General features: G+C 40.0%; 2 protein-coding genes, 1 long non-coding RNA gene and 1 pseudogene across 4 annotated transcripts; 2 read left to right on the forward strand and 2 right to left on the reverse strand.

Annotated features, from left to right (window-relative positions):
* Window positions 1-33,975: 33,975 nt before the first annotated feature.
* Window positions 33,976-56,152, reverse strand: LOC101676759. The gene is made up of 3 exons (XR_200473.2): window positions 56,028-56,152; window positions 48,427-48,551; window positions 33,976-35,366 (listed from the first exon to the last, which is right to left on the reverse strand). It is a non-coding gene; the product is annotated as an uncharacterized LOC101676759 (long non-coding RNA).
* Window positions 56,153-91,622: 35,470 nt separating this feature from the next.
* Window positions 91,623-231,606, forward strand: GALNT7 (polypeptide N-acetylgalactosaminyltransferase 7). 2 transcript variants are annotated; one of them, XM_004766105.3, is made up of 12 exons: window positions 91,623-92,431; window positions 164,263-164,723; window positions 201,914-202,080; window positions 206,454-206,584; window positions 206,843-206,922; window positions 208,973-209,155; window positions 212,410-212,527; window positions 214,252-214,374; window positions 220,062-220,280; window positions 224,737-224,835; window positions 225,569-225,697; window positions 229,158-231,606. In XM_004766105.3, the coding sequence occupies exons 1-12, from the start codon at window positions 92,306-92,308 to the stop codon at window positions 229,293-229,295; spliced, it is 1,974 nt and encodes a 657-aa protein (XP_004766162.1). In that variant the 5' UTR covers window positions 91,623-92,305; the 3' UTR covers window positions 229,296-231,606. The 2 variants fall into 2 exon arrangements, with proteins under 2 accessions (XP_004766162.1, XP_004766161.1); XM_004766104.3 differs by lacking the exon at window positions 208,973-209,155 and adding an exon at window positions 209,300-209,482 and having other exon boundaries at window positions 91,624-92,431.
* LOC101675962 lies at window positions 193,240-194,115 on the forward strand (annotated as a pseudogene).
* Window positions 231,607-239,809: 8,203 nt separating the features above from the next.
* Window positions 239,810-242,480, reverse strand: HMGB2 (high mobility group box 2). The gene is made up of 5 exons (XM_004766103.2): window positions 242,345-242,480; window positions 241,595-241,759; window positions 241,138-241,283; window positions 240,887-241,061; window positions 239,810-240,344 (listed from the first exon to the last, which is right to left on the reverse strand). The coding sequence occupies exons 2-5, from the start codon at window positions 241,742-241,744 to the stop codon at window positions 240,183-240,185; spliced, it is 633 nt and encodes a 210-aa protein (XP_004766160.1). The 5' UTR covers window positions 241,745-241,759; window positions 242,345-242,480; the 3' UTR covers window positions 239,810-240,182.
* Window positions 242,481-250,241: the final 7,761 nt, after the last annotated feature.

Raw genomic sequence — 250,241 nt, forward strand, 5'->3', positions numbered from 1 at the left:
AAATAACAGGGTTTTTTTTTTTTTTTTTAAGATTTTATTTATTTATCTAAGGAAGAGAGGGAGAGAGAGAAAACACGAGTTGGGGAGAGGGACCGAGGGAGAGGGCAAGCAAACTCCCTACTGAGCAGGTAGCCCGATGTGGGACTTGATCCTAGGACTCTGGGATCATGACCTGAGCCAAAGGCAGACTCTTAACCAACTGAGCTACCTGTGTCCCCTACAAAAATAAAAGTTAATGGAGAATATTTTTCTTTTTCTTTCAGCTTATTTACATTTTAACCCCTAATGGCACACACAGTAAATCTTCCAAATCACTTTTTCTCCCCAAACATTTTCCTGTGTGTGTGTGTGTGTACGTGTGTGCATGCACTAGAGGTGTGTGAACGAAGAGATGGGAAAGGTGTTTTTTGCTTTACTGGTATTTTCTGTTCAAATTTCTATCACCCAGTACATTGTTTGTTACCGAATTTATAGTCATGTGTCAAAACTCCAAGCCACCTGTGTTCAGATTTTACGGAGGAAAAATTGCAGAAGATGTGAAAACTCCTTTTAGAGCCAAAATCTAGACAGCGCATCTCAAATCGAAAAGATAAACTTCTACCACTGGGACTTTCGATTCCTTTTGAAGCTAGTGAGAGCCAAGGAAACTGAAGTGCTAGCCAGTGCTCCCCAATCCTAGTAGCGAAGGGATTAAAGGGGGTGGGAAAGTGGAAGGGGGTTGAGGTTAAGAGAGAGGAAGAGAAACAGTCATGCTTTATTTTCCTAGAGGTAATTTTTTTTAACATCCTGGAGGAAGCAGCAGGGAAGTGTCGGAGTGACTGAGATGTCAAAGAAATAATCTCACAAAAGAAATGCTGCGCTAGAAGCAAGGAGCCACTTCTCATTAATATCTACCCGTTAGCAAATGGCGAGGGTCAGACACATACAGGCTCACACACGTTCACGAAAACTACTTTCCATCGGAAGACAAGGGTTTATAAAGAATGGGAGCTCAAACAAGTATTAAATAACTATGCAGAGTCACTGAAATGTTTAAAATAAAACAATCTCTAGAGCAATTCATCTGGATAATAAATGCCTTCGCTTGAGAAAGGACATGGAGTGGAGGTTCTTTCATGGTGAATGACAGGAAAGCCTTAATGGTGGGGAGAGCTAACGACCTTGTTTCTACATTCCTCAGACATCAGTGGGCTGCCAGAAAACCGCCTGTGGGGTCGAGGCAGTGATGGTTTAAAATGGCCAGGGAGAAAGTCTACAGGAAAAAATGAGCCGCAGCTTGCAGCTTCGGTAGAAGCTTCTAAAGATGTTGATGAATGATTGCCACCCTCTGTGCTATCCGCTACCCAGCCGAGCCACTGGCCAGATGCGAAGATATTAGTAAGGCTCATTCAGAAATTATTCTCCTTCCATTTCTTCTTAAGTTCTCCCCTATTTCTATCAATCCTGAGTAAACTGCCTCCAAAAATGAAGTTAAAACATTGGGTGACTTGAGGAAGTCGAGAGCATCCTTCTTGGCGAGGTAAAAAAGAAGCGTTAGAACAACAAAATCCCCGATCTTCCTTCATATCACCTTTTATGTTTCTCTTCTTCCTGAACTAAGAAAAATGTTTCAGGCAGTGTCAGTAGGTTGGCCGCTCTCTCTGAGGACTCAGTGTTCTCTCTAAATTTAATTCAACGAATGTTTGTTGAGTACCAGCACAGGCAAGGATTTAATTTAGAGCAAAAGGTGCAAATAGCTAGGAAAAAAAAAAAGTCTGCTTAGTTGTCTAAAAATTCTGTTGTTGGGGCACGTGGGTGGCTCAGTGGGTTAAAGCCTCTACCTTCAGCTCAGGTCATGATCCCAGGGTCCTGGGATCGAGGCCCGCATCCCATCGGGCTCTCTGCTCAGTAGGGAGCCTGCTTCCCTTCCTCTCTCTCTGCCTGCCTCTCTGCCTACTTGTGATCTCTGTTTGTCAAATAAATAAAATCTTTAAAAAATAAAAATAAAATTTCTGTTGTTGCCCCAGCTGTGGCTCTTTTCTCCCATTTGAAACTAAGGGAATCTTTAACCCCTCTAAGTCTTCTTCTTCATGATGGTGAAATGTTATAATGAATAGGAAATCATCATGTAACTTGCAGGCAATTGTAAATGAAACAAGTCAATTTTTTTAAAAAAGATTTTATTTATTTATTTGATAGACAGAGATCACAAGTAGGTAGAGAGGCAGGCAGAGAGAGAGGAGGAGGAAGCAGGCTCCCTGCTGAGCAGAGAGCCTGATGTGGGGCTCAATCCCAAGACCCTGAGATCATGACCTGAGCCGAAGGCAGAGGCTTAACCCTCTGAGCCACACAGGCACCCTGAAGCAAGTCAATATTTAATAAGAGTCTGTCCCCTAGCAACTTACAGTCTCACCAAGTGATTCTTAGATAGGGTGGCTGTATTATTTATTGTACAAAACAGATCATTTTTGAGAGCAAAAGGAGATATTAATAGTTATGGAGGAAAAACAGGTGAGAACCAGGAGTGGGGAAACTAGGACATATAATGATCCTCTTCTTAAAGATGCTAACAGAAGATTTATGGATAAGTTGAAAAAAAATTTTTTTTTAGAAATAGGGGAGAGGGGCAGAGAGAGAAAGAGAAAATCTCAAACAGGTTCCACCCAAAGTACAGAGCCCAATGTGACTCTCATGACTCTGAAGTCATTACCTGAGCCAAAATCAAAAGTCGAATGCTTTACTGACTGAGCCAGCCAGGCGTCCTTGGATAAGATGAAATATTAAAACTGAACCCACATAGCCAACATTTAGGAGTTGTTGGAGAAGAAAACTTTTCCTCTACCCTCTTCTGTACAGTTTTGAGGGTCTGCAAATTAAAGTGATAAAAGACAGGTGAATAAGGATAAAAACAGATATAATTATGTGTTTATGCAAAGGAGTTCATTAAAAATGTGACTGAAAGAGGCAGTTAGCGTTTGGTGCTTTTATACCATCTGAATAGGAGATGGAGATGGGTAGAGGGGAACTTCTGGGAGAGTAAGTTTGTTCTCAGAAGGGGAGTCAGGGAGATGGGTACTTATGGTAAAACAAGTGCCTTTTTGGAAATATAATTTGCTCCCTAGGAGAATAAGTGGGAGATATGAGAGTTTGTAACAATGTCTGCTTGGATGTGGAGCCAACTTCTTGTCTCTGGGAAGAGATTAGAACTTTTCCCAGAGTGGAAATTTATGACAGTTGAGTTCTTTTGAGTTCTTTCGGAAGGCTCTTCTTTTAAGCAGATAAATGACTTTAATTCTGAAATGACTTAGCTCAAAATAGTTTTTATGCCAAAGCAGCATATTTTGGGGTGGCACATCCTGATCCCCTTCAGGGTTAACAAAGTGGATTAGATCATCTTACTGGGAAGTTCTTTGAAATCATGTAGGCTATGTAGTTCTATTTGCTATTTTTAAGTTCAAGCATGACACTTTATCTAAAGATAAGGTGTTATTATAGCTAGATTATAATATCTAGGCTATTCACTGCTTGAAAATGGCCTTAAAACCCTTTTCATCAAATCGGTGTATCAAAATAACATTATAATAACCCTCTTAATATAGAGACTGTAAGTAAAAATCTTATAAGGTGCTTTAAAGAGGAAAGATAGTCTTCCCTGTCTTGATATGCAATTGTATACAGTTAATTAAAAATAAAAGAAAAAGGAAAGCAGAGCTTAGAAAACAGTCACGTTATTAAATATCTCCTACAACATTAAAATTGCTATTTTGTAGTTTGCTTTATGTAGATGGTCAATAGCATTGTGTTTTGCTTGATGAATGAGGATTTCAGAAGGAAGCTGCTGACAGAGAATTTAGCAATAAAACAAAATAGCAAAGCAGACATTACGTTTTTTATTGCTAATTTACTTCCTTGGTATTGCATTGCACCAGGGGTAATTCCTCTATGAAAATGTAGTAATAATGCCCGATAGACTTACCTGATAAACGTCCCCCATCTTTAGAATGTTCAATTTCACTTCATCCCAAGATAAAAGACAGTGGGGAAAGGTTACTACAAAATGAAGCAAATTATTTTCTACAGGGTTTGTTCCTGACAAGCCATATTGCAGTCCGTACAAAAATAAGGAGACAATATATCTTCTGATTTAGAAACCAAACAAACCAACCATAGCGAACCAACCAACCAAAAACAAACATAAAGCGCCTAAATGCTACTCCAGCAATGGACCTGGGCAGAGAGAACTCAGTTTATCTAAAATATGTATATTAGATACCTACAAATTATGTTGAATGAATGATGGACAGATGAATGGCAGGAATGGGCCTCCTTCCCTGTGCTACTCTCCATATTTCCCATAACTCAACCTTGAACATGGAGAACAGAGAGAACAAGAAACAGAATGTGAGAGAGAGGGAGACTGGGAGAGGGAGAAACACAATGTACATGGAAGCCCATGTTCTAAAGCACGAGAAATACACCGTAACTGGGTATTTTGATTAATGTAGTAAGTTATTTTGTAATTGATTTGAAGAAAAAGAAGACTAAGACACAATCAAAATAGATCCCATTAGGTCGTGAACAGGGGGAAAAGTCCCCAGAGAAGAGCACAAATCCCTGTCTGCAGTGAGTCTCTAACAATTCTGAACCATTTAAACTCTCCCATGTGCAGGTCCCACCGTCGGAAGAAGCACAAAGCAGAAAAGGCTACCCTTCTCTCTCCCAGCTCATGTTGGTACTTTCATCTCTTCTGAACATTCACAGCAATGATGTGCACTAGAGATGGTCAGTAGAGAAAGGAACCCGAGAAAAAAGAATAAAAGATCCAACGCAGGCTGTTAAGTATACAAATTATAGAGAGGGTTCTAGTTATTGATGGAAATGGCAAATACAGAGATGCCTTATTGAGACGTTCATTTTAATGGCTGAAACCTCAGTAAAGTTAAGGCAGGGGAGTCCCATTGTGGTACAGTTTTTGGCCTCTTGGCTGTTAATGGAATGAACATTAACCCTTTCCCAAAAACCTTGGGGCACTAGGTGCTCAGGGAGGGGACAGTGGAAGCCATAGAAGTACATTTCCCCAACAAGTTCACATTTTTTTTATTTGCAACAGGAATCTGTGATTTGAAAGCTTTTCAGGGTAGTGACATTGATTTCTAAAACTAATTAAGCAGGAAGAAATGCATGAAACTGAGAAAGGAGGCCAGTCGAAGGCAAACATAGGGCTATAACAAAAGGACAAAAGGTTTCAGAAGTAACTGAAGAAGGTTTCCTGACTGTTCTTGACCAAGGGATTTACTTCGTTTCGCTTATACTGCTGAATCACACAAATGGAAAATAATCAAAAGCAATGGAAGCAGTAATTGCTTTCCTAATAGCTACTGTTTGACCTGATGTGAATTAATATTCTTAAGCTTCTTCAAGGCATATTCCATTTGACTGTCTGAAAGCCGCCACAAGAGGAACAATGCTTACCATACATACAGCATTTTTATTTTGTTTCTGTTTCTAATTCCTCAGTTCTCCAACTCTGATTCCATAGAAGTTGAACTTTGCTATTCAGCCACACAACGGTGGGTAAATGGCCCAATATCTATAATTTAGAATATTCATTCCTAAATTGTACTTTCTAACATCCCTTATAAATGGAAAGTTCTGTGATTTTGTAATAACAATAAAGTGAATAAAAGGGATCCATGTTAAACTATAAGAATATAATCTGGAGAACATGGAACATATTTTTCCCTCCTTTAGAGGATTGGGATAAGAATAATCATTGGCGATGTTAGAGTAAACAACGTAACTTTATGCACCATACGAAAATGACATAATGAATCATAGCGCACACTTAGATATTACAAGTGGCTGGCAATGTATTAAGTCCATTGGCTACTGGTTCAGTCATTCCACAAACATCTATTGAATGCCTGAATGGTAGATGCTAATCATACAAGCTCTCAAAAACCTGTAATATTGCTTCATGGCAAAGACTCCTCTTATGAAGCTGTTTACATAATTGAATTCACAGAGGGGCTCATCAGATACTCTCTAAACCTTGCCAGCAGGCTGAAAATCTGCTTATCGGATTACAAAACCACAGCCAGATGTAATGTTTAAAGGAAAACATTCTTAATAGTAATCTTACTCTCCTTTACTATTGTTTCTAATAGATGACTGGAGATTTCTCACAGAATAAGATAAAAAGAAGAGGAAAGAAGATTTTGAAGGCTTTGGAAGACTAACTTTTATAAAATAAAAATATTTAGTTAATGTTCAGTGTAGTTTCCTTCAGTATAGGAAGGAAACTAGGAATTATACGTCCAAGGCAGTAGAAGACCTCTCTCCTTCCTTCTCCTAAATATTCCCCTCTGGTCCAGCCAGCTGACAGAACATCACTGGTCCACCTTTGAAATCCTAACAAGGGAGCGTGGGAAAGGCAGCAGTGTTCAACTCCTGATTGGGTTTCCTCATGTATCTTGTCACAGTTAATTTGTTAATTCAGAACTTGGAGTTCTAAACTTGGAAACTTGGGAGTTTCTAAATTCTTTATGGAGTTAGAGGAATTAGAATTTTTTTCTAAAATAGTATCATTCTCACTCAAACCTCTGGTATGCTTTCTCAACAGCATGAGAAAAGGGCATGGTTACGGTTATACCTGACCATTGAAGGTGACCCTGATTCTGACTGTGGGGAAACCACTGGGTGTCTAAAGGCTCTCCACCACTGTCAACAGCAGCAGAAAGACTGAGAAGAGATGCCCCATAAATTTAGTCGCCAACCTTGCACTCTTCCGCTTCTTAGGACCTTTGGTCTCTAAAGGGAGGTTAGAGGCATAGACGCAGGGTAAGTGCTTTCCCATCCAAGGCTGGTCCTGAGAAAACAGTGAACGGCCTATTAAAATAGGAGGCATTCATTCGGTTCCAAAATGCCGACAAAGAAGCAAACCAGTGAAGTTTAGTCTAGTCAGGCAAACACCTATGACAAATCCACTTGAAACTCTTCAAGATCAAATATGGGCTAAGTAGGTGGCAATTGCTCTACCAGTGTTAAGTAAACTTCCATTTTTCATTCACTGGCTTCAGAGTTTTTCTTAAGAGAGATGAAGTAGAGAAGCCTATCAAATAGCTCACTGATGTTTTCCACTGTGTCAGGAAATGGGCCAGCTGTTCCACCACTGGAACAGGAAGGCTGTTAACCCATTGTCCATTTTTGCCAAGCCAAGAAGTAAAGAGCTTAGGCCCGATCTTTATAGGTGGTTGGACGGTGTGGAGCTTGATCAATATGCCTGTGTGACTGGCTACCTTACAGCAAAACAAAGGACGATGCCAGTTAACAAAACAGCTGTGAAAATTAACATTAAAACCTGGTGAAGATGGGAGTTTCAGAATCACAGACGCTGTCCCTGGCAAGAAATATACCTATTACAAAAGAGTGATGGTTGTTAAAAGAGCTAGAAGCCACTGCAGATACATTTAAAGCATTCTACAATCAGTTTTCAGATAAGGGACATTGCCTGGAGTTGAACACAAGAAGATAACTGGAATTTGTGATTCTCCTTTAGCATTTGAGATTCACAGCCTGAGGGAAAGAGCCGTGTAAAATACAAACACCCTCTGAATTTTGTACCAAAGCCCTACAATTAACTTCCCATTACCAGCTGCAAACTCGGTATAAAAGGGCATTTGAAGAAGGATATTGGTCTAGGCAATCGTGGAGTTTGGTGGGTTAGAAACTGGGTCTTTTGGAAATCTTGTAGCTTCTTTTTGCAACCATTTGCAAAATCCTTGCCAGAAGCAGGAAAAATCTATATGCTAATCATATATCCAATTGGGCTGAAACTGAAGGAAGTCAAGAGGAGAGCACAAATCTGACTCAGAGGGCAAAGGAACTGCCATACGAAAAGAAATGATTAAAGGGTTCTAAAATGCCCAGCTCTGCTGAGTAGCCACCAAGAGAAGACGTGACTGTCATTGGAAAGTGTCCACAGAGTGTAAACAACAGTCAGAGTCATTACTGAGTTGAAGGGAAGGAATAAATGGAGGCGAAATTAAGGACAGAGAAGTTTTTACTTAATGTCTGTAATGAAAAAAGCTGCCAGATAGTTAAACGTCTCCCTGGGGGTAACCATGAGCCATCTTCTCAGGAAGCTTTCGAAGGCCAGGCTTCACCAAGAACCAAATGAGCATTTTTCCAGTCCTTTGGATTGGAAAAACCCTTCATAAAAGAGTAGAATTCTATTTTTTGGAGAAAATAATTGTCACAGAATTTGTGATGGGACAACATTGGAAGCTAAATTGTTGTGGGTGTTTTGGTTTGTGTGTTTGTTTTTAAAGTAGGCTTCACACCCAGCATGGAGTCCAATACAGGGCTTGAACTCCCAACCCCGAAATAGATCAAGACTTGAGCTGAGATCAAGATTCTTTTTTTTTTTTTTTTTAAGATTTCACTTATTTATTTGACAGAGAGAGAGAGTATGCACAAACAGAGGAAGTGGCAGGCAGAGGGAGAGGGAGAAGCAGTGTCCTCCCCTGAGGAGGGAGTGAGATGTGGGGCTCTATCCAAGGACCCTGGGTTCATGCCCTGAGCTGAAGGCAGACACTTAACTGACTGAGTTACCCAGGCACGCCCAAAAGGAGCTAGTTTTAAAGGAAGTGAGTTAAGAGCAGAATGCTTAGAAAAGGCAGGTCATTGACCATCAGAGAAGCAGTAGGAAACACCACTTAACCAGACTCTTCAGAAAGACAATGATAGACCTATACTAGTAACAAGGGTCTGCTTATATGTTGAAGCAACGGCATAGGGCATAGGCATATTCTTTAGTTCATCAGTGCGACTGGATTTCTCCAACTGTTGGCGGCAACCTTGGAGTTGTGTCCTCAAGCTAATAAGGTCTAAAAACTCTAGTAAGCTAGTCTTGGTAACATTTTCTATTTTTAACTAACAGAGTGGTGGCTCAGAATGCAAGCTTGCCATCAAGTAGATCTGAGTTCAAATTTCAGCTCCAATATTTCCCTATGTGACCACTGGCCAATTAATATAACTTCTCAATGACCCAAATTCACAGCTGAAGATGGAATAATAATACATACATCTAGAAGCCAGGGCTCTTGGTTGCCAGAATTACATGGGAAAATTTAAGAAGAAAAGAAACCTATGGGAAGGTTATTGAAGAGTTCAGACAATCGTTAGTAGTACAAGATGGAGAAAATGGATGGAAAATAAGAGAGGTAGGTTGTTCCAAGCTATGGGCAAGGTTATGCCACGGAAATTATCTTGTTAGGGTGTCACTGCTTGAATGTTCACCACTACTGCTGGACCGTACATGACCAAACTCTGCTCTCACTGGATACTGAATGCCTCTTGCATCCTCTCTGGGCTTAGCCATTGTGAGGTGAATTGTAAAAGATCTACACAACTTGTTTCTCTCACTTAAGAGGTCAGTTCCCTACTGGGAGTATTTGATTGGCCAAACCTAGGTCACATGCTCATTTCATAGCTGTCAAGGGGAGCAGAATGGGAGTATCTGATCCTTTTCATCTTCTTTAGTTGAAGTCAGGGCTTTGCCTCCCATGGAGATTCACGTGGTGAAGGATCTCCTCCAAATTAGAAGGCAGATTTGAATGCTGGGAAGCCAGGGAAAGGACAAACATCTACTCCAGTTCACCTCTTCGGTTTTCCAACTTTGCCTAGATTATTCTTTCTCGAATTAAGTTTCCCTTAACAAAATGCAACTACCCTTATAGAGCCTAAATCACAAACCCTCTCCCAAAAGGAAGACAAGGCATTCCTTCTCAAACCAACTTAAATCCAGGCTATCTCAATGATGTTAACATCTCTTTTTCTATCATAATTGCATCTCAGTATCCAGAAACCAACGACAAATTGTAACATGAATACCTCTACCCTTACAGTGTTGGAAAGGGAGAGCAGAGGAAAAAGAAACATGCAAGGATTTGTCTAACTCAAATCTATCATGTTCTGATTTTAGAGGGGAGGAGGTCAGACAGCAAGAGATGTTACATATACATTCACAGCAAAGAAGGAAATTCAAGTAGAAAGGAAATCCACAGTCATTATATCTACATGGTCATTGGGCCATGGCTAAAATTTTATTCCTCTTCCATAGCCTAGTTGCTCTTCAGGGGTTTATTATTGTTGTTGTTTCCTGGTAAGCTCATTCAAATCTTTATATCAGAGGGATCTAGGTTTGGAGGTCCTGCCTACATGGAATTTCAGTAGCTCTCCATTTATTGTAAACTCTGGCTATAATAGAAGGAGGAATTACCCCAGAACATCACCTCAATGTCACAGTAACAGGTCATCTTCACCATGATACTCAGGATCAACTATGAGCATCAATACCAAAGCTTTCTATTACAATGGCACAAGGAGATCGACATGGTCAGGTAGCAGTCTCAATTTCCAGTTCGATGGGACCATTGTTTTGTTTCCTGAAAAACTCATTTATCCCTTGAGTACTTAAGGCTCTAACCAATGGGGCTCAGGGTCACATGAACAGAAGCAAAAATTTTGAATTGGTCATTAGGCATCATTATATTCCTTGGTTTGAAGGTTCACGTACTCTAGCCAGAAAAAGTGTTGTGAATTGGTCCAAGAGCATATAGTTGAAAGCTTGCATTGAGTACATTGCAAGATGTATGTGCCCACCGGCACCATGAGTAAATCTTCAACAGGTTTTTCCATAAAGCAGTTTCCAACTGCTTCTAGATGGTGGAGTACATGTAAAGATCAATAAATAACTGAGTGTGAACCCATTGCCTTTGTTAATTCACTGTAAAGTGAGTCCTTGGTCAGAGCAAAGTTGTGTGGGATACTGTGTCTAAGGTCTTCAATAAACCTAGTCATCAGCCAAACTATGATCCATTGATCATGATATGTGTCAACCTTGCGTCAGGCCATTTTCCTTTCCAGACTTAAAAGATAACAAATAGGGGCTTCTCCAAGTTCCACCCTGTGGAAGGACTGACTTTTATTACTCCTCCAGACCAGGCTGGATGGAATGGAATTGCACAATCTGCCATCTACTTCTGACTCATGCCAGTCAGAGGTTCGGAGCACGAAGTTAAGCTCAAGATGCTTTGTCCTCATTAAAGCAGTCATAGGGAACCCTCATGAGGCCAAACGTGTTTGCTCACTTGTAGAATGGGTTTTAGAAGCTTGTGAGGATAAAATGGGATAAGTATTTGAAGCTGTTAGTCCAGAATCTGACAGAATAAAAATCCTAAAACCCAAGTCATTGTTGCCAAAGCACATTTTTAGGCAGAAACCAATATGTGTGGGCAAGCAGACCAATCAACGACGATTTTTCCTAAGTCTACATAATTAAATGAGAATATTCAGTAAATACACTAATGGGTACAAACTTAGCATCCTATTAGTATTAAAGTCATGCATTTTAAACCCAGTTAATGCACACACACACACACATACACACACACACACACACACGTCTCTATGAATTATTACTTGGGAAAAGTAATACAGATCTATGATATCAGATAAGATGAGAAAATTTTAAGCATTTCTGTATACAAATGCTTTTTTTTTTTTTACATAGATATTTTCTGTAGAAAAATTCACCAGTGTACTCCAGGAGGGAACCAGGGTTCAATTTCTCCTCACCAATCACTACCCTTTCTTCAATCTTTATCCAAACTATGGCAACAAGAAGGAAAGCCTGTGACAGAGGTCATAGAGCAACATCTTGAAGAGTCAGATTGGAAGCTTCATCCGTAAAGTCTCCCCCCTCAGATGATGTCATCATGCCAAGTATATCTCTAGATCTTCACTACCAGATCATTTGTTCTCAAGCACTAATATAATTACCATGGAAAAAATGAGCACAAGAGACATCTGGAGAAACTCAGAAACCCGAAGGTGAGAGACTGCTTGTTACACTTCCTCCCACATGTTATATTCTAGACCAAAGTTTTGGAGTGTCTCTTATAGCAAGAGTGTTATTTCATCACAATTTCCCCCTTCGACGATCGAGTTTTAAAATAACTGAATATTTAATTAATTCTCCGGAGGAATCTAAAATATGCAGAATTGATTAAAGAGTAAAAATTTTGCAGTTGTTCTATAACTGTAACCTCATTGAATGCAAACGAAATGCTCCAAAATGCAAACAGCTTACACAATCTAAAGGATATTGGAAAGTAGAGTTGAATGTTAATTTCATCTAGAGGACCAGAAACTGACTTCCAGACAGCCTCCATCCTTTCTTCACAACTCAGCTGTCCCTAAAGTTAAAGGAGAGGGGATTAAACATAATCTGTGATTCTGTGAAAATATGTCATTATGCATTTGAAAATGGTAGTTCCTAGTCAAATTAAAAAGCTATGCGGTGGATATTTTTTTAATGGGTACTTGCTTAATTTTATATGATAATTGAAAATTCTACAGCAGAAAAAGAAAAATGGTATCCTTATTCCTACCTAGCTACAACAGAGCAATCTGACAAAAAATTCAGGAGACCGATGCCTTGGCTGAAATGGTGGGCAGCCTGAGGCTGATTACTTATCAAAGCAGAATGATGAGAATCAAGGCTTATCACCAGGTGACAAAATAGCCTCTATTCAGGTACTGATTCTGCTTGTCACAAGAGTTATAAAACAACCTCGACTTTGAGATTCCCTGAAAATGATGGGAATGATAATAGGAGAGGAGAATGGAAAGAAGGATGTATTAAGTGGTGAAATGAAGGGAACAGTTGTAACTTCACACACTTGAATCCAAACAGGAGTAGGAGAAGAGAATCAAGGATTACATCCAGGTTCACAGCAGCAACCAATAGGTCATAGGTGAGGTTACACTGGGACTGCAAGACCCAGGTGGTCAAGCAAGTGTTTAAACAACCATCATAATTTAAATATAATCTATCTACTTAAATAACAAACAAAATATCCTCCTAAAAATCAGCGTTTTCCTAGTAATGTTGAATATGCTTTTTCGAATTTGAAATACTGGACTCCTTGTTCTAAAAATAAAATGACAGATCATAGTCTGTCATTGTACAGTGAACACCCCAAATTTACTCATAGTCAAAACTTGTTCATCCCAAATTGTGTCAACACCCAGAAAGGTTTGGTTTTCTTATTTCCAGTTTCTCAGAAGAAGCATAAAACTAATTTGGGCCCACAGTCACTTGCATCCTCCTGGTTGATGGGACTGGTTGGCGCCCAGAGGGGGCAGGAGTCAGTAGACTCTACACAGAAAGTGAGGTTCCAGCAGCCAAACTGGTCACTGAGGAAACTCATTACCCAGCACAGATGAAAGCAGCAGAAGCAAAAGAAAAAGAGAATCTCCAGAAGAGGGAATCCAAGTTGTTGGCACAAAAAGAACAAAATTAGGTATGTCAGTTTAGGGGCTGAAAGAGGTTTTTTAAAAGGGAAAGGGAGAAAAGGGTGGGTCAGCGGCGGGGGGGGGGCACCTTGGTGACTCCCGGCGGTTAAGTGTCTGCCTTTGGTTCAGGTCAGGATCTCAGGGTCCGGGGATCAAGGCTCACGTCATGCTCCCTGCTCAGTGGAGAGCCTGCTTCTCCCTCTTCCTGCCCCTCCTTCCTGCTCCAGCTCACTCTCTCCTTCTCTCTCTGAAATAAATAAATAAAATCTTTAAAAATAAAATAAAAGGGAAAGGAGCCAGGAATAATGGGCAGAAACAGGAGGGAAGGTCCAGTTTAAAAGAAGCCAAAGTACGTTCTTCACCATGGCGGTGGGGGGAAGGGGGGACAGTGCTGGGTGCAAGATAAATGGGGTAGACCTGCAAAGCCGGCTGGGATGTTGTAAAAGCTTGTTACATAAATCGCCTGCTGGAGAGCACTGAGTGGTATTAGTGGGAGAGTTAATGTACTGCAAAAATACCTAGTCATTTTGTTTACTCCCCAAATGACACTTAGGAATTCAAGGTCAGGTTTAAATTTGTACTTTTCTTCCCTGAAACAGATGGAAGGGCAAGGATCTCCAGCATCAGTCTGGAATGCGGCTTGTTCGGAAGTCCTGCTGTCATGCTTCCGGCAGCCTGCTTTTTTCAGGGGAGGCCAGCTGAGCAGGCATTTGTCATGCAAAGAGCAGAGACATAACAAGGTCCACAGAAGGAAGATTAAGAGCACAAAATTAGGCCATGTGGCAATAACTGTGACCTGCTGGGAAGCAGTAGCAGCACCTGGGAGAAAGTGAGTCGTTGTGAATACAGGAGACGTGTGTCACAAGGAGAGAGGGGGGGGGGGGGGGGGAAAAACAGTGAACAGCAGGTTTTGCAAACAGTGACCACAGGCACCAAACCCAGGCCATACTGCAGATGGATCTGGGAAGGATTGCATGAAACACACACACATTCTCATACGCAAAGAGCTCAGCACTCCTAATAGATATCACAGAAAGGAACATAAGCAGGAGGAGCACCTTTGAACAATTACGTTTTATATGAACAAAGAAATGGTCTCTATTTTTGTTTCAGTAGGCTCCGTGCCCAACGTGGAACCCAACATGACCCTGAGATCAAGACCTGAGCTGATATTGAGAGTCGGACCTCCAACCGACTGAGCCACCCAGGTGCCCCAGAAATTGTTTCTATTTTAATGGTATTTTCTCTCTTTGGAAAATTTCTCCAAGATTTGAATTAAAAAATGTTGAAATACAAATTAGAATAGGATTTTCAGGTTATGATTCTACATTTCCAAAACTACCACCTGGACAGATAAATAATGAACGAAAGACTTTTTCCTCTCTTACATTTCTCTCCTCTATTCATTCATTTAACCGGTATTTATCAAACACCCAGCACAAGCCAGCCCTGTGCAAACCTCTGGAAGTACAACGATGATCCGCGTGGATGTGGTTCCTGGTCCCCAAGTTAACATCCCAAAAGGGAAGTCAGATACCAATTAAAAAATCTCACCATATTGATGAAGTCCCAGAACCTAAGTCAGGTTCGGTGGGGTGAGGAGGTTCGGAGCCGACGACTAAAGAAAGAATTCTTAAGACGTCGTTGGTGCAAAATGGTGGTTTATTAAAGCACGGGGACAGGGCCCGTGGGCAGGAAGAGCTGCTGCCCCGGGTTGTGAGGAGTGGTTGGTTATATACACAGGAGTTGGGTAGGTGAGGACAAAGGGGTGTTCAGAAGGGCTATTGGGGCAAAGAATACTATCAGGATATTGAAGGCTTAGTTGCTATCAAGTAAAGACAATTGAGAGTCTCCTGGTGGAATGTTACATTCCTGCTATCAAGCATCCTTGTTAATGAGATTTAAGTTTAGAAGAAATTTAACTTTATTTACTTTTCCTTCTACCTCCACCTCCTTCGGTTTTTATGGAGGGGAGGGTAACATTAGGCTTGAGGAACTGAGTTCTGTGTCTTTGGAAATTGGGCTATTGATAAGGTAACTTCTTTGTTGTAATCTCAAGGACATTTGCAAACCAAGGGAGACTCCTGTCTTGCAGGATTGTGATCTCAGCAAGTTAACTATTTATCATTTTATGGCAGTCAGGGGTGCCTGAGGAATGCTACACCTATGGAGGGGAGCGGATGAAAGGGGGGGTGCAAGGCGCCAGCTCTTGCTTTGTCCTCAGCCAGCCTCCTGCTCCCTCATCAATATCATAAGTACAAATGGAAAGGCTGTTATGCAGTAAGACCACTGCAGACTGTGGGAGCACGTGATCTCATCTGTAGACTCCGGAGAGAGTTGCTCGAAGAAATGACATTTTACCTAAGCTCCAAGAAGAGAAGTTTTTTTAATTCCTGCCAGTTGAGGCACGATTTTGTTTTTGTTTTTAATATCATGTGATGTAAGTATCAAGGCCTTGAGAGAAAGACAAGCCAAAAAGGTTTTACTGTTGCTTGCTGATCTCTCTGAAGAAAATGGTACTACTTTCAGTGCTTCTAGCTGTCTATCTAAACGTGGGCTTTTTCTAACATCTTTAAGATTCTGGATGTCACTGCAAATGCCTGAACCTCTGCAGGACTGGTGGGCCACAGTACAGAGGGAGGAATGAGAGAGGCATTTGGATTCTTTTTATATTACTTGCTCCAAGAATTGAAATTGCCAGGTTTTGGTGAAAATCAAGCTCTGTTCTCTTACCTCATCCAGGATGCCAAGGAACAAATATCTCTCATTTTTCTAATAATATAAAAAGACAAGCAAGTATAATCTCTAAACAAAACAAAACAAAAACATAACAATGTCTCTGAACAAGACATTTTTATGAAACAAAAGAATGTCTCTGAGCAAGACATTCTGCGGGTACTACATTTTCTCTTCTGGAGAAGGAAATCACAGATCTTGGTATAATTTGCTTAAGAACAATAGACAATAGACACTTTTGGTTCCATCTATTTTCTGTAAGAAGAAAACATTTTTCGCAGCAGAGAATGAAGGCCTTCAGATTTATAAAAGTGTTTTGCTGAGATTTTCCACAAAAATGAGTTGTTGGTAAAGGATGCTAAAATAAGGAATGTGGATGAATATCCAAGGAATAAACAATATACCTTCAAAGGCCCTGGGGTAGATGATCATGGTGCATATGAGGAGATGAAGAAAAGTCATTGTGGCTGGAGCAGAGGAACTAATAAGGCAAGTGGAAGAGATGAGGTTGAAGAGGTGCCAGATGCTATAGGGCTTTAAAGAACAAGCTAATGATTCTGATCTTTTTTCTTAAAGCAATAGAGATCCATAAAAGGGTATTTAGCAGGAAAGTAATAACAACAGATGCATGTTTTTAAAAGATCACATTTTCCACCACTTGGAGAAGAGATTTGAGAGGAGCAAAAGTAGATGATGGGAACGGGTGAGGGGGCTATGGTAACAGCTTAAGAGGGAGATGATGATAGCTAGACTTAGGATGGTGGTTGTGGGAGAAAACAGAAGAAATTAACAGGATCTAGGGGTGCCTGGGTGACTCAGTCTGTTAAGCATCTGCCTTCAGCTCAGGTCATGATCCCAGCATCCAGGATTCCCTGCTCAGTGGGGAGTCTGCTTCTTCCTTTCCCTCTGCCTCTCCCCAACACCTGCTTGTGCTCCCTCTCTCTTTCTCAAATAAATAAAATCCTTAAAAAAAAAGAAATTAATTGGACTTAATCATAGATTGGATTATAGAAGATAAAGGAGATGGAGTTGTCAAGGATGAGTTCTTCATTTTGAGCTTCTTTCTGTAAATATGTGGATAGTGATGGTATTCACCAAGAAGGGAAATCCTAGTACAAATAAGCTTTGTGGGGTGATGGTAGAAGAATCAATGTGTTTAGCTTAGAAATGTTGAGTCTGAAGTGCTTTGGGGATATCAGGTGTTTATATTATTGGAAAGTTGCATATTTATCCCACAGTTGAGAGATATGGGATGAAGATTTGAACTGGAATATTGATGGTGGAGATGTAAGAATGGATGAGATTGCCTAGGGAGAGAATGTAGAATGATGCATTGAGGAGGAAGATGGGCAGGCAAAGAAGACAAAGAAAATAGAGAGAAAGGAAAATCAGAGAAGTGGTTTCACGGAGGCTGAGGTTTCACAGAGGACTAAAAAATGCCTGCTAGGTTAGTGACATGAAGGTTACTTCTGGTGGTAAAAAGAGTCATCTCTACAAATGAGAAAAAACTACTTCAGAGTATGTTGATTAAGGAGTAGAGGGGCGGATAAATAGAGTAAGTGTAGACAACAAATCTTCCAAGAAGTTGGATGTCAATGGAAGATGAATATGGAAGAAAGAAGTAAAACTAGGAAGGTCCCTAAAAAATATAAATGGGTGAGATTTGAACATACCTCAGTGCTGAACGGAGGGTGCCACTGAAAGAAGGAAAAGTTGATGGTACAAAAGGGAAAATGGATTCTGGAAGACATAACTATTTTAAATCAGTGGAAGATGAGATCCTGACCACCTGTGTAAGGACTAAACTTAGAGTAGAGGAAAGGGAGAAGAAAGTTGAGAACATTGCCTCTGGTGGTTTGTATTTTCTTTTCCAAGAGCAAGGTTATGCCCAGAGCAAGAGAAAAGAGATGGGATTGATGAATTGAAAATTTGAGAAAAGTAGTGGTCATGACATGGTCATTTCAGGGAATGGGTAAACAAGTTAATCAGAGTAGCATTGATAGATTTTCCAATAATGTTTGAAAGACAACTGAAATTGTCTTGTCATGAATTTGTGGTGGTGAGTAACTGCCCTATTATGAGATTTTTCTCCCAACGGTTCTTCAACAAGAACTTAGAAACACAAGCATTGATATGATAGCTCATCAAATCTTAGTTATATATGGAAGAAAATAAGGATAAAATAAGCTTATGAGTAGAGCAAAGCCAGAGCTGTTAATAGAGTCGATGCCCACATGAGTTTGAAGGATGATGTTAGCATAAGTAATTGAACAAGAACTCTGGCTTTAATCAGAGAGTGGATGTCAGATTTGTAAGTTAGAATTTTAAGTGTTGGGTGTTTTAAGCTCCAGGATGTGACTCAGGGATTGGTGAGTAGAGGGGCAGTAGAGGTGAAGTAGAGGAGTAGAAGAGTAGAGAAAAAGTCAAGAGAATGAGGGCCAAAGTGTGGAGTGGATCATGTGTTCATATATCAGAGCAGGGATTGGGGTGAGATGATCACTATTAGACCATATAAGATTCATTAATAAATGAGTACAAATAATGGAGAGGTCATAACAGTGAAAAGAAAGAATGGCTAGTAGGGCTGAAAAGCATGTGCCTCCATGAAGCATCATATTCAACAAAACCATGGAAGTGACACAGAAACAGCAAGGAGGACACCAACCCGATCTCTAATCCCTGAGGCTCATGAGGTATGGAAAATGAGCAACATCCTTTTCCCCCCACAAATGGCCTATGCCCAAGGCAACTCCAGAGTCTTAGCATCTACTTCTCTGGGCCATCTTCCCTCACTCTCCTAAATCTATCATTTCTGTCTGTCAAAAGTCTCTGAAACAATGCAATCATTTCTTCAAAAATATAAATACTATTTGCTGCTTGAAAGATTCTTTGTTTGTTTGTTTGTTTGTTTACCTAGTTTAACTCTAAGATAGTCAATGCTGCTAGGTCAATAGACCTAGCAAGATCATTTTAGAAGAAAACTGGGATAACATTCCACTTTTTTAAAAGTCTAGATTGGACTTTAACTTTTAAAGTAAGACCTTCAAGGAAAACTCATCAGAGACTCATATTCACAATCTATTCAGCTGGTATATTTGGGTTTGATGCTCAGTATGTCTGTAATAGCATACTTTCACACTTCCACATCTCCACAGTTACAAGGTCTTAATCATAATGAGTCATAATGAACTCGTCTTTGGTAAGTGGGATTAACATTCCCACATGAACTTGAGATGCTAAATTATTAATAGCCTCCTAAGGCCTTTGGATTTTTTACTGCGATGCCTCCAAGGCTTTCACAGAAGTTTAAGATCATTAAAATAAAATGTAGGCTCAAAATATAAAAGTTTTTAAACCTATTCTTCCCTGCATGTTTTCAATATTCTTCAAGATATGAGAAAACTAACAATAAAGGCCACCATGAGCTTCTCTTGAGGTAAATATTAACGCATTGAAATTAACAACAGTTTAAAAATATTATTGCAGCATACTGGGGGGAGAAAAAAACCCTCCAAACATTCTGTTTTTACTGTGTGGGATTTATGGCTCAACAGTATAACCTCTTTGACAGTCTGTGTTGGCATCAAACCAATGCTACGCAATGACAAATGAAAAATTGAAACTGTGAGATATTCCCCAAAAGACATGTGGTTTTACCAGGTTTTGCCAAACTTTCATGAGAAACTTTGATCACATAGAATATGTCTAAATGCTGAAGTATTTCTCATTAAAAAGTCAAAGAGGTAGAGCACCAGGGTAGCTCAGTAGGTTAAGCATCTGACTCTTAGTTTCATCTCAAGTCATGATCTCAGGGTCCTGAGATCGAGCCCTGTAGAGAATCCACGGTCAGTGGGGAGTTGGCTTGAAGATTCTCTCCCTCTACCCTTCTTCCCACTTGCGTGTGTGCACATATGCATATGCATTTTCTCTCAAAATAAATATAAACATCTTAACAAAAAAAAGCATAGGGTAAAGGAAATGAAGGAAATGGAGGGACTTGGGCATAACTATGTTACCTTCCTTTCCTTTAAGAGTGAGAATGGAAAAAAAGGTCCCCCCAAAAAAGGCCCTACAAAGGGATTTCCAGAAGATATATAGATTGCTACAATTTTTAAATGGACTTCAGGTTGTGAAAGGGTGAAAAGTAACATATAGGTAAGGACGAACAAGCACGATATTTACCAAAGAAATGTAATCAAAAACATGTTCGTTTCAAAGGAAATAGCTTTGCGATAGCCGGACAGAAATGACATGACGAGGACATTCAGAGAAGTTGCAGCAAAAAAAAAACAAAACAAAGAAATTAAGAATCCTAGATCTGTGGTGGATGGAACTCCTCCAGAGGAGAAAGCAATGCCAAAGGGTGTGAATTACAGGATGGAAACAGGAATGGGTGATAATCATTTTATGAAAAGGAGGAACCCGAGGAGTCAAAGTAGGAAAGAAAAGGGGGAGTTCCTAGAAAACCTAGGGATGTGACAATGTCATACAATCATGGAAAAAGCAAAACTTCGAGAAGGGAGACTTAAAACAAATAACACATACGTGCAGATAGGTGGTGAGACAACTACAAAGCTCAAGATACATTTTTAAAACAACTTTTTTTAAAATGACAGTGTCAGGGCACCTGGTGGCTCACTTGGTTAAGCGTCTGGCTTCTGCTTAGGTCATGATCCCAGGGTCCTGGGATCAAGCCCCACATCAGGCTCTCTGCTCAGTGGGCAATCTGTTTCTCCCTCTGCCCTTCAACCCTGCTTGTGCTCTCTTTCTGTCTCTCTCTCTCTCAAATAAATAAATACATCCTTTAAAAAAAATGATAACACCGACTATGAAAAGATGAAGCATGGGGTGACTGGCTTCAGGGCTCATTTCCCTGACTGTATTAGTTTGCTAGGGCTCTCACAATAAAGTACCACAAACTGAGTGGCTTGAACAACAGAAGTGTGTCGTCTCACTATGTGGAAGCTGGAAGTCAGAGATCCAGGGGTGGATAAAATTGGTTCCTTCAGAGGGCTGTGAGGGAAGGATCTGTTCCCAGCCTCCCTTTGGCTAATAAATGGACATCTACTCTCTTGGTCTTTTCACCTGAAAGTCTTTCTGTGTGTCTATCTGTGCCTCCCACTTTCCCCCTTTTAGAAGGACACCAGTCATATTGTATTAAGGAACCACCTACTCCAGGATGACCTCATTCTAACTCAACCAGTTTCATCTGCATCGATCCTATTTCCAAATAAGGAAACATTCTGAAGTATTGGGGGTTAGGACTTCAACATGGGAATTTTAGCACACAATTCAATCCATAACAGTGGTCAACAGTTTTGCCAGCAGGATGCCAAGCGGCAATGAGATTTCCATGTGACCTACACATCACCGAGGGTCCCCCGCTCTTTGAAAGTTAAGTATAATCACATTGGAACCCCATTCAGGCCCAGCAGATATGTATTAGTGATTCCCCTGGGGGCTTATATCGCCAAAGCCAGCTCTGGTGCCTTCTCCATCCTGCACTGCAATGACCCAGAAACATGATACACCCCTTACCTCCTTGATGTTCACTAAAAAAATAAATAAATAAGAGCCCCGCTCATCAAGTATCTGTGAAGGTAACAACTGTTACTGAAGATCTGAAGGTCACTGGAGGGGGGAAAGCTGGAACATATGGGAAGCACACTGTGAGCAACATATTAACCTTCCTGCTATTAAGAGTCCTTTAGATCAGCTTCCCATCAGACTCCCTTGCCAAGGTTACTGCCTCCTGCTGCCTGGCATGTCTTCAAGCTGCCAGGTCATCCCAGTGTTTCCTGCAGTCCTCCACGAGCTAGAGTTCTCTGAAGAAGAGGAGAAAGGCAGAGAGGTCCTGATCCCCACTTGGTCACATCTGTCACATTGGTCCCAGAGCAGGCCACCTGCACCCTTGTATTTCAGTGGCCCCCTTGTGATTAAAGCTCTCTCAGCTTCCCTTTGGAGCCCCTCTCTCTGTAAGACTCATTCATGGTGCGATCCTGTACCAAATTAAAGACATACTCCCTCCATTCCTCATCTCCCCTCCATTCCTTGTCTCCTTCTGCCCAGAGCACAGGGCAAAATGCCTTTAACTCGCTTCATGCAGATGAAGTTCTTCCAGCCCCACCTATGAGTTCAGGCTTGTCTGAGTCCCCAAATAGACTCAAGTAGGGACTTTTATTTCATTTATTTATTAAACTTCCTGAAATGGGAGTTTCAGCAATGAAAAACCAAAAAATTCCTGTCAGAAGGAAATTGAAATTGTAAGAGAAATGATCTAAGGGAGTGAGGATCTGTCCTTTCAATCTGTCAAAAACCAGGGGAACATATTAAAATATGATATATAGAAAACTCTCAACAGAAAGCACAAAGGCAAAGATTCTAAAGAGCCAAGTAAATATTTCCAACTGCTAGGATATTCAGCAAGTACAAGTTTGAAAATGCAAAGGTGAAATACTGGAGCAAAATATCAAGACAACATCTAAGGGACAATTCTGTCGACAGAGTCAAGCCTGATAAGAGGAGAAAAGAAATCAAGCAAGATTAAAGACATTACCTACCTAAGAGGAGAATAAAGGGAGATAGTTTGCTTAGGAACTAGAAACAGACTGAAGTTTAGCCAGAAAAAAAAGAAAGAGAGAAAAAAGATCTTTAAAAGGAGCGCTGCATGGAATTGTTTCCAGAACAAGGTACAGAAAAGACTGATTCCAATGGAGCTGTGATGGATCCAATGGCGCCCTTCCCAGATCCCCTGCTACTAGTGAAGCTACCTCAGCTCCTGGGAGCACTGTGGGCCCTTCAGCTGGGAGCACTGCAGGCCCTTCGGCTGGCAGCTCCTTCAAGGATTGCCTCAGCTGGGGAAGGAGCCTCACTCAAGGTCACATCCCTTCCGACAACAGCCTGTATCCCATGATGGTTCAGTGCGGTGGTAGAATGGGCTCAGCCACTCTGACACAACTCAGAATAGCCCTGAAGGACCATTCTAGTTCCAGAGTTCCTGAGGCAGAGGCTGCCATTTGGTCTGCATCGCAACTCTACCTCTGCTTCCGCCATATTCCTTCCTCCTTTCCCTTTCTTATGTGCTGATACTAAAAAGCATTCCTTAATTAACAGTATGCCCACTAAACCCCATCTCAGAGCCAGCTTCCCGAGGAAGCCAACTGGTGATGGAAGGTGATTCGCTTATATGAATAGGCATATATGAATATAAATTCATTTGCTTATTCGAACAAATTTATATGAGAATTTTAAAAATTATTGGTGTTCTTAGTCCATTATGGTGCTATAATAAAACACCATGAACTGGGAAGCTATAGATAACAGAAATTTGTTTTACATAGTTCTAGAGCCTAGAAAGTCCTAAACCAAGTCACCACAGCTTTGGGGTCTGGTGAGATTCAGCCTCTTCATCAATAATCTCTTCTCTATGTAACCTTACACAGAGGAAGGGGCATGGGACCTCTGTCAGGCCTCTTTATATGGGCACTACTCCATTCCCAAGATCTCCACCTTATGATTAAATTACCTCACAAAGACACGACCTCAAAGTACCACCACATTAGCAAACCAGGTTTTCAACGCCTGAGATCTGAGGGAACACAAACATTTAATGTACGCCAAATGGTGGGAGTAAGATGCTAAGCAGGGGAGGAATTCCTGTGTTCACAACTTCATTGCTTGATTCTTTAAAACGTTAAGGATTATCTGAAAACTTTTGGCTTTTAATGTCATATGCAAGAAAAGCCAATAGTTTAAACAAGCAGGTATATCCTAAATCAAGTGTTAGAGGGAGAGAAGAAAAGAATTATTACATGAGGCCAGTAACACTGTTGGTAAATTTCTTAAGTGGGTCTTATTGTAAAGCCTGGTGTGTATGGTAGAAAGATGATAAACAAGCCACCGTGTTGTGCCGTAAAGAGATGAAGCATAGCAGCTAGTGGCTGAAGAGAAATAAAGAAGCAAGACAGGGAAGGGTCTAACTTGTGTTGTAGGAGGATATATTAAAGCCATAAACTGTAAGCAACCATGTTCTATCATGAAGAGCGAAGATGAGAGATGAAGGGAAAGTCTCGGTGAAATTTAGGTCCTTAGTTTCAGTTTATTGTTTAGCCCTACAAAGAGCTGTATTCTTCCTCTATCTCCTGATGGAAATCTTAGGTTTTGTAGAAGAGCTTTGGTTTGAAGACACTCTTAAAGAATAGGTGGATAATCAATAATTAGAAAACAGAAGCAATCTCCGGGGTCAACTTCCTTATCCATGGTTGATTTCTACCATTAAAAAGGTGTGTTGTATCAATGGCAAGTTCATTTTTTTTTTTAAGATTGTTTATTTATTTATTTGACAGACAGAGATCACAAGTAGACAGGCAGGCAGAGAGAAAGGAGGAAGCAGGCTCCTCGGTGCGTGCAGAGAGCCCAATGAGGGGCTCGATCCCAGGACCCTGGAATCATGACCTGAGTTAAAGGCAGAGGCTTTAACCCACTGAGCCACCCAGGCGCCCAGGCAAGTTCATTTTGAACATTAAAAGCATCCTGTATTTCTATATTAATTAACATTAAAAGAAATCAATGACATAAAGAAAGAAGATTTCACAATTGCATGTTAATAACCTAATTAACATAAAATACTGTATCTCCATATGTGGAGGTATGCACCCACTTACCATTGGATCATGAAATTTTTAAGGCTACTTTATATATTTTTATACTGGTGAACTGTCTGTGACATCCTAGAACCCGTTTCATGTTTAATATTGAGGAAATAATGAAATCAAAGATGAAGGCACAAAGAATCAGTTTGAGGTAGACTTTCCTATATAACAGAAAATGAAAGCCTATAGGTATGAGAAGAGAAGGATTTATCAAAAGTGGTAAAACATAAAAGGATAGACGTTAAGAAAACTATAACTTTATTAAAAAGGAAAAAACATTTGAGAAATAGAAACTGTTGAGAGACAATTTTCCATAGATTTCTTGCATTTGGCCTAATCTTCTTAACACAGGACAACTTAAGAAACAAACAGCCTCGAAACTAGAGACTGTGGAATCCTCTACAGAAATTTAGAGATTTATCTCAGCACAGACATCCCAGGATAGTAAAGATAAAGTCCTCTTCCTTTTCACCCAGAGACGTACATTCTGAGATAATGAGTCATCTCTCTCCAGAGGGGAAAAAGACAAGGTGTCCCAGCAACCCCATTTAGCTCAGCACCTCCCAGTCTTGGGACTCCTTTCCAGTGATGTAGTGTCACTGAATGCCTAGGTAACCTCAGGCCCTCATCACATCATTATGTGGGGATTAGGGTGTGAGAAGCAACATCCATAATGCTGCTCTGACTCTTGTTCTTCGTGTGAGTGACAAATGGTCTATTTCTCTGACTCAAGTTTCTTGTATTCTTCTATCAATGGATACCTAAAGCTGGGGCAGGCTAACTCGTGATCTTTCAAGAAGAGTAAAATCTTAGACCCTTCACAGTTTTAGACGTATCAGAAACGAAATGTAAATTGTGTTGTTTCACCTGGTGTTGGGAAAAGACACGCATATATTTGAACACGCTGACCCTAAGATAATCAAAGGTAAGTCCTTAAAGTGCAAAATCCTACAGAGATATAAGGAGATGGATTCAATAACTCATAATTTTAAACTCAGCTATGATGGATATTGGTAGCACGACATCCTTTAGATGTGATACATCACTTACTGAATTCATTTTTCCATAGATAGCTGTCAAATTTGATGTTTACACACATAAATACAAATTGCATTTGTATATGTCTATATTCATGTATTCATATATTTTTTCACTTTCCTGTCATCTTTCACCAGATGTGGTTTATTTTATTTTGTCCTCACCCTTCCTGCCCAGTGCTTGCCTACTCACTCTTTGCTGGGTTGTGATTGTTGCCTCAACATTTTTTCACTTTCCCTAGCTCTGAATTTTGAGATGCTCCATATGCTTTATTTTTCCATGAGGTCTAGCTGAAGTTTATCAGCTTTGTCCCATTTCTCAGAAGGACAAATAACAGCCAACAGCCACCACTGACTGATGGAAGAAAGAGCTGCTTATCCTATCATCCAGTGATCCCCTTTTAACTCTTCCAGAATGACCTTCCTCCAGAGACTATCTGGACCTTCAAGTATTGCAAGAGATAGAGACACCTGTTGGGAACTTGAATTAAATGTCAAGAAATAGCTCTCCTGACAGGGCTCTTAAAATGTTCCAGACATTCTGGCAATGAAAACAGTTGTAATTCTCTTTACGGTCTTTGTATTTGTCCAAGCTGCCCCCTCTCAATTGCTCTTTTTTTTCAAGATGCAGTTTTATTGTTCATTATCAGAACAAACAGTTTTGATTGCTCCATTCAAAAGGTCCACATCAAAATAGGCTATAAAGATGTTTCCTGGAAAATTGACTATTGTTACTTAAATGTACATTTGTCAGACAGCCCTAAAGAATCCTAGTAAGTGTCTACATTTACATAAGATTAATTTACATCTCTACTCTTGCACTTTCAATGCCTTTCATTTTTCTTTTTCAGTATTAGTTTCTTAACCTCTCTTCTCTTCACCGCATTCTGTAAGACCTCAGCACTCTCCCCCTGTGCGTGAAATACTTGGTGGAGACTTCAGCAGATACTATTGCATTGTTTCTAGGACTAGGGTTGTTTGCCCTTGTCTAATTGGGATAGCTTCCATTACCGAGTCTCATCCTACTCACACACAATATGCTAAAATAAAATGCCTCCCTTGTTCTGCTATTTAGTTTAACCATCTGTGACATAGGAGAGTAGAAAAAGGGAGAGGGAGGTAAGTCCCTGAAAGCAGAGAAGAAACTTGACTTGGACATGGAAGTGATTGGAAGAGATAATATCCATATCAGGATAATTCAGGGAACTTTGTTTGAAATGTCTATTCAAGTGAGGCTGAGACAGGTTTTTCTGTGGCGGTCCTTGAGTTGCTCAGTCACTAATTCTCTCTACTCTGATATGCCGCAGAGAGGAGAGAAGTGGAGGGAAACGGGTATGTTGGGGTCTGTACTTGGCAAAATCCTGGAAATCTGAACTGTGATGTCAGAGCCTCAAATCGTAGCTGAGAGTTAAAGAGGATCTTCAAGTTCGTCTGGACTTGGCTTAGGGCCCAGCAGGAGACCAAAAATAGAGAGGTGCAAAGACGAAATCCAAAGAGCTTTTGTGAAGCCTGCATTAGGAAAAGATCAGGTTGGGTCCTGAGGTGGGAAGGATGTGGCAAACAAGACAGTTTTGGGGACCTGGGAATAGCCAGAGTGGCTATGGAGCCTGGAGGCTGGGGAGCAGGCATCTTTATCTAGCCTTTGATGCTATTGCTGTTCTTCTAACTTGTTTTCCCCATTTCTAGCTTTTCTTCTTATATTTATTCCATCAGTTAACAATCACAGAGCACGTAGGATGCAGCGGACATTGTACCAGGCAGCACGCAAAGTAGATAAGAGCGTGTTCCTCCCTTAGTAATTACCCTATTACAGGAGATTATAGTCTAGGCCTACATTTCCCAAACTATGTGTAAAGAATCATTACTGTTCCCATAAGCTATAAATAAATATTTTCTGACATTTTGGTTCTGTAGTCAAAGGAATTTGGAAAATGCCTATAAGATTCCGCTGTTGGATAATGACAATGTATATTAACCCAGGAAATGTACTGACATATCCTGTAATACAGAAATTTTTAACTCATTGTTTTATCAATTTATGTGACCATGGAACTTGTTTCTTATAAAAATTTGTAATATCCTAAATGAGGGATACACCACACTAAGGATGAAATATTTGACATCTGAATGATAATGAGATATTTGACATCTGAATGATAACATAACATAAGAACATGCTTATAATAGGGGATTTAAAGTATTTGTTTAGTAAGGCCAACATCTGGGCTAGAAAGTGTCAGGGACACTTTCTAGTCGTGAAGCTACTGGTTTTCAAAGCTGCAGCAGACCTTGGACAGAGGGACAGGATTAGGACAAGTTAAAATGTCACCAGGCTTGCTGGATTGTTTTTTTGTTTGTTTGTTTTTTCTTTTTTTGAGATTTTGCCTTAAAAAAAAAGATTTTTATTTATTTATTTGAGCGAGAGCATGTGCAAGGAAGAGAGCACAGCAGGGTAAAAGGCAGCAGGAGAAGCAGGCTGAGCAGAAAGCCCAACACAGGGCTCGATCCCAGGACCCCAAGACCCCAGGACCCCAGGATCATGATCTGAGCCAAAGCCAGAGAGTTAACCAACAGAGCCACCCAGATACACTGCCATGTTTCTTGAATAAACATTCCTTAGGTTGCTACAAGCCTTTACTTAATTTTCGGAGTTCTGAAAAGGGTGATTTTGACAGTTTCATTGCTTTTATAAACAAGTAGGTTTTTGGAGGTCCTTACTCCAGCAATCCCTCCATGCATTTTTTTTTTTTTTTACTGTATCTTTATTATTGTTGTTCTCTATACTAGGAATGTACTTGTCCCTTGTTTATGCTGCTTGGAAAATTATCATTCAGATGTCAAATATCTCATCCTTAGTGTAGCTTCCCTTTCTTCTTCTCCTCCCAGGAAGAATTAATTATGCCTCATTTGACTTGTTCATACATTTTATAGCAGTGATCACATAGTCTCATGTTTAGCTGTTTCAGAGTTCCACATTTGGTTATAAATATTGTGTACTATACTACACACCCTAGGGATCACTGTTCATAGTAATCTTGAACATGTCCCCTAGAGTTACAGAGTGAACAGTCTGCATGGCCAAACCTGGGTGCCTTCTGTCTGTCTCCACCAATTAACATAAAATACTTACAATAGAAATAAGGTCTAATTCAAATTTGTTTGCCGGAGATTGAGTCCAAAAGTTCTCTGAAGTACATACTCAATAATTTAACAAATGAATGAATAAAATATATTCTTCCTATCCTTGTTATAGATCATAAACAGGCCTTCCTCAGAAAAACTTACAATGTGGAATATGAACAAGAAATCATAATAACTGAACTAAATAGAGACCTATAACTGCCATAGAGTTAGGAATACAATTCCTATTATTTCCACAGCAAGAGAGAATGATTAGAAAATTCATGAATTAACCTTCTGTTTATTATGGGATTTCTACTTAATTCATGTTAAAGGCCTTAATTATACATGTTTCCATATGTCTTATTAAGAACTTATGTTTCGTGAAACAGAAGCTGCCTAGAGATGGCTGAAATAAAGAGGAATTTTTATAAAGAATCAGATATTACATGGAAACTGAATGCAGAACTTGAACATGACCTCTTTACACACTGCAAGTCAGAACTAAAAAGTCCATAGTAAAGCCCTCCTTCCATTTCTCCAAGACCATTCTCTTGGATTCTTATCTTCTCTCTCTGCATATTTGTTTTATTCTTTTCTTTCTCCCTAAAGACCTATTTTCTTTTAAAGATTTTATTTATTTATCTGACAGAGAGAGATCACAAGTAGACAGAGAGGCAGGCAGAGAGAGAGAGAGGAAGAGAGAGGGAAGCAGGCTCCCTGCTGAGCAGAGAGCCCGATGCAGGACTCCATCCCAGGACCCCGAGATCATGACCTGAGCCAAAGGCAGGGGCCCAACCCACTGAGCCACGGAGGCGCCCCAAGACCTATTTTCTTTAGGTCAGCCTGCACAAGGTCACCACAGCCCAGGCTTCAGTACTATTTCTGTTACACATCACATCAAACTAACTAGAGTTTCTGAGTCCCTGTTTCTGTTTCCCACAAGAGCTAATCCGCTGGACAAGCTTGGATCAGGTGTGAGCTGCTGGGATAAATAGCTGTGCACGGGGCGGGGGCGGGGGGGCAGGGTTACATGGCTCCCAAGTCTGTGGGAGCTCACTCACTAGAAGAAAATGGGCAATGAGGATAGGGCCGTGGGTGGTGGGGAGTTTAACTGGAGACATCTATATTAGTCTGTTGCAGCTGCCATAACAAAATACTATAAGCTGGATGACTTAAACAATAAAAATTTATTTTCTCACAGTTTTAGAGTCTAAGGGTCCAAGATCAAGGTGCCAGTAGAGTTTTCCTGGCTAGCTGATGACCACCTTCTTGCCAAGTCTTCACCTGATCCTTCCCTGTGGAGCCTTGAAGAGAAATTTCTATTGACTCTTCCTTTTCTTCTAAGGCTACCAGTCATATTGGATCAGGGTCCCACATTATAGTTAACTTTAATTAATTCTTTAAAGGCCCTACCTCCAAATATGGGGGCAGGGCTTCAACATATTGAATTTTAGAGGGACATAATTCTCCATAACAGCATCCCAAAAGTTATCCACAATGCCATATAAGATGATATCTGAGTTTAATTTCTGAATGTAATACACATTGTTTTACATACTAATAATGGTTGTTAATGGTCTGGAACTGTTAAAGATTTGTTAAAAAATAATTTGTGAATTAGCTTTCTTCTTTGTGACCAATATCCTCACAGGTGTATATACATGTGTGTAATATATGGTCATATATACTCAATTCTCAATTATCCATACTAATGAAGATGTAGAGTGAACATTCAGATGGTCTAAAATCAAGAGTTTTTTTGTACTTGCTCTATCCTAGTAACCAAATGTCCTACAGGAAGCACCAGTAACATTGAGAGGGACAAGAATGTAACTTTGCCATGCCTTTCTATATAGATGGCCATACCTTCAATGAGTAGGAAAGATGCTCTGTGGAGTTATGTAGATATCTCCATCCTATTTTATTTAGTAAGGGAGGAGAGTTGTATGGCAAAAAGCATGAAACTGGGCCTCAAAGAAATAGGAGTAGACCTGGCAGAAAACTAAGGGAACTTTTCAATAGTATGCAATTTCAATGTATTTATCACAGCACTCAGAGAGTGATAACTAAATTCTAAAGGGGACCAAAACAATCCCCTCTAAACAAACACTACTCAACTCCACCACTAAAATTTATTTACCCAAACCCAATGACTTATTCAAGTACTATTTGGTTGCCATTCTCAAAGCAAAAATCCTAATATCATCTCAGTTTAGGGATATTGTTCTGCTCCCAGTAAGTAATTCTGAGTCCTCTGGGTCTTCAGGAAGCTAGTTATATGATAACATCATTAAATCTTGAATCATTCCAAGACTACTCCATTGAATGCTGCCCTAATTCTGCTGTGCCCATCTTGGCTGCCAAATCAACAGAAGGAACTAACACAGATTGAGCACCTATTATGTACAGTACACCTACTTAGAACATTTTAATTTCAGATAATACTTCTAATAGTCAGCTAACTCCTTTAAATATAGAAACAAGAAATAGATAAATCTACCATATTTGTCAATAAGTCTTTATTTATAATTTTTATGGTATAGAGCTATAGAGTATATGCAGTGTAGTACAGTGGTTAGGAATAAGGACTCTGGAATTAAAATGCTGAGGTTCAAACCCCAGGTCTACCACTTACTAGCTGTGTGACCTTAGCCAAATAACTTAAGCTCTCTATGCTCCAGTGTCATTACTAAAAAGGGATAATAATAACTTCTACCTCATAGGATCACTGGGAGGATTAAAAAATAAATGGAAATGTTTAGAGAAGTTTGGGGTACATAGTCAGTACTATGCTACTTGTTGCTACAATTACAATCTCTATTATTTCCCTGTTAGCTACTATGGCAGGCATACTCTAAGATGGTTTCCGATGTTTTCCGTTTCCCAGTATTCACACCCTTTGTGTAATCTCTTCCCCTCAAGTGTAGGTAGAACCTATGAATGGCTTCTTTTTATTTATTTATTTATTTATTTATTTATTTATTTAATTTATTTATTAAAGATTTTATTTATTTATTTGATAGAGAGAGATCACAAGTAGGCAGAGAGGCAGGCAGAGAGAGAGAGGAGGTAGCAGGCTCCCTGCCTAGAAGAGAGCCCGATGTGGGACTCGATCCCAGGACCCTGAGATCATGACCTGAGCCGAAGGCAGCGGCTTAACCCACTGAGCCACCCAGGCGCCCTTTTTTTTTTTAATTTAAATTCCATTAACCAACATATAGTATATCTTTTATTTTCAATAATTCATTAATTGCATATAATACCAGTGGTCATCACATCATGTGCTCTCCTTAATGCCCATCACCCAATTACCTCATCCCCTTACCTACCTCCCCTTCCGCAACTCTCAGTTTTTTCCTAAAGCCAAGAGTCTGTCATGGTTTTTTATCCTTCTCTAATTTCTTGCCATTCAGTTTTCCCTCCCTTCCCCTTTGATCCTCTGCATTGTTTCTTATATTCACATATGAATGAAACCATATAATTGGTCTTTCTCTGATTGACTTATTTCAGTCTGCATAATACCCTCTAGTTCCAGTTCCATCTATGCTGACATAAATAGTAAGATGTCATCCTTCCTGATGGCCAATATCCTTGTGTGTGTGTGTGTGTGTGTGTGTACTACATCTTTATCCATCCCTCTGTTGATGGGCATCTGTACTCTTTCCATAGTTTGGCTATTGTGGACATTGCTGCTGTGAACATTGGGGTTGCGGGTGCTGCTTTGTGTCTGTCTCTTTATCTGTATCTGTCTCTTTGGGGTAAATACTTAGTAGTACAATTGCTGGGTCATAGGGTAGCTCTATTTTTAACTTGAGGGACCTCCATCCTGTTTTCCAGAGAGGTTATACCAGCTTGCATTCCCACCAACAGTGTAAGAAGGTTCCCCTTTCTCCACATCCTCGCCAACATCTGTTGTTTCCTGACTTGTTAATTTTAGCCATTCTGACTGTGAGTTCCTTCTAACCAATAAAATACAGCAAAGTTGATAGATGTTATTCCTATGATAGGTCATATGAAATAGAGACTGTCATCTTGCTAGCAGACTTTCTCTACTGCCTCCTTGGCTTACACATGTTAATGAAGCAAGGTACCACATTAGAGAGGCTGTGTCCCAAGGAATTGAGGTCAGTTGAAGCCAACAACCAACCAGGAACTGAGGTCCCCAGTCCAACAACCCACAAGGAATTGAATTCTGTGAACAACTGTATGAGCTTACCACAAATCCTTCCCCAGCCAGGCCTTCAGATAAGACTCCAGTCCTGGCCTACACTTTATAGCCTGTAAAAGACCCAAAGAGAGTCCACCTAAGATATGCTTAGATTTCCAGGCCATAGAAACTGATATAATGAGTGTGTAATGTTATAAGTCACTAAGTTTCATGGTTTTTTGTTTTGTAGCAAACAAACAGCTGATACACCCACAAAAATTTGACACAAAGTGATTGCTCCAGTAAATATTCATTCGCTCTCCTTCCTCAGTTATATATATTTTAATGTGATTTTTTAAATGACTCTTTAAAGCATTGTTTATTAAAACACACATGTGGGATTAGCCCAGATTTGGCTTATATCTTTTTAGTAATCATTATTCTCTTGCTTTGATTCAGTTTCTTCAATATACGAGCCATTCCTTTTGAAGTGCTTATGTATGGCATGCACAAGCCATGTGTCAAGCACCTTACTCATATTATCTCATTCAATCTTCACAAAAACCCTGAAAAGTAAGTATCATTACCTTCTCTTTATGAGTAAGGATACTGGTGTTCTGAGAGATTAAACTCCTTTTCCAGAGCCACAGCTTGATGTTCTAAATTCTTCAAACAAAACAGAGTGAGAAGCCACCACTGTTTATACTCATAGCTGTTCTCAAGATAATACAGTTGACCCTTGAACAACACAGGAATCGGGGGTGCCAACTCTAATGCTGTCCAAACTCTACATGTAACTTCTGACTCCCTCCGAAGTTAACTACTAGAAGCCTGCTGTTGATCAGAAACCTTGCTAACATTATAGGTAATTAACACATACTTTACACGTTATGTAAATTATATACTGTATTCTTACAATAAAGGAAGCTAGAGAAAAAAACGTTGGGAAAAAAATACTAAGAAAATCATAAGGAAGGAAAATACATTTCCAGCACTGCAACGTAAAAAGTTCACACATAGGAAGTGTGCCTGGAGGTCCTGCAGGTCTATCTCTTGCTTTCGTAGCATCTGAATGGACAGAGCCAGGAACATCCCTTCTTCCACACCCCAATCACCCTCCAGTCTCTCTTCCACTTACAACCTTCCAAACCATCTCAGCCACCCTCTGCCACCAAGACCAGCCAACACTGTTTTTCGAGTTTAGCTCTTTACTGCCGATGGACCACGTGTCAGAATTATTCCACCTGGTGAACATGCATTGGCAGGCCTCTTATACCACCTCTCTCTGGGCTTCTATTCTCAACGTGACAATGGAGCTTAAGAGGGCATATGTCACTTCCTCACTTCTTTTGTGCTGACAAAAGAGAAACACAAGGGCACCCCAGCATCTCTTGAAGAAGCAAAAGCAGAGTGGTGACCTCACCCTCTTCCACGATGTGCAGAAGCAATCCTATTGTGGAGCACGCTATGAAGGCACACACACAAGTTGTGTCTTTCCATAGTGTCAGCTTCATTCAATCATAAAGCAAGGCTAACGTAATTGCAAAGCGGCTTCAGGATTCCAAACTCAAAGACCTGTCACTCGGCATTTAACTTGGCTTCATACACATCACACAAAGCACAGGACCATATAAAGTCACACAACAAACAAGATCCAACAAGGAGTAAGAAGCTAACGAACTCAACTCGAAGTCCATCCATGAGCACACTGTTGAGATGGGGTCTCCGTCAGGTCAGGGTCGGCTCTCACCCTGTGCAGCTAATTATGTTCAAGCCGTGGAGAATCTCTGTTATGTTCCAACATCAGTTGGGTAGAGCCTTCTGTGGCAGTTGCCTTTTTGATGTGGTGAGACCTGAAAGGGTCAGTGTCAGGAGAGTCTGGCAGTTTGCTGCAAAAATCTCTCTTCTATAAAGGAATTTAATCCTGCTTTGGCCTTAGCAAACCTGCTCTGGTTCTACTTGTTATCCGTTCTGGGTGTCATTAGCCTGTGCTGGTTTGGGCGCTATCTGGTCGGAGCTGCACCACCCTTGGCTGCTTGACACGAGTGATTCCATCTTGCTCTCTGCATCCAAGTGTAAGTATAGACCCATAGAGTTCAAACCCATGTTGTTCAAGAGTCAGCTGTACTATTTTTCTCTAAATAGTTTACAAAGACTTCCAAGATGATATTACTCTTCTTTCTTCATTTCTTTCACTTAGGAAATTCTCACGCATCAATGACCATTTAATCTGGCCCTTCCCAGGTATTTACATGGCAGTCAGGCAATCAGAAGGTCAGCAATATCTAGCTGGTGTCCTCTCTTAGGTGACATCTTCATATATAGTGATATCTGGAAAAAAAAAAAAAGATGGTGGTTTCAACAGCTCACAGCCAGGCCACATGCTATCATTACAATATGCAAAGAAGCCTCTCAAACATTCTTTTCTGTCTAAGTTAAGGTTTAGGCAGAAACAGATTGAGATTTATGCCCACAAATCTCAAGTTCAAAATTATGGTTCCCATGACAGTCATAACTTACCCTCAAGCACACAGGTAGTATTTTTAGTTGTTAGGTTATAGCAGGAATGTTGTAGCCTAAAATACATGTGTGATATGTTCAGATTACAGCTAATACAAGATTGGCTAATTTAGATTTCCTTTACTCTAAGGTTGTTTATATTTACACCTAAGCTGATTCACTTGAGTGTGATTTTTGCACTTAAAGGAATGTGCATTTCAAATTCGAGGGGGTAATAATTACTTGCAAATTTAAATTAAAGTAGTTAGAGCTGAAAATAAGCAGTGTTTGAGCTCAGCATTCAATGACAGGTAGTGGGAATAATATAACCTCAGAGCACGTTCAAATACTTAAGTTAAGGAGACTCAGAAGGAAGGAAGGTTGTCTTGTTATAAGGAAGGAGAGAAGCCTCAAGGTTAAAATAAACCATGCAGGTTACTATGTGTATTAAATTCTGTGCCCTCCAGGCACACGCATACAAGTAATTCTTCTAAATGCATTCATGTATTTAAACCCATTCTCTAAATGCACAGCAGAAGGTTTTCAATCTTGAAAACCAGCATGTAATCATGTGCCTGGGCCTGAAAATAAACTCCTAAGAAGAAAGGAGAAACAGGAATGAGACAAAAGGAACCGATATATATTTAGCCTCGTCCTTCTGTTTGAATTTCTCAGGTACCAGTGGCTACGTTGGGAAAACTGTGAGTGGTTTGGCTTCAAGTAGATGGTTAGATTATCTTGAGTCAGTCTCAGGCTAACCTGTAGAATGTGCCTGATAGGTGACAGTTGGGGGCCTTTACTCTTAAAGAAATGTAAATTTGTGAGACAACGTTTAGATATTCAAATTCTTCTTTGTCCATAAATACTACATATTTTTATATGCAAAGATACCAAAGTAGATTCTCTCTCACATGCGCGCGCACACACACACACTAGGGTTTTCTTTTTTAATTCACTTAAAATCTGAACTATGAAAACATTGCATTCTGGAAGGCAATGGTGGGTATAGGATTACTAAGGAGCAACAGACTTGGAATATTTTTTTTTCTAAGATTTTATTTATTTATTTATTTGACAGAAATCACAAGTAGATGGAGAGGCAGGCAGAGAGAGAGAGAGGGAAGCAGGCTCCTTGCTGAGCAGAGAGCCCAATTCAGGACTCAATCCCAGGACCCTGGGATCACGACCTGAGCCAAAGGCAGCGGCTTAACCCACTGAGCCACCCAGGAATAATTTTTAAATGGACAAGAAGCATGGAGGGAGTTATTTAAAATTAGAGGCGCACGGGTGGATCTGTTGGTTAAGCATCAGACTCCTGATTTTGGCTCAGGTCATGATTTCAGGGTTGTGAGATCAAGCCTGTGTTGGGCTCCATGCTGGGTGTGGAACCTACTTAAGATTCTCTCTCCCTCTTCTTCTGCCCCTACCTCACATTCTCTCTCTCTCAAAAAACAAAAAACAAAACAAAACAAAAACTTTTGAACAAGCATTTTACTTGGTCTGCCCCTCAGCTTTTCATATCTAATTATCAAAATCACGGCTTTTAGAAAATAAAATGTGTTTGAAGTGAACCAAACTTTTTGAGATTGGATTAATACAGTAAACTAATCACATGTATACACCTGTTTTCCAAAGTTTCATTAAGTGAAAGATATATTTTAAATTATTTATTTTTGTAAGAGAAAGCATGCAAGCATTCACACAAGTAGGGCGAGGGGCAGAGGCACAAGTGGGGGGAGGGGCAGAGGAAGAAGCAGACTCCCTAGGGCAGGGAGCCCCATTCAGGGCTTGATCCCAATACCCTGGGATAATGACCTGAGCCAAAGGCAGACCCTTAGCCGACTGAGCCACCTGCCCAAAAGATATATTTTAAGGTAGTGGTTCTCAAAGTGTGGTTCCCTGAGCTAACAGCATCAGCATCTCCCAGGAACATATAAGAAATGCAAATTTCTCTTACTTCTCTCCGCATCTACTGGAATGCTGGAGTAGAGGACCAAGGAATCTGTTTTAGCAAGACCTCCAGGTGATTCTGACCCAAATTAAGTTTTGAGAACCCCTAGTTCAAAAGGAATAAATCTACATTAGCCCCAAAACAGAAGAAAGCATCACACCCACAAAAATAATAATAATAATAATAATAATGGAAACACTACTGAAGAATAGAAAGCACACTGGATTGTGATACTCAAAGCAGCAATATAAGAGAAAACTAAAAATCTTATGTCTACTCGGGTGGAAGAAGTTGAGGAAAAAGAATACCTTATTAAAGAAAAGTGGGGGGCTGTTTAGGGATGGGGGACTGAGAAGCCCTTGGTGATTAATTTAGGTGGCTTCCTTAGAACACCTGGGCAGGGCTGACCCCTCTTCTACCTCCCTGTGTTCCTTCCCCACCCCACCAATGCCAAATCCTAGGCACCTGTGGCCTTTACTCATTCCAACAGAGGTTTGGGGCTGTGTCAGCAAAGCAGTACCGGGGCCTCTGGTGGTTACTGATGGGGAAGATAAATGACCCCATGCCAAGGACCTGTGGCTGTCTCTCCTCAGAAATATTTTATCTCTCCCCAATGGTCATTATTGACAAAACAGGGTAATCTCTACAGATAGGCAGGCTGGGATTCTTAATTAAAGAGATGAGCAGTCAAACAAGAATTATAATTACTTGAAGAGGGTCCACACCATGAGAGGAGCACCAAACTCAATAATCAAAAGACCTAATAAAACTAATAAAAATAAGCTAGTAATCAGTAAAGAATTTAGGAATCCGTTACATTCACCAGGGATTGCAAACGGCTATGCAAATGCAACTAAAAGTGAACTGAAAATCAGGTTTGCTTTTGTTATATAGAGAGAAAAAAGAAGGGCGGTAACCCGAGGCCACTGTAGCATTTCATTGATATCATCAGGATCCATATTCTTTCCATTTTTCTGCTCTGCCATTCAGTCTGGATTTTGTCCTGATGGTGGCAAGATAGCTGCTGAAACTCCAGATCACATAACTACATCCTCTGAATGAAAAGAAAGGAAATAGAAAGACAGCCCCAACAGACTTGGCCAAGAATTAGAGTTTATACCCACATCCAGGTGCAGGTTTTTATGAATTACAACATTTAGAACAGAGAGAGGCAAGATTGTTCACCCACAGAGTGTCTACCTCACGAGTGTAATTATTATATTTGGAGAGATTTAAGAAGATATTGCATCCATAACAAATTTTAAATGTAATTGGAAAAATAAAAACTCAGTTATGAGCTAATAGCATAATGGACAGAGCTGAGAAGCAAATTAGTGAGTTAGGAAACCAACCTAAAGAATGTTAGAAAAATACCCAGAACCTTAGAAAGTCACTGAATCTAAAGCAGGAAAATTGAAAAATATTCATGGAGGAATTCCAAAGAACAAAGGAAAAAAAAATCAAAAGAGTTTCTGCAGATACAAAACAGGTTACCCACTCATATTAGCTGAGAATAAGCCCCTTCTATTGTCTGTCCCTTCACTCTGTAATCACCAAGTAAACGATGCTAGCCCCAGAACCTAAGAATACTTGGGTTGATTAAAACTTCCACCTTTCAGCTGATACCTGCAACAATGTTGTTAATACTTAGATATTATCTGAGCATTGCATAGGATAGGAAATAAAGACTAGATGGACACTTTAGTTGATCTCTAACACATGGTGTTTCTTTTACCAAAATCAATAGAATAAAATTTATGGCCTGAACCAGAGAGATGCAGGCAGCCCCAGGTTTGGCAGACATTAAAGCAAACAAAGGTACACTAACAGGTAAAAAATAAAGTGATACAAAAAGATTTAACAGACTGATTCTGGTAAAAGAAATTAGATATTGCAGTATTAATATTAAACCAAATAAAACGTAAAGAAAAGGACATTTACTGGTTTAAAAAAGGGACATATTTTACATTTATAAAAGGTACGAACTGGAGAAAATACATAACAATAGTAAGCTTTTATGCACTTATGAACACTATTCTGAAACCTATAAAGCCACAGATAATAGAAAAATTGTAAGAAATGTGAAATTTTGATCTCTCTCTCTCGTAGGAATAGACCAAATAGAAAAAATGCTAATAAGTGTGATCTATACATATATCATATATATTCTCCTTCTCTTTTCCTCTTAATATCATAAAAGCTAATTCTTTAGAAAGATCAATAAAATCAACTTTTTGACAAGAAAGTAAGAGAAAAGACATAAAATAAACAGCGTTGGGAATTAGAATGTAGCGTGCCTCAGTTATAAAGATTCTTTTAATTATAGAGAAGATAAAATATAATTTGCACCAATAATTCTAAAAATGTATGTCACATAAACAATTTCTCAGAAATACTGATTCAAAACCAGGTAGAAACATTAATACTATAAAGCAAAAACTATAAAAAATATAAAAGTCAAAAACCAAAAAATGCCCCTCAAAGTATGGCTGGATTAGGAGACTTTAAAATCTATTTTATTTTTAAATTATTTTAATAATTTAATAATGAATAAACCTATTTTATTTTTAAATTTTTTATTTTTAAATCTATTTTGTTTTTATAAAATCAATTTTCATTAAAATATTCTATTGTATTTTTAAATCTATTTTAAATCTGGGCACCTGAGTGGCTCGGTGGGTTAAAACCCCTGTCTTCTCTTCAGCTCAGGTCATGATCCCAGAGTCCTGGGATCAAGCCCCCGCCCCCCCATTGGGCTGTCTGCTCGGCAGGGAGCCTGCCTCCCCCTCTCTCTATTGTCAAATAAATAAATAAAATCTTTAAAAAAAAATCTATGTTAAATCTATCAAACAAAGAACAAATCATTCTACATCACATAAAGCAGTCTAGAGTGTAGAAAAGTATAAAAACAATTGGCAGTTAATTTTTATACCAAAGCTGGAAAACACAATACAAATAAAAATGTAGGCTAATATAATTTCTAAATATAGATTAAAATCATAAATAAGACATTAGAATATAAAATCCATCATTCTATGCACAAGTGCGGTTTATACAAAGAGTGTGAGGATGATTCACAACAGAAAGGGCAATTTGAGGGATGCCTGGGTGGCTCAGTTGGTTAAGCTGTTGCCTTCGGCTCAAGTCATGATCCCAGCATCCTGGGATTGAGTCCCACATTGGGCTCCTTGCTCAGCAGGGAGCCTGCTTCTCCCTCTGCCTTTGCCTGCCACTCTGTCTGCCTGTGCTCACTCTCTCTGACAAATAAATAAATAAAATATTAAAAAAAAAAAAAAGAAAGAAAGAACGGGCAATTTGAGAAAAGTAATCATTAAGCTTGGAGCCAGAACTACCTTCCAGTCCTGGGTCAGGTCAACCACTTGGCTATCTGAGCTATGGTAATGTTTCTCTATAACCCCCTTTCCACTTAAAAATAAATCATGAAAAATAAGATTTTAGAGACTGGGGAAGACTATTTTATAATATTTTTAATCACGGATCATTAGTCTACTCCTAAGACTTGAATGCCACAATTTCTGAAGTAAAAGAATAAGAAATCAAACATTACTGACAATAAGCTGATAGTTAAAAAAAATAATTACAGAAGGTAAATAACTAGACTGGATCTGTAAATTAGCAAGAGCTACTCAAGCACATGATGCTCAAGAGTGAATCTACAAAAAAGCCGGCTGAATCTGAAAACCATGAAGTCCAGCAATTTAAGCCAAGCACAGAGAGACAGAGACACGGAGAGAAATATCTCTTTTTCTGACACCTTCTAATGCTTCCTCTGTGGTTGACCTTTATGAGATGTTGGTAGTGAAGTACTCTTATGCAACTTTACAAAGCATCATGAGATCCTATGCCATCCAACAGATGGGCTTTATACAACCAATAAAAATAAGTTCATAAAGAAAAAAAAGTCTTTAAAGAAAATGCCTCTAAAACAATGTGAATATTTTTATAAAGCAGAATATAAAATTGTAAGTAGAATGTGACACCACTCTATTAAAAAGATAAACACATGATTTTATATATTATATGTTACATAACAAACACATAAGCTTTGGGTTCTCATCATCTACAGCCATCTGGATTCACTTTCCTTTCAAAAAAAATAATAATATCTTCAATTTTTCTAAACATTGCACCCTTTTATTGATCCACTTCTGCATATAGTCCTCTCTTCCTGCATCCCCTTCTTTAAGGATGGACACTCCTAATCTCATCATTCCTGGGAGTATCATTAACGTAAGGCTGTTAAGTGTGAAGATTCTCATTAAACGTTGAGGCTTATGGAGGGGAATTACCCTAGCACATATGGGAAACTATTTAAAACTAGCCGGAATAAGGGGAGATTTTCCTATTGTGTATTGTCTGTTGTAAAGCTACAAAAATGAAAGCATTGTGGCACTGTATTCAGAAGAGATGGATGGAATCAATACCATATCCAAAAATTAAATCCAGTTTAAAATTCAATCCAAAGTAAGAATTTAGTATATAGTTACGAAAGTACTCCAAAACAATAGGAACAAAACATAGTCTTTTTTTTTTTTTTTCAAAGAGAGAGACTGGAGGTTATCGAAGCAGAGGGAGAGGGAGAGAGAGAATCTTAAGCAGGCTCCATGCCCAGCACCGGAGACCAGCACTGGGCTGGATCTCATGACCCTAAGATCATGACCTGAGCTGAAATCAAGACTCGACTGTTTGACTGACCAAGCACCCAAGTGCCCCAGACACATATTTTTTAATAGTCAGCAAGAAAACCAGCAAACTATTTTTGGGGGGAAACTATTTTTTAATTAGGTTAGATTCTGTATCTCATACTGTATTCCAAAATAAATCTAAAATGGCTTAAAGATTTATATAAACAAAATTAAAACATTCAATGTTAAGCAATAACACAAGCATATCCTGCTAAAATCTTGAAGGAGGGAAACGAAATTCTGAAACGTGAAAGAAAAATTGGATACCTCCAAAGGAACAGGCAAGTACATTCCTGCTCTGCAGGGACTCTGTTTTGTCCCTCTCCCTCTGCTGCTCCCCTGCTTGTGCATGTGCTCTCTCTCTCTCAAATAAATAAATGAAGTCTTTAAAATATAATAATAAATAAATCCAAATATGTGAACTAATTTAAACATCCATCCATGTTCTTCCATACATGTTACATTTAAAAATAATGTGTTTATATTTATTGACAATGAAAAGACATTCACAAAATGTTAATAAATGGGAGAGGGGAATTATTACAAAACAGTATATAAAAATATATATATAAAACAGTATATAATTTTTTTTTCATGTTCAAACATAAAAGTAAAACTGTATCATTTCCTCGGTAACAAAGCTTCCTATGGCTTTCTAATATCTACAGAACAGCCTGACTTTCTAGCATAACATTTGAAGCTCTTTACATCAAACACTCCTTTTCCTCCCTCAAGAGAATGTGCTTTAGTCACACAAATCTATTATCCTGTCCCAAAGGACTGTGTGCTGTCACATTTTCATGGAGCTCATGCTGTTCTCTCAACCTGGAAGGAGAAATCTTCCACATTTGCTTCTTAAGGAAATTCTCCTCATGCCTCAAGTCTTTGCTCCAATGTCACCTTTCACTGGAAGCTAGCACTAAACCCACCCCCACTCCTTCCTTACATTCTCACAGTACAATATTTAGACCTTTTTTGTACATCAGCATTTTTGACAAGCTTCCTCCACACACACACACAGTGCTGAGTGTAATGCTCGTAATAGAGGCTCCGATAAGTGTTTGCTTAAATACAAGCCTTTAAATTTTTAATTATTTGAATAATTTCTCAAACAAGATGAAAAATTAAATAAATCTATCATTTTTTGCACTCCTGTTTCTACTAATTAAAGAAGAATTGATTGAAAAAAAAACAGTGCATTAAAGTGCCTCCTAATTTGATTTGACCCCCTCAAGGCAACCTCTATTAAGAATTTAGCATATATACCCTTTCACAATTTATTATGTGTGCTTAATTGTTCTATAAAAGTGGCACCATAAAAGGAAATTTTTTTATCAGATTAGCAAGATTCTTCTCCCCAAGGCTCTCCCTAAGCCTTCTTCCTGCTTCTTTCTCATATTAGACAAGCATTTGCTTTCAATTTTATTCAACTCCACCCATAAATCCTCAATTTGCCAGGTGCTTTCATGATATGGATGCAATAATTCACAGCAATTCTGCTGGTCTTTTTGGATCTGTCTGTCGGAGTGACTCAGGCATCTCACCCCATCTGAGAACCTCAGTTGGGCTGACTTTTGGGCTTTAAGTGGTTTAAGTGATCCTAATGAAGTCTTAACGAGGTACCCACAGAAATTACGCAGCCACTATCTCCTGAGCAATATCTTAAAGCTTTGCAAATAGAGAACTTGGCTGGGGAGCAAATCCAGGGTCTTCTTGAGCTCTGCTTCTCACAGTTTTTGTCACAGTGAATCTTTAGTCCCCTACATCTCCGATTTCAATTTCTTGATCAGTGAGGGATAGAACTTATAAACATGTAATGTGCGTTGACTAGCACCTTCTCCAAAATATCCCTGCCAAGCTGGTCTGAAACTGCCACCAATATTAGACGACAGAAGAGGGGACCCATCACCAGTATCTGGCACATGGGAAGGGCTCAGTAAATATGTGTTGAATCATAACTAAGTGATGGCAGAACAGGCCTGAGCAGAGGACACTCTTTCAGCTTTTTCCTATGGGTATGGATTTAGCCAACGCTAAGACACAGAAAACGTGACCATGGGGACAAGAATGGAGCACGGAAATCACTCCTCGGTACACGAACTTGGGCAGTTGTTCCTTCTGCTGTGTTTCCAAAGCTGGCTTTCCAGCAAATGGAAAATAATAGTGATGGTGATGATAACTCTGAAAGATTGGAGATAATTACCGTCCTCACGGAGTCATAGATGAATGCTTTCGCCTCTGACAAAGAAAAGCTTTTCCAAATCTGAATATGTCTTTACATCAAGCAGGCACTTCTCAGACCTCTCACTCAACATAAACTTTACTTTTCAGCAAATCGTTTGCAGATGTCTGTGAGCTTCGGGCATGTAAGGGAAGGAGTGGTAACAGACTTTTCCGTAGCACCAGTCACCTCGCTTGGCTTGTCCGGTGACATTCTGGGCTCCCAGGTGTGGCCTCAAAGTGGGAGAATGTTCCAGCAGGACTGCGGCACCCAGCAGCTGCCTGCTGAGCTGATTCAGAGCACAGCTGTTTGGCTCAGAGGACGGCAGAGAGGAAGAACTCTCTGCCTGCCACAGAAGTCAGCTGGGATATCTGCTATTCTTGCAAATTGGTCTATATTAAATACGTAATTCAAGGACTAAAATTAAAACCAAAATGAGCCCACAATGTCTGGAACAGTCTTCAAACATTCCCGTCATAGCTGTGCTTCTTTTAATACAACCAGCCATCTTCGGAGGCTCAAAAGGAATTTCCTCTAAGCAGAAAAGTCTGAAAAGAGTTCTTCAAAGATCCTTGAGGAAAACTCAACTCTGACGGCAGGAAAGAAAAGTTCAAGATGCCTCAGAAGACTACAGGCGTGGGAAATTCTTTAGACTGTCAGGGAGAGAGGAAGTCATGTTTGATGATACCTAATACAGTCTTGGGTTAGAAATCCTGCTCAAGACTAAAAGAGCAAGAGTGCTATCAAAGGCCTAAACTTGGAAAGTGGGGACCCAAGAACATAAATACATATACAGAAAATATTATGGGGCGCCTGGGTGGCTCAGTCAGTGAAGCGTCTGCCTTCAGCTCAGGTCATGATCCCAGGGGATCATGGGGATCGAGGGGATCGAGGGGATCATGGGGATCATGGGGATCGAGTCCCGCCTCCCGCTCCCTGCTTAGCAGGGAGCCTGCTTCTTCCTCTCCCTCTGCCTGCTTCTCCTCCTGCTTGTGCACCCTCTCTGTCTCTCTGACAAATAAATAAAATCTTAAAAAAGAAAACATTAGCTGCATGAATGTATATATGTGCTTAAATATTAATGCTGGGATGATGTCCAAAATATTGAACTACTCTAGCAGCAGTTAGTTCCAAACAACTGTCCCAGTCTGTTTAGAACTAATGGGTTTCCTGGGATATGGAACTTCTGGTACTAACCCTGGGATAGCCCTGGACAGCCAGGATATTTGGTCACCCTAGGCAAGGGCGCTAACCAACCTGAACAGACATCAGCTATACCCACCTGTGTGGGCTGGTAGATGCTCTGTCTAATTGCTCATCCTTGATGTCTGATGATGTTTGAATTAGGTGAACCCTGGGAATCATAGAGTCCTGTATTTGGTTTCCCTAAATTTCTCACGCTTTCTCCTGCCTCCGTGCCTTTGCACAAATGGTTCTCTCCACCTAGAAAATCCCCAGCCAACATCTGTAACTTCCTGCCAGAAGACCTCCCAACCCTTCAAAAACTGAATTAAATACATCTCTGAAGATCTTCCCGAGGACTCTATATATACTCTTATATTCAGAGGGAAAATGTGAAGTAGAAAGGCTTCTTTTCCAAAGAAGCAAAATTGCTTATCTCCATTACTTAACGCACAAGGAAGAATCAGTGAGCATCTCTCACCCCCAAATCCTGAATCAAAGTAATTTTTATCACAGTTGGTAACATTCTCCAGGAAGCCACTAAAAGCTATCAAGGGTTTTTGTGCATCCTGCCAGGGCCCCAGGTGCAGCAGAAGAAAATCTGAAACCAAGGGGCACCCAGCTGGCTCAGGCAGTAGAGCATGTGACTCTTGATCTCCAGGTTGTAAGTCCTCGTCCCATGTTGGGTTAGAGATTACTTAAAAATCTTTTTTTAAAAAAAGGAATCTGAATCCAGTGATTTTAGGGACAATAATTAAGACCCACTATTTCCACATGTCTGGGCCACAGCCCTGTTAGTAAGAGAAATAGTCTTCTTCAGCTTAGGTTAGGCCATGGTGTCTCTGACAAAATAATTACACTGAGTTTTTGAGAGATGTAATTAGTTAATAAGGCATCAACAGTCCCAGAAACTGTTCTAGGTGGGGCGACTGAACCAGAACTAGAGGAAAGATTTGCACCTTCCCCTTCTCCCAAGGCCCACTGCCCTCCCAACTACTTGAGCCTGCAAGCATCAGGAAAGAACTGGAGTTGAGCCTTCTCTAACAGGAGTCACGGGTGTGACCTGAAGCTAGAACCACGTCAAGGAAATGAAAACACCCATTGAGACTGGATCAGTTGGGGTCCCACCAGGAAACAAATGGCACGATCACAACAGGGAAATCCAGAGAGAGTTTGATGAAAGGTCTATTTACAAAGGTGTGGGCAGGGTGTAAAGAAACCACAAGGGATTAGTGTGACTCCTAGGGCTGGAACTGCAGGTGTTACCGCCCTTAGGCAAAGTGAAACAATGGTTACCAGAACCTGGAGACAGAAAATGCTGAGCAGAAAGAGCCATATGACAACAGCTTGACACCTATGGTGACAGTACTCAGCCAGGGGACAGTGATAAGGCAGGAGAGAGCTGACCTCTCTGCTCTTCTCCTTCCAATCTCTTGCTAATGATCCTCTTGGGACCAAAGGGTAAGGGTGCCATCAACATAATTTAGGGTCAACTCCCAATGCACAAGACAGAGTGGAAAAATGTACAGATCTGGAAGACAAACAGAAGGTGTCCAGCAGGTGGACACTCACACTGTGAAAGCCTGCATCTTGTGGTCATTTCCTTCAAATGCACAAAGAAATTCCAAACTCCAGGTCCCTGGCTGGCTCAATGATAAAGCATGCGACTCTTGATTTCGGGGTCATGATTCAAGCCCCACATTGGGTGTAGAGCCTACTTATAATTAGAAAAGAAAATTCCAAACTACAGTTGACCTTTGAACAACACAGGTTTGAATTGCCAAGTACTTACATGTTAATTTTTTTTTTTTTTTACAAATACTGCACAGTACTGAAAATGTATGTATTTTCTCTTCCTTATGATTTTCTTAAAAATAATTTTTTCTTTAGCTTGCTGTATTGTAAGAATACGATATATAATACCTGTGACATACCAAATATGTGCTAATAAACTGCACATGTTATCAGTAAGGCTTCCGGTAAATAATGGACTATTTGTAGTTATGTTTTGGGGGATACGTGTATTTTTTATTGCGCAGGGGTGCAGAATTGGTGTGCCTCCACTCCCACATTTTCAAAGGTCAACTGTATTTAGAACTTGAATCTTGGCAGTGGTTAAGAGCATTGGTGAGACTGCCTAGATCTGGGGCAAGTTGTTCCACACTTCTAAGACTTGGTTTATCCACCTATAAAATAGGCACAATAGTAATACATATTCATGGAGTTGTCGAGATTCCATAAAGCATTCAACATAGTGGATGGTAAATAGTAAGTGCTTAATACATGTGACTATTAATCCTCCATTTATCACTATCACTGGGTTTTGCTAAATATTATATATGGCATGCCATTTAATGTTTTCCTACTGAAGAGGCTAAAGGGTCAAGGGAGCAAGGGGAAGAATAAAAAAGTCTTCTCCATCCCATCTCTGGCACCAAGAGAAAGAGTCACCTCATCTCCAGACATGCTAAGACACAGATGCCATTGTGTCAACCAAGAAACCCAGAACGTCAGAGAGAATGTCTGCAAGAGAGATGGCAAAGCCAAACTTCCCAATTGGCTCATGTAGATTAAAAAAAATCCATCCCCAGGAAAGGGTTGGGAGGTCCACATATTCCTATTATACTTAAAAGGGGAAATAGACCCAAAAAACGAAATTGAGTTTAAGTAGGATAATCTATATGTTACACAGAGAAATGAAAACTCTTCGGCAAATCAGTGGTGATCTTAACATGGGTCTGACAGAGTGAAGAACGTAGGTTACCTCTGACAACAATAAAAGTCATAGTCTGCCTACACTTTCTGTTATATAACTGTTGGGCCACAACTTACATGTTGGAGGAAACCGATGCCACTCAAGTGTTCTTGATGGTTTGGAAGCACAGAGTTTCCTCTCTATATTCCACCACAAGTATAATCCTTTATGGTAAAACTTCCTGTTTGACAACCTGACATAGCTAAGTGAAAAAGAGAGAAGTAGTATTGGCAAGTTAATAGCATTCTATGGATCCATGAGTCACTAATTAGTGTTCAGTGTCAGGTAAGAATGCAGATGCAGAGACAGCAGAACACACAGTTTCTGCCAGGGGAATAAATATGAATTGGGAAGGGCGCCTGGGTGGCTCAGTGGGTTAAAGCCTCTGCCTTCTGCCCAGGTCATGAACCCAGGGTCCTGGGAGTCATCGAGCCAGAGCTCTGCATCGGGCTCCCTGCTCAGCTCTCCCTCTCCTACTCCCCTTGCTTGCATTCCCTCTCTCACTGTGTCTCTCTCTGTCAAATAAATACATAAAATCTTTTTAAAAAATGAATTGGGAGCAAACAAAGGTCTGACACCAAAAATATGCATGATATCATCCCTGGACTTAGCATTTTAGTCTTTCATTATCTTACCTGTTTTGATTCAAGAAACTTACTAAGACATTGATAGGCTATGGACTTTTTTTTTTTTTTTTAATATAGCTGGTGGCTTGCAAGTTTTTTTTTTTTTTTTAATAACAGCTTCATTGAAATACAATTCATATACCATACATTTCAAGTGCATAGTTTCAAATGTACAATCCTGTGGGGTGTTTTTTAGTATATTCACACTTAGTGTAACCATCAGCACAATTTTAGAACATTATTATCATCTCAGAAAGAAACCCCATACCCTTCATATATCACTCCTTTGTCCCTGTCTTCTCCTCTCCCCAGCCCTAAACAAACACTAATCTATTCTCTGTCCATATGGATTTACCATTTCAGGCCAATTCATGTAAATGAAATGATATAATAGAAGATTTGTTGCTGACTATCTTCTTTCACCGTAAGGTTTCAAGGTTTATCTGCATTGTAACATGTATTAGTGCTTCATTCTTTTCTATGACAAAATATTGAAAAGATATATCATATTTTGCTTATCCATTCATCAGTTGATGAACATTTGGGTTGTTTCCACATTTTGGCTAAGTGAATAATACTATAAACATTCACGTCCAAGTTTTTGTATGGACACATATTTTCATTTCTCCTGGGTACGTACCTAGGACTGGTATTGCTCAATTATATGGTAACTGTATGCTTAACTAATTCAGAAACTACTATTTTCCAAGATGGCTGCACCAGTTAACATTCCCATGACTCCTTCATCTTTACTACCACCCTCATAACTATTGAAAGTACAAAACACAGGGTTATCCCTAATCCACTCACATCCACAAATACTTCTTCTCCAGAATAAAGATTCTGTTCTTACTTCCTCGTTTATTCCCAAATGCCCATCAATAACAAGTCATAATAAATCTTCCAAGGATTCTAACAAAACCTGTGTTGTCCTCTGCAGTATCCCTATGAAAGGAATTAATTTTATTCTCAAAAAAAAAAAAGAAAAAAGAAAAAAGAAAAAAAAAACTGAACTGGGCAGGAAGGGCATGGTTTTTTCCATTAACCTAATCAGGAAACAGAAACACAAGAAAATTTATAACATGCCCTAGGAAACATCTAAGTGCTGATACCAGGGTATCACATACTTCAATCTCTTCCCTCTAGTTGGAATGATAAGATAGTAACATAAAAAATAACAATGCAAGATATATGTGCTATGAGTCAAACGGGTGACAAGAGTAAAATATAATAAGAGTGTTGTAAAGGTGAGAGCTGATGAGGAGGATAAGGCTATACTGGAGACAAAGGAGAAAGACACAAGGGAGATTTCCTAGAGGAAAAGGGAAGGTGGCCCTGGAGGTGGCCTTGGGGAATGTGTAGAAGTTTGGGGGTGTGACAGGTTACTTTGCTGCCCTGTAAAGCAGCAAAACCAACAACTTGGCAAACGCAAGCGGAGATAGGGATGGGTAGTCCGGTTGGAGTGCCAAATACTCCTTTACGTTGAGCTAAGTAGTAATAGGTTAAGGGTTCAAAGAGAGATATCAAATTAAAGAATCTGGTCTTTATCCAGTGGACAGTACAGAAAAACTGACAAAAATTTTATTCAAGGATTTTCGTGATCAGTGGTGTGCTTTAATGATACTATTGTGGTAATACTGTATGGAAACAAGGTAAAAGGATACATACTGGGAAGAGAAACACTAGTTAAAAGACTATCATGATAGCTCAAGTCTAAGATAACAAATATCTATATTAAAGGTTCTTTTTTTTTTTTTAAGATTTTATTTATTTGAGAGAGAGAGCATGCACACACAAGCCAGAGGACTGGCAAGAGCAGAGCAAGGAGCCCGATGCAGGACTCCGTCCCAGGACCCCAGGATTCTGACCAGAGCCAAAGGCAGACACTTAACCAACTGAGCCACACAGGCACTCTATATCAGGGGTTCTTTATCAGGGCATATGTTACTCCCTAGGAGATATTTGCGATGTCTGGGGACATTTCTGGTGGTCACACAGTGCAGAGTCCTTCTGGCACCCATTGGGTAGAGACCAGGGTTGCAGCTAAACATCTTAGAATGCGCAGGAGTCCCTACAACCAAGAGTATCTGGCCCCTAATGTCAATAGCGCCAAGGAGGAGAAAACCTGGTCTAAATTAAAGTAGTAGCAGTGAAAATAAAAGCAAATGACAGATAATAGAATTATTTTCAAGGGAGAAGAGGTAGAGCTTGATGATTGGCTGGGTCTGGAAGCAAAAGATAGGGACTAGGTGGTTTAAAACATGCTTGGCAAAATCTAATAGCAAAAACAAAATTTTTTAAAGAAATTAGTAGGAGGAGGATGGAAGAGTGTAATGAGTATATATATGCTTGTTTGTTTTATAATGAATGTATTTTTGTAAAGATTTTATTTATTTATTTGACAGAGATCACAAGTAGGCAGGAGGCAGGCAGAGAGAGAGGGGAAAGCAGGCTCCCCCTGGCTGAGCAGAGAGCCCGATGCGGGGCTTGATCCTAGGACCCTGAGATCATGACCTGAGCTGAAGGCAGAGGCCTAATTGACTGAGCCACCCAGGTCCCCCTGTTTATTTTTTTAAGATTTTATTTATTTATTTGTCAGAGAGAGAGAGAGAGGGAGCACAAGCAAGGAGGGCAGGAGGCAGAGGGAGAAGCAGTCTTCCCACTAAGCAAGGATCCTCATGTGGGACTTGATCCCAGAATCCTGGGATCATGACCCCAGTGAAAGGCAGACACTTAACCAACTGAGCCATCCAGGTGTCCTGAGTATATGTTTTTATTTTCTCCATATCCTTTTCTTTGGAAACAATCTATTCTTCAAACCATAATGGCATTTGGATGGGAAAGATCACACTCCCAAACCATCTACAAGTGGTACTTTGGATCTAGGTCTAGCAAATCAGGATCTACCGTAGAGTCAGCCCTACTGAATGGTTCTCTAGGTGAGCACGTGATCCAAGCCGACCAAAGAGAGTTCTTTCCAAATTATGCCCATGTCACACACAAAGCCAGCCTGACTGAGACTTAGAGAGGCAAACCAAGAAACAGACTCTTAACTTTGGAGAATAAACTGATAGTTACTGGAGGCAGAGGCAGGGGTGGAAGAATGGGTGAAATAGGTGATGGGGATTGAGGAGGACACTTGCAATGAGCACTGGGTGTTGTAAGTGTTGAATCACTGCACACCTGGAACTAACCATATACTGTATGTTAACTAACTGGAATTTAAATTAAAATTTTTTTAAAAAGTTAAACAAAGGCAAGCAGAGTGGAGTAAGAAGAGACAGGAAACCAGAGACAGAGAGTGAGAGAGAAACAAATTTTAACTGATTATCGTTTAGGTTCCTGGATCTAGCTATGCCTGAAATACAAGATTCCGATTTTCAATTAGATCAAGCCAATACCTTTCCTCCTTTGCTGAAGCTAGTTAGAGTTGGATTTCTATTTCTTTCAAATGAAAAAGTTTTAGCTAATAATGAAAGAATGAGATTAGCTTTCAATGTGTTAACAGATGGAAATTTTATCAGTGAGGGAGCAGCTAGAATTTAGAGAAATAAGTTAAATTAAGTGATGCATTTTTGAACTTATTTCTTCAGAGGTGACAGATGTCAGAACAGTCGTGACCCTTTTGAAATAGGCCAAAGATAGAAAGGCTTGGTATTTCTTTTCCAACTTATAAGAAAACAAAAGGAATCATATATTATATTATTAAGTCTAAATTAGTAAATTGTGATCATTCAGAAGTAGCAATTCTAATAAAGATAATAAGGTTACTTAAGAGTTATTTAGAACTCTTTGTGGTTTCATCACATGTAGAAGAGCTTTGGATTTGTTCAGTTCTAGCCCAGCAATTGTTAATCATTTGCCTATTTGCTCTTAGATTTCTTTTCTCTGCTTCTCCTGTTCTGCTTTGTACCAAAGAGGTTGGGTTTCTGCAAAACACATTGCCCAGGCTTCTTTGCCAATTGGCTTCCTGTTAGCTTGGCCAATAAAAGTCATTAGCAGGCGTTTGGAGTATAGAAGGTGGGGAGAAGCCAGAGTATGCCTCTCCTTCTTTCCTTGCTTTGGCCAGTATTTCTGACAGTGTTTGTGTCTCTTCCATGTCCCAACCTCCTGCAAGAAGCCCTTATTCTTGGTGGCCCAGACAGAGAGAGAGAGCGCGCAAGTCAGAAGACAAGCAGCTGAGCAGCCCCAGCTCCTGAAGTCTGGTGAAAGCTTCTCCTCTTTCTTTTTTTTTTTTTTTTTTTTTATAGTTTTTTTTTTTTTTAAGATTTTATTTATTTATTTGACAGAGAGAAATCACAAGTAGATGGAGAGACAGGCAGAGAGAGAGAGAGGAGGAAGCAGGCTCCCTGCTAAGCAGAAAGCCCGATGCGGGACTCGATCCCAGAACCCTGAGATCATGACCTGAGCCGAAGGCAGCGGCTTAACCCACTGAGCCACCCAGGCGCCCAGCTTCTCCTCTTTCTATCCCTCCAGCCCTGGAAGTGCTGGCAGCTTCTTGCTATTCCTAACCTCTGGCTTTATCATTTGCTGTTTGCCTTTTTAGCTCTTCCAACACTTTTTTGTAAGAAGTTCCCTGGGTTAAATCCTTCCAATTAAACCACCTGGTTTGGATTCTCTGTTTACTGATTCACTTGCTAAGTATTTTAGTCATTTTGGAATGCCATTACAAAAATACCATAGACTGAGTGACTTAAACAACATTTCTTTCTTCAGGTTCTAGAGGCTACATGTCTAAGATCAAGGTGCTGGGTTGGTGGGGGCGGCTGGGGGGAACAGTTCCTGGTGAGAGCTCTCTTTCTGGCTTATTGATGGCCATCTTCTTGCTGTGCCTTCACATGGTGGAGATACCCTCTCTTGTGTCTCCTTGCATAGGAGCACTAACACCATTCATGATGCTCTAACCTCATGACCTATTTACTTCCCAATGCCCCACCTTCAAACACCATCACACTGGGGATTAGGGCTTCAACATATGAATTTGGGAGTGGGGGATGTTATACAAGCATTCAGCTTATAGCATCTAGTCTCCAGTTCAAATCACCAGGACTGGTGATGGACAGGGGTAAAAAAAGGAACCCTTTGACCATTTTAACCCTTAAATCCAATTAAATAAGGTATATACAACTATGTTGCCGGTGGACATAAGAAAACAAAATATAGTTCATAAGGAACCTGTGATGTAAAGCCATATATAAACAAAATAAAGATATGAAATGTTGTAGGAGTAAGTTGCAGAGGTCAGAGGAGAGAGAGATAGATGTTAATTGCAGGCATCAAAGGAAGGCTTAATGAAGGAAGTAAGACCGGAGCTGAGAACTCTAAGGGACAGAAAGCCAAACAGTGGAGAGCAGAATCACAGACGGCATTATGTGAGCAAACGGGTGGGGCATTAGCAAGGAAGCAGGAATAAACACAGTGTGTTCATGGAAGGTCTGACTAAAATAGAGGCATTTATGGGTAAATTGGTTCAAATAAGTAAGAAAAGGTCACATTGCAAAATGCCTTTAGTCGCCAGAGAACTGTGAAGTCTGTGGGATCAATCCTAGAAAAACTCAATGGTGAGACCACATCCTTTAGAAGATTAAAGCTATACCCTCCCCCCCCCTTTTTTCTTATCTAGTCAATGAAACACAGAATAAAGAGTCTGAAGGCTGGCTTTCGTTCCCATTTCCTAACCCATTTTTATAACCTTAAAATGTTTCTTAGATTTTAGGTCTCAGTTGCCTACTTGCAGAAGAGTTAATAATATGTAAAATTCATCTGAAGATTAAGATATTTGTTGATTTGTTGTTTTTCAGATAGCTAAGTATTTTTTAGATATTTATCCTATACCTAATCGTCTGCTAAGCCTAAACTTATGAGGTCAGTTTTTTATTTTTCCCAAGTGCCCACTTTGTTCCCTCATAATAAAGAAGATGACTAGACATTGCATAAGAGGAAAGAAAGAAGGGTGTTTCGTCCAGCACCTAGTTCTAAAACATGCTGAATTTAACTCTGACCTTAAAAAACCAGACTGGAAGAAACAAAGTAATATTTTAACATAGTCTGCTAATTACTTGTATTTATTTTTTATTTTTTTTTTAGAGAGAAAGAGAGTGCACATGCAGGCGGTGGGGTGAGTAGGGATAGAGGGAGAGGGAAAGAGAGAATCTTAAGCAGGCTCCATGCCGAGTGGGGAGCAGGACACAGGGCTTGATCTCATGACCCTGAGATCATGACCTGAGTCAAAATCAGGTATTGGACGCTTAACCACTGAGCCACCCAGGTGCCCTTGTTAATTGCTTTTAAAAAGTAAAAGTACACATTGACCCAAGAATGGGCATGTCATTTGAAATGTGACTGTTTTTTGAAAATGAAAATAGAAAGAAACATTATTGCAAAGACTCATATTATTCTAGGACTTATAAGTGGGTTTCCTTGTCAGGTAGCTGATGAAATAAAATTCTACATTCCGTTTTTATATTAAAGCGAATTTGTTTTGTCATGTGTATTATAATTCGCATTAGAAAAGCTAGTAATCATTGTGCTGTTAACTCCACTTTTATTGCGGGAAGAATGGGCGGAAGCAACATCTTAGCTCTTATTCCAGTGCCAGGAATGAATTGCAGTTGGAACAAACGAAAGACTTAATTATAGCCTTTAAGTCAAAGCGGGAATAGTACACGTGGAACTGAAATCTTATCCAAGACCCATTTTTTAAAGAAAATAAAGGTGAACTGGAATTTTAGCTTTGAAGAAGAAATCAGACAGCGTCCACCCTTCTGTAAATTGATATAAGTAAAAATTTGGTTAGCATTGGGGGGTCTGTGAAAGGATTTTCAACTGAGTATGTTTTGTAGACCTCCCCCAAAACAGTTTTCCAGTGCTGATAAGAAAAAGAAATACGCTAGATAAAAGTCAATTTAACTTTATGAAATAAAGACGTCTGTGACTTGAGCATAGTTTGCCAAAAGGTAAAATTTCGTTCACGGCTTAAGCTGAGAGCAAAGGGCATTTAACAGAAAACACAGAAAAAGAAACCTCTCCACCGAAGGCAAGTCAAAACCCACCGGAGTCACATAATCATGTCATTTGGTGGAATGAGCTGGCCGGGAAATGAGGAAACATGAATCCAGAGGGCGTTTTCAGTTCTGAGTAACAACATGGCAGGACAAGTCCCCTTAATTGTTGTGCTTCTACAGGATGATGGTACTGAGCAGTCTCCTGAGCTCAACAAGATTTTCAGCTAACCCTTAATTGTTAAGTCATTATGACAACTACTGATGTGTCATCCCTGCTGTAATTGCCGCAGGCTCTTTCTAGCACCTGTTTTGCATTTACTGTTGTATTCTGAAACTTAACACAAATGTAAAATGAGACTATTACTTCTGTCAAGTGCACATACACATTTGCTGTAAAACATTGTTGAACGTGCACACAACACAATGGGAACGATCACTTAATGTTGTACAGATGAGACCAGCTGTTTGAGCTCCGAAGGTCAAAAAGTATGAAAACGAAAGGAAACAAAACAATAACCACAAAGAAAATCACGCAGTTAATCCACAAGCAATTACATAAAAATCTTGAAAAGAGAAGAAAGCAGCTTGGTTGATTTTTTGTTGGGGACGAGGATTTGCCTCTGTGCCCACTACACATCCTCCACACCTCCTCAAAAGCCTGCCCCCCAACACTACTTATGTGGCCAAACCTGCGTCCAGTTCAACCTCATGGCCCATGAAAGGATTAGAACAGGGTGGCTGAAAAGTCATATAAAAATGGGGCCTCGGGGGGCACCTGAGTGGCTCAGTGGATTAAGCCTCTGCCTTTGGCTCAGGTCATGATCCCAGGGTCCTGGGATCTAGTCCCACATCAGGCTCTCTGCTCAGCAGGGAGCCTGTTTCCCCCTCTCTCTCTGCCTGCCTCTTTGCCTACTTATGATCTCTCTATCAAATAAATAAAATATTTAAAAAAAAAAATGGGACCGCGGGAAGCAGAAGTGAGCCACTTTCCTATCCACATCCACTCATCTCCTCCACCCGTATGTACCTGGCAGGCAGCTTGGAAAAAGAAAGCCTTGGATGATCACCATTTCTTTCTTTCTTCCTTCTTCTTCTTCTTCTTTTTTTTTTTTTTTTTTTTTTTAGATTATTTATTCATTTATTTGACAGACAGAGACACAGCAAGAGAAGGAACACAAGCAGGGGGAGTGGGAGAGGGAGAAGCAGGCTTCCTGAGCAGGGAGCCCGATGTGGGGTTTGATGTGGGTCTCCATCCCAGGACCCTGGCTGGGATCAGGACCTGAGCCGAAGGCAGAAGCTTAACGACTGAGCTACCCAGGCCTTCCAATAATCACCATTTCATATTCTTGAGCTTTCTCTAAAAACACTGGTCCTTATCTAAATGTGTTTAAACTGAACTTATGCAGCAAAGGTACACCCACATTTTGATTCCTACTGATTGAAGTGGAGGTTTATGGGATCTAACCATAGAGCCCAGGCTGTCAAAGGCAAAAATACTCTTTGCTGGTAACACAGAGGAGCTCATTCGCATCACAGTATTAAAAAGATATGTATCAGGAGATAGCTGTGAGATCAACACACAATCAACTTTCAGTTCTCTTCCCCCATGCATCTCCAGAGGGACATAAATGCCTTCCCTCTGACAGCTGGGCACTGTAGAGCCACAGACTGCGGGGCTGGTGACAGCACTTCCTTTAGCCAAACTGACCTGCAGGACCTGCTGAGTTCCATCAGCCCCACACTGGTCACCACCTTCGCTTTGATGCCTCGATGTGGGTGTGTAACTGACCATCTATAGAGGGAAGTTTTCAAATCTTCTTGTATGAAAACCACCCAGGGGCTGGCTGGCCTTCTCTGCTCTGGAGCTGAAGTTATTTTGTCTTAGAGCTGATGTCTCAATTCTTTCTTTAACATGAAAGCACAGTGGATCAACAGGAGTTTTGAAAATCTATACGCAGGAAGATTTATCAAGTCTAGTCCATTTTATCATCATTAGAGGGGAGTTTCGAAAGTATATCTTCCAACACGAATAATCTGGAAAAGAAGGAAGTTAAAATAAACTGCCTAATAGAGGTATGACATTAAAGAGGAACGTAAAGTCCTGCAGTGGCCATTTAGGATCTAATTTTTTTTTTTAATTTGGACCACAAAAAAAATATGGAATGATGTCAGTAGCTAAAATCGCAGATGCACAGGGACTGCACACATGAAGCTACAACACAACTGATATTTGGAAGTAAATGAACTTGTAATCCTTAAAAAAAAAAAAAAAAGCAAAAAACAAAAAACAAACAAAAGACAAAATTCTCATAAAAGAAAACACCAGGCTGAGAGTTTCCCAAGATTTTTTTTTCCTATTCTTTCTGTAGTAGATAAAAGGCAGCGTATATCTTACAGAAAGAGAAATCAACTCACAGGACACTAAGAGAATAAAAGATTGTTAAAAATCACACAGTGAGGCTATGCTTGCTTTTTAGACTCCAAACACATAACTCGAACCCCATTACTGCACGGTTGTTTTAGAGGGGATTTTTACGTGACAGCCTGTTTTCTTTCATCGCCAAAGAAAAGGAAATAAAAGATTCCACTAGATATATTGGAACAGGTTTAGGTATTAAAGAGAGAAAAACATTTATTGTGTGGTGTTGTTGACTTAACGCTCCATGCCGCAGAGCCACTAAAAGATACTACTTAGCACCTTCTTGGAAAGCCAGTTGAAAGTTAGCAGATGGTTTCTTTCACAACAGTTTTGATAGGCACTTTTCCTGATCTCTTAACTCTGTGATGGATGAGGTATATTTTTTTTAACACAGAAATCGTATGGCCGACTGTGAGGATAGAAGAAAGAAACAGGTGTCAGGTGATAGACACAGAAGATCAAGTTCGACTTGAAGCACTGTTTCCATTTTTTTCTTTTCTTTCTTTCTTTCTTTCTTTCTTTTTTTTTTTTTTTTTTTTTGAGTTGAAAGTCAAGAAAAGGGCTAACTCCCTACAGAGAGGAGATTTTTAAGATGAAAATGCAAAGTTGGGGATTTCAGACTAAAACTGTCTTTCCATCATAGAAAAATGCATGAGTGTTATGGCTTTGGGAGAAGATTAAGGGAGAAAAGGGTCTCCGGCAAAGACCCGTTAAGGCTATGAATTGTTAGGTTAGGACGGTGTAAGTGTAGCAAATTCTTCTTACTCTCTGTGAATAGTGCAGAAAGATACATAATTGTGTCTGGGGACTTAAACGACACTTTAAAGATTTATGACTTAAAATGAATGTAAAATATGAGTCTAGCAATGCCTGCTTTTTTTGTAGCTGCTACAGGGTTTGATTTGCAAATGCATTTGATCCAGAGAAATGGAACTTTGTAATTTACCCGCCGGCATAACAGATGATCCAACGTTCATTTAGTCCCTTTCCCTGTACTGCTAACAGAATGTATTATGATTTAGTAAAATTACTCAGTATTTGGAGTGGGGGCTAGGGAGATTTAGAGGTGAGAAAGGGTTACATTACAGAACGATGTCTTCTAGGAAATAAACTTGCCTTAGGGTGATATAAAATGAGCAACTGGTGAAGGCAGTTACATATTTTTTTTTCTTTTTTTTAGCTGAGTCCAGTAATACTTGACAACTGGCATTATCAGTACACACTTATAACTATATTGCATTTCCCTTGGCTTTGCTCTTATCTTATTTAATATCCCTTCATAACTTTTCACTTAAAACATAGCAAGGAGATGTAGAAAGAAAATCATATGGGTGCATAAATAATTCATAGGCACCCGAAGGCATAAAAATCATGCTAGACAAAAACAAGTAGTAAGGAAGGTGAACAAGAAGTTAAATTTAAATGTTGTTAAAACACACACACACATCAAAAAACCCAATGGAAATCTAACTGAAGGTGTCTGAAAACGAATATAAAATGATATCTTTCTCTCCATGAGGATATATGTAACCTTGCTCTTTGGCCCACATCATAGTAATTGAACTAATTCATCAGGGATTGTCTTAAATTTGAGGAACTTTAGTGTCTGTTAGATTATTAAGGTACTGAACTGTGAGCTCAGCTCAATACAAAGAGATTTGCAACTCTATTTACATAGTGTTCTTTACCTTCTAAGATAATATTCTGAACTCTGCCCAGGCTTTCTTAGAAGCACTTGTCAATCCATTTACAAACTTCAATGGTCTTAAGTCCCCAGATTCAGAATAACAAAGGTTCTGGTGCTGAATAAAAGATAGTGACTGTACTTTCTTTCTTTTCTTTCTTTCTCTTTTTTGTTTTTTTTAAATCATCTCTACACTCAATGTGGGGCTTGAACTCGCAACGTTGAGATCAAGAGTCTCATACTCCACTGGCTAAGCCAGCCAGCAACCTCTGATGATACTTTTCAGAGATAGTATATGTGTTTAAAACATAAGTTTCTTTGAAGGAGAAAAAAAATTCAATAGCCTTAGATTTGAGAATACTTTACAAAGCAGCCAACCATTTTTATATATATTCCTGTAGCATGGCAGGGTTTGATAGCTTATTTTCCCATAAGTAATGAAGCATGTACAAATACAGAATAAGAATATACAGTAATCCAAACCCCTAAAATTTAATTCCTAGACATGAAAGGCAGCCAAATTACTTTTTATTTATTAGTGTTATACTTCCCTGTTTCCTTTTATTCTTCATAAGATAGATTAATGATAATAATAATGTTTAACATTTATTTAATATTTACTATACGTCAAACACTATGCTAAGTACTTTACAAGATTTATCCCATTCAATCTTCCTAATAGGCCTCTGAGTTACCCACAGTTAACAGATGAGGGAACTTAGATAAGAAACTCAGCCAGTGAGATAAAGCTAGTAAATGATGGAGCTGGATTCCAGCAGTCTCTATCCTGAATATGCATCCTCTTAAACACTGTGTTCTTTTCTGGGCTCATCATAGAAGAAATGGTCAGCGAGCCTTGGTGGCTCAGTCGGTTAAGCACTGGACTGATTTTGACTCAGGTCATGATCTCAGGGTCCTGAGATCAAAACCCATCTTGGGTTCTGTGCTCAGCAGGGAGTCTCCTTAGGATATTTTCTCTCTCTTTCTCTCTTTCTGCACCTCCTCCTGCTTTCTCTCTCTCAAATAAATAAATAAGTCTTTAAGAAAAGAAGAGGGGCACCTGGGTGGCTCAGTTGGTAAGCATCTGCTTTCCGCTTAGGTTATGATCCCAGTGTCCTGGAATTGAGCCACATGCCGGGTTTCCTGCTCAGCAGGAAGCCTGCTTCTCCCTCTCCCACTTCCCTTGCTTGTGTTCTCTCTCTCGCTCTGTCTCTGTCTGCCAAATAAGTCAATAAAATCCTAAAAATAAATAAATAAATAAAATTTTTTAAAGAAATAATCACTGGTCCTATTGTTCTGAAGCAAAATTAAGTATTTTGAGTGTGTCTTGGATCCTTACTAATGGATCTGCTGAACTGAAAGGACTTTCAGTTTTAACCAGGAAGTTATCGTAAATATGGATATCAAGGATTATGAAATCGTAATGACGTGTATAATTACAATTATCTGTAGCATTATCTCCCAATCACACTATATCATTTTTTAGTCCACAATCATTTTTTTGATCACCTACAATGTGCCTAGCTTTTTAAAAATAGTAGGAAGATTGGGACAAGAAATAAATTATACAGATATTTTATCTAGGTAGACATCATTCAGCAAATTTTATTGATATTTTTGTACTCACTGTCACTTAAGAAATGACTAGCAAATGCTTTTAATGACAAAATTGTCTGAAATTGCTGTCATATTTTTATTGAGAATTTCTTCCCCCAGGATGATTTAGATTTGTCTCTTAATCGCCTGCGGTTTGGGAGAATGAAGAATCAAGGGGATAACCTCTGCGGTTCCAGAATCATTTCCGACTCTTCGTGGGACTGGAGGTTCTATAGGGCACCAAGCATCCTTGCCTAAAGGAAGTGAAGAGGACGGAGAGATGGGACAAAGTCACAGAGAAGGGATGCTATCTTGCCCTCCATGTTCTTTACACCCGTCAGTGGCAAATACTTGACTTTAATCCCATGTGCTCTCTCAAGGATGAAAATATTCTTCTCAGAGAATCCTTGATTTATTAGAGTGGCTGCTATTCTAAAGCAAAAACTGGTAGTGTGTTTATGAAAAGAGATGGTGGGGAAATGACAAAAATAGTATTCCCTCTAGAAAAGTGGTAAGAAAAAAAAGAGAGAGAGAGAGAGGTGCCTGGGTGGCTTACTGGGTTAAGTGTCTGCCTTCAGGTCAGGTCATGATCTTAGGTTTCTGGTATTGAGCCCCCCATCGGGCTCTCTGCTCAGTGGGGAGCCTGCTTCTCCCTCTCCCTTTGCCCCTCCTCTGTCCCCTGCTCCCTGCTCATTCTCTCTTTCTGTCTCTCACTCACTCTCTCTCAAATAAATAAACAAATAAAATCCTTAAAAAATAGGAGAAAATCTGGAAATAAGTAAAGGGCTTTCTCTTATGCATATCAACAGGATCACACGGAGAATTGCTTAAACCATTCCTCAACATAGGGCAATCTATGGATTTCAGGATTTTTCTTTTTTTTTTTTTTTTTAAGATTTTATTTATTTATTTGTCAAAGAGAGCGAGAGAGAGCGAGTACAGGCAGACAGAGTGGAAGGCAGAGTCAGAGGGAGAAGCAGGCCCCCTGCGGAGCAAGGAGCCCGATGCGGGACTCGATCCCAGGACGCTGGGATCATGACCTGAGCCGAAGGCAGCTGCTTAACCAACTGAGCCACCCAGGCGTCCCGGATTTCAGGATTTCTTGTTCATCGATGTCCATTCCCTTTTTCAGGAAGGCTTGTGGAAGGTCATAGATCCTCTTCGCTCTACTCTATTCCCATCCTGCCAGTGGTGGACGTTGCAGACTGTATTTTGATTTTTTAGAACAAGTGTATTTCTAACCAGGCCTAGAAAACTCCTGGATAAGAGGGCAGTCTTCTAAGAAAGGTACTTATAAGCTCTTCAGAGAATTATCGATCCTTCTCTCTTGGATCAAGAGCTCAAATGAGCTCATCTGAGCTCTTGATCCATATGTAGTTAGTCTAAAATACAAATCTCTCCTTAGAAAGGTCATGTAAGAGGAACAATATTTGTAACAGAATCTTCTCGTGCTTTTTACTTACTATAATATCATACTCTCGAAGCCGGAAGAAAGTAGAGGTCATCGATGTGGGAGTCTCCCATAAATTCCATAAGAAGTAATCACTTGCTAATATCATCTGAGGTTAAGTTCTACCTTCATGAGATTATCATCTTTTCCTTATTCTGAAGTAAAGCCTGTCTTCATGATTCCACTCATAGGCTCTAGCTGTACCTCTTAGAGTATTAGAAATTTCTACTCTTTCTGTCACATAAGAGTCTGCTAACATTTGAAGACAGTTACGTATACATAAGCTCTTGTGTCTTGCTGTTTATAGAGAACAGAACATGGGATCTAGGGTCCTAGATTCAAAACCTGACCCTAAAATTTACCACTTATAAGGACTTGGATATGACATTAAATGTCTCTAAACCTCAGGGTGCTTGGATGACTCAGTGGTTAAGCATCTGCCTTCAGCTCAGGTCACAATCCTAGGGTCCTGGGATCAAGGCCCGCATCGGGCTCCCTGTTCAGTGGAAAGTCTGCTTTTCCCTCTCCCTCTACTGTGTTCCCTCTCTCACTGTCTCTCTCTCTGTAAAATAAATCTTAAAAACAAAAAACAAACAAACAAACAAAAAAACCCACTAAACCTCAACATTCTTTAATGGAAAGGAGAAGAAATAACACCCGTCTTATGTAGTTAGTCGTTAAGTGTGTTAAACTAATGTATGCAGAGTGCCTTTTATTAGTGGTACTTAATTAATTGTGGCTAGTATAATTATTAATACTGTGGCCTCAAATCCTCTCCTTCCACCCCATTTTCTCTCCTGATGCAACAGAACAGAGCTTCGTAAACACTGTATCACAGGTGTGCCAAAATATTATCATTTTTCTGTGGGTGCCATAACCTTGGGGTGTAGGTGAGAGAAGCATCCTATTCGTTTTTATGTTCTTCCCCCTACTGGAGCGATCTAGTCGTTAAGCAGCTGCCTTGGCTCAGGTCATGATCCCAGGGTCCATGATGAAGCCCCACATCAGGCTCCCTGCTCAATAGGAACCTGTCCCACTCCCCCTGCTTGTGTTCCCTCTCTTGCTGTTTCTCTCTCTCTCTCTCTCTGTCAAATAAATAAAATCTGTAAAAAAAAAAAAAAAATTGTCCTTTAAAAAAAAGTCTCTCTCCCTCGCACTGTAAATATTCTTTCATGATCAACATTTGAGCAGCAACTTTTGCTAGAAATAAAAGATTCTCTAAGAAAATAGGGTAGTTCTTGACATGTATTAGTCTCTCAGTCTTAAGTGTGACCCAGCAAGGCTTTCCCCGCTCCACCTGTATCCTACAAATGTTATCATTTTCTGGGGTCAGCGTGGTGTAAAAAAGTTAGGGCAAGACCACAGTAGTGTTTATTAATGTTGTCTTGGTGTGTGGTACTCAAATTTAACTCAACCTTATACTCCAGAAGGTTAAGAAGAGTAGGATGAATTATAGTCTTCATTTGTTCTAGACATGATCCACGTTCCTCTGCTCTACAAAAGTAGAGTGTACCCCTGAAACCTTTCATTATCTGAAATGACAGGAAGTGGAGAAGCAATTACCATTAATTTATATGGATAATGTTTTTTGAGCACTCCCAGATCCAAAAATTAATCTTTCTTAAGGTTTTGTTGTTGTTGTAAGATTTTTATTTATTTGACAGAGAAAGATACAGCACAAGTAGGGGGAGCAGCAGGCAGAGGGAGAGAGGGAGAAGCAGGCTCCCTGCTGAGCAAGGACCCTGAACCGGGGCTGGATGCCAGGACCCTGGGATCATGACCTGAGCCAAAAGCAGACGCTTAACCAACTCAACCACCAGGCGCTCAAGGTTTTCTGATTCCTTAGGACACACATTGCTAATGGATGCCCAAAATAAATCGAGAAAAAGCCCAGATGCCCCCATACACAGTTCAAAGATACTGCCACTGGATGCTGCGGTGGGGGTGCGCAGTGTAGAGCCTCGGGAAGGAGCCGGGGGTGGAGGGGGTGCAATTCTCCTAGCTCTGACAGCTTGCAGCCTCTTTAATAGCTCGCTGCAAAACAAATGACAACACTGTCTTTGCTTTCCGAAGTTTTTGTAAAATCTTCAGGTTTCGTTCAGTTACTGAAAACACACCCGGTACTATTTCTTTTTCCGCATCCGGTACTATTAATGGAGGTATTTCATAAAGGAGAAGTAGTGGAACACGAACTTTCAAAAAGCGGAGGATTCCTGTACTTCTTTGCTTGAAGTTTAAAATGGCATTTGGGTTTGGGGAGACCACTTCGACCCTTATCTAACATTGACCTTGCAGTTCATAAAAACTGCTAGCAAAAATGCAGATTCATTCATTCATTCAAAAAACATTTTAAGTCTAGTTTGTGTACTATTCTAGATACTGGGGACAGAGCTTTGAACAGGATAACAAGGTTCCTTCCCTCATAAAATTAATATAATAATAATAATAATAATAATAATAAACTCTTAAAGTCAATGGTATCTACAACATGGTTTGAGTTTTAAAAATAAGTAAGTGCTTTTGACTTTCAGCTCGGAGGAGGCGATGGTGCAATGGTCTTCAGTCGTCTGGGTTCATCCAATCCGGGTTCGTTGGACAGCCGCCGTCTCTGCCATGCCTCGTAAGTTCCACCCGCAATGAGATCAAAGTCTAATGCCTGAGTTGCACTGGTGGGGAGCTTGGTGCTATGTCTGCCTTGGCCCCAAAGATGGGCGGGCTTGGTCTGTCTCCAAAAATGTCTGATGATGATATTGCCAAGGTAACCCGTGATGGGAAGGGTCTATGGATGACAGTGAACTGACCATTTGGAACAGACAGTTTCAGATTGAAGTGGTACCTTCTGCCTCTGTCCTGATTATCAAAGCCCTCAAGGAACTGCCAAGACAGAAAGAAGCAGAAAAACATTAAGCACAGTGGAAATATCATTTTTTTAAAAAATATTTTATTTATTTATTAGAGCACGCACAAGCAGGGGAGCGGCAGGTAGAACAGGCAGAGGGAGAAGCAGGCTCCCTGTTGAGCAAGGAGCCCCATGTAGGACTTGATCCCAGGACTCTGGGATCATGACCTGAGCCAAAGGCAGCAGCCCAACCGACTGAGCCACCTAAGTGTCCCTGGAAATAGCACTTTTGATGAGATTGCCAACATTGCTGACAGATTTGGGACTGATCTTTATCCAGAGAACCCTCTGGAATCATTGAAGAGATTAGGAGGGGGGTTCCTGGGTGGCTCAGTTGGTTAAGCTTTGCCTTTGGCTTAGATCCTGATCTCAAGGACAACGGATCAAGCTCCAAGTCAGGCTCCCTGCTCAGTGGGAGGCATTCTGCTTCTCCCTCTCCCTCTGCCCCTCCCTCCCACGCATGCTCACACGCTCTTTCAAATAAATAAAATCTTTTAAAAGAGGGGGGCACCTGGGTGGCTTAGTTGGTTAAGCCTCTGCCTTCAGCTCAAGTCATGATCTCAGGGTCCTGGGATGGAGCCTCACATCAGGCTCTGTGCTCAACATGCAGTCTGCTTCTCAATCTGCCTCTCCCCTCTCCACTCATGCGCACGCACTCTCTCTCTGTCTCTCTCTCTCTCTCTCTCTCTCTCTCAAATAAACAAAATCTTTAAAAAGAGAGAGAAAGAGAAAGATTGTGGGAGTTGCCCAGTCTGTGGGCTGCGATGTTGGTGTGACCATCCTCATGATATCATAGATGACATCAACAGTGGTGCAGGGAAATACCCAGCTAGTTATGAACTACAAAGGAAAATATTTCAATAAAGGATCATTTGACAACCATAAATAGATAAATTGCTACCCTGGCTCATTTCTAGTCAGGTGGATAAATATCAGAGCCCTAAAGGAGTGGGAATCATTCCTTTAAAAAGTAAACTCTTCATATTTTTTTCCTATTCATTTAATAAAATAAATGCAAAAGAATGCACAAGAGCCTGCCTGACACAGCTAATTATTTTCCTTCTATTGTGTCTCACAATATGCACCATCTGTCCCCTGCTTCACCAGCCACATCTTTGTTATCTTCCAACAAATTGACACAATTTGGAATCTCTTTCTCCTCACAACTCCTAGTGAGTCTTCCAACAGAATAAAGGCCAAGTCCTCTTTATTTCACTCTTGATAATGATGCTCTTGTAGGCTTTTGTTTATGGTATCGTATCAAGATTGGTTAGGTTGTGACACAGACACAAACTCCAAAATCGTTGTGGCTTAAAGCATACATTTTACTTATTTCTTGCTTTTGCTCTATTCCTATTGCTGGCTGGAAGTAGGACTCTGCCTTTGATACACTCTCAGGCCTCCCAGCTCACGGAGGAGCTGCTATCTTAAATATTGTAAGTCACAGAGCTGGAGGGAAAAATGGATGTGGTGAAGGAGACACTGCCTCTTGTACTTTCTCTAGCCAGAGAAATCCCTTGGCACACCTAATTCTGAGCACACAGGGAAATAACAGCCCTACCATGTGTTGTGAAAGAGAGACAGCCTGGTATATGCAAACCACCACCATGATGATCACAGGAGTGCTATTTATTAATTATATTCTTCCCTCCCAGGGTAAAATTGCTTTCAGGTATTCAGAATCTTACTTTGACATTTATGCTAAAATGATCAATTGATACAATTTATAATAGTGCATTACGTTTAGGAAGTTCTTGCATTATCTGTCAGGTGTCATCATAAATCTTGAATATAGTCTCTAATTAGACATTTCACTTTTTCAGTGTCAAAGAAGTAAATCATTTTATACATTTAAAATAGAATGATATTGATATAAAATACATAGGCCTCTGAGAGGTGTAAATAAGTCTACAATGATGTGGGCTTTTCACCCTGGGGTTGGGATTTGCTCAACTGCTATAAGGACATTGATTAACTAACTACAACTGTGGTTATTAAGCAAAGTGTGGATTTTTTCTAACATACCTTCATCCATAATCCATCTCAACCATAATTTTTTAGAAGAAAGTATGAGATACTCATGAGTTTCCAATACATTAAATTTCAGGAATTGACTGGTTGAGGATGATTTGCTTTGGTCTGAATGTGCCAGCAGCAGAATATTCTTGTGAACTCTTCTGCCCAGCATTGCCTGTGGTACCGCTGGCGTCCTTACAACTCGAACCACTGTCTGAAACTCAGTTTGTGAGGAAGTGTCTCGCTAATAATAGTCTATTCAGACTTGTCTTTCTTTTATAAAAATGCTTTTGCAAATAACACTTCATTTTCTTTATACCACTCACCTTCTAAAGAATCTGATTTTGATCTTCCTTCCATGGTTTCCTGTAGGCTTTCTGGCTTATGCCTGCTTTGTTTGTGTTGATGCACTTTTGCTTGCACCTTTGATGAAAGTGAATATTTTTCTCTTATTCTTTGTTTAATACAGAAGGCTGCTCTGTGCACTCTCCTCTGTTACTTGAACGGATTTCAAACAGTCTTTCAGAACTCCCACATGGGGATGACAATGAAAGTAGTCAGTAATTGTTGATGAAAGCTTTGCGCCGACTTCTGCATCGTCTAACAAAACTGAATTGTGAAGAACAAAAGTTGGTCCCTCATCCTTCCCTGTATTCTGAGAAGGCTTACGGGAACCTCAGGTGAAGCCCGAGTAGTTACTATTCCATTTAGAAAATGCAATAGAAGACAAAATCTGATACAATTAATGAGATAACCTAACAAGTTGAATCCTTAGACGATTAGAAAATATTATTTCTTACAGATAGCTTTGGTATTCCATTTCTGAGATTACAGGGAATTCGGATAGTCCAGAATTCAGTTTGTTGGAGACAATTTACCCATAATCGTGTTCACTGCTGCCATAAAGTCTCCATAAATTATCCATTGTTCATTATGAAATTGTTATAATTTTTTGAGGGCTTGAGTTATAAATGCTTATTTGTTGGGAGCATAAATTGAATCTGATGATGATTTGTTCAACTTAGTTATTTATTCTGTACTTATTATTAATTTTGATGTAACTTACAAAGATATTATGGTACAAAAATAAAACAGTAATTAAGAAAATTCAGAAAATAATTGAGTAAAATATGAAGGAGGAAAATAAGGCCAGAGCAGTCATAGCAACTAAGAATCTCTCTCTCTCTCGCTCTCTCTCTCTCACACACACACAGACATGCATGCAAATTGATCTTGGAGCCTAATCCCAAACTCTGTATTACTAATTGCAAATTATTACAAATTGCATAAATTATGACACATATTAAATCACTTTGCTCCCCCTAAAACTCTTGTGAGTAATATAATATTTAAAAGTAAAAAAGAGAGAGAGAGAATAGTTCGTGATGTAAATTTTCTAATCTTTTCCTTTGTGATTTGTAATTTTTTTTGATGAAGAAATTTTTCAAGGGTCATAAAGATAACTTTTACATTTGCTTTTAAAATTTCTTAAGGTTCTGCCTTTCATATATAAGTCCTCGATTCATGTGGAATTTTTTTTTTTTTTTAAGATCACAGAGATCACATGTAGGCAGAGAGGCAGGCGGGGGAGAGGGGGAAGCAGGCTCCCCCCCTGAGCAGACAGCCCAATGCAGGGCTTGATCCAGGACCCTGAGATCATGACCTGAGCTGAAGGCAGAAGCTTAACCCACTGAGCCACCCAGGTGTCCCCAATTTGCTTCTTTTTCTACATGGAAAAATCAATTACTCCTAGTCATTCTAGTTGAGGGAGAACAAATAGGAAAATGAAATTACCATTGTGTCCAAGACTGAGACAAGTTAGTACCAAAAGCTGAATTCCAACCTTAGTGGAGCATGGAGAACGCTCGTGGCGTAATCCTGGCAGGGACACAGGCTGCTTGGAACAATTGCCTTGAGTCATAACTTGGGATTTTAGCGTTTTCCAGTTCCCTTACACATGATAAATCTTCATTATGTGGGGCTTCACTAGTTCAGAAATTGTTAGAATTCACATAGGTACTCTACTGAAGTTTCATCTTCTACCAAGAATAATGACAGAGATTGCAAACCATCTTAGCCGTAGAAAGGAGGAGGTACACAGGAAAAAGTTGTCTTCAAATACTGCAAAGGAACTTTTTTGTCTAAATATTAGGTTTAAATATGTGTTAAAGTCAGTCCATCTCTTAGGATCTTCCGCTAAGCAATTATAATATTATTATACACTGTTAGAAAGAAACGATAGTTTCAGACTAATTTGCAAGAGGTTTTCTCCCAGACTCTAATATCGTGTTTTTTAACAGAAATAAATATACTGCAATACCATTTAATGAGTTTAATAAAATGGAAAATAATGCTGTGGTTACACTTTAGTTCCCAAAGCTAACAGTTAATTTTTCTAACATCCTGTTGGGAACCGCTCTTAACATGTTTTGCCCGAAGGGATTAGTTTTGAGGCAAAACAATTAAGATGAAACAGAACATGTCAGAACCTGTCAAAGCACCTAACACTCTAATCATTGACCCGCATTGGTCTTATTGATTCTATTTATTCACCATGTGTTTTAATTATCTATTGAGTAACGACTTAACCCAAAACTTAGCAGAGCAGCTTAAAACAACAAACACTAATCTCACAGGGTTTCTGAGAGGCAGGCCTATGGGAGTGGCAGAGCGGAGCGGTTCTGGGTCGCTTGAACTGCGGCCCTCTGAAGACTCAGCTGCGGGAAGATCCACTTCCAAGCTCACTCACACATTTGCTGGCAGTCCTCACTGATGAGCTGGCTGTCAGCTAGGGTTCTCAGTTCCTAGTCACGTGGGCTTCGCCAGAGGCTGCTCCCAGCATCCTCTCCTGCCTCAGCCTCCTTCCCCAGAACAAGTGATCCAAGAGCCCAGAGTGTGAACTGGGAGGTGGGGAGTACTGGGAGCCTTTCTGGAGACTTTGCCATGGCACTGTGGTTTTAAAATATATCTGTACAAAAGAGAATAAAACAGAAGATAGGGAACAAGAGATGTTAACTCAGAAGGCTCAGAAACATACACACACATATATATGTTTTTGTATATATACAGTATACAGAAGAGTGACGTTTATATTTCCTTGAATATGCCTCTGGGTCTTTCCCCATCATCACTGTTCTGGTTTTGATACCATAGCATTGTAACATACTGAAATTTCTGGTAGGGGGGAAAAAAAAACAACAGAAGGAAATGTTAATTTTTAACAATAAAAAATAAGATTTTTAAAAAACTGGTTTCTATTTCTACACTGAAATAATTGATTCTATTTCCCCCCCACCTTACGAGTTCATGAAGTTCAAAAAAGCAGTTATCAACAATTTATAAAAAACAAAATAATTTGAGCAAGTTGGAAAAGGAATGTAGGGTAATGAAGTTCCATAATCAAGGGGGGAATGTTGTGAGTGGAAGAAATGAACGACTGGTTCCCAAGGGCAAGTCAGCAGCTATAATATGTTTGGGGAGATGTGACGCCGATATGCAGAACTTGGTTGAAGGAAAAAAAAAAACAAAAAACAAAAAACAGATGATAGCAAGAAGCTCAACTATATTTGAACCTTAATATATTGGCTTGGTAACTTTTTGTTTGTGGCTGGTGCTTGTATCATGTGGTTTGCTATTACTTTATTCACTTCCACTAGCAATAAAGCATAGAGTGACAAACTATAAAGCGAGGATATTTGTTTTCTCATCTCCTACCCACTACCTCCCTTTTACCAGCTGTATTATTCATCCCCTGGATGAGAGAATCTGGGAAATGTGCTAAAGCTGTGCACCCAGTAGGAAAAGCGGATGGAGGGGTCTCTGTGTATCACCGCCTTCAGCCTCTCTGCGGGATGTGAATGTGTGCTTTGATGAAACTCCCCACAAAACTCGAGTATTCAGCCCTTTGATTTATACTTGTCTTGTATTTTAGGCTTTGAAACAATTATTCTTCAAATTTATAGAAATAAAAAGGACTTTGCTGAATCTTGGTTAAAACTATAATAAACTCTGAGCTGGGTAGTGGTCGATAGGTTCCAAATGGAGGCAAAAGACTATTCTGGAGCCACCGTCTTACTGAGTGTGGTTGTGCTTAAACTCTGGGTGATCAGTAAATGCAAGTTTATGGAAACTCTAAATGGTAAAGTTCCTCTTTTAATGCACTAATCCTGAAGTATGTGGATGCATATTTAAAAAGACATACAGTTTTTAAAAATGCCTCCTTGTCTACAGGTATGAACTCTTATTCATAGCACTTTCTATCTGTGCAATCAACATTTTTAAAAGCCTATGAAGTAAAACAATTTGCACTTTAACATTTATATATGTAATACAATGATTTCAATAAACTGGTACTTGAGAATGAAGAAAAGAGAAACAAAAGTAATGAAAAATTCTGATTTGTAATGCTGAGATTTCAAAAAGTAAAGCAGTAAATAAAATCTAAAACTTCAATAGATTTGAACTATTTTTCCCTTGATTGATTTGCTTGTGTTATTAAGCATTAAATGACTTACAAAATCAGACATCGTGTATTCGTTTGCAATGAGTTATTCAATTGACCTATTTCTAGGCAAGAGATACAGTTCTAGTCACTTGGTAGATTTCACAAGGGCAACTGGTGGCTGAAATATTATTTAGTGCTGAATTAAGGAATTGCAATAAGTTGTTTCCTCTTGATGACATCTGATTTAAGATCTTCTCATTCCATAACTTATGTAATTGAAAATTTTCTTTAGATTATATTGACAAATTTTTAACCACCTGTTTTCCCAACTTTGGTTAACAATAACCCTGATTTGTTGTACAATTCTACTTATTACATTTCATTTGTCCTCCTTCTATGCTCCCAAATTGCTGTTCCCCCCAAAATGTGCTTAATTTTTTTTTCCTTTTCTTGTTGTCTGTTATCTGTAAAGGGCATCATGGATGGCTATGCTTACTAGCATTAGCTTTTTTTCTTCCTTCTTTCCTTCCTCCCTCTTTCCTTCTTCCTTCTTTACTTCTCATTCTTTCTTTCTTTCTCTTTATTTTGCAGTTTCTTTCTCTCTTTTGCACCTTTCCTCCCCGCCCTCTTCTTCCCTTCCTCTCTTTTTAAATATAAGGTATTAACAAATGTGAATCATGGCAGTGTATCAATCTCCTTGATAAATTAATGATGTGAGCTTTTATGGCACAACACTAAATAATGCCCAGAAAAAGAGCACTTTCACACAATCCTAACAGAAAAAAAGAGAGATGTGAAAATGTATATAAAATATAACCTTAAATTTTTTATTAGAGATGGTATTGAGAAGAATGGCTAAAAATGCTTTTTTTTTTTTTTTTTTTTTGCCATTAATCATTTCATTCAGATTTTCCAGGCTGCAAACTTCTTGAAAGCAGGCCTTTGTTATCCTCAGTCTGGTACATCTCATCTAGGCACTCAATATTTATTGAATGAATATGTCAATGAAATCATATATGAATGGTAAGACAGGATACCTTTGAATGTTTCAAATACAACCAGAAACCTGTTTATTTTGAGATATGAAAACTAGTGTATAGCATGTAAGAAGAAAGCTCTACAAATTTACTTAATAATATGAATAGGTTATTAAGTCTTTTTAAAAAGGAAAGCAAACTGGGCATTCTTATAAAGTTTTCTGGGCCTTCATCCATTGGTTTATTTTCTTTAGTCTGTACTGAAAGAAAACTGTCTCATCACACTGAAAATGTCTCCTTGTGACTAAAACAATTTCATTTGTAGAGTGCAATTTACTACCTGTTCCTTCTCTGATTAACAAAACATTAATTCCCTAAACAGGAAATGGTTTATCACTTTTATAATTTTATTATACATCTTATTCTCTTTGGAAGACTTTAGAAGAAAACAGGAATGTGTTCAATTTCAACCATTTTGCTTAAAATTGTGTTAATAGAAAAAACTCTGGAAAGGCATCCTTCTCATTTTTGTAGAGTGAAGAAACAAGTTAATTTGGTACAAAGTTGTCCATGTTACCTTAACTCCTTTTTAGTAGGAGTTATTACCTAACTATAATCTATTTGCTCATCTGTCTATAGGTCCCACTAGTCTGTAATCTCCCCACCAGCCAGACACAAAGACCTCCATCTGTATCGCTGGTATATGACCTGGCATATGGTTTGCACTCAGATCTTTCAACAGAAAGTAATTTGGTAGCATAAAAACTAAAATTTGTGGTTAATCCTTTTTTAGAAACTGAAACTCCAAAATTCTCTTATCCTTAGATATAATCCCAAGATCAACTTGGTCATTTATTAAAAACATTAAGCCATCTGTATAATGTCTGCCAGTAGGCCATCTCATTCTGTTTTTCCTTTTTACCCCATCAGATTACTGTAGACAAGCCCTCCCCTACAGCCACAAATCTGAGAGTGTCACGTACGGGAAGACACTCAACTCATATTCCCGTGCCCACTGACTCTGGTACAACAGGTGTGTGTGCCTTTGAATACAGCAGTTATTCATGGACATCTATTGAATAAACTGAAGGATAGCATCAAGTAGGAGAGCACTGGCTTCTCTTTCCTCCAGTCCATGCTTAGGAAAATAAATATCTGCACATTCTTCACATTATTGGTAAGATGAGGCAGGCACTCGAGGCTGAGGTATATTCTAGGTATTGAGCTAATGATGCTAAGGCTCTCTGTGACTCTCCATCCATACTCACTGGTAATCAGTTTCCCTCCCTTTCCCATTGCCTTCAGGATTGCTTCTAGAATCCTTGGTTTGGTTTAGCTATTGCCCATCCTGGAACACTCACAGCAGCTGTGAAGACTTACCTTCCTTTACCTCATCTTAGGCATTCCGGATGTTCTCCATCCCACACCACCTCCGTGACTGGGCAGCACCTGTCCGTCCGTCAGCCTTCTCGTAAACAGCTCATCTTTCAGGAGGCCTTTCTGGATATACTGGGTTAGGTACTGATGGAAGTGCCTCCATGGCAGCAGGTACTGGATCTGAAGTATTTCTTATCATAATGCACATTATACAATTTAAAGCATACCTTCGCTCTGGGCACATAAGCTTCGGGAGAGCCGAGGATTTTTTTCTATTCTGTCCACCATTTTATCTCTAGCATCCAAGTTCAGTTTTCAGCTACTTAATGAAATTGAACAAATGAATCATGTGTCCAACTTGAGAAAAGGGAGCCCTGGGCTGGAAATTTGTAGAAAGGGGATCAAATCCTTATTACCAGCCCAATATGCTCTCAGGGCCACTGTGACCCTGGGCCCCCTCTTCAACAAAGCAAGTAAAAGAGCTTAGTTTATGTGCTCGCATCACGGTTCATGAAGCTAGGAGAATCTTGCACCATGGTGGGTAGAGGGGAGGTACTTCAGTGCAATGCGGCTACAGAGACCAACAGTCAAACAGTAGTTTTTCCCACAGGGCAGTGTGAGGACTGCCCTCAGTTATGCAGTTGGACCTGCTCCATGTTAGCGGCGGGTCCGCAGCTCTGCGTCCTGGGAATCACTCCCCGGCACCAAACAACTGTAATGTACATTTGTAGGCCTCTGTGATTCCCATCTCAAGTCTAATGAGACCAGTCAACACGAAGGCCAAATCATTTATTATTTACAATCTACATCCAATTTGAAAAAAAAAAAAAAAAGACAAAGCAATTCAGAGCAACACATGAAACAGGCTGTTTAAATGATGCCGTAAGAACAGAAAAGGTGAGATACTGTTAGAGGAGAGGGAGAATGGTGCACCAGGACATGTGATCACTGGAGCTACCTATATAGAATAGGAGTGAGAGTCCAAGCATGTAACACATGGGGTACATGGGAAATTTACTGCGGACCCTCAATCCAGAGTGTGTCATCCCTCCAGGTTCTTGCTCTTTACCTTTGTCTTACAGAGGTATGAATTTTTTTTTTTTTTTTAAAGATAACAAGAGGGGAGATAAACAATTTATAGCTCCTCACTGGCAGGACAATCCAGAAGAATTGGTATTTCTTCTTAGGTGTCCTCCTTTCCAATTATTCATTTCTTGGCTCAATAAGTAAAATACACCCAATGGTCAAATCACATGATGGAATGAGTTATGTATAATAGAAACTCTGTCACATCTAATTCGTAATAATAACAAATAGCCCAGCTAGTGTGTTATGGCCATCAGTATTCAGGAAAGCGCTCATTCCAGAAGTCTGTGCTTCACAAGAATGCTAATGTTCATCAGTCAGCTGTTGTTCTACAAAATCCTCCAAAGTCTTTGTAGGTGGGGTTTTTGCTGAAGATTCTCATTTTCCCTTAACAACACAGGAAAAGAAAATGTAGAATTTTCACCTTAACTCACCTAACGTAACCTATAAAGTCATTCTGCTTGGCTATGCATCTCAACTATAATTTTCCTGACTTTGCCCTGCCCTGACTTGATCCCATCCATTTCTTAACACTTGGCTTCAAAAACAAAACAAAACAAGACAAAACACACACACACACCAAAAAAAACACAAAAAACTTCCCAAAACTGAGACTTAGTAATAACGACCACGAAGCCAGAAATAACAGAGACCACATCCTTACTTTTGGACAACACATAAAACATTCCAGGTAGGTCTCTATGGTAAGGATTTCCCCAGACGTAGATTCTACAATTCCCTCTGTATTTTTTATTTAAGTGTCAAATCTTCCAGCTTATCTTTTCTTTGTCATTCAAAAGGAAACCTTATATAAAGTGTAAAAATTAACGACCAGCTTTTGTGGCCCTTGTTGTTGTTACTTATCATCTCTGAGAGTAGGATTATGACCTCAAGAAACAGTAGATACCTCTTTATCTTACTCATTTTGGCTAGGTGCAAAACAAAGAATTCTGGTCTTTACAAAATGTTCCCTAGAGAGGATGCCTGGCTGGCTCAGTTGGTAGAGTGACTCTTTTTTTTTTTAAATTAATTATTTTTAATAAACATATAATATATTTTTATCCCCCGGGGTACAGGTATGTGAATCGCCAGGTTTACACACTTCACAGCACTCAAATGTCTTTACAAAATGTTCCCTAGAGAGGATGCCTGGCTGGCTCAGTTGGTAGAGTGACTCTGTTTTTTTTTTTTAATTAATTAATTATTTTTTATAAACATATAATATATTTTTATCCCCCGGGGTACAGGTATGTGAATCGCCAGGTTTACACACTTCACAGCACTCACCGTAGCACATACCCTCCCCAATGTCCATAAGCCCACCCCCAACCCCCCTCCCCCCAGCAACCCTCAGTTTGTTTTGTGAGATTAAGAGTCACTTATGGTTTGTTTCCCTCCCAATCCCATCTTGTTTCATTTATTCTTCTCCTACCCCCTTAACCCCCCATGTTGCATCTCCACTTCCTCATATCAGGGAGATCATATGATAGTTGTCTTTCTCCGCTTGACTTATTTCTCTAAGCCTGATACCCTCTAGTTTCATCCACCTCATTGCAAATGGCAAGATTTCATTTCTTTTGATGGCTGCATAGTATTCCATTGTGTATATATACCACATCTTCTTTATCCATTCACCTGTTGATGGACATCTTGGTTCTTTCCATAATTTGGCTATTGTGGACATTGCTGCTTTAAACATTCAGATGCACGTGCCCCTTCAGATCACTACATTTGTATCTTTAGGGTAAATACCCAGTAGTGCAATTGCTGGGTCATAGGGTAGTTCTATTTTCAATATTTTGAGGAACCTCCATACTGTTTTCGGAGTGGTTGCACCAGCTTGCATTCCCACCAAACAGTGTAGGAGGGTTCCCCTTTCTCCACATCCTCGCCAGCATCTGTCATTTCCTTACTTGTTTATTTTAGCCATTCTGACTGGTGTGAGGTGATATCTCATTGTGGTTTTGATTTGTATTTCCCTGATGCCGAGTAATATGGAGTACTTTTTCATGTGTCTGTTGACCATTTGGATATCTTCTTTGCAGAAATGTCTGTTCATGTCCTCTGCTCATTTCTTGATTGGATTATTTGTTCTTTGGGTGTTGAGTTTGCTAAGTTCTTTATAGATTTTGGACACTAGCCCTTTATCTGTATGTCGTTTGCAAATATCTTCTCCCAGAATGAGTGACTCTTGATCTTGGGGTAGTGAGTATGAGCCCCAGGTTGGGTGTAGAGATTACTTAAACAAATAAATACTTCTTAAAATTATTCTGTATATTAACTATCTTATTCTGTTTGCCATGGGATGCCTGGGTGCCTTGGTTGGTTGACATCTGCCTTCAACTCAGTTCATGATCCCAGGAAAAAGATAAAAGAAATATTCTATGTTATATCAGTGGGCATCCATTGAAAATGGGGTGGGTAGATGGAAGAGAGAGTATTCACTGTTTAAAATAATTGTTCGGCGCCTGGGTGGCTCAGTGGGTTAAAGCCTCTGCCTTCAGCTCAGGTCATGATCACAGGGTCTTGGGATGGAGTCCCACATAGCTCTCTGCTCAGCAGGGAGCCTGCCTTCCCCTTCTCTTTCTGCCTGCCTCTCTGCCTACTTGTGATTTCTGTCAAATAAATATAAATAAAATCTTTAAAAAAATGTTTAAAAAAGTTAACATATATATGACTTATTAAACATTTGCTTTTTGGTACTTATCTATGAACAGAGTCACAAAATTAGGTCATAAATCATAAAACTAGATAGTCTACCTGGTGGGAAAAACCTGTGTGAGTCATGGTCCCCAAACACATAGAAGCTTGAAACTAAAACATGCAACTGGTAAATATAACATATGATAGATCAGTTATTTCTGAAGGGTAGTAAGCTTGGGGGTAAAAGGGATGATTAAGTAGAACACACATTTTTTTTTTTTAAAGATTTCATTTTTATGTAATCTCTATACCCAACATGGGGCTCGAACTCACAACCCTGCGATCAAGAGTCATATGCTCTACTGACTGAGCCAGTCAGGAGCGCCATATATTTTTGATTTTTAAAATTATGTATTTATTTTAATAAGCATAGAAAAACTAATACCACAATCCTGTGATTTTACTGGTATTGCTTAGTATGAAGCTAAATTTAGGTTTATAAAAGTATGTAATTTTAGTGAAAAATATTAAAGCAATAATATATGTTACTCCAGGTATGACTAAGAATAGTGTAAAAAGTACCAAGATGAATAAGGTTCAGGAAACACTAACACAGGTTATTCCCTAGTATTGGTATTATACCTAGTATATGATTTAAGTCATAAAACTAAAGTCAAGCTATCCTAAAAAAAAAAAGTATGATAATTTGGCTAATCAGTTGCCACATTTAAATAGCATCATTAGGGAAATAACTGCTCTTAACATTTTGTTCTTAGACTTACATTTAATTATTCTAGTCAGTTGTACTGGTTCAATCAATAAATATGTATTAAGTATCTGCTATGTACAAGACTTCTGATAGGCAATTTTCAGGAATAAAGAAATTGTTCCCATTTTCCTTCTTTAAATATTTTTGATAATGTTTCTTTTAAAAGGAGAAATTAATATTTCTTTTGTAGGGAGAGGGTGGTTGGGTTATAGATATTGGGGAGGGTATGTGCTATGGTGAGTGTTATGAAGTGTGTAAGCTTGACGATTCACAGACCTGTACCCCTGGCACAAATAATACATTATATGCTAATTAAAAATAAATAAACAAAGTAACACTTTTATTATTAATAATTTAGATAAGACAGAAAAATGTTGAGAAGATTCCCATCAATCCTTCTATTCAGATAGAGATCAAATGCTAATGACTTATCTGCTTATATATTATATTATTTTTTTAAAAAAGATTTTGTTTATTTATTTGAGTGAGAGAAAGAGCACAAGCTGGGGGTGGGGTGGGAAAGGGCTGAGGGGGAGGGAGAAGCAGACTCCCCACTCAGCAGGAAGCCTGATGCAGGGCTCGATCCTAGGACCCTGGGGTCACTAGCCTAGCCAAAGGCAGGTGCTTAACCAACTGAGCCACCAAGATGACCTCCTTATAGTCTTTCAAAAGTAAAAAATATAATATTTCTCTTATTAACAGAGTCAGAACAAGAGTACACTTACTTTTTTCTTATGTTTTTTTCCCCACTTTATTTTCTATTTTTTCCATTTTCCCATGTTACCAAATATTTTCCAAAACATGGCTTGAAGGATCAGGTATGCTATTCATCTACCAGTAGACATGTGACTGAGTTTTAGTCAATAAAATCGGGCAGAATGACTGTTCACCACCCCAAACCTCACTGTTAGAAACACCTCCTGGGCATCCTGTATGTGCTCTTTTTTTTTTTTTCCCAAAATTACCAGCTCGAAGCAAAGAACACAGTAGAGAGCTTGGATTGCTCAGGGGATGGTAGAGAAACTGAATGGGAATAGCATACCTCTAGAAGGGAGATCTGCTTGGGGACAGAGTTCTTTTCCTGCCCCTCAACCAATGCACAGAGAGGAGGGTACATTTTGATTGCATGGAACCCCTGAAACTTTGAAATTGTTTGTCATAGTAATCAGCCTACCCTAATTCATTTATGTTCTTCCTCTAACTCTTGAAAACTTCCTTTAAAATTTTTTTTAAAAAATATATAAATATATATTTTAATATATAAAAATGTATATGTGTGTATATATTATATTTTTATATATGTGTATATATATATATACACGTGTGTGTGTGTGTGTGTGTGTGTGTGTGTATTTTTATCCCCCTTAAAGACTTCCAAACTCGTGTTTCCTCATTTTGTGGCACTTTTTTCTCTGGGCCTTATCTTGACTTTTTCAGTTTACTTAATCCCAGGTGAAGTCAACTGTCTAGTGGTCAGCTGGTTGTGAATGTACTTGATTTCACTTTCTGCCACTTCTCAAATCCAAAGCAGAAAGAGTAGATTCTGTGAATGATTTCACCTTATAAGACACAAAGTATGCTCTGGAAATGCTGACTTGAAACTTCCAAGTAGGAAGTGTCCTGTGGTCTAATGCTCAGAAAACAAGTCTGTGCTGAAAGTTTAGGTGTGACAATTATTAACATAAATGAAACCTTGTGAATGGGTCAGTCTATGCAAATATTAAAAATGAAGGAAAAGAAAACAAACTAGAATGGAGTTCTAAGTGATGCTGCTGGGATACCTGTGTGGTTCAGTTAGTTAAGCATCTGTCTTTAGCTCAGGTAATGATCCTGGGGTCCTGGGATGGAGCCCCACATCAGGCTCCTTGCTCAGCAGGGAGTCTGCTTATCCCTCTGACCCTCCCCCCACTTATGCTCTTTAACAAATAGATTAAAAAATCTTTAAAAATTTTTTTAAATAAATAAGTGATGCTGCCTTTAATTTAGATTATAGGATTAGTGACCAAGACTGAGAATGAGTGGCTGAAAGATGGAAAGAGAACTAAGAGCCCAGAAACCAAGGGATGAGAGAATGTCAATAACAATTCTAATATGCTCTTTAATCCATCCATTAACTTAAAATTTTTTATCTATATTTTTTTGTTTCTGGACATGAGGTCTCTTCTCAATTTTACTCATATTTTCAGAGCTCTTTTCATGTCTGCAATATATTAAATATGATTAATTTATAGTGTCCAATGATTCCAACTGCTAAATTCATTAACTGTGTATTTTGCAGTGTATTTTTTCTGCTAAACTGCCCTCACGGACATTGGTGTTCAATGATTTTCTACTGTGAGCAACTCATTTTCTTAGGGGCCACAGGAACAGAAAGTTTTTCAAAGCATGAAGGACAGAGGGTTCTTTCAAAAAGGTGTTGTTAAAAAAAAAAAAATGGGGCACCTGGGTGGCTCAGTTAGGTATCTCCCTTTGGCTCAGGTATGATCTCAGTGTCCTGGGATTGAGACCCACATAAGGCTCCCTGGTCAGCAGGGTGTCTGCTTCTCCCTCTCCCTTTGCCCCTCCCCTGCTCATATTCTCTCTCTCTCTCAAACAAATAAATAAAATCTTTAAAAAAAGACAAAAAATGAAAACCAAAAAGGAGTGTATTTATTTTCAGATGCCTTGTGAGATGATTCATCTGGGATCACTTTAAACTAAGTTCTTGGTTTGAAGGTTTTCTAGCCATCTGGGTGGTGTGGATTCTGGTTGCAAATCAGCATGATGGCCAATTTATAATGACTAATTTCTTAGATAGATGGTATGGGGTATGTGCAGAGGAAGGTTTCTCTTTAGGGGATGAGGGGAATGGGTTTAATTTTAGTTCTCTTTTGCCTTGGGGATGAAACATTTTGGGGATCCTAGTTTTTTGGGATTTTTTTGGTTTTTTACACTTATTTATTCAAGAGAGCGAAAGTGAGAGAGATCACAGAGGAAGAGGGAGAAACAGATTCACAGCTAAGTGGAGAGCCCGATGAGGTGCTGGATCCCAGCACCCTGAGATCATGACCAGAGCTGAAGGTAGACACTTAACCAACTGAGCCACCCAGGCTCCCCTGGGGATCTAGTTTTTGAGGTACTATTAGACTTTCCTTTTTGGGTGCATCCTGAATTTGTTTTCTGCTCCTAAATCTGTTCCTTGAACTCAGAATATAAGTGATACTCGTACAGGGTTTGGACAAAGCCCTTAAGGCAAAAAGTCAGTGTTGGTGTTTAACTGACCGTCTCTACTCCATGTATGGTCTTAGTGTTCTCTATTTTCTTGTTACCCATGGATGCATTTAGAAAGATTTAAAAAATATTTTACTCATCACATCAGTTGATTCTGGCATTGTTGCATGGGAGATTTTATTTCCAAATAGAAGTTTTTCCATTTGAAAATATACTGCATATATGAAAATCTAGAACAAATTACCAAGTAATTGCTTACATAGCTTCTTAAAATAATGCATGCTGCCAGAACATTTAAAGAGTTTGTTTCACAGACAATTAATTTAACTACTTACAGAGAGTCTGGAAGCAAAACAACAAGTTCGATTATATGGAACCATAATAGTTGAAGAATAATCAAAATATATTCATATTCTGACCTATTTTCACCAATCCTGCTCTCCTAATCCTAGTTCATGCTACCATGATCTCCCATCTGGATTATTAAAAACAACCTCCTCACTGATCCTTGCCTTTATCTTTGTTCCTTGCCATATTAAATCCAGAAGCAAGAGGCTGTGATCCTATTTAGATGTTAATTAGATCTCACCACCCCTCTGCACAGTCAATGGCTTCCCATCTCACTCTAAATTAAAGCCATAGTCACTACTGTGCCCTGATACTCTCCTCTTACTTTCTCAGCTGTAACTCTCCGTTTGTCCTTGCTTTTCCTAAACCAAGAAGGAATGGTCTTGCCTAAGGGGCTTTGCACTTGCTGCATTTTAGGCCTGGCGGCATCTCCCTCAGATATCCATTTGGCTTGTTCCTTCATCCCTTCAGGTCTTGTTCCAGTATTGTCTTCTCAATGAGACCTCAGACTACTGCATACTGAAACCTTCCCTCACTCCTACCCAGCATTCCAAATCCCACTTTCCTGCTTTATTTTTCTCCCTAGCATTTATCTTCTGATATACTATGTAAATAAATGAGTTAAGCTTGTAAACTCTTAGACCAATGTTTGGCCCATGACATTCCAGTTTATTTGGTAATAAGAGATAATGCTTTACATATCTCATTTATTGTCTGATTCCACAAGAACAGAGATATCTGTTCTTTTAGTTTACTGTTATATCCCATCATCTAGAACAATGCCTCGCATGATACATGTTTTTAAAAAGTTGAATAGAAATAGTTATGTATATACAATGAAAGATTATAGAAAATGATTCAATTTGTTAAAAATCATTTTATGCAGTCTGAGAAATAGATGACATCCTATGAGACCAAGTCCTCAAAGACCATTCTCCAAAAAGAAATATAATTAAAATTGAAATTTCAAAACTCTTTGCAATAGCCAAAAGGTACATTTATCTAAGTGACAGTATTTTGAGCTTCTCCGAAGATCAGCACTCTCGGCTCACAACTCCCTGGTGTAGCTCTCCAAATACTCATTTAACGTAGGACCACACATCCAGATAAAAAGAAAATGCACCTGTTCATTGCTCAGTTGTTAGAAAATAAGTGAAGGAAAGAGAAAGTTATCAGGTCTCAGCAAGATGTAGTATGGCCCAGTGGGGAAATAGAAGGTTTGGAATTACTCCCTGCCTGGCCCCTGATTCGTGGATCATTCAGGATAATCTTCCTGCACATGTGAGAATCTATACCTCAGTTTCTTTATTTGCATGCACTTTGGTTTATCTCCTTTGAAATGTCTGAAACAGCTTCGAGGCACAGTCCATTACTAAAAATAACCCATTTATAATTAATCCAAAAAACATTCAGAAAACGGTGCGGAGAACTTCTGTGTGGTTCCCGTAATGTGCCTTTTAGGCTGTAGTTTGCCTTGGACAAGCAGCAAAATGCTCCTTCCTCCTGGTCTACACGTCTTCACATCCTTCTAGAGATCCTGTTTATCCAGCTACACCTACCACGGTCAGGCCAGAGAGATTCAGCAAAAACATATCGCCCAGAATCTCACCTTCTTTAATGTGGGAATCTGATATCTTCAAGACAAACGATCCTGTTTTTGTCATACTGATAATCTCTCAGAGCATCAGTTTGATGGCAACAGGGGTATAATGAAAAGAAATGGTGTCAGAAGAGGGACAGAGAACCCCACCTGTCAAATGTAAAATGAGAGATTTGGCTAGACTCTAATTTTCCTTGAAGTGCTAAAATTTCATGAAATTAAAATACGAAATCCACTGAAGAAAGACTCAAGTTCTCAGCCGAGTGTGGTTAAAAGACATGAAAAGTCTTTAAAACTGAAATTTGTCAAGGAATTACTCTAAGTCCTATTACAGTTTGTGCATATAAACCTCTGCATCAGCGAGCAGATGGGTAGTTTCAAACGGCTATTAGTTTATTATCTGGGAATCAAAGTACTCATTTTTGTAAGATAAAAATGTAGAACACTGTACCCTCCTATCCCAGCTCCTAAAAAAGGGCAAAGCCACTCAACTCTAAAATACTTATGCAAAACATTTAGCTATTATCCCCTCTTAAGATCTGTTAATTAGAAATTATTAAAGCATGGGGGAAGGAAATGGAGATTTCTACACACATTATCAAGCTCTAGAAAGACACCGAAGCTCATAGAGATGACAGAAAACTGAGGTAAAGAACTTCATCGCTGAGGCGGAGTGGGGGCAGTGTGTAGCAAGAAGGGAGCTTTGGTTCCTAAGATTTTTATTTTTTAGTGACAGAACGACCTGACACATTTTTAAATTAGTTATAAGATTAGGTTATTTTTAGTGATGGTCTATATCTAGAAGCCTTTTCAGACATCCTGGAGGAGATAAGCAGAGTTACACACACTAAAGAAGAAACTGAGGTACAGCCTGCAGAGAGATTATGCAGAGACATCAACCGGAAATGATCCAGGAGGAGAGGCTGGACAAGACTCCGTTCCCAGTAATTAATTCCAGACCTTACATTTCCCTACTGTGCCTTACTGCATCTTGCTGAGGCCTAGAAATTTCATCTTTTCTTCTGTTGTTTTCTAACAACTGAGCAATGAACAAGTATATTTTTTTCTTTATGGGCATGCATGCAATAGGTCTTTTACTACACTATGCTTCCAAACTTCTCTGTGCTTAAAATGCAGAGTGAACATGTGATCCAGTGAACATATGAAAGCTACTTGCCCTCGTTTACTCTCAAACTCTGACCATCTTCCGTGAGGCAGGCACAATGGACATCTAGGAATAGAATCACAGATGACAAGAATGTGGCCCTTACCCTTAAGAAATTTGGCCCAGTGGGGGTGACAGACCACTGAAGAAGCAGTAACAAATGTAGAACGCTATGTGGTACAACAGAGTGGGCCCGGGGTGCTCTGAGAGCATCGCCAAGGGTGGGGTCGGAAGAGAACATTCGAGAGGTTTCTGAAAGAACTGATGTATAAATTGAACTGAAGATGATCAGGAGTTTGGCAGAAGGGATTTAGTGCTGAAACAGTGTCCCAGGGAAGGGAATACCATGCAAGAAGGCCTAGAAGCGAGAGACCATGGCCTGTTCCAGAAATGGAGAGGTCAGTGCAGCTATAGTTTGAGTTGGAAGGGCTCATGGACCAGCCTTGAAGCTGTGGAGGAAAGCAGAAGCAAGCTCACAAAAGTCTCTGTAATACAGTGAGAAATTTGGATTTAATGCTAAAAGCAGTGGGACACTGGGAAACAGGTTCCATGCAAGAGTGGTAAGAGATAAAATTTGCTTTTAATCACCTCTTAAGTAAATGGTTAAAATCCGAAGAGTACTTCTGAATTGTGGGAGTCCAAAAACAGTGCCGAACTATGAGGAGGTAGTGCTCTACAGTGTTAAATCTAAGAGGGCTTTTAAATAAGCATTTTTGCCTTCGAAACACTGTAGGATACGATTAACCTCATCAAATGGAAGCCCTAGGGACAATAGTCTTTTATTCCAGATGAGCACAATTTAGGAATTATCCGGCTCATAAACTTGTGCTAGAAACAATAATCCATGTCCGGAAGAAAAGTGTAAAGGGAGAATTTCAGTTTACTGGATTCCATGCTGCAGTATAAATTTAAAAGTGTCAACCACGCATCAACATCACAGGGCAGTCTTAGAATTTCAGTATTGAAAGGAATTAAGATCATTTGGTCTAATTCCTTCATTTTATAGTTGACAACAGTACACAGAGTATTTCTTTGCGAGATAACCAGAAATAAGTAATTATTTAAGATCTGAATTCTTTCTGAACGATTTCAGCATATGATAATGAATACTACACAAATGACTTAACACAAACAATAAATGAAAAACTAGTATTCTGACCCAGATACTTGATTCCCATTGTTTTTCTTAAGCTCCCACGGTCCCCTACCTCTTAGTATCCACACCCTTGTCTAGTTTGCCTCTACACTGTACCAAACTATGACTTCAGCTTTGGGCTTTCTCTTGCCCTCAGATCTTTTCTTCTGGAGGAAGACAGCTGCTATGTCATAAGCAGCTCTATGGAGAGGCCCTTGTGATGAGGAACTAAAGTTTCCCACCCAAAGCCTGTGAGGAAGTGAGGCCTGCCTGTTGGCTTTATGAGTGAACTCGGAAGCTGATTCTCTAAGTCCAGTAGAACCATGAGATGATTATCGCCCCAGCTTGTGGCCTGGCAACAACCTCGTGAAAGACTTTGAGCCAGAACCATCCAACTAAACCACTCCTGAATTCCTGACCCTCAGAAACTGTGTGAGTTCAGTTTGTTGTTTTAAAATGCTAAATTTGGGGGTGGTTTGTTATGCAGTAAGAGATAACTAATAAACATTGCACAAATTAATATATTCTTTTTAAAAAAGATTTTATTTATTTATTTGACAGACAGAGATCACAAGTAGGCAGAGAGGCAGACAGAGAGAGAGGCGGGGGAAGCAGGCTCCTTGCTGAGCAGAGAGCCAAATGCAATGAGGCTGGATCCCAGGACCCTGGGATCATGACCCGAGCTGAAGGCAGAGGCTTTAATCCACTGAACCACCCAGGCGCCCCACGAATTAATATATTCTTAACAAACAAACTATCAACACTTTAAACATATCTAAATAGAAGTTCTTTTCTAATAGGTAAAATACATTTTTGACTTGAAAGTACTACCACTGGGGTTCTTTGAAAAGAGGTGATTAAATGTTTACAGAATAGGTAATAGGAGATTTGCCCAGTAATTTATTGGTCACTGATTCTGACTTAACTTGAGTTCTTGGCAGCCAAAATAGTTAAAATTGAAATTTCGTTGCAGATAGTAATTGCCCATGGCTACATGTTCCCATTTCAATACAACTTAATCTCTTTCTTTGCTGGGGGGGGGGGGGGAGTGGATTCTCAGTAGATACAAAAGTCTCAATTTTAATTAAAACTATCCCTTTCCTCTTGTCTTGAGTTGCCCTAGTAGGATGCGGAGTAAAAGGGAAACAATAGTCTGCCAGCTGCTGCTGTTGATGACAACTTGCAAAATAATCACTTTTCTAATTAGCTGGAACCTCTAAAGTTTTATCCTTAGAAGGAGAACCTCCAGGTAAGGAAGAAGAGCAGTTGACAAGAGTTCTGACCCCTCGTCTACCTTTCGTCTTCACTGTACAGTCTCCATCCGATTATTCATTCAACATTTCATTGAAAAAATAGTTACTGAACCCTTCCTACACTCTAGACACAGGAATGTAATGAACCAAGTAGACCAAACTCCACTCTCCTGTACCTCTTTAACTGGGAGTGGGAAAAGAAATTAAGCAATTACAACGTAGTGGTAATTAGTAGAGAAGGCAAAGTGTGGGGTGCAGTGGTAGCACCTAGGGAGGGTACCTAGGAAGGATATTAGTTAGGCAGGGACGGGGGTGGGGGGAGATGGTGGAGTGGTGGGGAGTGATGTGAGCAGGAGTGTGGAAAAGCTTTTTGTTGTTGTTGTTGTTAAGGTATTGTTTCAGGCCAAAAGAACACCCTTTACAAAGGCCTGAAGGCAAGGCAGATCAAGATACACTTAGAGACTCTTGGGTTCAGCTTGGTTGCACCATAAAACAGAAAGGAGGGGTGAGACTCTCCCTCTCCCTCTGCCCCTCCCACTCATTCTCTCTCTCTCTCTCTCTCTCTCTCTCTCAAATAAATAAATCTTAAAAAGAAAAAAAGAAAAGGCTGCAACCCAAGCTTGGCCACAATTCCTTTGGTGGGTTCTCCTTTAAAAGGGCAGGCACCAGGAAGAATTTAAAAACCTAACAGATCTTTAGGCCTTGACCTTTTGCATCCCCTCGGAGAACACTTATTTTTATTCTAGGCCCAGAAGGCTTGGTGAGGAGTATGCATGTGGTGGCAAGAATCTGAGGCTAGAAAGATCTGCTTTGAATCCCAGCTTGAAAACAGCAGAATTACCACCCTCACTCAGGTTGTGTCAAGATTAAGTGAAGTTGGGCGTCTGGGTGGCTCAGTGGGTTAAAGCCTCTGCCTTCGGCTCAGGTCATGATCCCAGGGTCCTGGGATCGAGCCCTGCATCGGGCTCTCTGCGCAGCAGGGAGCCTGCTTCCTCCTCTCTCTCTGCCTACTTGTGATCTTTCTCTGTCAAATAAATAAATAAAATCTTAAAAAAAAAAAAGATTAAGTGAAGTTAACAAATGTGAGGCATCTTGCACACACTAGGCATTCAAAAATTTTCTCTTCCACCCCATCCCATTACCTTGCTTCTGAGTCCTCTGCCGGCCTCCTAGCCAAAGACATCGTGTCAAGGCGCACCACCTCAACTGCATGCCTGACAGAGGGCAGTGCTCCCTTGGTGATCCTCTCTGTCCCCCCAATGCAGTTCTAGTCCCTACCCTCTTCTTTGGTGACCCCAGGATTAGAAAAACTGGAAAGATTACACAAATCTCTGTCATATAAAAGTAGCATCCATTAAAAAAAAATTATATATATATGCCCTTACACAACTCAGCCTTGTTCTACCACCATATATTTACATTTTATATCTTTACATACGCTTTATGGCTTATGTCCTTAATCTCCATTATTCCTTTGATAATGTTGTGAAATGAGCGTTGTAATCATTATTCGGCAGGTAAGAGCCCTGGGTTCGGAGAGGTTAAGTGGCTAACATTGATGTAAGCTTTGCATGTAGCTCATGTTCTAAACAGAGTTGTGTCTCCCAGGCTGCTTCCCAGCAAATATTGCAATGGGCATATATTTTTAAAGCATACTTTTCATTTCCTTTAAACACTGTGAGGACTCAGAGAAACATGGGGTTTTACAACTCTACACCCATTTGTCAATTTCTAACTTTGTATCTTTCCACGCAAATTTTAAGTTCTGTGTAAAACTAAAGGGGGATGGATCTCTGAATCCTATTTCTGCACAAGAATCATTCCCATTACTTAGTGAGTAATAAGTACCACTTAAAATTTGCATACCTGTGCAACTATGCTAATAGTAAAAATAAAGCTTCCTATTTTCTTAATAATAAAAAGCTGTCTTCTCTGTGAAAGTGAGAGCACAAATGAGAGATTCAACTTCAGCAGCTGATTTCAAACAGAATTATTCCCTCATGTGATCAGAATAAGATCCCTTAAAGGTAAGGTCCCTTATTCTAAGCCCTGTCTTTGTCTAGGGAACTGTCATCCCAAAGGTGTCTTCCTCCCTTATAAGCAGCTCAAGTTGAGTCCACAAATGATCCTATTCCTGCCTCCCAAGAATACCTAAATAAATCTTTCCCCAAGCACCCCTTCCCTGTCACTGTTTCTCCAAAGGTGGTACACAACTTATCTGGATCCGAATCACCTGGGTACTTACTAGCAGGTGATTTCTGGGTCCCAACATGGACCTGAATTGACCCAACAGTGGGGCATTATTTTTCTATATTACCCAGCAGGTTCATATGTAAGCAATTAAATATTCAGGTCTTTTTCACCAAGAAAGTCTTCAGCAAAATCTCCCTCATCTTCAGCTCAGGTCATGATCCCAGGGTCCTGGGATGGAGCCCCACATCGGGCTCTCTGCTAGGCAGGGAGCCTGCTTCCCTTCCTCTCCCTGCCTCTCTCTGCCTACTTGTGATTTCTCTGTCAAATAAATAAATAAAATCTTTTTTAAAAATCTCCCTCATTTTATACTAAAAACAACTAGCTCTTAAGTGGCTGATAAAAATGGTGGGTTGGGTAGTGATTTGTGTTCAACACCTGATACCCCTTCTCCAGGTGATCTGTGTATTATAATGGCTTATATTGCAACTGTGTAATTATTCATTCAGCCAAACAAGAATATGCCTAACTATATTGTCATCCATTCTACATTTCCCTATGTTGTTCACAAGGACATCACTTCAAATATTTTGTGGAAATTCTGAAATTATGACATCTGTGGAATTCCTCAATATATAGGTAATGTAACCCAAATTAGGAAGTACATGAAGTTATGTTGGTACAGTTCTTTATCTGCATGATTCAAATTCCTTATTTCATTTTTTAAAAATTTAAATAAACAGTTTTTACTTTTTTAAAAGTCATTTTAGATATGAGGCATTAGGAAAAAGGATGAACTTTCACCATCCTAAATATTAGGATAAGATACTAAACATTCTGTTTAACTTAAATTAGGCAGTTTAAGATATGGTCCACTGATAACGTAATCACATAGGCTTGGCAATAAAGTGACTGTCATCTTTGTTGGGAGATATGGACTAAAATTACTCCTCCCTCAGGGTGAAGTATTTGGTACACGTTTGTCGATAACCTTCCATGTATAATTTAGGTCTCATAGGCAGAAAAGGGTAGAAAAACAGAAATCAAGGAACGTCCATCAAGTGGTAAAAATCAGGTCTGAGGGAGGCAATGAAGGTAGAGCATTGTTTAATAAATCCCCAGTCCTCGGTCCTCCAAATAGAAACAGCTCCTGAACAAGGTTGATATTATTAGCACGAGACAAGCATTCTTCTAATTAGCTCCAGAGAAAGTGAATATTGGCTTTGCAGGTGAACCCCTCCAGTTCAGTGATACGTGCCCATCACACCTGGGCCCTTCAGTTACAAATTCACCTCCTTAAGGAGCCGTGTGAAAAAGCAAGAACAATCAATAAGAAAAAATCCTCCCAGCTATAAATCAGCCACGTGGAGCTGCTGCTGCGGCAGCGGTAGCCCTGACTTCCTGGTTTGCTTCCTGCAAGCCTTGCGGCTGGGGGCTCCGGGTAGTGGGAGTAAGAAAGGGAGGAGCAGCCAGGAACCGCTCCAGGTCCGCCGGGAGGGGGGCGGCGAGCCGGGGGATCCCGGAGGGTACGGGCGTTAAGGACAGAGTTATGGCCCATAATTAAAACAAAAGTTTGGGAATCTGGAAGCTTTCAGAGCTGAGCAGTGGGGCAAAGGCTAAGGACCAGACCCGGGGAAAGTGTAAGTTAGTTACAAGGTAACAGGGAATTGCCAAGAGGATTCTTGGACATAGTGGGGAAAGAAGAGGGCTGCGGGCTGGGAAGAGGGTAGGGAGACAAGAGAGGAAGCTTGGAAGAGCGAGGCACACGGGTCGGTTGGAGCTCTGCGGAGGCCGACGGTGGGGGGGGTGGGGGGGCGCGGCGGCGGAGCGCAGTCCGAGCCGACCAGCCGCGGGGAGTGGGGGCGGAGGGAAGAGCCCGGGGGAAGGTAGAGCCAAGGGGAGTTCCGGATCTGGAGCTCGAAAGGGCAGGCGGCGAAGAGGGCGGCAGCCCAAGCGGTAGGGGTGGGGGAGGGAGGAGGTGGAGAGCCGGAGGAGGGGGAAGGAGGGAGGGGAGAGCTGTGGCGGCGGCTGCGCCGGGCTCTGTGTCTCTCGCCGCCGGAGGAAGATGAGGCTGAAGATTGGGTTCATCTTACGCAGTTTACTGGTGGTGGGAAGCTTCCTGGGGCTAGTAGTCCTCTGGTCTTCCCTGTCCCCGCGGCCGGACGACCCAAGCCCGCTGAGCAAGATGAGGGTGAGTGACCCGCCCGCCCCCTCCGGCGGCTGCGACCTGCAACTTGTTTTGTTTGCGCGCGCGCGTGGCGGGAGAAGGGGCGGCGGGGTCGGGGCGCGGCGCTGCGCCGCAGCTCCGCAGGTGGTGCTGGCGGAGCGCGGGCCGATCGGGGGCGCCGAGCCCCGAGCACCCGGTCCCGGCCACCAGCCACCGGCCCGCCCCCTCGCCTCCCCTTCCTCCCGCGCTCCCCCTCCTGGGGCGCCGCAGCCGCCGCTGCCGGCGGCCGCGCTCCACGCCGGGACTGCGGGGCGGAGCGGGAGGAGAGCCGGGGCCGCGGCCGCCCAGCCCCCCGAGTCCTCCGTGCTGGGACCGCCGCGGTCGCGGCTGGGGGCCGCGGGGTTGGTCCAGGCTGCGGCCTGTGGCGCGTGCAGGCCTGAAGGAGGCGAGATGCTGCCGCTGCCATCACCGCCGTTCGGGACCAGGCCCCTCGGTGCAGCCTTCCCTCCCGGCACCACCCGTCCGGGGATGCTCGCAGCCCCCGGCTCCCCCGGCCCGCCTGCCTGCCGGGAGTGGGAGGGAGATGGCGCCCCGCCTCCGGCTCGTACGGAGAGCGCCGCCTCCCTGCCACCCCCCACCCCCCGCCCACCCCAGCTCTGGCGGCCGGGAGACGGGGTGCGATGTGCGGCCGCGGCCTCGCCCTGGACCGGCCCTTCCTCCCTTCCCGGGTGAGGGGAGGGGCGGTTGGCCCGAGGTGGCGGAGGGGCGTCCCCGCCCGGCTCGCGAGCCCCTCGGCCGCAGTCCGCACAGCGCGGGGGAAGTCCCTTTTTTCAGAGCCGCGTCTCTCGCCCGCCCGCCTGCTCCCGGCGGCTCTGTCCGAGGGGATGTGGGGCCGGTTCCTCTAACCCGGCTGTGGCAGGGCTGTTCGGGCCGGAAAACTAACTTGTACCGGCGCCCCGCCGCTTGGTTTTGGCCGCCGGCTCGCCCAGCCCGACGCCGAGGGGCGCCGCGGAGCGGAGCTCCCCGCGCCTCCGCTGGGACGCATTTGTCTGCCGCCCAAGGCGCGAGTGTTAGCTTTGACACTCCCTTGCCTTCGAGGGTTTAGTCAGGCGCCTCGGAACGTTAGTTACCGTGAGCCGCGCCGGGAGGGGGCCGCCGCGACTGCAGCTTCGCTGACCCAGTTGGTTGGCTGCATACCGGCTTCTCCCAACCCCCCCGCCCGGATTCCGCTCCCCCAGAAAATGAGCCGCCGCACCCCTCTCCTTCCTCATCCAGGAGCCCGGGGTAGCCCGCTGGGCCCGCTGCCCTTGAGGGTGACGGAGGGCGTGAGGAGTTCAGGGCCACGGAGTGGCCCAGGGGCCTTGGGAGGAGTTAGGCTCTCCAGTAAAGTGTCTTTTGCAAATATTACCCACACTGCGTCTGTGTGATCTCCTTTATTAACTTTCCTTAGCCTTAACTTAGCATCAGGAGGTTGAATGACTAGGCTTTCTTTTAAGAATGAGAATCCTAGGAAGAGATTTCCTTAGCAGTTGCCGTCTATATGGTAAAATTAGATTACTCTTACGTTTTAGTATTTGAAGTCTGGACTGAAGTGGAATTTCTTTAGAATATCTGGGGTGGGTTCCCATCCAAGTTATCTGAGTACTACTAATAAAAAGTCCCAAGTTTTCCTTTTAGTGTGTTTGTGATTCTAAGCCTCTCAGATCTCGCGGGCTGATGGTGACCTCTTTATGATTTTTGCTTTCAAAATGATTGACAGAGGATAACTGAATATCGCAATTGAGAGTGTTTAAGTCATTAAATGGCCTTTCCCAGAGAGCTAGGAATGTTAAAACCCCATTTTCTGGGAGAGAAACTGAGGAAAGTCTGACAAAACTAACCATATTCAGAATGTCCTGTAGTTCACATGACAAGTCTTTTAAAGAGGTGATGGAACATCCACACCAATACCCATCTCTTTTGTAATAAGTATTAAAGTGGTTCTATAGTAACTACCCAGCCACAAGGCTAGTCATTCAATAGCAGGTGATATCTTGATTTTTGGTTCAACTTATTTGATAGTTTGTCACTGGGTCCACGGTCATTGCTATCATTTGCCAAAGACAGAAGCTAGCTTTTTAAGACTTTTAAATGTAAATTAACACTGAAAAGAATCCTTCTGTATCGGGAAAACAAAATAACAGGCAGTTGTTAACTGCAATTTAAGGCATAGCTTGTGAATCATTACGGGCATAAATAAAGGACTTTTGCCTGCTTTTATTAAAAACTAGTCTGAGCACTTCTGAGATCTGGCACTAGAAGAACATTTCTGACCAACACATAAATTCTGACTCTTGAATTTCCCTTCTGCCTTCTAGTTCTTTTCCTTTGATTATCATGGTAGACACCTCCCCACACTGTGACGCACCTGCCTTTTCTTTAATGCTGATCCACCTGTAGGCTTTTTTTTGGATCTCTCTAAATCCCTGTAAATGTCTTGAAATAGGCTAGAACAATCTACCAAATAAAGGTTCTGCCTCTACTCTGGCAAGCTTGTACTTGTGGTTCCACCCTGTGCCATTGTTTATCTTGCACTTTCAGTGTGCCTGCCAGGCAATAAAGTCTGTAGCAACCTCGTTTTTTGTTTTCTTTTTTTGTTTGTTTTGTTTTTAAAAACCTGGACTACTTCTTCATATCTGCCCAGCTGTGGAGGTCACTATTACAAAACATAATACCCATGGTCAAGATGAGAAACATTTCTTATCTCCTTCCTCATTCAGGGCCTCTCACTGTTTTTCTTAGGTAAATGATGTGAAAGATGATCTTACCGTTCAAATTGTACTTTGTTGTATATGATGGGATTTAATTAAACATTTTTGAGTGCCTACTATATACTAATGCTAGTTATCGAGGAAGTACTCCTTACCACTAACCCTGGATCTTACAGCTTTGTGAGGGAAAAAAGCACCCCACTTTAATCAAAACTCCACAAATCTGCAAATAAAAAAACAAACTGAGGGTTGCCGGGGGGAGGGGGTTTGGGAGAAGGGGGTGGGATTATGGACATTGGGGAGGGTATGTGCTTTGGTGAGTGCTGTGAAGTGTGTAAACCTGGTGATTCACAGACCTGTACCCCTGGGGATAAAAATATATGTTTATAAAAAATAAATTAAAAAAAAAATTATGCTACATGCTTTGAAAAAGGGATAAGGGAACAGAAATTTGGTCATAAAAGCCCCTGAAGAAATGACATAGTGAGTTGAAATCTGAAGATCTGAATACAGATAGTTGATACGGATGTGGGGGGAAGGCACTCCTGAGAGGGAGAAGTATGTGCAAAGGGCCTGAGGTAGGAAGTAGTATGGTGAACTGAGGAACTAGAAGAAGACCAATATAATTAGAACAGGGAGAATGAGAGGAGAGGTAGAATGAGTATGTAAATGTTTGTAGACTAGGCTAAAGATGATCTCTTTAGAACAGCAGAAGCCATGGAAGGATTTTTAAGAGGGGGGAGGGGGGACTTGATTAGATTTGTTGATTAGTCTTTTGGAAGGATTCTGATTGCCTGCAGGAGGTATGAATTAATTTAGAGCAAGAGCAGAGTGTAGGAGTCCTGTTGGAGATTATAATGGTTCGGGTGGGACATGATGTTGCAGGGTAACAATAGAAGTAAAGAACTGATTCAAGAGCTATTAAAGATGCAATGGTATCACAACTAGTGATTGGATGTGGGTGTAGAGAAGGTGTCAGGAGGTTTAGGCTGATAGATTATTTGTCACACTGAAAGTTCTGAAGACAAACATACATTTTCTGTTCTATTTTATGCTTATGGGAAGGTTTACTTTTTTAGGCTTTGTCCTCTGGATATTTTGAGGTCAGCATTTATTAAGACCATCTGTTTAGTACTTGCGAAGTGCAGAAAGTTCCTTTAATTAAATATAGTATCTTCCAAACCATACATTCCAAGTTTCAGCCTTGAGTTTTTAAATTTTTAAATTTTTTGAAGAGTTTATTTATTAGAGAGAGAGAGACAGAGGAAACAGGAGAAGGGGGAGCAGGAGAGGGAGAAGCAGGCTCCCCACTGAGCAGGGAGCCAGATGTGGGAGCCCTATCCCCGGACCCTGAGATCATGAATTGAGCCAAAGGCAGACACTTAACAACTGAGCCACCCAGGCGCCCCTAGCCCTGAATTTAAAATTGAACAATAAGCTCCTGACAATAAAGGTTTGTAATGGAAATGTTGAGGTCTTCCGTGGTTTTATTATAGCTAATCCAGTACTGATGAGAAGCTGCTGGTAAATGGATGATTCTTTGTATGTGCAGATACTACCTTAGTCAAGCCATTACTGCCACTTAGGTTTAGAGCATGCATAGCAGGGCTAACTCAGGAATCAGTCCTAGGCAGAGAGGTTTTAAGTGATAAGCTAAGACCCGTTGAAAGGAATATTGCTTAAATGAGGCTGAGTGAGTGAATTATTACCCTATCACAGTCAAATTCCACCTTACCAAACCCTTTTATCTCTGTGATGATTGATTGCAACCTGAAAGACTTTGCCCTTGACCTTAAGACTTTATTTCAAATGGAAGCTCCATTGATATTAGGAATAGAGCTATCACTTATCAAAAGCGTAGTGTCTTAAGTGGTCACTGTTGTCTCACTTCCCTGGTTGAAAAGCCTTGGGACTTGTTTTTGTTATGTATTGCTGTCCTCCCTCACGCCTGTAATGAAAAACTCCCATGTCTATGAACTCTGGGCGTTACAGATCCCCTGAAATTAATGCAGACTTGTACGTTTATGTGCTTTCTTGGGGGGAGAGAATCAGAAGCTTTCTCATTTCACTGTAAGCCACTGACTGAGTCCTTTGAAGGCAGGATTTAGGTTTCTTGGAGTAGCTCATGGACTATCTCCTCCACCTACCAGGGTCCTGAGGCATTCATTCATGTCGCCCCCTTAGGTCTGGACACCCCAGAAATGCAAACGTTCCTAAGAATTCAAAATCTGTGGATTTTGCAGAAGTGTTGCCCATCCAGTGGTCAAAGGTCAAAGGCATCAAACTTGTTACAACCATGTCTCTTCACGTCCCTCCCAGGAAGACCCCATTGTAGAGTACCAAGAATACCTCAAGTAGAAGTCCCTGCTTTAAAGGGATCTCATCCTAGTTGAAGAGATGCAATACTTACAGGGCATGGGGTTTATTCCTTTCTTCCTTAATCCAAGTAGTAATAAGGAAACACTGAGAGCTGTCACAGAATGTTTTGTCAAGAGCCAAATCCATAGGTAGAGAATAGCCATTCAGGGAGTGCACAATTGTTCATAAGGAAGGAATGAAAGCTGTTCAAGAGCAGGTTGAATTTGGATAACTATTTTGTGATCGAGGCTGGCTGCATGGAATAGGAGATAAGGTGTGGGCTGCAACAATTTGGTTTTAGTATAAGCTGCGTTAGATCAATCAGTCCTAAATTGGAGACAGAAGGAGAGAGAAAATAATGCAACATGAATGAAAATCAGAATTCTGAGTGTGGACCATTTGTAAACAGAATATTTGTAAATTCTAACTCCAGAGTTCTAAAAAAAAAAGTTGGTCAGCAAGATTTGAGTGGCTCTCGAATGTAGGAAAATGATTGTGATTATCTGACTTCAACCTAGATCATTGTCTTTGCTCGTGTTTTGAATTCTAATTTTCATCGCTGAAGAATGAATGTACAATCTGACAGAAGAAGTATTTAAATTAAGAATTTATAATCTCTAGAGTAAAATGGACATAGCTTGAGTTTATGAAAGGAGTGATTTTATGTTTGGGTTTTGCATGGTGGAAGAGGGAAATGGGTGAGAGGGTGAACTATGCCTTAACAATGTGAACAAAATTCTTTGTAAGAATTTGGAGATGTATTTTTATTAAAAGCATGAATCATTGGGTGCCTGGGTGTCTTTCGTTCAGGTCATGATCCCAGAGTCCTCGGATTGAGGCCTGCATCGGGCTCCCTGCTAATAGAAAGCCTGTTCTCCCTCTCCCACTCCCCGAGCTTGATTCCTTTTCTTGCTGTGTCTCTCTCTGTCAAAAATAAATAAATAAAATCTTTAAAAAGGAAAAAAAAAAGGCGTGAATTGTTTACTCAACAGGTGTCAGATGAGTGTTTACTACTATGCTATCCGTGGCTCTAGGCATTGGAGATGCTGTACTGAACAGTGGAAGAGATAAAAACTGTTGACATAATAAATGTGTTACTCAGGTTTTGATCTAACAACTGCACAGTAGGTGTTGTGTCCATATTGCAGATTTCTTTGATATATAAACCTGGCCCTTTTTATAATACCTCCCAACCTCCAACCTTTCATTTGCTCCAACTAACGTATCGAGGCTTGCTTTCCACAAGACACTGGGCTGGGCACTGGAGATGCAGAGATGGCAAGGACACAGACTTGGAGCTCCTTCTGTAAGTGAGATGATCTGTGGCAATAGGAACGGTAGTAAAAAGGAGTTTTTTTGTTTGTTTTTTAGATTTCATTTAATTACATGAAAGAGCACCAACAGGGGCAGAGGGAGGGGCAGGCTCCCCTCTAAGCAGGGAGCCCGATGAGGGGCTCTATCCTGGGACCCTGAAATCATGACCTGAGCCAAAGGCAGATGTTTAACCGATGGAGCCCCCCAAGGGTCCCTAAAAAGGAGGTTCTTGCACAGCTGTAGGAGGTGGATGTTCAGAGGCAAGAGCATGACATTTGGCTAAACCTGGAGTGTCCGTGGGATCCGGGAGGGATACAAGGAAGAACAGTCTACACTAACGGAATAAGATGAGACCAGAAAAAGTCTTTTTTTATTTGAACAAAGTGTTGGAAATTAAGAGTGAGAAAGTAAGCTTGGGCCACAATTTGAAGGGAATTAAATGGTAGGCCAAGGAACTGGGTTGGGGTTTTATTAAGTCAGCACTTAGAGAAGATTTTTGGAAGCTTCTGAAATAGAGTTGAGGGAGTGGTGACATCCATTAATTGTCAACTCTTGATTCAGTAATTTGCTCAAGTATTTCAAATATTTATTGAGTGTCTACTGAGTACCATCCATTGCTGTAGGCATTGGAGATGCTCTAGAGCAGTAAATAATAATAGCGATGATAACAGATAACATGCAAGAGATAAAATACCTGGACTCCTCTTTGCCACGAAAGCATTATATATGTATCATGTTGTTTAATGGTAACAACAACCCTGTAATGCAGGTCTGATGTAATTGTCACTTTATAGATGAGGTGAACTCTTTACCTGAGGTCATTTACTTATAGTAAGTGGTAGAGCCAGAATTGTCTCCTGTATTTGGATTTGAACTTGGCTCTGACCAAACACTATAGATTTTAACAAGTAGGTGTGCTCAAGCGGGCTACATTGAAAGGAACATAGAGGCAATAGAGCAGTAATTTCAAATAACACTGAAGACAGTGCAGAGTAACATGAAGGAGAAAAGGGCAGTGGGGACCATGCAGGGAAGTTCAGAGGGCGGGTGGTTGAGCTGAGACCCAAAGAATGAGTATAACCCTGTAATGCAATTCTGAAGGATAAATGTTCCCAGCAGAGGGAACAGAAAGTGCAAAGCCCCTGATGTTGGAATGAAAGGCTATAATGTTTGAGAAATAGAGGGCCAGGATGACTAGAGCCTGGTGAGTTTGGAGGGAATATAGTACTTGATAAGCTTGCAGATATAAACGGGGCCCTGCTTTGGATGATAAATTGTATAGTTGTCTATGTAGGGTCCAAGATAAAATGAGTAATGACTTTTTTTTTTTTGACGACCTATTGTAGTGTGAGGCAAGAACTGTATTAGCTAAGTCTACTGGGTCCTGTGGGACAGAGAATGCAGCATCTAGTCTATAAGGCCTGGGTGCTGTCAAGAGCTCTTTAGAAAACATGTATTGGAGGGACAGGTGTGTGAGGACAGAAGAGCGGTATGTGCAAAGTCATGAAAGATTACAGCAAATGCCAGGGACTGCATGGCTGGAAGATGGGATTGGGGAGTGGAAGATGGGGAGAGCAAACCCTAGAAAGACAGAGTCTGAGCCCTGAAAGATTGAATACTATGAATGGCCAGAGCTGGGCTATCAGGAATAATCTGGAAACAGTGCAGGCTGGATTTCAGTGAGGAGAGAAATGCCTCCTAGGATATGACGAGGCCCAAAAGCTAGGAGGACCAAGATCGTGTATTTGAGGAGAGCGAGATTGTGAAAGTAGAATTAGCTGGTGTGGAGTGTAGGTGGAGGAACCCTCTGGATGGAACTGAAAGGGGAGGATGCTGATGCCTTAGAAGGAACAGAACTGTTTAAAGCTGAGGTTCTCAAACGTCAGTAGGCCTCACAGTCACCTAGAGGGTGTGTTAGAACAAAGTACTCCAGCCTCAGGCCTTGAATCTCTGATTCAGTGGGTCTGAGGTGGGGCAGAGAATTGGCATTTATAACTGGTTTCCAGGTTGCTGGTCCAGGGATCCTACTTTGAGAAGTGCTGGTCTGGGGGATGGGGAGATTTGGGGGCTGTAAAACAAAACATTGGCTTGGTTTGGTCATGTAGATTTTTTTTTTTAGTGTGGGGGTGGATGTCACATTTTATAGACCGTGTCTACTGGGTAGGTGGAGCTCATAACCAAATCAGTACTGGATGCAAAGTGTGCAAATCATTGGCAGGAATACATCTGAAGCTTGAGGCCTGGCTTGGTAAACGAAGGAACTCTGTATGGATAGAGGAGGAAAGTGTGGGTAGGAAAACCGAACCCCGGAAAATGCCTCCTTTCAGGTGCCGGGCCGGGGAGAGATGAAAGGGGCATAGGCAGAAGGAGAAGATTTGGAGCCTGTTGCCCTGTAGAAAACATGGGCAAAGATAATTTAAGGGCAGGGCCATCAGCAGTATTGGATGTTCCAGCATTTAAGCAAGAGTTGATCACCATTAGGGATCTGGAAAGTGGCTGCAGAAGCTCACTTACCGGCCTGGTAGATGAACCCATAGCACCTTGGTCCTGAGAGGGACACAGTGGCATCTTCACTGGCATCCCTGTAAGTGGGATAACCCAGCGGAACCAGCTAGAAGAAAAAGAAGTTCAAGTGGTGAATAATCACCTTCACAAGATGAAAGATACAAGAAGAGGAAGGGTTTTAGAGAACTTAACTATCAAAGGGGAACTTAACACATGTTGGATTCTATCTGCTCCGCCTTAATTAGGCACCTCTCTGCACCCGCTCCCCATGTGTGTATATAGACGCATCTGTACATTTTAAGCTAAACTGTAATCATGTGGGTGTAGTAATATATACTTCATATGCTATACATACGTTCTGTTAAAACAATTAGAATTCATGGCAGGCATTCTTTTGCGCTCTCTTGGTCTGAAATCCAGTAACTTATAAGAAGCTGTGACCAGAACATTTTAATATTTGAAGTTGGAAAAGAAACTTTATCCGCAGAATATTAGGCAGATTTTAGTTTTTAGCACATTAATTTGCCTGATGTGTAATTACAGGAAGAACCAGAGTAGCAAAATTGTCTGCTCAGCATTTCAGGTGATGTTGGTTTTTTGACAGTGGAGTCCACTGTTTCATTCTAGCTCAGTCCTGGGAACCTGAAAGCAATGCTGAGGCAGTGTGAACTGCAGTTTTCCAGGCCTTTAGTCTGTTTGGGAGAGGGAAGGACTACCTTCCGGTGCTTCCTTTTACTAAGAGTCCTGAATATCTCAAAATGAGAAATGTTCTCATTTCTGCTCCATTATAAATTCCCTTCTGGGCTTGGTAGCATTTTAAAGCGTTACTCCTAAGAAACATTTAAACATGCCAACCGGGAGACCTGATTTGGTTCACTGAATATAGGAACTGGTACTCTGAAACTTGAGGAAAAAAATTAACTTTGCATTATCTAATTAGGTTTATAGAACTGCTACAGAGCAGCCTGGTTTCCCAAATCTAGAAGGTACAATTAACTGCTGTATAATATCAATACCAACTAGTCTGCTAATAGGCTTCCAAGCAAAGCAATTGGAATTTGTTATTACCAAGAATATTTTAAACTGGATGGATTAAAATTAAATCACATACTTGTGGGAGCAGTTCTGTAGGAGAATAAAATAAATGACCTAATCATTTTTAAATCTTTAATCTCTTATTGAGTCCCTGGGTTTAAGAATACATCTGGGCCTCAAGAGGTATGCTACTTTTTTTTAATAGTAAACTTACATGCTTAATGATTATCTGGCTTAAATGTAATTTTAGCATTTGTACTTCATAAAATATTTTGCTATATGTGTTAGCACTTCAGTATTGAAGTACTTCTAAAGCTACTGCATATTCAGTGGTAATGGGTACATCTTGTAAGAAGAATTGTGTTGAAGAGTTAAGAGCACAGGGTGTTCTATACAACTGATGAATCACTGAACTCTACCTTTGAAACTAATAATATACTATGTTAGTTAATTGAATTTAAATAAAATAAGAGTAAGTCTTAAATAGACATTGAGAAATTGCAAAAGCTTTTTTTTTAATCACTCTTACAAGAAGGTGGGTGTGCCAGCATTTGTTTTTTAGACTGTCTGTAATTATCCTTGACTCTTGATTTTTCTTTTAATAGAAACACTATACACACACACACACACACACACACTCTGTGATACGATACTCTTTGATGTGAGCAAGGTTTGCAAATAGCTTTTACAACTGTGTGAATGCCTAACTCCTCCAGCTGGAACCCTTGATTTCAAACCAAGCCATTGAGGCTAGCTATTGAAGTGAGACAGTAGGCTCAGGTTCACAGTGGAGTATAAGAGACATTTTTGCACAGTTTTATAGAATTTTAAGAATTAACACTTGTTGAAGTAATATCGTAATTTCAATATAATTTTTATGCTTCTGAGAATTTCTTTAATTCTCTAGAAACGCTAAAGAGAAAAAAATAGAATAGGGTGCAATTTATATTATAAAATAGTCCTTACATCATGATATTTGAAGTGCTCTAAGGGTTCTTTATTTGTCAGCATTTCTGCATTTTAATAATTTTATCCTGTTGAATTTTAAAGTAAATATTTTATGTGCATTTTTTAAACATCTGTTATTGGAAAAATAGTTCCCTTAAAACCCTGGAAAAAAACCAAAAATGATCAGTATACTGAAGTGAGTCATGTAAGTTTAGTTTTGCCAGACTTAGATCAAAGACAGATATAATAGATAAGAGAAAAAGATGTTCAGATACAGAAAACTGGGAAGTAGCAGGAAATGTAGACTCCCATTTCTGTTGAGATATGTAGTTTATTAGTCAATTGTATAAACATTTCAAAAATGACTCAGGAAACATCTAATAGGGTTAAATCAATTAAATTTTTATTTGTTGATTGTTAAATGCAGCTATGACACATACCTAGAAAAATTTGCCATACAGTATATTATACCAACTGGAGTTTTTTGTCAACAGCTCATGTACCTATGAAATCAAAGATTCACTTTAAATAGCCAATTTAAAACCTGTCTTAAGATATTTTCTGAAATAGTTGACTTATTAGCTATAGGTTTCAATTATGCTTACTTGGGAGGACTTATAGCCAAACCTCTTCCCCCAATATTTCCTTTGGCAATTGAATATTTTGTTTTGTAATTCTTATTAGACAATTTAATCATTATGCTTCTTAAAATTTATTCCGACAAGATTAGTCTTTTAATCTCTAATACAGTGAGGGGTCTTCCATGGAAGTCCATATTTGTTACCTTTACAATCTGTTTGCAGAGTTTTAACATCTTTTCTTTTGAAAGAAAGCATTTAAAACCTCCTGTTCAAAAGTCTGCTAACTCTTGCCAGGGTGATTTAAAATGAATAAAAAATCCATTAGATTTTTGGCAAATAAGCTCCCAATTATGGTACGGAATAAATGACTACAAAGTGCTTTTAAGAGTAATGGAATGGAAATGACTGAAATCTTACTACTTCGCACATGCAGATTTTTCTCCTATTGTTGAGTGTTTAGTTTAAGCTAAAAGATCACCGTCAAAATTGGAAATTTTGATCATTTAAAATATATAATTACATTTTAACATTTAAGCAAAGGATTGGTGGAAGGCAGGAATATAGGCATGTGGTTTCATTTACTGCTGCTCTCTGTGTGATGGCCTTAGGAAATTTGAAGTCCACTGTTTGTAAAAGAAGGTTGGAGGAGAGTGTTGCATTGTGATGGTCAATTAAAATAAATTTGCTTATACAGTTCAGGGAGATCCTGGTGGGTGGCGAAGAGAAAAATACTTCTAGCAAATAGTTCTCAGAAATTCTCTCTTCTAAAAATGTGCTCAATACGGTGATTTCCAAATGCCTTGGTATTTCAAAGAAATACATTTTCTGTATGAAATTAGGAGAACTCTCATTCTTTTTTCCATGGTTAACATTTAGGCTGCAAACCCTGGCACATATAACTTCTATTTTAAAATAAATGTGGCGTGCATGTGATCACAATTGTTAACTGAAAATTTTGAAGAGTGCTGTCAAACCTGCGAAGGTAGTATAGAGCCCCGAACACCGCACCTCTTCCCAGGTCCTGCTCTTCTCTTAGTTTAAGAAAAGAACTGATATCTGCAGTATGGTCAAAATACGTCTGTACTACATGGATATTCTCAGATTTTTTTTTTCAGCGTCCTCTTTGATGTCTGAGGAAGGTTTCAATGAACCGGGACTTCATTTCACTTTCCATGAATTAGCACGGCAGGAGGAGTTTTGCTCCAGCAGCCTATTCCTGTGACTAACCTGAAGAAAATCTCAGAGAATCTAATAAATAGTTTCACTGTGGTACAGTCACATTTCATAAGAGGCAGGTATCCTCCTTGACCTCTGCTCAATTAACTGGTAACACAAAGAGAAAAGTAAATGTTAAAATCATTATTACACCTTGGCAAAAAAAATCACTTCCGGAAGATTAAGTGAATGGCTTGAAACGTGGACTCATTTGCCTCTACTTCTCTAGCTTAAACAGGTGCTCCTGTTCAAAAGCAAGTATGTTTTGTGCAATGATTTATGGTTCAGAAGGGCTGATGAAATGAAAGAGTTAAAGGAAATCGTAAGTAGAAATTAAGGAATAGATTTTTAGTATAAAATATCAGAAACTTACAGTAATAGTAAAGGCAATATATATATATACATATATATGTGTGTGTATACATATGTATATGTGTATTATATATATGTGTGTGTGTATGTGTGTGTATATATATATATATATATATATATATATATGTTTTGTGCTTTCTAATGAAATGTGATAACATTCCTACTATTTTTTTCAAATCATGAAAAACACTGAAATCTGTTTTTTTCCTCTCTTGGGATTCCTTTTGTTGATTGTGAGACATTTGTTGAGCAGTTGGTCAGTTTCTTTGGGTCCCAGTGGGTGCTAAATGTGAGAATGATTCCTTCAAGGTTAGAAAGGTCAGTCACGTAGTTTATTGACCTCAAGGTAGCTGGAAAAACCAAGCCTGCCATTTGGACATGCAGTGCATTGTCTCCTAATGATGAAGCCAGCAGCTTGTTCCTAACTTTCTAACACAGAGGTTGCATTTTCTGAATATACCCCCATTGTTTTTCATTAAAGGCAACTAAACCTTCATAGTCCTTTATCATATCTGTAACTCTTGTGGTGAATCAGCACTAATGAAAAAAAATTTTTCATTGCTAAAATAGAGATAAAACGAACTTTTTTAAAAAGAACTTTGTACTCTTTCTGTAAATCTCTATACACCTCTACCCACAACTCCTTTTATACATCTCACTTTAAGAAAATGCTCTAAGAAGCTGTTACATCCTGTGAATACAGACTAGGAATGGAAGAAAAATTAGAGTTTTGGTTTTCTTGCAGGAGATTGCTTTCTGTCAGAGACTGCAGATTTTCCTTGGTTGGCATGGGCCTAATTTAAAATTGCCTCCTATATGCAGTGATGAAAATCAAATCAAACTTAAAATACTGTGTGGAACATTTTCCTGATAATGTTTTTGGGAAAAAGATTTAGGATAGTGATGTTGAGATTTTGAAATGCTACTGTTCTAAAGTTGAAGTTTCCACCTCCTTTCCATTCCTTCCATCTCTCGTCAGGTGACTGTAGACACTGGTTCATTTGTCAGAGTTTAATGGTTAAAAAAAAAAAAAATCAGAAAATATGCAATGCCTTATGAAGTCAGGTTCCTGTTTATTTCTAGTATCTTCCATTTAGATACAGATTTGATTTACTTGTTTCCTAAATTCATGGGCCAGTCCTGATATTCATAGTTGTACTCTTGGGATATCTTAAATAAAAACACTTAAAAACAGTTGTAATAGATGGCTGACACTCAAAAAAGTAAAACAATAAACATAACCCAAACTGTCGTGTTTTAGCTGGTTTATGGTGAAGCAGAAAGCATGAGAAATTTGCTGTGTTTCAGTCTGCTCATCATCACTTGGAAATCACCTTTGCCTTGCCCAGAAAAGACGCAGATTGGCTGAATTCTCTTCCCTGTTCTGTGAAAGCATGTCTTCATGAAATACATTTAGAGAGTGGTACACTTAGTGGCACCTGGAATCTTGAAAGGACAGTGTCTCTTATATGCTTCATTTATTGCTAAGAGTGAAGATGAGTAAGTCTCAAAAAGAAAAATGGAAAAAATTCCTTTTGGGGAGGGGTAGCTAATGTCCTCTAGGATTTGGATTACTACAGTGTCTTCACTGAGAGAATTCCTTAATCTTCTAAGAATACTACATTTGTATGATTTTATAATTACTTCAGTGCTTCCTGTCCCAGACAGTGTAATGAATTAAAATGCACAGATATTTAGCAAATGATAGAACTCAGGAATACGCAATGTAGAATTTCATCCTGTAGGCCAGGTATCAGGAAGTAGTAGAGGTCATATCTGCTGCCTGGGAAAGTTTTTTATTTCCTTGAGTGAGCCTTAGAGCCTGCCCATCTTTGATTTTGCTGTTTTGTGAACTGTAATAGTTTTTGTTGTTCTATAAATTGCCTGCTAGTCAAGTAAGAGGCAGAAACTCCGTTTAGGTTTGAGAGATTCAGCACCCTCAAGGTTTTGGAATAATCTGATATTTTAGTGGTGTTTTTTTTTTGTCACTGTCTCATTGAGATTTTGGAAAACATACGCCTATGCCTAAGTCCATAATTAATCAAGATTCCTAGAGAAGGTACATTCAAGTTGATTACAGTACTCCTTACTAGGAAGGGCAGGGAGTTTGAGCTTGAAGGTGTGGGAGGAAGGAACGTGTGCTGCATAAAAGGACGAGGAGCCTTGTACAGTACAAGGTCATGGTTTGGACCAGTCATTCATGTTGGCAGTGGGGAGTAGGAAAGACAGGGATTTAAACCACGTACGTGTTTTTTCTTTTAAAAAAGTAATCGGGTTGATAACTGAATAGTAATCCCCATAAATAACGAAATATCCTGGGGACATTTTATTATGTTTAAAATTACTTTGTGGCATGTAGCTCCTCAAGAACAAGGTGGATTTAAAAAAAAAACAAAAAAAAAAACTGATGTCCTTGTGTAGTAAAAGTCCACATGGACTCTGTCAGGAGTTAGAGTCCTGTTATAAATACTGTTCCGTGAGCTTGGCCTAGTGACTTGACGTCCCTGAGCCCCCTTTCCCTCTTCTGTAAAGGAGACAAGGCACTATTCCTGTGTTTGCCTTAGGGTGAGGTTACCAGAGCTCCTGGGAAAGCATTTGACTTGCAGTTTTACACCTGTTGTTGCCCCTTCTTTCTCTTCCTTCTTGGATGAGTATAACGATTTGTACATAGTTTCAAGAGTGCTTAAAAGAATAAAAATACTTACACGAATTTGTTATGAATTCATGGAAAGGGGCTGAGTCTTTCTCCTAGACTGACTTTTGCCTTAAAAGTTATGTCTTTTCGAGGAACCAATGTTCTAAAACAGGGAAAGAGGAAAATGCTATTGTTTATTTACTTTAAAAATATACTCTTTTGGGGGTTGCTTGGGTGGCTCAGTCAGTTAAGTCGGTGACTCTTCATTTTGGCTCAAGTCATAGTTTCAGGGTCCTGGAATTGAGCCCTTTGCCTCTGTCCCCACTCATGTGTGCCATCTCACTCTTCCAAATAAATAATCTATTTTAAAATATACTTTTTTCCTGTATATAAATATGTATTCATTGTAGAAAATGTTAAAAAGTAAAAAACAGGGGCACCTGGGTGGCAGTGGGTTAAGCCTCTGCCTTGGCTCAGGCCATGGTCTCAGGGTCCTGGGATCAAGCCCCGTGTCGGGCTCTCTGCTCGGTGGGGAGCCTGCTTCCCTTTCCTTCTCTCTGCCTGCTTGGGATCTCTCTCTCTCTGTGTTAAATAAATAAATAAAATATTTTTTTAAAAAGTAAACAATTAAACTAAATCCACTGTAATTTATTTTACTCAAAGCTAATTATAATCTGTTTGGTGTATTTTTTGTCCAAATTTAAGGGTAGATCTAGACTACATATACATGACTTTGTGGGTTGCCTTTTTTATTTTACTCTAGAAATATCTTAATTTATATATTATTTTTAGGACCTACATTGTCTTGTAAACTCACCTTTTAGCGTCTGGTTGATTAGTCATGGAGATGGTTTAAGGGAAGAGGATTTTAGGAAGGAAAAAAAAAAGTACTGGTGTGCTGAGAATTACAGATTCCAAATTGTTGTGTACACCATATGTGCAAAATTGTTTTCCCACCTGCCTCTTTAAAAAAAAAAAATAGGTCTGACTCTAAGTTTTGCTGTTTAAAATAATTTTGGGTACCTCTGGCTGACATACCCATTAAATGGAGTGAAACAAGTGATCTGAGGGAGAACAAAACTGGGAGAGCAACTATTGAAGCTACTTATTTTCACTCTCTTCCTTATTTTTCCCAGAAGTCTAGTCCCCAACCTAATGTTGAGTTGTGATTGTGGAACATTCCAGAGCTTTTAAACTTCTGCTTAGTAAGTACTAAGAAATCCAAGTCACTGCCATCGGGTTAATTATGAGGTGTGGCAAATACATTGTTTTCTTGATTTTATTAATTTTGTTTCTTTTGTCTCTGTGTTGTGAAAAAGAAGTTGTCTTCTTGCAAATTCAACTCAGCCATTCCTGGATTTTTCTTAAATATTGTGTTCCATTTTCATATTTAAAGATGAAAATTATGCCCTTTCTTTTTAGTCATTGTGTATTCTTTTTAGTCATTGTGTTGTTGGACTATACTATGTCACTGTGCAGCGATAGGGCTTTTTATTTTCCTTGAATCTTCTTTTAAGCACACACCGTCTGTTTGTTTAAACTTGTATTTAGCAACATAATAGGTCAGCACTGTGGGAGCAGAATTCTAGTGTGAAAATTGAACATCAAATACTAATAAGGAACTTTTATTGAATTCTTGCTATGCCCTCTGCTAGGTGTGTTTAAATTCTCAATTTAGCCTTCTGACATTTTATAGATGAGAAACCTTGTGGCTTGGGAAATAGGAAAGTTCAGTGCCTTGCCTGTCACCTGGCCAGAGTTCAAACCCAGGCTGGTAGCAGAGCCCACCCTCTCAGGCTGGATTCAGTACCACCACCATACTCTGTGAACCACGGGGGTTCCTTTACAAAGGGCTCTTGGGCCGGTAGGGTTGAGAAATGTTGCATGTCCTATCACCCCCTCAGAGATCCACAGGGCACATAAGTATGCTAGAAGCCCTGAAAAGTCCTGCAGGAAATAAAATTTTAAGATTTTTTTTTTTTTTTTTTAGCTCATCTTTCCCAAATTGACCTGGCCACCGATTGGGTCTGTAAAGAGCTCCAGCATCCTGAGAGAATGGTTGGCTAATAGCTGAATCAAAGTAAGGGAGCTATTTGAGTGATGTTACTGGTTCATGCCTGTGGGTAGGTGCACCTATGTCAGAGGAAGGCTTTAACTGCCTGGACCTGCTGAATTCTGCTGCTGGACTGTTACTTATGTGTTCACGGTTGGCATGGCCTCATGCAACGTTCTAAATCATACCATCCTTCAAGGTCGATCCAGGTTTAGCCTCTCTGAAGCTTTCCTTAAGTACTTTAGTCCACTTGGATCTCTCCAGGCTCAGATAGATTCATCATTATGGGACAGGACTATAAATGAGTGTAATACTCTTTAGTACATAGCTGCTTTCCTAGTTGGTCTTCAGCTTCTTGAGGGTAGGCCCTGTTCTGTAGTGCTCTCTTGGTTCTCTGCTAATTAGCTGCCGGTCCTGTTGTCCTAGAAAAGAGATCCAAGTTGTTCTAGTAGTGGTTTGTTCAGTTGACAAATACTCATTGTCTCCTGGTCATGACCCCTACTGAGACCTGCATTCATTCTTAATCCTCAAACTTGAACTCATGTAATCATTTCATACTGACATTGGCAATCCTGCTCCCTGTGTTGCTTTCCAGTGGGACACAAACTCACTGATCTTGCTCTGTTTATCAAAAATGACTTTAGTTCTGTTGTAGATTTTCAGACACAGTGAGCACTTTACAAGGCAGAAAAATCCTACTGACGAGTTAAAATAGGTTTCTTACAACAGCCCCTGCATTGGAGTCACCTACATCTTTCTCCATTGCTTTAGCAGTCCAGTGACTCTGACAAGTATTTATACTGAGGAATTTTTTTTTTTAAGATTTTATTTATTTATTTGACAGAAATCACAAGTAGGTGGAGAGGCAGGCAGAGAGAGAGGAAGGGAAGCAGGCTCCCTGCTGAGCAGAGAGCCCGATGCGGGACTCGATCCCAGGACCCTGAGATCACGACCTGAGCCGAAGGCAGCGGCTTAACCCACTGAGCCACCCAGGCGCCCTTTTTTAAACATTTTTGACAGAGATCACAAATAGGCAGAGAGGCAGGCAGAGAGAGAGAGAGGAGGAAGCAGGCCCCCTGCTGAGCAGAGAGCCCGACGTGGGACTCGATCCCAGGACTCTGGGATCATGACCTGAGTCAAAGGCAGAAGCTTTAACCCACTGAGCCACCCAGGCGCCCATATACTGAGGAATTTTTTTAATACAGGGAATCTCAGTATAAGTGGTTCCTTGACTTTGGTTGCAAGACAAATGGTTTTAAGTATAACTCATATCAAGTTGCTGTTGGTATGGAAATAGGTGTCCAGTGCATAAATTGTGTTTCAGTTACTAGAAACTCCTTTCACATCATCAAAATATCAAAACAGGTCCCCTAAACCAAATAAATGCTTTTATAAATATTTTGCAGGCACATAAAACCAAAGCCGTATCATGTATGTTATGTGGGTAAATTTTTCTGCATAGGCAAGATAGAGTGATGCTGCTTAAAATATGAGTCTAATAGGGTTTGCACCGAAAGCACCACCTTTTCTTTTAGAAACTCCCTATAGTAATTATGGATAGTCTTTCTTTGCTCCAAGGCACTATTGTGTACAAAATTAACATCATCTATTTTGACTATTTTCACTCTATTTAGTGCCTAACTGCCTCTGGAAGTCTTTGAATGGTACCTGCTGGGAAATGGCAATTTCTACCACCCTCCCCCAAACTTCTTTGGGGAAATATGAAAAGGGCAAACCAATGGTTCAGTTATCAGTTGGTTTTGTGGGCTCTCTGTGAATTTTAAGGGGTGGTAACTATATATTTGGGGTTTATATCCATTAGAATATAGATTGGACTATTGCAGAAATCCAGAAAGTTAGATTTTTTTTCCCTCTGATGTAAGTAGCCAAACGAATCTGGCAACTCTTCATAGACCTGTGCGACCTCATCAGGGATCCATGCCCCTTCTCCCTTGTTCTTCTGTTATTCCTAGAGAGCTGCCCTCCTCTACATGGTCTGAGATTACACCACCCTGTCCACTTTCTAGCAATAGGAAGGAAAGAAACTGAAAGGGGAGTTTGTTTCCTTCTCTCCATAGGTACATATCCTGTTCAGCCACATTCCACTGGTCAAAAGGTAGTCAAAAGAAAATTGGAAATGTCTCCTTATTCTGGGTGCCATCTGCATAGCTAAGAGTCAGAGGTTGGAGGAGGTGGTTAATATGAGAGGAGAGGTGAGGAAGAATGTCGGGGAGTTATAGAAGTCTTCGCCACAACTTGATAGTGTGTAAGTGTTTAAAATAAGGTTTGTAAAAGTCTCTCTCAATAAAGTGTAAAAGCAGGGGTGAAAAGTCCCTTGTAGCTTAACTTTTAGTCGTACCCAACTCCTTCCCTAGAAAAATCAGCATGGTCTTGGTATCTGGAATAAGTTTGGTCTTCTCACTCAAGCACAAAATTTATTTTTGAATTACTTGATTGTTGATCCCAGATTCTTTTCAGACTTGTCTGCTAAACTCACATCAACAGGACTAGGTTTTAAGTTTCTCTTCTGTACCCATTATCACCGGATTGTGCTATAGATGTTCAGTAAACTTAAATCACATCGAATCATTATTAAAATTTTGCCTCTTTTGCTTATTTGACAATAGATTCAGTGGTTTCTTGTCTCCCCCCGCCCCAACTGTAACAGTCCCTACTCTTTGCATTGAACTCCCTGTCCACTATCAGAAAGACAGAAAAGGTATGGAGTTTTGGGATTGATGAAGATGTGTTACCAAAAAGTCACTCTTGGACCCCAAACTTTACTGTTGGCAGTCAGGGATTCACAGAAGGGGTGTGTGTCATTGGAGGAGTTAGCAAAAATCTGTGCTTTTGCATAATAGTATAAAGAGGTAGGTCTAACAGCGAGCAAGATGTATTAGAGAACTGAAAAGGAAAATTCGGATATAGAGTAAAACACAGGGGTAGTGATTGAAAGAGCTGCCATACCTAGGGGAGGTCAAGCGGTGAGGGCATGGTAAAAAGGAAGAGGTTGGGATTGTCAGAGTTTAGAAGCTCACGGGAAGCCCAGCAAGCTGGGGTTCAGATCTCTGGGTGAAGCATGGTGGGACCCTGTCCAGCTGCCTGTTGGATCTCCAGAATATAATGAGGCTGCTTTGGGGGAATCTTTAACGAAGCTGGGTTGGATTGTGCTAGAGGCTAGAATCACTCCAGCTGCCCCGGCACAGTGCCCTAACTTTGACAGCAAACAAAGAAGCAATCCGTTCTGCCTGCCTTTCTGTCTCTCTCACGACCCCTGTTGGTGAAGCGTAACAGAGGCAGTTGGCAAAGGAGAGATGTTTGCAGAGTTCTAGACCACAAAGCAGAATATAGAAGGAAAACAAAATGGGGTGTGTGTGTGTGTAGTGGGTTTAGTGCTGAGACACAATAATTTAATAGCCAACACAGTACTGGACATAGTCTTTAGAACTTTAAACTTTAGAACTTTAGAAAGTTCATGTGGGAAGCTTTAGGGTGAAATAATATTGTGAGAAAAATTAGTTAGATCTGGACTGGATGCTATACAGATATGACTTCTTAATATGGACAAGCATAGGCTTTCTTTGAGGAGGGCCACTTAACTTGTATACTAAGTCGAACCGTGGTCTGTCCAGTCTGATACTCTTACCAAAGTACCAGAGCTGTGTTTATGCAAGAGTGCATGACTTTCATTCTTTATCCTTATGGGTTAAGGATGCAGCTTAGATTTTCCTTTCTTTCCTTTGGAAGCCTGTTATGAAACTGTTACACATTTCCTTGAGGCTTTTTTGAGTTTATTTCTAGTATCTGTGACTCACTAAAAACTACATAGAACTTTTTAGGTGTCTTGCATTGTGTTGGGCCTTGGAGGATGCAAAAATGGCTAAAGGTATCGTCTGTGTCCTCGGGGATGTGACAACCTCGTTTGTGGTACAAGCCAAATGGGAATTATTATACGTTAAATAGTAAGATAGAATGAATTGTACCTGGAAAGTGGAAAAGAGCAGGCCCATGGAAGAGAATTAACTTTTGGCTCATCCTCAAAAGTCGGCTGAGGGTGTGTAAGTGTGTGTTGTGGGGGAGGGCAGCAAGTAGAAACTATACATTTGAGGGGAAAGAAGGAAATAATTATTATAATGGCATTTGGCATACATTTGCCAGTTCCTGTATGAAGTAATATTATTCAGTTAGCTGTATGGAGGCCCTTGTTTTGGCTTCAAGGGATTCTCCTTATTCCAGAATTTTGAATTTGATAGGGATCCTCCCTCCTGCCCCCCTCTATTGTGACTTTCTGTACTTTAGCCATGTTCTTCCTGAGACAGTCACCTTTATAAGATAAAAATTCCTATTTTACTTTACTTTCAAATCAGAGCTGGCTCATTTGTTTTTATATTAGTTGTTCCTCACAAAATAGTTTCAAGTTTCTGTATGTGAGCCTCCCTACCTAGAAAAGGCTGTCTTGAGTATCAGAATCTCTAAGCAATGAAAGATTGGCCCCGGCTACCATATCCCTTTTATGTGCACAGTTAGGTTCTTGAATTGTTGTCATTGTCTTGAAAGGAAGCATAATTGGAGCATCTGGGTGGCTTAGTCAGTTAAACGTCAGACTCTTGGTTTCTGAGGGAGATGGACTCAAGCCCCATGTTGGGCTCCACACTCTGTGGGGAGTCTGCTTGAGATTCTCTTTATCTCTTTATCTCTCCCTCTACCACTCCCCACTCCGTCCTGCTTGCACTCTGTCTCTAAAGTAAATAAATCTAAAAAAAAAAAAAATAGGGAAGAGAATTGTAGAGAAAGAATAAAAATTCACCTGCTTGAGCCTGTCTCCCTCAATGTTCCTGTTTGTGCCAGTGGTTAATATTATATCCTCTGTAAAACATAATTCAAGACATAACATCTTTTTTTTTTTTAAAGATTTTATTTATTTATTTGACAGAGCGAGATTACAAGTAGGCAGAGAGGCAGACAGAGAGAGAGGAGGAAGCAGGCTCCCTGCTGAGCAAAGAGCCCGATGCGGGACTCGATCCCAGGACCCTGAGATCATGACCTGAGCCGAAGGCAGCGGTTTAACCCACTGAGCCACCCAGGCGCCCCCAAGACATAACATCTTAAGGCAGGTCCTGGTCTCAGTTCTGTCTGTATCCGTGGCATGGAAAGGAGAGGTCTGTCCCACAGACACAGGTAATTGGAACAGGGGTATCTAACCTAGATCAACTACATTTTTGGTCCTGGGGTTTTTGAGTCATGTGGTGTTGTCTACTAGAGATGATGCAGAGCTGGTCTGTAGGCACTGCACCATGGTCAACTTATTAAGCATCAAAGTCCCATACAAAGTAAAATTAAGGGGGAGGGAAACCTGAAAGTTTGCTGAGGAGGCCAGTATCAGAGAAAAGAATGAAGTAGACTTTGTTTCTAGAAGCAGAGAAGAAAGATTTGGAGAGGGATAGACAAAAGGACTACTTCTGCCTTAAGACCTTCTAATTTCATGAGACTGCCTATTCTAACTGCAGATTAAGTTCTGTGACATTTGCGTGAATCCTTACAGTAAGTGCCCTTTTACTTAAGTAGGTTTCTGCATCTTGCATAACAAATTGTTAGAGTAACATATGGAAATAATCTCCTGCTTGAACCTAAAGGAATTACCATCATAGACATTTCATAGATAAACCAGAGGGGAAGATTTTGAGTAGGGCCCTCAAGTCACATAGAGGAAGTTGTTTTCCCCAGGGCCTTATGTCTATTGCTACCACTGTCTTTTTCCCCCACCTCGAATTTGTTTTGAGGAGTGGTGATAAAGGAAGATGAAGCGTGTTTTTGTACAAAAGGAAAACTTGTTTTGGAATTTATGATGTCTGCCTTTTTATCCTTTTTTTTTTTTTTTGACAAAAAATCATTAACTATGATACATAGTATGACTCTCTGTAGTATGTATAATATGAAATTTGGAGAAATTTCTGTGTAAATGAATGATAACCCAGAGGGCAAACAAAATAGAAAAAAGGAATTCATAACTCCCCAAATTTGTTAGCTTTTAGTCTATTCCTGATGAGTACATTTTCTTTAATCAAAATCCCTAAACTTTATATATATATAATTATATATGTAAAAGTTTACATATATATGCATTTTTTTCCTTGCTAAGGAAAAATATCATTTTAACTTGATTTCTTTGAAATAAATTTAGTCATTTACTAGGGAGGTATCTGAGTGGCTTATGAAATAGATGATTGGACCAAAAACTGTAGACCATTAAGTTAAAAAAAAAAAAAAAAAGACTAAACATGTTCAGTAGTTAACAATAGTAATAATTTATTGCTGTTTACTCTGAGTTTTGGGTTCATATAAATTTTGTTCATATGCTAGATAGTTATAGAATTGTACTATGAAAGCAATTAGACTTAGTTTTCAACTTTCCTATTTGTAAATGGATTTAAGTTCTTTTTGATAGTCTAGGAACCAATTAAATATTTCCTTAATGGCTCAACTAATTGCTTCATGACTTCATTATTTTACTGTATTCACTTTACAGAATGTTAAAAGCATTAAGAGATAATAGAATGTTAAAGAGACTTATGATGTAAACTAATTGGAGTTCTTATTGTCAGATTTAATATAGTATGTTAATATACAGTATTTATAGAAGCCTTGGGTTGTTTTAAGGGGCATTTAAATTTAAAGTAGGCAATTTTCTTATCAATGTGAAAAGCCTGTCTTATTGCCCTAGGGTTAGTATACAGCGCATTGCAACTTTTAAGAACTGGAAAGCTGTTGGGAATTTTGTTTGCCAACACTTTCACAATCCCAGTAATATTCCATAGCTTTGAGGGTAAATTTAAGGTTTCATTATTTTCAGAAACAGGAAGAGATGATGTTTGCTGATGATAAAATGAAACTAATATCAGGTTTTGAATCTAATTACTTTTTGGGAGGTGGTTTCATGTGAGTCTTTGATTAAGATTTTATTTTACAGGAGATAAATATAATCTGGCTTTTAGCCATAGGAGCATCTAATCTGAACCCTGAGAACATTCTCTCCATTTTTTGTTGCGATTGAAGAGATCAACAAAAGGTTTTGTAAACCCGGGAACTTCTAGCTTAGATCCCCTTAGCTAACTTTCAACCTAGAATCAGTGGCTAAGTAGCAGAGGTTGATTTTTAGTGCTGGCTGAGTAACGAAAACTCCTACTTGTTCATAAAATTCGGTTTCATAACACACAAAGTATTTATAAAGCCACTTATTTCCTTTAATTTCAAGACCAAAATACAAAGGCTGTCTTTGAGATTTGGAATTGAGTGTGGATTTAATAAAGTGTCATTCAACAAGTGTGTCATACCTCTTAAACTTTAATTATTTTTACTTGTTCAGACTCATCTCGGAGTATTTGTAATTAAAATTGGTTTTTTTTCTTGAAGCATACTGAAATGATCTATAGCATGGATAGACAGAACGATCTTCCAAAAATGGAAGGGGATCTGTGATTGGTTTTCGTTCTAGGCTAACTTTGAAGTGAATTTCGTATTTGGAACTGTACTCTGAACTTAATACCTTTCCATTCCAGCAGGCATTTAAGTGCTTGAATTGGTTCTCCACCTTCTCTGGGGTAAACTTGATAACTCTTCCAGGATCCTAGCATCATTCTACAAAGGAACGAGAGTGGCATAAAAACACCCCCTTCCCTTTGCCTTCAGTATCGGGAGTGTAGTCCAAAAACATATTTTCTTCTCTAGAAACATTGGATCCTGAAGACAATTTCTCAGTGTAGGAGCAGAGTTGTCCTTATCCTGATGAATCTCTTTGGACAATCTGTAATGACCATTAAGAATTTCTGTTCTATGCTTTCTATGAAAGTTGTTCCTCTTAAACAGCTGTTTAAATTAAATTGATGACTTGGATGAGATAGGTAAAGAACTTATGTTTGGTTTCCTGGATGTGTAGTCTTTTAGACAGTAGACACTAGATCTGGCATGGAATCCAAAGAAGCTTTCAAAAATGTCACATGGGACTTAATGAGGGAAAAGAATACACATCACCATGTGGCTTCGATTGATGTTTTAATTTAAGCCCTAATACTAAAACGCACCTCTTACTGATGTTGTACAAAGAGTAACTGAAACTGCCTTCAAATTGGTAATGGAAGTTATGAATAACTGTTTTCAAGTGTGAATGAGATACTTATTGTTAATTCCCTAATTAATAGGAAAAAAATTAACCCTTAGTGCATTACATCAAATTATATAAAGCTGGATTACAGTTTCCTAGTTCATATTTTACTGATGGAGAGAATCCAAAGTTGAAAAATGTTCAAGCTGTTGTTTAAAGTGAAAACATTTTAGGTGTTCCACATGACCTTTTAAAAGAACTTGGGACGCCTGGGTGGCTTAGTTGGTTAAGCAGCTGCCTTTGGCTCAGGTCATGATCCCAGGGTCCTGGGATCGAGTCCCACATCGGGCTCCTTGCTCAGCAGGGAGCCTGCTTCTCCCTCTGCCTCTGCCTGCCTGTCTGCCTGCCTGTGCTCGCTCGCTCTCTCTCCCTCTGTCTCTGACAAATAAATAAAATCTTTAAAAAAAAAATTAAAAGAACTTGGATTTTGGAGCAGGTATAGGCATTACTAGTTGGTACTATGAAGATTGTTGTTTGGTTTCATGAAAACAAATTTGGTGATTATGGTGCCATTGTGTAATGGGCTTAACCTCTGAGCCCTTTCCATGTTGGTACTTTGCTTTGCTTCTTGAACATTATTGTCCTTTATTCCGTTTGTTTAAATATCAGATAGAAGCATATCAAAGTTGGGTTCTTTGCTGGGACAGTCAGAGGTACATTTGAGAGGTATATGTGTTTCAAAGAAGGTGAAATTTTTAGATCCTTTTTTGGGGAGGGAAGGGAAACAGAAGGAACCCCATCATTCGATATTATCAAGACGATATGGATAGTAGGGATCTAATTCCGTGAATGCTGCCTTTTTACAAACTCTGGAAAGTAACCCCAGAGTTTCAGACTCTTATCACTGAAATTGTATTCTTGTCTTAAACCAAATAGTACTGCTCTGCAGGATTTCTGTAATTCAAGCTTTTATAAATTTATGTTGCATCTGGAGCCTATTATAACATGTTCTCTTAGAACAATAAAGAAATTTTATGTGTGTGGGGGAAAAGAAAGCATAGGAGTGGCTTCGATAAGCCACGGACCAGACTTTTATGATAAAAGTAATTCATTTCCTAATCACCTTTAATCAGAAATATGGAGAAGACCTTTCTCTTCTTTCTCCAGTCTTATCTCCTAAAGGGATGAAAAATGGTTGTATTACTTGTCAAAGGGTTTTTTTTTGTTGTTGTTGTTTTGTTTGTTTGTTTGTTTTGAGCTTCAATTCATAGGACCTAATGGTGTCACATAATACACTCTGGACACAGTTTATTGTTATATAGGTCTTGTACACCCTGCAGTATAAGCATGAGGGGGAATGCGTGATCCTCTCCCTGTGCTCCATCTTGGCTGGCCACATCTCGCTCGGGGTCATCCCAAAGCCCAGGCCCTAGGCATGTTCAGGCTCTGGCTGAAGAGAAGCTGGGAGATGATATTGCACATCAGTGTTCAACAGTGGGGGATGGATGGGCTTTGGAGCCAGAAAGTTCCGAATTTGAGCCCTGGTTTATCTTAGTTCTCAGGTGTAATAGAGTATGTGACTTAATCTTTCAGAGCCTTACCCTCATGATCTGTAAAATGGAGATTGTCCCATCTCACAGAGCTGCCAAGAGGATTAAACACTGCTTAATGCATGTTTCCGTGTTATGGTTCCTGGCCTCCCTTCCATTCTGGGGAGTCGTTGGGGGAAGGAAGCAGATATAGTTGGGTGTAGCAGAAGCCCAGGGCTCTGTGCATGTGAGGAATTAGAGGATGAAAGTGAGAAGTGGTCTCCAGGAATATAAACCCTAACTTAACCCTAGTTTTCATAACTTCACAATGATGGAAAATAATGCAAGGATGTGGCATGTACGAGCCAATACTTTTAGTCAAGAATAAAATATTCTTCCCTGCCTTTGGCTACTATTATTTGTTCTCCCCCTTCAGAAAATTATCTAAAGGGAAAGCCCTCCTTTCTTTGGTTGGTTTTGAATTTTCAGATTAATAAAAATGTGAGAAAGGGGAGGTTCATCAAGGTTAGGTGGGAAGTTTATCAAGTGGGAGATACATAAATAAGTTAGTTTTCAGCTTTGTGACCCCAAATTCTTTCTTTACATTGCTGCTGACTTGCTTCAGTGACCTTACTGAACCTGTTCCTTTAGTGAAAAAAGGCTTGGGGAGAAGGCCACTTCTTAAAGCAGCGTCCAGAATCTCTCAGAGTAGATCTCTCTCTGTGGTGCTTCCTGGAGTGTCCCCCTGTGAGGGGCTCCGTTAAAAATAAAAAATTCACGGGGCGCCTGGGTGGCTTAGTGGGTTAAAGCCTCTGCCTTCAGCTCAAGTCATGATCTCAGGGTCCTGGGATCGAGCCCTGCATTGGGCTCTCTGCTTGGTGCAGAGCCTGCTTCCCCCTCTCTCTCTGCCTGCTTCTCTGCCTACTTGTGATCTCTCTCTCTGTGTCAAATAAATGAATAAAATTTTTTTAATAAAAAATAATAAAAAATAAATTCCCATGGCCAGACAGGTGTAGCAAAAACTGTTTACTAGTCCCCCACCCCTTTAAGGAGTCACAAGTCTGAAAAGTCTTGAAGAAATTTACTTAACTTTAGCCCTGTTAGTTCAGTAAATACTGTTTGAGAACTTGCTGCGTTCAGACCCTGTCGTAGGCTGCCTCTGGGAGGGCTAGGGAAGAGACAGGTAAAGAGTGAAATGATGATTTCAGATAACGATGAATACTCTGGACATCTTAAAGCCGTGTGAGTGCCGTGGGTGAGAGGTGAGAACTCCTTTTGATCGATGGTCATAAAAGGTCTCTAGAAAGGGGCTGTTTGAGCCAGAGTCTGAAAGGTAAATGGGGTGAGGCAACAGAAGTAGACTTGCAAAAATCTTGGAGGGTAGGATCTTCTAGGCAGAGAATCTGAAAAGGGATTCGTGTTTTCTGGAGCACATTTTGAGGAGAATAAAGGCAAAGAAATACATGTAAGAAGGATTTTGTAATCCCAATTTTGCATGCATGATATATATTTAATCTCTGTTGAGCATTGTGTGCTAGGTACTCTGTGCTACAGACACAGAGAGCACAGTTCTGTTTTATTTATTTATTTTTTTAAGATTTTATTTGACAGACAGAGATCACAGTAGACAGAGAGGCAGGCAGAGAGAGAGAGAGAGAGAGAGGGAAGCAGGCTCCCTGTTGAGCAGAGAGCCCGATGCGGGACTCCATCCCAGGATCCTGAGATCTCGACCTGAGCCGAAGGCAGCGGCTTAACCCACTGAGCCACCCAGGCACCCGCACAGTTCTGTTTTAAGGAAGAGAGTCTTTCAAAGGAGAAGGATTCAACATTTAGGGGACAAGGGCTAGGTTGTACAATGGAGGCAGCATATTGTGGCTGAGGCAAGAGGGAGTCCGACTGCCTAGGTTCAAATCTCCGCTCTGCCTCACACTCGCTTTAAAGCCTCCCATAAGTTACTGAGCCTCTGTGATGGCATATTAGGAACCCTGTGGTGTTTCTTTCAGCGGGCCATTAGTATCTGCAGTGTTCTTAGAATAGTGCCTGTAATGTAGGCCCACTTGCTAAAATAGATGACGATGGTGTGCTATTCCTAGCACAGTCATTGTCATATTGCTGTCCCCATCATCAGAAGGTAATGGTGACATCATTATAGTAGACTACCTAGTGCCCCACATGGCACAGTCCAGATGCCTGGATAGCTTTCGTCCCCTCCTAATAGGGCCCAGGCTTGCCCATGAGAATCCTATAGTGATCACCCACCACGTATGAACTGTCCTTACCCAGCAAAGGAGATTAAAAGTTGCTTCATTGACTTTTCTTTCTTTCCTTTTTCATATTGATTTATGTATTTGAGAGAGTTAGCCCTCGTGAGTGGGGAAGGGGCAGAGGGAGAGAATCTTCACGCAGATTTCCTGCTGCGTGTGGCTCCCATACACAGGGCTGGATCTCACCCCCACCATGAGACCATGACCTGAGCTGAAACCAAGAGTCAGTCACTTAACCAACTGAAGCACCCAGGCGCCATTTGTCTACTTTCTATCCAAGTTACCTTTTTTAACAATGAAATGTTTTCTAAGGGTTTGTAAGCCTTAAGTCAGATTGTCTTTCATTTTGGGCAAGGGTGAAGGGTAGGAAGGAACAAATCAGAATCTGCAGTCCACCACTTCTTGGATTAGGTTAGATGAGAATCATAGTTCTAGAATAGTAATGGATCATCACAAGTGACAAGGCACTATAAGATTCACCGTGTTCCTTCTAAATAAATAAAAGTTACAATTTATTTGCAATAATTTTAGCATTTTATTGGTTTCTTTGATTTTATTTGTCAGAGAGTGCGAGTGCACAAGCAGGCTCCCCACTAGAGCAGGGAGCCTGATGCAGGACTTGATCCCAGGCCCTGGGATCATGACCTGAGCCAAAGGCAGATGCTTAACTGACTGAGCCACCCAGGCATCCTTGCATTATGTTGATTTCTAATTCTTAAAAAATTAGCAATCCCTGTATAAAATAAGAAAGGCCCAGTGGCTGCAAACATTCATAACCTGAATAATTCATTCCCTAACCATTTAGATAAAATGAGAGATTTTTATAAAGCTAAAGAAATTATTAAACTTCTATTTTGTACATGGAAGAAGCGATTTAGCTAACCAGTTATATATCTAACTTCCGTAGCAGCCCTTTGGAATTAATCTAATTGCGTTCATTGAAAGTCACTCACCTTTTGCAACATGACAGTTTTATGCCAGGAGAACGAAAATGTCAGGTCTTTCCATTACAGAGAGCCAGATTTTTCCCTTGATTATTTAAGGCAGAAAGAAAGCCAGTGAGATTAATCTGTTTTAAAACTATTTTTAAAACATGCTCCCATGTTCTAAGACCACTTTGTTCTTGGATACTGCTTTCTAAAATCTGTAGGTTTCTATTCTTTAAAAAATAAAAGAAAAAAATGAATATCTCACTTGACATACCATTTTATTCCAGGGAATCCTAATTAACACACTAATATCAAAGAGCTGACAACCTCCTACATATTATTTTAGGATTCCATGTGCAAGACTGTGATATTCTAGCTATTTGAATAGCATATATTCTCCATAGCTTGCTAATAGCAGTTTTATGTATTCTTTTTTTATTTATGTCTATCTGGTCTTTAGAGTATGCTAAGGAGTGGGAGGTAAATATGTACTCATAAAGGATGTTGCAGGAAATAGATCTTGTAGGATACAGTTATTTCCATTTTTTTTTTAAGTACAAGATTCTAGAGTCCCAAAAGTCTATATGGTAGAATATTGAGTGCTACTTTTTTTTCAGTGAAACAAAAGTAATATTCCAAATGAGAGAGAGATTAGAGGAGCATTTCTCAAATACCATTTTTGAACCTCAGCTTAAAATAGATGTATCACAGAAAATCTTAAGTGAAAACAAAGGAAGAACATTTATGAGACAGATAACTATATGGTAGGTGTTTTCATAGAGGATATGATTCTTAACATAAAACTTCAAGATCTGTGATCCATTCCAAATTTGTTCAGATTGAGTAGTTGCCTGATGGCTTTGTGAATTACTATTTTGACTTGGTTTTAATGTTTTTAAAGTTCAAAGCTAAAGTTTTTGCTTACTCTTAACAATGGTGTAACACCTATTAGAATGAAAAAAAAATTAAGGTTTCATTTTTAAGTAATCTCTATATCCAGCTTGGGGTACAAGCTCATAACCCCAAGACCAAGCTTTGCATGTTCCATCTGCCACGTTCCCCTAGAAGGCATTTTCTATTTCTTTTTTCCCCTCACTTTCTTGCCTTCATTTCACCTTTTTGCTTAATATTTTAAAAATTGTATTTTTAGGACACGTTTTTAGATGGACTACCTCATATTCTTTTCAGTATGTGGTAGAATTATTTAATTAAATAATTACAAACCTGACCAAATTTACCCACCTAGAAACTGAAGAGCCAAATATTAATACAAACCCTCCTATGATTGATTGCAGAGTACATGCTGTTCCAAATGCACCTTTGCTGCCTTACGGAATCCAGATAAAAATAAAGAAGAAAACTTAAGTGCTCTGAACGAATTCACAGCTATTTGTATGACTAGAATGCAATCTATTTTGAGCAAAGAGAACTGGGTTATATTCTATTTCTATATTGAGCCCAACTAGTAAGTCATCTTCATTCTATAGGATTCAATTCAACATTGTATTAACTTAATGAAAATGCCAGCTCGCATTCAGGGGATATGACTAACAAGTGATATCAAATAGGACATCTTAGCAAGAGTACCCTTTTTCTGGTAATTGCTGATTGTGTCCTACAACCTTCCATGTTAATTGGCTTAGAGTGCCTCGTCATGCTTTAGCCAGGTTGTCCAGAACCCTGCAAAGATCTTTTCATCAGCTCTCATTAGGATGCCACTCTCAGCCTTTCCTTAATAGGAAGGCAGAGAATTTCCAGACTTCTGTGTCTCTTAGTGGGTTTTGATGTTTGGAGAAAAGTGACAGTCCTATTGTAAGTGGATGTCTGATCTTACACTTCTAAAGAGAGGAAGAGAGGAAGATCTTTCTGAACGAAAACAGCAGATCCTGTCTTTATGAATTGTTTATTAGGAAGTCTGATTTTCAAGTTCATAATATGCATTGATTTTTCTTTCTTCTTTCTGATGGTGATATTGCTCTTTCATAGCAAACTTGATACTGTACGATATCAACTGTTTTCATTTTTGCCAAAGGGAAACACTCCTATATTTCCAAAACCTTGAGAAGCAAGCCTTTTAAAAGGGCTTTTCCTGGTTCATCTTTACTGCTGGGCTACACAGACTGCTGGCGTGAATGAGCATTCTCTCTGGAAGAGAAGCTCAGATCATTGTGGGTCTAGCCCTGCACCAGACATTCATGGTAGGCAGAAGTAGCTTCTTCCTTAGCCGGTGAGTTCCTAAGCCTAGTGCAGATCTATAGTGATTAGAGCCTGAAAAACCATGTACAGAGGGATTGGGTCTGTCTTCCTGCCCTTGATCCTGCAGTCGTGTTTTCTGGGACTACCCCTTCTTTACTTTGTTTCCTACCTCTTCAGTCCTTACCTTGCTGTCAAAGTCTAGTTCAAATCCTCTTCTTCTGGGAAGGCTGCCCCACCCGTTCCAGCTCCCAACAACTTTTTTTCCTGGCTAGTTACAGCTTTTGTTGCACAGTCTGATGGGACCCTTGACTTGGCTCCTGCCTGGTATTTCCAAGTAAAGGCTGTCCTTGTGTTGGATACGAACCAGGGAGGAGCTTGTTTTTATTTACTGGCATCCCGTTGAGATAGGTACCGTCATGATCCCAAACTGACAGATGAAGGTAGATGGCCTCTGTTGCCAGTCACAAAACCTTGCAGCACTAGAGCCAAGTTTGAGACCTCATCTTTCTGATTCAAAGTCTGCTTCCTTCCACTGTGTGGACCTGGACTCTCAGACTCATCTTCAGGTTCAAGAATTTTCTGCCTCTCTGATGTTCTAAGAAATGGGAAGTAGAAAAGAGTACGGAAGAATGAGGGGGAGTTTTGCTTCTTCCATCTGTGCAGCGCATACTGGCCCCAGGAGGCCTGTGGCTAGAGGGGTGGGTGGGGTGAACACAGATTGCCCTTAGTTTCCAGTCCAAGGTCTCCCTCCCACTAAGTAGTTCCGGATTTAGAAAACTCAGTTTGCAGCCAAGATGTGACACAGCCTCTCCGGTGCATTGGAAACTGCTGTTGTGGCTACTTGGGGGCCCTGTGGAAGGGGGTGCTTTGCTGTCTATCACTGTGGCCATCGCCAGCTTCCCCGTTTACAGCAACTACCCCTCACTGCTGGGGTTTACCAAATGGACTCAGTGTCTGCCGTCTTTCTGTGTTGCCTCATATGGGTCCTTGAGTCTAGAATGTGACTTGCCTTTTCCTTCTTTCTTATAGCTGTGTCAGTTACAACTGTTTTCAGTACCACTGTAGTGGGCTCGAGTTTCTCCAAAGGGGATCCCCTGTCTTTGTCACCGGAGCTGTTCATGGGCCTCCTACCCCAAAATGAAAGTGATCTTGACAGGAGAGTTGTCCCATCATAAAGGTTTTTTTTCTCAGTTCAAAAGAATAAATTTTTGTAGAAAATTCAAAGAAGAATAAAATAAGAATGACTTAACCACCCAAGGATAACTTGCTAAATTTTGATATATACTCTAACATTTCCCACATCAGTGTATATATTTTTTCATGCAGAATATATAAACACTATCAAAAAAGGGTGTGTGGCTCATTTTATATTTGTAGTTCCTCAGGGTTTTTCTCTTAAAACTATATCTTCCATATCATTATACTTACTAAATTATTTAGAAGTAAAAGTAAAGTTATTAACTCAAACCTCTATTTGGGTTGTTTCCCACCTCTCTGCTCTTGTAAATAGTTGAGTGGTAAGAGTTGTAGCTAATTTTGTACACAAATTCTTAATACTGTGTTTTCACCCTTTCTTCCTGGTTTCTTTATCTTCAAAGTAATACATGAGAAGAGTAGCTTCCATCCATCACCTTATGATTTCCTTAGCATAGATATTTAGAATTGTCTTTTTCTTTCTTTTAAAGATTTTGTTTATTTATTAGAGAACACAAGCAGAGGGAGTGGCAGGCAGAGGGAGAAGCAGGCTTCCCGTTGGGCAAGGAGCCTAACATGGGACTGGATACCAGGACCCTGGGATCATGACTGGAGCCAAAGGCAGGTGCTCAACTGACTGAGCCACCCAGCCATCTCTCTTTTCTTTTCTTTTCTTTTCTTTTTTTAAAAAATAGGCTCGGGGTGCCTGGGTGGTTCAGCTGGTTGAGTGTCCAGCTCTTGATTTCACCTTAGGCTATGGTCTCAGGGTTGTGGGATCGAGCGCTGTGTATGGCTTTGTGCTCAGTGTGGAATGTGCTTGTCCATCTCCCTCCTCCACCGCCCCACCACCCCATGCTCCCTCTCTCTAAAATAAGTAAAACCTTTAAAAAAGAAATAAAATAGGCTCCACTCCCAGCATGGGGCTTGAGCTCACAACCCTGGGATCAAGAGTCGCATGCTCTACCAGCTGAGCCATCCAGGCACTCCAGATTTCTAGAATTTTAATTGTTGGGTCCAAAGGTATGCCTTTTGCAAAGGTTATACTGTATAAGTTTACTCTTACTAATAAATGAAAACCTCATTAATGCTGGATATTATTTCATATTTTGTCAATTTTATAGGTAATGAAATCTTAGTGTTTTTAAAATACTAATATGATCAAGCATCATTTTTATTAACCATTTGAATATCATCTTTTTAAAATTTGAATGTTATCTTTTTAAAATTTCCTGCTTATGTTTTTCCCCATTCCTTTCTATAGGTGTTTATTTTTTCCTAAAAATGTGCAAGAGGTTTTTTGTTTGTTTGTTTTGTGTGGGTGGGATGGGGTGGCTAGGATTTAAGAATATTAACACTTTGGTTGCCATATTATAAATATTTGTTGCTATATTATAAATATTTCCCCAGCTTTTTGTCTTTCATTTTTTTTTGTTTTGGTATTTTAAATTTAAAGTATTATCATGGTTAAAGATATAAATAGGTAAAAGTGAAAAAGTACGGTCTATATTGTTTCTCTAATAGCACTAGAAAATAGGCAGTTTTTCCTATTTTTGATTTAACAATGGAAAATTTCTATTTGCTCCTTGATATAAAAGATGCAAATTTGGCCTGTCCTTTTCTGTTTACCTCTCATTCTACCAAAAGTTGGGATTTTTAGGTGTTCTCCTCTTTAGCTTTATGACTCAAAATAACTCTTCTTCTTCTTCTTTTTTTTTTTTAAAGATTTTATTTTCTTATTTGACAGAGACAGAGAGTGGGAACACAAGCAGGGGGAGGAGCAGAGAGGGAGAAGTAGGCTTCCTGCCGAGCAGGGAGCCTGATGTGGGCCTTGATCCCAGGACCCTGAGATCATGGCCTAAGCCAAAGGCAGATGCTTAACGACTGAGCCACCCAGGTGCCCTCAAAATAACTCTCCTCATTTTATATTCCATTATCAGCCTCTCTTGACCCCCACTTTATAAAATAAGAATATTAGCATCTCTACCCTATGGGCCTACTGTCTTTCCCCATCTACACCTAGGGATTCTGAGACCAGAGCTTTTCCAGAAGTTTCCCTCTCCTCTGAGGTCCTCATAGGACTGGCATCCATCTCTACTGTCTCTCTCTCAGCCTGGTTCATCTCCTAGCCCGCTCTCCTTTGCTTCCTGTCTTCTAGAAAGACTCTGTTTCTGCTTAGGCCTTTCTCTTGCCGGTTACAAGTTTCCTTCCTTATATCTTTTGATTAAATGGAGTTCTCAGAAAGATGAGAACATGCCTAGCTAGCCTGCCATCTCCACCTTAATTTTACAGTGGCTTTGGACAGAGAATTAAACATTTTTTTTTCTATAATCAAACCTACTAATGATTTCTTTTGGTTTCTACCTTTGGTGCCATGTGTAGGAAGTCCTTTTTCAGTTTAGGATTGTTTCCTTTCAGTATTTCTATGAATTCTTTCTTACATTTAAATCTTTATTAATTTCTAGAGTTTATTTTGGTGGTGGAATGGTTTAGAAATCTAACTTTTGTCCAAATGGTTAGCCAGTTCCTCCAGTATCATTTATTAAATAATAAAATTTTGAAGTACCAGCTTTTATTAAGTACTTTTTATTTTTTGTTTTGTTTTGTTTGTTTGTTTTTAAGAGAGTGCGAGAACGTGAGCAGGGAGCAGAGCAGAGAGAGGGGGAGAGAGAAAATCCTAGGTAGGCACTGCGTGCAACGTGGAACCCAATGCAGGGCTCAATCTCAGGACACTGCCATCTTAACTTGAGCCAAGATCAAGAACCAGATGCTTAACTGACTGAGCCACCCAGGTGTCCCTAAATACTTAGTTTCTTTTATACATTTGTGTCTCTTTGTGAACTTTGATTCATTAATCTTTATCTATACTGGTGCCAAACTTCTTTATTTCAAAATTTATTTTAATATCTGGAGGGCAGTTCTCCCCCCACATACCGTAACATCATTGTTCTTCTTTTGAAATATATTCTTAGCTGATATGTTTTGTCTTTCCTTCAGTAAGAAGAAAAGTGGGCCATATTATTATACATTTTGAATGAAGTTGCTTTGGCCAACCCATTTCTTAGCTCTTAGGACTCTTTGGTATTTTTTTTTTTTTCCTAGCTGAACTGGAGAAGTAGAACTTCTGTGTTACATTAGTTCCTTGTCCAGAACGAGTCTCACTTGCTCCCAAGACTAGAATTAGAAAATGCAGTACATTGCCAGTAACCCTTAACTCCGCTCTGATTCTGTGAACATATATATCTCACTGACCAGTGTTTGTGTAGTTACTTGGAGCCAAAAGGAAAATAATCATGTAGCCAATTTCACTGTTAATACTACAGGTGGGCTTCCCCTCTCTGGTACCTGCCAATAGACCCCCTCCTTCCACCCTCCCCTCCCCATACCTCACTTGCTCTCCCCATCTCTGGCAGTCTCACCCAGCCTCCTGAATCACTTCAGGAATGTGTAGATGCCCTGGGGCCATTTCATCAGGTTCCTTTCTCACCCCATCTGCCAACCCATCCTTAGCGTTCCCCCATAGGGGACCAGCACAGAAAGTTCCTGACCTTGCATACCTCTGTGCTCAGGCAGAACTGGGCACCTGACAAGAAATATTTAATTATCCTTACACAGAAACATTGCAGCATCAACATGACTCATTCCAGCCAGAAGAATGAGCAGTTGTTTCCTGGCAGGAAGGATGCCAGGAAACCTATACTTTGGAGTCCCTGTGGGCATGGAGCATGTGTTTGAGGTAGATAGAATTTCAACGGCTGGAAAACTCACATACACGGACTCTTTCATAAACCTACCTAGAGCAAAATGAAAAATGGTAACCTGTGCCCAAATCTTTATCAGGAGCCAAGGAGAGCAGAAAATCACCTTTATTCTTTTTCCTTTTATATTTGTTTTATTAGTCTTATTCTTTTTGATTCTTCAACAAAAATTGAAATGTTAAAAATTAAATATTTTCTGTAGAACATACTTCATTGAAACTCTATTCTGATGCTGTCCAACAGAAAAACAAATGCAGGTCACACAATTCAAAGTTTCTAGTAGACACATTGAAAAGTTTTGAAAACCCAGCTGAAATTAATTTTAACATACTTTATTTAGCTTAATATATCCAGTGTTCTGTTCAGCATGTATTCAATGTAAAAAAAAAAAAATTGAGATCCTTCAAATTTTTTTCCATTGAAAGGTGTGTATTTTATAATTACAGCTCATCTTAAGTTGGACTAGCCTATATTTTAAGTGTTCAGTAATCACAGATCGTTTTCTAAATTTGTTGTGTTTTACTTTGTCCTTGTATTGAAACTAACCAATTCTAAGGGTTCTTAATCTGAGGATGCTTGTCTAGAAACACCTCAATTTCAAATTATACATTCCTGTCTGTACCACCATTAGATCTGCTGAGGTAAAAATCTATGAGTCTGGGCATGCAAAAGATACATAGGTGTGGGGTGCCATGGTGGCTCAGTCGATTAAGTGGCTACCTTCAGCTTGGGTCATAATCCCAGGGTCTTGGGCTCCCTGCTCAACTGGGAGCCTGTGTCTGCTGCTCCCCTTACTTGTGCTCTCTCTCTGTCAAATAAAATCTTAAAACACCACACACACACACACACACACACACACACACACAAAACATAGGTGACTATAACAAGTACCTTTAAAAACCAAGCTAGTCCCATTTATTCATTTTTACCTCTGACTAAACATACCCAGTATAATGAGCTTTTTCCACAGGGTAATGATACAGACCTGAATCTTTCAATGACAAATCTGGTACCCTTTTTATTACATTACACTGCTTGTCCTTTTTACCATAGTGGATAAGAATGTAGACTAATATTCTATGTGGATTTTTTTATAAATAATTTTTTAAAAGATTTTATTTATTTATTTGACAGAGATCTCAAGTAGGCAGAGAGGCAGGCAGAGAGAGAGGGGGAAGCAGACTCCCCACTGAGCAGAGAGCCCGATGCGGGGCTCTATCCCAGGACCCCGGGATCATGACCTGAGCCGAAGGCAGAGGCTTTAATGCACTGAGCCACCCAGGCGCCCCTGTGGATTTTTTAAAAAGGTGGAGGGAGGGGCAGAGAAAGAATCTCAAGCAGACTCCATGTCCAGCCCAGAAGCCGTCCAGGGGCTCAATCTCACAACCCAGAGGTCGTGACCTGAGAAGAAATCAAGAGCCAGAGGATGCTTAACTGACTGAGCCATCCAGGTGTCCCTGGGTGGATTTTCAGTAACAAAAGGGATTGGCAACAAAATGGATTTTCAGATTAATCTTCAGTTTTTGAGGAAATTAAGTGTAGAATACCACACTGGTAACGTGCAGGTGTGTACACAAACACATCGCCTAAATACTCTTACTGATTGAAATTTCATTGTGATGGGCATGACCAGATTTTATGTGTACTTCCATTTTCCATGTCTTTTAGATATTAGAGTTAGTCAATAGAGCACCATGGGCTGCTATTTTAAAACTCCTTTTCAAAATCTGTATCAAAATAGCAGTTGGGTTTATTGTAATTATTTTAATGTATCTCTGGACATCATGATCTAATATATAGGTTCTTCAGCCTATCAGTTTTCAAAGTGTGAAAAACACATTCAACTCTTGCGCTTTCAGGTTAAAATTTCATCTTTAATGACAAGACTGCCACATCTCAGCAGGCAGTATGGTTGACTGCTCTGTAATTTTATGGGAATTCTTTATAGGGTAAATCACAATGGCTTTCTTCTTTCTTTTACGTAGAGCTGACAAGGGCAGCACAAGTACTACACTGAAAAATAAATCTGAGAGGTCATCCAAAGGTAATGCCAGGATTATTTTAGATTAGTTGAAGACAAGAAAAATGTTTGCTTTTTAACACTAGTTTTAGAAGTGACTAAACTTTGAAGTTAGATAAATCTTAGGCAAGTGAATTTAACAACTAAATATTTTCAAGTTATTTAATAATATTTTTCTTAAAAATCATTTTAAGTTTTCAGAGAGTACAAGCACAAGGCCTATTAAATAAAGGAATGGTATCCATAGTGCCCTCCTAATAACTACTAGATTTTAAAAAAGCATCTTAAAGTTCCAGATCGTTTAAAGTCTGTTTAAACAAAATTTTTTTTTTTTTTTTTTTAAACAGTGGTCAGAATGGTTATATGGCTCCCAGTTGAGAGTCTTGAGTTTAGAGTATCTAGACTATATTATATGGTCTAGATAATTTACATAGTCTAGATAATATATATTCTTTTAATTTCTTTTTAAAGACTTTTTTAGAGCAGTTTTAGGTTCATAGCCAAATTGAGAAGGTACAGATTTCTCCTATACCCCCTGCCCCCACACTTATACAGCCTCCCCTATTATCAACATCCCCCACCAGAGTTGTACATTGTTACAATTGATGAACCCCCGACCCCATTGACACATCGTCGACCAAAGTACATAGCGTGCATCGTGCATTAGGATTCGCTCTTGGTGTTATACATTCTTTGGATTTGGACAGTATGCAATGTACAACTGATTCTTGAAAAACCCGGGGTTAAGGGCCCCAATCCCTGTACAGTTAAAAATCTGTGTATAACTTTGACTCCCCAAATACTTAACTGCTAATAGCATACTGTTGACCAGAGCCTTACTGATAATAAACACTTTATCAACATGTTTTTGTATGTTTTATGTATTATATACTGTATTCTTACAATAAAATAAGTTAGGGAAAAGAAAATGTTAAAAAAAAATCCTACACGGCTCTGTACTGTATTTACTTAAAAAAAATATCCACGTATTTGTGGACCTGCACAGTTTAAAACCTTGTTATTCAGGGGTCAACTGTGTAATGACACCCATCCGTCATTATAGTATACTACAGAGTATTTTCACTGCCCTAAAAATTCTCTGTACTCTACCTGTTCATCCCCATCCAATCCCTGGCAGCCACTGATTCCCCCATCCCCACCGTCTAGTTTTGCCTCTCTCTTTTTACAAATGAACAGTTCAAACTGAGATTTAAAGAGATCAGTGGGTTAACTCCAGGTCACACAGAAAGTCCTCTGGTCTGCCACTGCCTTCTGATTCACTTCACTGACTTGTCTTTTTTATTGACTATGATGACCTCTTTTGTTGGAATGTAATAGTTTATTAAGGTGTGATTTGCTATAACAAAATGATGAAAACTATTTTGAGATCAATTGGACTTACAAACACAATACGATGAAGATAATAGCATGACTTCAGTGTTTGAAAATTACATCTGTATTTCCTTCTGTTTATCATTGGGCATTAAGTAGAGAATGATTATTTCTCCAAAAATAGGTTTCTTAAGACTGAGTACAGTAACCAAAGTTTTAAAATCCTTTTTATGGAAAATACTAAAACTTGAATCTGCAACCCTGCTTTTCTTTTTTAACATTCTCGATCACGTCAGGAAAAAATTTTACGTTAGGCAACTGGGTATAATTGTATATATAAGGTACTAGGACATACAGGTTGCCTAATTGACTTTTAATGTATTAAGTGAGAAAATTTACCTATTACTAATTTTCAGTTGACCAAATGAAAAAATGGATGACTCCTTGTTTAAGTGCTCTGTTGTATTCTTAGTATTCAAGATGCTTAAACTAAATAAGAAAAAACATGATTTCTCTTTTTACATTCTCTTTTTACTTACTCAGTGGTATTTTTCTTTTTAATGCTGGACAGTGTTTTTACTGCAAAATTAAAGCTGATAAACCTGATCTTCTACTCTGTGCTATTCAAGCTGCTTCAGTGAGGAACTGTTCCCCATAAACCTGGGAATTTGTTAGAAGTGAAGCATTTGCCATTTGAGCATATTAAGAAGATCTAGACTGAAAGCCAGTAAGAGAAAAGGAATTGTTACTTTTCTGGCAGCATTTGTAAAAACTGATCAGGCAATGAGCAGTAATCTTTAACACAATTGAGTTGTGATGAACAAATATGAGTAATCGTACATTGTCTTAGAGGAGTCCTGGATTGATATTTTTATTATGCACTATACTTCACAATCAAATAAAGGAGCCTGTTTGCACATATCCTGAAAACTATAATTTGATAAGTATATGGTGGTTACTTCTTAGTAATTTTTGAAGGTCTGCCAACCAAAAAATTTGTAATAAAATTCAGTCTTATGAAATTAAAGATTAAATGACAAAAATGCAGCTGTTTCAATAAATATTAAAGCACTGCTATGCCTAAAGCACCTCAAATGCAGTTGTTTTCACCAACTTTGGTTTTAAAAGTCTTTTTTCATTAAGTGAATTATATGAACATCCTTTCTCATTATTACTGCGAAGGATTCATCATAATTTTTCATAGTAACTTTGACTTTGGACTCAGTTTTAGGGAAATTTAAATGTATTCTTCTATACATTTTCAGAAATGTTGACCACTGCACTTGACTAATATATACTTTACTTTATAAAATTAACTAACATATGGGCTTTTATATTGCTCCAGGCAAATTTGGTAAACCTCAGTCTCTGATTTGGGGGGAAAAAAAAATCAGGATACCTCTGAAAATAATACACAACCGAATGTTGTTTATATTTTGGAAGACCTAGCTAAGATATGATCATTAAATAATAACCTTTAATTTTGATGTTTTAATAGATGATCAGGTGTTTCCTTTAAACAACAAAGTTCAATTTGAGAGATTGAGTACAAAGCTCTTTAAAAACTCTTACGGAGTCCACCTTTGTGACAGTTATTTCAGCCGTTGGATTTTGATAACCTAAGAAACTTTCTTTAGAGAAGTCATTAACTTGTGATTTGACCCACATCACTCTGTAAGGTCATGATGGCTTCAGGCTTCTTATCTCTAACTAGCTCTCTCCGCTGGGACACAGAGTGTGTTCCAAGAGAAAGAGCAAGGTCTCTGTGTGATTAAATTGAGTCTGTAAGGGACCAGAGGCACCCAAGAAAACACCAGAGTTTAAGAAATCTTCAAACAGAAAAGAAACACAAGCCCAGATGAGCCCTAAGGAAAAGTGAAGTATTTAGTGCAGGTTCACCTTATGTACACACTCAGCAGAACTGTTCTGACCAAGAATCCAAATCCAGGTTCTCAAGCCCTGTAGAGAGTTAGATCACCAGCCCTTGGCAGTAGAGAGTTTGTAGAATTCCTTGGTGGAATCCGGCAGTAAGTAGTAACCTGTTACCCTGGCCTTTTACTTATTCCCAAATTTGCAGTTTTATGGATTTTTTTTTTTCCTGTTCTGTTCCTGCCAGCCCCAGGAGCTGGTCAGCATTTTCCAAAGTGTCATTCAACACTTCTCTAATACCAGAGGCAGTACCAACGCATCCTGGCACCTAGCCCATGTTCGTACTTCAGGAATACCCAGCTGCCCTGGTGATGGCCAAGTGCCAACTCATGTAGCCAAGTTGTGGTTTGGACACGTGGACCCATTCCTTTCTGTAACCCTATCAGAATTGCCGGCTTGCTTTCTCCCCCCACCGGAATCTAAGCTCCTAGAAGGCGGATGCCATGACTTTTCTCTCTGTTACCTCCAGGAAAATGGTGGATGTACAAAGGAGGTTAGTTGAAGGAGCAAATTCAGCTATCCAAGAGGTTCTGAATTAGCCCCTTCAAGTCTGTTTTTCTCTTTTTAATACACTCACATACTAGGGGAACTGAATTAAGTAAGGATCAGAGCTGCTAGCCAGGGAAGGGCTGGTTGCTGACCTGAGTACCTGAGAAGTCTTTGGGCTCAAAGAAGCCTTTCAAGGAGCATACTGGGATCACAATTCCAGTGGCAGTGATATAAGTATCTTTCTTTAGCTGTGAGTAAAGTAATTTTATATTTAAAAAAACAAACAAAAAAAAATGTGTGAATCTGTTTTTCTGGACAGTCTTACAAAGGCACGAAATTAAAACATTAAATTAAAACGAAATTAAAATGAAAAAGCCTATGTTTTCACTTATGAGAAGGATAAAATTACATGCCACTGAAATTGATATGAGGAAATTCAGGAAGTAGGGTCACTTAATTATAGAAAATTTAATACTGCTTGAGGTTTAACTTTTTTTTTTTTTTTTAAGATTTTTATTTACTTGAGAGAAGAGAGAGAGTACACCGTAGGGTGGGGAAGGGGCAGAGGGCAAGGAACAAGCAGACTCGGCTGAGCAGGGAGCCGAATGTGGGACTCTATCCCAGGATCCCCAGTTCATGACCTAAGCCAAAGGTAGACACTTAACTGACTGAGCCACCCAGGTGCCCCAGGTTTAAATATCTTGACAGAGTATCAGTCTCAATTCTTCAATTATGTGACAATAAAGCTTTACCTTTTAAATTTAACTAAGAAGCTCATTTCTACTTAATGAAATGTTAGAATTACAGAACCATCTAAAAACTATAGTTTTTCTTGTCAATTATTTTGAAGCTGTTGTAGTATGTAGGTTTGAGATAGACAATATCGACTGCATTTTGACTGACATTCAGATATTTAAAACTGGCTTTAGTGATTACAGAGAATGATGTCCCTATGCTGTTTCTAAGATGGTTTTCCTCCTTTAATATTTTTTCAACCACTGATTTACTTTAGCAAACACTTTCTTTGTAAAAAAATTCAAAGGTAGAACTTGTAGCTAATCAACAATTCCAGATCAGTAGAATCTAATGAAGTGTTTTATCCATCCTACTTTAGTCAGAAATATCATTCTTATATCATGTGGCAATAGTCCTTTAGTGCGTCTACTAATAACTAGTAAATATAGGCATGAAATGACAGCGATGAAATTTGCTACACCAATTGACACATCCTTTCATGAATGGTTTCTCTGTTGTCGTTTAACCAATCTTCACAGCATCTTCATCAGGAATAGATTACCATCTTAAACCACTTTCTTTGCTCCTCCATACGAAGCAATTCCTCATCCATTCAGGTTTTGTCATGAGAATTGTAGCAATTTACTTATATCTTCAGGCTCCATTTCTAATTCTAGTTCTCGCTTTTTCCACCATGTCTGCAGTTACTTCCTCCACTGAAGCCTTGAACCCCTCAAAGTCATTCACAGGCGTTAGAATCAAATACTTACAAACTTCTCTAAATGTTGCTATTTTGACCTCTTCCCAGGAGTCACAGATGTTCTAAATGGTGCCTAGGATAGTGAATCTTTTCCAGAAGGTTTTCCGTTTACTTTGCCCAGATCCATCAGAGGAATCACTATGGCAGTTGGAGCTTTATGAAAGGCATTTATAATAAGACTTCTTGATCTGTGGGCTACAGAATGGACATTGCATTAGCAGGCATGAAAACATTAATCTCGTTGTCCATTTCCATCAGAGTTCTTGGGTAACCAGGTACATTGTTAACGGGCAGTCATATTTTGAAAGGAATCTTTTTTTCTGAGTCATTCTCAACAGTGGGCTTAAAATGTTCAGTAAATCATGTTGTAACAGATGTATGGTCATCCAGGCTTTGTTCCATTTATAGAGCACAGCCAGAGTAAATCCAGTATAATTCTTTTTTTTTTTTTTTAAGATTTTATTTATTTATTTATTGGATAGAGATCACAAGTAAATAGAGAGGCAGGCAGAGAGAGAGGGGGAAGCAGGCTTCCTGCTGAGGCTCGATCCCAGGACGCTGAAATCAAGACCTGAGCTGAGGGCAGAGGCTTAACCCACTGAGTCACCCAGGTGCCTGAGATCCAGTATAATTCTTAAGTGTCCTAGGATTTTTGGAGTGGCCCCTCACAAGAGAGTCAGCCAATGCTTTGAAGCTTTTAAGTCGAGCATTGACCTCTCCTCTCCAGCTAGGAAAGTCCTAGATGACCTCTTCTTCCAACAGAAGCCTATTTTATCTACATTGAAAATTGGTTTAGTGTAGCCCCCTTCATGAATTCTCTTAACTGGATCTTCTGGAGAACTTGCTGCAGCTTCTCCATCTGCACATGCTGCTTCCCTTTGATGCTTCTTTCCTTAAATCTCCTGAACCAACCTCTGCTAATTTCCAACTTTTCTTTTGAGGCCTCCTCACCTTTCAGTCTTCATGGAATTGGAAAGAACTAGAGCCTTGCTTGGGATCAGGCTTTGGATGAGCGGAATGTGATGGCTGGTTTGATCTTCTGTACAGACCACTGAAATTGTCTCTACATTAGCAATAAGGCTCTTTAACTTTCTTATTCATGTGTTCCCTAGAGGAGCTCTTAGTTTTAGTTTTCTTCAAGAGCTTTTCCTTTGCATTCAAAAGTCTATTTGGGGGGTGCCTGGGTGGCTCAGTGGGTTAAAGCCTCTCTGCCTTCGGCTCTGGTTCACGGTCTCAGGGTCCTAGGATCAAGCCCCGCATCGGGCTCTCTGCTCAACGGGGAGCCTGCTTCCTCCTCTCTCTCTGCCTGCCTCTCTGCCTACTTGTGATCTCTGTCAAATAAATAAATAAATAAATTCTTAAAAAAAAAAAAGTCTATTTGGTGCAAGAGACAGCTTTCAGCCTGTCTTTTCAGCATGTCTTTCTCACTAAGCTTGGTCATTTCTTGATTTAAAGAGGAATGTTTCCTTTCACCTGAGCACTTAGGGGCCTTTTAGGATTAGGTAACTAAATGATCTAATTTCAGTATTGTAGTGTTTAAGGGAATAGGGAGATCTGAGGAGAGGGGGAGAGAGGAATGGCTGGTCAGTGGAGCAGTCAGAAGACACACATTTATTAAGTTTGCCCTTAGATGGGTGCAGTTCATGGTGCTCCCGAACAATTACAATAATAATCAAAGATGACTGATTGCAGATCGCCATAACAGATACAGTGAAAAAGTCTGAAGTGTTGTAAGGATTACCAAAATATTACAGGGAGACACAAAGCGAGCGAGTGCTCTTAGAAAAATGACACCGATAGACTTGTTTGTCACTGGGTTGCCATAAACCGTCAGTTTGTGTTTTTACAAAAATGGGGTATCTGTGAAGTACAGTAAAACAGGTATACTTGGATCTGACATCTACAAGAACATAAGGTTGAAGGGAATTCATGTTTTAGTTTTACAGAAAATTGTTTTAAAATGCACAAAGGAAAAGGCCCAAATCCCACCCCCCCGCCTTCTTATTTAAAGTGGGGTTAGCATCTGTATTGCCCAGAGATTCAGGCCTTAGTCTTCTCTGTTTCTTTACCTAAATGACAGGAGATGGTGGTTTTGACGTTTGTATTTTTTCTTAGACCTGAGGCAGAGATAATTTGCAGCCTGACTTCCTTCCCTCTGTTAGTGAAGGTGGGGCTGATAAACTTCAACCTTGCTTACTGAAGATAGTCCCTTCTATTAGATACTGTCTTAATTTGAAACAATGCTAAGAAGGCTGACAGTTGTTTATAAAATACCATCATAAAGCCATCAGGCTCCAGAGAGTTCTGATTACATTTCATAATAGCCTTAATTTCTCTGGCTGAATCACCTCAGTACATTTTTCTCCTGGCTTCTGGAGACAGGTTAGGAAGAAAACAGATTAAATTCCAATACCTTAAGCTATTTGTTGGGCCTGCAGTGTTTCTTTTAAAAGTTTAAATGATAATGTAGATTAACAGATTGGTTTATCCTCAAATCTTAGCATAGATGTTTTATGTAGATTGGAAGTCATCTCATTTGTGAATGAAATATGGCATCTTATAGAACAAAATGAGTCTTATGCAAATCCAGGCTTAGAAGCAATTGTTGGAATTCGGAGGTTGGGTGAGGAGTTTTATTTTAATTCTTTTCTAATGTGAGATGTTTTCTGAAAGCTAAAAAGCTTTATTTTAAATTTGAGAGGACTTTTTCTTGTTTTGTTTTTTAATCTTGGAGATCAAGATACTATCACAGTTCCCTCAATTCTCCCGAATATTTTGTGTCCTTGGCTTTAGAAACAACATCCAAGCAGTGGCTATTGAGAAAGGGTATGTGTATATTAGTAGATTTTAAATGCTCTTTGAAGGGAATCATATACATATACTCTAAAAAGAGCAATTTCAGCAGTTTCTCAATCACTAAGATTTTGTGTTTCTTTTTAGTTGGAGCATTACTATTCACATTGTGAATTGTAGAAGGATGGATAGTATCCAGCATAAATAATACAAAAATACAATTTCTGCTCAGAATTAGAGAGTAAATATTAAATATCTTATGTAGAGAGTGAAAAGCATATTCTTTTAAATGTTGGCAGTTGCCTCATGGTCCCATTCATTCATTCATTCCTTCATTTTATTCAACAAGCATTTACCAACCCCTGTTGTTTCTAGCACTAGCTAGTTGCTCGATGTGCAAAGATGAATGAGTTATGATCCCCCATCACAAGGAGCCACCAGCTTCCAAATGCTTGGCTATTTGATTGTTTTATTTTTATTTATTTTCATCAATATCCATCTTCCTGGAGATCTGCTTAGTACTGGAGATGTAGCAGAAAAAAAAAGACAGGAACACTCTCTTTCTTTATGGGATTGTTCTCTAGCCCAGTCATAAGTCAACATGAATGAAATAACAAACCAACCAGTACTGAGCCGAACCTCTTCATAGAGAGTGAGCTACCAATCATACTAATATAGAGACAATCCTTGGGGGGTGCCTGGGTGGCTCAGTCATTAAACGGCTGCCTTCGGTTCCAGTCATGATCTCAGGGTCCTGGGATGGAGCCCCGCATCGGGCTCCCTGCTCAGCGGGGAGCCTGCTTCTCCCTCTCCACTCCCCCTGCTTGTGTTCCCTCTCTCGCTGTGTCTCTGTCAAATAAATAAAATATTAAAAAAAAATAGAGACAATCCTTTGATGATAGTTTAATTAATGAAATAATATCAGAGCATTTTTTTTAATAGACTTTATTTTTTAGAACAGTCTTAGGTTCACAGCAAAATTAAGAGGAAGGGACAGAGATTTCTCATATACTCCCTGCCCCCATTCATGCCCAGCCTCTACCATCAGCATCCTTCACCACCGATTTTTTCCTGTCTCTGTGGTTTTGCCTTTTCCAGAGTGTCCTAAATTGCAATCATATAACATGTAGCCTTTTCATACCGGTTTCTTTTACTAAGTAATAGGTGTTTAAAATTCTTCCATGTCTTTTCGTGGCTTGATAACTTATTTCTTTTATGGTGTTGAGTAAGATTCCATTGTTTGGTTGTACCAAAGTTTGTTTATCCACTCATCTACTGAAGGACATCTGGGTTGTTGCCAAGTTTGGGCAGTTACAAATAAAGCTGCTGTAAATGTGCAGCTTCATGGGGACGTTAAGTTTCCCATTCCTCGGGGTAAATACCAAGTGGCACGATTGCTGGATTGCATGGTAAGAGTAGGTTTCATTTCGTAAGAAGCTGCCAAACTGTCTTCCAAAATAGCTGTACCATTTTGCATTCCCTGCACAGCGAAGGAGAGTTCCTGTTGCTTCCCAGCGTTGTCAGCCACTGGTATAGTCAGTGTCCTGGATTTTGATCCTTCTTGTGGGTGTGTAGCAGTGTCTCATTTTTACAATTTGCCTTGCCTTGATGACCTAGATTGCAGAGCATCTTTTCATGTGCTTATTTGCCATCTGTACATCATCTTTGGTGAGGATGAGGTCGTTAGCCCATTTTTGGAAATTGGGGAGTGTTATTTTTTAAGTGACTAAGTGAAGTTACGGCCCCACTGGTAGAGCAAAATCACAAATCTAAAATAGCAGTCTTTAGACATAGGCTTGGGAGATTGTTTACTTAGCATTTGAGTCATTGAGAACTTTAATATTTCAGTAATATTTCACTAGTATTAACTATTCTTAATTTAATTTTATTTGGAAAAAGGTGAAAGGCGGGTACCAGTTTTAAAACCCAGCTCTGACTCAAATGTTGGCAAGTTTGGCTGTCACATCAGACTTGATTAAATATGCAAGGAGATAAATTGCAGTTACCTCACTGGTGCGTCAGTCAGATTTATTTGACTCTTGTCCACTCTTTAATCACCACTGTTCGGGGGGATTGATCTAGTGAGAGTTATACTTAAATTTTAGCATGAGTCAAAAGGCGCGAGGCACTGTTTTCATCACTTCACGCTCTCCAGTACTGCTCCCGAAACAGTCTGTGTTGAAGGGCTGTGTTTGTTTGTTTGTTTTTTTTTTTTAATTTTATCAGGTCACAAACCAATACTCTAGATCAGTAAAAGTGAACTGAGAGAAAAATGACAATTTTAAAAGGAAGATGCAAAATATGAGCCTGCATTAGATTGAGTAGACATAAAATGAAGCTATCTGATTGCCTTAAAGATTGTAAAAGCTGCCTTTTACCTTTGTACCTGCGTCCTTAGGGAGTGCTGACCAGTCCCTGAGGACTGCTCTTCCGCAGCATCAGTGCATCCTTAGGAGCCCCTTAGTAAACATTCGCATGAATGGAGTGCTCATTGCACGGAGAAGATCTCAACATTATTTAATAATCTGTACATTTGGTGTTGCTTTGCCTTTAAATAGGCGATTTTTAAAAGTTATGCATATGAAACAAAGATTTTTATATTCCGATTACTTCTTTTAGAAATTTTAAATCGTTCCTACCTCTTCTAGATTAGATACATTTAAATAGGACTTTATGTAAAGTGCTTTCCCACACTTTAGCTCGTGTGATACTTGTGACAGCTCTGTGAAGTTGGACACTTAACTATTTTCCCCGTATTACCAACAACTTAACTGCAGTTTAACTGAGATTATATAGCTAATGAGTGGAAGATGTGGGCTGAAAACTAGAATTCCTGACTCCTGTTTTAGAGCTGAGATTGAACTCCTTCATCATTGACCTCTATCAGTGTTTGAAATAAAATTGCTCTTAAGGTCAAAGCACCGGACTGTTAGTTTCTGGCTCTGGATCTTTTTGTCAATAGTAGTATAATTTTCTTCTTGAGAGACTTATCCTTTAGAGGAAAAAAAAAAAAAAATTCCATCAGCACTTCTCGGAATCAGTTCTGGGAGCCACTTGTACTTAGATGGGGCTCCTAAAGATAAGCAGTCTTTCATTTTTAACAAAAGAGGACCCCTTCAGAGGTGTCTGATAAATGATTTTGAGAATTTTGACCACTGATATTTGCTCTAATCATTTAAAAATCAAGTCAGGGGCACCCGGCTGGCTCTGTCATTACAGCATGAGACTCTTGATCTTGGGGTTGTGAGTTTGGTCCCACGTTGGGGGTAGAGTTTACTTTAATAAAAAGTAAAATCAGTTCATGGTTTAAAAAATAATAAAAGTCGAATCAGATAGTCTCTGTATTCTGCTTAGGATTCCTTTCGTTGCATTTTAAGTGCACTAGTCCTTCCCGTCCCTTTTTAATATTACATCCTGCCTTCTTTTAAACCATGTTAAGTGTCAAATAAGTCACTGCATAAATTTAGTGGAGTTTTTAAAAATTAGTACAGCAAGATTTCTAAGCTTGCATTCTATTAGTTTAACTCTGACCCAAGAAAAACAGATCATACTAGTTCTGATAAAACAGTTCTATAGTTCTTGAATATATCTGTTCAATAACGAAAATGTTATTACTGAATTAAAAAGAATTGCACAGTATTGTATTTGCTTTCTTTAGGAATACCCTTACCTCACTCATCCAAAATGTGTCCAGTCATTCAAACAACTTAAAAAACCATTTTGCTCTTAAGCATTTTATAATGGAAATTTTCTTCAAATATACAAATAGGGGGTGGGGGTTAGGCAAATGGGTGAAGGGGAGTGGGAGCTACAGATTCCGTTATGGAATGAATCAGTCACAGGGATGAAAGCCACAGCACAGGGAACATAGTCAGTGGTATTGTAACAGCATTGTATGGTGACAGATGGTATCTACACTTGTGAACATAACATAGTGTATAGACTTGTCTTTTCACTATGTTGTACACATGAACTAATGTAACACTATGTCATCTTCAATAAGATACACACACACATACACACACACACTTTGAGAGAACAGTACAGTGAACATCCATGTGAACACCTCTTGGATTCACAGTTAATATTTTGACAAATTTGCTTTCCTTCTCTTCTTCCCTCTCCCCCTATATAGGTCTTGACTTGATTTAGGTAAAACATGATTGATCATTAAAAATACCTTTTTGATGTGTGGACTTTATATCGCATCACATCAAGAGGCAAATGATGTCAGATTATTCCATTATTAATGATGTTCTTTAATCATTTGTATATAGTGGTAAACTGCCAGATCTCTTTTTTGTAAATAACAAATGTGTGTCAGTACAACTTTGGTACCATGTGCATGTCCTGTTCTCCCAACAGCGTTTCAACCAAAGGTTTCAGCATCATTTGGCCCCTGCCTGAGACTAGTGTTCAATCAGGATTGAGTTATTTCATCCACATGGTTAGCTGTTCGTTCTTCTCTAAAGGTGAGCATTCCCTCGCCTTTAACAGTAGATGGACTGTAGTTCATGCTAAAAATCAGGGTAAATGCTTATTCTTCCCTTTTAATTACCCTGTTTGGAGTAGATTTCACTAAATCAAATCCCGCCCCCACCTTTTTTTCCCAGTGCTGCTTTTCCTTTCTGACACAACCAAATTGGCTCACCTTGTGATTTCCACTTCACATCTGGAATCAGCCACTTCTCCAAGGAGATGAGCTCCTTTTAGTGGGGCATGGTATTTAGAAATCAAGATCTAAGGGTTGGGCATGTTTATTCTTTTGTATCACTGCTTTCAGGCCCTTTTTGCAGGGGGCCAGGAAGTATGTTTTCTTCTTTTAATCATCCTGTTGATATTTCTAATTAAATTAGGCAGCACTCTCGGGTTCTCTCCCTCCTTGGGAGCTTTGCTATCACTCAGTTAACCTTGCTTTGCTGCCTACCAGACAGAACAAAACACACACACACACACACAACACACACAAGAAATGCTTTTAATTTTAACCTCTTTAATTTTTTGATTTAAATACAAATGTTTAAAATTTACCTGCCTTTAAAGAAATGTCTTGAGGATGACCCGGAAGCAAGTATAAGAGGGAGAGATCAGTGGAGAACAAGAGTGTGATAAAGTATTCTGTTTGAAAAAAGTGTATGCATCTTTGCATAAAGCCCTTGGGCTTCTGCCTCATGAATGCCTCATTTTAGAGGATGTCCTAATGACATAATGTCTCCTCTGTGCTTTTAAGTAATTGATAACTGATGACTGACCAGGTGATGCGTCATTGAATTCACTCTGTTTTTTGTACTTTTTAAAAACTTACTGAAAGTCTTATTGTTTTGTTTTCTTAATGCTACCTTAAATTTTCGGTAGTATACTCAAATGAAAAATATTCCTACCTATGACCTATGTGGGAACTTTCAGCTCAGTCTTTTTGTGATCACAAGTACTGTTCTCTGAGCCTTCCATCAGCTGTGCTTGCTGGGTATTCTCTTTATCCCCAAATTTCTTATGATGACCTCTTTGGCAGTCAACCAACTTCACAATTTATTGTTGTAGAACCTCCTAGAGGAAAACAAAATCTCGAGTTACTGTTAATAGACTGTTTTCTAATGGATTTTCATCAGTAAATCTTAAAACAAGTTTGAGAGAAAGGTAATGATCTTTTTAAAAACTTTATATAAGCATATGCTCAAGATAGGAACCAAGGGATGAGAAAATATATCTAAAATCTCCCCACCAGACACAACTACTACTTTTAACTTTGTTGCTAGTCATTTCTGGTTGTTTTTTTCTCTTTCCATATTTGAGATTATATGATATAAGCAGTATGTATATTCAGTGCATGTATTCTAATTTTAAAAAACATCATAAGGATTTTCCCCAGGAATTATTTCTCTTAAACATTTTTATAGTTATGGACAATCCAGCTGTATAAGGGTAACATTCTTGGCCATTCGTTCTCTTGTTAGAAACATTCTATTTGTTTCTAGTCTATTGCTAGTATATGCTGCAGTGGAACATTTATGCATAATGTCTTTTTCTGTAATTAGAATTGTCTCCCTAGAATATATACCCAGCTCTGAAATTTTGTAGTCAGAAAAAAATGAATGTTTTTAAGGATGTTGATACCTACAGCCAGGTGGCTCTGCCAAGAACTCTACCAACATTGTACTATTCATATTTTTTTTTATTTTTTAAAGAGCAGTTCCAAGATCTTCATGACCCTAAAAAGGTTGAAAACCACTGATAGGTTTATTAAAATTTTATGGAATTAAGATTTTATGGTTCTTGAGGTCATTACTGACTTTTAGCTTTCTAGAAGGCTAGCACAAGCATAGCCTAAAGAAGCTGTGCAAGAAATCTGTTGAAAATATGATCTCAGTGAGACCTGCAAGTGATCAGACCGAGGATTCCTTTCAGGAATACTCTGGACTTCAGGGAGTAGAAGTGGTGGTAACTCTTCTTCGCATTAATTCGAAAAGTCCTCTTTTATTTACTTCCTGTTTGTCAGTGGCAGACAAATAGAAGATATTTGAAAACAATTCCATGTTTCTGTGAAATCAGAAGAGCAAGCATAGCAGCTCTTGTGCCCAACTGACTAACTGAAAATAATTTCTGTTTTTCTCAGTAGAAGTAAAATCATATGAGTGTATCATTCTAATATTCTGATATTCACCTCGCCTAGTGGGCCTCATAGTAAGTTATTACTCCTTTTTGAAGTATGAATTGGATTTCCGGAAATTCACTTCTTTGAAAATAGCCCTTTCTGAATTATCTTATTAATAGCATTATACTGGTTTTACAAAAAAGGGATTTTTATTAAAATGAACTTCTGAAATGAACAGATTCTAAGGAATATATTTAGGTTTTGATATTTTAAAAATCTGAAAGAAAGGGGCGCCTGGGTGGCTCAGTGGTTAGTTAAAGCCTCTGCCTTCAGCTCAGGTCATGATCCCAGGGTCCTGGGATCGAGCCCCGCATCTGGCTCTTTGCTCAGCAGGGATCCTGCTTCCTCCTCTCTTTCTGCCTGCCTCTCTGCCTACTTGTGATCTCTGTCTGTCAAATAAATAAACAAAATCTTTTAAGAAAAAATCTGAAAGAAAGCTATCAATTTATATAGCTAAAAGTTGAGAACCTTGTGGAGCCCGAGACCCTGGATTTGAATCCCTGCCAGGTCCTCCGGAGGGTATGGCTTTTGGCAAGTTACTTAAACTCTGTGCCTCTATTTTCCTCATCTGCAGGATGTGGTAAATGATGGTTCCCAGCTCAAATGGTTATTTCAAGGATGAAAAGAGCCAGGTAGAATGCACTTGGAATAGTGCTGGTGACATTGTAAGGGCTCTTCTACCTGCTCTCACCCTACCATCATCATCGTCGTCATCAACACTCTGAACTGAATCAGCACTCAGTAAAATACTTCCAGTGACAAACTGATTTGCCTCTGTTTTAAAAATCGGTTCCGGTTTCCTTGTTGAAGCCTTTGGAGGTTCTTTGCTAATTTTGCTAATGTTGACAAAGCTTTGACTGACACCTTGGCAGGCTGTCTTTGGCATGTGCTGTGAAGTAACAGTGAGCCTCGTTTTTCCATTCATTCATAGATAGAAAAATAACTGTCTTGCTTACCTTAATTGTGCCAGGTGAAAAAGGAACTCTTTTTCACAGAAAAACAAAAATACTTTTAAATGACTTAGGGTCATCAGAAGATGATGTCAAAATTACACTGAGGTGTTCTGTGAGACTTGACCGTTCCAAGCACTGTGCATGTTTTTGCTGGAATTTCGCCTTTAGTTGCAAAGGGATCTCAGATTTCAGTTTACTACTTTGGTAGCTTATGTGAGACCCAGTGGAGTTGGCTGGAATGTGTTCGAGCAGCTAAACGTATCATGTTCCTGACTGACCCTCGCCTTTGCTGACCGATAGAGCCACTTTCCATGGCTCAGCGACTGCTGCTCTTCCTTCTCCCCAGCATTTCTTGAGCTTATCATCTTAAGGTGTTCTAGAAAGAGGTGTTAAGTATTATAAACATTGCTGTGATAAAATTAGGACACTACTTTTAATTTCCAGAAAGTGGTGTTTAGCATGATTAAGAAATGGAACTGGAAAGAACTGGAAAGTTAACGTGAACGGCATCACGTTGTTAATGTTCTAATGTCAGTATAAGCTCCTTATCCCATGATATATCAGAATGGATTAGGAGATGACCGTGTCTTATTCTCCATGAAAGCAGTGTCTTGATATGTGACTCCTAACCTGCCTTTGGATTTCACAGGGCACATCCTCGTGTATCCCAGAAAACAGACTGTGGTATCTGTGGATACCTACTCTGTGAGGCTTTCTTCTCCTCTCCCTGGGTGATCCCTTTTACACCATGAAAAGGATAAAAAAGACCATTTCTTTTTTAACCTTTCATGGTCTCATATATAGGCAGCCCATCCTGAAAAGTGTAGTAAGCTCCCCGTGATGGTATAATTCTTTTCTATTATGGAGCCATTTTTGGATAAGTTTTTGGTTAAAGTGGAATATTAGCGAAGCCATAGTTGTGGGCTTATGAATAATTTGGTTTTATTCCATGGCTTCAGCGATGCTTTTAGTCGTAAAAAGGCAAAAGTATTTTTTAGCAGGATTTTGAACAGCTCAGAATTTAAAGATGTAGTACATCAGTCAGAAGAGTCAGCTTAACAGGACCAAAAATACTTTAGTTCTTACTTATGAGAGAGGCTGATTTAATTCTTTGTGTAAAATTAGTTCAAAATGTCTTTCCCTTATTTCACATGCTGTCAGGGGAAATCATCGTCTAACACATTAAAGGAGCGAACAAACCGTTGACAAGGCACATCTCATTGTTTAGAGTGTCAGAATGGGCCATTTCTTCGGTGTAAGTAAGTTGCCAAAGACAAACTGTATAAAATGTGATAAAGAAGCAGAATAAAGAGACATGAAAGTATATATTAGTTGAGCATTTTTAAAGGCCTCTCAAATTTTTTGGTATATTTCTAGAAAGTAGAAGTCATCAAGCAGTTGTAAGTCAGGTGGCTCAGCATTGGGGCTAAATGCTCAGGAGTCTGAGTTACGCAGGGTTCAAGTACCAGGGAGTCCCTTCTGAATTATGTGACATTGGATGTGTTAGTCTCTCTAATCTTTGATTTCCTCAACTATAAAATGTGAAAATAAAATTACAGGACCTGTCATACTTAGGATCACTGTAAGCCCTGGAGAATGAAACCTACTTACCAGTATCTGGCTATTTTATTTTTTTAATCAGACTTTTCATTGCTGTTCCCCCAAGATCCATCTAAACACCATATGGCACACCCCCCTCTAGAAACATGGAGCTCAGGGACATCACATTTCTATTGAATAGGTGTTATTTTACATAGGGGGATAAGAATAAGGAAAATAGAAATGTCAGAATTGAGAAGAAAGGAAGATACATAATACAAACTCCTACTGCACAAAAGGAGTAAAAGACTAAGACCCTCCTCAGCTAGAACTTTTAGTTGGGGGCGGGGGGAGAAGACGAGCACATGGGATAGATAGGGAATTATAAAAGTATGAAGGAGTAGAAATTCATGCGAGGGAAAATATCACTGGAGCTAGAACAGATGGCAGGGCTGGATCTTATCAAAGGACTTGGAACTGAACCTAGAAAGAAAGAGGCGGGCAACAGGGCAGTGCTGTAGGCTAAGGCTTGCTAGCAGGAGCCAAACTAGAGGCCAGGCTGACAATGTGTTTCTATGATCTCGTGAAGGGTCCAGCTGACTAGAGTATGGGGACAGCTTGAGTGAGGAACCAGGGATGACAGAAGGACAGGCAAAGGATTTTGAACTGACATGTTAGAAAAAGATGGGAAGACTTTCAAATTTTTTTTTTAAGATTTTATTTATTTATTTGACAGAGAGATCACAAGTAGGTAGAGAGGCAGGCAGAGAGAGAGGAAGAAGCAGGCTCCCCGCCAAGCAGAGAGCCCGATGTGGGGCTCGATCCCAGGACCCCGGGACCATGACCTGAGCTGAAGGCAGAGGCTTTAACCCACTGAGCCACCCAGGGGCCCCAGTTTTTGTTTTTGTTTTTGTTTTTTAAGAACTCTCTGACATGCACTGTGAGAGCATTAACATAGGTAAATCTGATTGCAGGAAGTAGAATAGGTTAAATCAGAACGGGTTAAATTACTGTTGGAGTAATTCAGACAGCAGTAGTGAGGGTTTGGATCCCAAGGAGGAGCAAAGTACATGTGTCTGCCCCAGTTGCATGTTCCCGTTACCCCAGAGAGGCTGCCCTCCTCCTGACCTGACTAACTCCACCTCTGCTTTGGCTCCCACCAGTCCCCATTCTCAGGAATGCCTCACTTTTAATTATTCCTCCTCTCACATATATTTGAATACCTTATCCTTGCCTTTCTTTTTAAAGCTGCTCAGAACTTTCCCATTAAAAACAAAACGAACCCAAACCCCTCACCCAACCTCCTTTCCTCCAGCTCCCTCTCCATTGCTGTTCTCTTCACAGGCAGGGCCTTCACAAAGGTACCTACTTTTGCTTGCACCATTTCCGTACCTTCCAACTCCACACCTCAACGCCACTGGCCCTGGGCTCTTGACACTTCCTGCCACTGGAATGGCTCTCGCTGAATCCAGTCCTCCTCTCACACGGCCTTTAAGCAGCATTTAACACCGTTGCCCATTCCTGCTGTCCCACACGTGCTGTCTTGGTTTTGGCTTTCTTCCTTCATACTGGGCTAGTCCTCTGTCTCCTCCTCCTCCACCAGGCTTCTAAGGGTTGGCTTCCTCAAGGTGGGGTCAAGGGGTCCTCTCCTCTTTTCACTTTATGGTCAACTCATAAATAGCATCTGGGTCCTTATATCAGTTTTGATCTATTTAAGGTATCTACCAAATTTTTATCTTCTCTAGTCACTGAGATACAAATTCTATGTTTCAATCTTCTTTTGAATGTTTCAGAGGCACTTCGGAGTCCACATACCCAAGAAGGGCCTCGTAGTCAACTTCATTTTCAATCTTTTTCAGTGCTTTCCCTCTCAGTGAATAGTATCCAGTCATGCCTTAGAGCCATCTCTGAGGCTCCCCATTAAATATCTCCATTTCCTAATTAACCCTCATCCACTCTGGCCCCTTTCCATTCTCTCGCTCCCCAGCCAGTGGGCTCTTATCAGAGTGTTCCTGTCTCTGGTAGGAGCATTGAAACTATTGACTGGCTGCTCGGGTTCCTATATTACAGCCAAAGTCATGACCATCATACAAGAGCCCCACTTGTTCTGGCCACTACTTTCCTCTGCCTCGTCTGCCACCAGGCTTCGCCAGCTCCTGGCGCTCCAGCCGTAGTTAGTTCTCCCTATTTACCGTAGAACTTCTTGCTGTAGAGACTCTGCACATGTTCTCTCTGAATACTTTTTCTGAATACTTTTTTATTAGTATAAATACTAATACTTATTTTAGGAGTACCTGGGTGCCTTGGTTAAGTGTCTGCTTCTGGCTCAGGTCATGATCTCAGGGTCCTGGCATGGAGCCCCATGTCAGGTTCCCCACTCAGCAGGGAGTCTGCCTCTCCCTCTCCCACGGCCTCTCCCCTGCGCTCGGACACACGTGCATGCTCTTTCTGGTTCTCTCATTCTTGAATAAATAAAATCTTTAAAAGATTTATATATTTGAAAGAGAGAGAGTAGGGGAAAGGAGTGGAGAGAGAGAATCTTTCAAGTAGACTTCCTGCTGACCACCTGACTCAGGGGTCAGTCCCATGAGAGCATGACCAGAGCCAAAACCAAGAGTTGGATTCTAAACTGACTGAGCCACCAGGTGCCCCTCTTTCCTCTTTTTACCAACTTAGCTTCTCCTCATCCCTCAAACTTCTACCTCAGCAGTCCTCCATTCTCAAGGAAGCCTTTTTTTAGCATCTTAGATTAAATTGACTCTTCCCAAAAGGCTCTTAGAGCACCAATTCTGTATGACTGTCGGATTACATGTCTCCCTCACTGGACAGAGAGCTCCACAAGAGCAGGGATGGGTTTGCTCATCAGGTGTCCCGGAAGCCCTGGAGCAGCATAAGTGCTCAACACGTACTTGTCACCCATCAATTAGACTATTTCAAAGAAATGTCGTGGGCTGAACAAGAGGATCACAGAAATGCCTCTAGCCTTCTAGGTGAGAGAAAATAGGATACTTCCATCTGCAGCTGGGTAGGAGATAATGGTGAGGAGTCCTGAGTCCACTCTAGATCCACCCTCCTGGGGCCTCTGCCAACGTTGTAGTGAGTCATGCTGCAGGACCGGGACTAAAATCCCTCCCTTGCCTGTACCTTCAGACCTTGGAATTCTCACCAATTTAACATCTTGCCTGCAGTTTTTAGTCCTCTTGTCCACCTCTTGAAATTCTCTCCTGTATTGCTTTTTCCCATATTTTCTACATTTTTTTTTCTTATCCCACTGCAAACATCTTGGCACCTCTTCCCATTCATTTGCTCCATCGGCAAACTCATTCCAAAATTCAGCTTTGATCTGGCATGCACCCCTCTCATGGCTCCCATAAAGTCTGAACTTACTGGTGTTTCTTAAGAGGCACTTGCCAGCATCTCAAGTCTCATCTCCTGCCACCGCCCCATATGTCCCCTGCACTCGTTACATCAAACCATTTTTTCTTTTATGCTTCTGTGCCTTTGCCTCAGCTGCCAAACTCCACTTTCCCACCCCCACCTCCTTTACCTACCAACCATTCCCCATCTCACGCAGGGGAGTGTCTGCTGCTTCAAAGCAAGGATTCAGTCACTTCCAGCCCATTCAGACATCCCTTTTCCCAGTCAGTGTGTCCTTTCATGGTAGGGCGCGTCAGTGCCTGGCGGGTAGCAGACCTGGAATATTTGGAAAACTGAAAGGACGGCTCTTTTACCTTTAATGATACATTGAAATACTAATCAGAATGCCAAAGAACAATTATGGTAAACTAGACTATCCCTGGATAAGCATTCCCTCTTGAAATCGAACCTGCTGATGGTCGAAAAGTAAAATGTCCAAACGTTTATTTATGTAAATGGCCTCCATCCACCCTGAGTATATTTTTTCTCTCTCCCACAGTTACATTTCCTTGACACACCCTCCTAAAATGGATTTCTAGTCCTGACATGGTAGTAAAATGTTGTCCCCCACTTTAAGATGACAGCTTCACCCTGAAAACTTTGAGATACTTTTTTTCTTGAGGTGATTTTTTTTTTTAAGATTTACAAGAGGAGTTTCTTATACACCAGTCAAAATGTATGTGTTCTGAAGCTGCACATTACAGTGCTTTTTCGTGAGCTGTTATGAAAGCCAAGCTTCAGGGCAAAGCAAGGAAGCACTAGAGGAAAGGCTGTTTTATGCATTTCCAGCTGCACAAAGTAGTAGCACTTCATGTGGGAGTGCTGTATTCATTCTAGAATTTCTCCCCTAGAGGGATAATAGGACATTGCTTTTTCAGCTTTCAAAGGGTATTACAAACATTCTCTCCCAACACAAATACCACATTTGACCTCATTCTTCTTTCACTCAGTAAAATGTTTTCCTTAGTGTCATAAGAATTATTAATGGTTGTGTTGGTGACATAATTTCCAATAAAGTTTTCAGGAAGATTTGGAAATCATTTCATGCTTTCACCGGCATTGCCAGATGTGAAGGAGAATTAGGAATTAAACTGTCTGCTTTTGGCAGGTATTAGATTATGAAGTGCATTGTTGTACCGGGAACGAAAATCAAAGGATAGGACTGAATAAACACTTGTCCTGGGTTTAAGAAAAAGTGTTAACAGTGTCATTCCCCAAGGATTGGTGCCTGGATTGCTCTTTTGAAATATTTTAAAGATGATCTAGGAAAGAGAGTGAAGAGGTTTCTAGCTCTTCTAGGTAAAAAAGTAGAATTGATTGGCATAAAGCAAAAGAAGGTTCCAGAACATCATGTGAGTGGGCAGAAGAGGAGCAGATGGGACCTCATTTTCAATCAATTCAGCTTTTAAGTAGTTCCTCATTTCTCCACCTGATGAAATGCCATAATTGTTCCTTTGAAGGGTCCATTCAGCTGGGTTAATTTCTTATTTCTTATCCTGCTAAGCTATTTGGTTTTTAAATGTGTATTTCCTCTCTCCATGTGCATATATCATATGTATGCATACATAAATTATTCATGTGCTAAAAAATCTTCACAGATTTTATTTTATAATCTTCCTCTCCTTGCTTTGCTTTCATTTTCCTCTCCTCTTTAATACCTTATTTTTAGACAGGTCATTTTGTAGGAATAATGTAGTAGAATATTTATTGTAAAATACCAACAATCTTATTAAAATATTTTGCATAACTTACCACATGCTATTTTTAGAATGAAAATGCCTCTTAGGAGCTTTCTTTTTAAAACTCAGTAATTGCTTAGCTCCCAAACAGAGAGAGTTAAAAATCTACCCACTATATCCTTTTACGATTTCTAAGAGGTATTATAATCTGCCTTTTAGTACCCATGGGAGCTGGAGCTTTTAAATGGCATTGGTGCGCCTTGTATTTATAGCCTAGGCTTGACGTCGGTGCTCTTACCACTGAAATGCTGGCATAGGCTTTGACAACTATAGCTTCGTCACCTTTTGAAACCTACTACAAAATGATTTATTGGCCATTGCTTCATAATCATGTTTGATTCTTAAAATTCAGTTCAAGTCAGTTAAGGATTTAATATTAAATATTCATAATAAATATTTTTTATGCCTGTGCAGTATATCTATGACTCAGTTCATGAGCTAAAGCATGCATTTTTCATAAGGTTTCTGGAAAATAAAAATTATTTGGATTGCAGAAATATGTTTAAATTTCATGTTTCATAGACTTGGTTAGTTGTGTGTGATATTAACTTTGATCCGGGCCATTAAGCAGTAGTACAAATAAAAGTTTTTTTGTAAAGGGATAACCAATTTGTTACTTTACTATTGTAGACATTAACCTACATTTTGGTCCTTTACTTGCTTATTTCTTTTAATTTATTCCCCCTTGAGTATTATCTGATACTTTCCTGACCTGATTTAGAATCTCTATCTTATTACTGTTTTAAAACAAGCCCCAAATTTAGCAGGAAACCATTTGCAAGATGAATTGGCTTAGAGGACTGAGATGAACACCAGCACATATACTTTCTCGTGTTTAAATAAAGTACTCATTTTCCATGAAGTAACAAATTTCACTTGCAGACACGATTTATCCAAATCTGAAGAGAAGAAACTAAAAAAAGGATTATTCGAGTTTTGGATTGGTAGGGAAAGCAATGTTGTTCGCAGAGAAAATAATGTTTTTAGTTATTTCATTTAGATTCTCAAAATGCTAGCTTAAATCAAGCCAAGCAGTGAGATAAGACAGGGGCTCCAAAGTCCGTTTATATTCCAGCAACATAATAAGAGATGACCCGCAGCTAGGTGGTCTCCACTTAGTCGTCTGTGAAGAAACATGTGCTGAGTATCTGCCCTCCACCTGCCCACCCACTCCCAGCCACTGTGTAGGGACACACAGACACACACTTACTGTCTTCAGAGAGCCCTTAGTCTGACTGGGGAGAAGCATGTACCAGATACTAGGGCAATTCAGGAAGAGCAGTATCAGAAATATTCATGGGACTGTGGGGAAATATACCCAGAGCCAATTGCTGAGTTTAGAACTGCTCGCTTGAACTACTGGTGCTTCATGGTAATTTCACATTTACAAAACAGAACATTGGAGATAATGGTATTAAAACAGAGAAAGATTTTGCATGAAATCTCCCTGTTTTCAATTATAGTTTTAACTTTGCTGTTGAAAATTGAAAATGTTGATTACTGAGGAGTTTGTAGTTTAGTCTGATACCTTTAAAAATGCAATGTATTGATATGGTTTTTGAAAAAGTATCTATTGTGGGAGGGGGGGCACCTGGGTGGCTCATTTGGTTTAAGTATCTGCCTTCCACTCAGGTTCTGATCTTGGGGTCCTGGGATTGAGCCCTCTGTCGGGCTCTCTGGTCAGCGGTGAGGCTACTTATGCCTCTCCATCTGCCCCTCTCCCTGGCTTGTTCTCGCTCTCTTTCTCTCTCTTGAATAAATAATAAATTCTTCAAAAGAATAGATTTTATATATATATATTTTTTTTAGATTTTACTTGACAGAGACACAGTGAGAGAGGGAACACAAGCAGGGGAGTGAGAGAGGGAGAAGCAGGCTTCCTGCAGAATAGAGAACCCGAATGGGGCTCGATCCCAGGATGCTGGAATCATGACCTGAGCCGAAGGCAGCCACTTAACAACTGAGCCACACAGGTGCCCCTAAATTTTATAACTTTAACCAATTCAGACATTTACTTTGGTTGAACTAAATTTTGTTTTGAATTTTGAAAAGAGCCCAAGACTTAAAATTTGCCATATCTAGATATTCTATAGTTGACCATGATTATTCAAGATGTGCAGAGATCTGAAGAAAATTGTCAGTGCAGATGGATACTTCTCTTAAGGATACCATATGATATGCATGAAGATCCAAATCTACAAAAACTGACTAGTTGCACAATTATGGGATTTGTTGGGAGACTCTTTTATAATGGAAATCTTTCTTCTGTTAACATGATTAAATGTTCACAATGTAATATAGCTAACTTTTTAGGAAGACACCTATTAATTTCAAGTGGTATTCACGATAATACTGGGTAGATCTGTATTAAATACTGTGTTTTGCTTGTTTGGTTAAGGAGAGGTGACATTTAATTGACTCAGAATACCCCCATATGAACCTAGTAAAATCTTTCCAGTGGGTGGTTAATACTACAGCACTAACTTACGCATTTGTAACTATGGTTGCCATAGTGTATCATAAGTTTTAAAAGAAAATAAAAGGACCAGTCATTAGCTATTATGTAATAGGCAGCTCTCCACAGTCCAGTGTCAGTATTGTAGTCCCTAGAAGAAGTCTGGCTCAATCTGGCTTACTGCGACTAGTGGCTACCCTGCCGAAGTCCAATTTCTAGTACTAGAAGTGCTGACCCAGATTTCTTTTGGTGGGGCACTTATTGTGATGCCAACCATGCGGTTTTCTCCATTCTGTTACCTTTTGGTTTATAACCTGGCCTCGGGGGTCAAGGGGGAAAAGAATTGAAATCCCTGCAATGGGAGTTTATTTCTTTTCTCTTCTTTTTTTCCTTTCTTTTCTTTCTTTCTTTTTTTTTTTTTTTAAGATTTTATTTATTCATTACACACACACACACACACACACACACACACAGAGGCAGGCAGAGGGAGAAGCAGACTCCCTGCTAAACAGTGAGTCTGACGCCGGACTCGATCTCATGACCTTAGCCAAAGGTGGATGCTTAACGAACTGAGCCACCCAGGCGTCCCATGGCAGTCTATTTCTTTCAGAAGATAATTCTTCTATCAGAATGTAATACTGATAAGGCACACCCTTCTTCATGTTCAGTTCTGCCCTAGTAGCTAACAGAGGCCTGGCCGTGGGTCTTCAATCGCTTTCTAGTTCATGAGTCTTTACTGGTAGTTGGGATAGGTCTCTCTCCTTAAGGGAGACCATCTTAGATATTCAAGGACTGATAAGGTCTCTGTTTAATCTTAGGTTTTTCCATTTTCTGCTCTACTTAAACACAGAAAAGTCACTTGACCCCTGTCCCTCCTCTCATGACCAGCAGAGGCCACTGACACCCCCCTCCCCCATGCAGTCCCTATCAGTCCTCTGAAAGGAGCTAGAGTGAATGGTCTTCAGTCAGCACAAAATGCCAGCACGGACGGGTTAGCTGAGAATCCAGCTCTAGCTAAGCAGAGAGAAACAAGGGTACCGAGGGTGGAGCACCCACTTTCCCACCCACCTTCTGCCACAGGTGGATTGGAGTCTGGGGAGGTCCAGCCTTACAAGCACACGCAGTTTCTTCTGGGGCCTCCTTGTTGTAACTATCTCCCTCCGTGATCTTTGTTCCTGTTGCTCACTCACCTAGGAACAGAAGAAAGTGGAGCTAGAAAAAACATGCTGGTGTCATTCCTCTAATTAAAGGTGTTCCTTGGGGCGTCTGGGTGGCTCAGTTGGTTAAGGCTTGGACTCATAATTTTGACTCAGGTCATGATCTTGGGGTCATGGGATCGAGCCCCCATAGGGCTCCATGCTTAACAGACTGTTTTTGAGATTCTCTCCTCCCTCTTCCTCTGCCCCTCCACCCCCAAAATAAATAAAATCTTTTTTTTTTTAAGGTGTTTCTTATCGAGAGGGTTTTTAAATCATGGTATTAAATTTGACTTATGTTTTTAAGTTCTGTGGCTCATGTAGCATGATAACCAAATAGTGTGAATATTGTTAGCCGTGGCCACTTTCTAAAACTAAATTGTAATTTCTGCAGAAATCATTGACTCTAGGAGCTCATGATTAAGAGCTTAAGTTTTCTAGGTTCACCTATAATTTCAAATATAGACAAGCCTCTATCTAAAGACTATTTTTCTAAATCCTTTTGTATTCCTATCGTTTCTACCAAGGCATGATCATCTGGGAATATACCATACTTAAGTAGAATCTAAGGGTGAAAGGGGAGCTTTGTAAGATAGAAAGTGAATAGTCTGACCTGATTTCTGATCATACCATATTTCCATCTGCTGGTAAGTGATTCTGCTTTCCAGTATATTTCCACCTTTATGAACATGGTGATCTTAAGCAGTTATCTACCAATTGTCTTTTCCATTTCTAGTCAACAGTGATTCATTGACTCTTGACTGCAGAGTAAATCAGCTGGTACTTATGAAGATATTATAGTACCAGTGAGTCACAAAGGCATCTCCTGATTCTCATTCACTCTCAGGATGGAGTGTGTAGTTTTCCTTCTCAGGGGAGTTGAGTATTCTACGGCTTTGTAGCCATTCTTTGAATCTCGTAACATTAAGATTTGACATGATTAATTTTAATTGACTTGAGGTTAGACAGTTCTCATATTTGGTTTTGCTTTCAGATTTAATGCCATACAGGCTTTGAGAAGTGAGCAAATTCAGTTTTTCTGGTGACTAGTATAGCATTATTAAGAGTACACTACTGTGGAGAGAGTATTAAGTTATATCCTGTTCTCTTGACAGTTTTGTCAAGTATTGCCCAATGTACTATCTGATCCAAGCCCCTCTTCCCATTCCCAGTCTATATTCTCCATTCTCTCTTTTCCTTTTCTTCTCTCATAACCAAAGCAGAAATTTTAGGGGTCATCCATTTATTCAGTAAATATTTATGGAGGAATTAGCACCAGGATAAACATGGGGAATGCAGTGGTTCATATGATAGACATGGCACCTACTTTTTCACAGAACTGACAGTCTAGTGCAGGGGTTGGGAGGGGTGGTAGTCACAGATCCATCCTGTTGTCTGTCTTTGTGAAGAGTTTTATTGGAACACAACCTTACCCATTCATTTACATATTATTGGTGGCTGCTTTTGCACTATAATGGCAGACTTGAATGATTGCAATGGAGATCCTGTGGTGTGCAGGGCCTAAAATATTTACCCTTGACCTTTACAGATAAAGCTAACCAACGCTTTTTCTAGGGATATGGTGAAAAGAGTATAAACTCTCCTTGTTAAAGAATATAAATGGGGGCGCCTGGGTGGCTCGGTGGGTTAAGCCTCTGCCTTCGGCTCAGGTCATGATCTCAGGATCCTGGGATCGAGCCCCGCATTGGGCTCTCTGCTCAGCAGGGAGCCTGCTTCCTCCTCTCTCTGCCTGCTTATGATCTCTGTCTGTCAAATAAATAAATAAAATCTTTAAAAAAAGAATATAAACGCTCCTGAGGGAAGTGGACCAGCGGTGGAATGTTGTAAGCAGGGAATGTGACGTGTTCATATTTGAATTTTAGAAAAGTCACTATGAAAAGACTCAATCTCAAAAAACAGACTGAGGGTTGCTGGGGGAGCGGGGGGACAGGAGAGGGTGGTGGGGAGATGGACATTGATGGACATATGCTATGATGAGTGCTGTGAAATGTGTAAACCTGGCGATACACAGACCTGTACCCCTGGGGAAAAAAAAAAAAAAAAAAAAAAAAAAAAAAAAGAAAAGTCACTATGGTTGCTATGTAGAAAAAACAATGAAAGCAAGAGTACATGCATGCATTAGAAGGAGAAGCACTCAGTGTAGTGGTTAAGAGCATGGACTCTTTTTAATAAATGTTCAATTAGCCAACATATAGTACATCATTACTTTTTGATGTAGTGTTCAATGATTCATTAGTTGTGTATAACACCCAGTAAAAGCATGGACTCTTCTTTTTTTTTTTAAGGATTGTATTTATTTATTTAACTGACAGAGATCACAAGTAGGCAGAGAGGCAGGCAGAGAGAAAGAGGGGAAAGCAGGATCCTCGATGAGCAGGGAGCCCAATGTGGGGCTGATCCCAGGACCCTGGGATCATGACCTGAGCCAAAGGCAGACACTTAATCCACTGAGCCATCCGGGTGCCCCAAGAGCATGCACTCTTGAGCCAGTATGCCGATATGCAAATTTTGGCCCTACCATGTACTGATTCTGATGTTGATAACTTTCTGTCAGATTTTCTACTGATAAAACAGGAACGGTAATCACAGACCCTAACTCTTGGCAAAATACATAAATAAATCGATATATACAAAGCACTTAGAACATAATATTTACAATCATTACTATTATCACTATTGTAGTAATCCTGTTAAGGGGTGAGGGTGGTCTGAACTGTGGGGCAGTGGTGGAAGTGGTCAAATTCAGGCACTACAAAGTCAATAGAATTGACAGGTATCAGGGATTGATTGGACATCAGTAGGCAAGATCAAAGAGAACAAGAAGTTGAGGAAGAAATGCAGGTGTTGGATTTGATCAGTGGTGTAGATGGTGGTTCCTGTCCCCAAAGCCGAGAAAGACCATAATCAAAACAGGTTTGTGATGTGAGGTAAATAGAAGTTCAGTTTGGGGTATCTTAAGTTTGGGTACTAGGCTGATATAAGTAGAAGTCTAACATGGGACTAGATTAATATCTATGTAGATGTAAGATCGATTGATAAAGATTGATATAAGCAGAAATTTGGGAAGAAGCCAACAGTAAGGATTAGAGGAGTGTGATGGGCTAAGGAGAGGGATGTAGGATTGGTTGATGTAAGTCTGGTCATAATGCTTCGAAAAAAAGGAAATAACCCAGAATGAAGCTGGACTGATAGGTGGATGTCTAAGAGAACTATGAGGAACACCAGCAGCGGAAGATCAGACAAAGAACCCTTAAGTCAAGAAAAGATCTAATTTGGAGGAAGATAAGCATGAAGTTTAAACCCATTAAATATTCTCTTATTGAGGCAGGTGAATTTGAAAAATATTTAAATTTGCAAGTTTTGCATTTGTATAGGCCAATCTAAACCATAGTGTGTATTTCACAGTGTGGGTCTTTCATGTACCGCCATATTCCATTCTCTTCCAGTATACACCATGCCCTTTACGGAATTTTAGACAAGGGTAGAGTGGTTGCTGTGGTTGCAGATGCTGACATCTGATGACCTATTCGTTCTGCTTTTCTGTGTTTGATGTTTCCTACCCCCCCTTTTTCTTTTTCTTTTTTTAATCTCCCCAGTTACACATTCACTGGAGCCTTGATGTGAAATATTGAAGTGGGGGAGATGGTCTTCTTTATGTGTTATACTTGGTTCAGCATCAATATCTTAGGTCCAGTATCTTAGAGTTTTAAGATTTTTCTGTTTTAATTTGCCTATAACACTGCCACAACAATTTTCTTTTAGAAAGAGCTGGGAGATAAGTTGGAGCACCGTATACTTTTTCCATCCTCCGAGGCAGTAGGGCTCACAGGTTAGGCTCCAGCTAATCCTTGCTACTGAGATGTGTGATGATAGAAGCCTGATCCAGAAGCCTTATCTCCCTTATCACACATGCCTGAAGAAAGGTATCGCATTTATATAATCAGGCTGAGTGTTGCATTTTAAATTTGGTTTTGTGTTATAGGAGAAAAATTATGGAAAAACTTCAAAGTGGACCAAAAACATTATTAGGTATACTCTCTGGCTTGGCTTCTAGGTTATCTTGCTCTTTCCTTATCTTTGAGCTATTTGACAGTGGCTAGAAACAGCAGAATACTGAGACAATGCGAAAGATGCTCGTCCGTTGAAATTGTATACAGTGAGTGCAGTGGGTTATTGCCTTGTAGGTATTGACCAACATTACCAGTCGTGCATCTGTTTATAAACCCTCTGCAGTATCATTGATGTTTAGATATTTGTTCTTTGGATTCACCTTCGAACCACTTGTAACATCCTACCGGTTTCCTTTTTAAATAACGAGTTAATTAAAATTGTGTCCCATGCTAAAAACAATTGTTTTGTTACCTACACACGTGTGTTTATATGTGCATATAACATCTCTAGAAAGATTCCCAAAGTGCTGCCTGTGATGGCCTCTGTAGGAGAGGAAGCCAGAAAACGTGCTTTTCATTAGATGCCCTTTTGGGTCCTTGGAATATTCTATCATATGCTTATATTACCTAAACAAATAAATTTTTAAAATTCCTTTTTGAACTCCCCCAAATCAATCCTTAGCTAGCCCTTACCAAAACTTCAAGTAAATTCACATTTAAATTAACTGGCTGGGTGATGGACCCTGGGGACGGTATGTGTTGTGGGGAGCGCTTTGTACTATATAAGACTGGTGAATTATAGACCTGTACCCCTGAACCAAATAATATATTATATGTGAATAAAGATAAAGATTTTAATACTAAAAATAAATTAATGAACTGGCTTTCTAAAGAGATCTTTCTCAATAAACTCCCAACAGAGAGCAACCTACATCTCAGTGTCATACCTAGCACTGCACTTCTGTACTCTTTAAAATCAAGTTTTAAACTTTCCTCTTCAAGATAGCTCTAACACTGTAGCCACATTTTGGTCCGATAGCCCTAATTCTATTATGAATCTATGAAGGGCTCCGATAGTCTCAGTGTGGAGGGGAGCGGCATACCCTTTCGCCTATTTTGCAGTTTGAAGTTCACCTTGCTTCTTCCCCAGCTGTGCATATTCAATAATCCTCTTGTCTAATTATAGCCAGCAGCTCTTCCTCTGAGCTAAAGGTTCTCAAGCTTGGATGCATATTAAAATCGCTTGGGGGAGCTTTTAAAAATGGGAATGCCCAGACCAATTAAATCACAAAGTCTAGGGGTGGGACACAGACATCAGTATTTCTTAAAGTCACTGAGGTGATGCTAATATTGGAAAACACTGTCCTGTGCAATGAATGGTATTGATTTAGCAAAAACTTCACATAGAATACCTCAGCAGCAAAAGCACTCAGGATTTCTGACCGAAAGATCTGTGCAGGTGGTGAGGAAGGTTCACACGGACACAGGAGATGGCCCTTCCAGAATATCCATATGCACCAAATCTGTTTTAACTTAGGCTACCTCTGGAATGGGGCAGACTAGGTATTTGGTGTGGTTTAAAAGCCTGAAGTGACTTGGTCATTCTTTAGCATTTTTTTTTTGTTTGCTTTAAAAAAAAAAAAAGTTCTGAATTCAGCTAACCTCTGAGTAGAAAATACAGACTGTTGAGTGCATTTCCCCTTTTCCTCTGCCGTGAGAGGCATGAAGCCAGCCTCGTGGTGGGTGACATCTAATACCACTGCCACCATATGGCTGCATTCCTGACAAATACTTATATTTATCACACACCAGACGTCTGGGAAAACCACATACTGTACATGACCTATTAAATGTCTGTTTTTGTCAAAGCTCCTCGAACCCCATTGCTTTCACCCATAACAGTGTACTTTAGTAAGAGGTCTTTGATGGGAGAGTTAGTTTTAGAAGGGAAGAGGTTAAAGAGCATGTATCCATTCATTTATTTTGGAATGGTAAGGTGGAAAGAGTGTATTTCTTGGGATGTCCTCCCCTTGCCCAAAAGATGTCTTTTTAATGGGAAGTCCTGATGAATAGCCTGCTTCTGTTTAAATTTTAAATCATTGTATTGTTGCTTCAGCCTTTTATTAAACATGAAAATTCGTGTCATAAACTCTGCTGTGATTGCCTTCATGCACTCATTGTATATCCCCCTCCCTTTTGTATAGGAAGACAGAGATGTCAATAACCCCATGCCTAACCGAGGAGGCAATGGATTAGCTCCTGGGGATGACAGATTCAAACCTGTGGTACCATGGCCTCATGTTGAAGGAGTAGAAGTGGACTTAGAGTCTATTAGAAGAAAAAACAAGGCGAAAAATGAACAAGAGCGCCATGCTGGAGGAGATAAGCAGAAAGACATAATGCAGAGGCAGTATCTCACATTTAAGCCTCAGACATTCACCTACCGAGATCCTGTGCTACGTCCAGGGATCCTCGGTAACTTTGAACCCAAAGAACCTGAGCCTCATGGAGTGGTTGGTGGCCCCGGAGAGAACGCCAAGCCATTGGTTTTGGGACCAGAATTCAAACATGCAGTTCAAGCCAGCATTAAAGAGTTTGGATTTAACATGGTGGCAAGTGACATGATCTCGCTGGACCGCAGCGTCAATGACTTGCGACAAGAAGAGTAAGCACACATCCTCTTCTTTCTAAAATTGGGGCAGCTATTGTTCTGATAGATATTTAGTTAGATTGTTAGACTGGAGAAAATATCTTTGCCTTTATTCCAAGGAAATAAAAGGCTCTTCGGTCTGCAAAATGGCCAGAAGGAGGAGATTGCTCCATTTATGCCGTTAGATTAAAGGTATGACCTATAAAATTCTGGGAGTTTTACATCAGTGCTCCTCACTTGTGGTCCCTGGACTGGCACCAGTGTATGAATTTTTTGTTACCAGTCCACAGTGAAAACGTGAATTTGTGCCAGAGTGTAAACCAACCAGTAAATAATTTGTTTAGGACAAATGACAATCTTTTAATAACAAAACTTTCTCGATGCATTGATTTTCATTATGGATCAAGCCCCTTGTCTTGTTGGAATAATAACAAATAGTAACGCTATTCTAGCTATCTCCTGTAATTACCTAGATGTTGATGTTTCCCTTAAGTTTTTTTCTTAGTCCTGCACCTGGAAATCAGAACTCTGGGTCTAATGCAAAAGGAGTCCTCAGCAGATAAAACTATGGCCTAAACTTCCAAATTATTTTCATGTAGTTTGATTTAAAATAAAGGATCAAAGGATCCCCAACTCCTAACTTGATAGACAGTGGTTACTGATTAAACTCAAAGCTTTTCTCTTTCAGTTTATTTAATAACCTGTTCTGCTTCTGTAGTATCTAAATAGCCTCTGTTAACATGGTACAAATTTAATTCTGTACGACTAGAAAACTCTCAAAATGTGTTCTGATGATGGATTGCTAATGTAATCTTTGTCCTAAAAGGTTAACACATTTATGCTCACACACAGAGACCCCATTGCAGTGTTCCTTATGACCGTTAAGAAAGATTCTTTACTTAATATAGTGCTACTCAATAGACTTTTTTCCTTTTTAAATTTTTGTTTAAATTATAGTTAACGTACAGTGCAGTATTCGTTTCAGGAGTAGAATTCAGGGATTCGTCACTTCCATACAACACCCAGTGCCCATCACAAGTGCCCTCCTTAATCCCCATCCCCCATCTAGCCCATCCCCCCCACCTCCCCTCCAGTGGCCCTCAGTTCTTTATAGTTGAGAGTCTCACATGGTTTGCCTCTCTCTTTATCTTTTCCCCATCCCATACGTTCATCTGTTTTGTTTCTTAAATTTCAAGACTTTGGACATTCATCTATTAATTGGTAAGAGTGAGAGGGGGTGAATGAAATATGCAAAGAAAGCAGAGGAATAGAAGTACAGAACCATGACGGTGAGAGGAGTTAGAGCATCTCAAGGGACAGTGAAGGAGGAATCCTGGAGCAATTGATTCTAAGTCAAAGTAGAGGCTTGCCTGGTCACAAGGTTGCCAGATTTAGCAAATAAAAACAGAGGACACTCGATTAGATTTGAATTTCAGATGAATAATGAAGAACATTAAGTATAATTTTCTAAAGTATAAATATGTCCCATACACCAAATGGTGTATGGGACATATTTATACTTTAGAAAATAGTTGTTTCTCTGAAACCTGAACATAACCGGGTGTCCCTTACCCCTCCAGTCAGGGGCGGAGGGGGGTGGTTATGGAGCTAGAACTGCCACGTGAGTATCCTTTAAGACCCATATGAGGCTCTGCAGTCCCTTATCTGGAGTGTGTCCTGGTTATCTAAAATACAGCACTTAAACATACTGTTTATCTCTGTGACAGAAGGTTCTCTGAGAACCTATCAATGGCATTCTCATCACTGAGAAGGGAAGGGGAGAGTAACATGGATTGACTTCCCACTACATGCCAGGACTTACTACAGGTTCTCTTACTTAAATTCTTACAACCAAACCTTGAGGGTTTTTACCTGTATAGGTAGTCTGAAGCTTGGAGCTCTGACTTCCGTGTGTTTGCCCAGCAAAATGGCAGAGTTGTGGTTCAAGCGAGGGTGGTTTGGTGTGAAAGCCCTATCTTTCCACCATACGTCGTTACCTCAAGGTAGGTCTTGCCCAGGTGACGTGCCTCCGTGCCATGTTATAGTCTGTGGGTGAGCTTATTGTAGAAATGGAGGTTTTTAGCACTTGGGCAATTTGTAAAAGATCATTAATAACACCAATATAAATCTGGCTCACTTTTCCAACATAAGAAATAGGCTAAAAAGCGAAATGACCTACAAGACAGAGAAGTACACGCCTGTCTGTCTCCCTCTCCTTCACCCCACACATCCATTCTGTCTGCAGGCCTCTAGCTTCTGCCACCAAAACACGTCTCCAATTACTTCGGAGACGAGTTCTTTCATTCCCACTGCCACCACCCAAGTCCAGGCCACCATCATCTCTCTTGAAATCCTGCAAGAATCTCCTTCACGGTTTCTCCATTTCAGCTTCTGCCTCCTACCTTTTCCCACAGAAGCCAGTATGGTGTCTGAACCACACAACTCTAGCTTATCTACAACGATTCTTTGCCTTCCCAGTGCACTTAAATAAAATCCAAACTCCTAAGTGGCAGCTGCAACCCTTCCTTGTCTTGACAACCTCCTCTTGTTACAGTGCTCTGGCTCAGAGTGCTCTAGCTGGGCTGGCCTTCCCGGTCTCTTTGCCTGTGCTCTTCCCTCCTCTATGAATACTGTGGCTGGCTCCTTCCCATTCTTTAGGTCTTAGTAGAAGTTCTCTCACCATGCTGTCTAATTTGGTAATACCCTGCTTTATTTTTAATACTGCTCTCCGGCCGTTTCATTCATAGTGCATATCCAATTTTATAATTTATCAAATTTATATAGGTATTGGTTTATTTAGTTGTTTATTGACCATCTTTCTTACTGCATGATAAAGTCCCAGGAGCAAGGAGTTTGCCTGCTTTCTTCACCAGCTACTTCCAATAGCTGACAGGCAGTTGGTAAATATCTGTTGAGAGAATGAGTGAATGAATGGAATCTGCTAGGGTTCAAACCTTGACTTCATTACCAGATGTGAGATCTTTGATCAGTTACTTATACTCTGTTACCTAATCCTTAAAATTAGTCTAACAATACTTATCTCCATGGGTTGGCATTGGAATTAAATGATATGATAGGCTAAAAGTCTTCTGTCACAGGCCTGGTGGCACTCAAGTGTTCTTGAATTTTAATAATAATAATAATTATTATTATTATATATTATTATCATCATTATTATAAATATATCATTATTATTATATCATATACAATATATTATACTTATAATATATAATATATGTATAATATATTATAGGATGTAATAATAAATTATTATATCATATTATTATAAGTATAATATATTATCTATTATACATATATTATACATATACGTATATAAGTATAATATATATGATATAATAATTATTATTATTATTATTATTATTGCGGCACTTTCTTCAGGTCATATACCCTCTTGTCAAAATTTTCATGTTTTCAGTTCTGTTTAACTTTGAGGCCCTCTGTTGCTTTTTGGAAGATGTAAATGTCACACACTCCCTTATCTTCATCATTTTGCTTCTACTTGTTACCTTCCATGATGGCAACGCCTTCCCCTCTTCTGTGGTAAGTTTTTTAGACATACCGATGATTGCCACCTAAACCTCCAATCTCTCTGAGTACTCTTTGCTCTCATATAACTTCCTTCCCTCCCTCGTCTCTCCCTTGTCCTTTCTGTCCGGGCTTCCTCCTTGCATCCCTCCACCCCCCATCTTTCCTCTCCCTTCCTTCCTTCTTCCATGCCACACATAGGCTGATCACTTCCTGTGTTCTTTTCTCTTGCATAAGTACTTAGAAATTGGATATTGCATGTTTCTATGTATCATTCCTTTAAGTACATTGTCCTCAGTCAAACAGAAGGACCCAATACTATCTTAGCAAATGCTCCTAAGCCCCTCTTTAAACGTCTATGCTGGTGAGAAAACTCTCTCTTTTATGCTTCAAAGTACTCAAACATTATAAACCCCAGAAGCTTTTTTTTGTTTTTGAGAGAGAGAGAGAGAGCATGCAAGCAAGCTTGTCGGGGGAGAAGAGAGAGAGAGAGATTCTTAACCAGGTATCAAGCCCAGTGCGGGGCCCAGGCAGATCTTGATCTCATAACCCCGAGACCATGACCTGAGCCAAAAATCAAGAGTTGGATGCTGCGCCACCCAGGTAGTCCCCCCAATTTTTTCTAAACTGAATCCAGATCACCCCCCGCTGGCAAGATTTGATTTATTTTAGAGAGAGAGCGTACTCAAGCAGAGCAGGGAGGAAGATAGAGGGAATCTCCAGTAGACTCCGTGCAGAGTGCAGAGCCCATCATTGGCTCGGTCCTATCATGACCTGAGCCAAAACCAAGAGTCACTTGACTGACTGAGCCACCCAGGTGCCCCAAATCCAGATTACTTTTTAAACTTGATTCTTTCTCATACTTAAAAAAAGAGAGAAAGAGATAGGCTTCATTCCTCTTTGAACACTGAAAATTCAATGTAGAAAAATAAATTCTAAGTAGAGTTATTCATAAATTAGGATGTGGATCGTCTTAAGAATTTAATGTAAAATTAAAAGGCCAGCAATAAATAAAACATCCCTAATTTTTTACATATTATCCAATATGCAAATTAGCACTTTTCTCCTTTTCTGGCAAATATATTGAAAACAAACCTGCATCCATATCACACATTCAACCTCCCTCATGCTCATCCCACATGGAGAGTATGCTACATAGAGCCCACCAGAGACTGACTTGGTGTTGCTGACTTTCTGCAGCTTTGGACTATAGGCCTTCTCAGCCCTGTTCTCTTGCATCCATCAGACATTTATTCATTTTTTTTTTTTTTTTAAAGAGTTCATTTATTTCAGAGAGAGATAGAGAGGTAGAGAGACCACGAGCAGGGGGCAGCAGGAAGAGGGAGAAGCAGCCTCCCCGCTGAGCACACAGCCTGCTGTGGGGCTTGATCCCAGAACCCCAGGATCATGATCTGAGCCAAGGGTAGCCACTTAGCCAACTGAGCCACCTAGGCGCCCCTCCATCAGACATTTAAATGAGCCACCTGCCAAGCTTGGAAACGGTCTTTGGGGCTATTTGTCCAGCTGTGACATCTGACACTGTGCTGAACTTGTTTGTTCTTGTGGCTGTTCCGTCGTCTTTTCAGATGACTGTTCTCTACCTTAGAAGCAAGACAGAACTGCCCAGCTGCCAACGTGACTCATACTTATGTATGTTACAGCTTTGAATTACATGCACTGGCTGAGTAATTTACTGGCTGTTGATTGCTTGTTGAGAGTGAGTAACTGTATTTTGAGTGAACTGGAGGCCTACTTCTTTTTTAGAAACTTGATCCAAGAATGACTTCACCTGCCTTCACACAAATATCCTATGAAAAACACAGTGGTTTTTTTGACAGTTCGACAGTTATTGAGTATCTCCAATAAGCACTGCATTGTGCTAACCCATTGGTTGACAAGACACAGTCCCTACCTTTAGAGAGCTCCCCATCTGCCTCTGGGGGAAGGAAAAGAAATCCATAATGTAAGAGTCCTAGGAAAGGGGTGAGCCAAATGATTTGGTTCAGAGCGGGGAGGGGTACTTGACAGGAGTTGGAACAAGATGGAGGGAGGGGGAACACCAGGGCTGAAGTCTGGAAGTTGGGTAGGGTCTCCCCAGGAAGAGTTCCAGGTTTAGAAGACTTCAAGACAGCCAGTGACTAGGGAAAAAAAACAAGTGGTGTAATATATACTTGGGTCAGGAAATAGGTATAGAGATACTTGTAGGATAAGTAGCTTCACATTTGGGAGACTGTAGGGTCACGCACAAAGTCATGGGTTGGTGGTCAGGAAAGACCCACCAAAGGTTACACAGAGAATCTTAGGAATATCAGATGGGTAAAGTTATTGAGAATGGATTACGGGGTGGAGACCAGTTGGAGGGTTCGGAGCTCTAGACCAGGAGCTTCAGTGAAGGGTATAGAATCAGAAAAAGAAGACTCTGTAAGAGAACAGAAATCAGTAGGCCTTGGCAGCTTGATGGAGTGGAAGGAGGAATCAAAGAGAAACCCAGTTCTTGGACAGGCAGCAGCACGAAGAATGGCGCCTTAGCAGGGAAACGTGGTTGGAGTGGAGCAGGCTACTCTGCCCAAACGTCAGTGGCCTGAACCACTTTTCTCCCAGATGTAGGTGAATTCCTGCAGAGCCCAGCAGGATGGGGAGGCCACGTGTGGGAAAAGGTGGCATGGTGTGTTTGTGAATATGTTAGATTTCCTTCAATTAAAGCTCCAGATTTTATTTCCCCTGCTGGGAACTAACTGCCGATGCAAATACATGGAAATTATTCTTGCCCTTTTTCTGCCCAAGAAGATAGACAATCAGCGGTATATAATCCAAGCTATTTTGTTTCAAACAAATGAATTAAATATTTTGACTGGTTGAGCAAATTCATCTGCTTCTAATATTTAACCTTTCCTCCTACCTACGTACCAATTGCATTTTTATTTTGTAGAGAGCTATCTTCGTTGCATTACAAAGTGAAATAATAGATGTTAAAGTGCTCCAAAAATTCTAAGAGCTATGCAAATGTTAATATGATTAATTGTTAATAACTTCCTTAAGCTTATCTATGGGAAATTGAAGGTTTTGTTGTTTTTTTTTTATAAGAAATTTTCACTTACACTCATGCCTATATACTAGACAATTCTCTTCTTTCCTGATACCAAAATATTCATGTTTATGCTCTTATTGAAGGTGAATTGTGATCATGAGATTTTTTTTTTCTTTTTCTATTTGTGTTAAAGGCTTTCTTTAATACATTTGTTTGGAATATAGTGCTATAATTTATAGAACATACCGTTTTCAAAGCATTTATTTTGTTGAAATGGTATAGGGTTCCTTTTAAATCTCAGTTTCTACCAATGACCCATAGTTTTCAGTTAGAGCTACCTAAAACTCTGAGCCAGACATCAGAAGTTAAAACAAATTATTAGAATGTATAAACCCGATCTACACATACATATGTGAATCATGTACGTGCGTATGGATTTCAACACTATGTCCCAGTTTCTGTTAGAATATATGGCAGACCCCATCCAAACTGCACCGTTCACAGCTACCAACACCTGGTCATTTTCTCTCATGAATGGCCCAAGATGTGTCTCATTTTTCAAACTATAGTTTGGGAACCCTAGGTCTGATCTGCAGGAAACACATTGAAATTGGTTTCAGATGACCCATGATGGACATATTGCTTCTTTTTTGTCTTCAAAGGTATTACTTTCTAATGGGCTTGAAAACTTTTACTCTTAGAAGCCACTCTTTGTGAGTTCAGACGTTTTCCAGACTAAAAATAGCATTCTAACACTTGGTTTCTCTTTTTCCTTTTCCTCTAAACCCACACACACACACACACGTGCACACACACGAGCATGAGCACACACACACAGGCACACACACGAGCACACACACAGGTGCACACTTCGCACATTGGTGTTTTCTCAGTGCGGTGCACAGCTGATTTTTATTTAAGGTCCTGGCTGACAACTGGAGATGTTATTTAGCCAAAGTGGAATTTTTACAGATTGGGGGTAAGTTAGGTCATCCCAGTTTCCACAGCAGTTGAGGAGGGTCCCATGTTCATAAAGTGAGCCTACAAAAACGAGATAGAGGGAATTCGCTCTAAGCCACCACGAGCAGAGTAGCAATCTTGAGTGCCACTCTCCCCTTAATCTTATTCTGGGATGGCTCCCTTCCCTTGGCAAAAACTTTCTTCTCCTGCCAAGACTTCATTTGGTTGATAAAGTCCTTCCCATTCTCTAGTCACTATCCAAGTTGCTCTGTTGAAAGGGACTTTGCTCCATTTCCCCTGCTTCCTCACCACTGGCATTACAGAAGTGTGAGTAAGAAATGCCTGACGAAAAACAGTAAATCAGGTGATTCATTTTTGTTTTTTCAAACCCTTCACTCCCAATTTTAGAATTTAGAATAAGAGAAATACGTAGAGAGGCACCACTGGATAACCCATAACATTCTACCCCAGAGACAGACAATTTCAGCAAAAGAAAATCTTGACTTTTTTTTTTTTTAAGATTTTTATTTATTTATTTGACAGATCACAAGTAGGCAGAGAGGCAGGCAGAGAGAGAGGAGGAAGCAGGCTCCCCACTGAGCAGAGAGCCCTAGCGGGGCTCCAACCCAGTACCCTGGGATCATGACCTGAGCCACCCAGGTGCCCTGAAAATCTTGACTCTTCTTCCCCCCCCCCCCGCTTTAGGCTAAGTTTCCCACCCACGAGGAGCACTGCCATGGAGGTTAAGGGATGTTTTTTGTGCCCACTCCTACTAGAGACTCTGAGTTTTGGAAATAATGATCATTTCACCGAGTTTAGTCTCCTTGTCCTCTGCTATAAGATTATCAGATTCTTCCCCCTCCCACCCCCCCACCCCCGCGGGGAGAGTTCCAGATGCAGACCCAGGCAGGCCATAGTGCGGTATGGGTGCCGAACACCTGTCTCTCCCCTGGGAGGGTTTCACGACCCTCTGTGGCAGTTGAACAGCTCAGATGAGTAGAGGCAGCCAGGCTATTAGGTACAGCCTGTTAATTCCCTTAGTGCGTATGGGCTTGTGTGTGTGTGTGGTGAATAAGAGAGATGCTAGAGGCACCAGCTACACTCGCTACTGTGTTAAGCTGTCTTGGGAAGCTTCCAGTGGATCCAGAGACGCTGAGAGGAAATGGACTGGGGAAGAAGGGTGTCTCTGGATCAGACTTTTAATTTTGGCGAAGCTGCTCTATATTAGAACCAAATGTCCCCCAGGACCTACAGGAAGGAAAACACAAGCCCCTGGGGTTTAAAGGCTGAAAGATGGTCCATGAATGTCAGTGTGGATTTTAGCTAAGATTTTACTCTCTGGGCTCTCATCCCAACGTTTCCTACCCTTGGAGTGGTCTGGTCCTATCTCTGTTTTAGGTCCTATTTGCTTCTCTTTCTTTTTTGAAATACATGATTTTGCAAAACAGAGTTTTACCTGGATATTATCTATCCATCTCTCTATGACCTTGTAGCAGAAGTGTTTGTATTGTACCTCAGGGGTAGTCAAAGCCAAACTTGCGGACATAGGTTCATCATAGTGTGACTGCAAAGTCATAATATAGGGTGTTTTCCACATTTAAGATGAATTCTCTACGTGGAACTGGTTAACTGTTAAGCCAAGCATGAACGAACCTTTAAGGAAAGGGAGAACTCTGCCCCTTATTTATTCCAGAAGCCCCTGCAACCACTCTGGGAGGTTGTGATCTGTAAGGGAGTGCTCGTGTTGAGCCACACACTAGGGAGAAACTTTGGCCAGTTGAGAGCCAGGTCTCGCTACTGTCATGTTGGGCTGTAAAAGCCGGAGGTGACAGCCTCACCCCTTCCACAGAGACACGTGCGGTTACCTCTGGGATAGCTGGTAGAAAGGACTAGTTTGGGAGAAAAGCAAAAAGTAGGCTGTGGGAGAGATAGCAGTCTTTTAAAAGTGGTTGTACCGGGTCAAAGCCTTCCTTCTTCTTGATTGGGTGAGTTTCAGGCTGACATCCACTCCTCAGTCTGTGGGCCAATTGTGACAGCCCACCCATGGCAGAGACAAGTCCTTGGTGGCGGAGGGCCGGGGGAGCGGTTGGGGGGGACTGTAAAGCAGGATCATTCGTACCAACTCTTTTTCATAAGCATGTATTGTAGAAGTAGTGAGATGAATAATTTGCTGTACAACTTCTTGAGTGCACTTGTAAATTACTTATCTTGGCCCACTTTAAGCTGAGTATGTTAAAAAATGCGCTTGGTATGTTGCAAATAGAATTATCACTCTTGCAACATGGAAGGGGAGCATGCTAAAAAAGTGAAAAGGTTAAGCGAATTGCATGTGTTAAAATTATGTTAAAACACAGTGTCAGTTCAGTAACATCTAGGAAACGGCCTGTAGTTTTTGCTCTCCTCTTCACGACATCCCTGCGGTGAGCTACCACTTTCTAAAATGTAGTCAATGTGTAGGAGGAAAATCACATTTTTAATAACCTAGTAACTTATTTTAGAATGAGCTATGCCATTTCAATCAAAAGGAAGATCTCTGCTCCTTCTCCAAAATAGCAGGTTCCGGTGAGCAAATCAAAAAGCGGGATAAAGGGCTCTGGGGAACGATTAGAGAATCTACACTGTGTATTCTTAGACCCTGGAGATGCACTACTGTCACTTTAAAGGAGGGAGTTGGAAAGTCTTCAGCAAAAGCAGACGTGAGTGAAGAGCAGACCAGCAGAACGCTGTGTTTCATCTTTTGTGAGGCAGGAGCTCCCCCCAGAGCCACAAGAGGCTCGCTCCAGGCCTGCTGGCTTGGGTCCCTCCCTAGGAAGATCGCGCTCCTTCTTCTCACAAGGAGAATAGGGAGGGAGCAATGGAGGAAGACAAACTCCTAAAAGTTTTTATTGATACACGTGGGATGCACCACTTCCTGGGAATATAGCATCAAGTAGTCAGTCTTACTTAAGACCAAAGAGGGGACGCCGGGGCAGCTCGGTCAGCTGAGCATCTGCCTTTGGCTCAGGTCATGATCCCGGGGTCCTGGGGCATTGGGCTCCCTGCTCTGCAGGAAGCCAGAAAGCTTGCTTCTCCCTCTGCCTCTGCGTCTCCTCTCCACTTGTTCTGTCTCTTTCTCTTGCTTTCTTTCCCAAATAAATAAGTAAATAGTCTTTTAGAAAAATAAAAGCAAGCAAAGAAGAGCCTGTCTTGGAGGCAGACATGAAACAGCCTAGATTGGGTCTGACTGCTTCGTAACCTTCTCTGGCTTCTGTCCTATGTGCTCAGCTCTGCCTCCACAGTCGTCAGACGCCGGACATTAGGGCTAGGTGCAGTACGGGTTGGAGTTAAGGGTCTGTTAGGGGACATGTGCCACAGACCTGGAAAGACACAGAAAGGCAGGTTCCAGCCCTAGGGCATTTATTTATACTTTTTTATATGGTTTTGGGGAAAATATTTCTCAGTCACTATTTTTTTAAAAAAGATTTTGACAGCAAACACAAACAGGCAGAGTGGCAGGTAGGAGCAGGCTTCCAGCTGAGCAGGGAGCCTGACACGAGGCTCCATCCCAGGACCCTGGGATCATGACCTGAGCCGAAGGCAGATGCTTAACTGCCTCAGCTGCCCAGGTGCCCCTTCTCAGTCACATTAAATGCAGTATAAGCTATGTTTACCACTTCGGCAGAATTAACTCTGTCACTGTGATGGCGCTTTGCTTCCGTATTTCTCCCATACAGCAGGTCATGAAGACAGAGGGTCCTCTGTAAGTGACAGGATCAATAACGTCATTGTCCATTTTATTGAGCACCTGTTGTACGTCTGGCCGTGTGCCAGGGACTTTTTGACTGAACTGTCTCCAATCTTTACAACCATATTGAAACTACATATTTTTTGCACTGTGTTTTTTGGGGATGTACCTGGGGCTCAGAGAGGTAGGTAATTTGAAGGTCACATAACTGTAAGATGGTGGCCCTGGGATTCAAAATCTGGCTTCTAGAGCACGTTGCCTTGTCAGTGATGCTGAACTAATGGCCAAGGGGTTTATGTTACGGGACACTACAGTGTGCTAACTTTCTTAAAAAGAAAAACACAGAAAGTTAGGAAAAGGTAAAAGGCAAAGACTTTTTTTTAAAGATTTTATTTATTTGAGAAAGAGAGACAGAGATAGGGAGAGAGAATACCAGTGGGAAGGAGAGGGAGAGGTAAGCTCCCTGCCCAGCAGGGAGCCCAATGAGGGGTTTGATCCCAGGACTCTGGGATTATGACCTGAGCCGAAGAGAGAGACACTAAACCCGGACTGAGCCCCCCAGATGCCCCAGGCAAAGACTTTTTATCTCATAATTGCAGAGTTTTTTTTCTGCCCCTAAGAGAGGGTTTCTCAGTCTCAGCACTGTCACATTCTTTGTCATGGGGGCTGTCCTGTGCATGGTAGGGTGTTTCTCAGAATCTCTGCAGTCTACCTGCTAGATGCCAGGGGCACACGTACCCTGGCCCTGGTTGTTGTGACGGCAACCACAGATCTCTCCAGAGTTTGCCACGTGTTCCAGGTGGGGCAAAATCTCCCCTGATTAAGAACCACTGTTCTAAGAAGTCAAGGGAATGTTTTGGTGGGTAGAGTGCGGGCGGTGGCGGTGGTAATACAGTGGAAAGAACAGAGATGAGATTTCATTTTGGGAAAGAATAAGCACATATTGACCGAATGAGTCAAATAAATAGGAAGGCCTGATCTGTGGTAGAATGAAGTTAGTTATTAGAGGTGAAGATGTCATCACGGGTCTTAGGCTACCTTGAGGCAGAGTATCAGTGACGTTACAGTAATCATTCACAGATCCATGGATATCTCTTCTGCTTTTTTTCCATGTAACAAATACTGGGAGTACAAAGCACAGAGCCACACTTTATTCCACAGTTGGGGGGAAAAAAAAAAAAAGGGACCAATCCTGCCTTTTATTTAATTTCACCTTTCAGTCCGTGCTGGCCACTGATGACATTTTCAAAAGTGAGTGCATTTTGTCTGAACTTGATCCTAAGTTATTCAAATCATTCATCTCTCGAATTATCTCCTATTTCTATTCCACCCCCACCTTTTTAAATCTGGACAACTACTAATACTTGTTGGGGAGGGAAATTATTCTAAGAAATAAATATTGACAGTGCTTGTGTTATTAACCTGCAAAGACAATTTTATGCTCATTAGTACCATTGTAAGGCAGTGATATTTTAGTTATGTATCAGCAAGTATCAGAATGTATTATGTAAAGGTAAAACCTGTAATAAAATATCTGGTGCCTTGGCCTGTTCAGATTCTCTGGACCAGCAGTTCTTTACCTTTTGGTCTCAGGCCTCCCTTCAACGCTTAGAAATTATTAAGAGCCCCAAATTACTAGACTTTGGTTTATATGGGATATATCTATCAAAATTTACCATATTGAAACTAAAAAAGTTTTAAATTATTCAGTTAATAATAATAAACCCATTACATGTTAACACATTTTTATCAAAAGTAAATTTTCCAAAATGAAAAAAAAATGTTTGGTAAGAGTAAAATTATTTTGCATTTTTACCAGTTTCTTTAATGTCTGGCTTACAGAAGGTATCTAGATTCCAATATCTATTTCTCCATTCAGTCTATGCACATATGTTGTTTTGGTTGAAATATATGAAGAAAATCTGGCCTCATACAGATATGTAATTGGAAAAGAGAGTATTTCTAATAGCCCTTTCAGATAATTGTCAATATTCTTCCTTGATACTGTGCCAAAACATAGCCATAGTAGTTTTTGAAAGGTAGTTGTAATGTAGAATCTGCAGCTATACCAATGAGCCTTGAATACTCTGTTGTTTGTCTGGCTTGCACTTTAGTCTTTTCCCGGTGAATGATGCAACATCACCTGTTCATACCCCAAGTAACGCAGAGCTTCCAAATATTGACAGTTTCATTACATATGTCATCATCAGATCTCATCAGAAAGGGTTTTAACTCCTGGGAAGCTGTCCTAATTCCAGAATTCTAAGTTTTGCTTGAAAGCTCAGGTTTTATCATCAGAAACAAATGATGTCAGCTGTTTTCCTTAAAAGTGACATATGCTCCCTTCATCCACACTTGAGAAAATGCCAAATAACCAAAACTTTCGTTCTAGGAAAAAATTGTCAAGTTCAACGGGGAATTCAGTTATACAGCGCTTTTCCTTGAGACAACCATCATAATGGAGCAGAAGCCCTCTTTGCATACTTCCCATTTTGTCTCATACAGTATTAAAAAGTCATGTACTCAAGGGCAGGATTTAATTTAAAAAATTAGTTGCTTCTTCAGGGACATTTAGTGTAGATGGCATTGTTTTTACTGTGAGTGTGACGATGAGGGACACATACCATCAAACACAAGGACCTTTTGGTGCTATTACCTTGATTTGTCCAAGGGCACCAACAGTTTTACCCACCACTGCTTTTCCCCCTCAGAGTAAATATCAACACAGTGAAAAAGATATTAAGCTCTTAATACCATGAAAATAATTTTGATCTAACCAAGCTCCTGAAAGGGTCTTAGGGATCCCAGGGATCTGTGGATCATACTTGGGGCACCACTGTTATAGATTTTAGAATAAATTAGATAAATAATGAAAATAGACTTCAGAAAAAAGCAGTCTTCCAGTTTGGTCACCAACAAATTATAATATTATAAAGTTAAGTTAGAATTCTTATACCTGATTCATTGGTAATTTCACTAGATTCCATGGTTAGTGATGATTTAGATCATTAAGATGCCATCCTGGTCCAAAATTTAATTGGACCCTATTTTAATTAACTGATAAACTTTAGATTATGAAAAGTGCCGGAACATCTGCAGAAGGGTAGATGACCTGATAGTATGAGATCCTATCATAGACTAATTAATAGGACTGATGGGTAAAACAATTAAAAAAAAAATAGTCCAGTTTTAATATTCCTGGGAAAGACATGTTTTTAAATGGTGTGACGCAACCAGCCTCCAAATTTGGAGTAGTTTATTCTTATCCTAATAATTTAAATTATCCAGAAAGGGTCTTGCGGTAGTAAAAAGGGATTCAAACCCAAGGATTCAAAGTTCAATAATTTATTGGCCAGGTACTTTTTTATACTAATGTTTTTGTATTGATCATTTTTGATATTTTAGGAATTCACAGCAGAGTGCCCAAAAGCTATTTTCTGAAGTTTAGAAATAGTACTAGAATATCAAATATATCATGCAGGTACATCATAAAATGAGACCAGTAGTATTAACATGACAAATTGATAAGACATTATACAGATAACCTAAGTTAGCTTTCAAACTGTTAACTCATTTGGGACATCTGCAAAACTCTTTCTTTCTTTCTTTCTTTCTTTCTTTTTTTTTTTTTTAAAGATTTTAATTGTGAGAGAGAGCAAGAGAGCGAAAGAATGAGCCCAGGCAGACAGAGCGGCAGGCAGAGGGAGAAGCAGGCTTCCCCACCAAGCAAGGAGCCCGATGTGGGACTCGATCCCAAGACGCTGGAATCATGACCTGAGCCAAAGGCAGCTGCTTAACCAACTAAGCCACCCAGGCGTCCCTGCAATGCTCTTTTGCTCTTTGGCAAATCACTAGATGCCGCCCCCCCACCCCCGCCCATGTTCTTGTATTGGTATTTTATCATATATATTGTTTATATAGCAAAGTAATTAAGTTCTAAAGCTAAAATTGATCTTGGAACCAGATTTTTAATAAGGAAAATATAGCAACTTGGGATGCTTTGATTTTTTTTCGGTCCAGCCCACCCTTTCATTTTCAAAAGAAAAAGATCTGTATAATACCTGAGTCGTCAGAAGGCACTTATTATTTCAATCCTAATGATTGTAAAACAAAACAGATACACAGTAAAATCAGAAAAAGCCAACTCTACAAGACTGTCGGTTTGTCTTTTATTTCCCATCAGTATCCATTATGACCTACATTGTGTTCACACTGTGTTGATTCTCATGTCTCTATCTTCAGAGTATGACTTCTTGGGGAAAATACTCCTCATAGCCCTCTCTGAGTCTCAATTTCGGCATCCATAAAAAGAAGGAATTTTAATTGTGTTTAACTTGTTTGGCCACACCATCCCCAGAATCCTTTCTTCAAATGCCTTCCTTATTGACTTTGTGCTTTGGATCTGTGCACCTCCTTGAAACCCCGGACTCCTTAATTCAGTGTGGAAACCTCCAGACATCTTCCAAGGGCTCTTCCATCTGAAAATTACTTTTTTCTATGTTTCTCCACCCTCCCCTGGGTTTTCCACAATGTTTCTCTAGATCTGAAAGCTGAACAGACCCAGCCAGCGAGCAGCTGGTGTGCAGCTGTTACCACTCTAGCTTAGCAGAGCGCTTTCTGTTCTGGCCCTGCCTTCTCTTCCTGGAAGAGCTGAGGAGCCTGGCAGCTTTTGGGCCAGTGCCAGGCTTGACAGCTCTTCTTGGAAAGTAACAATAGATCCAGTATCTGTTAACTTAGCTGTGCTGTATCCCAGCAGAGGCAGGCACTGCTTTGATTCCAGCCCGTTAGCAATTTGCACCGTTTGGCAAAACTTGCCCTTGATGTTCAGCTCCTCGACGCTGTGCCCATCCTGGCAGAGAGAACATCAGGCTGGCTGCCAGGAAACCAGGCTCCCCCCTTCCTTCGTTTCCCCAGGAGCAGGAAGGGGAACAGAATAGATCGGGTAAAGACAATCAGCTACTTTATATTGCCAAGTTCAACCCTGCTGGTGTCCCTTGGATAGAATCCTGCTGTGAGAATATCTCCTCTTGTTACCCAGTTGTACGCATCAGCTCCAGGGAGGGGACGAAACCCGTTCTGGCACCTTGACCAAGAACTGAAAGTCCCCATTCTCCCATTGCAGGGGCAGCTGCTGTTTAAATAATTTGTCAAGTTCTTTTCCCATCCATTTTTACACCTATAGCCACACTTATTAGAACTAAACTTGCTCATCACTCCCTATACTTCCTTCTGTACCGCTGTACATCACTCCCTATGCTTCCTTCTGCTTTGACCTCAGCAGCTTTTGCTATGTGATCTGAGGCTTGTGTCATGGTTAGCATCCTACTGGCACCAACGGGGACCGTCCCAGGCAGGAGTGAGAGGGGGTGGGCCCTGATTTCTCCTACTCCTTCTCTCACACAGACGGCTTACCGTGTGTCCCCGCACGCTCCCCTCTGTGGTTATGCCTCATCTGATGCCATCCTGCGGCCAAATCTCTGCTTCCCTTTCACGCCTCACATGGCCCAGATAAACTGCCAGTTATGACAGGTGGGAGCCAAGGGCACAAGATTGTACTTTTGGAGCCGTGTGGCCACTTCTAAAGGCTATGGCTTGGACACCCAAGGTGGCCACTTCTAAAGGTTTGGATACCCCAAGAACCTTGCTCAAAATATATTAAATATTTCAGAGACTCAAAATCCTAGAGCTGAGTGGAGCCAGAGAGCTCACTGTTTCCTCATTTTATGGATAAAGTACCAGAAGTCTGCAAAGTAAGCTATTACCCAGGATGGTGTGCTACCAGGGGTGTCACCACATCTCTGGGATATTTCTCCACACCAGGTAAAAGATCAGAAAAGTCTGTTATCAGAGCAGTCATTTTAAACTTGAGACATTTTTATAGTAATAGCATTTCTTTCTTAGAAACAAAAGAGGAGTTTAGGTTATCAATTATGTTGTCAAACAAAAGGGAGCAGTGTTATCAATGACTCTGTCTTTCAGTGTAGGCATTTCAAGTCCCAGCTGTTCGCAGCATGGGTTTCTTCTTCAATCTAAGTTGGAAGAAGCCATCATAGGGAGAGGGCAGAGAGGCCCTCGAGTGTGGTCAGAGGGGCAGTGTTAGCATTGGTACAGTGCCTCTCACTTAGGTCATACGCCCTGCCTGCCCCCTGAGCTCATTCAAACCCAAACACCACGGAGATACTATGAGGAAAGTTTTTACTGGAATATCTGCAGAACAGCAGATTCCCACACTTGCGGGTATGTCAAAGCTAGGAGCGTATCACCATCCAGTGGGTTCTGCAGTGACAAGAAACTATGGCCTTGGCACAGATCAGCAAGTGTCTCCAGCATTGCCCTGCCTTATAGCAGGTGCAGCAGTGGGACCCGCTTCACGGAAGCCAAGGCCCCTTTGCAGTGGGGCGCCCTCACCCCCAGTGATCCTGAGCTAGAGGGAATAAAGGGTACTACATGGTACCTGAGAGTAGGACTGAGTTCATGAGTGCGCCCGAGAACAGAAATTCATCCACCCATCACACTTCCCCTGTACAGTGGGCAGGGCAAAGGAATGACAAACTTTGTAACTGACTTTTTGTAGCTGTCCTTATTGGCAGAATTGAATTTCTGTCTGTGTGTATTTTACTATGCGAGCGATCCTTGTTATCAAGGTAGTTGTGTTCTATCAAGTCACTATGAACACGGGGTTAGGAATGCAGAAACATTGCTCCTAGGGGAAACTCAGGGTTAGGTTCTTGTGAGCCTCACTGATCATTATGTAGCCTGGATATATGTGTGGTTCTTTCTATGAACACCCTGTTTAACACGTATTGTTGAACCGTAACATTGAACTCATCATGCCTGGAGGAAGAAATCGAACACATGTATTATATTCTCCAGAAAGCACAACACTGCCTTCTCACACTTAGGAATGCTAGACAGACTTCAGCACCAGGCTTGGGAGCCATTGCAGACAGTGAAATCACCAACAAAAACCGAAAGAGACTCTTAATCTCAGGAAACAAACAGGGTTGCTGGGTTGGGGGGAGCTATGGAGTGGCTGGGTTAGGGGCATTGGGGAGGGTATGTGCTATGGTGAGTGCTATGAAATGTGTAAGCCTGATGATTCACAGACCTGTACCCCTGGGACAAATAATACATTATATGTTAAAATAAAAAAACAAACATAGAACTAAGGAGAAGATGGCCCTACATAGACTATGAAAAGTACACTGTTTACGGTTGTCAGAGTGGAAAAGACAGAGAGTATCCTCCTGTGTCTGCCTGTAGGCAACTCAAGTTGCAATTCACTTTTTTTTTTTTTTTTTGCTGCCTTGTATATGTTCTCAAATGACTGTAACAGTGTCCCCGTATCGATTTGGGGGTTACAAATAAATTTTAGGGAGTGTGCAGGTTAACACACACAGACTCTAGAATGAATAAGGATCTGTTGCATTTTTGTGTATTTGAATATGGAACTCGGGTTAATCACAGAAACATTTAGTATAGGGGCACCTGGGTGGCTCAGTGGGTTAAAGCCTCTGCCTTCGGCTGGCTTGGATCATGATCCAAGGATCCTGGGATCGGATCCCTGCATCGGGATCTCTGCTCAGCGGGGAGCCTACTTCCCTTCCTCAATCTCTGCCTGCCTCTCTGCCTACTTGTGATCTCTGTCAAGTAAATTAAATCTTTAAAAAAAAAATAGTATATAGTTAATGAACATCATGCCCAATACCCCATTATGGTAAGTGCAAATTTCAGGAACACTGGCAGTTTTAGTAAACCAAGTATTTTTTTACCTGCTAGTTTATGCCAAAAAGATAAGGCAATAATGGCTTTTAAAAATGTCAAGACCAAAAGTGTAGAATATTAAGTTTTTCTATTCAAAGAACGGAAAGAAACTGGACTAGTTATTATAAGTATACCTCCATAATTAATCTTTCTTTTCTCCTTCCCACCCCTCCTTCCCTACATCACGCCCACCTCCTTTACTACATCTTACTACTAAAATGATCTTGGGACAAATTTGGAATCGTGCCAGGATGTGCTCAACAGGGGCTGCTGCCAGCAGGGGCCCGGGCAGTGAAACGCAGGAGGTTTTCTGCACTGTTTGGAATATGTATTAGATTCAGTGATGAAATCACCTCTGTTGATTAGCACACCTAATCCGAATTTCAGAGGTACTGATGACCATTTCATGTGATGGTGTCTTGCTTCCAGGCCCCAAGTATGTCACCTTAACTAAATGGTTAGATGCTGTAGTGAATCTGTTTAATTTCCTATAACTAGCCTAGACTTTTCTCAGGAATACTTATTAATTTTAGATTTTATCTCCCCGCCTCAAGAGCAATGATTTAAGTTCATTCCGGGTAGTACTTCAATAAAAGAACATCACACCTATTAATTCAGTCTTGGTCTCAGAGGAATAAACAACAGAGTCTTCTAGACCATGGCCACAAAGTCCCATTACACAGTAATGACAGGAGAAGAAATGTGGCTTTTGAGGCTCAGAAGTTGTGGGCACAGGGCTGGGAGAGTTCCTATGCTCCTGCGTCCAGTAAAACGAGAGGCCTCGTCGCACAGCTGGTTGTGGGGAAGTTGTTTACAAAAGTCCTGTGACTAAAAGAGCAAGACAATACAAATTGTGCATACTTCTAGAACCTAAACATATAAAATGCTCATAAAATGCGCTTTGAAATTGAGCCACGGGTTTTAACAGTTGTGTGGAGGTACAGAGCCGATGTCACTGCCAATGGTGAAGATATGGATAATTACCTCGAGAAATTTTTTTAAAAGTGAGGATAATTTAGAGGGTAAATAGAAGCCTACTTTTTTCTCCCCTTTAGATTGTGACAGTGACCCTTATGGTTCATTGCTTGTTCTCCCCAGAATAAAGCTGTAATGGATTAGGGTCCGCCTCAGAAAACGAGTTTAGGTGTACAGAGATTGAATTAAATTGCTCCTGTGAGGTCTTGGGTTTATCAAGTTGAAAAAAGAATGCTTTTTATTTTGGTGACAAGTGTTTCATGAATAAAAATTTTAGGGGAGAAATCGTGTTCCAGTATCTCAGGTAATGAGGAAGCTGCAGAAGAAACTTCCTTTCTATCTTGAAGACTTTAGTATAAAAGCTGGCCATGGCAGCCGGCACTCTGACTGTAATCTGGGGCTGGCAGACACAAGCAAGCTGGCAGCAAATGACATAGCGGGTCCAAAGAACCCTCGAGGAATGGAGGGGCTAAGAAGTCAGTTCATCTATTAAATCAATACAGGTCTTTAGATAACTGACTTGATGTCCACTCAGAGCTCTCTGTAAAGGAATTCATAAGTCGGACTTTCTTCCTCTTGAGAAACATAATTGGACATCTCTGAAGCACCCTGAATTGCTTCAGAACATTGAGGATTTCTAAGGCTTTTGGTAGATTTTAAAGAGGTATGATTTTTCCAGCGCACGGAATACTTTATTTCTGAAATGGTGATAATTAAACACACTTAGCCAGTGATATTTGAAACATTGTATTGGAACTCAGAAGAACTGGTTTTCCCATTTGGATTTATAAACTTCCAAAAGTTAGCAGCTGGTCTTCATAAAAGATTTCTTCCAACAGAGCTCTTACATCTTTCTTTGTGTTTTCCTTTCCCACTTCGGCACATTTGTCTTTTTTTCTAGCTGGTCCAGCATTTCTGAGCAACAGTAGTCTTCTTAGCAGCTCTGTTCTGAGGGGGCTTCTTTCCACCCTGACAGGATGGCTTTGCAGTCAGATGAGATGAAGTGGAGTAACCAGCTAGCGTCAGGAAGGAAAAGACTGGCAGAAATGAAATGCAGAGAGAAACCTTAAGTATGATTTGTGAATCCCTCAAATATCTTCATATTGAATCAAAATGCAAATGGGTCTAAATAGGAATGTTTTTGAAAAACGTGTCCTCACGTCTTACATGAATTCCAGCCCAGCCATCTACGAAGCAAATGCCAAAGTTTGTTCTAATTCCGTTATTAAGGTAAAGTTCTGGCCCCACAGCGGGGCATAAGGAATAACGCGGATGACATTGGGAGTTGGAGAGGAGAAGTGAGTTGGGGGAAATCTGAGTGGGAGACAAACCAGGAGAGACTGTGGACTCTGAGAAACAAACTGAGGGTTTTGGAGGGAAGGGGGTGGGTGGTTGGGTGAGCCTGGTGGTAGGCATTAAGGAGGGCACTTACTGCATGGAGTACTGGGTGTGCATAAACAATGACTCTTGGAACACTGAAAAAAACAAATGTTTTTTAAAAAAAGTTCTAACTCCAGGGAAAGCCTTAATGTGATAGTTCTCATAAGAAAAGAGTTAGGATGGACCTGTTGGCCAGGCGTTGCTGATTAGGAAGCTGCCCAATGATGTTCTTTTCACTTTCAGTAGTCTGAAGTAGCCAGTTTAAAGGTTTCAAAAGAGGAAAGCATATGCTTAAAAGAAAATATAAAAGAAGGAAATAAGAATCACCTACCACCAGGCTGGAAATTTTCACTTTTTTAAACAAAGATAGTCCACTGCATAGATGACCAGAATTTATGTCCCCAGTCCTTCATTTGGGGATATATGGGTTGTTTCCAGTTTCTCTAAACAATGCTGAGATGAACAGGTTGTGGCCCCATCATCGTGTCCACTGTTGCGGACTTCAGTAGGACATATGTCTTAGTGCAATCCCTCAATCAAAGGTTTAATACCCATTTCATTTTACTTGGTAGTGTTTTTTCCACACTGGATTCCCCCTTCCACTGTCTTCTGTTTCCCTGTCTCCACTGCTCTGTCAGTCTCCACCTCACAGAACAGATTCGTTTTGTTTTGTTTTGCTATTTGGCTTCCCTTGTTCGTGGCCTATCTATAGACCTATGAGAAACACAGGGGCTTCGAGGAGAGAAGGTAACCATTGATCGTGTACTGTCTTCAGCTGACAACTGACTGTATGTCGCTGCTGGTGCTCACAATGTGCTCAGTTCTTGGGTTTCCTGCCAGATTTTAATGAACTAAAATGTTTTCCGAAATTATGGCTTGAGGTTTCCTGTCCTCCGCCTTCTTCAGAGGGGGTGTTGGCATATCCTTTCAGTTCTTACCTTAGAAATTCCATCTCCTCTTTGAGCCATAAAGCTTTTAATAACGAACTTCAGCTTACTTTCAGGGACTCATCAGCCTCCCAGTAGAGGATCTGATTTTCTGGAAAATTACAATGAAGCAAAGATTTAAGAGAGAGGTAAAGGTAATTCAGTTAATGCAGGAAAAGAGGTAGACTGATTAAATGATTTCTTGAAATAGTATTACCAAATTTCTTCACAGTATTTATTAAACATCTTGTGTGTGTCAATTATATTACATGCTAAATGAATAACCTGGCTTCCTAATACCTTAAACAAGATAAATTACTCAACAGTTCATATATTCTTTTTAGCTCCAGAAATTGCCTGCTCTGTGAATTAATAAATATTAACTCTTGGACTCTTTTCCACATCTGTAATCATAGTTTTCTAGTTGGGAATCTTTTAAAAATGGTCTAGTGCATCTCCTCATTTTGCTGTAGGAGTGTTAGGATCAGTCAGTGTTGAAGACTTCCATGAGTAAATATTATACAGCCTATATTGATAACTCTCTCAATATCTCACACTTCTCTCTGTTGTGTAATTTTTTACTAACTCCAATCTAAAGTTACCATGCTACCATCGCAAGCTTACACCTCTTTCGTCATTAGCAGTGTTGAAATTTGCTCTTAGAAATATGAGCCCTCCATATGGTCGATGTGATTTCCTTCTTGTAATGAGAGTAGAGAAGGCACACACTCACTCGCTGAGTGATGAAACATGGAATAGGAGATGACTCAATAAACATTTTAAAGAATGTTTGCAAAGTGTGATTTTCAAATCTGTGTTGAACTGAAATTCCCAACTTGGTCTCTGCACAACTGTTTTTACTAAGTTGTGTTTTGGTAGAATGCCATTGGTCTCCATTGACAGCCTTCATGAATAACAGCCCAGTGAAACTCACTGCCGCATTTGCCATAAGGAGGACCTCTAGGAAAAAATTAAAAAAAAAAAATCCCATCTGGTCTTCACACCAAGATTATTGTACTTCTTCAGAACAACTGGTTTGTTAAACACAGATCAGACCAGGTTTCCCTGCTAGGCAATTCAAGCCAAACTGTGGCCTCCCCATTAACAAGAGGGGCGACAGCAACCAAGGCCACCATATTGCCTGACTCAAGGCAGTGCTATTAATAGTATGTTCTTTGTGACTGGTGCCTCTGGACTGTGCCCACAGGAGGCCTTGTGCCCGCTGGTAGGTACTTTTAACACCTCATTCTTGATTCTTGCTTTTTTCCCTCATTCTTTCTTTATCCATCTTCTCCCCCTATTTTTAATTTTCATAACAGTGTCACATTCTCTGATTGTATGTAAGCTGCCCAGAGTCCTCTGTGGAAAGAGGCGTGGCAGAAATGAAGAGGCGCAAACCTGTGTTCATGTCGTTACTGTCCTTATCCCTGCCCTGACACCCCACCGGATCCTTAACTCCTGTGGAGGCGGTTGTTTTGGCTCAGATATATGGTTTTTTGATGAGCTGGTGCCTCTGTAAAGTCAGAATATGGCATGTAAGCTCATATGTGAAGTGAGAGTCCAATATAGCTGTAAACATATGGCTCACACTATGAAATGTTCATTTTCCCTTCCCAGGGAGTTCTGAAGAAATGCACATGAACATATGTCCAGGCATAGGATTCCCTGCCAGGTTTTTTTCTTAAATTACGTTTTGACATTTCAGATCATTAAGTGGACACATCTGTCTGCATATGTTTTCCTTTTCAAAAAAAAAAAAATGAGAACATTTATCCAATGACATAGCTCAGCATTCTTCACTTGCCCTGATGTATTCTTTAGTATTCTCAACCTTTAAAATCAGGCAGAAATTGACAGAACTGTGTGCAGTCATTCTGTTAGTGTCCGCATAGTCCCTGGGTATTAAGTGAAAGTAAGAAATTCATTCCCCCCTCCCCCCCTTTTTTAAAAAAGATTTTATTTATTTAAGAGAGAGAAATCACAAGTAGGCAGGGAGGCAGGCAGAGAGGAAGGAGGAAGTAGGCTTCCCGCTGAGCAGAAAGCCCGATGTGGGGCTCGATCCCAGGACCCTGAGATCATGACCTAAGCCGAAGGCAGAGGCTTTAACCCACTGAGCCACCCAGGTGCCCCCCCCCCTTTTTAAGGCATATATCATGTGTAATTCTTAGTAAATCTTTGGTTTAAGGGAAAGAACCTTGAAGTTAGAGTCAAAGGATTCATTTTTAAATCTTGCCTCCATTACTATGAGCAAATTGTACACCCTGATAGAGCCTTGGTCCCCTGATGTAGAAAATGAGTAGCACCAATGCCTGTCCCACCTACGCCAGAGGGCTCCTATGGTACTCAGAGGAGACAGTGCGTGCGTAATTGCTTTGGAAACCGTCAGAGCTGTTAGAAGTGCATTTCCCCACTCTGGGATGAAATGAGATCAGAATAACTAATAGCAAAAACACTATTTATTTGTCTCAGATACTGTCCGTTCTGCTAGAATTTTGCCTCCTTCAGATTCCTCCCACCTGGTTCTGGAAGTCCTCTGGGCTTGTTGAACACATGCTTGGGTTCCTCAGGGGCGTTTGAGTTCCTTCTCTGTGGCTCACTGAGGTGAGAGACTTTCCATAGCCGCTCACACAGCTCGTAGCCTCGCTAAATCCTTGGCCGGAGGCCCTTGAGGCCAGTATTGTCTTCACCAAAGGAACGTCGTCATCCCTGTGTAACCACTCTTGACACCTGTCAACTGTCAAGTTCTCTCCTACGTCATTTCTCAGAGTATCTCACAATGGAGAAAATGCCTTTCACACCCGGTTGGCTTGTCAGGACACTGAATGAGGAGGAGTATCAGCAGGATGGCTGAGAGGGAGGCATTCTCTAAAGCCAGACCTGACTTGACGGTTTCTGTCCCAGACTCTGTACACATTATCTCAGGTTGCCACAGAGACCGCAGGCTGAGGGGCCTGAAGATACTGTCCCTTTCAGGCAGGCTCCGGCTGTTTTGGAGCTGTGCGTTCTCACCATCCCGCGGCTGTGTTTTGAAGATCACTGGCAGATGAGCTGTCATGGCTAATGACTAGACAGCAGTCTCCCACGAACTGTGGGGGTGCCAGGAAACTGGCTACCTCAGAGGAGGTTGGAGAGAATGGGAATGAACACAGATACATGCTTTTCGGAACACCCTGGGTGACAGGTCACAAATGGTCCAGGCAGATCATCTGGGCCTCCTCTTTGTTACATAAACTACACAAAGCAGTGGTATTTACTGGCTCTTTTTGTGGCTTCTTGCCTTAGGAATCAGCTGTGGTGAACTAAAGAGTTTCTGGTCCTTGTTATTCTGCTCTGCCAAGAATTCCACCCCCCTTCCTCTAATACATTAATTGTTTGGACATGAAATAAACTTGTGCACCTCAGCTCTGCCTCAGAAAATGAAATCCATCCCAGGAAAAGTTTCAATGCAGCTACTTGGATAGAATGGGGGGCACTTGTCCTAAAACCTGACACACATAGCAAGCATTTGTGTTTTATTTAGATCAAGCTGACTGGGAGGCTGGGCCTGATGGAGGGTATGGGTATGAGGAGCTAAGCAACCCATTTTCCATTCCTTCGTGCCCATCCTGGTATCCCACCTTCGGATTATGGCACCATATACTATACTCCAAAACAAGTATGGCAAAGCTATATGTTTTCACTTACCTAGTTTAATCCCGAAAGATGGCATACTTGAAAAACTTTTGTAGACCCAACCATTAATTCTGTGTTCATTGATTTTGACTTTTAACCTCAATAGAGAAGCTAAAGGCTTATTATTCTCTTTGTCATTGATACTTAATTCGTTAACGAAGAGAATGTGTGGTACTCTTTGATACAATACAACACTGAGAAGAGGAGTATTCCCAGAAAAGTTTTTGAGATCAAATCAACCAATATGTATTGGGTATTAACATAATACAGGAAAATTCTCTTCTGGCTAAGAGCAAGACTTCTGGCAATCAGCTATGGTGTTTTCATCTTGTAGATGGTTAAGGAGGAATGAGTTCTGTTACTATAGACTTATTTTGACCTTCAAGGGAAGACTGACTAATCAGAGCAATTGATAAGAACATTGAGGAAAAAGAACTAAATCATCTTAGGGCTTCTAATAATTGTGGAAAGGAGCATAAACTCTTAAAGACATTAAAGTAGAATTTTGATAAAATCATTAAATTTTTTTAAAAGCTTCCATTTTATTGTGCCTAGTAAAAGAAAGAATATATTATCAAGAAGGAAATTGTCTACATGGGGATGAGAATAGAGGAGCCAAAGGGGACTTGAGTCAGCCAATTTGAATTTACTCTGTTCAACAAACCCTGCTGGGGACGAAGATGCACAGAGCTCTCAAAACCAGTAAGACTGTCAAGATTCCATGCTCACCAAGCAACATTCCTATTGTAATCAGAATTTGTAGGCAGCTTTTTCTAGTCATGACTAGGCTACATGAAGATTTGTGGATTGTTTTTTCACATCAGTTTAATGTATCAGCCTCCTATTTGGTTAGCTTATGTAATTCTCTTTTAAGCTCAATTTTGTACATTCATAAAAATTAGTTTTAGGACCTTCCAAGTAATACTGGCCTCTGGTAAGGCCACCTCTAGTTCATCTTTTTGTAGCTTCAGCAGTGACCATTGAGGAATATCTCCAGTAATCTCAAATTTTAAGTGATAGATAGTTTGATTGATCAAATGATCATGAAAATCTCTAAGTTTAATTCTGTGGAGACATATGTGTAATGAACTGAAGTTTACCAAAATATCAAGAGTCACATGTTAAACATGGATTATTTAGCAGGAATGATTCTTCTCAACTAGCTAATTCTTAATAATAATAATAAGAAGAAGAAGAAGAAGAAGAAGAAGGTTGGAAGTGTGGGGTGGCAAGCAATTAACTGAAAGGATGTAGGAGTATCTCATGGAGCCTAAGGTCAGGAAGTGTACTTGACTGGACCAGGAAATGAAAAGTTGAGAACCAAAGTCATATGCTCTTCCTTTTTTGCGGTTCATAGACTCTAATCTCTACTTCTTTTTTTCTCTGCTCAGCCCATGCCTCACAGGATCATTCAAGAGCTTAATGGAAACCAACTGGAATCTCAGAAGGTTAAAGTTCAAGGGGTGGGGGTGCCTTTGGCCCAGCTTGGCCAAGTGTGCCCTGTTAGGCCATCCTCCTGTGCCAGGATACTTCTACTCAGTAACTGTTATTTAGGGAGACTTTCAAAGAAGTGGACCTTGGGCAGGATTGAGTGATGGGTAGCTTTCAGAGAAGCAGGAGACATTCCAGAAATGCATCCCCAGTGGTGTCTGCCGAAGATAACTAAACAAAAATAATTTAAAAAGTCTGTTTGGAGTAAAATAAAGAAAAAAAACAAAAAGAGTAGCCAGATGATTCAGGCATATTATGTGGTTTTACATATGAGAAAAAAGAGACATGTGTGTACTCTTATTTCTTTCTTAGATGCATGAGTGATCTCCATATTGAAAGTTTTATAACAACATGGTAAAGAGGGAATTAAATTCCAAAACAGTGCGCATGGAATAAGGAAGCACCTAAATACATTAAATTTTTGAGGCTTTTAATAGCCTCTTCTAGGGGCGTCTGGGTGGCTCAGTTGTTTAAGCATCCAACTCTTGATTTTGGCTCGGGTCATGATCTCAGGGTCATGAGATCTAGCCCGTGGCAGACTCTGTGCTCAGTGAGGAGTCTGCTTAATATTGTCTCTCGCTCTTCCTCTGCTCCTCCCCCCAACTTGCTCGCGTGCTCTCTTACTCTCTCTAAAATAAATAAATCTTTAATAAATAAATAAATCTCTTGTAGCACCAGATACTGAGGAACTTACCCCATGAGTCTGAGAGGAAGTGCTGTCAATAATCCAGAAGTTTTGGGGCGCCTGGGTGGCTCAGTGGGTTAAGCCTCTGCCTTAGCTCAGGTCATGATCTCGGGGTCCTGGGATTGAGCCCCACATCGGACTCTGCTGGGTGGGAAGCCTGCTTCCTCCTCTCTCTCTGCCTACCTCTCTGACTATTTGTTGTGATCTCTCTCTGTCAAATAAATAAAATCTTTAAAAATAATGATAATAATAATAATAATAATCCGGAAGTATTGTGAAGAAAGCTGGAGGTGGGAAAATAGTTCCTTGCACTTTCCAGAGAGGAGAGAGAAAGTTTGCTTCTGGAAACTTGGCACTGATATACTACTGTTAAGATCCCAGGAACTGGAACCAAGATGGTGGCTCCCATGGATCTGGAGTTAAAGAAGGCCTTCAGTTTCAAGCCAAAGTAATTAACACTCAACAGAAGGTGAAGCTTGCAGACATACAGGTTGAACAGGTAAACAGAACGAAAAAGCATGCACATCTTACAGATACAGAGATTATGACTTTGGTAGATGAGACTAACATGTATGAAGGTGTAGGAAGAATGTTTATTCTTCAGTCCAAGGAGGTAATTCACAGTCAGCTGTTAGAGAAACAGAAAATAGCAGAGGAAAAAATTAAAGAATTAGAGCAGAAGAAATCCTACCTAGAGCGGAGTGTGAAGGAAGCTGAGGACAACATCCGGGAGATGCTGATGGCACGAAGGGCACAGTAGGAAATCTCTAGCAGAAGCTTCCTGCCCCCTCCCATTCCTGGCAAGGGCAGAGGGGCCCATGTGGGGAAACAGCCTCTCTTCTACCCTGACGGACTTTTTATTTGGATGATCTGGTAAACCTATATTTTCTTCTTCACCCTGATTCCCTTTCAGATCCCAGCTCTGTATTTTTTATCCTGGCTCTGTCTGTCACCCCTACCCAGAACACTCTTCTCCCCTAGGGGTGAATCACTAACTCCCAGGAGAGGGAAGATGGGAGCCAGGACAGACAGGGGAGCTCTGCCCAAGCCTATTACTCTGTACGTTGCTTAGACCAATAAAAGGCATCTGTCCCCCCACCCCCAAAAAAAAGATCCCAGGAGCGATCACTTATGCATACTTAGAAAGTAACCTTCACTAGGTACCAGCTTGGGTTTATGAAAAGGAATCAAACTAACAGCAATTATATCTTAAAAAAAAAAAAAAGTTTATACCAGTGGACCAGGAGACTGTGTGATACCTAATTCATCTTGATGTAGCTGCATATCTGAGTCAAGTTTTCAGATCCTTGTGGACCAGGTAAAGAAATGTAGTGTGAAATATGGTGCAGTTAGATGAAATTGATGGGTAGAGTGATAGCAGCCTCTCAAGGATTACACATAGCTTTCAGGCACTGTATTTGACCTTCTCATATTTGTCCATATAAACAGTGGATACAGAGATAGAAATCATACTAATTTCAGTCTTCCACATAAAAAAACAGGAGGAATGGTTGTATATACCAATTGACAAAATCCTCAAAGAGAGCAGATCCTGCTGGAACATGTACCCAAGCCAAAAATGTAAAATGCGATAGGTGTAAACACGGTGCTTTATGTGGCGTTCAGCTGCAGAAACACAGAATGAAAATGAGAAACATTAGAATGAATGAAATGAAAAACATTAGACTTAATGCTAATCAGGCGAGAAAAGTTGTAGGGGTTTGTGATCTAACAGTATGATATGGTTGCAGAAAAATATATCCAGTGCCAGTGTAATTTTAAATTGCTTTTGTAAAGGATTCTTATCCAGAGTAAGGGTTGTCATAGTGCACCTTTATGGTAGCAAGTCCACATCTGGATTATAGCAGGCTTTTCGGGGAACAACATTGACAGAAAGGAGCATATTCAGAGAATGGTGATCAGGAAGCGTAACTTATAAATTTCTTTGATGCTTTCGTTCTTCATCTCGGTGTGTGTAATGAACTGTAGGAAGACATTCTACCATAGCATGTTCTCAAGGAGCTTACTTCGTGTCATTTCAGTCAAAGTGCATGGATCCTGAATACCGGGGTAAAATCCACCCCCCCAGTCTGTTGACTTGAGCGATTTGGTTTAACAGTGGTAATTCTCCTTTCATTGAAAATGTATATTGGTTTCTGAATGCTAAGTTAAATTTTATATTCTACATTACTAATTTATTCAGCCATTGGGTGTCAGCACTGTTTCATGTAAATCATAAGCAATTTTCTACTTTATCATGGGAATGAGCAAAAAAGGTTTTAGATGGAGACAGGAAATATCCCTAGTTTATTTAAAAGTAAAAGTAGATAATTTTAAAAAGTGTTCCCCAAATTGAGGGTTTGTTTCCCATGCCTAAAAAAGCATGTGGATGCATGTGTGAACACACACACGTACACTCTACCATAGATCAATGATAGTCTATATGGATTACAGGGCTTGGCAGCCTAAGAATGTTGTGTTTTTCATACTCTGCTGAATTAGATATTATTTATTGATAAAGTCTAAGTACAACAAAGCCATATATCATGTTACAGACCTTAAAAACATAGCTGGTACAGAGAATACAAGTGAATTATACATAGGTATTTCACTTTTGGTTTTGAAATCTACTTTTTTAAGTTATAGAATAACAACCATGAGAATTTTTATTCCCATCCTTTCTTCTGATCCCCAGGACCTGGCCCACATTGTCGCTATGATCATACTTTGTTAAATAACTTTAAGAATAAGAGTAGCTTTAATCACTGCAAACCTGTAATCTGAATATGAATTATTTGTGACCTTGATTTGTCCTTGACGTTAGAGGATTTATAAGCTGTCTTGGAAAATGAAGCGCCGGAGAGCAGAAATTAGCCAAAAGTCTATAACAAAACCCACCCCTTTAAATGTGGCATTCTTGGTTCAGCTGACCTTGCTTCTCATTCGAACTTATAAACTCTACACCAGTAAAGTGAGGGGAATGATGCAAAATAGGGGGTTTTACCTCAATACCTTGGGTGCTTCTTTCAATACTAAGGCTTATGTATATTATGAGCTCTATTTCCGTATGCTCCAGGCAGTGGACTTACCTCACAATGGGAAGTCAGAGAAGCTGCCCAAGAGCTAAACTTCCTCCTGAACCTGCATTCAGGCTGATGGTGGCCAATGAAAGCTAGTCATTAAAGGGAACCCAATCTGCATTGGCGTAAAGGTCTCCTTTGGGCTAGTGTCCTGTCAGCCTGAAGTTCATATTCCCTCTCTGGGCTGTTTCTTCTCCACAGTGTCTCATCTCTTCCTTTCCTTTCTTCTGTCACATCCAGGTGATAGGACAGTTTTGCATTCTTGAGGTGTTGTGGGCAGCTCTGGACTGTTGACCCTCCATCTCTGCTGCCTCCTCCTGTCTTCCCAGGTGTATTGACCTCTTTTTTCATTTGCTGCTGAAGGAACCCCTGTTGTAGTAACTTCTTGTCAGTTCTCCTGCTCTCCTTGGGATGGATGGCCCCTTCCCCACGTGCCCCACTCCAGGGACTCATCTCCATTTTGGCTTTCACTGGCACTGTGGATCCTCTGAACCCTGAGGGCCAGTCCCTGGCTTAAGCCTTCGACGCCATAGCTCTGCTACATATCATCTTACCCCTTCCCATAGTGACTATTGGCAGGCCCCTAGATCTTAACGCTCGGCTGCCTTCTGTACTCCCACTGGAAGCATGTGGAAATACCAAGCTCTCCGGTTCCATCCTAGAGCCAAGGGAGACTGCAAAGAAGAGGTGGGAAAGGGGATTGTGTTTAACCCTCTCTGCCTTAGTACACCTCAACATTATTTCTGTTCTGTGCCACAACCATACCCTGCTGGTGATCTCCTGCTCAGGTTCAGAAATGGAGGCCAAGCACACATCCTTTCTTCTATCTGCTTTCATTCCCATCTTGTTCCCTCCAGTTTTTCTATCCCTCGCTACTAATAATGCTTTTCCTTCCCCTTTCTGTGGAAGAGGAATGTCCCCTCCTCCACTGGCCATGTGGACTTGTTCTTGAGGGTACCTCAAATTAGAAGGGTTGTAGGGGGGAGGGTGGACATGACCGAGAAAAGAGAATGCATCCAGAGGTCTTCCAAAAATATCCTCAGAGCAACTGAATAAATATTTATGGAGCAACTATTTTGTGTTAGATTATGGTGAGCAAAACAGATGAGACTCCTGTCCTTTAATGAGCATACACCCTTGAGCATTTTATAGGAAAGATGCCTAAGCAAAGGCATGGAGGTATATGCACAAGGATGATCATTGTAACATTAATTTTAGAGTCAACTGAAATGTCCATCAATAAGGAAATGGTTAAGCCATACTGTGGAATATTATGCAGTAGTTAAAAAGTTAAAGAGATAATAAGATAAATCTGTACATAATCACATGAAAGAAGAATTTATACCTACTTATCTGAATATATGTTGTGTGTTGTGTATATATACACATACACATTTATACGTCTGAGTGAATATAAGAAAATTTCAAAAATACACAGCCAGGGGTGCCTGGGTGGCTCAGTGGGTTAAAGCCTCTGTCTTGGGCTCAGGTCATGATCCCAGGGTCCTGGGATCAAGCCTGGCATCAGGCTCTCTGCTCTGTGGGGAGCCTGCTTCCTCCTCTCTCTCTCTCTCTTTCTCCCCCTCTGCCTGCCTCTCTGCCTACTTATGATCGCAGTCAAATAAATAAATAAATAAATAAAATCTTACATAGATGGGGAGAGGTAAAGGAGGGAGCTTTCACCTTCGTACACTTCTGTATTGTACAAGTTGTATATTGCTTTGGTTATTTTTGAGACAGGGAAAATATACACCAAGAGTTGTTAACTGTCACACAATCTAAACATCTTTGGAGTTATTTCTGAACTGTATGTAGGCAAGAGGGGATGAAAAGATGAGACAGCACACTCTATTCCAGCTCTCTTGTCCCCTTGTCCTATGGAGGAAGGCAAGGTAGCGTGCCCAGACCTTTAAACTGTCTCCACGTGCAGCTCTCCCCAGGACAGTGATGGTGTCCCTCAACGTACGCTGTCTCCTGACTTCACTCTACCTCTCCCCGTTCCCCTTCAGTCCCTCTGTGTTTTCAGCTCCTTTCTCTTCCATTCAAAGTCCCCGTTTGCTCATTTCCCCAAGTTGTCATCCGTTTTTAAAGATTTTATTTATTTGGTTTAGAGAGAGAACAGCGTGGGCAGGGGGAGGGGCAGAGGGAGAGAGAGAGAGAATCTGAAGCTGACTCTGCACCGAGCACAGGGGCTGACCTGGGGCCCAGTCCCATGACCCTGAGATCCCCACCACAGCCGAAATCAAGGAATCAGAGAGTTAACTGCAACACCCTGGTGTCCCCCAAGTTGTCATCTTCTGCCTTAGAAATCAGCAAGTCCCAAATGTCCTACCATGTCTTAAATATTTTCACATCTCTGGTGTTTGTTACAAATCAAAACTGCTGTCTGTGCTCTCCGGTTCTGTTGCTTTAAACTCAGTGGTTCTACTCAGAGAAAGAAAAAGGTTGCCTGAACTTACATCGGGGTTAGAATTTGTTTGGGGGACTGTTATCCCTACCCATTTAAAATTAAACCTGTGGGGCGCCACAGGTTTAATTTTAAATCGCTAAGTCAGTTAAGTGTCTCAGTCAGTTAAGTGTCTGCCTTCGGCTCAGGTCATGATCCTGGGGGTCCTGGGATCGAGCCCCACATCGGGCTCCCTGCTTTTCCCTCTCCCTCTGCTCCTCCCTACTGCTTGTGCACTCGCACACACTCTTTCTCTCTCTCTGTCAAATAAATAAAATCTTTTTTAAAAAATTAAATTAAATTAAACCTATGTGCCCAGATTGGTTTCTCTCCAGAAACGCTCATCACATCTTTCAAGATACGCATTCTTCCACTACTGTATTTTTTAACTCGTTCTGAAAGAGCATTCGCCCATCTCAACTTTGGGTTACACTAGAAAGCCCTCTTGGTTTAATCTGTTGCTAGATGCTGCCACACTGCACTACTCCTTCCCCATTTCTGGGGCCATCTCCTCGCTGCAGAACAGAACATAACAGTATGTTCCATGGATGCCTTGTATGGAGATGATACTTGGTTTCATCCTCAATTCTTAGATCTTAGGTCAGTTTTTAGCCATTCATACATAGGTAGAGCTAGTATTTTTTTTTTTTCATTTGTTTTATGCTTAACAAGATTCTTCTAAATTCAAGATAGCCTAGGTTTATTTCCTGTCTTCATTACTTACTAGCTGTATGATCTTAGATAAATCATTTCTGAGTCTCAGTCCCCTCGTCTGTAAAACAGAGACATTTATAATTCTGACCTCAGAGTGAGTGGTATTGGGAGATTAAATAAATTAATAAAAGTAAAGCACGTAGAACATTTCCAGGCATATAAGAAGTTGATATTTGTTATACTGCAAATGCCCTTCTTTGTAACTTTTCCTCTTTAACTTGTGTTTATCTTTCATATTTTAATTAATGATACAGATCTTCCAAATTCTTTTTTTTTTTTAAAGATTTTATTTATTCATTTGACAGAGAGAGGCACAGTGAGAGAGGGAACACAGGCAAGGGAGGTGGGAGAGGGAGAAGCAGGCTCCCTGCTGAGCAGGGAGTGGGATGATGTGGGGCTCTATGGGACCCTGGGATCATGACCTGAACCAGAGGCAGATGCTTAAGAACTGCCATCCAGGCTCCCCACTCGTCCAACTTCTTATAGTATCTATATCATATGCGCATGATTCATTCTTGTGCTTTTATCTTTCCTCCTTACTCTCTCCCCACTTTTTGAGGGTCAGTACTTTTTTTTTTTTTTTTTTAATCATCTTTCTGGTCTCACCCTCAAATCACTGACTGTAGGAGTCCTCCCTGACCATATGTGTTGAGGCTAGGTGAGGTCCATCTGTCATATATACCCTGGTTTTTGCACCAACACACTCAGGGAAAATACAGGTATTTGTTTTGCATCTTGATTCCCCTGTAGGACCATGGCTTCGGAAGGGCAGAAACCATGGGGAACCCCCTCAATGCGATAGCCCTAGGGCCTTGCTTAGAGAGCATGGGCGTAATAGGTAATTAATACTTGTTTAATGAGAAAATGCAGATGTAGGAAATTGGACTTAAATGGATTACCGGACTCAGTCTGCATTTCTACAGAAACCTCTAAAAACATAGATAATTTAGAACAATTTTGAAAGGAAAATAAACACCTAAGAAAAGGCTGTTTCCATCTGTATTGGGTCAGGCCCCATTTTAAAAAACAGTTACTATTCTAAATGCTGGGATAGGTTATCAGGCTGATAATGTTAATTATTGCTCTCATGGTTTTAAATTTAATCTTGGAAACAAGCTTATTTACTTCAAGAAAAGCTTTGGGGTTAAAAAATAAACAAAAATAAATGTGCATTAATATATACACATGTATGTATATATCTGTATAATATATAGATATTTTGTGAAACTCATTGAACCTTCTCTTGCTCCTTGAATATCTATCAGGCCCTGGTTGGACTCTCCTTTCAATTAGAAAAAGACTTTTGGGAACTTTATTCCTATTACAGTTGTTTCAAATAATTTTGTGTAGACACATGAAAAAATACTTCACATCAGTGTCATTGGGGAAATACAAATCAAAACCACAATGAGATACCACCTTATGTCAGTTAGGATGGCTAAAATTAAAAGACAGGAAACAGGTGTTGGCGAGGATGTGGAGAAAGGGGAACCCTCTTACACTGGTGGGGGGAATGCAAGCTGGTGCAGCCACTCTGGGAAACAGTATGGAAGCTCCTCGAGAAGTTAAAAATAAAGCTATCCTATGACCCAGCAACTGCACTACTGGGTATTTACCCCAAAGATACAGATGTGATGAAAAGAAGGGGCACATGCACCCCAATGTTCATAGCAGCATTATGTCCATAATAGCCAAACTGTGGAAGGAGCCAAGTTTGTCCTTCAACAGATGAATGGATAATGAACATGTAGTTCATATAAACAGTGAAATATCACTCAGCGATCAGAAAGGATGAACACCCACCATTTGCATCACCATGGATGGTACTGAGGGTATTATGCTAAGTGAAATAGGTCAATCAAAGAAAGATAATTATTACATGGTTTCACTCATCTGTGGAATATAAGAAATAGCACAGAGGATTATAGGGGAAGGGAGGAAGAATTGAATGGGAAGAAATTGAAGGGAGACAAACCATGAGAGACTCTGGACTCTGGGAACAAACTGAGGGTTGCAGAAAGGGAGGGGGGTGGGAGGATGTGGGAACCGGGTGATGGGCACTAAGGAGGGCACGTGATGAGATGAGCACTGGGTGTTCCATGCAACGAATGAATCGTTGAGCACTACATCAGAAACTAATGAGCCACTCCATGTTCGCTAATTGAATTTAAATTAAAAAATAAAAATAAAACAATAAAATAGCTAAATATCCTTTAGCTAATCTAATAACTAAACCTTACTAGAACCTTTAAAATTCATCCAACACTAATTTTTTTAATGTCTGCTATTCTGCTATATGCCACAAGTCAGCCTATTTAATAGGTTTTGTTGTTTTTGTTGTTGTTTTGTTCTGAATGTTTTAACCGTATTAGAGTGGTACAGCTTTCAAACACAGCTACCTAGTGGTTTGTACACGGCAAGTGAAACAAATCCTTTGCACTAGAAACTCAAGTTTTAAAAAGAAAAATAAACTGAGATCTAAGTCATGGAAAAAAACAACTCAGCCCTGATAGCTGTAAATAATATCTGACACATCCCCAGCTGGGAAGCACATACCCAGAAATTAATTCTCTTTATCCACACAGCAAGTGTCAGTTGGTTAGGAAGGAGCTCTATCGATGAGTCTCTGCATCTCATAGCATCTTCTCTCTTCTGTTTTGTGCTTCTGTTAAGACACAAAAGGTTGTGTCTCATTCACTAAGGTCGGTTAAGTCAATGATATTTAATTCAATCAGAAAACATAATCATAGTAGGTATGGAACCCTGCGTTATACATTTCCTCTAAGTAAACACGGTGAAATTTTCCTTTTGCAGGTGCAAGTATTGGCATTATGATGAAAACCTGCTCACTTCCAGTGTTGTCATTGTCTTCCATAACGAAGGATGGTCAACCCTCATGAGAACAGTCCACAGTGTAATTAAAAGGACTCCAAGGAAATATTTAGCAGAAATTGTGTTAATTGATGATTTCAGTAATAAAGGTAATGGCTATAGAAAATTGACATTTTGTCTATGAAATAAGTTAATTAGGAACAATTATAAAATGTAATTTTAAAATTAATTAGCCTTTAAAAATTAATAATTAGCATCCCTTGACAGCATCTGTTACCAGCAAGTTGGCCATGTGCCAAGCATTGTGTATGGATTATTTTGTTTAATCCTGACAATAATCCTTGAGGCGGAAGTTGTTATCATCCTTATTTTACACTCGAGGCTCAGAGATGTTAAGTAACTTGCCAAACACCACAGAGATAGTAGTTAACAGATGCATCCAAATCTACAGGCTCATAAATCTGTGTGCTTAGGTACCATCTTACATGTTACCAATTTTCCGGGTCTTAGATTTTATAAAAATTTGGTTTTGGAGATGATTTACTGAAAGATCAAAAAAGTGTAAGTGTGTGTATGTTGCAATGCCACCTGATGTTCCATTCGTGGTTGTCAAAGTGACACCCACATACCTGTTTAATAGTCTGTATTTTGCACTTGAACAGTGATGCAAATATGGAATTTGACCAGAAACCGTGGGCCATTGTTATTTATAATACAAAGTAGCTACTGGAGCTTATTTTGTTCTATATTTGATGTAGTACATTGACTAAAAGGAAATTGTATTTTATTTTTTATTCTTTTTAAGGAGTCAGCTCTTATCATTAGGGAGGTATTGCGTAGTCTTGGTTCAACTTGGCAAGACAGAGATTTGAGTGGTGGTTTTCCAGATAAGTGGGTTTTTTAAATTAACATTTTTTTCTTTAAGTAGATCCATTATTGTAAGCTGAATGTATCTTCTTAATGGCACAAGTATGAGAAGATAGATAATGCTATAGTTCACATCCAAATCAGCATGCTAAGTAAAAAATGTAATTGTGCTGCAGAAACCCAGATCTGGATATTTACTTACTCCTCTTTGCCTGTCATAAAACTGAGTTGAATTTTTTGAATATTGAATAAAACTGAGTTGAATTTTTTGAATATTGACCGAAGAGCTCAGGCTACTCGATAACAGCAGGATATTTGCTTTTTGACAAATAAGTTTTGCGGAGAGTTTTTGTGTACAAGTAGTGATACCACTGAATATATTCAGCGCAGACAGAACATGGGTAGCATGAAAATACCATTCAGAACAGCTTTACAAAAAAGCTTTCTCCAAAACTTCATTTGTAACTCTTGCAGTCTAGATAAACCTCTGCTGTTTTGGCAAAGACATGACCAGAATCTTGATCTTGTATACATGCGTTAGCACAGAGAAGAAATAGAAATATGGCCGATTTCCTTTCCCAGTCATTTTTATACAACTAATCACTTTTTTCTAACTAATCACCTATAATTACACTAAAGAATGTAAACTTTAAACTTCTTAGTCCTGTCAAATGCCCTTTCACTTAGACATCTTATCTTGGTTGCAATTTTCTATGATAGGAGTGTTTTCATTAAGGAACACATTCATTGAGACACATTCCTGTCTCAAGCTAAATATTTGAAAATAGGTTTTAAAGTAATCCTCTTGGTATCGACAATATTTTAGATTTAGGAAAACCTACATCTACAAAAATAACTGAGAAATCTCATGTATGTGGTTATGCTGTTTTTAAGAAGCCCTGTGTTATTAATACAAATAGAAGCTTAGCATATCCTTAAAAAAAAAGTGAAGAAATACTAAAGTATGTTTCCCATCCTAAAATAGCTGTTTGGCTTCGAAAAGGAGCACAAAATTTTAGACTTCAGGTTATTGTCCATTTTACCTTAGTATTTTGGTGATCAGTGTTTCTGTTGTTGTAAACCTCTAATATTCAGTCTCTTATAACACATTTTAACAGCAATCAAGTGCACGGCCCGCTTCACTTACAGAGTACAGTAAAGCATTTGTTGGGGTTATACTCTTGAACAGAGCTACAGAAAGTCTATAACTTTCCCAATTTCAAAACAACCTTAAAATTTGTCAGTCCTGGCCTGTGAGTGGGAACATGGTTTGTTCTTTGAGTTATAATTTTTTTTTTAATGACAAAATACTAGGATAATACCTTGTAGAGGAGCTGGGTGCTCATACTATCTGGGTTTCTGGAAAATACAGTGTCCTCTCTAAACAAGGTGTGGGACCTTGAAATAGAGCATGTTCCTGCATGCATGTATGTCAGGCAGCTTGAGGCTAAGTGAAGCTGAGGTCAAATGGGCTCCACACTCTCAGTGGCTTGTAACCACAAGGACTGTATCATTCCCTGGCTCCTATTGCGTGTTTTCTGTGGGTCAGCCCAGCTCTGCCCCACATCACCATTGCATGGCAGCCTGATCTCAGACATTTCCTGCCTTGTGCAGGGAGAAGCTAATGGTGAAGCACTGATTTTAGCCCTTGTGCTCACAAGTGCCTCACGTCATTTTGTCCCCATCTCACGGACCGTGGCGAGGTATATAGTCTGGCTTGCCCCCAGCAGGTTGGAAAGAATAAATAATCCCCAATTGTGAGCATTCTTAGAATCTACCACAGCGCGGATCCCAAAGAAGCCAGAAGTCATTTGATTGACCAACCGATCTGTTGGCTCACCTGAACTAAGAATCTACATTTGGAAAATAGGCTATCAGCTCATTTCTGGCCATAGCAGTTTATTTTAGATTTATGTAGATTGCATAGCCCAAAGAACACCAAAATGCAATTCAGAAAGACTTTCTAAAAAGCAGTTTAGGATTGGGACACCTGGGTGGGTCAGTCAGTCAAGAGTCCAACTCATGATTTCAACTGTGACGGGGATCTCAGGATTGCGAGTTCAAGCCCCGTGCCGGGCTCCCCGTCAGTGGGGGGTTTGCTTGAGATTCTCTCTCCTCCTCACCCTCTGCCCCTCTCCCTGTTTTCTCTCTCTCTCTCAAATAAATAAATAAAATCTTTCAAAAAAGTAATTTAGGATTGTTACTGAGATGAAAAAAAATCAGAAGGTAAGATTTAAAAACAAAACAAAACAAAAAATCACTTAAATTGATGAGAAAAGTACCCAGATTTCTCTAGGAAAAAAATATAATTCAGCATAAGAATTTTATTTGTAATACTCATTAAAACTGGATGCCAAAATAGAAAAAGGTGGATTTTTTTTTCTTCTCAATTCTAAATACCTGTATATAGATGTATTTCTAATTATAAGCTCCCTAAAAATGAGTCAAGTATTAAGTATATAGCCTGATTTGACTACTTAAGCACCAGCACATCATGCAGTCGAGCTAATGGGGCACCTGGGTGGCACAGTCAGTTTAGCTTCCAACTCTTGGTTTTGGCTCAGGTATGATCTTGGGGTCCTGGGATCGAGCCCCACACTGGGCTCTGCACTCAGGGCGGAGTCTGCTTCAGTTTCTCTCCTCCCTTCCGCATGCCGTCCCTTCCCCCGCACATGCTCTGTCTCACTCAGTCGCTCGCAAATAAATCTTTAAAAAATAAATAAATAAAGCCTTTGTTGTTGTTGTTGATGTGTTCATGGTCCAAAATTTTAAACAACTTAAAAATATTTTTTGTGTCCCCAAGAAACATCTTTAGAGATCCAAGATCTCTGTGGCTATGATGGGTCAATTTCAGGGGCTCATAGTGACACAAATAAAAACTACTCTAGCACCTGGAAAACCAAGGTAGAAATTTTGGCAAATGTGTCTTATTTTTCTAACAGTTTTCTCCACCAGATTGTAAATAAATACATGTATGTTTATTCGTTATATCTAAATATTACATTTAAATATTCACTTATGCATATATGTTTTTATATGTATATCCATATATATGGATATACATACATACATACATACATACTCTCGTCGATACCCAAAATAAAGAGAAAATCGTATTCTTTGATTATTATTTGATAACTTGATGTGAACTATATAACACCAAGACTGCAACCCTGAATGCTGATCACAGCGGGAGGAAGATGGCCAAGAAACAAATGTTAACCTATACCTTGTGTAGACGCCAGTAAAGTCACGTAATGTTACTTATAGTCAGTGTATCTTCAGAAATCTGGAGACTTCTCTTCTGCCGAAGCAAACAAAATGTTTGCCTTAAAGCTTTTAGATATGACATTAAAAAATTGTGAATTTTTTATAAAAACGGTTTCCATGTCAGCTAGCCTAGTCATCATATATTTAATGTTTGGAGAAATCTTTGATAACTCTCAGGCTAACCAGTTCTCTGTAGGTGTATTAAGCTCAAATATTAATTCAAATAATGCACATTACCTGAGTTTCCCACAAACGTTCAGTCTGTTTCAAATTGACTGCCCAAAGGACCTGTTGCCGATTCCTGTTCCTTGAAAAAAATTATAGTCTGACTGGTTTATAGACATCAATGTAATTTGTAATGTTGATTGAATTTTTTTATTCATAGAACACTTAAAAGGAAAACTAGATGACTATATTAAGCTGTGGAATGGCTTAGTGAAGGTATTTCGAAATGAGAGAAGAGAAGGTTTGATTCAAGCACGAAGTATTGGCGCCCAGAAGGCCAAACTTGGACAGGTAGGAAACGTCGGATATTTACCTTTTCATCATCTTGGATTTGCTAAGTAAACGATCATGTATGTTTTAAAGTACCCTTCGGATGTTGGGTTTTTTTTTTTTTTAATTGAAATGAAAATGCTGGCTAGATTAAACAGATAACTTGTATATCAGAAGGACTCTCATGCTGATTTATATTTCCATCTAGTTTTAAATTGTGTGTGACACACGATGTGCCAAATATGAGGAATGTTCTTTCACCTGCCTCTTTTCTTTAAGGTTTTGATATACCTTGATGCCCACTGTGAGGTGGCCCTTAACTGGTATGCACCACTGGTAGCTCCCATTTCCAAGGACAGGTAACATTACCTTGCTTTCTTTTCTTTCCTGGGGGAACAGTAAACCTTGTCGTAGAAGGACAAATCATCTTCTCATTCTTCTGATTCGTTTCCCTCAGCGCCTCAAGCATTGAGGAGGAGCATAAGTGCTCCTTCAGCTCGTTGTGTCCAGGGGTGGGGGCCCGCCCAGCCTTGGGGGTGACTCAGACGCAGGCAGTCAGGCATTTGGGATGAAAAGCCAAGGGGGTCTCACTCAAGAATGGTCTTGTGGTCAGGTTATTGAACAGACATCCTCTAGCTCCAAGAAGCCTTCTCAAAGAGTAACATTAATGGCTCCCTCTACCCTGTGGTAATGGTTCTAAAGCCTGAAGGCGCACGCTCTGAAATTACACTTATTGGTTTTTTATGCCCTTTTGAATTATTACTTCAGACCAGCTGTGACACATGTCAAGGCTTCGGGTTCCTATGGAAACTCTAAAGTTTAGAAATCGACAGCTACTCCATGGAATGTGTCAGTCGCCGTTCCATTTACATGTCTGAAATGTCTAAATGTCTGAACAGTGGAAGGCAGCATCAGTCTCCCAGTTCCAGAAGCCTTTCCTGCTTTTAGTCCAGAATTCTGACTATTTCAGAATCGGGCAGGGGGGGAGATATGTCCCTGTGGTGAATAATATGAGTCAAAGGGTGAACTTTGGGGGATTTAAGCATCAGAGGGTTTGGTGTGAAGGCCAGTCATAAACATTTTTCACACGCTGTTTTAATCCTCACGGCAGCCCTGCAAGGTAAATATTATTAGCTCCATGGTACTGAAGAGGATATTGAAGCCTAGAGAAATTAATTGATTTGCCCTGATTCAAGCAGCTAATAAACTATCAAACTGAGATCTCTCTAGGACACTTTACACTATTTATTTAGAAATCTGAGAATCATGAGAAGTGAAGAAAGATAACACACCTTCCCTCTCCAGGTGAAAACTGGCAGTCTCCAGGCACGGTGAGGAAGTGGTTTTCTGCAGGGTCCACAGCAATCCCACATCTACCCCACAGTGACCCCCACCCCCACTGTCCCCTGGGAATCCACCATCTGCAGAGAATAAAGCAGCTGGCTTGAATCTAGTCCCCCCACATCAGAATTCTAAGCCCTGGAGGTTTTTCTCTTCTCTTTGGTTTCTAAGCCTCTAAAAAGCACCTTAACATGGTTATGAAAGCTGCAGTCTCTGTTTCAGGAAATGCATTTTAAAATCCTGTCTGACAAAGATGACCATTAAAACAAGCTGGGTGCAAAATTATCTTTGCAGGCTTAATCATAACTGGTCTTATAGGAGTAGCATTTTATGAAGCCCAAATAAGAGGTATTTTTTGCTTTGCATTCTCAGGCCACTACTTAAGTTCTTCAGCAGGTTTTGAGTGATTGTTTTTCTCTTTTTAAAAAACAGGAATACAATACTGTACTTTTTTTTTTTTTTTTTTTTTTTTTTTTTTTTTTTTTTGCTGTGACAGCTGTTTATTGCAATTAAAGGAACAGGAAAAGATCCTGATGCACTCAAGGAACAGAGACAGATTTTCATAATAAGTTTTTCCAAAGGAATACAGAGTTGGGAGAACCGCTGAGTATGTAGCTGGTATTATTTCTGTACACACACACACTCACACATGGTCACACGCACATTCACGCACATTTACATTTATATTCATATTCATTTTTATTTAATGGAGAAATAAGGAGGGAAAATAACAGCCAGGAAAATCTTGTAAATAATGCAAAAATTACCAGGAGAAAATTGCTCATACGACCAAAGTAAAAATGAGAAAGCGCTATCAAGTTCAAAGACACGGCTCTTTGTCCCTGACATTTGTCTGTAAGCCAAGGGAACAGTCTGCTGCATCTTTCCTTCACAAAAAAAGGGCTCCTTGACTTTTAAAGACATTCATTCAATTTTCCATCAGGTATTAAAATCTTCCAATGCAAAAAAAAAAAAAATCAATAATAAAAAGAGACAATATAGTTAGGCATGCTAAACTAGTCAGTTTTGGGTTCTTAAACGCTTTTTCATTTTCTGTAAATGTTTCAGAACTACATGTACTGTGCCTCTAATAGATTACATAGATGGGAATGATTATTCCATTGAACCGCAGCAAGGTGGGGATGAAGATGGTTTTGCCAGAGGGGCCTGGGACTGGAGTTTACTATGGAAACGTATCCCTCTAAGCCACAAGGAAAAGGCCAAAAGAAAACATAAAACTGAACCTTATCGGTAAAGATTGCTACTTTATGTTCTTATGTGGAATGTCTATCTAAGTACTTTTTTTTTTCCTTCCCCATGTGCTTGTATAAATATGTGGGTCCACCATACATACCCTTGCATTTCATCTTTGCTGCCATCATCAACACAATACAGAACCATTTGCACTGTGCCGATTATAGATGTCATAAATGGCAACACATATGAAATTGTACCCCAAGGGGGTGGTGACGAAGATGGGTATGCCCGAGGAGCATGGGATTGGAGTATGCTCTGGAAACGGGTGCCTCTGACCCCTCGCGAGAAGAAAATGAGAAAGACAAAAACTGAACCATATCGGTAATCACTAAATCACTTCCATGTTTTTCTTTTCTCCAGTGGCTGCTAACATATTAACCTCTTGCCAAGCTAAAAAGTTTGTTATTAGAACTGTAGTTGCTATCGCAGATTCTGTAAGAGTTTTTTTCCCTTGCATTATTTCCGAGGTTTGAATTCACATTTGCTTCTTTGTAATTGTTTTTTTCCCTAAATGCAAGCTTCATTTGTTGGGGCGGGGGGGGAATCTAGGGATGGGGTTATATGGCATTGGTTTCAAATAGAAGTAGAAAAAAGCTTTGCCCTTCCGTCCTAGTAGAGTAGACATCAAATTGTATTCTTTTGGCCATAGTTTCATTCTGTAAATTAAAAAGGCATAAATCATTTCCAGTCCAAGTTTCATGTCCACTTTGATCCCTTGGCCGTAGTGTTAACGATGAAAGGCAAATAGAAGAGAATTCTTGTCTTTTTCTTCTTTTTGTTTTGTATGCTAACTCATAAATAATACTTTTGTACCGGGTTAGGTTTGGTGTGTAGAAATACATGACTTTGGAAAATATTACATAGAACCCTTTATTACTTCCTTCTCAGAAGAACATTTGATTAAAAGGAAACTTTATTCCAAAGTCAGCTTTTGTCCCTTCTTATGGGACAAATAGAACAGTTTATCCTACCCTATTCTTTTGGTTGTTTAGCTGAAACATTCACTGCCTTTCAAGAGTGACTCCAAATGAAACTTTTTTGTCTTATGTTAGTATAGCTTCTAAATGTGTCTAATTTTTTCAGATCTTATGGTTCTGCTTTTGGTCTCTCTCTCCTTGTTATACTACTGATAATGTTAGAACCCTGTTTTGGGAAGTTGCTTCCAATGTCACGCAAATGCTGGCGGGATCTGGGTGGGTCATGATATTCAAATACTGAGATGGCAAACATAAGGAAATTATAGAATTTTAAGCTTTGACAATTTCCAAATTTCCCTTTGAAGTTCTTTTTTTGAAACAGTCGACAAGAACTTCTTGGTGTACAAAATAAAGGGTAATGATTATATTTATATTTCTGCCAATTCCATGGGCGTGGCTAGTAAAGGAATTTTTTGAAGCAGGCTAGAAAAATTCATGGGGGTATCCCTTTAAATAACTCACCAGTTTTCATGTTAAGATGAATCTTAAAATACACACTGAGATAAACAGGAATACATTTAAATATTTTATTTTTATTTATTTATTTGAGAGAGAGAGACAGTGAGAGAGAGCATGAGCGAGAGGTCAGACGGAGAAGCAGACTCCCTGTGGAGCTGGGAGCCCAATGCGGGACTCAATCCTAGGACTCCAGGTTCATGACCTGAGCTGAAGGCAGTCGCTTAACCAACTGAGCCACCCACACCCTGTATACATGAATACATTTAAAGATCAAAAAGGCATGGTTACAATGGAGTAATTTTAAATGAGTTAAATAAATGTGCCATGAAAATAACCAAGAATGTAATAGCTCTGCTTACCAAGTCAGGCAGCATACCTTAAGAGAATCGCTTCGCTTGATGTGATTTCCTTTAATATTGAAGGTATTACTTGATTTATTATTTATCCTCTCAACAAATATTTAATGAATGCTTATTATGTGCGAGGCATTGTTTCCTGGGGATAAATTTTTCAAAGAAATGTTCTCTTGTGGCTCTTAAAATATAAGGGGTGAGACAGAAATGAAACCGATCAGTACACGAATAACTCTGGAATAGCAACCGCCAAAAGCGGCACGAAGGCAAGCCACAGTGTACATGGAGCTTAGCGGGGAGAGAACCTCATCCAGTTGGGAGGAGCCCGGAAGGCCAGGAGTTGGTCCGGTGGACAGGGAGGAAGAACTTTTCAGGAGAGCGAATAGTCGAGGTGAAACCCTGAGAGAGGGGAGCATTTGTCATGTTGGAGGTGTGAGCAGAGCAGTGAAGAACTCAGGAGAAAGCCTGCTGCTCATGGAGAGCAGGGAGAGAGGCTGGCATCCCTGGGCCCACACTGAGTCTGCGGTGCCTGCTGTGAGATTCGATGTGGATGAGGGCAGAACAGAAGAAGAGACAGTCAGGGGTGTCACCATAGCAGTGCACGTGACGGGAGCTTGGTTTGGGATGGAAGCAGCAGGGACAAGATCCAGATACCTTTTCAAGGTGAAATCAGTAGGAATTAGTGACAAATTGAATGTTAGGTGTAGTGATGAAAAAGGTTCTGAGATGGAGGAATCTACTTAGGAATCAAGACGCATTGATCATTAATTGTGGAGGCGCAGGATGAAAATTTCTTCCTCTAGAGATGTGAGTGGCTTGTCCCCAGAAAGGACCCAATTCAAGATTCCATTCAGGAAGCCCGCAGATCGCCCCTTTGCATTTCTACCTCCCGACACAGTAAATAGCTAATGTCTAATTCTCCTGTGTCGTTTCCGTGCTACATTTGCAAACTCTGAATGAACTGTGACTGTTCAGCCATGATTTACACCCTTATTTGGCATGCCCCTGAGCTATAAAATTAAAAAATGACAGACTACTTCCATGGTCTATGGTTTCACTCATCCTAGAATGACTCATAAATCATTGTAGGAGCAGTTGGCAGACCATGGCTGTATGGCTCAGTATTTTTAGGAGTGAAAGAGAAAATTCTATCTTAACTAACTCTCAAGGCTTAAATTTTCAAACCAACAAGGGAACTAAGGCGCCCTCTCCTGGCAGAATGGTGCAATGCGCTACTTCATAATGAACTGCAAATTGGATTTCAGATAGAAATCAGTAAATTCAGTAAAGAATTATAAACAGATTGTTTTGTGAAGGCTTTGTAATTTCTTAATGTTTGGCCATCAGTGTTGTCTCTTCTGTGCATTACTTAGATTGTGTTCCAAACAGGCTGTTGTCTGTTGGTGAAGGGGTACTGGGGGTTTATCTTTAATAGTTACTGCAGTGTTTCTTCCCTTAGGTCCCCTGCCATGGCTGGCGGATTATTTGCCATTGAACGAGAGTTCTTCTTTGAACTGGGTCTGTATGATCCAGGTCTCCAGATCTGGGGTGGTGAAAACTTTGAGATCTCATACAAGGTAACATTTCATTTAAACAAACGCAGTTTTCTAAGTCGTTACCGACTTTTGTGACTTTCAGATAAGGCTTGTTTCTTTTGGGGGGGGGGACTGTTTAATGCATTTCTCTAAATTATAAAGAACAACTAACAAGAATTCATGCCGTTGGGGAAAAAATGGGGCAAAATGCCAACTCCCAACTTCTTCTATGTTTATATGGCTCGTCGCAACACTGAAGCCAGCAAACTTCAAAAATGAAAGTTCCAGGGCACCTGGGTGGCTTAGTCAAGTGTCCGACTCTTGGTTTCAGCTCGGGTCACCATCTCGGGGTTCTGGGATCAAACCCCGTGTCAGGATATGCACTCAGTGGGGAATCTGCTTGAGGATTCTCTCTTTCCCTCTCGCTCTGTCCCTCCTCCTGCTTGCACACACATACTCACTCTCTCTCCCTCTCTTTCTCTGAAATAGATAAATAAATCTTTTTAAAAAAATGAAAGTACCTCCTTGCCCCACTCCCCACCTTACCCTCCAGGCTTTCTGTGCCTTGAAGCCTTTTGTTATAAAAGCCCTTTAGGGAATCTGCATGTGTGGGGGCCACATTTGACCATCCACTGATACTGTTGTTGCCCTTTATCACTGTAGGACATGGTGATTCAGGACAGAAGCAGACCCCAGCCATGACTGTGCGTCCTCAGACTGACCCTGGAGCTGCCTTCCTGCAGCACCCACCCTGTTGCTGAGGCAGTCCTTGGACAATAATACGTCCATGCTCCCACTCGCCCTCCCACTGTCAATAAGAAAGAGAACTATATCACAGTTGGAGTTAAACAGATACTTAGCTCTTGTCTTAAAAGTCCAGAGACGAAAGAAGAATAACTCCCTGCTCCCAAGGAAGTTAGAGTTCCTAAGGAGAGATTAGAATTAAATTCATTACACAATAAGAAGGTAGATGGCATTCAGTTGGTGTGATTAACAAACAGCATCATCCTGGAGGGAGGATTTGAGGCCGACTAGGAAGGTGGGCATCATATCGATAGGCCGAGATAAAGGGGGAGAAGGAGACCCCAGGGCAGGTAGACTGGGTTAGCAGGTACAAAGGTGGGAACAAGAAGAATATGTTCAGCAAACAGCGAGAGCACAGTTTAGCAGAACCTGATGGCCTGAGTAAGAAAGACATCCAAGAAGGGGAAGTGGACACGTATGTTGGGCTTGTATAGAGGAGGCACTCCGATGCTGAGCCAAGAGATTTTTACTGAATTTAATAAGTCAGGGGCAACCTATTGGAGCTATTAAGCAAGGGAATAACATGACCCAGAGCTGCCCTTCAGCTGGAATAATCTTACTATAAATAAGGATAGCATAGAGTTGAGAGAAGCAGGAAGTGAAGAAGCCAGTTTGGAGGTTACTATAATAATCACCCAGGTGGGAAATCCATTAGCCTTGGAAACGGCGAGTGATATCAGGAATGAAGAATCTGTGTGCCTTTGCAAGGTTACATGGGTGAAGGTTGTTTAAAGCTACAAGTACACAAGGGGCCCTGAGGAGTGGAATATTACTGCATTCCATACTGCCTTGCTTGGTATCCTAGGAGTTTGAAAACGCTATTTTAGGATTCGTTTCATCTATGAATTCCCCATGGACACTGTATCTAATTTAGATTTTACATTTACATTTATAAGACAAATTTTCAAGTATAATTTATTTTGATATTTGAAGCAACTTCCACATGTTTTTTCCCCCGATAGATATGGCAGTGTGGCGGCAAATTGCTGTTTGTCCCCTGCTCTCGCGTTGGACACATCTACCGACTTGAGGGCTGGCAAGGGAATCCTCCACCCCTTTATGTCGGCTCTTCCCCAACTCTGAAGGTGAGTCTTTGGATACCAGGAGAGTAGCCTGGGGACCTCTGTACCACACGCTGCTCCATTGATAGCCCACATATTGAAGTCATTTCAACGGCAGCTCACTGAGGGCAATAAATCATCGAAGCGGTCAATGCTGGTTCTCCCTTCTAGCTTAAGCTGGACTTACTCATGAAACACCTTATCATTTTTGTTTTGTTTTGTTTTTATTTGAAGTAGAGCTGACATGCAGTATTATAGGTGTTAGATTACAGGTGTACACAGGTATTCAACACATATATACATTGGGAAGTGATCGCAATAAATCTCGCTACCATCCGTCACCGTTGAAACGGTTACAGTGTTATTAACTCTGGTCCCTGTGCTGGGCATTGCCTCCCCTTCCCCTGTGTCGCCCATCTGCTCGCTTTGCTTTGTTTGCTTGTTTGTTTGTTTTGTCTTTTAGATTCCACGTAGAAGTGAAATCATACGGTATTCATCTTTCTCTGCCTTACTTATTTCACTTACCTTAATACCAGCCATGTTGTCCATCTGGGTCCATCCATGTTCTAACAAATGGCAAGATTTCATCTTTTTTGTGACTGAGTAAAATTGCACTGTGTGTGTGTGTGTGTGTGTGTGTGTGTGAGTGTGTATATATTTATATATCCCACATCTTCTTTATCTATCAGTATTATCAGTGGACACTTAAGTTGCTTCCATAGCTTGGCTGTTATGATTGTAAATTGTATTATAACTAATGCTGCAGTGAACATAGGGACACATATATCTTTTTGAATTAGTGTTTTTGTGCTCTTTGTGTAAATACTCAGAAGTAGAATTCCTAGGTTGTAGGCTAGTTCTGTTTTTAATTTTTTGAGGAATCACCATACTGTTTTCCATAGTGGCTGCACCAATTTTCAAAAGCAGCATACAAAGGTTCCCTTTTCCTCTTATCTTCACCAACACTTATTTCTTGTTGTTTTGACAATAGCCATTCTGACAGGTATGAGGTGATATCTCCTTGTGGTTTTGATTTGTGTTTCACTGATGATTAGTGAGATTAAGTAGCTTTTCATGTATCTGTTGGCTACGTGTCTGTCTTCTTTGGAGAGATGTCCATTCAGGTCATCTGCCCATTATTTGATTGTTTTTTTTTTTTTTTTGCATTTTTATATTGAGTCATATGGGTTCTTTATCATTTTGGATATTAATTCCTGTCTGGTTGGATCATTTGCAAGTATCCTCCCATTCAGAAGGATGCCTTTTCATTTTGTTGATGGTTTCTTTCACTATACAAAAGCTTTTTAGTTTGATGTAGACCCATGTGTTTATTTTTCTTTTGTTGTACTTGCCTGAGGAGATAGATCCAAAAAAATGTTGTTCAAGAGCTTGCTTCCCATGTTTTCTTAGGAGTGTTATGGTTTCAGGTCTTATATTTAAGTCAAGTCTTTAGTCCATTTTGAGTTTATTTTGTATAATGGTTAATAAGAAAGTGGTCTAGTTTGATTCTTTTGCAAGGGGCTGTCCAGTTTTCCCAACATTTATTGAGGAAACTGCCTTTTCCCCTTGGCTTCATTTGTCAAAGATTAATTAACCACATGAGCTTGGGTTTATTTCTGGACTGTCTATTCTGTTCCATTGAGGTATGTATCTGTTTTTAATCTGTTTTTTTTTATCTGAGGTATGTATCCATTGAGGTATACATACTGTTTTGATTACTATAACTTCGTGATATAATTTCAAATCAGGGAGCATGATACTTCCAGGTTTATTCTTCCTTCTCAAGATTGCTTTGGCTATTCAGGGTTTTGTGGTTCCACACAAATTTTTGGATTATTTGTTCTCATTCTATGAAAAATACTATAGGTATTTTGATAGATATTGTACTGAGTCTTTAAATTGTTTTGGATAGTATGGACATTTTAATAATATTGATTTTTTTCCAGTCCATGAATGTGGTATATCTTTCCATTTTTTTATGTGTTATCTTCAATTTCTTTCATCAGTGTCTTATAGTTTTTGGAGTATGGGTCTTTTGCCTCCTTAGTTAAATTTATTTCTCAATGTTTTTGATGCAATTATAAATGGATTATTTTCTTAATTTCTTTTTCTGATAGCTTATTATTAGTATATAGAAATACAACAGACTTATGTATATTAATTTTGTATCCTATAACTTTACTGAATTCATCTATTTGTTCTAATAGCTTTTTTGGTAGAGTCTTTAGGGTTTTCCATGTAAAGTGTCATGTCATCTGCAAAAAATGACCATTTAACTTCTTCTTTCCCAATTTGAATGCTTTTTATTTATCTTCTTGTCTGATTGCCATGGCTAGGACTTCCAACACTAAGTTGAATAAAAGTGGCAAGAGTGGGCATCCTTGTCCCAGATCTTAGATGGATATCTTTTGGCTTTTCATCATTGAGTGTGATGTTAGCTCATGGGCTTGTCATACATAGCCTCCATTATGTTGAAGTAGGTTCCCTCTGTATTCACTTTGTAGAGAATTTTTGTCATAAATGGATCTTGACTTTTATCAAATGCTCTTTCTGCATCGAGAAAGTTACCTGATTTTTGTTATTCTTTTTATTAAAGTGGTGTATCACGTTGACTGATTTGTGAACATTGAACCATCCTTGCATCCCTGAAATAATCCCAGTTGATCATGGTGTATAATCCTTCCAGTGTATTGTTGGATTCACCTTACTGATATTCTGTTGAAGATTTTTTGCATCTGTGTTTATCAGGGATCGTATTATTTTTTAAGATTATTCTTTGTATCCTATTCTGATTAAGATTTTTATATTGAACGTTCTCCATGAGAAGACATCTCAGAAAAATTAAAAACAAAAAAACAAAAAAACCTGCCTCTCTGTCAGAAAATAGTTGAAAGGAAAATGTCAGCTTCTACTATTTTCACACAAATAAAATATTACATTTGTTTGTTCTAAAATAATTAATCCTATTAAGAGTTTGTGCAGTAAATAAAATCAGATTTTTGAACAATGCTTGCAAAAGATTAATGTCTTTTGTCTCTCAAACCAGGAATAAAGCAGAAAAGCTTCACACAGAGGCCAAATATCCCACTGCTAGGAAGATGAAGTCCTCTATTCTTGACCGAGCAACTTTGAAGTTTCTCTAGTTGGGCTGCTTTCATAAATTCTAAGTGCATAGGAGTCTGATTCCATTCATTTTCTGGAGCCCTCAAACAAGTCAAAAGCAGAAGGAAGTTTATTATTGGCTGTAGATGCAACTGGGAACTGTTCCTTAAGTAGATAATAAAAGCAGAGATAGAAAGGAATGAACACAGCTTTCTAACTAGCCAGTTTATCATAGAAATGGCCAAATGGAGCCCCAGCTACCAGAGGAGATGAGACTAAAATATCCCCAATAAGACAAAGAGCACCAAATCAACACCAGGGCTCACTGGCATTGCAGAAAAAGAGCCTGCCCTTGGAGCTGGGCCCATAACCACAAAGAATTAATGGAAAGTCACATTGATTCATGAAGGCCTGTGCTACAAGTAAAAGGAAAAACGATGAGAAGGAAATCTTTATCCACTCTAAAAATTAACTGTACATATTGGGAAAACGACCTGATAAATGTAATATTCCTTTTACATTCCGTGAGTGCCTAGAATGTGCCAGGCCCGTTTTCCCTCCATCATCCGTTTCAGCCACCGTGTGCCAATGGCTTCCATCTGTTTATCCAGCTTGTCTGTCGTCTCTGAGCTGCTGACTTTGATAGGCAGTTGTCTCCTAGAATTATCTTCTTAGATGACCCTCAGGCATTTCAGACTCCATATAGTCAAAGCTGAACATTTTAACTTTTTTGCAAAAGTAGTCCTTTTCCTGCATCCTCTGCCCGTGAATGAAACTTGGCGGGGGGATGTTAGTGTAGTCTTCCTCCCTTCCCTCCACCTTCCTGAGCCCTGAAGATTCTGCCTCTTACATATCTATGAAATCCTTCCTTTCTATGCTTTGCGCAGGTCCTCGAATCCCATGCATATTAAATAGCCTCCTACTTGGTTCTCTGCCATCAGCTGCAACCCCCTTCGGTCCATCTCCCACTCACCACCAGTGTCACTCCCCTCAACATTAAATTCGATGTCTATACCTGCTTAAAGCCTTTCGATGGCTCTCAGCTAAAGGATAAAATTCAAATCCTTAAAAAAGAATAATAATAATAATAGCTAACACTTTTTAAGTGCTCACTGTACACCAGACCCTAAATGCTTTTTAATTTTCACAAAGCACAACAAGCTATGGTGTGAAAAACTACTTGCAGGATTCCAAAGGCACCATGATAAGTCACACTTCTTTTGGGTTTCTCTTTGCCCTGAATACCATTCCCACATAATGAACCCCTCCTTCGAGGCTGAGCTGTCCCTTGTTCCTTCAAGCTGCCCCTCTAGCCTTCTCCTTCCCAAACAATGAAATGCCCCTTCTTTGCATCACTGTAACCATATTTGTGTGCCCTGAATTCTTTCTGTGCATTCGTATCTAGAAGACATGAGCTGTATCCAATTTTGGGTGACTTTGCAAAAGTTAAGACAATTTAGCAGTAACATTATGTGATACGTTACAACATTACCACATACAACGTTCTTGGAATCCAGGGGCTTTTGGCAACAGCACATCTACGTTCACCCTGTGGTAGTCATAGCCTAGGACAATCTTAACCTGAACACAAGGTGTTTTCCTTTTTTTTTTTTTTTAATTTAAATTCAATTAACCAACATCAAATATGCCATTAGTTTCCAATGCACAAGCTATTTTCTACTCCTGATGTAAAACAGGGCTCAGCAACAATGGCCTTTAGACCAGATCCAGCCCTTTTTAGTAAATAAGGTAATAGGGAAGCACCAGCACATGCATCTGTCTGCATGTTGTGTAAACTACCTTCTCATTACAACAGCAGAGCTCAGTAGTTGCTGCAGAGACTGTGTGGCCCACTGTTGCCAAAGATCCTTAGGCTCTGGCCCTTTATAGAGAAAATTTGCTGATGAACGATGTTGGAGACCAAGGGACTAGATTGAGTATGTATTCCATCTGTCATAATATTCACGCCCACATGCATTCATTCCACCTTACAAGATAGGTCTTTGTCAGTTTTCACAACATCAGCTTATTTTATTGTTCCTTAAATGCTGTTCCTCAGAGTGCATCAGTTGGGGAAACTAGCCGGTTAATTCTGGGTGGTAGCAAAATGGTTCTATTATAGTTGTACCATGACCCAAAAAAGCCACTTGCAAAAAAAAAAAAAGTGTTTTATTCAACACAGCTATTGTTTTTTGTGATGGTTTCTGAAATGAGCCTTTTCCCTACACATGCTAGTAGTGTGGTTCTAATAGAAAGAGATCATTCTGGGTGAAGGAGCATCTGTGTCCAGAAGCCCTCTCCTAAACCCTCCCTGAACTTCACCTTCTTCCTCTAGAAGGTGGACAGAACATACGATCTTAGAATATATGATTTTTACAGCTCAGTGATGTCAGATTCTGTGTCCGTCACTTCTTAGTTGAACGTTTATGACATTTTATCTTTAGCAATTGATATATTCGGGTCGTTAACTGACTTGCATTTGTTTAATTAAATATCAGGTCCTATCAAAATGAGTTTGTTATATGTTGGTCATATTCCGTGTGTCTAAGATGACTGTTTATGGCATTGCAATATTTTTCTTTTTCTTAATGTTGTCTTCTTTTTCACAGAATTATGTTAGAGTTGTTGAAGTTTGGTGGGATGAATACAAAGACTACTTCTATGCTAGTCGTCCTGAATCAAAGGCCTTACCATATGGAGATATATCTGAGCTGAAAAAATTTCGGGAAGATCACAACTGCAAAAGTTTTAAATGGTTCATGGAAGAAATAGCTTATGACATAACTTCACACTACCCTTTGCCACCCAAAAATGTCGAATGGGGAGAAGTAAGTACTGGCAGGTATTCTGATCTCAAAATGTTTGGAGACTGAGTTTAGGAGAAGGCAGAGGGAGGTGGAAATATGTGAGTTAAAGGAAAGAATTCTTGGAGTAAAGTTTCTCCTCTACCTTTCCACCAGACCATGACACCTCCCTTGACACCCTGAACCTTGGCCCAACCACCATGTCCCCTGCTCTCAGGTCTTGGACTTACGGCTCTCCATCCTGGAATGCCATACACTCCCTGCAGCTCCTCCTGCCCCTTCCCTGGCTCTCCTTCCCAAGTCCTTTTCCTGACTAATTCTAACTTATCCTGTTGCTCTCAATTTAGAGAGTACCAGTTCTAAAAAGCCTATCTTATTCTTCCTCAATCCATCAGAAAGACTGAGTTCTTGATCTTCCCATGGGTTCTCGTAACACTCAAAATTGTCTATCTCTCAGCTAGTCTCCGTGTTCAGGACCTGGTTCACCATGTGTCCCAGTGGACTAATTAGAGATCCCCATATACAATAGGCACTCAAACAGTGCTTGTCAAACGAATGAATGATAACTGAAAACAAGTAAAGCAGGCCAAGGCATTGATTGGTGTTGTCATTTGTTTTTTTCAGACTTCCCTTTGTAACCTCATTTCTGATTTTGTGCACCCGTGAGCCTTCATGCTGCTACCTCATGGGTGTATTAAATGTGCCATGAACTTTTAAACCTGGGTAGTGTTGCTTAGTTACGTGTTCAGCAACTACTGGTCAAGGATTTGCTATGTCCCAGTCACTTTCCTATACATGAAATAAGACAGGCAGTCCCTTTTCATCAGGGAAAGGCTCTCCCCTGGGGTTAGTGGGGGAAAGAGACAACAAAAGGGAAGACGAGGAAGGTAATGGCAGATGGTGGTGGGGCCTACAAAGGAACTAAACAGGTGATGTTCAGGAGGACAGAGGGACAGATTATGGAAGCCTTCTTGGAAGAGGTGAGATGTCAGTGATATACCAGAGAGCCAGAAGAGAGTGTTCCAAGAAGAAAATGGTGAGGTTGGAGGCTCTGAGTCAGGAAGTGCTTTGCCTTTGTGATACTCAGAAGAGAGGAAATTAATGAGGAGGGAGGCCTTTATCCTGTGGGGGTAGGAAGCCATGGGAGGGTTTTAAGGAGGTAACAAAAATGATTTAAGCTTTGCTTTTTAGTCACCCTGCTGTGAAGGTTTAGAGTGGAAATAGGGATGCCAGTTAGGAAGCCTGGTAGGGTAGTTCCGGTGAGAAGCGATGGTAGCGGAGACCAGGAAGTCAAAAATGGAATGGAGGTGAGCAGACCAATGTGAGATACGTATTTTATCTGGAGGCAGGTCGCCGATGGATGGGGATGTGAAGGATATGGGCCAAGATGACTAGTTCTGTTTTTTCTCTGAGTAGCCGCTGAGGTGGCAGCTGAGATGGGGAGGTTGGTGGAGGGGAAGCAGGGGAAGGGTTGGGAATGGCAGGTTCTTTATTGGCGTTCTGGTCAGGTGAAGCGCCTGGACGTTAGACAGCCAGGTGCAGCCAGGAAATTGAAGGCCAGAAAAGAGCGATGTGCATTTGGGGCCATCAGCAGGTAGATTGTTTCATGACACAGAGTGAACTCACGTAGGGAGAATATAGAGATAGATAAAAGAAGTTGGGATCCAGCCCTGAGGGATTCCAGCACATAGAGTTTGGAAATAAAAGAAGCCAAAACTTACAGCCAAAGCTGTCCACCTCTTGGTGTAATACCTTTCCCCCCACCCTCCCGTACCCCGTGTTCTATAATAGCAAACTAGGTTTGACTCCCAGCTAGACCGAGAGCCGCTGGAAGTCCAGACCAGATTTCGGTTCTCTTTTAATCTCCAGGAACACCTGATTAATATAGTGCCTTCTTCATAAAAGGAATGAATCCTCTTGGTGATCTTGTTGGGTCTCCTGACTCTGAAACCATCGACACGCTGATGACTCTGGCTTTATATCTCTAGCCCAAATCTCTCTCCTGGAGCCCAGACAAGTCCTTCCAACATGCTGCTTGCAATCTCCAGCAGATTATCTAACAGACACGTCAAACTCAATGTATTCGAAACTGAACTCCTTGTGTCCCCTCCCCAGCCTGTCTTTGCTGATTGCTCAGGACAAAACTTCGGCTTCTCCTTTGAATCCTCTTCTCTCATACGTCACATCCAGTTCCCAAGTCTGAGCCTTTCTTACTGTGCTTTAAGCCACTATATGTCTGAGATTAACTTTGCCTTCGTGTGGCCTGTTCTCAGCCAGCAGGCCGAGTGCTCTTTTGAAAATGTGAGTCCGGTCACGGAGCTCTTCCGTTAGAAACCTGCAGTGGAGTGAAGGCAGAGGCCCTCCTAGTGGGCTCGAGGCCAATATGCAGTCTGGCCCCACTGTTCTCTGGCCTCTCCTGCCGCTACTCTCCCCATTCCGGGTCAGCTCCGCCGCCGTCCCTCCTGGTGTTCAGTGGGGGGCAGGCATGCACCCGCCTTTGCTGTTCCCTCTGCCCGAAAACAAAGCCTGCCTCTTCACGCAGGCCTGACGTTTATACAGTTGACCCTTGAACAACACGGGTTTGAACTGCCCAGGTCCACTTACACAAGCATTTTTTTTTTTTTTTTTTTTAATATAAGGAATGTATTTTTTCTTCCTTACAATTTTCATTCTTTCTTTCTTTCTTTCTTTCTTTCTTTCTTTCTTTCTTTCTCTCTCTCTCTCTCTCTCTCTCTCTCTCTGTCTTTCTTTCTTTCTTTCTTAAGATTTTATTTGAGAGAGAGAGCTTGGGCCGGAGTGGGGCCTGGGGGGAGGAGCAGAGGGAGAAGGAGAAGCAGACTCCCTGCTGAACAGGGTCCCTAATGCGGGGCTCCATCCCAGGACTCTGGGATCATGACCTGAGCCGAAGGCAGACCCTTAACCAACTGAGTCACCCAGGCGCCCCTCTTCTTTATGATTTTTCTTTTCTCTTGCTGGCTTTATTGTAAGAATACAGTACATAATACATATAACATGCAGAGTATGTGTTAAGTGACTGTTTGTTACTGGTAAGGCTTCCGGTCAACAGTAGGCTGTTAGTAGTGAAGTTTTGGCGAAACCCAAAGCTATATATACACAGATTTTTGACTGTGCGGGAGGTTGTCTCCCCTAATCCCTGCGTTGTTCAAGGGTCAATTGTGTATCCGGTCAAGACTGCTCAGATGTTACCTTCTCAGTGAGAATCTGCCCTGCTGTCCCCTAACCCTCTCAGTCCCCACCTTGAACTTGCTCTTCTTTTTCTTTTCTCCATGGCACTTACCACTTCAAACATGTTTGTTATGTTTTCTGCTTATTTTCTGTCTTTCCCTCCCTAGAATGTAAGCTTGCTGGGGCAAGGATCTTTTATCCATTTTGTTCCCTGGTATAACAGAGCCTTACAACATGCCTGACACAGTATTTACTCACCAAATATTTGAGGAATAAATAAAGTCATGAATGAGTGAATAGGTGGAATTTTCTGTTCTCCCTTTTTAAGCCACCCCTGAATATATCCTCACTTTAAGCTCTGTCCCCGCTCTGGCTCCTATACATTAAGCCTCACTCCTCAGTGTTCCCTTGCACATTGCGGGGAACCCCTACCAGTTTGAGCCCCATGTCTCCCTGAGGACAGTCTTCAGCGTCCCTCCAAGCAGGGCAAGAGGCTCCTTTCTCCACATGCCTGTCCCTCCATCCTGCTGGACGTCACGGACACAAGAGCCCCAGCACGTGACTTGATTCTCATTGTATCTTCTAAAGCATTAATCATTGTAGGTGCTCAATCAGTATGTGCTGACCAAATGAAAGGATAAACATTTTATCCAAATACTGTAAAATTCATAATTGCAATACAAATATATAGTATTTCCAGAGAAGGGAAAAGGTGAGCTTTATACAAAATGGGCATTCCAAAGATAAAACCCTGTGGTTGCTTCTCTCCTACATTATTCATGCTCAGAGAAAAATCTCACTGCCTGGCCCATTTGCCATGACTTTTGCCTCACGAGCCTCTTAGAGACATCTGCCAAAATGGTCGCACAGCCATTTGGAGGAGTTCTCTTTTGTCTTTAATTCTGGTTTAGACATTTAGGGCCAGTGTCTGTTAGCACTGGGTAGCTGTGCTCTGTTTGCTTCTCATCCGCATGAATTCTCATGAACCTGGAATTGTATTTCATGGTATCTTGTTTTTTTCTTCTGTGGTATTTTATAAAAATCTATGGACCAGTGCCCTCAGTTGGAGTAATAAGCCCATTCCAGTGTGGGCTTCAAGACTGTAAATGATTTCAGAGGTGACTAGTATTCCCTGAGCTACTCCAAGACAGACAAGACCGTCATCACCTAACATTACACACCCAGATTTCTACTGTGAACTGCAGTATTTAGCATGAAACTCTCTTAACCTGATGCTAGAGCTCACTGAAACTAAACTGTTGCCTGCTTTTTGGTTCTTTGTTCATTTTTATAGATCAGAGGCCTTGAGACTGTTTACTGCATTGATAGCATGGGGAAGACAAACGGAGGCTTTGTTGAACTAGGGCCCTGCCACAGGTTGGGAGGGAATCAGGTAAATAACCATACTTGCATGTTTTCATATTCGGCTGCATTGCGGCAGCTAGTCTTACTGATCATGGGGTTTCATTTACTTTTTAATTTGATAATTTTGTTTGGGTAAAATAAAACATTCTGTGAAAAAACTGACAGCGTTAAAGCATTTACTTAGATGAAGGGGATGAGAACGGTGTTGAGTTTTCACACAAGCAATCCGAATCTAGAATTTATGTCTGATATGAGAGATTAGAATATGTTCCTATGTGAGTATCTAGCCATGTAAGCCTAGCTCTGTAGTAATTTTATTTGTAAATTGTGTTCATTATTCCTCATTTCCCCCTAATAAATTAGCTAGGATGTTACTGCCAGTAAGATAACATTTCACTAATATATTTTCTTACTTCCTTATGTGGGTGTTTTTCTTGTTCTAATTTAGATTGTCAGATATCATCAGCTCTGTTTCCACTTTTTCATCTTCTCACACTGTTGGTGCATAAGAAATATGTGTTGATGATCTGTTCTGTGCCTAAAAGGCTAAAGAACACAATCCTTAAAGTGTTAGCAGGAGTCTTCACTAATATCAAAATGAATATAGTTTCTATCTTTGGACATAGAACTCTGAACATACAGAAAAGTTATAGAAAAATAAAGTCATTGAGATTATGAGTTAAGTTTCTTTTTTCTTTTTTTTAAATAATGCAGATCAGCAGAGAAGGTGCCTTGATACTTTCTTTTTTTTTTTTTAATAGCTTTTTCGAATCAATGAAGCTAATCAGCTCATGCAGTATGACCAGTGTTTGACAAAAGGGCCTGATGGATCCAAAGTTATGATTACACACTGTAATCTAAATGAATTCAAGGAATGGCAATACTTCAAGGTATTAAGCATTTCAACATTTCAGTTGTGCATTATTGTAAAATAATATTATTTGCTATTTCACTTTAATAATACCTACCATCTGGAATTAAGATATATAAATCTTAAAATATATATGTGTGTGTTTATATACGTACATATATATCAAGTTTCAAGATGCATAAATTGCATTTATAGTTCATGTTGTCCAGCAGGTGGAGCTATAGACAAACAAATAACACTTAGAAGTCTGGGTCTTCACAACTTATTATTAACAATGGGAGAAATACTACTTTAAAAGTCATGTTTAGTTAATCACTTGACGCCACAGGAATGGGTGTTTGTTTGTTTGTTTGTTTTTCCCCCAGATGTGACTCTTCCAGGTTCTTTGCCAAGTTGAAGATCCCAACATATTAATGTATTTATGTATAATTTTCTGTGTCTAGACTTGACTAAATCAATTTATTGTGAAACACGAAGTTGGGAAAGCTGCCCCAAACTGAAAGAACTTGGCAGTCCTCCCCTTTATTTATGCATCTAGTGGTCATGATCATACCATGTCTGTCATACCAGCACTTACTTGCTATGTAGTGACATCGTTATGACCCAGCTTAATATTCCCAGTTATCATCATTCATGAATAATTACTATCAAGTGGTATGTGTCAGTTGCCTATTTTTTTCCTGTAACAAGTTAGGAGAAGGTTAATATAAACCTTGAAGAACAGAGCCTTTGTTTCTACAAAGAAAGATGAGTAATAGCAATAAATGATAGGTTCAGTGAGAACAGTATTAGTAACTAAAAACATTAAAAGGCAGCTAAGGCAGACCAGAAACTACCATCCAGAATTAGTTTAATGGACAAAAAATGGAATATACATATTTTAGCTATTTTAAAGGCCACAGCATTGAATATGCATTTGTGCATCAGACATTACTAAATATTCCTTGGGGCCCGATGATGTGGTAACTTCAAAAAGAAGCCAAAGCACATCATACTCTAATGGCAGAAAAGAAAAAACTGCAGAAATACAAGTAAGTAAAATGCAATAGGTTAACAAAGGATCGATTAATAGGAGGAATTGTTTATCATGAGTTTCATAGAGGAAGTATCATCGTACCAGATCTTGAGGTAGAAAAAGGCTTTTTATAGAGGGTAAATAAGAAAACTGGAGGAGCAAAGACATGGAGTAAAAGTGTGTAGTAGAGTCTAGGACTCTTGTTGAGTTTGGTGTCCTTAAGTTGTAGTCCACGAGGAAGAACATTAAACTTCATTTTGCAAGTGAGGAACCCAGTGAGAGGGAACAGTGGATACTTCAGGAAAATAACTCCAGGAATATTGTGAAGTACGGACTGATGAGCAGATCAGTTCAGTCTACAGTTCTCAAACTTCCGGTCTCTAGATTCTCTCTGCACTCTTGAAAATTACTGAGAACCTCCCCACAACGACAGATTTTGTTTATCTACGTCAGAGCTAAAAATGTTTTCTGAGTTGCAAATTAAACCTGAGAAGTTTTGTAAGCATGTATTTGTGTTGTTTTATATTTGTATTGATATATTAATTCATGTTAAAAGTTAATGATAACCCTTCCACGTGTTAATAAAAATAACATTTTTAATAACAAATTACTATTTTTAAAAAAAAAAGTGAGAAGAATGGCATTGTTTCATGATTTTTCAAATCCCTTTAAGTGCATGGTTTAATGGAAGACAGCTGGATTCTCATACTGCTTCTGCATTCAATTTGATGGGATATGTTGTTTTAGTTGAAGTATATGAGGAAAATCTAGCCTCAAACATGCAGTTAAAAAAGAGAGGATTAATTCAATAGCCTTTTCAGATAATTGTATTCTTCTTTGATGCAACACCACAGCTAAGTAAATGGTAGTTTCTTAAAAGTTATTTGCAGTGTAGAATCTGAAACCATATCAGTGAGCATTTGGTCCTATGTTACATTAAAATCCATTGGTCTGTCTTATACTCTGAAAGGATCTTTTACTCATGTCTGCTTTTGTAACATCATGCGTTGGTTGTTTGGAAAATATTGGCTCACTCAGTGAAGTAGGTCTTCCAAATGTTGACACATTTCATTAAACAGTGTCCAAAAACCACAAATATAAGCACTGATTTCATGGTAAAGCTGTCAGGTTCATGGTGGTGGGTACAAGTTTTCCATCACTCTAGTTTTTGCTTGAAAAGTCAGATTCTATCTATCAGTGGCAAAAAATACTGTCAGATTATCATTGCTGGTTTTTTAAGTGACGGACTTACTTCATTTTCTAGAAAAAGTATGCCCAGTCCCAAGCTGGAATAATCATAGTTTGTCTAGAGTTATCCTTTGAAGTCAAAATGACATTACTTGAAAAAAGAAGCTAGTTGGACTCTCAGGTCAAACAAATGTACACGTGCTTTCCTTCTGGATAACCACTGTACTTCACTATCTGGAAGTGCTTTATCCATACTATCCATCTCATCTCAGAATATTTTTAAAAGGTTAGGGACACCTGGATGGCTCAGTTGATTAAGTGTCTGGTCTTGGTTTCAGCTCAAGTCATGTTCTCATGGGTTGTCGGACCAAGCCCCACATAGGGCTCCACATTCAGCAGGGAGTTGGGAGAGTCCCTCTGCCCTCCCACCCCCAACCCCGCACTTGCACACTGTTTCTTGCTCTCTCTCTCTCCGTCTCTAAAATAAATAAATCTTTAAGAAAAAAGTATACTCAAGGGTCAAGATCTAATAAAACCAGTAAGTTTTATGGTTTCATCACAGACACCTTTGAGTAAAACCAGTGTTTTCTTTTTTAGCTGTGGGTATATAGCCACGAATACTGAGACTAGCACAATTACATCACTATTTGATTTATGCAAAGGCCCCAGCATTTTGACCTTCCATTGCTTTTGCACCATCAGTATAAATGTCCATGCAATGAAAAAGGCAAATAGGGTCTTTGTATTATTACAAAGGTAGTTTTGGCCTTACAGACCCAATCTTAGATAGTCCGAGAACTACAGTATGAGAAGCCCTGAGCTCTCTTGAGGAAATTTACAACAGAGGACAGTGCTAAACAGGTACATGCAGTGGGTCTGGGAAAGGATTCAGATCAGAGAAATTGCAAACATCAGTCCTCAGTGATTGCGACAGTTTGAAGGGAAGGAAGGAACGTGGAGCATGAAAGGCCTGTCTTGAGCCCTGGAAGGATGGTACTGCCATTAGCCAGGATGGGAACTGAAGAAGTAGGTTGGGAGGGGAAAACAGTGAATTGAAGTTTGTATACCATTGCATTTGTACGTTGTGACTTAATAATAAAAGGACTTAGAAGACTGACAATTGCAAAAAATCCAAAGTCTGAGGTATGGTTGATTTAAGCCTGTCCGGTTTGCTGGAATTCTCTTCTCTTCTTGCGAAAGCCAGATAATGACTTTGAATGTCAATGATACCAAAAGAAGTACAAATTTAAAGTTCCCTTGTCCTCTTGTTTTCCAGAGCCTGTACAGATTTACTCATATTCCTTCAGGAAAGTGCTTAGATCGTTCAGATGTCCTCCACCAAGTGTTCATCTCCGACTGTGACTCCAGTAAAATGACTCAAAAGTGGGAAATGAACAACATCCATAGTGTTTAGAAAGAATGAAAGAAACCAATAACCTACCTACTGACACATAAACTTATCTAGGACTGAAAACCGCCTGAAACCTGCTGCAACTATTGTTAACTCTGTACAGCTCCAAACCCAGAACCTCCTGATCAGTTTGAAGGACGTTGATAAACTGTGATTTTACAATAACATTATCATCTGCAGTTACTGTTTACAAAACTGCTTTTACCTTAAACTTTGTAGATGTTTACATCTTTTTTTGTTTTGTTTCAAGATGATGTTGGTAATTTGTGCATTTAGCTCTGTTTTATTTAGAACAGAGCTAAAAGCATCATTGTCTTCTTTGGGATTACACTCAGGGGTCTGAAAGGCAGTTTGATTTTTTTTTTTTTTAAACACACTTGAAAACAAGGTTGGAGTAACCAGACTTTCATATATAACTTGGTGATTATCAACCTATTGTGTCTTTATTTAATTTTACATCTTTATGAAGCACTGCCACAGGTTCTTAGCCAAGGTGGCCTTCCTTCACAGTCATGCTGCTTTATTGAAAGGTGAATTTCAACACATTTAGTGCCTCTTTCATTTCTCAGTATATATTTCAAGAGCTTTTGATGAAATTTATAGGATGGTAATGATGGAATTGTCATCTGGATGAGAAATACTTTCACTACTCAAAAATGAATTTATGTGCTACCATTTGCTCTGAAATGGAATGGTGTATGGTTTGAAAAAGAAAAGACAGTATAGAACATCCAACGCTATTTCATAGGGTTGAAGACTGTGACATTACCTCCCTCACTCCCTGGCATGCCCAACGTTCTCCGCTGATAGTGACTCCGAAGATAACAGAGGGGGTCTACCAACTAGGGAAAAGTTGTCCACTGACATCTGGTATTCACTTTTCCCCAATACCTATCACTACAGAAAATTAATTCTCAGTTTTGAAACCCTGAAGTGTGGGAGTAACAAAAACAACAAAATACCACTGTCAAAACCTCCAGGGCTCATTCTGACCATGGTAAGAATTTCCAAGCCCTTGTTAGACTAAGCCTTACAAAACCCATGTGTGTTACAACCCTAAGCTGTGGAACCCGGAAGCCAAGAGTGAACGGATGTTTCATGTATGTCTTCATCCAAATGAAATCCCCTGCACATTGTTTTAAATTAAAAAAAAAAAAAGGCTATTTAAAAATACAGTTCATTAACAAATATGAACTTCTGTTAGGTTAGGTGTTAGTACCCTATTGTTTCTGTTTTGTTTTGTTTTAGGAAGCATATTTCTATTAGTATTTTTCCAGTGAAAAGAAGACGTGTTTGGATTTAACATTTATTAAGATGGTACCTACTACAGGAAAACCAAATAGTGCAAATAGTGAATTAAATTCTAATTTCTAAATAAGAGTCTTTTGTTACCCAAAAGATTAAAATGCTACACTGAGTGGAAAAAAAAAAAAGAAAAAAGGAAAAAACTGATGAAGTGGGGAATGGCAAGTAAATGATGCATTTTTGATCCTGTAATCATGATATCATTACAATGAAAGGAATTTCACAAACTACTGCCAGAGGGAACTATTTTTAATTAAAGCTTAAAAAAGGAAAGAAAAAAATCTACATTTGTTTAGAAGAAAAGCCTACAAATTTGTTTCTTCCAAGCTTGGCTCTTAAATTTGGAGAGTCAGAGTTAAACATCCTGAACAGAGTCTTATTTATAATTTTGAATTGTCAATTTATATTTTGCTACTGATCTGTGATCAACCATTTTAACTTTCATTCATCTCTAGGGATGTTTAAAAGGAATACATTTATATATGCTTATACAACTACAAAATAAATCAGCTATAAAAAGGAAACTAAGAGAATTGGTATATTAATTACTTGTGTCTTTGCAGATAGGCTCCATTTTCCTTGTTGAATAGCTTATAACCTTGTTAACTATGCATAGGCCTAAGAAAGGTGGCACATAAACTGTGCATGTAAATTTTAAATGGGTATTTTGTGCAATTCGTTGATACTCTATGAAAATGATTCTATATATTGAAATCAGAAACCTTACCAAACATGAAAAACATCAGAAGCTGCTGCCATATGACTATTTTCTACTGTAGGCTGCTTTGGAAATAATTCCCATATCCTTGCTTTGTAAGTTGATAATATCACTATGCATTTCTACATATTTTATAAATTTGATTTATGCAGATTTTGATACACTGTATGTTTCTGTAGAAATTGTATAAATATTCAAATTTTATTAGGGATAAATTTGAGAAGTTTATGTATATCTTAATTCTGGGTTGCTTGTTTTTTAGGTGAGAAAAAAATAAAATATTTTAATCCATGGGCTTTTTCAGTACTTGTAATCATTTCTAAATCCAAACACGCATGCTTGAATTTCGTCTATAAGATACACTAACATAATAGCTAAAATATCATATACTATAGTTATATGTTGAGTATGTGCTTGAATATTGGTTATGAATATGCTTGGAATACTTGGAGTGTATCTGTAGGAAGGAAACATAAAGTTTTATTTTGGTCTCTAGTTCCTTATATATAGCAATTTTTTTTGAAGTAACTTATCCAAGTATAAAAAACTACCCCAGCAACATCTATCTTTCTTGGCAGTGTATTCTACTATAGAATTGCCTATTGAAAGCAAAAATTTCTTTAAGTCAAAACTCTTTACAACCTGACAGGTCAAATGAGTAGAGAGAAAGGAAGCCTACCAAAAAAAAGAGAAACAGGACATAGGACCTTGTGGCACAATGTGCGACATCTCAAAAGATACGGCTACTAACACTCCAATACGTGGCAGTGTTGATTTGGGAAACTTTCAGTTGACTTGGCTATTGTCACATCCGCTAATTCTCAGCTACTGTATCAAAGAAATTTGAAGAAGTCATCTAGGACCAGACTGGAGTAAACGGGGGCTCACTTATTTCTTAAGATACAGTCTCACAGGGATCTTGGAATATACTTCATTTCTGGATAGAATCTATCTTTTTTTTTTTTAATCCACTTATAATTCAGTGGAAAACATGGTAAGTACTTGATCTGAGCCAGAGCCCCAGTAGGCCAGTCATTTGGGGACATGAAAATTAATCCATGTGAAAGCAGATTTTAAAAAGTACCAAGCACTATGAAAATGCATATCATTCATTAGAATCAGTGAGTTGCAGGAAAATGGACAGAGAATGGTTTTTGTGGACCACTATTCCCTGGAATTGAGATTAAAGGAAGGACGGATTCTAAGCTAAATCCAATAATTGTATAGCAATTCTCATATTTAAGATTTTGAAATGTCCATAATTGAGTCTGAGCAGAGGTGGGATGGGGAGGACTCCTTATTTTCCTAATAAAATGTTACAGTCTACTCATCTGAATGAATATAGTATGGTGGACCAATCTGTTTTGAATCTCTGTTCCACTACAAATTACTCATATAACCCTGGGAAGTTACTTAAACTCTGTGCCTCAATTTTCCCATTTGTAAATTAGGAAAAGTAATAGTGCCTATTTCACAGATTTTATTAGGATTGTATGAATATACATGAAGTACTTAGGATAGCTCCTGATATATAGTCATATGTCATATAGTCATATATATATATATATATATATATATATATATATATATAAAATAATATATATAGCCAGGCATATAGTCAGGATAATACAAGTATTAGCTGGCATATAGTCAGGATAATATAACTATTAGCTATGATTCTCTGGTTTCAGAGACTTTAATCATGGTGATGGGTGGCTCAATTGGTTAAACGTCTGCCTTTGACTCAGATCATGATCTCAGGGTCATGGGATGGAGCTCCACAGTGGGCTCTCTGCTCATCAGAGAGTCTGCTTCTCCCTCTGCCTGCTGCTCTGCCTGCTTGTGATCTCTTTCTCTGTCAAATAAATAAAAAAATAATTTTTTTAAAAATTCGTTTTTAATCAGAAGACACCTACACTGGAAGCCCTATATAAAGGCTATGTGTGTGTACCTATGTTTCATATACAAGATAACATTACCCACACTTTACAAATGGAGAAATGAAGCTCAGAAGTAATGATGCTTCTTAAATTGGAGGTGAAATGTTTATCCATAAGAGAATAAATAATTTCTACCTCACATCATTTATAGCATGTATAAAATAGTTTTTAGTGGTCTAATTTAACACTTGGATAGAACCAAGCGCATCTTAACAGATGTTTAAGATAATGTCTTTAAGTTATTTCTAAATGAAATTTCGTAGGTTTTTAATACGGACAAATAAATTCCAACTGTATTAATGTCTAAATGTACAAAGAAAACTAGAACTTTTAGTAGAAAATTGAACTGAATTGACTTCCATGTCTGGCCATGACATAGTAGTTGGTATTGGACTTAGGCTGCTGTTCTTAAACAACTATAACCTGGATAAAATATATGGGCTGTTTTGAGGAAATGGATAATAGGCAAAGCAGACTGTGATACTTGAAAAAAAGGAAACATGCAGGTAAACCTCAGGTTTACCATGTCTGTCTGGGAGAACTTTCATGTTCATGGTACAGGAAAATGGAGCTCAATGATGATATTGGTGAGCTATGGAGAACGAGAATAGAGTTTGGTACTTCTGAGACAGCTGGACTTTATAGGGAAGGATACTGGAGGGGAGTGTACCTGAATACCAGGAAATTGGTACAGGAATTTTTATAGCACTGCCATTTACAATAGCAAAACCCCCAAGAACCTAAATACTCATCAATATTACACAGCAATGTGCACACAGCCATTAAAAAAAAAAAAAGAAATCTTGCCATTTGCAACAACATGGACAGAACTAAAGAATATAATGCTAAGCAAAATAAGTCAGAGAAAGATACATACCATATGATCTCACTTGTATGTGGAACTTAAACTAATGAGCTAAGGAAACAAACAAACAAAAACAAAACAAAAAAAAAAAAAAGAGAGACAAACCAAGAAACAAACTAAAGGTTACCAGAGGGGAGATGGGTAGAGGGATGGATGATATGAGATGAGGATGATTTAAAAAAATCTCAGAACTGAATCTGATACTCTTACCATAGCAACTATCTTAACCCATATATATTGGGTTACCAATATAACCCATATACCTTTAGCTAATGTTATTTACTATCACTTGCCCCCCAGAAAAGTATCTTAAATATATTGCCTCATTTAATCCTCAAAATTTCTTAATTTTATAGGTGAGGAAATTGAAAGGTTATTTACCTTGTCTGAGGTTACCAAATCAGTAAGAAAGAGACCTATTCAAACTCCAAGTTCCAAGTGTAAGCTCATCTCCTCACCCTTAATCTCCTTCATAACCTTGCTTCTTCCTTTGTTTGTATTTTATCTTAAGTGATCTCTATGCCCAACATGGGGCTCAAACTCATGACCCCAGAATCAAGCGCCTCATACTCTACCAACTGAGCCAGCCAAGTACCCATTACTTTAATTAATTCCTTGCATAAGCCATCTCCTCTTTATTAGAATAATGTAAAAAATCAAAGAATAACATAACAAATGTAAATGAATTAGTGTTTTATTATCTTACCTGCTGCCCTAGAATATTGTCTTAGTTGAACTGCCATGTCTTCCTGAAGGGAGGAAACTGGATCCGTTGATATAAAGACCATTTCCAGTTCTGAAGTTTGCTGTTCCACGTTGCTTGAAAGTTATTTTACTTTTCTTTAAATGTGACATTCTAACTATGCTTCTGAGTCCATTATTCTACAGATATGGTAACTGTTAGGATGAAGCTCACTGAGGGAAAAGTTAGCACTGTAAATCCTGAAAAGAAGCCTAGGAAATTCCATTAAGACCTCAGACCTCAGAAACAATGTCTATCTGTACATTTACTACAGGATAAGAAGTCAGAGGAGTTTCCAGTCAGAGTGAAAAGTTGCTTATACAACTGTAAAAACAATGCTCAACTGGAAAGCGTACATAAACTTAACAGTCCTAACTCAAATATTGTTAATAATCTTATATTTACCTATTTAATTTACAGAATTGGCAAATTGGTAACCCTTGGGTAGAACCTTACCTGTAGACATTTCCTTTGAACCCGACATTTGAATTCATTGCCAACATTTATGATTCAGATTTCACTTTTTTTTTTTTTAAGCTTTTATTTATTTATTTGACAGAGAGATCACAAGTAGGCAGAGAGGCAGGCAGAGAGAGAGGAGGGAAGCAGGCTCCCCACTGAGCAGGGAGCCCGATGCGGGGCTCGATCCCAGAACCCTAGACAATGACCTGAGCCAAAGGCAGAGGCTTAATCCACTGAGCCACCCAGGTGCCCCCAGATTTCACTTTTTAAAAAAAATATCTAGATTTCTGATTCTTGAAAATTTGGGATATTTGGGAATCCTGGACCCACATTTCCATCCAACCACAGAACTGAGCTAAGTAGGAGCTGCCCTCTTTATCCTCAGCATATTTGTTTATAGAGCACCTACTAAATTTCTGGCACAAGGTATAGAGAATTATACAAAAATTTTTTTTAAATGGGGCACCTGGGTGGCTCTGTGGGTTGGGGCCTCTGCCTTCGGCTCAGGTCGTGATCCCAGGATTCTGGGATCGAGTCCTGAGTTGGGCTCTCTGCTCGGCAGGGAGCCTACTTCCCTTCCTCATTCTCTGCCTACTTGTGATCTCTGTCAAATAAATAAATAAAATCCTAAAAAAAAAAAAAAAAAAATCATTGCTCTCATAGAGCTTACTTTCTTGTATGCTCATCACTTTACCACATACAGCCCTTTTTCCTGTCTGCACTCTATTTTCTGCCCTATATCTTACCTTTCTCTGAAAATGCCACAATTCTCCATAGGAATCTCATGAGAATGAGTCCAAAAAACTTATTTCTAGAGATGTTTTATTTTAAAAAGGACTGGATCTTATGTGGTGACCTAACAGCTCCTTTATCGTTCTTCAGCGCCCCAAGAAATAAAAACCATTGCTGTTTTGTAAAACATTTTTAGTGGCATATGTAGTAATAGGTTTAAGATAATGCTATATTTATACTAGTCTAAGACAAGCTTATGATTTACTACTTACAGTAAATACTGCTGTTAAAAAAATACTTACAAAAAGGCATACTGTCATCTATTGGGCAAGTTTGCAATTGACTGCTCCATAGGATCTTCTAACCCAGCTTTTACAAATAAAAAGACCCAAATTAGTAGCTGCCATCTGGAAAGAAATTTAACCCCCTACCTGAGTCCTTGACCAAAATAAATTCCAGAAGGATTAAAGAATTCAATAATAAAAGAAAACAGATAATTTTATATAATCTTTGAGTGGGAAAGACCTCCCAAAACCACTGAAGATTTAATAAAATTGCATAAAGAAAACAGCATCAAGTCAAAAGGAAATTGATAAGGAGAAAAACATTTACAATTCAAGTCATAAAGGGTCACTTTCCTTAATCTCCACAGATTACTAATACAGACACCCATGAGACAGAAGACCACAGGAAACAAATGGCTGTGAAACAAAAACATGCTCAACTTTTAGCAAGAGGAACCACTTTTACTAAATCAAAATAGCAAAGATTAAAAGTTTGATAACTATTATGTTGCTGAGATGAGGAAATAGACACTCTAAAACATTCATTGCTATGGACTATGTATTAGTACAACTACTGAGAACAATTTTGGCAGCCTTTACTAAGTTAAAACAAAAGAGGTTTCCACCATATACCAGGTACAGTTGACCCTTGAACAAAGCAGGTTTGAACTGTGCACTGTCGACTTAGATTTGGATTTTTTACAGTACAGTACTGTAAATGTATTCCCTCTTATGATTTTCTACTAACATGTTTTTTCCAACTTACTTTAAAAATACAGTATAAAATATAACATGAAAAGTATGTGTTGACTGACCATATTACCAGTACAGGTTCTCATCAACAGGCTATTAGTAAAGTTTTTGGGAAGTCAGAAGTTACACGCAGATTTTCAACAGTGTGAGGGGCAGTTTAGCTCCTATAACCCCCATGTTGTTCCAAGGGTCAACTATACAGGTTTTAGTGGTTATAATCATCAAATCTTAAAATGTACAAACTTAAAATTTTTGTTACTATTTTTTTGAAACCACATACAAGGGTATTCGTGGCAATACTGTTCATAAATATGAACTAAAATTATGATCTATCCAATGGGATACTATGCAGCTAGCTACTCAAATTGAAGCGTCAGCTCTTGTACTGATAGAACATTCCCTAAAATGAGAACAAGGGGCAAAGTGTACATATAGAAAGCTTCCATTGGTTTAATGTTTATATATATGTGTGTGTGTGTGTATATATATATATATATATATATATATGCATATGTACAAATGTGTATTTAAGCAGAAAGCATCATATATTTATACTTACAACATATATATAAATACATATGAATATATAAACATAAATACATACATATAAATATATATGATGCTTTGCCTTTCTTGAAGGATGAATTATTGTGGTTGTCTCATGGGAGAACCAGGTAGTTGGGAATCAAGGATATAGACTACTCACTGCATGGCTCTTCTACATTTTGTATCACTGAGATATAACTTATTTCTTAAAAGAAAAAAAAAGGGACTTTTCATAAACACCTCCATATACCACCTGATCTGGAATGAAACCTAATTCTTATCCCTATTTCAGTTTCCAACAGAACCACTCCTTGAAGTAACCTAATCTTGAAAATTTACTGAATCTTTTCAGAGATTTGAAATCTTGATCCACACTTAATAGATGATGACTCCCCCTAAATCCTGAACTTATTCTAGAGCAGCTTCTAATTAAAAGAATGAGTCGCTCTTAGCTTAGACATGTAAAGTTTTATATAAAAAAACAGAAGTAGTCACAAAAACTTCCAAAAAGATGACAAGAAATCGGACACGTCTGCCTCACGGGTCTTAAAATTTAGAAATATCCTGAAAGAAACAAGACTTTTACCCTATTTCAGTTTTAGAAACTCCTTTTTAAAATCTCTTAAGCACTAGGAAGTATTTTGGGTAATTTTAACTTTCTCCTTTAACATTCAAGCACTGTGAACTGAGTACTGACCCCATATTACAAATGGGGAGACAGAAGGTCAAAAATTAAGTTCATAAAGCTAATATTTATACAGCAAGGAAACTGGGATCCAGACCCAAGTTGTATCTCTAAAATACATTACACTAAAAAAAAAAATAAATAAAATACATTACACTAATTTCAGGCACTATTAAGCCACTTAACATCAGTAATTATTTTTTAAAATTATCAATGTTTTCATTTTCATCAGCAAAAGCTCCAAATTTAAATGTGCAACTACTGAGGTTAAGATTAAGAAGGCAATCAGAGGTCTGCAAATTTTGGCAATTATGCTAATACCTCACTTTCCATTTAACAAAACTTCAGTGTTTCCTATTTAATGATATAATCCTTACCAGATAATTACTCAAATATGGCATAAGACAGACAACCAAAACTCCCATGGTTGGGTAGTAAGAATTTTGACTATTTTAAAACTTGGTAGGTAATAAGGAAACTATCAACTAACAAACAAACAGGTTTGTTCTCTCACCAACTCTACACATGCATACCTATTTCTAACTTGGCCAAAGAGGTTGACTTTCACTAGAAGCCTCTGGTAACAGTTCAAAATAGTAATCTTAACTCAGAAGAAATTGCTCCCTCAAAGGAGCATTTTCTCAACTGCTTTCCCCCAATAAAATTCCTAGTGAAATTTAGTCATGGCAGGATCACAAGTTATTGTGAACCTCAAATGGTTTTGTAAGGTTACCAAAATTCTAAAGCTTAAAACCATAAAGTTATTGTGAACCTCAAATGGTTTTGTAAGGTTACCAAAATTCTAAAGCTTAAAACCATAAATTTTTAAAGATATAATTGAAAATTCATTCTGCTATTCTACTTGGAACTAGTTTATAATCAAAAGAAAATTTAGGGGCGCCTGGGTGGCTCAGTGGGTTAAGCCGCTGCCTTCAGCTCGGGTCATGATCTCAGGTCCTGGGATCGAGTCCCACATCGGGCTCTCTGCTCGGCAGGGAGCCTGCTTCCTCCTCTCTCTCTGCCTGCCTCTCTGCCTACTTGTGATCTCTCTCTGTCAAATAAATAAATAAAATTTAAAAAAAAGAAAAGAAAAGAAAATTTAACCTGTTACTAATGATGCTTTTAAAAGTTTAGGTTTTCAGGGATGTACTCACTGTATTAGCTCCTCTGCCTCATATTAAAGAGAAAGTTTCCCTAAAGATAGTGTCAAGGGACAAGTTAGAATAAACAGCAACATCAAGGAAAAAGAAAAAACACTCATTTTGTCAAAACAGCACCAACTTTAGAAGTTCATTAAATTTCAGATCTATTTTTTAAATACTTTGTAATTCAGAATATGGGCATGTTTTAAGTTTTTTAACCAAACATTTTACTAAATCAACTGTGTCTGAGAATTAGGCACAAGAAAAAGCTGATGTGGTTCCAGACCTGGAGCATTTTTAAAGTGAAAATTAACGTAGCAGATTAAGACAAAGACAAAAGAAATAATATACATAATTTTATTACAAAAATTAAAAAAAAAATGCAACATTCTAAAAACCCAAAATTTACTATTGATACTAATTCCTACAAGTTTGCTGTGCTACAATACACAAGAAATTAAGAAAACCATTAAATATTTAGAAACATTCAACATCAGAAGCTTTAAAATCTAACTGTATGTAGTAGCCCCTCAAAAAGCTACAACCTGCATTTTAAAAAAAGTATTATTTTCTCTACAAAGAATCTTATCAGCTATACAAAAATCTGTACAGTTTTTATACTGAAGCTAATATTGAGCTGCACTTGAATTCACATTCTTAGCAAAACAATTGCCTGAGCACACACACACACTCCACACATATTACAGGATAGCCATTTATTCTTCATCTTCCTCTTCTTCCTCATCATCTTCATCTTCTTCCTCCTCTTCCTCTTCCTCCTCATCCTCTGGTTCATTCTTCTTCTTTGAACCTGTTGGCCTGCCAGGGCCCTTCTTTCCAGCTTCACTTTTGCCCTTGGCGCGATATGCAGCAATATCCTGAAATATGGTCAAAAAATAAAATCAGCATCCGGTGTCATTACTCAACTGTGAAAACCACTAAGCTGTAAACATTCTAAGCTTATTGACCAATAACTCTGATGACTATCCAAAGAGGTATTCAAAGTCTAATAACCCAGCTTTCAGAGGATTTAGAAAGCTAATGATGTAAAATGAGGGGGTTGGAAATGTCAAAACTTTCACTATCACTGTCCAACTTACCTCATATTGCCCACCCCCACTTATTTTAGGTACATCTACATAAAACAAAGTATTTAGCCCTCCATTTCTTAAAACTAAGAGACTCAGAACTGCAAATGAGTCTCTATGCAGGAATCTACCAATGCTACGAACACTGGTTTCAGTCAAAAGAAGGAAGTTTCAAATAGCCAAGTCTTAAATGTACAGTTTTCACTAGATCTTCTCCAAATACAGCTGACAACCATAATTCAAGAGGAACTAAACTTTCCAACTCTACAGTTCATACCTATTTCTAACATCCTTATTTAGAAAATATCTTGGGCTTAAAAAAGACAATGTACCTTTTCATACTTCTCCTTTAGCTTTGCTGCTTTCTGTTCATACGGTTGTTTATCTTTGGCTGACTGTTCAGACCACATTTCACCCAATTTTTTTGCAGTATCCCCAATGGATAAACCAGGGTGTTCACTTTTGATCTTTGGGCGATGTTCAGAGCAAAACAGGAAGAAAGCAGACCTGAAAGGAAGCAACGGAGTTAATCAACTGGGTGGAAAATTATGGGACAATTTGACTGATTTGAAAATCAACTTACGGAGGCCTTTTAGGAGCATTGGGATCTTTTTTCTTTCCTTTCTTGTCACCTTTGGGAGGCACATAATTTTTCATCTCCCTGTCATACCGAGCTTTGTCACTTTTTGCCATATCTTCAAATTTCGACTTCTCCTTTGCAGACATGGTCTATGGGTATGAAATAAGAAATAAAGTACAGCAAAACTATAAGCTACACGCATCCAAAAGATCAAGGCCATCCTTAAGGGCTACATTTTCCGTGGTTAGCAGCATTTTACCTTTAGTCTTGGAAGTAAACGAAAACCTAAGGTCGACTGCCCCAAACTCAAAATAAAATATCTGGACGAGTCACGACCGTAACCAAGTTGAAGGTTACCAGTCACCTACCCGTTTAAAGTTCTAGCCAAAAACAAACAAACAAACAAACAAACAAACAACACCTGAAAAAACCCTTAGCTCTGTCCGAATTCCGGTCTCACCTTCCATCTCTCCGAACATTTCTTGGAAAATTCGGCGAAATTGACGGAAGAGTCCGGGTGTTTCTTCTTGTGCTCTTCCCGGCAGGTCTGCACGAAGAAGGCGTACGAGGACATCTTGCCCCGCGGCTTGTTGGGGTCTCCTTTACCCATGGTGACAGGCGGCGTCTACGTAGCCGGGAGAGAAGCGGTGGGTGGACGCTGGCTGGGCTCAGCTTCCCGCCCAAATACGCGCCCGCCCCCTCTCGGAAGGAAGGCGGCCCGCGCCAGGCTCCCCCGCCAGCCCGCCCCGGGCGGCCGCCTCCGCTCACATACCCTCCTCCCGGCACCCAGCAGAAGAGCCGCGGCCGAGCCGACTCACGCGCGATCACCACGTCGCTCCCGAAGGCCCAAGAGGCCGCCACCCGCCGCCCACCCTACGCCTAGGCCCGGGCTGGGGAAGGGAACGCCGGGCGCGCCGTCGAAACCTTTTTCCTGACAGAAATGCTTCCCCGGCTTCCACGCCGCCGGCCGCACTCAAAGAGTTGTCGCTTCGCGACCGACATTCAAAAAACGACCGAAACCGGGCCCGGACGAGCTTCCCGCCCTCCCGCCGGCCCCGACCGCCCTCCCGCCACAGCCCCCGGCCCTCACCCCAGATTCCGCTCGCCAGGTCGAACCCCGAGAGCCATAGTGCCAGGCCCGGCTAGAAGGCTATGAGGAAAGGGGGAACGACAGGCCCACGAACTCGAAGGGGCTAAAGGGGATTCTTGCCTGGTGGTAGCTTTTCTGAGAGTCCCGCGAAGAGGCCGGATCCAACAGAGACGCTTCCTTCCTAGGGCTCCGGCGTGAACTGGTTTATCGCTAACGCAATCCTCAGCCTCTTGTTTTGCAGAGTTCTCCGCGCCACGGCAACTTGACGAGCCGGGCCACAGGCCACACCCCCGCCTCTCTGATTGGCTCTGATGATTATTCAAACTCCCGTAGGCCACGCCCTACCACCACGAAGCCCTCCGATTGGTCGGTGTCTCGCCAGGCCCGTCCCTCCAGCCCCAGCCTAGCAGGTTCGGTGGGTCGCCCAGGTCGTTAACTCCCAGACCCGTTAGAACCGGTCAGGAGAGGAATGTACTGCTCGATCCTGATTGGCGGCAGGAAAAGGGTTTGAAAAATGGCGGGCCTGGCGCTGACTGGCTGGGGCGGTAAACGGGGGGAGTGGTTGGCCTGAAAGGGAAAGCCCCGCCAGATTTAAAAATACTGAGTCGGCAAACAGGGTTGTTGGGGGGTCGGCGGCGGCAGTTTACAGGTGCTGAGGTTACAAGCAGACTGCCCTACCCTCTCTCTGACCACTGTCCGGGTCGCGTCTCTCTTCCGCCCCAATTCGGCCCCACAGGCTTGTCTCCTGGAAGCTGTAGTCGTTCGGCCGTGTAACCCTACAGGGCGTCCTCTGTCCGGTCCGAAGAATAACAAACAGAGGCTAAGGAGCTTGCCCTGCGGGCCGATTGCCCAGCTCCGCCCGTTGTCGCTGAGGCTAGGACAGAAGCCCAGGAAGACCGGAGGTGGCGGGGAACCTGGGAAGGGGCGCGGGGGGGCGCGGGAGGGCGGCTGTTCCCGCCTTTCGGGTGGTGGTACCAAACGATATTTCAGTAAGGCGTTTCCCGCCCGTGGAGTTTCCCTCAGAAGGTCCCCTCCCTCCCTTCCCTCTTTGTCTCGGGTGTCCAATGTCGGGAGGTAAACAAGGGCGCCCCTGGGGTCCCGAAGGGGCGGGGCCGGGTGTTGTCTTCCCTGGCTCCGCCCCCTCCCCCGGCTCCGGATTCCTGGTTGCGACCTCCTGGCTGGGCTCTGGCTCACCCTCGTACAGCTGCTGCGCGAAAAGTAGGATTTCCCGCCGCGGTCCACCTTTGGCTATCTTATCTATTCACTGTCTCGTCTCCCTTACATCATAATGTAAAAACTTTTAAATCCAAGATCTTTCTGAGACCCCCATAAAAGGAATGAATGCTTCGCACCCCCCAGCTGCTTATATTCGCCAAATGCATATTGCATTTACAACACCCCTCTTATTATGCTATTTCTGTGTTGTTGTATTTAGTTTTAAGGTCTGTTTTTTCCATGTATTGCGCTTACAGCGTCAACAGATTTTAATATTGTCTTATTTTCTCAGTAAATTTAATATTGTCTTATTTTCTTATTTTCTCAGCATTTGTTCGACTGTGTGTGCCTGTTTGGTTTGTATTCAGTAACCCTGACCAATAATAACTCAAAAACCGGCAGCTCTTTATCTAGATTTACTAATAAAAGCAAGATTTTTAAAAATGATCTTTCCGGTGGGGCGCCTGGGTGGCTCAGTGGGTCAAGCCTCTGCCTTCGGTTAGGGTCATGATCCCAGGCTCCTGGGATCCAGCCCCCCCCCACCCCGCATTGGGCTCTCTGTTCAGCGGGGAGCCTGCTTCTCCCCGCCGCCCCCCCCCCCGCGCCTGCTTCTCTGCCTACTTGAGCTCTCTCTCTCTGTCAAATAAATAAATAGAAATCTTTAAAAAAAAAAAAAATCTTTCTGGGCCGCCTGGGTGGCTCAGTGGATTAAAGCCTCTGCCTTCGGCTCAGGTCATGATCCCAGAGTCCTGGGATGGATCCCCAAATTGGGCTCTCTGCTTGGCAGGGAGCCTGCCTCTTCCTCTCTCTCTCTGCCTACTTATGATCTTTGTCTGTCAAATAAATAAATAAAATCTTTAAAAATAATAATAATGATTTTTCTTTGGAAATGGATATTGGCTGCCCAAATTGTGCATATACTAATGCCACTGAATTTAATAGGTTTATTGCTATTTCAATAATATAGTATGATTTGTCAATTTGGGTTTTTAATCTGCTGTTTATAGCACAGTTGTAACTGTGACCTTATTTGAAAATAGGGTCATTGCAGATGTAATCAGTTAGGATGAGCTCATATGGAGTTGGGTAGGCCCCCAATCCAATGATTGGTGTCCTTACAAAATTAATAGGGGAATTTGGACACAGAGAAAGGCACAGAGGTTAGACAATGAAAAGACACACAAAGAAGTCAGCCATCTACAGGGTAAGGAGAGAGGCCTGGAATCTTCCCTCATAGCCCTCAGAAGAAACCAACCCTTTACATTTCAATTTCCATTCTTTACTGCATCACAGTGAATAGGAATACATTTCTGTATTTAATCTGCTTTTACCATGGATGCTAAGACTTCACTCTTAGGCTGTAATTCCTGGCCTAGAAGTAACATCAAAAAGCACAGTGAAGGGGCGCCTGGGTGGCTTAGTGGGTTAAAGCCTCTGCCCTCGGCTCAAGTCATGATCCCAGGGTCCTGGGATCAAGCCCCGCATGGAGCCCCACATGGCTTCCTCCTCTCTCTGCCTGTTTCTCTGCCTACTTGTGATCTCTGTCTGTCAAATAAATAAAATAAAATCTTTAAAAGAAAAAAAGTACAGTGAAGTGATAAAATTTAAATGAGATCTAGGCAATTGTTGGTTATAGTACCACGTTTTTTCCTTTTGGGAATAAAAACCATACGCAGAATCTGGTAGCACACATAAAAAATCTAGTACCAAATCTGGTTCTGTAAAGATGGGTTAAATACAGAAGAGGTTTGGTTCACTATTATAAATTACCTGGCATACTGTTATAAGTTTATCAGAAAACTAAAATGTCCTATAAAACTTTCTCTTTAAAAAAAAAACCACCACATTATTTATTTATTTGAGAAAGAGACGTTGGGGGGGGGGTAGAGGGAAAGGAAGAGAGAGAGAATCCTCAAGCACATTCTCTGCTGAGCACGGTCCTGGGCCCGAGTGCCAATCCCAAAGACCCTGAGATCAAGACCTGAGCCAAAATCAAGCATCAAATGCTCAAGAGATGGATGCTCAACTGACTGAGCCACCCAGGTATCCCTAAAGCTGTTTCTCTTGTGTCTACTATTGTTATGGTTTTAAATGGGAAAATAAGATTGTTTTCTAAAACTTAACCTTTTCAGGAACACATCAATTTCATATATTCTAAAAATGATTATCCAAATTTATTACTAGTACGATGTATCTTCCTAAAAGATGATGAAAAAGAAAGTGTTTATGTTCTTCATAAAGAATGTATAAATTGAGGGGCACCTGGGTGGCCCAATCTGTTGAACATCAGACTTCTTAGTTTTGGCTCTAATCATGATCTCAGGGATCCAGCCCTGTGTTTGGCCCTGCACTTGGGGAGTCCACTTGAGGATTCTCTCCCTCTGTCCCTCCCCCTACTCCTTCACACTCTCTCTAAAATAAATAAATTAGTCTTTAAAAAAGAAAAGAATATATAAATTATAATCCAGCAAGGGCTTGTGGTTTTGAACAGTACACTTAATATTTATTTCTAGGCTTTTTTTTTTTTAATTTTATTTATTTATTTGACAGAGAGAGATCACAAGCAGGCAGAGAGGCAGGCAGAGAGAGAGAAGGAAGCAGGCTCACTGAGTGGAGAGCCCGATGCGGGGCTCGATCCCAGGACCCTGAGATCATGACCTGAGCCAAAGGCAGAGGCTTTAACCCACTGAGCCGCCCAGGCGCCCCTATTTCTAGGCTTTTGACTGACAAACTATAAAATGAGATTTGGGGGACAATCTCTAAGGTAACATTCAGCTCTTAAACTGTATGATTTTATAATTCTGTGAATATTTGTTCATAATGTGAGAAAATAAATGTTAACTTTTGCTATTGTTAGGTGGTCAAGAGATTATAATTAAAATTTTAAAAGATAAATAATTCAAGATCTAGGAAATCCTTTGGTTTTAAGAATACCAATTAGTTGTGAGCCTACTTGTTTCAAATAGTATTTGTTGAAGTAAGAGTTTATAGCTGTTCACATGTAATAAATTATATAGACCAAACTTTAGATTACACAATATTACTCAATCTTCTTAGTCTTCTAATAAAACGATTTAATCAGGGGATTCCCCCTAGATGATATCAAAATAAAATTTGATTTGTCAAACTTTGCCTAAATTCAGCTTCTCACAAATTGTAGCAATGCAAATATTTAGCAATAAGCTAATTCTGGGTTAGGACTGAAGTTGTTTCCAAAGTAGGTCCTCATCCTACATGTATGAATAGTTATTCTGCAGATAAACTGGAATTTATCTGTAATGTCAATCTGGCAGGATTGGATAGAAATGATCTTAGTTGTATCAACTAATGCAATTCTTATTATTTTTTTCATTCAGTTATCCTAAAAATTTGGACTTTTCGTAATCTGATCATCAAACCACATTGGAAAATCCTGATGAAAGAGTATATTATATATCCTTTTTTTGGTAAGCTACCCCCCCCACACACACACAAAGCAATAAATAATAAACTCAGTAATTTTTTTTTAATTTCTTGATTAACTCCTATAGTTAGCTAAGATACTCTACATAAGATTAGGTACATATAAGATCATTCTTTTTCTTTCAAGTTGCCTAGTTAGTGTAAAAAACTGAAAACCGGGGCACCTGGGTGACTCAGTGGGTTAAAGCTTCCGCCTTCGGCTCAGGTCATGATCTCAGGGTCCCGGGATCAAGCTCCACATTGGGCTCTCTGCTCAGCGGGAAGCCTGCTTCCCTTCCTGTCTCTGCCTGCCTCTCTGCCTACTTGTGATCTCTATCTGTCAAATAAATAAAATCTGTAAAAAATAAATTAAAAACTGAAAACCACTACCCTGCACACATATTAGTTTCTCAAATATTAGTCTTATATTGAGATTTAATATTTTTAGGTTGTTTTTAAAGGCGTAGGAGGGGAAGGATAACCATACTAGAGCATTATCAAATAGGCACATCCACCTGTGGGGAGACCACTGGTTCTGAGGCCTAACTATATACTAACTCCAGAGATTCAATGTGGTGTAGTAGTATTGTACTTAGTGATATAATTAGTGATATAGTTCAACAGTACATTTCTTTTCTTTTTTAGGATTTTATTCATTTGACAGAGAGAGAGAGCGAGGGCACACGCAGGGGGATTGGCAGGGAGGGGAGAAGTAGGCTCCTTGTGCAGGAAGCTGGATGAGGGGCTGGATCCCAGAATCCTAGGATCATGACCTGAACCAAAGGCAGATACTTAACCGACTGAGCCACCCAGGCACCCCTCAACAATATGTTTCTGAAGAAATGAAAATGCAGATTAAGAAAAAACAAAAACCTTTCATTCTACTGCTAGCAATTTCAATGAAAAATAGTAAGAAAAAGTTATTCTGTTTTTCTTCAAAAAAACTATTTTTGTGACTCAATTTGAACTAAATGTCCACCAAAAAGTTATTTACTTTTTAAAAGTCTCCACTGCCACAATCAGGATTAAGAAAATGACAAACTGCAAAAATCATGTTTTTAAATACACTATAGATCTATTAAAGCAATCAAAATAATTCAAACTGAAATTCTGGACAGGTGTGCTGTCTACCCTAGGTGTGCTGATGATATTTGAGAAGAATTTATAGATTTTAGGTGAGGAATGGAGGATCAGTTTTGTCCCAGGTAAAAGGACCTTCACTAAGGGAAAGAGAATCAGCAAGCTTTTGGTAATTGCGCGGGGTTAAAACAACCAGTTGGAAACTAGGGGACCCCTAGATATACATAATGATCTATTTTCCACCTACATGGACTGAATTCTGAGGTGGTATAAAAGGATAGAAAATTGTGCCAGAAAAGTCTAAACACAAAGTGAAATCTCCCAGGGTTTCATGGTGCTTAGTGGACAAAGTCTGGCTGGAGGGAGAGGGTCTGTCACAAACAAGACTGATCGCTTCCTGAAGATATTTCCTATTTTTTGAAGCTATGTAGATGGAAATGTAGAGAAACGAGCTCAAAACGATCAAAACGCTGAAATGAATCCTCTATAATCTTTCTGGTCTAAGGAGACAGAGACAGACCATCAAGCCCTCAATCAAAAACCCATCAAACAGTCTCTGAAGAACAGGAATGAGCTAGAGGTGAACTGGGTCTTACTGAAATTTTACAGCCCAGCCTGTATACAGACAGCTCATTCCTTCATTGGATTAAGATAAGTCCTTATCCTTCTACCTATTAAAAAGGGGTTGATTCTGCCTAATAGAGGAAAGGTCAAGTCCTCTCTGGTATAATATATCATCTGGAACACATCATAATACAAAAATTTGAAAACTAAAGATAAAGAAAATCATAAAAGGACCAGAGAAAAAAGACATGGTAAATTTTAAAAAGCAGTAAGTGAATGCTGACCCTTCAATAGAAATATGAAATCCAGAAGGCCAAAGAATGACATCTTTTTTTTTTTTTTAAGATTTTATTTATTTATTCAACAGGCAGAGAGAGTTGGAAGCAGGCTCCCTGCCGAGCAGAAAGTCCATGCATGGCTGGATCCCAGGACTCTGGGATTATGACCCAAGCTGAAGGCAGAGGTTTTAACCCACTGAGCCACCCAGGCATCCCAAGAATGACATCTTTAAATTGCTAAAGAAAAAACAAAAACAAAACTGCTAACCTTGAGTTTTATATCCAGGGGAAAAGCTTTCAGGATCAAGGTAAAATAAAGATGTTTTTGGACAAACAAAAGCTGAATGAAGTCATGGTCGGCAGTCCTGATAAAGGAAAATGATCCTAAATCTGCAGAAGGAAAAATGACTAAAAGCCAGGGTAATTATGTACATTTAAAATGACTATTATTTGTTTAAAATTACAATAATAATACTGTCTTGTGGGTTTTTATAATGTATAAGTAGAATATATAACAACAGCAAATGGTAAGAAAGTGATTGTTCAGAAAGTTCATTGTTCAGAAAGTGATAAAAGTTAATAATATGTATTAAACTGTATGCCTTGCATGCTATATTTTGGGGTGCTAGTTTTATAGGTATGTTTATATATATACCTACATATGAGATATGTACGTATGTGTGTGTGTGCAAAAACTCACCCTTCTGCACATAGGCTACCAGTTCTTAAATTAGTCTATGATAAAAAACTCAATGATGAATGGCTACTAAGCATATGAAATATATTTAACATCATTAATCATTAAGAAAATGCAAACTAAAACCACAATAAGATTACCATTTCATACTCATTAGGATGGCTATAATTTAAAAAGAAAATAGCAAGTGTTGAAGATGTAGAAAAAGTGGAACATTCATTCATTACTGATGGGAATATAAAATAGTAAAGTCACTATATAAAATAGTTTGGCAGTTTCTAAAACTGAAACATATAGGGGTGCCTATGTGACTCAGTGGGTTAAGCCTCTGCCTTTGGCTCAGGTCATGATCTCAGGATCCTAGGATCAAGCCCCGAATTGGGCTCTCTGCTCAGCAGGGAGCCTGCTTCCCCCCTGCCTCTCTGCCTACTTGTGATCTCTGTCTGTCAAATAAATAAAATCTTTTTTTTAAAAATTGAAACATGTATTTACCCAGCAATTCTACCCCTAGGCATCTTCCCAAGAGAGATGAATACCTATATCCACAAAAAAGCATAAAACAAAAAAAAACAAAAAACTTGTATGTGAGGTTTTACAGGAGTTTTATTTCTAATATCCAAAAACTAGAAACAAACTAAATGTCCACTGGCTGATGAATCAATAAACAAAAATGTGGATATATCCATATATTAGAATACCATCTATTAATAAAAAGGAGTGTAGGGAGAAAAAAAGAAATGAA

This window comes from Mustela putorius, unplaced genomic scaffold, assembly GCF_011764305.1.
Source record: "Mustela putorius furo isolate JIRA1106 unplaced genomic scaffold, ASM1176430v1.1 tig00000682_pilon_pilon_pilon, whole genome shotgun sequence".
In the NCBI taxonomy this organism is placed as follows: domain Eukaryota; kingdom Metazoa; phylum Chordata; class Mammalia; order Carnivora; family Mustelidae; genus Mustela; species Mustela putorius.

Bases quoted from the DNA above. Each gene is read 5' to 3' on its own strand.
- GALNT7 (XM_004766105.3), top strand. From the start codon at position 92,306: ATGAGGCTGAAGATTGGGTTCATCTTACGCAGTTTACTGGTGGTGGGA. The intron at 92,432-164,262 runs GTGAGTGACCCG...CCTTTTGTATAG, and splicing joins GCCCGCTGAGCAAGATGAGG to GAAGACAGAGATGTCAATAA. The intron at 206,585-206,842 runs GTAGGAAACGTC...CTTTTCTTTAAG, and splicing joins AGAAGGCCAAACTTGGACAG to GTTTTGATATACCTTGATGC.
- HMGB2 (XM_004766103.2), bottom strand. From the start codon at position 241,744: ATGGGTAAAGGAGACCCCAACAAGCCGCGGGGCAAGATGTCCTCGTAC. The intron at 241,284-241,594 runs GTGAGACCGGAA...TCATACCCATAG, and splicing joins AATGTTCGGAGAGATGGAAG to ACCATGTCTGCAAAGGAGAA. The intron at 240,345-240,886 runs GTACATTGTCTT...ACCATATTTCAG, and splicing joins TAAAGGAGAAGTATGAAAAG to GATATTGCTGCATATCGCGC.